Source organism: Eptatretus burgeri, chromosome 4, assembly GCF_056783735.1.
Source record: "Eptatretus burgeri isolate ZD-2024b chromosome 4, Ebu_testis_v1, whole genome shotgun sequence".
NCBI classification, from domain to species: domain Eukaryota; kingdom Metazoa; phylum Chordata; class Myxini; order Myxiniformes; family Myxinidae; genus Eptatretus; species Eptatretus burgeri.
In genome coordinates this window covers 105,271,123-105,482,122 of record NC_140964.1, presented here as the reverse complement: position 1 = coordinate 105,482,122, position 211,000 = coordinate 105,271,123, and the positions used below count along the sequence as shown (strand labels likewise).

Below are 211,000 nucleotides of genomic sequence, written 5' to 3'. Positions count from 1 at the left end.
TATAGGCTTTTGACTCTGTGTTTAATCCCCGTCTTTCACACGCAGGACAATTCTCAAATTTGTCATATGGAGAATCAGGGAATTCAGGAGGCTCAAAATCGAGTAAACTATTCATATTTATAAAGTAAAACTTTACTTAAACTGAAATTCATCTTTGATATCATCTTCGATACTTTCAGAATCATCTATACTTTCATAACTATCGTTTGAACACAAACTCTCGGTATCATAACTCAGGTCAGGTATGGGAGCATGTGCCAGAACAGCACGTCGCTGCGTCCACTTTCCGCCAGTACTCCAGGGGCCTCCGTCTGGCCATCCCCCAGGCAGATGCCAGGCCCATCCCCATCTCCTTGAGATGATGGTCAACCTGTTGCAACCATGAGGCACGTGGTCGGACCCACTGGCCTCCTCCACTCATGAGACTCCCTCGCTGAGAGAATCTGGTGAGCAGGATCAGAGTCAGGAAAACGAGCCACATGTCCATACAGCCGCAACTGACGCTCACGGACTATGCAGGTAACAAATCTCATCCGAGGTCTCTCTCAGCAAACCGCTCGTTGGACACAAAATCCGACCAGCGATAGCCAAGGATTCTCCAAGAGACCTGGTACCAAAGGAATTAAGTCTCCATCTCAGATCCTTGGTCAGAGTCCAAGTCTCGCACCCATAGAGCAAGACTGGAAGTACCAAGGACCTGAAGACTCGGACTTTCGTCCTCCCGCACAGGTACCGGCAGCGCCACACCCATGATCCAGTGAATCCATGACTCCCCAGGCCCGGACCCAGACGTCTATTGACCTCTGACTCGCAGCCAGCAGAGACATGAATATCACTGCCAAGGTAAGTGAATCTCTCCACAACCTCAACATCCTCACCACAAACAGACACAGACAGGACAGCAGCATCCAAGATGTCACCGAAAGCCTGGATCTTAGTTTTGACCCAAGAAACCCGTAATCCCAACGGCTCCGACTCCTTATTCAGCACCTCGAGGGCCCCCAAGAGGATGTCGAAAGTCTCCGCAAAGATGACTGCATCATCTGTAAAGTCAAGGTCCGAGATCTTGACATTCCCAAATGACGCACCGCAGCTTGATCTCTCCAACATCCTCCCTAGAATCCAGTCCATACAAGTGCTGAAAAGTGTGGGGTTAGTACACATCCCTGACGAACTCCAGTAACAACTGGAAATAAGTCAGAGATGGTACCACCACACTTCACAGCACTCTCAGTACCAGAGTAGAGTTCAGACATCAGATCGATCAGTTTTGGTGGCACCCCACGAAGACCAAGAATCCTCCAGAGGACATCCCGATTCACTGAATCGAACGCTTTACAGAGATCAACATAGGCTGCAAGCAGCCCCTGCCGAAACTCTCGTCTGCGTTCGGTGAGGACACGAAGTGCAAGGATACGGTCAATCGTTGACCTCTTTGGTGTAAAGCCTGACTGCTCTGGACGCTGGTGCTCAAGCAGATGGTGGCGAACCCTATCGAGAATTATCCGAGCAAAGACCTTGCCCGGCACTGAGAGCAGCTCCACCCCTCGGTATTGTTTGCAGTCTTGGCGATCACCCTTCCCTTTCCAGAGAGGGACAACAAGGCCCCTCTTCCAGTCAGTTGGGATGATGCCTGTGTTCCAGGCAGAGCACAAAACTGCATGCAACGACACGAGTGCAGCATTTCCACCAGCCTTGAGATCATAACATAATATGATATCATAACTATCATAACATAAGTGAAAAAGTTGGAGGATAAAATGGTTTTAAGGACAGATTCAACTGTAAAATAAACGAAATTTTCATCAAGAAAATTTTAGTTTAAGCACAAATTCACCTGTAAAATAAACAAAATTTTCATCAAGAAAATTTTAGTTTCAGCAAAGTTTTATTATATAAATATGGTGAATACAACGTACTGCGATGTTTGTAATCATGAAGATAAACATTATAGAAAACACCTCCGAACCAACAAACACTCATCTAATCTATTTCATAAAATATCTCCTCTTGAGTTGGAAAGAAAACATTGTGATATCTGCTCAAAGGATGTTTTGAAGAGTAGTTATAATAGACATCTTCAATCACAAAAACACAAGAAAAATGAGATTAAAGTAAAGAGAGACTATTCTGTTGAAAACACTGATGGGGCATTTAAAGGGCATATAAAAATAAGGATTTTTCAATTTGGAGAACCCAGTCCATCATCAATAGCTGAATCAATTGAAATAGTGAAACCTGATGTTGAAAAAGTTATAAAAAAGACATTAAAAGAAATGAAAACTTTAAAGTTTTATATGGGAGTGAAAATGAATATGAAAAGACAAGATGAAGAACAAACTCCTTATATGAGAACAGATCTTCATTTTATAACATCATTTCAAGATTTTTTGAATAGTGGGGTTTTTGAAGAACTATCAAGACAAGAGGAGGATGTTGATAATATAGTGATAGGAAGTGGATTCAATATTTTAAAAAATCATCTTTTTAGATATACACATTCTAAAATCAAACCCTCTGAAAAGCTTCTTTTTATATTGAATCACCAAAAGAAATAAAACAAAAGAAGGCAGTTGTTAATATTAAGAACAATGATAATAAATGTTTTCTCTGGTCTGTTCTTGCTCACTTACATCCACCAAAATGTAATTCAGAAAGAGTAAAACAATATATGAAATATGCGAATACCTTGCATATAAGATTTTAAATTCCCAATGCCACTAACAGATATTCCTAAATTTGAGAAAAAGAAAAATCTTTCGATGAATGTGTATGGATTAATGGATACAAAGAAAGTTCAAATATTAAAAATTTCAAACAACTATAAAAATGAAGAAACACACATTGATCTTTTATATTTTAGTGTTGGAAAGAATTCACATTACACATACATCAATAATTTATCAAGATTAATCTCTTCTCAGGTATTCAGAACAGCAAACCAAATATATCCTTGTAAGCGATGTCTTAATTCATTTCATACAAAAGAACGATTAGAACAACATTCAAAATATTGTAGTAATCATAAATCAGCTGTAATTACAATGCCTAAACCTGGTGAAAAGATTTCTTTTGAAGATTATAATAAATCTATCATGCACCCATTTGTGATATATGCTGATTTTGAGTGTATCCTTACAAAGATAAATACTGCTTCTCCTAATCCAAAAGAATCATCTACAAATAAATATCAAAAACATATTCCTTGTGGTTTCTGTTATTATATCAAATCATCTGTTGGAGAAAAGTATAATAAACTTGAACATTATAGTGGAAAAAATGCTTCACAAGAGTTTGTAAAACAATTAGAAAAGGATTGTATAAGACTAACTGAATTAATGAAAGAAACAAATGAACCGATGAAATTAACCAAAGAAGAAAAATTAGAATTTAGAAAGAACTATATCTCTCATATTTGTGAGGAGGAAATTGAGGAGTCGAAAGTTAGGGATCATTGTCATCTTACTGGTAAATATAGAGGTCCCGCTCATTCCTGTTGTAATCTTAATTATAAATTACCTTCTTTTATTCCAATCTTTCTTCACAACAACTCCAACTATGATACACATCTATTTATAAATGAACTTTCAAAAACACCAGGGAATATTCTGCCATAACAAACACAAGTCAAAAGTATATTTCATTTGCAAAAATGATATTCACAAAACCTATAACTCGTATTAGGTTTCTAGATTCTTGCAAGTTTATGGGAACACCACTAGCCAACCTAGCATCAAATCTAAGCTCCACAGGCTCTTTTCTAAATCTTAATTCATTCTTTCCAAAAGAGGAAATTCTCACTGAAGAGGAAATTCAGATTAAAGAGAGAATTCAAAGTAAAGAGGAAATTCTAATTAATGAGGAAATTCATGAAGAAATTCTAACTGTGGATGAAATTCTAATTGTAAAGAAAATTCGAACAATGAATGAAATTCTAACTCAAGAGGAAATTCTGATTATAGATGAAATTATATTTAAAGAGGGAATTCTAACTCGAGAGGAAATTCAAACAAGGAATGAAATTCAAAGTAAAGAGAAAATTCATACAAGTAAGGGAATTTATCCTTATGATTATATGGATTCATTAATGAGATTCAAAGAAACACAACTTCCTTCAAAATAAAGTTTCTATAATAACCTTTATGAAGAAGAGATAAGTGATAAGGAATATAAACACGCACAAGAAATTTGGAAAATATTTAAGATAAAGAACCTTGGAGAATATCATGATTTGTATCTAAAAACAGATGTTTTATTGTTAGCTGATGTGTTTGAAGCTTTAAGATCAATCTGTCATAATAAAAATTGTAATGGATTAGATCCTGCCCATTATTTCACAGCTCCTGGTTTAGCTTGGAGTGCAATGTTGAAAATGACAAAACAAGATATAGATTTAATCAGTGATGTCGATATGCTTTTGATGATTGAGAAGTCTAAGAGAGGTGGAATCTCACAAGTATGTTCACAAAGATATGCGAAAGCAAATAATAAATATCTTCCAAATTATGAGAGTGAAAAAGATAGTAATTATTTGATGTATTTTGATGCTATTAATTTGTATGGATGGGCAATGTCTCAATCTCTGCCTTATGGTAAATTAGAGTGGGTGGAAGATAAGGATTATGAAAAGGCTTTGATGAATATTGTTATTTCTTCTCAAGAGGAATTGAATGAGGAAGAAGAAGGTTATTATTTTGAAGTTGATTTGAGGTACCCGAGTGATCTTCATCATAAGCATAAAGACCTTCCTTTTGCATGTGAGAAAGAAACCCCAAAGAAAGAATGGTTAAGTGATTATCATAAAAGTTTTAATATTAAAGGTAAATCAACGGAAAAGTTATTCGCAACATTCTATGATAAAGAGGGAGATGTTTTGCATCAAAGGAACTTGAGACAATATTTATCTGCTGGGTTGAGAGAAGCTGAAATTCATAGAGTTTTAAAATTTACCAAAGTCCTTGGATGGAAAAGTATATTAAATTCAATACAGATATGAAAGCAAATACAAAAGTAAAATTTGAAGGGGACTTTTATAAATTAATGAATAACGCTGAATTTGGAAAGACTATGGAAAATGTCAGAAACAGACAAAACATTAGATTCGCAACATTTGGAAAGAAGCTTCAAGATTGATAAATAAACCAAGTTTTGAGAGAGAAGAGGTTTTATCAGAGAACTTTTCTGCCATTCATATGAAAAAGGAAAATATTGTCATGGATAAACCAATTTACATTGGAACAGCAGTTCTTGATTTATCAAAGATATTGATGTTTGATTATTTGTATAATGACTTAAAGAAAGAGTATGGTGAAAATGTTTCATTGTTGTATTTGGACACTGATAGTTTTATTCTAGATATAAAAACTGATGATGTTTTTAAAGATATGAAGAAAAATATTGGAGTATATGATACAAGTAATTTTTGTAAGAAGAGCGAGTTATTTTCAAAAAAGAATGAAAAGGTTAATGGTAAGTTTAAGGATGAGTTTGGTGGAAAAGTAATGAGTGAGTTTATTGGATTGAGAGCAAAGGCATATGCTTATAAGTATGGTGATCAGATTGATAAGAGGTTAAAGGGAATAAATAAATATGTAATAAAAAAATCAATAACTTTTAGAAATTATTACAATTGTTTGATGAATAAGAAAGAAGAATATTGGAAAATGAATACAATAAGAAGTTATAAACATGAGATATATTGTGAAGAAGTAAATAAAAAGGCATTAGGAGCCTTTGATGATAAGAGATTTATTTTAGATAATGGAATAGATTGTGTTCCATATGGATATTGTATGATAGAGTGTATAAAATAGATTGTGTTCTTTATGGATATTGTATGATAGAGTGAATAGAATAGATTGTGTTCCATATGAACACAAGTTTTAACGATGGGAAGATGGGTTCGGGTTTATAAGGGCTTCCGCCGCGTTTTTCACAATATATAAATGGTCGAACCAAGTATTAATCAAACTAAAGAGTGGAGAAAATCTCAGTCTTGGTATATAAATGGAAAACATAAAGAATGTGGAAAATATCAAATTAGTCTTATTGAAAAAATAACTAAAACAAAAGTAAATAAAACAAATAAGCGAATCAATTTAAAAACCAATGAGTTAGAGGATGTAGAGAAAATCATAAATATCCTTGAATGGACTGAAAAATTTGATGGTTATCAATTGAACAATGGAAAAATAATTTACTACAATCTCAAAATGATATGCAACTCAGGAGGTGGTCAGATGAGATCATTAAGAGAAGTTTATCATTTCATAATGACACAAAAGGGGTATCTTGAAAAATATAAAGATTCAAATGTTTTATTTTTAAATATTTTAGATGGGGATTATTGTGCAAAGAAAATTAAACTATTGAAGGAATTTGAGAATGAACAAATCTTTATAGGTTCAATGAGTGAGCTAAACAATATGCATTGGTTATTTGCAAAAGAGTGACCCTTGGCTTACATGTTTCAGACATTTCTTTAGAATCACCTTTAACAAATCACATTAATACTTTACTACTTGAACAAATCTTTATCTTGTCGCATTGGTTATTTGAATAGAGTGCCCCTAGGTTAAAAGGGGAGACAAATAAATATACCTTGGGATAAAAAGGGGGTTTAGTTTTTTGGGGAAAAAAATATGAATCGCTGAAAATCCCCCATTCACTTTCATGGGGAAAAGTGAGCCAGAATCAGTATATTCACCCTACTCTAATCAAACATTTCATTGGAGTGCTTGCTTGAGTGCTAAATCCACTTGTCGAGGTAATTATGCAGCACACACAGACGTGGTACATATGGAAAGAGTTGAATCTGTAAAGGGACTTTCCGAGAATGCATGTGCATGCCTGCACGCTTGGTTACGGGCACCATGGTGGCACCATGGTGGCAAAGTTGCATCCCATATCTTATGGAGGTTTTAATTTTTACCCTCAACAGTGTACAAGCAATCATGTTTTCCTTTGGCCTCGTGACTGTTTCGAAAGCAATTGGTTATTTTATATGAATCGGGTTTGCTTTTGAGAGGTAATATGGTTTCTTTTTGTGAGTTTCAAAGCAAAATATATTTGATAACGCTCGATTTCTGAACTCACCGCAGGGCAAAGAAGAATTTTGTCTCTCAAGGGACAATGGATACCATTGACCAGAGTCGCAGGGCCAGGCTGAATGGCAGAGCTGAGCTGTTCAGGGAGCTGGAGGGCATAAAACTGTACGTTTACTAAGGGTGGACAAGAAGGCCTATGTGCGAGGAATTTGTGAGGGGGTAGAGCATCACCTGTGGACAGGTGATTCTCGTCCCACTTACAGGGAATTCGCCATTGCGTTCATCCAAGCCCATCCCTCAGAGCACTGCAGTTAGAGTAGAGAGTGGTAAGCTCTTGACAGAGGAGTCTGAAGTGAAGGCCCGCTGGGCCGGTTACTTTGAGCTTCAGTGAATCGGGATGCCCTCTGGAGGATTCTTGGTCTTCGTGGGGTGCCACCAAAACTGATCGATCTGATGTCTGAACTCTACTCTGGTACTGAGAGTGCTGTGAAGTGTGGTGGTACCATCTCTGACTTATTTCCAGTTGTTACTGGAGTTCCTCAGGGGTGTGTACTGGCCCCCACACTTTTCAGCACTTGTATGGACTGGATTTTAGGGAAGATGTCGGAAAGATCAAGCTGCGGTGCATCGTTTGGGAATGTCAAGATCTCGGGCCTTGATTTCGCAGACGATGCAGTCATCTTTGCGGAGACTTTAGATATCCTTTTGAGGGCCTAGCCCTCCAGGTGCTGAATGAGGAGTCAGAGCTGCTGGGATTACAGGTTTCTTAGGTCAAAACTAAGATCCAAGCTTTCAATGAGATCTTGGATACTGCTGTCCTGTCTGTTTCTGTTTGTGGTGAGGATGTTGAGGTCATGGAGAGATTCACTTACCTTGGTAGTGATATTCATGTCTCTGCTGGCTGTGAGTCAGAGGTCAATAGACGTCTGGGTCGGGCCTGGGGAGTCATGGATTCACTGGATTATGGGGTGTGGCGCTGCCGGTACTTGTGTGGGAGGACGAAAGTCCGAGTCTTCAGGTCCTTGGTGCTTCCAGTCTTGCTCTATAGATGCGAGACTGAGACTCTGATTAAGGATCTGAGACGGAGACTTAATTCTTTTGGTACCAGGTCTCTTCGGAGAATCTTTGGCTATCGCTGGTCAGGTTTTGTGTCCAACGAGCGGTTGCTGAGAGACTCGGATGAGATTTATTACCTGCATAGTCCGTGAGCGTCAGTTGCGGCTGTATGGACATGTGGCTCATTTTCCTGACGCTGATCCTGCTCACCAGATTCTCTCAGCAAGGGAGTCTCGTGAGTGAAGGAGGCCAATGGGCCGACCACGTGCCTCGTGGTTGCAGCAGCTTGACCATCATCTCAAAGAGATGGGGATGGGCCTGGCATCTGCCTGGGGGAAGGCCAGACGGAGGCCCCTGGAGTACCGGCGGAAAGTGGACGCAGCGATGCGCTGTTCTGGCACATGCTTCCATACCTGACCTGAAATGATTTCTGCCATATGAACGTGTTTTTTAAATGAGTGAGCCAATTTTTTTTCCATCCGTCACATGCAGCTATTGATAAAGTTTAATGTTTATGCACATCTTCTTGAAACATTCATATAAATGCAATGTTGTTTTTATAATTTGTTTGTTGAAATTCCCCAAAACAAGGGTGAAAGCTACTCAAGGTTTTTGGGTTGTATACAGTACATACTGGAGTTGGTAATCACAATGACTCCAATTTGACGATTCCCGAAAGATTGCCGATATCAGCCAAGCACTAATATAGTGTGTGTGTGTGTGTGTGTGTGTGTGTGTGTGTGTGTGTGTGTGTGTGTGTGTGTGTGTGTGTGTGTGTGTGTGTGTGTGTGTGTGTGTGTGTGTGTGTGTGTGTGTGTGTGTTGTTCATAAAGCATAACATTTTCTCTCTAACTCCCCTCCCCCTACCTTTGCCCTCTCTCTATCTCTCTCTGTCTGTGTCCCATCCTCACATCACCTCCGAATACAGTGAAGCACCCTCCCACACATCTCTCTCTCTCTCTTTATGTGTACGAGGTGCAGTGGGACGCAAGAAGCACGCGGGCCACCATCTACTCCGCTTTATTGCGCGACCAGAAGCACACTGCTGCCACCCCTAGCGGGCGAGGCATGATATACGAAAACCCAATCACGTGACACAGCACACTCCTCCCCTCGTAAAATGAACCGTCACACGATGAACGGAAAATCACAACATGACCATCTGAAACCCATCAACACTCATAATCCTCCAAGTACCGCGGCCGCACCCTGACCCGCCTCGGACGGGCAGCGCCACCAGACAGCCCAGGTTCAGACGCCTCCCGGCTCGGTCGAGGTGACACCCTCGCCGGACTCGCACTTTCCGCAACACCAGCCACCCCGACCGCCCAGCCTGCTCGATGTCCCCGGGTAGGACGGCATCAGGCGAAGACCCCCTTGGCGTCGGCCCAACCAGCCCCGGCGACACAACGTCAGGTGCCGGCGATACTACCGGTGGGGGCCCCGCATCGTCCGGCCCGGGGAGGTGTGAGGGGGGGTGACGCTGAACAGCGATCATGCATTTGGTCCACGTGCCGCTTCCACACATCCCCACCATCAGTCCGCACCATGCAATTCGCCGGCCCCAGCACTACAGAGACCACCGCCGGCACCCATTTGGAACCATGGAAATAATCACGTACCATTACCCGCTGCCCCACCTCGAAGCTGCGCAGCTGCGTCGGACGCGACATTGCCCCACTCCCCGACGCTCCAGGCCACAGCAAATCCAGCCTGGACCGCAAAGCCCGTCCATAGAGACGAATGGCAGGCGAATCACCCGTGACAGGATGAACTGCGTTCCTGTAATGGAGCAAAAAGACATCGACCACCGTCTGCACAGGTGCAACCCCCCCCTGCGCAAAGCCCGCTTCAACATCTTGACAAACGACTCAGCTTGGCCATTCGTCTCAGGGTGATACGGTGCGGACCTTAGGTGTCGAATACCATTCTGGCGCATAAACTCATCAAATACACCCGCGATGAACTGCGGACCATTATCAGAGACCAGGATCTCCGGCAACCCTTTATTAGCAAAGATCGTCCGCAGTTTCTCTGCTGTAATGTTTGCTGATGTATGCTGCATTACTACAACCTCCGGCCATTTAGAGAATGCATCAATCACAATCAAAAACATTTTGCCATTAACCGGTCCCGCAAAATCTACATGGACCCTCTGCCAAGCTCGGTCTGGCACAGGCCAGAGACCCGAAGCTCGACGCGGGTTATCAGCATCTGTCTGGCACGTGACGCAATGCTTAACCAACTGCTCAATGTCCTTGTCCAACCCCGGCCACCACAACATGCTACGAGCAAGACTCTTGGTCTTCGCGATGCCAAGGTGACTGACATGCAGTTCATCCAAACACCGCTGCCTGAACTTCGGCGGAATCACGGTCCTCATTCCCCACATTACGCACCGTTAGACCAACGACAGCTCCGCTGCGCGTGACGTGAAAGGCTGAAATGCCGGTGTCGAAGGCAGATCGCTCCAATTCCCCGTAGAAATCGCCTGGACGACACGGGCAAGCACCGGATCACGAGCCGATTCCACCGCGACCTGCCTGGCCGTGACCGGCCCGCTTTGGACCTGGCCCAGCGCGAACACATCGACCCGGTCGCTCAACTCAGACGCAGCTGGACCCTCCGCACACGGCAAGCGTGAGAGCCCGTCGCAGTTAGCATGCTTCTCGGTGCTTCGGAACTGAATATCATAATCGTAAGCACCCAGAAACAGACACCACCACTGTATTTGCGCGGCTGCTATCACCGGCACCCCGCGTTCGGGTCTCAGGATGAATTGAAGCGGTTTGTGATCTGTCTGCAAAATGAAATGCCGTCCCAGCAGATATTGATGAAACCTCCGCACACCCCAGACGAGGCTGAGAGCCTCACGCTCAATCTGGGCATATCCGCGCTCTGCTGTGGACAGGGTCCGGGATGCAAAACAAACAGGCCGCTCGGAACCATCGTCCATCCTGTGGGAGAGCACTGCCCCGATGCCATATGCAGAGCTGTCGCATGCCAATAGGAGCGGACGCGCAGGCTCATAGTGCACGAGGACCGTATCCTCTGTGAGCAGTCGCTTGACGCGGTCGAACGACGCCTGGTGTGCAGGCCCCCAAGCCCAGCGCTCGTCCTTCTTGAGCAACCGCGTTAACGGCGTAAGTTGTGAGCTGAGCCCGTGCACGAACCTTTGGTAATACTGGGCCATACCAATGAACGAGCGCAGCTGCGTCTTGTCGCGAGGCGGTGGCATGTGTTGAATCGCTTCCACCTTCCGAGGACCTTTCAACAGCCCCTCCGGCGTGATGATGTGCCCGAGGTATTCCAAGCGCTGCTTGAAGAACGCGCACTTGTCCCTGTTCAAGCGCAGGCCGCACGCTTCTAGCTTTGTCAGCACTTGGGCAATGTTCGCAAGATGCTCGTCCGCCGTTTTCCCCGCAATGAGCACATCGTCCAGGTAGGTCTGAGCGGGCAGGCCAATGCAAACCTGATCCATGGCTTTCTGCCACAAAGCTGGGGCCGAAGCAATCCCAAAACAGAGTCGGGTATATCGATAGAGTCCTTGACACGTGTTGATTGTCAAAAGCTCGCTACTCCCGGGATCCATCGGCAGGTGAAAATATGCATCACGCAGGTCTAGCTTCGTGAAGTATTGACTCCCCGCCAATCGCGCATATATTTCATCGATTGACGGCAATGGATATTGCTCCACGCTGAGCCCCGGGTTAACCGTGGATTTGAAGTCCCCGCACAATCGGACGTCTCCATTCCGTTTCAGCACCGTGACAACCGGGGTGGCCCAATCCGAGCACGACACCCGTTCGATCACTCCACAGGCCTCCAGCCTATCCAGTTCACCCTTGACCTTGTCCTGCAGGGCATACGGCACTGGACGCGGTTTACAAAACCGAGGAACCACCCCCTCCTTCAAGAAGAGTTAAGCCTCCATGCCCTTGAGTTTCCCAAGGTCGTCGCTAAACAACCCTTGATGTCTTTGAAGAATCTCCTCCAACTGATCCTCCCACTGGCTCGGCACGGGTTGCACAAGGTGAACTGCGGACCAGTCTAGCCTGATGCGGGCCATCCAATCTCGGCCGAGGAGAGACGGCCCCCTCCCCCGCACGACGTACACCCGAAGCGTGGCGACCTGGCCTTGGTACCGCACAGACACGTCTGCCATCCCGATTGGCGTTATCTTCTCGCGGATGTACGTGAACAGCGTGAGGTTTGACCTGATAATCCTCAAGCCGTTGAGTCTACACGCGGTCTGTTCGCCGATGAGCGACACCGCTGCTCCCGTATCGACCTGGAACGTGATCAGCGTTTCATTCACTTCGACTTCCACCGTCATCGGGCGCACCGTTGCCGGGCCAATTGAAAACAGGCTCAACAACGGCCGCTGGTTCTGCCCCGAGTCGCCTCGCACATCGCCGTCCATGACCTTAACGGTGGCCGTTGCCCCACGGCACACACACGCCAAATGACCCACCTTGTGAAAATTCAAACACACGTTGCCTTTACACGGGCATGCACGGCGCAGGTGTCGACCTCCACATCCCAAGCATGTCCGCGGGGTCACCCCGCCGCACGCGCGGCCGCGTGGCGACGTCCGACCCGCATCGAAGGTCGTGTGCGCGTCCCGGGGTGCTCGCGACCCCGCGTGGCCGGTGATAGCTCGAACATCCCCGCGAGTCTGCTCGACCGCTGTAGCCGTGCTGACCGCCGAGTCGAATGTAATGGCTTCATCCTTCAGCCGTAAAACCGCTGAAACCATCTTCGCATCTCGTAAACCAGCAATAAAACGATCTCTGAGCCGAGCTGGCTGCTCCCCCACCGTGAACTTGCAGGCCACGGAAGAACGCTTAATCCGCGCCACGAACTCATCGACGCGTTCCTCTGCCCCTTTCGAGAGGCGATCGAACTGGAATCGAGCGAGCTGCAATGACTTCTCCGGCGCCATGTGAGTTTTCATTTTCTCCATAATGTCCCAAAACGACAGCTCGTCATCCCGGGGCCTGTTCGGTGCCACTAAATCACCCAGCAGCCGATAATGCTCCGGCGAAAGCGAAGCGAGCAAGATCGACTTCTGCTTGCTCTCGTCGACCACATCGTTCGCGTGGAAATAGCATTCCAATTGCTCCGAAAACAATTCGAAGTCGTCCCCGTCGAAAACGGGCATAAGTCCGTATTCAACCATCCTCGTCGCCAACTAGAGTGTACAAGGTGCAGTGGGACGCAAGAAGCACGCGGGCCACCATCTACTCCACTTTATTGCACGACCAGAAGCACACTGCTGCCACCCCTAGTGGGCGAGGCATGTTATACGAAAACCCAATCACGTGACACAGCATATATATGTATATGTATATATATATATATATATATATATATATATATATATATATATATATATATATATATATATATCTCTCTCTCTCTCTCTCTCTCTCTCTCTCTCTCTCTCTCTCTCTCTCTCTCTCTCTCTCTCTCTCTCTCTCTCTCTCTCTCTCTCTCTCTCTCTCTCTCTCTCTCTCTCTCTCTCTCTCTCTCTTCTCTCTCGACGTGTCCGAGCGGTGTTTCTGTCCGGACAGTGTTTGTCTCCAGATGTGTCCAGATGGTGTTTGTGTCTGGGTAGTGTTTGTCTCCGGACATGTCAAGGCAGTGTTTGTGTCTGGGTAGTGTTTGTCTCCGGACATGTCAAGGCAGTGTTTGTGTCCGGGCATTGTTTATCTCCGGGTGTTGTTCATCTCTGGACGTGTCCAGGCCGTGGTTGTTTTTGGGCGGTGTTTGTCTCTGGACAGAGTTTGTGTCTGGGAGTTGTTTATCTCTGGACAGTGTTTGTCTTCGGACCTGTTCGGCCCATGTTTGTTTGTCTCTGGATGTGTCCGGGCAGTGTTTGTCTCTGGACATGTCCATGTTTGTGTCTGGACATGTCTGGGCCCCATTTATCTTCGGACGTGTCTGGGTGGTGTTTATGTCGAGACACGAGTTTGTCTCCAGAGGTGTCCAGGCCGTGTTTGTCTCTGGACATGTCCAGTACACCGGGAAAAGTCACAGAACCATCGGAAAGCATCCATAAAAGAAAATATAAACAAATGAAAACAAGTAAATGAAAAATCAAATGCAGGTGAACAACCCGAGATGTTGGAGAAGCACGGTTAATATACTGACACACTGCTGAAGCAAACCCTGGGAGTCTAATATATAAAGCTCTTTCTAACCACTGACTGACTGACCATTCTATTCATCAGGACCATACTCTGTACAGAGTCTCCTTTGGCAGACTGCTGCCAAAGCAGTCTCCTGAGCTATTGGGCACAATCCTGGACCGGTCTCCACTCCAACACAAGATACTTAAATGGCTCAATCATCCCAGCAAGCTGGAACTCATTTTGCCGACCTCAGAAGGATGACAGGCTGAGTCAACTCCATCTGGGATTAATTCAACAGCTGAACGGGATTTGAACTCAGGATCCCAGGATCCCATGCCCACCACCCGAACCATTCAGCCAACACCAGGGATACTGAGTAACTGATATTAAAGATCGGAATCTTCCGGGTGACGTAGAAAGCTGAAATTTGACGTGCTGATGGACATCGAAGCCAATACACCAGGAAAATCACAGTATCATTGGACAACATTCATAAATGAAAACAAAATTAATGAAAATAAATAAATGAAAAAAATGCAGGTGAGCGACCCGAGACAATGGGGAAGCTCGGTTCGTTATTGCTAACAATGTGTAAGCATACCCTGCGAGTATATACATACATATACTGACAAAATGGCCTATCACATGCGCCTCTAAGCCGTCTCGCCTGGGTTTGAATCCCGACCCAGCGATATAGAGCATTATCTCGCTGTTTGAAAGGCAGGGTGATTCATAAATGTGTGTGCCGTCCCGCGGATGGACGTTAAACGGCCATCCTGTGTTCCGGCATTAGTTCGTGGATGTTAAAGATCCCACGGTGTCCTTTGCAAAGAGTAGGCAAGTTATTGCCAGCACCATAAAGATTGCAAGTTCTTGCACTCTCAGTCGAGTACTCTGTGATGGAGTGGCTCCTTTACCACAATTGTAACCGCTGAGCCAATGAAACCATCTCAGCAGTCTTATGCATCGACAGTGCAATGAGGATAACCAAGCGAGCATGATCCCAAATTAAATTTTCCTGTGCTACAGCCTTGTTTTTAAAATTATCTGATCGTTAAAGTAAAAAGTATTTAATTAACAATGTAGAAAGACTGCCCCAGTGTGTGCACTAATAAATTCATTATCACCATATATTGTACTTCTTTTTATTCACCAGCAAAACTGAAATATTGGTGAATGAAATATCATGAATGGAATGCCGCCTCGTATTCATTGAAGTCACAAAAAGACTATTCAGAAATTACTATATAATGGACCTTACAATGGCAATCACAAAAAGCTAGTTGGCACATCATAAATGTATCTAATCATTGAGAAAAGTTCTCTGACCTAGCATCACATCTGAGATCATGCTATGATTCAGCATCTGACTCAATCGTTCGATAATTAAATTATAAAAGAGGATGAATTTAGCAAATTTTTTTGTTTGTTTTGCTACAAGCAATGACGATTATTACAAGGCATAAATGAAAGAATTAATATTTATTTTAATCTCATTCCTTGCACCCGGTGTTCTGTTTTCTTGTGACGATGTTGGGTTGGAAATCATGTCGTATGGCCCGTGAAAGGTCCTCGGCATACATCTCATAACGTCCAGTCATCTGTTCGGAATCGTTCAGCAAGATAATTACACACAAGGCATCACATCATCGCATCAACCACATAGATTTCCTGCAAGCAGACATATCACTGATAGTCTCAGGGGTCATCTCCATTGTGTGCCAAAATGAAAAGAAGGAGATTAAAAAAAAATTAGATGCTTCGGAGGAAGTAGGAACAAGGCATTAGGAATGTATGGAAAAAGTGTCATCAATAATTGTCCAAAGGTCTATTTCTCCCTCTCTGCAGGCAGGTTTGTGTCCTTTCGGTGCTCAACTGCCTCTCTTCTGGTCTCTCTTCAACTACCCTCTCCTTTCTGCTAACCCCAGCCCTCCTTAAGTAACAAACACACACATTCTTCCAAAAGCAAACACCTCATTACCTTCCTGAAGTCCAAGCTTGATGCTCACCTCCATTTATTCATCGCACATTGGTCTCTCTAGTCAGTGGAACTGCCTCCCTGAGTCTGTGGTCCATTACTCTTTCAAGACTGCTGCCCATTGCAACATTATGGTGTCTTCTCTTATTTCCCCACTCGCTGACCAAAGAGCCCTTTTCCTCCCTTTCACATACCTGAATGAGTCTCTGTGTTTTTCTATGCTTGTTTCCCCCCACTCCTCTGTCAGAATGTTATTTACCCTCCATCTTTTAGGTCTTCAATAAGCCTCGACTGCTATCGAAAGACAAATACAAGGTACAGACATGTCTGGGCAAAATAGAATGTGCCTAATGATTTCACAACGATATATTAATTGGAATATGGTACATGACATGTTGTGGGATGGCTTACATTAATTGGTAAGCTTTGTCCTACATGACACAAACATGTTGCACACAATAAATTAAGTTAAAGTTAGACAGTGTATGCTCATCATAAAAGTTTAATCCAATACGCACTGCACTTTGTGAGCTGATAAGTCCAAATAAGGAGCATTTCTGTGTCACAATAGTTATACTTGGATGATTCGATTATTTGTAAATGAGATAACAACATTCAATCTCTATCTACACAATGATCAGGATCAATGTAACAACTGCCTGGTAATAGGGCAGCACCTTGGGATTTCATCATTAAGTTATTGATGGTCAAGGTCAATACTTGAGTGTTCCATATTTACAACTCTCTTTTCATATAATATGCTTCCTTGCATCTTATAACCTCATTACAAACATTATGAATCAAACATTTTGGTGTCATCCAGCAACTTTTAATCTTTGAAATCTCTGTGTCTCCCACTCCCAGGACAAACATACTCACATATCCCAGCTAACAATAGTTACAACTGATTGCTTGGGTGGGTGGACGACAACGTGGCAGCATGAAAGTCAGTTTGAAAAAATTTGATTAAATTCGGAAATATTGTGTAATCACAGCAGCATGAGTTGGTAGAATAATGCGTACGTCATGTTGAGTGCCCAGATAAGTTGAATGCAAATGAGCTTCAACCTCCATGCAAATAATTTATCAGACCCACACAAAGTGAATGTGGTTGTGGGATTTATTTTTGTTTTGCAAAATTTAAAAATATTAGTTCCAGGATGTTTTTGCAAATTATTAATTTGTACAGAATTTAACCTTTTCAATAAACATTCTTCAAATGAATAACGGATGCTGTTTATAAGTAATTGGTTTCACCACTGGTGTTGAACAGGGGCACTACCTTATAAAGAGCTCAGACAATTAATTGGCCTCTCTACTCCTAACAGTATATCATGCTGTATCAGTGTTAATAGCATGTGTCCAAAGGTCTGTCTCGAGGCCTGCATTAGCAGCAGCATGGAGAACTGCTCTGGTGCTGCAATCTCACCTTGTACCCCTGGAGGCAGTGCAATCCAAGGCTCTGAGTGGATCTGGTGACAGGGGATGCTCTTTGCTCAGCGCAGATAAATTGGTTGCCTTGTTCTTATATATCAAGTCACATCTATTTTTGTTTCATGTGACTTGATATACAAAAACAAGGTCACATCTATTAAGAGCTTGGTCCTTGCTGAGTTTCACCAGATTACATACACTGCTCCAGCAACCCATACCTGCTACCCTCCTCAAATCGAAGTAACTACTCACCTATACTCCTTTGTCTACCTTTGCTTACCTGTGTAATCACCTCCCTGAATCTGGCAAGTCACTTCTTCCCTCTCCTCCTTTAAGATAGCAAACTATCAACATCTCATGTTCTACCAATTCCTAATCATTATTTTTTCTTCACTCTGTAACTCGTCCCTTTTGCCCGTCCTGTATTTTGACAGGTGGTGCAGGAGGGGGGGGGCAGAAAGTTCCTTATCACATGAATGCCTAAAAGGTCTGGCGATATTGCTGAACTAACAGTGTAAGAGGTTTCTAAAGGGCATCATATATTTTTAGTGCCAATGATTTTGTTATCACGAGTTTGTTGGAACATTGAGGAGGCAGACCTCAAAATTTTATCAAAAGGATTCACCAATTCCAATTAGTCCTGGATTTAGTCAATTTTCACTGCGATAATGCACCGTCGTATCCTGGCAATGCACGACGTTACCTGACAAGCCTACAGCTACTGCACCATGGAGTTATGTCGGATAGTGATGGTCCTTTGCGGTACAATACCACTAATTGATATGATTGAGAATTCTCAGTCTCGTGATTAAGTTAAATAATCATCTTACCGCATATGGGCGTAAACACTTTTTGGAACCTTTTGGTGTTCAACAGCGACTGGAGCACTTCCGTTTTGATCGTGAGCGTCATGATCTATGTTTAATTAATATTGTGTCTTTTAGTTTGATTTGATGCCTCGATTTCTTCTTCAATTTGTAACTTGCTGTTTATCTCTAGATATTTATCTTCCACCTAAATAAGATTGGGGCAGTTGGGATTAAAGATTTTTAAAGAAGAAGGCGGCATTTCCAACCAAAAATAAACTAGATCGACTCCACTAATTTGAGCAAGAAGCAAGAGCAGACCTGGTCTCAGGTGACGTTTCACCTGCTTCACAGCCAGATTGTTAGATTGTTCAAGCCAGTAGACCCCAAGCCTCAACATGTGTCCGATTCTTATTTCGATAGTCCGCTCATTTCTGGTCACGTGCTCTCAGGTGCTCGAGGTCAAATGGAGGAGTGCTTTTTATCCCGCCCCCCCCCTCCCCGGAGGGAGGGAGCGGGATGTTGTAATCGTCCGGTTTGTCTGTCTGTCTGTCTGTCTGTCTGTTAGCAACTTTATGGCAAAATGGCTTTGGCAAACACTATCAAATTTAATCCACAGGTGGGCAATGAACCTTGGACGACCCCATTAACTTTTGGGTCCAATTGGATCAAAGGTCAAGGTCAGGTCATAAAAAGATCAAAATCATTTTACGGTCATAACTTCGTCAAATATGGTTTAATTGACTTCAAACTAAGACTAAATATTCCTTATAATCAACATTCAGGTTAAAGATGTATCAAATATATAATTGATCCCCAAAATAACTTTCTGTCTTAAATGAGTGGGATTTGTTGTGCCTGGCACCACTTGTTTATTTTATTTTGCACACCTCAAGCAAAATAAATGTCAAATCACATCATTGATGGAGTGCTCTGCTCTTTTCTGCAATTTTTTTTTTTTTACACATGATCTGGTGTTGTATGTGTGTGTGTGCTTGTTGTTGATTTCCTGTTTCCGGGGCACAAACACGGCTGTTTTTGTGTCCAGTTTGGGCATGATGAGGTGTTGGTTGTGAGAGTGTTGGGGTTCTAGTTGAGTGTTGTGCACACGTGGATGTGTTGTTTGGGATTGGGTGTTGTTTGTTGCTCACCTTATCTATCTGCCTGCACCATCCAGTTTTCACTATTTGCATCAGAGGTGTGTATTGTGTGGGTATGTCCATCATCTCCCCAGTTAGACCACCCTCCCGGCTCTTCATGTGCCACGCTTCCAAAATCAACCTGTGTCGTTTGTTGGACGTCGAGTCGAGGACACGGGTCCTGTCAAAGTCAAATTTGTGGCCAGATTGCAGGCAGTGACGTGCTATGGCTGACTGGGTCGCCTTTCCAAGGCCAATTGTTCGATCATGTTCATCTATCCTTTGTTTTAAATTTCTTCCAGTTTCACCAATGTAGAATTGGTCACAGTCTTTGCATGATGAATGGTTTAATTATCTCCAGACTTATCACCAGTTGGTATTGGGTCCTTTCGTTTTGAAATGACATTACGGATGGTGAGTAAAGACTTGTGGGCTCCACCAATCCGTGCGCCATGTACTATCCTGCAAACCCTTTCAGAAAGGCCTGGGTAGTATGACAGTACACAGTACCCAAGTGTGTCTGGCTCCTTCTGCTCGGTCCGTTTTGGTTCTTCCAAGGTGGGGAGTATCCCCTTGTTGTACCCATTTTTGAGCAGGACACCTCCAACTAATCTCATTTCTTTGATTGCCTCGGCTTTGGATAATGACACTGTCCATGCCCTCGCTGCCATGCTACACTGTGTTTGTGGGAGATTGGGTTGCAGGAGTTTAAATCCAGTAATCTGCTGGTGTGGTTTGGTTTCCTGTAAACCGAAGTCCTTACGGTGGACCTCCACATCCAAAAAGGCTAATTTGCTTTCTTTTTCAATTTTGATTGTGAAGTTTATGCTGGGGAATAACTGGCCAAGTTGTCCCAGTAGGTGGTCTACCATGTTTCTATGCACAATGACGAAGGTGTCATCTACATATCTGTTCCAGTACCGTGGGAGCCAATTCTCATGAGACTCAAATATCCTTCGTTCGAGTTCCTCCATCACCAAATTCGCCGCAACAGCAGAGACCGGTGAACCCATAGCTGTGCCAAATATTTGTCGGTCGTGTGCACCATCGTGGATGAAGGTCGTGCTGTTCAAACATCTCCAGCAAGCTCACAACGTCTTTCGCTGTTAGTTTGCTGTTCTGACAAGCCATTTTCCAATCGTTTGAATGTTCCAACCGGTTGAACATGACGATCACCGCTAGATTGATTGGGATATCGGTTGAAACATTTCAAAAAATTGTAAAATGGTTATCATTGAACAAAAAATAATAACAATTCCTTTGAAATGTTATTTTCTTCATTCATTCTTTATCCCTTCCATTCCCATTACCTCCAAATTGAACTAATATTGCTCCTCATTTAACTAATTTGCTTCAAAGTGAACAAATTTGATTCCAACTTGAAATAACATTTCAAAATACTTAATTTTCCGTATCTCTCCATCAGGAACGTCTTCAACAGGAACACCTTTTCTGTATATCTTCTCAATTGGAACACCTTATCTTCTTCATCATCTCGATTACATCCTCCTCTTCACCCAGTTTCTTTCCCAGACCTGTCAAACTCGCAAACACTCGGTCCATCGATGATCCCTCCGCCGATAAACCACGACTTTTCCCCCCATGTTTAATAACCCCTCATTTCAACCCTCTTGTGATGTCTGTGTTTATGAATTCAGGATCCTGAGAAGTCCAGTCTGCAGGTGTTGCCTGTACATAACCATAAACTCTCATTTCCATCCATTAATGGTGTCAAACCCCACCAAGTCAGTACCTTCGGTTCTCCCTCATCATCTCCTACATGCGAGTGGCACTTACATGCGAGTCCCACCACACTTACAGCATGACCTTCCCCTGTGCTCTCAAGAAAATCTCATTTCACCACTCTCAATGTTTTGGGGGTTTTTTTGGGATATATAGTCAAGGCTCATGGAAGAGCAGGAACACAGAACGAATCCGGATGCAACATAACAAAAGGAACAGCAGGAGAAAAGTGAAACGCCAACAGCAGGGCAGAGGGAGAAAATAAACAGAGACGGAAAACAAGGGATGCTGGTGATGATAAAGCATGGGGGAGAATGCAAGAGCTGGACAACATGGACAAGAAACAACCGTTTTTGGAGGGGGGGGTGAGGGTGGTTTAATGGGTGTAAAAAGTGTCATGGTTTTGGATGGGGGAATCTGAGGTGGTGGTGAATAGCTGTCTTGAAGACATGGGGGAAGAATGAGATTGCAGAGTATGTGGAAGTTGTTTCCACAGGTGGGGAAAAAAGAGGAACAAATGAGTGGAGGTGAGCAGTCATTCTGGATTTTGGGAGGTTCACTGGAAGGGTGGTTAATGGTGGACTGCGTGCAACCTGAATTTACCTGGAGGGGGGAGGGGGGGACCATGGAAAGAGCAGAGGGTGCAAGACCAGAAAGGAGGCAGAAGACGACAGAGAGAGACAAGGAAGAAGAAGACAGAATTTGGGACTCACAGTGGCACAACTAAGGATGCAATGTGTCCTCTCAAAGCCAATTGCCTTATTCTGTCCTTTCTGGTGGCAGGCACATATTGCATGTTGCAGAGGAGAACATCTAGTCTGATCCCCAGCACATAACAAAACCTGTTTCTTCATTTACTTTTCATCTCACTACAGTGGTCCTAATGACTATTTATCCATGACCAAGCTTGCTGGTCTCATCCTATGAATTTGGGCATGGCCCTCATAAATTATCCTATCTCTGTGCCCTGGCACAATTACCTGGCTGGATAGTGTGGTCCCAACTCAGGCCTACTCGCCTGGCTCTATCACTCCATGGCACTCGATACCTTGGTCCTGACCTAGAACAACACTCTACACTCCCATCTCTCCACCTATAAGCCAAGTATTCTGTCACCTTAGGTTTCTCCACCAACGATCTAAGTATTCTGTTGCCCAGGTATTTTATTAGCCCCCGTTGGACTTAATCCAAAACGGGGGCTTATGGATTTGGTCTCGGTTTTCGTGTCCACGCGTACGTGCATCCGCAGCCATATTTCATTCATGTATGGACCGATTTGATTCGTACTTGGCACAAAGACGACACATGATGTTGTACATATGCCTGTCATTTTTTTTCGACATCAGATCCAATATGGCCGACTGGCAGCCATTTTAGTTGTAAAAAAAAAAACCTGATGTTGAACACGTCCTCAACCATTTCTCGGACAAGCGTTTTCCGATGTTGCTCAAACTGGGCAATAGATAATGAATGATGGCTTACATATACACATCGTTATTTTTTCGACATCAGATCCAATATAGCCAGCTGGAGGCAATTTTCATTGTACATAAATACAGTATGGGCTCACCCTTTAACTCCATGCACAAAATTGCTTCAACATTGGGGGCTCTATGACACTTTGTCTCTTTTTACTTGTTTTATTCTATTTTGGTCCATTTCTTGTATTCTTCCCTCGTCTTCCCTTCCACTTCTGTGATTGAGAGTTTGTGGCTGTATACATCTTGTTCACAATGTGTCCTCTTGCTCTCATTCTCCCCGATGTGTCTTATTCCTCCCTTATTCCTCCAGCTCTCCCTCTATTTTGTCCCTCTGTCCAGCCGTTGATGTGTCATCCTCTCACCCCCCTCCACCCCCAATCTCCTTCTGCAGTTCTTTTTGATTTGTTACATCCTGGTCCATTCTGTGTTTGAGCTCCTCCATGAGCCTTGACTCTGTCCACCAAAAAAATGGGTCTGTTCCTGCATTGTTCGCTCGTATCCCTCTCCTCTATGTTGTTGCATTGACCACTCGTCCGCAGTTATTCAGCTCTTTCATCAGCATATATTTCTGTATAAAAACCAAAGAGAGCATTAGCTAGTCGAGATAAACACGAGTAAGACTTTGCCATACCCGAAAGCCCCACTGATCTGCCATCTGCCTGCAGAGGTTGAGATCCAGATCAGCAATCAGCAGCCCATTGCTGATCCGAGAGAGGCCAGGTGTGCGACGTCCATCAGGTGCAGCGACATAACTTGAACCATAAAAATGGCCAAAGTCATTATGTGCTAGAGGAAGAAGAATCACACAGGGTATTCAGTGGCCTGTAAAAGTATTCATCCCCCTCTGAAGTTTTCACATTTTGACCACACCCAAGTTAATTTCTGAAACTAAAAACAGTTTCAATGCATGGTTTTACAGAGTTGTGGAAGTCCTGGATAATAGGATTAAGGTTTTTAGTGGTCGAGGCTTGCTTTCACCGGGTCGGTTTAAACCAGTGTTGAACAAGCCGAATGTTCGTAAAGACATTTGGGAACTACATGATCGCTGCATAATAGTTCCAGCGGAAAAAGCTGCTAATAACTTTGTTGTGCTTTGTAAAAACGTTTTATGTAGAGCTTTTATAAAAGAGTTAGGCATTGATATGGTTACTTTGATTAGTATAGGAAATAATAGATATGTTCCTTGTCATAAGTTGCTCTGTGCGTGGTGTTGGCTCAATGGCTCGAGTGGTGGGCCTGGGATCCTAGGGTCCTGAGTACAAATCCTGCTTGGCTGTTGAATTAATACCAGGTGGGGTTGACACAGCCTGTCATCCTTCTGAGGTCGGCAAAATGAGTAACAGCTTGCTGGTGTCCTATGTCGGAGTGGCAACTTGTCCAGGATTGTGCCCAATAGCCCAAGAGACTGCTTAGGCAGCACCAACGCTCTGCACAGAGTATGGTCCCATTGGATGGATGGATTCCATAGTGGCTCGAAGTTATTGTATCTGAGAATCAGGAAGTTTTAGTAAATTATTTTGGAATTAAATGTAAAGAGGTAAATCTTTGTATTCCTTGGCTTTTCTGGATTCCGAAGCTTCATAAGAACCAATACAAGTATAGGTTTATAGCAGGTGCCAAGCAGTATTCCACCAAGCAGTTTTCAGTTATAATTAACTCAGGCTTACAAGTTGTTTGGGAACAGTTCAGGAAACATTGATTATCAATTGAGAAGAATTCTGATACTAACACTTTCTGGAGCATTAATTCTTCTTTCGAGTTCTTTGATAGAATTAGATGCCTCAATATCAAGTCAGTTGAAGTTTTTGATTTTTCAACCTGATATACAATTTGGGTTTAGTATTGGTGAGGGATTCACTCTTCAAAGTCATTGACAAGGTTTTAAACTCTTTTAATAAGTTTTTATGTGTCAGGTCTGATAGAGCATTCTTTTCTAAAAATAAATACTCAAGTTTTCATTGTTTCAATCAGAAGAAGTTAAAGATGCTGTTAATTTTATTTTATTTAATACTTTTGTGTCTTTTTGTGGGATAATGTTTCAGTAGGTTGAGGGTATTCCTATTGGTGGGAATTGCAGCCCCCTACTAGCAGACTTTTTTTATTTTCTGTGAATTTTTATTCATGCAGAAACTGGTGGAGAAAAAAAACCTTAAGATTAGCTAAAATATGATCTCACGAGCAAATACTACCCACCACTTCACTGATGGGAACACTGAGATGGGGGTGGAGAGGTGGGAGATAGAGAGGGGTGGGGGGAGTGGGAGGAGATAGAGGGGAAGGAAAGAGGAGGGAGGGGAGAGAGAGGAGGGAGGAGGAGAGGAGGGAGAGGGAGAGGAGGGAGGGGAGAGGAGGAAGGGGGAGAGAGGCGGGAGAGTGAGAAAGGAGAGTGAGGAGGGAGAGTGAGGAGGGAGAGTGAGGAGGGAGGGAGAGTGAGAAAGGGGGGACAGTGAGAAGGGAGGGAGAGTGAGGAAGGGGGGAGGGGGTAGGGAAGGCAACAAGAGGTGAGATGAATGGAAGGCAGACTGTAGTGGAATGACAATTAGGATTCACACTTTCTCATCAAAATTATTCGGCATAGAATAACAGTTAAGATGGAAATAAAATAATGGCTGAAATCCATTTTCTACTGGTCATACTATAAATACCATCCAGAGACAAACACCGCCCGGCGCGTCCGGAGCCAAGCTGTCCGGAGACAAACACTGCCCGGACACTTCCGGAGACAAACTCCCATCGGGACACGTCCGAAGACAAACTCCTATCCGGAAGCGTCTGGAGATAAATACCATCCAAACACGTCCAGACATAAACTCCCGTCCAGACATAAACACCGCCCGCATTCGTTCGGAGACAAACACTGCCCAGACATAAATACCGGCCAGACGCGTCCGGAGCCAAGTTGTCCGGAGACCGACACTGCCCAGACACGTGCAGAGATAAATACCATCCAGACATGTCTGGAGACAAACCCCACCCAGACATAACCACTGCCGAATAATTCTCAATTCCTTCTGTACATTTGAGTCATTTATTAAAACAAAACATATGCAAACAAACACGAACATGTCGATATGGAGAATTCAGAGGAGTTTCAATGAGAAACACAGTCTTCCTCTGAATCTACAGTGCATGGAGACTTTGAATTCTTATATAGTATTCAGTGAGACTATATGTGTTCATCATCCAGACATCCTGGTGCCACGGTAAAATTTTGTGGTTGAAGAGGAAAATCACTCACAGCTTTGTGGCAGCAGCCATCTGGAGGTCAGTTTAATTTTCAAGGAGTAAGGAATATTTATGACCTGAAGGTTGATACGTGTTCTGGTCATTATTTTCACACGCATTCCATTTAAGCTCGACTCTTGTTTCCAGCCAGACTTTCAGGCACCAGTATATAATTTTTTTATACTTAAGAATCTCTTAATTAGCTAAATAAAATAATAGGTGATTCTATTAGCTATACTAATAAAAGGCAATGTGTGTGTGTGTGTATGTCTTTCTCCTCCATAACTCCAAAACTATAACACGTAGCAGCCTGAAACTTTTCATGCATACAAAGAAAACTCCAAGGAAGTGCAAGAGTGAAAATTGGGTGTTTTGGGTAATTAAAACACTCCTTTTGAAGATAATTAACGGCCTTATTTAATTGTATCCTTCATCAGGCGATCCTCAGCCACCTCACTGTCTGGGGTCTTAAGGAATTTCTTGGGTAACTTCGCTGGGGTCTGAATCCGCCATGTTTTTTGGCCTGCTCAACCATGCCTTGACTTGTAACGTGCCACAACGATTTCTTCACGATAAAGTTTTTCCTTCACTTTCCTCACTCATATTATCGAATACCTGTTCATCACAGCGACGAATCACTGGGTAGATTGCAATGCTTATAAACACCTGGAGACACCAGGGTCCATGGCTTTATTTCATTTGCACAAATGAATAATCGAGAGAATCTCTTAAACTAAGGATTATTACAAAACGTAAGCGCCAGATTTGAAAGAGTCAGCAGTTCTGACTCAACCAAAAATATTGATTTGTCTAATTTGGACATTGTATCGATGGCAATTGGGAATCGCTTCCCAAGCCAGGCATTCCGTTGGAGTGTTTGATTGAGTGCTTAAGTCACTTAACGAGCTGCGTAGTGCAATTCGTGGCCTGATCGGGATGTACAGTCGACAGTCACTACAAGATAGAGGTAAGAATACAACACACGGACGTGGTACATATGAGTAGGTGTGTGTGTGTGTGTGTGTGTGTGTGTGTGTGTGTGTGTGTGTGTGTGTGTGTGTGTGTGTGTGTGTGTGTGTGTGTGTGTGTGTGTGTGTGTGTGTGTGTGTGTGTGTGTGTGTTGTGAAAACAAAATGTTTGTGTTGTTCACAAAGCATAATATGTTCTCTCTGATAACTGGAGAGAACCTCAGACGGAGGCCCCTGGAGTACCAGCGGAAAGTGGACGCTGAGACGCGCTGCTCCGGCACATGCTCCCACACCTGACACACACCTCACACACACATACACACACACACACACAAACATAACACAGGACTGTTATACGAGACAAACACAGCCACTGAGCTTGCGGGGAGTGCCGTCACCTCCGGGAGCATTCTGATTATCAGCAACGCCACAACAATGGCGATACCTTTCTCACCGCACTCAGCTGGGCATTTCCTAATGAGGAATTTCCTCCTCCCCATGGATATCAACCTCAGGGGATTGTCCATGCTCTATCCTTAAAAACGCTGAATGGCAAGCAAGGAAGCAGCATGTACCCTTTAGTGTTCTGCTGAAAGAGGAGCATCAGCATGTCCAAAGTTGAGTGACAAGGATGAAAACACAACTGAAGCTGAAAGATCAGACTGCTTGTCAAAAAGGAAAGATCTGACATCAACAAGTAAAACGTTGACACTGAAAAAGGCCTTGAAGAGATTGATACAGGAAAAAAAGTTTAAGGTTCATTTAACAAAATAAATTAAGGGAGAATATAATGACGTGAAATGGCAATAGATAATTTTGAACACTGGGCGGTCAGTGCAATTTTCAGAAGTCCTACCTTTATTTCTATTGAAGCGGAAGATGTACTGCCGTGATCGACAATCCTCCCAGACAGAATGCTTTACAAGACAGAATGTATGAAGAATTGTCATAAGTTTTCACTTTTACTGCTATACGTGTCTCAAAAGGAAATGTTGCAGCAGGTAAATCATCACAGACTCACCTTTGCCACCATCTCCAGATGTGAACTCATTTGGATAATATTCCTGAAATCAAGCATATAAAACAACCATTCAGAACTTACAATGGCACAGAATAAAACTGCTTCCAATTATGTCAACCATCGCTCTACATAATTCAATGAAATGCATACATACACATACAGGTATATTTAAAATAATTAAATAATGTGCAAGACTGAGAGTGCATTTCTCGCAAAAACCAAATTACTGTAGTTTGCCTTTCCTTATTATCTTTCTCTTGAGGTTTTGAACCAGATGTCTTTACTTTCTTCGTAGTTCCGAAGATGCAATTTCATTTTAAATCACAAGTAAAACAAAATTAGTCTCAACATACAATATAAACTCACGTAAATATGACAATAATATTCAAATGTATGTTTTCACACAAAAATCTTCCTTGAATTAAACTTTGATGCAATTATTTATTTATTTTAGGGTTTTAATTTTTTTTGCAGTTTCCAATGTGTGATGAAATTTCAGCAATTGCTGAAAATCTACGGATAACATAGTGATTATGGAAAGTAGAAATATTCTCAACGAGCAAATACCACCCGTCGCTTCACTGACTGGTATACTAAGGGGGAGGGGGGAGAGTGAAAGAGGAGAGAGAGAGGTGGGAAGGGGAGCGAGGAGGGGGAAGGGAGCGAGGAGGGGGTAGGGGAGCGAGGAGGGGGAGGGAGAGTGAGGAGAGACGGGAGCGAGGAAGAGGAGGGAGAGCAACGCCTCACCACATGTTACTATACACTTTGGGGGGGGAGGGGCGCGATGATGGAGTGAGAGAGAAAGAAAGAGGGAGGGGGAGAGAGAGAGGAAGGGAAAGAGAGAGAGGAGGGGAAAGAGAGAAAGAGGGGAGGGGGGAAGAGTGAGAAGGGGGAGAGAGAGAGGAGGAGGAAGGAAGAGTGAGGAGGGGGAGAGAAAGAGGAGGGAGGGGCGAGGAATGGGGGAGCTGGGAAGGGGAGAGTGAGGAAGGGGGAGAGCAAGGAAGGGTGGGAGAGCAATGCCGCACCACATGTCATTACACACTCTGGGAGGGAAGGGGTGTGAGAAGGGGTGGGAGTGAGAGAAAGAGAGAGAGGAGAGTGAGGAAGGGGAGGATAGCAAGAAAGGGGGGAGAGTGAGGAAAAAGGGGGGGGGGAGAACAACACCTCAAAAATTGAGTGGAAATTTTTCAGAGTAAATTAATTAAAATATTATTATAATATTTTTGCAATTCTCTCTTGATTTAGGAGGTCACCTGTATCGTTGCATTACTCGTTCTTATCCTCCTATTGTGTTCAGCGTTCTTTGAATTAAATCTTTTATTTATTTTATTTTGCCTTCTTAACTCCAGAGATCTGCCAATGGAGAATCCATCCACGGCCGCCGTCGCCTTCACAGCGATCCCGCTGGTTAATTATTTTTATTTCACTCAATTAAGTTACACTTTTGACACATTCCTTAATCTTGTCTTCACTCTATATAATTCTCCAAACAATAGAAAAGGTTAGGTTAAATGCTTTGACAATTTCGTAAATATGGAGAAGAAGGGATCACAGTCTTATTTGCTTTAAGTAAATACATAAATATGCTTAGTTATAAGAATCGTTAATTTCTTTAAATTTTCAGACTTCAGTCCAGATTTCAACACTAAATTAGTCCAATACTCCGATCCTCAAATCCAAAGACAGATTTTGATTATATATTTTAACTAGCAGGGTACCCATCACTGACAGGTTCATCAACGTCTCAACTCAAATGAGCAACGTCTCTCCTCAAATGAGTGTGTATTGGTAGAAACGGGAATTCAGTGTAAATATTCAGTGTGCAGATATCGCAGATGGTGGAGCTGGTACACTTCACAACGTCGTTCCATTCCACCAGCGAAGATTTCCAATCCATACTTGTTGTACCTCTGAAATACTGCTTGGGAGTGAGAGTGATATTCTGAAAGCTCGGCTGGTAAACAAATTCAGGCACGTTTGGGGCCTACCACCTGGTGGAAGATCACCAAAGTTCTTTCCATACCAACCGACCACCTACAGGCACCTATCCCTCTCCACGTCGCTTCTTCAGTCCCCAACTTGCCACCTCTCTCTGTAGTCCCCACAGCTTTGCTTTCGACAATTTCCATTTCGCATTTCTCACAGCATTTCATTCTGGTTTCCCATTTGATGATGCGTAGATCAGTAGTTTCAGTTTCACTCTGCTACATCAGTTTCGATTTGTCATTGCAACTTGTGATGCTGAAAATGGTGCATAAAATGGTGATGAAAAAGATCATGAAAAACTATTTTTGTGGGAATTTTTTCTATTTTCGAAGGGGTGTAGAGTGGCTTAAGGGTCTTAAAAGGTCAAAATGGGACTAAAGTGTTTTAAGGATATTAAGGGTCATAAAGGAATCTAAAGTGTTTTAAGGGTCTAAGATGTCTAAGGGTCTTAAATGGGTCTGAAGTGTCCAAATGGTCTGAAATTGTCCAAAGGGTCTTAAAAAGGTCTATATGTCTGAAAAGTGTCAAAAGGGTCGAAGAAGGTCTATATGTCTCAAAAGAGTCTAAATGGGTGTGAATGTGTCTAAAACATCTTAATAGGGTCTAAATGGGTACTAAAGGATCGAAGGGGTGAAAAGGGTCTAATGGGGTCTTCAGGCCATACAGAGTCTAAAAGAGTGATGCTGTTGTAAAGAAATTACCTCATGTTCGAAAATAAATTAACTCTGGAGTGGAATACAGCAATAATGGGCCAAATGACCTCCTCGTGACTGTTTAAAATGCCTATTTAAATGCATCGTGGTTAAAAATCTGATCACAGAAAGTTTTGTCGTGAATTAACATTCAGAGCTCAAAGCAGACAGGTCACAAACAAAAAAACATTTCACTTTTACATGTGGAGATGAACAACCTATTTTCCTGCTGCAGTCTCTTCTTCCTCTTCCCAGAGAGGTGGCGTCACTTTTTTCTTCCATCGACCAGCTTACAGTGAGATCTCTCGGCAAAGTCATGGCTCACAGACAAAAGCTCCATCGGAACCTCATTCAAGGATATGGGAAAGCTCACCGAGAAACGGCCAATTTGATTTCTCCTAAACACCCGTTTCTTTACATTTGGCAACAAGATACTGGAGTAGACAGTGGGGATACCCATGAGTTTAGATCCGGCCTCTTTCTCCACAAATTTATTCCTGGACATGTACGAGTCTGATTGGGTGCAGAACATGTGCAGGGATGAATTAACAACTGCGTTAAGGTGTGGAAACATCTTGAGATTTATTGATGATTTACGAGCAATTAATGATGGATTTGTATTTGATCAGCCATGTTAACAAGGCATGTTATTCCTCAAAACGGCAAGCAGCAGCCTCTTCGCTCTCTGCAGATCTAGATAAAATCACAAACTGGTCCAACACATGGAACATGTCTTTCAACCCAGACAAATCTCTCACTCTCACTATGTCTCTCCAAAAGGACCGTTTAGAAACCTCCTCCCCCACCCCACCCCATCTACTTTCTCAACAATCCTCTTGAAGAAATCCTTTCATTCAAGCCTCTGGATCTCACCATCTGCCATGATCATTCCTGGGAAAGCCACATTTCCAACCTGGCCTCAAAGCCAGTCACCAACTGGGAATCCTCCATCTGGCAAAGTCCTTGCATGGCATACCTGAGCTCCTGACCACAGACAAAGCTTCCGTCCACAGCCTGATGGAGTACTGCTCTCCCCTCCAGGCTGGTGCTCCTGCCTCTCACCTTTCTTCGTTTCATGCTGTGGAAACCAAGGCATTTAAGATCATTGGTATCTCTCGCAATGAGGCTGAGTCTTTGGGCCTCTCACTCTCTCACTGTAGGCAGGTCGGTGGTCTTTACCGTCTCCTCTCCAGTCTCGCTCCCCCCTGCTCTGTTTGCAATATCCCCCCTCCCCCCGCCCCGCCCCCATATTTCCGCAGGGCACTCAAGGTCCATCAGCAACCCCTTTCTGGTAAATCTAGCAAAATCACGAATCACTGCTCACCTTCACTCTTTCATTCCTCTTTTTCCCCACCTTTGGAATAAACTCCCTCACTCTGTTCAATCCCATTCTTCCCTCCAGGCCTTCAAAACAGCTGTTCACCACCACCTCTTATCATCCCCCATCCAAAACCTCGATCTTTTCTACTCCCATTCATCCACCCCAAACCCACCTCCTTCAAATTCCCTGCTTTCTTTCCTGAAAGTCCCTGTAATGTCCATCTTGTATTCCCTGTGTTCCCCACCCCATCCCTCTCCCTTCCACAGATCACCTCGTGTCCCTGTTCCCCACTGTTTAGTTCCCTCTCCCGCTCCTCTTGTCTCATGCCCCCCCCCCTTGCTGTGCGTTTTGTGTTCACTCTCATATGAGCCTCGACAAGGTATACAAAAAAAAAAGTGAGTTGCTGTGCACTTTAAGCCACGGTGTCATCATCCAACACAATCAATTCCACTCTGAACCGCCTAAAACCGCCGTGCAGATAAATTTACGAATACATCCACACTGAACCATGAACCAGTCGTGTGTGCGGGGCATCTCAAATCAGCGGCTTGGGAGTTTATCTCCAGCGGTCTCGCATCACCCGTTAGGGAGACAGAATGTCTCCTCTATTATACAGACAAAACCATCCATTAGAGTATGAAGGAAAGCCAAGGAAAGCTAATGCTGCCTCAATAACTCGATCACACTCAAGTAAACAAAAACAAAACTGCATTTTGAGAGTGCCAGGTCTGACCGTGCCCACACGATTGATGGCGCAGGTAAAATAGTGATTGGCAATCGCCGCATTTCGTGCCTCGATGGACCACAACGGCTCACTGCACACAGAGGGGGCACAAGATAAAAATCAGGAAAGGAAGAATAAGGAAAGGAAAGGGTATTTCGACATAACGCAGAGTGTGGTACAATAATTGCTTGGATAGGCTGGTCCCAGTGCTGGAACTTCCTGCATATACGTCAAATAATGCACCGACTTACTAATATTAAAGCTTTTTGGCAATGAAAGTTGTTCAAAATATTCCTGACTTACTCAATAATGATACTTTCAAACAACTTTAGGCATAGGCTGTGACTGCTGGCCATGTTTGGAGGACGTCCTGGCAGTGTACAGGTGTGCAGCCTTCCAGCTTCCGATGCATTCCATCAGGTTATATAATTAACTGAGAAAATTAGCACTCTAATGTGAAACGGACTCTTTAAAATACAATTGGCATGGAAATGACACCAAGGATGTAAAGCAAATAATTTACATGAGGAATTATTTTTATTTGTCAATAACAAGGGTGTCTTAATATTAGCCGACATGGAAGGTATCCAAACCTGCTTCAAACCTTACATAAGGCATTGTCTTAATAAAGCAGAGGTGGTATTGAATAATTTGCCTTGAAAGGTACATTAACAATTGAGGAGATTGGCAGGTGAAAAAAAAAAAATGTAGGTTTCATTCAAGAATGAAAATAAATTAATGGAAAGTATTATAAAGAGAAAGATAATTGGAAACGCCAAGCAGTCTTTTCAACTTCCAAATTCTTGCTTATGTTTATATTGGAGTGGGAGATGCACCACCGATAGACAATCCTGCCCCACAGAGTGGGTCAATTGTAATGCCCACCTGAGTAGGCCGACAGTAGCGGATGGGTTGAACACGACCTCAGCTCCATTCAGGGCGTATGCCAGCCAGTTGAGCGGATGGTGGCGCCCATAGCAAATGTTCACAGCAATTCGACCAAACTCGGTCTTGAACACCCTGTGTCCCGTATTTCCTTCCATGTAGTAAGTTGACTAGCAAAAGGGAAATATTCGCTTTTCTTAGCTTGCGTCGCACTCCAACTTCAGTAATCGATGGCCATATTGGAAAATGCTGACCTTTAAATCTCGACATCTGTCGTTTCTAAATCATTTATTCAGATCCACTCTGCATTGGGAGACAACAAAGGGATAAACAGGTGCATGTGTAGCTGTTGTACTTGCACGTGAGTAAATGAGACAAACATGAAAGCACAAGGGAAGTATTACAGAGGAGATGCAGCATCTCACGTCATTGGATCTTCGGGCCCTGAGTTTGAGCCCTGGTGGCCGCTGAATTTACACCAGGTGGGATTGACTCAGCCTGTCACCCTTCCAAGGTCGGTGAAATGAGTACCAGCGTACTGGTAATAAGAGCACTTAATCAGCAGCACAGCTGCTTCCTTAACCAGAGGCAACCAGCAGCCACAAGGCTAAATACGCACAGTGTGTGTGTGTGTGTGTGTGTGTGTGTGTGTGTGTGTGTGTGTGTGTGTGTGTGTGTGTGTGTGTGTGTGTGTGTGTGTGTGTGTGTGTGTGTGTGTGTGTGTGTGTGTGTGTGTGTGTGTGTCTCACTTCATTAAAGTCTCCAACACGAGGAATGTGGTTCTTTCTCGTTTTCCCAAGCACAGCACCAGAGTTATCAATCACCACGGCAGTGTTCCACAATGTGTCACCATGCCGACTATCGCGCTCCAGGATGGGAGATACAACCACCATGTTGTGGTCAGATGCTATCTGCAGGAAATAGTGGCAGCTCCAGATATCAAATATGCTTTAAAATATTTTGTCTACACAAATGAAGTCCAATGAAAGAGGAGAGCCATTGGAACAGCCTCTGACGGACAACAGCTCTGATAAGTTGTTAATCTGTGGAGTACATGGAAGATGCGTCAGATTCTAATCCGTTGAGTCAAACCCAGTGTAAACAGAGGGCACTCACACGGCGAGCACAACAGTCATGCAACCACATTTTTGGACTTCCAAAGCAATAAATATAATCAAGTTTAGATTATTACAATGTGTAAGTGTTGTGCCACAGCTCATCCTGTTGATATTGTGGCAATAGTCTTGTGGTTGAACTTGGTGTTTGTTATCACTGGCATCTTTCTCGACCAGACAAGAAATGCAAACAAGGCTGCCTTTTACCAATCTAACTTCTCCTTGGATGAAACAAAAACCAAGTACTTCAGTAAATAAAGCCAAACAAGCCAAAGGACGTTTGTTTGGCAAATATCAAAACGAACCCAGAACACGTGTAGGCTGCTCGATAGTAATCAAGGTCTGTAATCCGCATTACGTATGAAGGACATTAACAATGAGCAGCCATAGATGACTGAAAAGCAATAAAGCTACAGGGAAATGATGCCAAGGATGTAAAACAAATAATTTACACCAGGAGTTATTTTTCTTTGACAATAAGTAGAGTGTAGTATGTACAAGGTGTTCCAAAAAGACCTGGACAACTTTGGTTGGAAATATATTTTGTACCACGACAATCCCCTTTGTTTTATACGATACAGAAACTCATGAAGTTTTCTTTATTTTCAGGTTTGGTTGTTTAATGTTAAAAAAAAGAGGCAACTCCACAAAAGAAAGCCTAGTGCGTCGAATGGTTCATCGAGATGAGATCCGACATGCGAGTTCAGCGTAATTTCCGCACAAGGTATGGAAGGAATCCACCATCGTGGACGAGTATCAGAGAGTGATACGAGAGGTTTAAGGAGACTGGAAGTTGAGGCTTAATCATGGTGGAGCTAGTCACATGCAAGACATTGTAAGACAAAGACATGATGAAACAACATTGTACTTTTACACAAATTGCAAGGACGTTGGGAAACTAGAACAGCACTTGACAGAGCGCATACCTCCGTCAGGCTGAACGGTTTACGTTTTGTATCCCACTGATAGGCCGGATATGCATCCAGACCTTAATCAAAATCTGATGGGCTTTTTCTTGTCATCAACTCAACCCATCCATCAAGTTTTGTCCGAATCCATCCAGAACTTTTTGAAATATCAAGCTATATATTGTTTTTGGCCCTATCTCTCAATGGTGAAGAATAACTTTAAAAATTCTTGAAATCGGATCCGGATCTTCACTATCCTCGAATCGATTCATCCTTGTTACACACCAAACCTGTCCAGCAAGTTTCATCCGAATCCATGCACAACATTTTGAGATATCCTACTCACAGCCGAACAGACAAACAGCGGTGAATACATAACCTCTGTCCATCTTCAATGGCAGAGGTAATAATGGTCAAATCAACATGGTAAAAGGAATTTGAACCAGGGATCCCAGTGTTATGTAGTGGACAAAAAAAATGGGGAAACCTGGGTAAATGAGGGACAACAAACAACGGCTTCCACACAAGTGTGGCCATTGTGTTATTGAAGCAAATGACATCCCGGCATGCTTCAGGTCATGGATAAAAATGCTGCACAGGCCGGGCTGCCTATAATTGTAGCTATCATGGCTGCAACAGGAGACCCTCCCCAACGCCCCCATCATAAAGAGCACGTGTTGTCGCCCAATGGTTTGAAGAGCATGACGCTGATGTTATCCATACGTCATGGCCTTCTCAATCACAAGATGTCAACCTAATCGAGCATTTATGGGATATTCTGGAACGACGCCTGATCCAGCGTTTTCCACCTCCATCGAAGTTTGAGTTGATTGAGTTTTTATTGGATGAATGACGCCTCGTTCCTCCTGTAAAATTCCACACGCTGGTGGTGGACTCGATGCCACGGTGCATACAGGCCACACTGGCCACACACGGTGGCCCGACACCCTATTAAGTGACTTTACATCGGTGTTTCTATTTTTTGTCCACTTCCTATACGTGCTTAAGTGGGAACACTACAGCTTTGCAGTCAAAAGTAAAAGACATGTGCAATTTCTATGACTTGCACAACGCTCTTTGAAACAACAAATTGGATTTTTGGAAACCAATGACACACGTTCATACACATTATAAATATCAATGTGTACATATAAAAAAATGTATGTATATATGGTGGTGGCAGGAAGTTCACCAACAACGATGAGGAGTGAAGTCGGTGTTGATGAGGGCAGCTGTTTCGTGACTAAATAACTCGATGTGTGTGTGTGTGACTGCCGGTCACAGTTGGGCAAAATTCAATCAGGTTGCAGAAATCTGTCTTGTGGTGGAAATAGCAGCACACTCAATTTGTAAATACAGTCATCCAGCAAAATAAATATCTGAGTTGCAATAACAAAGGGAATAGACTGTAGGCTAAAGACAACACAGAAATAAACTAAATTGAGAAATGAATAGTATAAACAAAATGTGAGGTTGTGGATAACAATACGAGTTGTTCATCGGTGAGGTTTCACCCCCATTGAGCTCATTGTTTGCCATCAACAATATTTGTGTTTGCATTTACAAGTCTATAAAATAATACAAAGAGATAATACAACAAAAACGAGAACTGCACTCGGTAGAGCGCATACCACCACCAGGCTGAACGGTTTAACGTTTTGTATCCCAATGATGGGCCAGATCTTCATCCACGCCATTCGTCCTCGTCACACACCAACATCTAATTGGCCTGGTGTTGGCTTATCAGTTAAGGTGGTTGGCTTAAGATCTTAGAGTCTTGAGTTTGAGCCTCTGTTCTGATGGTAAATAACACCAGGTGGGTTGACTCAGCCTGTTCATCCTTCTGAGGTCAGCAAAACGAGTACCAGATTACTGGAAATAAGGGGCAATGCATCAGTGGCATAGCTTTGCTCCCAGCAATGATGCAACCAGCAAACACAGTCTGCATAAGAAAAAATAAAACAAAAATCTAATCAGCTTATTCTTGTCACCTACCCATCTCATCCACCAAGTTTTGTCCGAATCCGTCCATAAATCTTTGAGATAGCTTGCTCACGAACAGACAGACACACAGACAGACAGACAGACAGACAGACGGGTGAAAACATAACCTCCATTCACCTTCGGTGGTGGAGGTAACTAGAAATGGGAATTTCTGCCCGTTGACATGCTGAATGAAACATGTCCTCATTGGAACCAACAATTACCAGATTTTACAAGCAAGATGGTGAAGTAAAGTAAAGAATGATATTTAATTTTAAACATTGAATATATTTTAATTCAAAGCAAAATGAAAGAAAAAACATGATGTTTATTAACCCCATTAACCTTTAAAAAAAAAGAGATTAAAAAACATGATGTTTATTAACCCCATTAACCTTTAAAAAAAAAGAGATTAAAAAACATGATTTTTATTACCACCTCTCTTCCTGTTCGTTCGTCTTTACCTCAATGGTTAGGGTGATGGGATTGGGATCCTCGAGTCCTGAGTTCAAATCCTGCTCAGCCCTCGAATTAATACCAGGTGGGGTTGACTCAGCATGTCATCCTTTTGAGGTCGGCAAAATGATTACCAGCTTGCTGGGATGAGTGAGCCATTCGAGTATCCTGTGTTGGAGTGGTGACCCATCCAGGAATGTGCCCAATAGCCCAGGAGACTGCTTCGGCAGCACGACGCTCTGTACAGAGTATGATCCCAATGGATCGGTGGATTGTCTTGATGTTTGTCCCACTCTCAATTACACCGTGCTCTTCCATGAGCCTCACTTCTGAAAGAAAGAAATTTTTTTTAAGTTATTTGCAAATGTTGATATGATTAATAAATTGCAGGGTTGGCCTGTTCGTCATGTTCTCATGTAAACACCTGGTCATGATGCAGGGAACCAAGGTTCAAATCCCATATACCAACTGTATTTGTCCATTGTCTTGTAATTCATGTGAAAGCACAGTGATGTCTACTAATGTCTCAGTCGTGAAGGCATGCCTGCCTCAGCAGTGATCCTTCTGCCTTATTAGTTATTACTCATCATGGGGTGTGGAGTGGACAAAATGCTTTAATCCAATTACAAGTACCTTCATATGTTGTAGATAAAAAACAACATAAGTTAAAGGAGTAAATAAAAAAAACATAAGCTAAAGGAGTAAATAAAAAAAACAACATAAGTTAAAAGAGTAAATAAAAAAAACAACATAAGTTAAAGGAGTGAATAAAAAAAACAACATAAGTTAAAGGAGTAAATAAAAAAACAACATAAGTTAAAGGAGTAAATAAAAAAAACAGCATAAGTTAAGGGAGTAAATAAAAAAACAACGTAAGTTAAAGGAGTTAATAAACATAAGTTAAAGGAGTAAATAAAAAAACAACATAAGTTAAAGGAGTAAATAAAAAAAACAACATAAGTTAAAGGAGTAAATAAAAATAAACAAGTTAAGGGAGTAAATAAAAAAAAACAATACAAGTTAAAGGAGTAAATAAAAAACAACATAAGTTAAAGGAGTAAATAAAAAAACAACATAAGTTAAAGGAGTAAATAAAAAAACAACATAACTTAAAGGAGTACATAAAAAAAAACAGCATAAGTTAAAGGAGTAAATAAAAATAACAGCATAAGTTAAAGGAGTAAATAAAAAAACAGCATAAGTTAAGGGAGTAAATAAAAAAAATTCGAGGAACATTCATTTGTAATAGAATTTATGCATAATGTTCATCGTCACCAATTAAAGGGTTGCCTTCTATTCGAGTATTAGTGGTTCTACAAAATGCCAATCATTAATCAAATCTTCACCTGCAAGAATACATCAAAGGCAATATCAACACTGTGCATTGTTTATCTCCACCACAGAAAGTGAGGGACGTTATGGTTTCACCCTTTCCCGTCTGTCTATCTGTGTACAGGATATCTCAAAACGTTGTGCACGGATCCGGATGAAATTTTGTGGACAGGTTGGGTGTGCAACAAGGACGAACTGATTAGATTTTGGTGAAGATCCGGATCCGGATCCGACTAATAGAATTTTAAAAGTGATTCTTCACCATTGAGAGATATTGGGTCAAAAACGATATCGTACTATATAGCATGATATTTCAAAAATGTTTTGGGCCCGATATGTTCTCGTGGATCAGGCATTATGTACGTTAGTGTAGGTATGCGCTCCACCGAGTACCCTTCTAGTTAACCTCCGCCATCGAAGATGGACGGAGGTTACTGTTTTCACCCCTGTCTGTTTGTTTGTTTGTTTGTGAACAGTATTACGGAAAAACTCCTGGACGGATTTCGACGAAACTTGGTGGCGAGATTAGGTATGGTCCAAGGATCACGCCATTAGATTTCGGACTTGGTCCAAAGTCCAATATGGCCGCTATGGCGGCCATTTTGAAAAAATATTTGAATTTTGTTTTTGCATTTCTACATGTTTTAAGTGATTTCCAACCCCCCCCCCCCAAAAAAAATTGTTAGACAAAAAAAGCGGAAATTTTGCAACTTTTTTTTCAAAAAAATTTCGATTTTTTTTGGGGGGGCATTTCTACATGCGCGTTGATCTAGTTTAATTTATTCAATCGTGGTTCAGTAGAGTCTGATCCGTTTCGACCTGCAATGAATAGGATATCAGGTTCACTTAAGTGACCCAGCAGTATTGGCGGCAGAGGTTTTGCACTCTACCGAGTGTTCCCCTCTAGTTTAATAATGTGATTGATGGGACATATAATAATGTGAATGATGGGACACAGTCAAACGGAATGGAACATGGATGTGCTGGATATGAGTAGAAATTGTCTATACAGGATGACCCCTTGTCCACACTGTGGTGAAATTTGCCCATCCGGTCTTGAGCATGAACCCATCAATGTGACCACGACCAATGACTACTCACTCATGGCTCAGCTGGCTAAAAAGAAAGCCCCCTGAGGTTCTGATGAGGGAATGTCGATCTCTGACCACCTTCCTTCTGCCCCCCCCCCACCCCCATCCATATTCTCCAGCATGGCGACCACAGAAAGCTTGCTGTCCATGCACAGCTCACCCCTCTGCCCCCGGCCCCTCCCCAATAAATGGACAACCGAGCATGGAGCTCTTTGTCTGCCACAAGAATCCCAACATGGCTCCCACAATGGCAGAGGTCTTGGAACACAATGCGGACAGAGGCCTGTGGCCTGAGACATGAATGATGTCCCTCACAACCCCCCAGATGCAACCCCTACATACTGTACAGCCAAGAGTGCGTAGGTGGGCCACTTCCCTGTAGCACCGTGCACGGGTCCCGGACACAGAACCACAGCTCCCACCAACGCAGCCCACAGAGCAAAGAGTTGCACACAGCTGACGGCTCACCACTGCTATGGGCCGTATCACTCGGAACAAGACAAATTTGTCGACGTTACCCCTTTGTTAATGGTGTTGAAGGTTAATATTGTTATGGAAATGCCTTATAGGGATTAATAATGCTTAATATTGTGCAGTTATATCCTTAGTGAATGTAATAGCATAAGCACGACATAATTAATTGTAATATTAGAAATGCGTCGCTTGTGTAATGTTTAGACGCCGTCTCCCTCTCCCGGTGTCTGTATCTAAAACTGTCAATCCTTTTGACCTCATTTTTAATATCCTCCCCTTTGGTAATCTGTGTGAAATGTTCTTTAAAGTGTTTTGCTATGTCTCGAGGCGTTATCTTGGTGGGAAAACGACACCTTGGGCAGCTCAAGATCAGATGGGGAGGACACCTTTGGACAGCTGAAGCATTGCGATTGGGGACAGAAGAATTTGTTGATTTGTTTCTTTGCTTGTTAGTTGAACAATTGAATGCCTTGTATTCAGCCCTGTTGTCTTTGTAATTGCCACTGTAATGTCCGGAGGGCAGTGGGACTCGGACAGTCGTGAGGGTTGTCGAACTCTGTTTATTGCCCGTCCGAATGCACACTACTGCAGACTACACACACGCCTCAAGCGGCGCAAATACCTATAAGCCTTGCGGACACGTGACCACCAACACCACACCTCCACGCCCCCACAACGCTCCCCGCATTGTGCCCTGCCCACGTACGCCACTACACCACATTCCTCCCTCCTAAAAACATGAGTATAAAATGATCATTAGAATGAGAAACAACATCGGTAAAGCAACCTTCGGCATAAAAAAAACAAAGCGGCACAAAACGACGTTAATCAAAAATCATAGGCCCCACCACACAGAAAACAACCAGAGCCCAAACACGGCATTAATCATGTGGCGGTGAACCAAACCCAGAAGAGCCGGCACAAAAGAAAACGTGCTTCATCTGCAAAACCTGCATCCCCAATGCCGCTGTGTTAACCTGGCATATCATTCATCCCTTCGAGTCGAATCCCAAAATGCAGTGGACAGGTGCTTGAGTACTGAGGTGCACGACGAACCCAATGATGGCTGCAGACCACAAAACCCTGGCCGTGTTAAAGATATCAAGAAGCAAGTTGGGGAGCACAGCATCACTACACAGCAGAAGCGCCCCCAGGTGGCTCATGCTTACACGTCTTCCGGCGAGGTCGTGGTGACAACCCAAGCGAACCTCCGCGGCACCATCAAATGCCCCCGGTCGACAAGTTGGCACATCTCCCTCAGACAGGACCGAATCAGATAAACATCCCGAGCCTGCAAGCCCCGCGGCGCCAGCGCGGCCGACCTTGGCGAGACCAGAGGTTTGCGCTGCATGGTGCCAGGCATGTCTGACCTTGGCCATATCAAGGATGGGCGGTGACGCTGAACAGCGCCGTCGTGCCACGTGCAAGTCGAACTGACAGTTAGCCGGCGGCCGCACCATCAATCCCATAACAAACCCACGCATCACATCCAGTCGAGATCTCAACGCACGTCCAAACGGATGATCAGTGTAGCCTGGAGACATATCAGTGTCATACAACAACAAAAACATCGTCTGCTCCAATGCAACCTCCCCTTCACGTACAGCGCGTTCTCCCAGTATAACTCCCACACATGAGAGGGTAGCAGACCGTGGACTGCCCTCGCAGCTGGAGATCAGAAAGACCTCTTTATTCGCCACGATTGCCCGCAAGCTCTTCACATCACATCGATCATATCGGTCATCCCATTGATTGATCCAAACCAAACATATCATGCTCACGCGCGGACTGTCGGCATTTGCTTTGACAATGCTAAATCGAATCACTCGTGCAGCGAGAATCAAACACACAACAATTAGCAATTCATGAATCACATCGTGTGTACGCCTCTTGGTTGTCACAACGTTGAGATGACTTGCTTGTCGTCGATGGTCGCGTTCCGCGAACTTCTTGAACGCGACCGGCTCGCTCCAATCCCCCACTGAAATCGCCTGAATGACACGGGTGTGCACTGTATCACGAGCGCAGCCGAAGTGCGAGAGTTCATCGCAGCTGGCATGGCTCCCGTTGCTCCAGAACTGTACATTATCGTCGCAGGAAGCAATGAACGGCAGCCCATGCTGCATCGCCGCGGCCCCCGTCGCCGGAACCTCGCCCTCGGGTCTCGAAGGAGGCCTGGGCCCAAACGGAGGTACGTGCCCCGAAGGAGGCACAGGTGCACCTGGAGGTACGAACTCCGAAACAGGAAACTCCTCCTCCTCCTCACGTCGTACCCCAACGGGCCCAGCACGGGCTGCTCAAGGTCACCGGCTGGCGCCAACCAGTCTAGCCTAAGGCGAGCCAGCCAGTCCCGGCCCAAAAGGGCGGGTCCCTCCCCTCGTACCACAAACAATGAGAGTAGGGCGCTTTGACCTCGGTAGACCACCAAGACGTCTGTCACAGCAAGTGGTGCAATCGCTTCGCCGGTGTACGTGCACAGTGACAAGGTCGTCTTGACCAGGTGAACACCGCGAAGGTCACGAGCAGCCCGCTCGCCCATGACCGACACTGCAGCCCCGGTGTCAACTTGAAACACGATCGGCGTGCCATTCACCTCGACCTCCACTGTTATTGGTCTTGTCACCTCCGGACCAATTGAAAACAGGCTCAACATTGGTTGCCGGGCCGCCGGGATCGCTATGCCCTGGCTGCAGGCCGCTCCCCAGGTCGCTGGGGTCATCCCGCACCTCGCTATCCAAGACCTTAACGGCGGCCCCCGCCATTCGACACACGCTTCAGATGTCCCACCTTGTGACAATTCAAACACACGGTGTTCTTATACGGGCACACCCACCGCAGGTGCGGTCCTCCACATCCCCAGCACCCCTGGGTGTCCATCGCGCTTCCCGCGCGGCCGCGCTGCGGCGCGCGGCCACGACCCGCACTGAAAAACGTGCGCGAGACCTGGGGCACCTAGGTCATCACGTGGACCCCGGGGTCACCCGACATGCCCCAGCTGGAATCACCCGTCACGTTCTGGCCGGCGATGGCGCGAACATCCGTGAGTGTCTGCTCGACAGCTGAAGCAGTCTCGACCGCAGAGTCGAATGTAACGTCGACACTTCGCATTCGCAGAATCGCTGACACCATCTTCGCATCTTGCAGCCCAGAAATAAAGCGATCTCTGAGTCGAGCTGGACGCTCCTCCGCCGTGAACTTGCAAGCCATGGCCGAATGCTTCACCCGCGCCACGAAATCTGCGACACGCTCTTCCGCACCCTTTGCGAGGTGATCGAACTGGTACCGAGCCAGTTGCAATGACTTCGCCGGCGCCATGTGGGCTTTCATCTTCCCTACCACGTCCTGAAACGACAGCCCGTCGTCACTGGGCTTATCCGGCGCTACCAAATCACTTAGTAGCCGATAATGTTCCGTTGAGAGCGAGGCGAGCAAGATCGATTTGCGTTTGCTCTCGTCGTCTACATCATTCGCGTGGAAATAGCATCCCAATTGTTCTGAAAACAATTCGAAGTCACCTCCAATGAAGACAGGCACTCGACCGTGCGCCGTGCCCCGACCTTCCGCCATCCTCAAGCCGTCCTGCAGTTCACTCGACGCGAATTCGCAGGTGACGGCGAGACGTCTGGCTGCAGGACTCGACCCGCACCGAAGACTGTGCGTGCGGGCGCGCGAAATTCGCGACGCGCTTCCCTGGGCTTCTCGCCAGGTGGTCAAACTCGAACCGCGCGAGCTGCGCTGATTTCCCCGGCGCTCCGTGCGCCTGACAATCCAATTGCCCCGGCCAAAGACTCCAAGTCAATACCGATGAAACCCAGGCACTCTGCACACGTCGATCCGAAACAGACTTGTCGCCAATGTAATGTCCGGAGGGCAGTGGGACTCAGATAGTCGTGAGGGTTGTCGAACTCTGTTTATTGCCCGTCCGAATGCACACTACTGCAGACTACACACACGTCTCAAGCGGCGCAAACACCTATAAGCCTTGCGGACACGTGACCACCAACACCACACCTCCACGTCCCCACAACGCTCTCCGCATTGTGCCCTGCCCACGTACGCCACTACACCACAGCCACCACAACTATCCCAAAGACCCCCATATAGTTTCATTTTGGCATGTTGCTTATCAGATGAAGCAACAACATGATGTCAGTGTGACACTCAAAAGGATGTGAATGCATAAAATGTTAAAGTGTGTGTGTGTGTGTGTGTGTGTGTGTGTGTGTGTGTGTGTGTGTGTGTGTGTGTGTGTGTGTGTGTGTGTGTGTGCGTGTGTGTGTGTGTGTGTGTGTGTGTATCAGGTATGGCAAAAGAGGCAACAGGTGTGGCGAAAAGGGAATTTGGCTCTTGGTTCTGTCGCTCCCAGGTTTATACAGAGTGCCCATGGTCTGCCAGTAACCCTCTTCATGTTCGACGCTCAAAATTCAGGCTCACTGCTCACCTCCACTCATTTGTTCCTCTTTTCTCTCACCTGTGGCAACAACTTCTCCAGTCTGTTCAGTCTCTTTCTTTCCTCCAAGACTTCAAAACAGATGCTCACCACTTCCTCAGGTCATCTCCCATCCAGACTCATGACTCATGAATTCTTCTATCCCCAAATGACCCCATTCCCAAGCACTCCCCTTTTCTATTGTTATTGCAATTTCTCCTCCGCTCCCTCACCTCCTTTTGTTTGGTAGTTGTCGGTTGGTATCCTCACTTTCCCCTTCCTCTTCTTGCTGTGTGCAGCTTGTTCACCCTCGTACGTCTTCTCTTAACATAACTCTTTCTCACACCTCTACCTCACTCTGCTGTTGGTGTTTCCCCCTTTCCAATCTATTCCATTCCATTCTGCTGTAGTTCTTCCACGAGCCTCAAACATACATACAAAAAAAGACCATCAGGAATGGCCAAAAGGGCACAAAGCCGAACTGGCCCATTTAGTTTGGAAAAACAACAAAACAATAGCACACATTACCTGAGAGAAAGGGGTGTGCCCAAAACACAACAAAATATTTGAAAAACGACCTCAGATTGTTGAAAGAGCAGCAACCCGTATTGCAAACTCCTGACAAGATGGGCCGAGTGCTTCACAAACGCCGACGGACATGGATCTCGACCAGTTACTGCACTTTTAACCTTGTGAGAATCCCTCCTGTGACCATGGCAGGCAGGCTCAGTGATTTATTTAATGGAGGTCTGCAATTGGAAAGACAATGCTGTGCATCATTACCAAGTTACGACAAACAAGTCTTCGACAAACGACGTCTTCTCGACGTCAAAATACGCCCAGCTTGTGCCAGCTATAGTTACGTGGGAGCTGGATGTATTGGGTGGGCTTCCCTCAGGAAGACACCGCATCTAGTTTGTGTGTGCTTCTGCATACTGATGGGAAGGACATATCTTGGGCTTCTGAATGTACAGGGCAAGTTTGAAATGATGATATTTCCTATTAATCATGTTGGGAAAGGGAAGAGGGAGGGTGGGTGGGATCTATGAGAACTGTAATGGCAGTAAGTTGTAAAAAAAAAAAATTTGGTTGGTTTGGTTCCGGGACCATAAGGGGAATTATACGAGATTTTGCATCTATTGTTAAAAGGTGAAACGTCCTTGTGTGTGTCCATGTGTGTGTGTCCTTGTGTGTGTCGTTGTGCATGTCCTTGTGTATGTGTGTGTGTGTTATATATATATATATATATATATATATATATATATATATATATATATATATATATATATATATATATATATATATATATATATATATATATATATACATACATATATCCACTGTGGCTGCTCGCTTGTATTAACAGGAAATGATAGGAACTCAAAACCTCTCAATCTCACCCACAAAAATTCCCCTTGCTATTTCCTATATTTTTGTGAGTCCGATGTACATCATAAACACAATGATGGTTAACAATCTTGAAATTGCCAATCTTTCATTTAAATGCTAACAATTATGTTCACAAGACCGCTTCAATGAGGTTTTGTGCTCCCAACGGCAGGTTAAAAGTGCCCACAGTACCAGAAGCGAGTCACTGATAACGCACACACAGCACTTGCGTGAAAGGCCTCGTTAGCATTCAAACAGCATTTTGAAAGTCCTGTATTAAATGACGCACAGAAAAAACAGAAGTGTGTACAGCCAGGAATAATAGGATAGAATTGGATAAGTTGGTACACAGCCTGTCCGAAGCAGTGTGACCACTCCTCATTTTCATAGATGCCAAAATGAGCCAATGAAAAAAGCCAAGAATTCACAAGGTTTCGGAAAAGCAATGACAGTAGAAAACCTATACGCCAAAAAAACCTATAGAACAACCAAGACGCCAAGGTGAACAACGAAGAGCCAAGATCTTGTGAAAAAAGCCACGGAGTGGGCACACTGGTCCGAAGCAGCACTTAATCAAGCAGAACTGACATCTAATGACAAACCTTCTGACAAAACGTTGTAGTTGGCCCTTCTTCTGCATTCTCAGCAAACTCTGTCCAAGGTAGTTTCTCTCGTGTGCAAAATCCAAATGGCATTGCTGTGCAAAATAAATTTCAAATAATTTTGATCAATCATCAAAACATTGATGCGTATATACTGTATTTAACAATCGTTACTTCAAATTGTTTGCTGTATTATCTTTTAAATGATTGGCCAAAACGTTTTTTTCATCCTCGTTTTCTCAGATTAAATTTCCTGCAGTACCAATTAAATTACATACCAATTGAGTACAACACGTAGTGATTTAAAGTTATTTTCACAATATAGTTTGGATGTCCCTGTTGATTAGTATGGTGTCACAAATACTGAATAAGAAAAGCATTTGAGGGAGATTAAAACACTAACTTAACTGGGAGAAGTCATATTTTACATTACCGATACGCACCAGTACACTTGTGCCATTGGTTTCATCAATGCAATACCTTGGAAACAAATGCTTTCTGAATGCCCCCTAAAGCATGCATCTGCCATCATCATGAATGTCAAGTGTGTGCAAAATGCATTCAGCTGCATGAGCTGAAGTGCTCGTCTCACACAGGCAGTGAAAACACTTAAGTACTGTTCTTCTCAAGTATAATTTATTCATGGAAAGTTATGTTTGTAATGAAAAATGCAATCCCCGGCGTTTCGACTACATACATATAGCCAGGAAACATACAAATGATGATGATGATGATGATGATGATGATGATGATGATGATGATGATGATGATGATGATTGTAGGTACATGCAATAAAACATCGAAAACAAGGAAGGCAATCTTAATTTCACATGCAGCAATAACTAAAGCTCCAATCACATACCGGCATTCCCATCTTAATGCAGGTAGTGATGGCTATACAGACAAGTTCAGAATTTTGCTCGGATATTGAAACATAATGGGCCCACTTTATGAAACATATCATGGGATAGTTAGGCATGTTATGTGTCGATCTCAGGGCACCGCAGCAAGTGCACAGTAACCAGGAGGGCATCATGGCTAAAAAAATGCAGACACTGATGTTCCCTTAATGTTGTTTTAAAGGTGAAACCAACATATGACAGGAGACAGCTTGGTAACTTTAAAGGAATATTTATTAATCCCTACTGTTTACGTTAAGCAGAATAAAATTAATTAAATGCAACACTTAATGACTTTCCTAAAAAATCCCCAAATTAAATAAGTACAAACGTCACAGACAACAATGCAGCTATATGTTAACTCACGACTCTCGATGTGACAACTATTCTCGAGCAAGCAGTTTGTAGACTGTAGAGTATACCCCAGCGGGTTATAAATGGGTGAAACGTTGGTGGTGAGCATGGTTGAAAGGATCTAGTCGGAGGGTGAGAACAGGATGAAGCCGACTGGACAGTCTCGTTTTACAAGTCCTCAGTAGGTGAAATCCTTGTATCACCGAAGCATGGAGAATAAACCGAGTCCACATCTAAAGCTGTATCACAGATGATGATCGGAACTCTAAGTTGTAAAGGACAATGTATTATTTCAAGGAGAAGAGAGGTTGGAAGGATGAAAAAGCTCCGAGTGTATACACCAGTGAGCCAGCGAGTAAATGGCATGTAAATCATCCAAAAAGACAATCAGCAGTTTTGAAATTGTGACAGAGATAGCAGTATTGCAATGTCCGACAGGTAGATCACTCGACAGGTGAGTAGAAGGAGTTCAGAGAAGAATACCTCACCAGGTATGATGTAAGAGGCAAAGCTGAAACCCAAACAGACTATTGCACAACGGGTTGAAGTTGATCCGTCGTGGCTAAGGAATAGGTGAGTCACTGAACCTTACCAGGTTCGCATACAGAAGACCCCCAATTCCTCCTTCACTGCATATGTTGGTTTTAAAATGCTATGCAACACTTGAAATAGATTGTGGCATCTCAAGTAAACGTGCCCATGCCTTTCTCTCCTGCTGGTCCTTCTTTTTCCTTTCTGAAACTGCTGGTGCCTTTTTATTTCTGTGTTGTTATTGATGTTGTTGCTGTTGTTATTACTTGCAGGAAATTTAACAGCCAATATAACCTTCAACAAAGTACAATTAAATGTTACACTGATCTTTAACACTCTCCCACTTCAAGAAAGAAAGTTTGAACGGAACGACAAAACACCCTTAACAAAAAAAAGCATTTTCCTAGCAAGGAGTATTATTCAGAAATCTAAACTAAGAAATGTCAGTGTGTGTGTGTGTGTGTGTGTGTGTGTGTGTGTGTGTGTGTGTGTGTGTGTGTGTGTGTGTGTGTGTGTGTGTGTGTGTGTGTGTGTGTGTGTGTGTGTGTGTGTGTGTGTGTGTCAGTGTGTGTGTGTGTCAGTGTCTTCATCATTTCGAATAACAGCTCCAGCCCCCACATCATTAGCATCTCCAGCTAGTTCCAAGTTTCTCTGAAAATTTGGTGCCGCAAGAACTGGAGAATTCACAAATATGGCTTTAACTTTAATGGATACAACCTGACAATTGCCATCCTATTAAAATTTTGCCTTTTTCTTGAGCAAATTAGCCAAAGGGACAACAACATCAGATAAATTTTTGCAAAATCACCGATACTATCCAGCCGTACCCAGGAATCTCACCTTTTTAACTTTAGGTATCACCTGGAAGGACAAGAAGCGGCTTTGAAATCATCACCGAGATAACAGCAGTGCAATGTCCGACATATAGATTCTACAAGTAGAGGGAATTCAGAGAAGAATACCTTACAAAGTGTGATATAAGAAATGAAGCTGAATCTCCCACAGACCAACACACAGCGGGTTGAAGTTGATCCGTCATGGTCAGGAAATAGGTGAGTTACTGAACCTCCAAAATTCACATTTAGAAGACCCCCAATTCCTCCTTCACCAGGTATGTCAGTTTTAAAATGATATGCACCACTTGAAACAGAGCATCCGTTACAGCTCAAGATAACGTGTCCAAGCCTTTCTCTCCTAATCATCTATCGATCATATTTTTCCTTCCTGAAGCTGCGGTGCCTTTTTATTCCTTGTGTTGTTGTTATTTCCTTCACCAGAAGACAGGGTATTGCATGTTGGTCTGTTTGTCTGTTTGTTTGTTACTTGCGAAAATCAAAGATTTTTCAACGATATTTCTCGGTTGCGTGCCTTATGAGCTCCAATTGGACTTAGTCCGAAACGGGGACTTATGGTTGTGGTCTCGATTTTCGTGTCCGTCCGCAACCATATCTCAGACATGTATGGACCAATTTTATTTATACCTGCCATAAAAACAACAAATGATGGTATACAAGCATTTGCATGTCATTACCCCCCCACAAGATCAGATCAGATCCAAGATGGCCAACTGATGACCATTTTAGTTGTAAAAAAAAAAAACCTGGTGTCAAACATGTCCTCAACCATTTCTTGAATCCCTGAATTGCATCACTGAATTGGGAAACCAACTATTTGAGGTCAAACGGTCAAAGGTCAACTCAAGTTCAAACTTCTAAAATGATCAATTTTTATCAGAAAAATCGTCAATTTTCATCCGATTAACTTGAAAAATTAAACAGCAATTTAATAGTGCATCGTTGAATTGGGAAACCAGCTATTTGAGATCTAAAGGTCAAAGGTGAACTCAAGGGCAAACATAAAATCATCAAATTTCATCTTAAAAATCGTCAATTTTCATCTGATTAAACTGATAATTTAAGAACAATTGCATAGTGCATCACTGAATTGGGAAACCAATTATTTTTGAGGTCAAAAAGTCAAAGGTCAACTCAAGCTCGAACTTCTAAAATCATCAATTTCAATCTGAAAAACATTCAATTTTCATCCATTTGACCTGAGTTTTGATTAAGATTGTCAATTTAATCTTAATGAAATGGACAATTTGATGTATCCATGGCAACCTTTGGAGAAAGGGGGGGTGGATTTTGCAAGTATTTTGCTCTGCACGTCTTTTTCTTGTTTGTTTTGCCTACAGGAAACAATTTTTGAACCGATCTTCATGAAACTTCACCACATGGTAGAGTTCGTCATAAACAAGAAGCATATTGTTGTTGAGGTCAGTAGGTCAACAGAGGCCAAGGTCAACAAATATGTCAAATTTCTAAAATCCTCACTTTTCATCTGATTGACTAGAAATTTGAATAGGATTTGCATATCAGGTCATTGAATTCAGACACTAATTATTTTTGAGGTCAACATGAACCAAAAGGTCAACATAGGCCAAAGGTTAACAACTAAGGTATAATTTCTAAAATCCTCCATTTTCATCCCATTGACTTAAAATTTGAAGAGGATTTATATATCAGGTAACGGAATTCAACAAACAAGAATTTTTGAGGTCAACATAGGCCAAACGGTCAACACAGGCCAAAAAGTCAACACAGTCATTTCTAAAGTTGTCAATTTTCATCCATTTGACTTGCAATTTGAAGAGGATTTGTGTATTTTATCATTGAATTCAACCACCAAATATCTTTAAGGTCAAATTTGTTTCATGGATTTCACAAGTATCGTGCTATGCATGACATCTCTCTTATTTGTTTGGCCACACAGAATGTGAGTGTTTTTCTCTGCAACCCCTTAGCAGATTGACACAAAATTTTCACCATAGGAGCGACTACTTTTTAATCATTGTTATGATATCAGAGGTCATGTAGTGTGGCAGCCATGTTGCAAAAAGGAAAAACTTTAGACCTCTGTATCTCTGAATCTGTACCAAGGAAAAAATTGAAACTTTGCACATGGAAGCACTCCCCATGGGGAATAAGTGATTTTTTTAATGATGTCATCGGTGCCTTCTTATGATGTCATAATTGCATGTGTAGAACACTATATCCGATCAGTATGAAAATTTTTGTGGGTCATCGAGTGATAAATTGGTCCACAGAAAAAAACTGATGACATCATTGGTCACGTGGTTCGGCAGCCATATTTATTATTATTTTTAACCTTCAAATATCTTCCTCTGAAATGGCTGAACAAATTGACGTGAACCTTTACATGTATGACTGCCTATCCATGAGGAACAAAAACTTCACACATATGACGTCATGGGTCACATGGTTTGGCAGTCATATTGGATTTACCCTAAAACCTATAAAAATGTTATTTTCCAGAATGGCTGGACAGATCAAGGGAAAACTTTTCACGCATGTTCCACAAGCCTTGGGAATACCAGCATGTTCACAAATAATTGATGGATAACATGGTCTGGCAGCCATATTGGATTGAGCGAAAATCTTTAAAAAAAATTATTTCTTTTGAATTGCTTCATCGATCAAAGTTCAAATTTCTTCAAAGTTGCTTGAATTGCATCAAAGTTCAAATGAAACTTCACAATTACAATCTAGTTGTGATGCAGAATATCGCTTTTAAGTTTCAACCTGATTAGATGCATGGTCGAGCAGCCAGAATTTTACATTTTTTGATTCTGTTCGCATACTAACATGATTCTTTTTGATGTTTATTTTTTGAGTAAGTCTCACTCAGCTGCGTCTGGATGGGTTTGAGGGTTAAGTGTCCAATCAAAGCGGTACGTCTTGATACCCAGTCATCACTGCCAGCAGTTATTTAGTGGCAATTGTAATTATGTCTGTTATTAATTATGTAACACACCAGTACACAAAACAACACACAAAACTACATAAACACCATAAAATACAAGTCCTGGTGAGGGTCTGCAATCTCTGATTGCTCTTTTTCTTGTTGTAGTTGTTGTTGCTGTTGTGACTTAACAGGAAATTTAAGAACCAATTTTACCTTCACCAAAATACAAATGTTATACTCGTCCCTAACAATAACATAAAAATGCAGATAGGACACATGGCTTGATAGTCCCACATGAAAGAGATTATGTTCAAATGTCACTTTCTCAGTAAACTAAAGCATAATTAATGCAAGGCAACAAAATCAAATTTATATATATATATATATAGTTTTTGTATACACTGTCGAGGCTCGTATGAGAGCTAACACACAGAACGTACAGCAAGGGGAGCAGGAGACAAGAGCGGTGGGAGAGGAAAGTTAAAAACAGTGAGTGACAGAGACATGAGATCTGTGGAAGGGAAAACATTTTGTGATAAAAGGGAACAAATAATGTAATTTTTTATTTAATTCCCATTACCAGTCTAAATTAACTCCAAACTAACATAATTGTTTCGCACGGTCATTTGTAAAAGTGAATTAACAATTCATAAAATTAGTGTAGGTCGCTTTTAACGAATAATCAGAATGCAGCTAAATTGATAAAGAAAAATAATAGATTAATAATTGAACGTTAATCAATGACATGTGGATAATCTGCAAAGATGAGCTGGTTATTAACTGGAAGTGCCACTGACATGGATGCACCAATCGATCAGAGAAGGGTTTCAAAATGTATACAGTGCCAAAAGGAAGTCTGCACCCCTTTCAAAATTTTCACCTTTTGTTGCCTTACAGCCTGGAATTAAATTGTCTTAAATCAGACTTTTCCAACCTAAATCTTCACATCATAACCCACAACTTCCAAGCAACAAACAAATTCGACAAATTTCAGAAAATTAATTAAAAATACAACAAAAAAATCTTGGTTGGATAAGTGTCCACCTCTTTATTATAGCAATTGGAAATTAGCTCAGATGTAACCAATCACCTTCAAAATCACACAAGTTAGTTGGCTTCCACCTCTGTTAAATTGTCGTGATTCTGATTATTACCTCCGCCACCAAAAGTGAAGGAGGTTGTGTTTTCACCCCTTTCTGTCTGTTTGTTACTTGCAAAATCGAAGATTTTCAAGTATATTGGTTAGTCGATTTTGTTCTTCTGTCTGTCTGTCTGTTTATCACCTAAAGGTCACAATTTTAAACCAATCTTCCCAAAACTTCACCACATGATAGAGTTTGTCATAAGCAAGAAGCCTATTGTTTTGAGGTCAAAAGGTCAACATAAGCCAAAGGTCAACAAATTTATCTTTTTTCTAAAATTCTCAATTTTCATCCGCTTGATGAGAAATTTGGACAGGATTTTCATATCAGCTTACTGAATTCAACCAGCTAATTATTTTTGAGGTCAACATCGACCACAGGGTCAAGATAGGCACAAGGTCAACAACTAAGGTGGTACTTCTAAAATCCTCAATTTTCATCCCATTGACTTGAAATTTAAAGAGGATTTACAAATCAGGTCACTGAATTCAACCACCAATTATTTTTGAGGTCAATTTCAGCCAAAAGGTCAACATAGGCCAAATTTCTAAAATTGTCAATTTTCATCAGATTGCCTTGAAAATTGAAGAGACGTTGCAGATTTGGTCATTGAATTCAAACACCAATTATTTTTTAGGTCAAATTTGTTTTATGCATTTGGCAAGTGTCGTGCTCTGTATGACGTCTTCTTCTTCTTCTTCTTCTTCTTCTTCTTCTTCTTCTTCTTCTTCTTCGTTTATCTGTTTGTTTGTCTGTTTGTGTGCAGGATATCTGAAAAAGTTGTGGATGGATCCAACTGAAAGTTTGTGTACACGTTGGGTGTGTGACAAGAACAAATTGATTAGATTTTTATTGACGTGTAACCTCAATTGACGTGAAATCAATTGACATCAATTGACGCGAAACCTCACAATTACGATGGAGTGTTCATGGGGAATATATGTTTCACATTTCAACCTGAGCGGACGCATGTTCTGACAGCCAGAATTATTTAATATTTTGAATCTTTGTTCATATCAGGGATTTAAATCAAACTTGGTACCAGTATGTATAATGATGTAATAATGTGGGTGGAGGCACATCTGGTGACGTTGTGACATCAAAGTTTGAGTTTTTTCTGCAACCTTTAAAATCTTTACTTTATTTCAATTGGATTATATACTTTAACACTGTACTGAAGCACACAAATTGCCTTTTTGGCACTTTCAAAAAAAACTTTCATTTTGCAGTACTTGGACAAAATATTGTGGCATTTTACATCATCTCAACCAATCAAATTTAGTGCTCACAGACCCCACTCATGTAGTCAGTCTGTCTGTCTGTCTGTCTGTCTGTCTGTCTGTCTGTCTGTCTGTCTGTCTGTCTGTCTGTCTGTCTGTCTCTCTCTCTCTCTCTCTCTCTCTCTCTCTCTCTCTCTCTCTCTCTCTCTCTCTCTCTCTCTCTCTCTCTCTCTCTCTCTCTCTCTCTCTCTCTCTCTCTCTCTCTCCTGCGCATGTTAAGGTGTTCTATGAACTCTCCAGTTGTAAATGTGCTGGTTTTGCTTTTTTGTTTTGTCCATGGTAAATGATTGAGCTGACCTAAAGTAGATGTTTACTCACAATTTCAAGCATTCTCCTCTACTCTCCTCAATTCTTGTGGTTGAATCAAACCAATAAGTTCATTTGGACCATGAGTAATGTGTCTCACTTATGCTTCATGGGACAAGGGACAATCAACTGGGCCTCTGGGATCATTCTGAGGCCTGGCTCATAAGAAATTTTAACTGGAGACATATTTCTTGTGATGTGTATGAGAGAAATATAACATACAGATGAAAGACTTCATTCTCCTATATGGAGTGCTATGTGAGAGCAAATTACTCAATAAAATCTTCAATTGTGCACATCTGCAATGATTCAGTGTCTGTATCAGTTTTAAAAACGCACCTCCATGCTGAAGCGTCTATGGGAAAGGTTATGTGTCTTCCTTCAGGACAAATACCAAATATACTTGAAGTCACGTGATTAAATATATGCCTTTGTTTGCTTGAGATTGCATCTTGCAGCCTTACTCCATGCTTCTTGCAAGCAGATAACATTGACTCCACAAGCTGCTGCTGCTGCTGCCATCTCACCAACATGCTTGTGCAAAGCAGCAACCTTGGGGGTAGTCAGGCATGAGAGAGACAACGGTTAAAGGAACCCTACTCTTTTATAATACAACCAATACAGCAAACATTAAAAAAATGATCAGAGAGAGTGTTTTTAAATAAAAATTCCAAGGCTCTTAAAGGGCTGACAAGGGAATTATAACTTACACCATGACAGTTTTGCAGAGGATGGAAAGTGGATGTGGACCTAATAAATGAGATAAATCAGATTGATTACAAGAGATAATTATAACTAGAGATATGGATTGGAGCTGCAGCAATGAAAGAGTGGAGTGAGTGGCTGGTCTGTGCAAACATGTAACGATAGTTCTACAATAAGTAAAAAGAGGGAGAAAGGAGGGTTAAAAAGGGAGTTGTCATTTTGGATCTTGGTAGGTTCACAAAAAGGGAAGGCAGTAAACTAAGGCATGCAATAAGCCTGGTGTTGGTTTAGTAGCTGGGGCGGCTAACTTAGGATCCCATGGTCCTGAGTTAGAGACCTGTTGGCTGCTAAATTAACACCAGCTGGGATTGACTCAGGATGTTGCATCCTTCCGAGGTTGGCGAAATGAGTACCAGAGTACTGGTAGAGGAGCAAAGAATCAGCAGCAAAGCTGCACTTCCAAGAAGTTATAGATACCCGGCAGCTGAGCTGCCATATGCAAGAACAAAACAGAACAGAAGGCATGCAATCTGTTGGAGCTAATGAGAGCTGGATGGATGAGAGGATAGAAAGAGCAAGACCCGATGAGACCAATTTGCCTGTGGTAGAATTGAATCAGGTGCTGCACAGCAGTCTTGTTGGTAGATGCTGACGACATTCAGGGATTTGGACTCAAATGCACCAAGAAGTGCAAGGTGGCATAATGGAGTTGGAGAAACAGAATGCAATCGCAATGCAAACAAAAGGTTCAAACGTTATGAGGAGCTGAGCATTGCCGAGGAAAGACTTTGACAGAGTGTGTGCAGATGGCATTATGATTTATCTCGGTTAAAGGATATATACCATGTGGTGAACATCATGACCTCACAGACATATGAGGCTGTTAAATGATCTATTCATCAGCAAAAGGTTTGGTTTCATAATTTTAACCAAAACAAAAGGTTTTGAAAGACATCAAATTTCCAACATACATTGTCTGCAGGCTTGATATTAAGCAAATACTTTGTTTGGCTGAATCCTTGACAAGTACAAAGAATGCTCGTACAGTGTGTAAATAAATTGTGGAGATAAAGCTCCAATGTGCACTTTTTGGAGGTAAAGTGGGGTTGAGAATGGTATTTAGACAGGTGCATACATTGTGGATAAAAGGGGGTAGGGGTAAAGCAATACACACTGCGGTCCCGAGTAAACTATGCACTATCCAGCCAGCCAGTAAGAGATAAGCTAGCGAGCAAGTGTGTAGTCTTGTGAGCATTTGCCTTCTTGGCACAACTCCCCAAGCCAATGTGCCATTGATGACCCCTGACAAGCAGGTAGCACCCCCACGCACCTTGGGGAATGCAATAAATCTGGCTGTATCAATTAATGCCAAATGGTGATGGTAAACTATTATAAAAAAGACAGTAAAGTAACACAGACACCTCCAAGGCTGACTACTTAGTTTGTGCTGCCACACCGAACACCAAACATTGATGCCGAAAATAATAACGACTGCACACCTTCTCAAATGTGGAACATCTCAACCTCACCATGAGACAGAGCTTTGCATCGAAGCAAAAACCTGAAGAGGTATTGCCTGCTCCACAATCAACACAAACTGAGCTCGAGATGAGCAGAAGAGAGGTAAAAAGTGATCTGGAGCAGAGAAGATGAGGAGACCATCTTTTGTTTCAAAGCATGTTCCGTGCACGAAGCAAGGGAGATGCGGAGAGGGGAGAAACGTTTCGGGGACCAAATTGAAACTCATCCGATCCATGGGGCAACTTGCAGCAGAGTCGTTAGTCAACTGAAAGACAGCATTGCTAACCGAGGTGCCAGTCCTCATTGCCTTTGACCTAAGTAATGCAGGAATTCAAAAATGACCAAACAACAGGATATCAGAAGTGAAGTCCAGAGAATTCTGACACCGAAAAGTGCCAAAATTGTGTGAGTTGGAGCAACTGGAGCGAAAAATCAGAACCTCACTGACATTTTTGAAATGAGAACAAGCAATATGACAACAAACAAACTACAATTGGAGGCTGTCCTGGTTTCAGTGACACTTTAAACGAGACCTTGAAACAAATATCTGAGAATTGCAAAACATCACAACTTGGTCCTCGAAACGTGATCCTAACCCGAACTCTCAAGGTATGCTCCATTATCCTGTCTGGAACAAAACTGAGGCTGGACCCATTCTCGGGAAGCTTTGTCTTTCCTCAGATACATCTACCAAAATTGTATGTAATCATCTAGTTGAAGTCTCACTAAATTCCTGCATAAGGTTAACACCACTGGATAAGGTCAACACCACCTCTTTTGATACGCAGCATCAACTATCCTCATGTGAATGTCTCCCATTGCTGCATCGCACTGTGTTGACTGCTTCCATCCAATACCAATGACCATACTAATATTCCTCTGCTGTGTCACATGGCTCCAATGCCAAGACTGCACCCTTACATTATGTAGTCTTTATTTGTATTATTCTTTCCCATGTTTAGCAAACACGACTGTTCACAGCACGAAAGAAATGAGGTTTGGTATTATTGTGTGAAACTATCTTTCCTCGTATTTTGAATCCTCTGTTTGTTTGTTTGTATATTTATTTATTTATTTATATATACAATGTCAAGGTTTGTGGAAGAGCGAGAACACTGAATTGTTCAGGATGCAACAGTACAAAAGGAACAATAGAGGAAGGGAGGAAACACCAACAGCAGAGTTGAAGGACAAAATAGAGAGAGACTTGAACAAATAAGGGTGTGGGGAGAAATGAGGGGTAGGACAGGATGCATGGGGCAGACAAGATAACCTGGTGTTGGTTAGCGGTTTGGCTGGTGGCTTGGGATCCCAGGGTCCTGAGTTCAAGTTCCGTTGGCTACTGAATTAACACCAGGAGGTTGACTCAGCCTGTCATCCTTCTGAGTTCGGCGAAATGAATACCAGTGTAATAGCCAAAAGGCTGCACACGAAGGGAAGGGGTATTGACGGATATATTAAATCTGGTATTGGTGTGGTGCAGGCATAATGGGCCGAATGGCCTCCTCATGCACATAATTTCCTTGTAATTCCTTGTAAAAAATAAAATAAAAAAGATGAATATGGAAGCAAATTCTCAGGAAGAAAAAACTGGAGGTTTGGAAGGAGGTTAGCTTTGGGATGGGGGACGGTGGGAGGAGGGGTGGTGGAGTCACGGGGTGAAAAAAAATCATGGTCTTGAATGGGGTGGGGTTGACCCTGTCTTGAATGATGGTGAATAGCAGTCTTAAACATAGGGAGGGAAGAATGACATTGAAGATAATGTGGAAGTTGGTTCCACAGGCAGGAAAAAGAAGAGGGATGAATGAGTGGAGGTGAGCAGTGATTGGATTTTCAGAGTATCACCAAAAGGGGGTTGATGTTGGACCATGTGTGCCCTGCAGAAACCTTGGTGGGAGAAAGCAGAGGAAGAGCAGAGGGTGTAAGACCAGAAAGGAGGTGGTAGAAGACAGAGACCACCGACCTGTCTGTGATGGAAAAGTGATAGGTCCATATAAATTCAGCTTTGTCGTGGGATATTCTAATAATCTTGAAGGCCTTGGTTTTATTCGATGGTGGTAAGTTGAGCAAGGTGTGAGACGGGCGCCGGCCCAGAGATGTGAAAGATTTATGAACCAAACTATTTACAGCATATTTTTTAATTTATATATGCTGTAAATAATTTGGCCTATAACCTTCCACAGAGCTCGCTACCTAGCCTATAACCTTCCCGGGGCCCATCACGACATTTTTTGTTTCAGAGGTTTCCTCCTATCTTTCACCGTTCAGGAGATTAGCGAGTGCAGACAAACAAACAAAAAAAAACTTCAAAATATATATATATATATATATATATATATATATATATATATATATATATATATATATATATATATACATTATACATATGCAGTATATTGTTACGGCCATTGGTACCGAGACACCAGTTTTTTACTCAGGGGATTTAATCCCCGGTTCTCCTCGGTAGAGCCGGACCTGGGGCCCCCACTCACAATTAACGTTGTGGTACGGTGGGTTGCTTTAGAACCATGAACGCCACCCAGTTAACCACGAGTTCCAGTGTCCACCATCTAATTATGCCGTATAACTAGAGGACACATGGTTACCTGAATGGGGAGCGCACCCTCGGCAAAGCACCAATCTTATCTTGATTAGATCTTAATTAGGGCGGCCGAGCGTTTTAACCGCTGGTGCGTGCTGACTATTTTTGGTCAAGTCTGTGGTAATTACCTCACAGTCTATCTAGGTTTGGGCAATGCTAGACCAATGTAAGGAAAGGACAAGCCCGACAGGTTGGAACGTCAACAAGCAATTCATTAATAAGAAAATAAATCAATAAAAAGAACTGTTTATTTCCGTGAGGTAAAAATAAATAAATTCCAAATCAATCAAAATAATCACAAGCAAATAAATAATTAATCGGGCAAAATCAATCAAAGTGGTAGGAAAAGAGACAAAGAGCAGATGCTTATCGAGGATTGACTTACATAACAACTAAACACAGACAACGGTATCCAGCAGATCATTCAGGGGGGAAGAAGAATCGTCTCGCTCGCCAAGGAGAACTTGTCCATCAAACAAAAAGTCCTAAAATGTGGGAGCGTGTCTTGTCCGTCGCCAGTACCCAGGCTTTCCATGCACCCACTTGCTAACAGGCTTGAATGCCAGTCAACGTCACCCCCAAGAAACAGGTATGCCAAGGGCGACCGTCTGATTGGCACGGATGAAGCAGCCGTCTGACTGGCACGGACGAAGCGACGATCTGACTGGAACGATGGAGCGACCGTCTGACTGGAACGATGAAGCGACCGTCTGACTGGCAAGGCGCGCACAACCGTCTGACTGGAAATGATGAAATGTCTGTCTAACTGGCACGGCACGCGCAACTGCCTGACTGGAACGATGAAGCAGCCATCTGACTGGAACGATGAAGCAGCCATCTGACTGGAACGATGAAGCAGCCGTCTGACTGGAACCGCCGAAGCAACTGTCTGACGAGCATGGCACGCGCAACCGCCTGACTGGCACTGCTGAACTGATGCCAACTGACTGACAAACTGACTCGTTGTCGACTGACCCGTGGCTCACTCATTGTGGACTGACCCGCGCGCGCACGCCGCACACCACTCACGCCAAGAACAGACCTCTCCCTCTTTTTTATAGGCGGCTTGTCTCGGCGGCACAGACTCCCCCCAAAAACACGCCCTCAGTACGCCTTGTCCGAACTGGATCACTCTACCGGACCGGATCACTTTACCGGATTGGATGCAGCCGAGTCACACTGCCAAGGACGTACCGGCGAAAAGGAACGGATCGGTGGGAATAAAGTCCCGGCTAAACTTGGATTTGGCCGATGCTGGGTCAATGGAAGAAAAGACAAAAACAAGCAGGGAACATTCCTAATAATAATAATTTATTTACAAGCAGGCAAGGAAAGATATGTGGCACAGTGATGATTTATTGTTGTGTGTAATGCAGGGATAGAAAGAAGCGTGGTCCGACAATAAACAGGCAACTTACAAAAGGGGACACAGAGCAGACGTAATGCGGAAATAATAACAATAACAATGATAACAATCTTCTACAGTCTTACTTAAGCAGACAGGTGCCAGCACACACATATAAACACACACACACACACACACACACACACACACACACACACACACACACACACACACACAACCCAATGAAGAGGGAGCTTTGCAACGGGGGGGGGGGGGGGTTGAGGCTATGATCTCGGTACATCTGTGCGCCAGATAGCACGACGTGCCACCAATACGTTTCGGGGGGGGATGCTCCGGGGTGCAGTACCCAACAGTGTGTGGGTTGATCTGACCCAAGCCGCACATGTGGAGACTGTGCTCATGAAGGAGGAGCTTGAGTGGAGAAGGGGCGGAGTCCAGAGGGTGAGGGTGGAGCAGTGGGCAGGGCCAGGTAGGCGGGTGGGGTCGATGTGGTGTGGGCGGAGACGAGGCGGCGGAGTCGAGGAGCAGGAAACACAGACAGTCAGGGCAAGAGGGACTGCCCCGACCTTTATAGGGCCCGCAGCTCGGGGGGAGGGGCCATGCCGAATCCAAACGTCATCATCCGAATCGGGCGCTCCGTTGGCCCTGACCCCTCACATGGCCCGCCAGCTTGGGCCAGAAACTGCCTCACTTTGTTTCCGCAAGGCCACCCCAAACAGCGGCAATATTGCGTTCCGAACCCACAAGATGACATGAATCGCCCACACCGAAAATGGCACAGGAATCAACCTGCAAAAAACCCCGGGCGACCGGTCGAGGGTCCCGCATGCCCGCTTGGGCGTTTGATCAGTGTCGATCGAAACACTCATCCCGCGCGCGCCAACGTGGCACGCACTGTACATTCCCTGGCTCGATTGCAGCCTCGCTGACCACAGAGATGAGAAGACATTCACCATCCATGGAGACTCCACCGCTGCCAGCGAGGACCGAAGGTACATCACCATGGATAAATCCATGCACGTTTCACAAGCGGCGTACGTGTCTGCTTTCGAGCACATTCCATACAGTGCGCGCGGTTCCGCCATTATGCACGTGGCTGGCGCTTGCGTTCACACGACTCCGCTAGCGTGTGCGCGGGGCGAACACCAACAAGCGTCGGGTATTGAGGTTAAAAAAGAACAAGCCGCTTCTACCCGCACACTCGTATCCTGCCCAACATGGCGTGGAGTCGGCTTTATTGGCCTCTGTACGTGTTTCGTGGAGCGTGGGCGTCGTGCTGGCCGTGTTTCCCGTGCCGTGAAAAACACCATTCGTGCAGCCTCTTCAGAGGTATTTATTTGCATGCCTTTCTAATGCAATCGGCAATTCTCCCCAGACCATCGGAAGCTCAAGCCGACATTCCAGCACCAACTAGCACACCACACAACTCGCTGCAGTTTCCCCACTGCAGTGCCGCACGTGCTCGCCTCCAAGGCACAAGGGGCTGATTTACCTCAGGAATAATCAGAAAAGAAGAAGAGTGGGGATGAAATGAAGGGAAAAAAGATCTAAACAGCCCATGATATTAGATAATTGCAACGCACTCCCTTTTTGTCCCACTAAACAAAAGCAAGGGGACTATCTACGTGTATAATAATGGAATAACTGTCTTTGGACACCTATCTGTTGTATGCATGCGGTTCCGAGAACCGCAACAATATCTATATATATATATATATACACACACACACACACACACATATATACAGTATAGGAACACACATATATATATATATATATATATATATATATATATATATATATATATATATATATACATATACATATATATATATATATATATATATATATATATATATATATATATATATATATATATATACATATATATATATACATATATATATATATACATATATATATATATATATATATATATATATATATATATATATATATATATACATACATACAGTGGTACCTCTACTTACGAATGTCTCTACATACGAATGTTTCAGGTTACGAAGCGCCTGAACGGGAAAATATTGCCTCTAGTTACGAAGGCGTTTCAGGATACGAAGTCAAAAATACAGTACAGTACGTGCTGCTTTTCGCTGCTCCCAGAGTTTCCCGAACGTAAACAAACTTGTAGCTGTTCTGCCATTGGCTATCGCCTAAAATCTGCCTGGCAACCCTTTGCGTATGCGTGTATCTCAGCATGCTCTTCGTGTCCCCGTCCCGCTCTGTAAATATAGTTAGACTGTATACAGTCTATGGTCCCGCTACGAAGTGCTCGGACAGTGTTACAGTACAGTACGCGTGTGGATTACAGTAACTTTTATTGACAATGGACCCCAAGAAAGCAATGAAGAAAAGTGGACAAGGAGAAAAGAAGAAGAAGAGTTTTCTGGCCATACAAACAAAGCAAGAGATAATAGAAAGGTATGAAAAGGGGATGCGTTTGATTGATCTCGCAAAAGAATATGGCCGTAATATATCTACGATCGGCACGATAATAAAACAAAAGGAAGCCCTAAAAGCTACGGCTCCTTCCAAAGGCCTCTCTGAGGTGGATGACGAGGACATCAACGAGCTGATTCAGGGGCACAACGAGGAGCTTTCGACGAAGGAGCTGCAGGAATTGGAGGTGATGCAACACACCGCGGTGCAGGAGGAGTTCAAAGAGGACGAGGACGAGGAGGAGGAGGAGGAGGCAGCCATTATTCCATCAGCCCAAATCAAAGACATTTTCGGAAAATTCCATGAAGTCTCGGAATTTGTTGAAAAGAATCACCCGGAAAAAGTGCTCCCAAGTCGGGCTATCGCGCACTATGACGATGTCTGCCTCGCGCATTTCCGACGGATTGTTAAAAGCCGGCAAAAGCAGACGTCATTGGATCAATTCTTCACGAAACGCGAGGCAAAAAACACTGCTGATAATGACCAGTAAACAAAGAGGCCAAAACGTAACAAGAATAGCAGTTAAAAGGTAAATGAATATTTTTATTATTTCCTTTATTCTTTGTTTTTTACATTATGTGCCTCTCGTTTTATGTTTATTGTGCGGTAATCTAATTTTAACATGTATTTGTTTCATGTTCTGATGCATTTTTATGATTTATAAAAAAAAAATGTCCGAATTTTGCGGGGCTTGGAACGGATTAGCGCATTTACATTCAAAAGGCGTTTCTACTTATGAAGGTTCCAGGTTACGAAACTACTCCCAGAACGAATTAAATTCGTAAGTAGAGGTACTACTGTATATATATATATATATATATATATATATATATATATATATATATATATATATATATATATATATATACGTTGACTCAGCCTGTCATCCTTCGGAGGTCGGCAAATGAGTATCAGTGTACTGGGCCGGTGTGTACCCCGGTTAAAATAGGTGTACCATATCCCTGTGTTGTAAGAGGCGACCAGGGTTGCGTCAGGAAGGGCATCCGGCATAAAACATGTGCCAAATCACTATGCCGATCATACGGATGATCCGCTGTGGCGACCCTGAACGGGAGCAGCTGAAAGAAGAAGAAGATACATATATATATATATATATATATATATATATATATATATATATATACATATATATATAAATAAATATATATATATATATATATATATATATATATATATATATATATATACATATATATATATATATATATATATATATATATATATATATATATATACATATACATATATACACATACGAGGTGTGTTCAAAAAGTATCCAACCTTAATTTTTCGTGTGTAAACAAATGAAGCTGGGGAGGCGTGGTTTGGTGTACGTATGTAGGCGATCCTAATCCGTATGCGTGAATATTTTCCCGCCTGTAGAAGCTGTCAGTCGCCGACAGACCACCGATGAGTGAGGAAGTGTAAGTGAGCGCCGTCGGATTTCCGGATTTGACAAAATGACGGAAAAACTTGAACAACGCTACTGCATCAAATTTTGTGTACAGCTTAGCGATTCCCAAGTGGAAACGATCCACAAGATTCAACAGGCCTTCGGGAACGAAGCAAGGGGCACCACACAGATAAAAGAGTGGTACAACCACTTCAAAGTTGGTCGCACATCAGTGGAAAGTGAAGCACATTCTGGTAGGCCCTCAACATCCCGAAATGAGATCGTCATTGACCAAGTGAGGACCCTGCTGATGCAGGATCGTCGAATCACGATCAGAGAATTTGCAGACGAGGCGGGCGTCAGCCTTGGATCCGTTCATTCCATTGTGACTGAGGATTTGGGCTTAAGGAGAATCTTAGCGAAGTTCGTGCCAAAGCTGCGAACGATCGAGCAGAAGCAACTACGTTTGGAGATCGCACAGGACATGCGGGAGACTGTGAGCAGCAATCCCAACTTCTTCAACACAGTGATCACTGGCGATGAGACCACAGTGATCGGTCATTTGTCATAAACGAAAATCCGACGGCGCTCACTTACACTTCCCAACTCATCGGCGGTCTGTCGGCGACTGACAGCTTCTGCAGGCAGGAAAATATTCACGCATACGGATTAGGATCGCCTACATACGTGCACCAAACCACGCCTCCCCAGCTTCATTTGTTTACGCACGAAAAATTAAGGTTGGATACTTTTTGAACACACCTCGTATATGTATACAGTATATACATGTGTATATATATATATATATATAGGATATATATATATATATATATACAGGATATATATATATATATATATGTATATGTATATGTATATATATATATTGTTGTGGTTACCAAATTCGCAAACCACCATTCCGGTCCCTTAGGTGAGGTATCTCGGTAAGTACATGTGCAGTTAGGCCCAAACCCGTTGTCTAGTGGGAATACATGTCATTTATGCGTGCTGCGACTCTTCAGGATAGCCGTTTTTCTTTTACTATCTTTAATTTGGACCAACCGCCATTGTTACTACCACCAGTCACAACATCAACCACCAACCACAACGCCGCTTCACCACAACCGCCATGACCTTCACGTCACACCTCGCAACCGTCGCATCGCCACCGTTCTTGCACCGCCTGTGGGTACCGGTGTTGGACTCGTGCAGGGCGCGCGCGCCGAACAGCGTGTACAAAATCACGGATTTTGTGCTTCAAAAACAGATCAAAAACGACACACGCCCACTTTTTGCCGTCCAATCGGTGAGCGAGGGGCGAATTGGCCCCGCCTCCAGGGCGTTGGAGGGCGATCGATATATGCAAATTTATGGATCAAAAAGCATTCACGCCCACTTTTTCTCGGGCCAATGGGGAGCGAGGTGAAAGGTCGAAGGGAGGGGGTCAAAGATGAGAGGGCAAAGCCACGGGGCTGATAAAAAGCGACCGTGTTCGTCAGTCCAGAGAGTAGTAGAGTAGGAGAGTCGAGAGGGAACAGAGAGTCAAGACGTCGCGGGCGGTGGAGTTGGCAAGAAGGAGCTGGTCGTCGTGTGCGTTGGAGTCGGAACGGAGGGGACGGAGCTGTGGAGAGGCGGCGAGGGCAGACGAGGGGGTGCTCGCGTCGTGCAGGGAGCTGCACCCAGGGAGGCCGACAGCGCGACCTGGCCGAGGTGGAGACGCTCGTCGCGGGACAATAAGAATCCTCTATACCCCGAGCATCAGCAACCCCCTCCTGTTTCCCCCCGCGCTGAGATAGTGCGACCAAGGGGCCCCTTTCCCACCCCCTACCAGACACTGTCCGCGAGGCCCGCGGAGTTGAGGCACCATCGCCGCTCCGCGTCTCATCACCAGACGGGTAGGCCGACCCGGTCTCGGCCTCAGGCCCGCCTCATCCTTGAGGGTATTCTTTCCTTGGTTTTGGGTATGTGTTGTCGGCGCCGTCTGTGAAGTAAAATTGTATAAGTGTTGCCGTGTGCTCGTGTAATCGGTATTAGATCTGCATTGTCGCATTTGCTTTTTGTGTAAATTGAATTGTGTTTTTCTTTTCTGTGTGCTTTTGGTGGAATTGAATATGTGTGCTTTCCGTTCGTCGCGAATAAATGTGCTTTGTGTTGAACTGTTTCCCGCTTCGCTTCGTCATTTCCTTCATTGAATCCTCATCTTGCTTCACGTAAAGGGTTGGTAGTGGGCTGAATACGCCCGATAATTAATCGAACCGTCGAGGTCGACGATAACACCGCTCGGTTATCCCGATAGTACGGAACGGGTCGCTTAAGTGGCCCGTGTCCGAAGTCGACCTGCGGCGAGGTGCGATCGCCCGGTCTACCCTCCGCGTGGGTACTTAGGTAGGTCGAATTTGGCGAGCAACCCTATCCCACGCGGGGGCTGATTGGCTCGATCGCGGTGAGACCGAAAGGTCCACCCGTGACTGGTTCCCGGCGTTAGTCCGAGAGGGTCACGACTGGATTGTCCGTCCGGTGGGCGACGTGCCGCGATTCGAGTTACGTGGCCGTCAGCACGCCGGCGGGCGCGAATCCGCAACACTGGTGTCAGGTCGTGCGATACAAATCCATCGCCCTCCTCTCGGCACTGGTATCGGAGAACAGGAAAACGGGCTCTCCTGTCTCCAATTAAATTCACGGGAATCGGTCCAGGGGTGAGAGAAGCGACCCCCGATTCCCTCCAAATTACGAGCGATTCAAATTAACCCTTCACGAGAAGCAAGATGGCGTCTCAAGGCGAGCGGGAGCCGGGGGTATTAGAAATGTATATGTGTAGTAATGTAGAGTCCATGGTCCAGGATGGAATCCCCGTGCAGGAAATGTTGATTGTGCAGGAACACGGACTCGCCCAACTGAACCCAGAGCCCGAAATGGGTGCGGCAGCGGCCGCGGTGTATGACACCTCCCCCCCCCCCTCTCCACCAAAACCCTTCCCCAACCCTTGCCGAAACGGCTCAGCTGAGTGCATCCGACATAGCTCAGCTATGCACCATGCTGGCGGCAATGACAGCAAAAATGGATGCAAACGCAAATGAAATTATAAACGAAATGAAAGGCATGAACGAAAAGATGGATGCGAATACACAAAAATTGGATGCGAATACACAACAAATGAACGGAATGGAAACAAACATGAAGGAAGGAATGAAAGAACTCCGGAGTGAGACGCAGAACATGGGCCGATGCCTGCAGGCGGGCATGAAGGCCGTGACCAGGGAGCTGGGAATGGCGACTCCACGTGTGGAAGCAAACGAGCTGGAAGGGGGTGCAACGGCTGACAGGCCCGCGGTGGAGGCGGGTGAAAAAATAATTCGGGGGGCGTGTTGGGCAAGGGTCGTGACAGAGGAATCGACGGTGACCAAGAGGGAAAAATTAAATGGGGAGACCAAAACGTGTGAGACGAGACACGAGGTGACGACGACAGAAACTTATAAATGTATAGAGACACGGGAGACAGAAAAAATAGAGGAGAGACTGCACGATGAAGACGGGGTAAGTGACGCGCACACACACACGGAGGTAGTGGAGGATAATGGGGGTGAGCTCGCGGAGCGTGCAGGGACCCGGTGCGAGCACCTGGATGGCCTCCTCCAGGAACGAGGGGAGGGAGTATGCCCCCTTGAGGCGAGTCACGACCAGGTGAGTTCGGTCGTGCTTTGCGAGGTTGAGGGGAGGAGTGCTGCGAACGGGTGCTTGGAGAGCTTGGGGGGTATAGAGGCCCCGGAGACCCTTGTGGGGACACGAATCCCCAGTGTGGTTGTCCCTGTGTGTGTGGTGCAAGGTGTGAGTGCGTCCCCGTGTGTGGAAGCGACCCCGTGTGTGAGTGGTGTGGTGGCGATTGTGCCAGAGTACGTGCTTCCCAGCACGCCGTGTGTGGATGAGGAACGGAGTGTGGATGAGGCACCGCGGTTGAGTTCCCCCGCGTGTGTGGATGAGGCACGGAGTGCGAGTGAGGCACCGTGGGTGAGTGCCCCCGCACGCGTGAGTGAACGGCCGTGTGCAAGGTCGCTGTGTGCAAGGGAGACCGTGTGTGTGAGAGAGCGGTATGAGAGGGAGATGTCGGTTGGCATGCGGGAGCACGCAGCCGCATCTCCCGGTGTGAATGTGATGGAGTGGACTGTGTGCGTCGTAACACGCAGGTATGCGTGTGTGGAATGGAGACGGAGACGGCGACAGAGGAGAGAAAGCCGAGTAGCGGCTGTGGTTGTTTCGGGGACTGTGCCGGGTTCACCCAGCAGTGAGCACGCGGTTCGTGCTGTGCAACGCACGAGACCACCACGTGCTCGCTTGCGAGAGTGAAGTCCCGGTCCGGAAACGCACGCGGTGGATTTGCCGATCCCGCGGACGGACAAAGTTTAGGCAGGTAAACGGATTTGGATTTTCAGCGATTCCTATTTTTTTCCCCTAAAAATAAACCCCCTTTTTATCCCAAGGTATATTTATTTGTCTCCCCTTTTAACCTGGAGGTTGAACCTCATTGAATTGAACACCTGGGGGTTGAACAGTTCACTCATTGAACCTATACAGATTTGTTCATTCTCAAATTCCTTCAATAGTTTAATTTTCTTTGCACAATAATCCCCATCTAAAATATTGAAAAACAAAACATTTGAATCTTTATATTTTTTAAGATACCCCTTTTGTGCCATTACGAAATGATAAACTTCTCTTAATGCTCTTGTTTGACCACCTCCTGAGCCACATATCATTTTGAGATTATAGTAAATTGTTTTTTCATTGTTCAATTGATAACCATCAAAGTTTTCAGTCCATTCAAGGATATTCATTTTTTTCTTTACATCCTCTAACTTACTAGTTTTTAAATTGATTCGCTTATTTGTTTTATTTACCTTTGTTTTAGTTATTTTTTCAATAAGACTTATTTGATATTTTTCACATTCATTATGTTTTCCATTTATATACCAAGACTGAGATTTTCTCCACTCTTTAGTTTGATTAATACTTGGTTTAACCATTTATATATTGCGAAAAAACACGGCGGTAGCCCTTAAAAAAACCCTAACCCATCTTCCCATCGTTAAAACACAATCTATTTTGTACACTCTATCATACAATATCCATATGGAACACAATCTATTCCATTATCTAAAATAAATTGCTTATCATCAAAGGCTCCTAATGCCTTTTTATTTACTTCTTTACTATATATGTTATGTTTATAACTTCTTATTGCATTCATTTTCCTATATTCTTTTTTCTTATTCATCAAACAATTATAATAATTTCTAAAAGTTATTGATTTCTTTATTACATATTTCTTTATTCCCTTTAACCTCTTATCAATCTGATCACCATACTTATAAGCATATGCCTTTGCTCTCAATCCAATAAACTCACTCATTACTTTTCCACCCAACTCATCCATAAACTTACCAATAACCTTTTCATTCTTTTTGGAAAATAACTCACTCTTCTTGCTGAAATTACTTGTTTCATATACTCCAATATTTTTCTTCATATCTTCATAAACATCATCAGTTTTTATATCTAGGATAAAACTATCAGTGTCCATATACAACAATAAAACATTTTCACCATACTCTTTCTTTAAGTCATTATACAAATAATCATACATCAATATCTTTGATAAATCAAGAACTGCTGTTCCAATATAAATTGGTTTATCCATTACAATACTTTCCTTTTTCATATGAATTGCAGAAAAGTTCTCTGAAAAAAACCTCTTCTCTCTCAAAACTTGGTTTATTTATCAATCTCGAAGCTTCTTTCCAAGATGTTGCGAATCTAATGTTTTGCCTGTTTCTAACATTTTCCATAGTCTTTCCAAATACAGCATTATTCATTAATTTATAAAAGTCCCCTTCAAATTTTACTTTTGTATTTGCTCTCATATCTGTATTGAATTGAATATACTTTTTCACCCAAGGACTTTGTTTAAATTTTAAAACTCTAAAATTTTAGCTACTCTCAATCCTTCTCTCAAAAACTGTTTTAAGCTTCTCTGATGCAAAACATATCCCTCTTTATCATAGAATGTTGTTAATAACTTTTCTGTTGATTTACCTTTAATATTAAAACTTTTATAATAATCACTTAACCATTCTTTCTTTGGGGTTTCTTTCTCACATGCAAAAGGAAGATCTTTATGCTTATTATGAAGATCACTCGGGTACCTCAAATCAACTTCAAAATAATAACCTTCTTCTTCATCATTCAATTCCTCTTGAGAAGAAATAATATTCATCAAAGCCTTTTCATAATCCTTTTCTTCCACCCACTCTAATTTACCATAAGGCAGAGATTGAGACATTGCCCATCCATACAAATTATTAGCATCAAAATACATCAAATAATTACTATCTTTTTCACTATCATAATTTGGAAGATATTTATTATTTGCTTTAGCATATCTTTTTGAACATACTTGTGATATTCCACCTCTCTTGGACTTCTCAATCATCAAAAGCATATCAACATCACTGATTAAATCTATATCTTGTTTTGTCATTTTCAACATTGCACTCCAAGCTAAACCAGGAGCTGTGAAATAGTGGGCAGGATCTAATCCATAACAATTTTTATTATGATAGAGTGATCTAAAAGCTTCAAACACATCAGCAAACAATAAAACATCTGTTTTTAGATATAAATCATGATATTCTCCAAGGTTCTTTATCTTAAATATTTTCCATATTTCTTGTGCGTGTTTATATTCCTTATCACTTATCTCTTCTTCATAAAGGTTATTATAGAAACTTTCTTTTGAAGGAAGTTGTGTTTCTTTAAATCTCATAAATGAATCCATATAATCATAAGGATAAATTCCCTTACTTGTAAGAATTTTCTCTTTACTTTGAATTTCATTCCTTGTTTGAATTTCCTCTCTCGTGAGAATTCCTTCTTTAATCAGAATTTCATCTTTAATCAGAATTTCCTCTTTAGTTAGAATTTCATTCATTGTTCGAATTTTCTTTATAATTAGAATTTCATCTTCAGTTAGAATTTCTTCATTAATTTCCTCATTAATTAGAGTTTCCTCTTTACTTTGAATTCTCTCTTTAATCTGAATTTCCTCTTTAGTGAGAATTTCCTCTTTTGGAAAGAATGAATTAAGATTTGGAAAAGAGTCCGTGGAGCTTAGATTTGATGCGAGGTAGGCTAGTGGTGTTCCCATAAACTTGTAAGAATCTAGAAACCTAATACGAGTTATAGGTTTTGTGAATATCATTTTTGTAAATGAAATATACTTTTGACTTGTGTTTGTTATGGCAGAAATATTCCCTGGTGTTTTTGAAAGTTCATTTATAAATAGATGTGTATCATAGTTGGCGCTGTTGTGAAGAAAGACTGGAATAAAAGAAGGTAATTTATAATTAAGATTACAACAGGAATGAGCGGGACCTCTATATTTACCAGTAAGATGACAATGATCTCTAACTTTAGACTCCTTAATTTCCCCCTCACAAATATGACAGATATTGTTCTTTCTAAATTCTAATTTTTCTTCTTTGGTTAATTTCATCGGTTCACTTGTTTCTTTCATTAATTTAGTGAGTCTTATACAATCCTTTTCTAATCGTTTTACAAACTCTTGTGAAGCTTTTTTTCCACGATAATGTTCAAGTTTGTTATACTTTTCTCCAACAGATGATTTGATATAATAACAGAAACCACAAGGAATATGTTTTTGATATTTATTTGTATATGATTCTTTTGGATTAGGAGAAGCAGTATTTATCTTTTTAAGGATACACTCAAAATCAGCGTATATCACAAATGGGTGCATGATAGATTTATTATAATCTTCAAAAGAAATCTTTTCACCAGGTTTAGGCATTGTAATTACAGCTGATTTATGATTACTACAATATTTTGAATGTTGTTCGAATCGTTCTTTTGTATGAAATGAATTAAGACATCGCTTACAAGGATATATTTTGTTTGCTGTTCTGAATACCTGAGAAGAGATTAATCTTGATAAATTATTGATGTATGTGTAATGTGAATTCTTTCCAACACTAAAATATAAAAGATCAATGTGTGTTTCTTCATTTTTATAGTTGTTTGAAATTTTTAATATTTGAACTTTGTTTGTATCCGTTAATCCATATACATTAATAGAAAGATTATTCTTTTTCTCAAATTTAGGAATATCTGTTAGTGGCATTGGGAATTTAAAATCTTTAATGTCCAAGGTATTCTCATATTTCATATATTGTTTTACTCTTTCTGAATTACATTTTGGTGGATGAAAGTGAGCAAGAACAGACCAGAGAAAACATTTATTATCATTGTTCTTAATATTAACAACTGCCTTCTTTAGTTTTATTTCTTTTGGTAATTCAATATAAGAAGAAGCTTTAAGAGGGTTTGATTTTAGAATGTGTATATCTAAAAAGATGATTTTTTAATATTGAATCCACTTCCTACCACTGTATTATCAACATCCTCCTCTTGTCTTGATAGTTCTTCATAAACCCCACTATTCAAAAAATCTTGAAATGATGTTATAAAATGAAGATCTGTTCTCATATAAGGAGTATGTTCTTCATCTTGTCTTTTAATATTCATTTTCACTCCCATATAAAACTTTAAAGTTTTCATTTCTTTTAATGTCTTTTTAATAAATTTTTCAACATCGGGTTTCACTATTTCAATTGATTCAGCTATTGATGATGGACCGGGTTCTCCAAATTGAAAAATCCTTATTTTTATATTCCCTTTAAATGCCCCATCAGTGTTTTCAATATAATAGTCTCCCTTTACTTTAAACTCATTTTTTCTTGTGTTTTTATGATTGAAGATGTTTATTATAACTTCTCTTCAAAACATCCTTTGAACAGATATCACAATGTTTTCTTTCCAACTCAAGAGGAGATATTTTATGAAATAGATTAAATGTGTGTTTGTTGGTTCGGAGGTGTTTTCTATAATGTTTATATTTGTGATTACAAACATCGCAGTATGTTGTATTCACCATATTTATATACTAAAATTTTCTTGATGAAAATTTCGTTTATTTTACAGGTGAATCTGTGCTTAAAACCATTTTATCCTCCAACTTTTTCACTTAATAAATACAATGTTTCAAGACACAAAAGACAAGTTTCAATCAATCTCTTCATTTGTTGAAGATACTGAGAAATATGTCAAAGATGTAAAATTGAACAAAGATAAATATAACAACTATTGGATAAAAACAATTATGGTAAATAATGAGTTCTTCAATTTCCTTCAGTGGAAGGGCTTTTAGTATACCTGGTAGAACATCAATTAAAGTATCTCTAACAAAAGTTTCTCCTCTCCTTCTGGTAATATATTCAAAACTAGAAAAAGCAATGAAACAAGAAAAAGTATCAAAAACAAAAACCTTATGGATGAAGCTTGAGAAAGAAAAGATAAGACCATCTGTAATATGCAAGGAGAAATTTGTATTTTTTTCAACAACCCTAAAGATGTAAATCCTGATGAAATAAAGGATGTTAATATATCAGGTGAAATGACATTTCGTTCAATAGTAGTTAACGATCATTTTAAAATTACCTTTAATATAAAAAATGTTGTCGTTGAATCTGATAATGAAAAAAAGTATATCGATATCGATGGTAATATTATTAAATATGAATCAATATACAACTGAAAGTATAGATGAATTTCAGTTTAAGTAAAGTTTTACTTTATAAATATGCTAGACTTTCCTGATTCTCCATATGACAAATTTGAGAATTGTCCTGCGTGTGAAAGACGGGGATTAAACACAGAGTCAAAAGCCTATAAACAATGTATATTCTGTGATTATCTTCTAATTAATGATAATAAAAAATATAAAAAGGAAAATAATTCTTTTAGATTTAAACCAAAAATGAATTACTTTGCAAGATTGATTAGAGAAATGAATGTAAAGTATGAGGGTGATAACACACCTTTCCTTACAAGGGAAGAAACTGAACGTATAAGAGAAATATTCAAAGGATTGTTGTTATATATTATTCATGGATGTAATTTTCAGGGAAATATCAACACAAGATATTGTATAAATAAAATAATGGATTATCTTGAAATTAAACCTGAACTTAGGATAAAATATAGAGTTTCTAAAAAAGCTAATAATAAATTAAATAACCTGTTTTCCAAATATATAAATGAATGATTTTTTACCCATTTGGGAAAATAAGATAAAATTTAACAACCATAAAAATCTCCCAAATTCATTAAGATGTCTCATAGTTGGTTCAAGTGGATATGGAAAAACCTGCTTACTTTTAAAGATGCTCCTCACTCCCAACTTTTTAGATTATGATAATTTAATAATTTTCACAAAGTCGAGTTTTCAACCAGAGTATCAACTACTCTCACAAGGTTTTAATGCTGGTCTTCAAAAAGAAGATATAATCGGTTTATTTAAACGTCAAAAAAACCTAAATGATTGTAACATTGAAGATATAATTCAACTATTTTGTGATACACAGAGATGTAAAAAGAAATCAAATCCTATAACTTGTATTCTTAGTGATAATACGGATGATATACCGTCTCCCCAAGATTTGGATAAATCAAAAAAGAACCTCGTTATCTTTGATGATTGTGTTAATGAGAGAAACCAAACGGTAATGGACAGCTACTACACAAGAGGGAGACATTCTTCTTGTAATTGTATTTATCTTAGTCAATCGTACTTTCAACTTCCTCGTCGTTCCATCAGAAACAATGCTAATACTTTTATTTTATTCAAGTTAAATTCAATAGATATCAATAATTTTTGGAGAGATAATTGTTCTACATTATGTAGTAAAAAGAAATTTGAGGATTACATGAAGCACACGACTGAAAAATATAAATATATTGTTGTAAAACAAGATGAGATATTAAGGGATATATTTTTTGTTTTAAAAACAATTACATATATAAATGACAACTATTATTGTAAATCTTGTGGGTAAATCTGCTTCTGGAAAAAACTTTCATAAATCAAGGTTCTTGTGTAGTACAAATGAGAATATTGTAAATTTACTTAAAAAACACCCCATGATACGCATTGTATCAACAACAACTAGAGCAATAAGACCTGGAGAAGTAAAAGGTGAAGATTATCACTATATTTCAGTGGAGGAACATCTGCGATTGAGGAATGAAGGTCAAATATTTGAGGAGGTTTCTCTTGGTACAACAAAATATTCACATTGTAAGAGTGAGTTAAGGAAACTAAAATCTGGTGGTCTTGGGATATTAGAAACTAATCCAGAAGGAATGAGACAAATTATTAAACATCTGAGCGGAGTGAAGATTTTATCATTCGGTTTTGATGTTGATGAAGAAACTCAACGCAAATGTATGAAAAGCAGAGATGCAAGTATTAGTGAAGAAGAAATTACAACTCGCATTAATGTTAATAAAGAATTTGATGAAATATTTAAAGAAAAGGATTTATTTGAACACATCTACTTGAATGATGAAGAAAAGGAAAATTTCCCTGTTGATCTTTACAATTCATTAAATGATATTTTACAATAAATAAATGGATGCAAAAGAAAGAGCAAGAAGATTTAAGGAACATCAAGAATTGGTTTCAAAAGTTGTAAAACAGCAGGAAGACATAAAGAAGAAACGCAGACAGAAACTAACGGGCGAAGAAGCATTTGAAAGAAAACAAGAGAAATTTTTTAAACCACTTTTAAAAACTTCCCAAGAAAAAATGAAAGATATTTCCACAGTTCCCACAGTAGAATATACTCTTAAAAAACTTCAAATGTTAAAAGATTTTGATCAAATGACGGAGGAAGAATTAGAGCATTTAGGAGAATTAAAGGTATATGATGATGAAGGTTTATTTCAACAACTGGAAGAGATTAATCAACCCCCTGATTATATTGTGAATGCTCTTCAAAACAATGAATATTCAGCGGATTCAAAAACCAAAGCAGGACTCATTCCAACAGAACAACCAGCAATATTTCATCTTCTTCAAGAAAAGGTAATGATATTTAATGATGAATTAAGGTTCTTGGGTTCTGCTCAACCTCCTGTTAAACTAACTCCGAGATTAATGTTTCTTCTCACAAAAGATGGAAGACAAGGTTCAACTGTGAGGGATGAATCAAAGTATATTGATAAAACATTGGATATGGAAAATAATGATGATAGAGTATATATTGATCTGCTGAACACTCTAAATTATAAGGTTATTCTTTCTCGTAAAAGTAGGAAGAATGAGAAGGAGAAACACATTATTCAGGCTTTAAGTATCCTTGGTTCAGGTGTTAGTTTTCTTCCAAATGACCCATCGCAATTAGTTAATAAGACTGTTATTGTTGTTAGGCAGTAAGAAGGCTGGAAATAACAATTGTTTTAATGAAGCATCAGCCATTTTAGACCAGTTGATGAACATGAAAATAATTAATAAATATCAATATAAAGACATTTTATCTCATATTAAATAAGATGAGAAGCACAATCCTGAGTTTTAATTTCACAACAAGCGACCACACATCTTCATTCCCATACCCACTACAACTTGACACAACAAAAGAATATGAGGCATCTTTATTATCCATGGAAACTTATAATACCTTATTTAATATAACCGATAAAAATGACAAGTTTAGTTAGAATCCCGGAAGTGGATACAAAACGATTACAGTCTCACCCGGAGCATATGAGATTTCTCAAATATCTTCCGAAATTGCTCGTCTTATGAAAGAACAGGGTGATGAACCAAAAAATATTGTTATAGACATTCAAAAACATACTTCAAAATCAACGATTAAAGTTAAAAATAACTACAAGGTTGATTTCACAATTGATGATTCATTTAGAGAGTTATTGGGTTTCTCCTCAAAAAGATTGAAAATAATGGGACGTTTTACAGTGATAATGTCATTCAAATATCCTCAGGAATAAATTCGGTGTTAATTCACTGTGATTTGATTGATGGTGCTTATAATGATGGAAAAAAAACAAATGCAATATTTTCATTCAGCGCATACTCAACCCCAATTGGTTATAAATTCAATATGGAACCCAAAAATTTGGTTTATCTCCCTGTGTCAGGAAAAACCATACACAGAGTAAATTTTAGGATAACCGACCAAGATAATCGTATGATTTCTTTTAATGGAGAAGTTATATCCATCAGAATTCACCTACGTGAAGTTTTCCAATAAATAAATAAATACGATGGTTATTGTGAGGAAACACGAGTTGGGAAAATATAAAATAATTACAGGGGATGGGATGTTCCTTTCCCCATACTACAAGGGTGAAGGTATGTATCTTGGTAGAGGATACTATAAACCTAAGAGACAAAGGGGTGTTGGACATTAATTTAGAGGAGATGGGATAATTGATACTCTAATGGGTATTGGTTCAACTATTCTTAAAGATAAAGATCTAATTGGTTCAACTGCTTCTGCTGTGGGAAATGTAGCAGGTGTTGTAAAGAGCATAAAAGATGCCCAGAAGGAATCTCATAAATTACAAGCAATAAAAGAAATTAAGAAAGGCAAAACTCAGTTGTCCCCCAAGAACGACAGAAAATAATTCAAATACTTGGATCAGGGTTTCAAAAGTTTTAACATCTTTTTTCCTAAATAAATACAAGTATGGAAGCAATTGATAGTATCTATGATTTGGATGATACTATTATTATCTCAAACTCCACTAAAAAAGAAGATTACTTCAAGGTAAATGCAATAACTGGAACAGACTGGAATACGAATAGTCCAAAAAGTTTTGAAATGAATAATCAACAAACCTATTTGAATCTATCCGAAAGTTTCTTGTTGTGTAAATTAAAATTCACTAAGGCTGCGACTAACACAAACGCTACACTTGTAAATGATTTCTTCTGGAAAATGTTTGATAGTGTGCGTTTGTATATTGGAACACAAGAAGTTGAAGCAGTTGATTATGTCTCTGCTGTATCTGAAATGATGAAATTTACACTCTATACATTCAGTGATAGAATGGGAAAGGGGTCTGTCGAAGGTTTTATTCCTGATATGTCAACGGGAACAAACACAGACCCTGGATATACTCAAAGGAAAGGAGCGTATAATGATGATACAAAAGCAGAAAATAGTTTTACTGTGGCAGTTCCTCTTAAAGGTATATTTGGATTTTGTGATCATGATAAAGTTCTGTATGGTCTTAAAATTAGATTTCAACTACAAAGGAATGATAATGAAAATAGATTGCTTTTTGGTGTTGGTAGTGCTTTTGGTGAACAGAATAAATTTGTAATTGAGGAGATGAGTTGGTATATCAGTGAATATACTCCTAATCTTAAAACAGAAGAGATGTTGAATCGAAGACTTAACTCAAAGAAACCACTCAGTGTATCATACCTCAAAAGAAGATGTCAACACGTTAAACTCAACCAAACTACTTACACGTGGAATTTGGGTGTTCTGGAAGGAAAGCCACGATATCTGTGGATGATTTTTTGAAAGCCAGATGGTGATACTGCGACTGATAAGAATAATGCATTGAGTGATAATGCTAAGGTGAAACAACTTCGAGTTTCTCTAGATGGAACATTTTATCCACGAGATAGATTGGAAATTAATTGGGAAAAAAATGATTTTGCTGAAGCATACAAGTCTTACCAAAAGGTGTGTGAAAGTAATGGAAATAAAGAACCTATTTTGGATATGACAGCATTTAAAAGTTTTATACAATCTATGCGTTTGACCTGAGCGCTCAAAAGGAAACTATAAAGTCTAATCGAGTGGATACTTCCCTATACATTGAAAGAGGAGAGAGTGAAGAGGTTGATACATATTGTTTGCTTTTGGAAGAAACAGAATTGCAGATTGATACAGATAATGGTGTGATGATTAGTCTCACATAATTTTTTGTTAAATAAATGAGTGGCAAAGTAACAACTGGGGTATATGTTAATCAAATCAATCTTCATAAACTATCATCTTGTGTTCAAAATCAAAAGCCTTGTACGATTCACGTTAATACAATTCAGAGAAAAGGAGCAGTAAGAATTGATGTTTTGCTCACAAGAGAACAGGTTAAAATCTTGAATGACACTGGCTCACTTAAAATTAAAATGACAAAACCAATGTTGAAAAAATATTCAATAAGAGAGACGAGTGGAGGATTTCTCCCATTTCTAATTCCTTTATTTGCTGGTTTAAGTGCGGTTGGAGCATTGACGGGTGGTATTTCAACAGCGGTGAAAACTGCCAACGAAAAGAAGGCTCAACTCCAGGCTCAAAAAGAATTGGAAAGACATCACAAAGAGTTGGAGAAACAAATTAGTGGAAGTGGTGCAATTGTAGATTTTGCTGAAAAACTTGAAGGTCTGCCTGATAAAGCGAGATTGTTAGTTGGAGATATGCTTTCTTCTATAGCACAAGCAGGTGTAAAATTAACGAAAAGAGGTAATGGATTATATCTTTCTAATAAATAAATGAGCATTGATGAGTGGTTTAAAGAATTTGGAAAGAATACAACGTCAAATTTACAACTTGTCAAATATTGTAAGAAATTAAAAATTCATAATGTGGTTATTTGTATGAGTGATGAATTAACAAATGTGCCGAAACATACAAAGAATATTATTATGAACTTAGAAGATAATAATGGGAACAGTTCTCATTGGGTTTGTATTTTTAATAGTCAAGACAAATATTATTTTGATAGTTTTGGTCTTCCACCACCTGTTGAAGTCATAAAATTCTTACAGAATGGTGTTTATCAAACATTTCAAGTCCAAGAATTAAATTCCAAGTGTTGTGGTCAATTATGTCTATATGTGTTATTTCAACTCAACAAAAATAAAAAATTTTATGATATTATTTTTAATCTAATATAAATGACTTATGTTGGTAAAGATGGTTCTAACTTTGGTGTATCTCAAGAACTGGATATTGATTTATCAAATTATTACACAAAGGCACAGGCTGAACGACATAAATATAATATAACCAAAAATATTAAAATTAAAAATGCTTATAAATTAAAAAATTATCCAAGCCCGACTGACGCGAATGACTTGGTGAGATTAAGCGATTTATCACAATATATATCCTTAAATAAAACGGCCGTGTATTCCAAAGATACAGAAGTGTTGATATTATCTCCAGGTCATACAGAATTTACAGTTCGAATTAAAATAAATTTTTATAAAGAAGGGCGTATCATTTGTATGAGAATAGAACAATGGGGGTATGATATGAATGATTTAGGGTATAATTGGTCATTTAAAATTAACCTCGAAGACCTGGAACAATTAAATCAGTCTCGTAAGGAAGAATCTTATCCACTTGCTATCGAGAATGAGTTTTGTGGGGCCACGATTAGTAAACAACAAATAAAAGAATTTAATAAGGGTAAATATAATAATGGTTTTGCCCTTGTTTATCTCATGAAAACAGAAAAAACAGGATTATATATAATAAGTAAGGAAATACAAAATTATTTAACTATGGGAAGATGGGGAGGTGTTTCGTGCCATGATATTATTCTAACATATATTTCTAATACATAAATGCTAGAAACATAAGAATGAGGTATTTTCAATAAAAGATTGGCATTATGCTGATGTTGATAAACCGACAACTTTAGATTTAATGAAAATGTTAAATAATGAAAAAATTATAAAGTTAAGAAAAGGTAAGGCTCTTTTAGAAATGCAAAAGAAATTTTATTGGTTTCCTGTTGTAAAAAAAATTATTTTGGATACAGGAATAACAAGAAATCCTGATGAATATATTGTTGCGGATTTCGCGCCCGCCGGCGTGCGGACGGCCACGTAACTCGAATCGCGGCACGTCGCCCACCGGACGGACAATCCAGTCGTGACCCTCTCGGACTAACGCCGGGAACCAGTCACGGGTGGACCTTTCGGTCTCACCGCGATCGAGCCAATCAGCCCCCGCGTGGGATAGGGTTGCTCGCCAAATTCGACCTACCTAAGTACCCACGCGGAGGGTAGACCGGGCGATCGCACCTCGCCGCAGGTCGACTTCGGACACGGGCCACTTAAGCGACCCGTTCCGTACTATCAGAATAACCGAGCGGTGTTATCGTCGACCTCGACGGTTCGATTAATTATCGGGCGTATTCAGCCCACTACCAACCCTTTACATGAAGCAAGATGAGGGTTCAATGGGGGAAAAGACGAAGCGAAGCGGGAGAACAGTTCAACAATAAAGCACATTTATTCGCGGCACACGGGAAGCACACAAATACAATTCCACCAAATGCACACAAAAAAAAGAAAACACACTTCCATTTACACAAAAAGCAAATATAAAAGTGAAAACACAGTGCAGAGCTAATACCGACTACCGAGCACACGGCAACACTTATACAATTCTACTTCACAGACGGCGCCGACAACACATACCCAAAACCAAGGAAAGAATATCCTCAAGAATGAGGCGGGCCTGAGGCCGAGACCGGGTCGGGCCTCCCCGTCTGGTGATGAGACGCGGAGCGGCGATGGTGCCTCTCTCCGCGGGCCTCGCGGACAGTGTCAGGCAGGGGGTGGGAAAAGGGGCCCCCTTGGTCGCACTATCTCAGCGCGGGGGGAAACAGGAGGGGGTTGCTGATGCTCGGGGTATAGAGGATCTTTATTATCCCTGGTGTGCGTCTCCACCTCGGCCGGGTCGCGCTGCCGGCCTCCCTCGGGCGTGCAGCTCCTGGCACCGACGCGAGCACCCCCTCGTCTGACTCTCTTCAGCTTCTCCAGCCACTGCAGGCTTTGGGCTCCAGACGTCCACACTCGTCCCCTCCGTTCCGACTCCTTCTCGTTCTCGTTCTCCTTTTCGTTCTGACTGACGAACACCGTCCTTTTATCCCCCCGTAACTTCGCCTTTGACCCCCTCCCTTTGACCTTTCACCTCGCTCCCCATTGGCCCGAGAAAAAGTGGGCGTGAAGGCTTTTTGATCCACAAATTTGCATATATCGATCGCCCTGGGGGCGGGGCCAATTCGCCCCTCGCTCACCGATTGGACGGCAAAAAGTGGGCGTGTGTCGTTTTTGATCCGTTTTTGAAGCACAAAATCCGTGATTTTGTACACGCTGTTCAACGCGCGCCCTGCACGAGTCCAACACCGGTACCCACAGCGGGGCAAGAACGGTGGCGATGCTATGGTTGCGAGGTGTGACGTGAAGGTCGTGGCGGTTGTGGTGAAGCGGTGGTTGTGGTCGGTGGTTGATGTTGTGGTTGTGATGGTAATCATGGCGGTTGGTCCAAAATAAAGATAGTAAAAGAAAAACGGCTATCCTGAAGAGTCGCAGCACGTATAAATGACATGTATTCCCACTAGACAACGGGTTTGGGCCTAACTACACATGCACTTACCGAGATACCTCACCTAAGGGACCTGAATGGTGGTTTGCGAATCTGGTAACCACAACAATATGTATGATATTCTATGGGGTGTAAGCGATTCAAGGATAATAAGGGATGAGGAAGGAGTTGAAGAAGAGAGGGAAGAGGAGGAAAAGGAGAAGAGAGAGAAGGAGGAGAGGGAGAAGAAAGAGAAGGAGGAAAAGGAGAAGAGAGAGAAGGAGAGGGAGGAAAGAGCGAGACAAAATAAATATCAAAATATGGAAACCAGTGAGATTAAAAAAAGATTGGTGGTATTGCAGAAAATAACTCAACCCACCGAGGAGGAAAACAAAGAATTGACAAGTCTATTTGCAATACTTTCGACAAGAATATTGACATCGACAAGCTATTCATTTTAATTCAAGTTTTTCATTTTTATTTTTTTTCTTAAATAAATGGAGGAGAGAGTGAAGGCATTTCTCAGGATTCTTTATGTTTTAAAAATTAAGATTCAAATGTGCATGTTGGAAACTAAAAAGGTTTTTGCACTCTGCAGGAATTTTTCACATAAATAAATGAGTTATTGTCTCAAATGTAAAAATAAAACTAATACTAAAAATATTTCATGTATTAAAAGTAAAAATAACAGGGTTATACAAAGAGGTATATGTTCGGTGTGTGGTTCAAAAAAAAATCAATTTATCTCCAAACACAAACGAGGAGGAGATATAGAAAAGTTTTTATCAGGAAGTAAATTTACAACTACTGGAATACCAGGGGAATTACATCTTCCAGGGTATTCTTTCTGTGGTCCAGGCACAAACTTGGATAAAAGATTAGATGAGGCAGACAATCCTAAATCCTGGAGTAAGCCTATCAATAGAGTTGATGAAGTGTGCATGAGACACGATATTGATTATGGGAATACCACAACGTTGGAAGAAAAGCATGAAGCCGATAGAGAAATGTTGTATAATTTGTCTCTGATACAAAATCCAACCTTGAGAGAAAAAGTTGATCGGTTCATTGTGAAGAAGATGATCAGTGCTAAATTGAAACTTGGACTTGGAAATTCAAAAAACTTATAGGCTCTAATGATGTCATTAAGACTGAAGAGCAATTAGCTGATGAATTACATAAACCAATATTCACAAAGTTTCAGAGAAGGAAAGTTTATTCCAAGGAAGTTGATTAATATTGTATTGATATTGATAAATATGACGATAAGCCTGGTGTTGGCGCAGTGGTTCGGGCAGCGGCTTGGGATCCAAAAGGTCCTGAGTTCAAGCCCCGTTGGGCCACTGAATTAATACACCAGGGGGTTGACTCAGCCTGTCATCCTTCCGAGGTTGGCGAAATGAGTACCAGTGTACTGGGCCGGTGTATACCCCGGTTAAAATAGGTGTACCATATCCCTGTGTCGTAAGAGGCGACCCGGGTTGCGTCAGGAAGGGCATCCGGCGTAAAACATGTGCCAAATCAGTATGCGGATCATACGGATGATCCGCTGTGGCGACCCGAACGGGAGCAGCCGAAAGAAGAAGATTGATAAATACGACGATCTGTTCTCTTCGGCCTCCTTTCTGGTCTTGCACCCTCTGCTCCTTCCATGCTTTGCCCCGCTCCCACCACTCACTTGTGAAAGGAAATACCACTTCCTTTCTTCCTCCCATTGTTGCAACGCCAGGCTGCACTCGGATCAGGCATAACTTTTAGTTATTTTTCCGTGTACCATTGACAGTTTTGCTCTGGGTTTTACTCGGTAGTTTTGCGACATTTAAAATGTACAGGAAGTGCCGTTGCATGTCGGATCCACAGAAACGGTCAGGCAGCGCGATCCGAGATTTTTGCCCGTTTTGGTAATGGCGGCCAAGTCCCCTTGTCAGCACAGCGTTACGGGGAAGCATGCACTCTCGGGTTTATATACCGCTCTCTGCTCGACACCAACTGCTCGTGAAACTTTCCTTTCTTTTCCCTCACGTTTTTGTTCCTTCCCCTCATGAGCCTTCTCAGTCTGTCAGTCTTATGCTCAGGCAAGCTTGTCCCATTCGTTTCTCCTTTCTGCTTTCTGAGCCATCTGCTCAGGAGCGCTCTTGTCCCTGCTTGTGCGAGCCCATACCATGTGCTTCTCTTCGCCTTTCTGCTTCTTCACATCAGCTTTCTTTCCCTCCCCCCACAAGCCTTCTCCTCCTCCCATTGGTCCACAGCCGATGGGGGCGGGTGCATGACATCACTTGAGGAAATTTCCACACCATTCTGAGGGAAGTTTCAACAAAGCCCCCACTCCGCCCCTCACACGCCCAAAGCCACAAGGAGAGCCCCCAACCTCCTCCTTCTTATGGAAAACGCCCAGTCGCACTGACTTTCACTGTTTCACACCACGAGAAGCGCTGCGCCTCGCAAGCCACGCTGAGCACCAAGCGCCATGGACATGCATGCGACAGCACCCGATGGGTGACCAAGCAATGCATGGATTGAGGGAACACAGAAAGGAACCCCGCACAACCGAGGGATGACCGAACGGCCACGGGATTGAATGCAAGACCGATGGGGTGAATGAGGGACTGTAGAAAGGATGTTTTATGGAGGGGAGATTATTGGTGGACTGTTGAAACGGGCCAATGGGGGTAATGGAGGGATGATTGAAAGTAGCAGAGGGATTAAACAGAACGATGGTGTTGAAGGAATAAAAATTGAAATTAACAGAAGGGGATGGGGGGAAGACATTACATGGGACAAACAGCCTAGCCAACGCATGCCCCCCAAACAGCTCTTTGACAAGGGACCAAGGACTATCGATACAAAGACTAATGAAATAACTAAAGCCCGGGTCACCTACGTGTCCATGTATGCTCTCCCCCTGGATAAGTTCTCCAAAACCATCACATTATGTATAATTTCAGAACATTTCTTTGAAAGAAGGACAAGGCTGACAAAATGGTACTGCACTAAATGCCTTTTCGTTTGTTATTTTTCAGATCGAATAAACATGATCCATGCGGTTTAAAGCGGGATTGCTGGGACTCTGTTTATTGTTTTAATGACCGTTTCAACGATCCAATACATATACTGTAATCTATATGTAATCCGAGTGATTATATAAACATTTACCGGTTAGCAAGTGCTTTGTTGTTATTTCATGAAACTTTCTTTTAAAGTTATTTCAGACCTAAGAGTATGGAAGAGTTTTCAAAACACACAAGCACAACTTTTTTCCAGAGGGTAAAAAGGAAACTTACTGACAGTGGTACAGAACACAGTAAAATAAAAGAAGAGGTTTTGATGAGGTATATGGGGTTAATTAGGATAGAAGAGATCAGAGGTAGTAAAAGTCGAATTGCATTTCAAAAAGAATTACCTGGTGTGTTGGGTTAAAAACATTGACTTAAAAACAGTCAGCAAGACAATCTGCCTAGAATACAAAACTTTGCAATGAAACTTGTATACTGCATGGCACTACATAACATGAAGGATATTTTGAGAAATTACCTCATTTTTACAACCAAACAAATCATTCGTCACTTCAAATTGAACCAATCAACCAAAATATTTGATGTAGACAGAGAGAATGAACCTGTTGCTCAACAGGAGCTGTTGTTGGAAGAAAGAGACTGTGTTGCAGAAGGCCAACACGCATGTAACGTGGTGGCCTCAGTTGTTCCTTTTGGGCTCCAAGCTTGTAAGCAAGAATATCAAAGCCAGCTGCTTTAGCAAATTTTTGTGCCTCTTCTGAGACCTGCAGAAGCCTGTAATGAGGAAAACATCAATTACCTGATGCTCATGTGTCCTTTTATTTTATACATACCAAATGAGCACCTGCTGAAACAAGATTTTAAAATATGACAGCATGTTGAAAAGTAATGCCTCCTGTTCGTTTTCTCCAAAACAGGTAAAGATATTCAAATGAAACAAAGAAAGATACTAACACCGATCTTTATTCTACCAAGGTGAATATTTATTTCTTAACATAATCACTACTGCAGTCCACACATTCCTGCCAATGTTCAAGTGGTTTTGTGATGCCATCACGATAGAACTGTGGTCCTGGAGACTTAACCAACACTTCACAGGGGCCCTGACATCACTGTCGAAAGAAAAATGTTCTCCACCAAGGTGATCGATAAGTTTGTGGAAGAGATGAAAATCTGGCAAATCAAGTCATGGCTGGTGATCCTTTGTGGTGGTACTACATTGACCATGTCTTCCTCTCAAGATCGTCATGGTGTACCCAACTGTCATCTCCAGTCAGTCATCCCAACTCTCATCTCCAGTGCTTCATGCTTCACAGCACTGACAAGGTCATGCTTTCATTTGCCATATCGACTAACGTAGCACTGAAACATCCAGTGTTAGAATCACGAAACTTCGCACCCAGTTATGGAAGAAATAATGTGTGGACCGCACTTTGTTTAAGTCAAATATTCATCCATCTATCCGTCTATTAGGACCATACTCTGTACAGAGCATCAGTGTTGCCAAAGCAGTCTCCTGGGCTATTGAGCACAATCCTAGAAGGGTCGCCACTCCAACACAAGAATCGAATCCAATTGCTCAGTCATCCAAGCAAGTTAGTTATCATTTTTGCCGACCTCAGAAGGATGACAGGCTAACTCAACCCATCAACCCCACCTGGTATTAATTCAACAACTGAGTGGGATTTGGACTCAGGACCTTAAGACTGTGTTAGGATCCCAAACCCACCACCCTAACCATTAAGCCAACACCAGGAATAATTTGAATATCTTTATCCGTTTTGGAGAAAAATAATAGGACGTATGACTTTTCAGCACACCATTGTACATTATTTGATCTCTTCGCTTCAATTGCAGCAGAACCTTTTTATAACGAAAGCCACTAAATATTAATTTAACCATCTGGAGTGGTCTACAGTGTTGCAGAGTGAAAACAGAAAGGAGGGGAATTTGAAAGTAAACAACAAAGGACAAATGTTGAAACTGTCTCAGGTGGTAAAGCTCTGAAGTGATGTAAACCTTTTGCTTTACAACAAATAGGTAAGGAAATCTTTTTTTCTTTAATCTTTAATGGGGAGTTTGCCACCCATCACAAGACCATTAAGGCCACTCAAAGGAAGGGGCTATAGAAAATAAATTGTGGGAAGGGCAATTACTAGGAAAGGAGATACCTATTCACATCTCTCTTAAACTGGGAAAGGTTGTATGTTTCTGGGAAACTGGATGCAGGAAGGGAATTCCAGAGCTTGGCAGTGCATGGGGGAAAAAAAACTGAAGAAATATTATTAGCTGTTTGATGGTGTATTTTCATGTAAGGATAAAAAGTGAAAATTTGTGAAGAAAGAGATGTTGTAATATTCAGATATATATTTTAAATCAAATTTTAAATGTTTTTTTTTTTTTTTTTGGCAGTTAGTGCTTGAAATTGCACAGATTTGTGTCGTAATTTTCATCCATTTCAATGATCTCTCACACTTTCATAAGCATACTTAATCTGTTAACGGGTGGTATCATTTCACAATGCTTCAAGTTAACAGCACGACAGGATAGGTATAATACAGTCTATAATAATAAAAGTGTGTGTGTGTGTGTGTGTGTGTGTGTCATCCATAACTAAAACTAAAACGGGCACTCAGTAGAGCGCATACCTTCGCCAACGCTACATTTTGCACCCCCCCCCCCCCCAGAAACCGTTGATTGTGAGGATATTTAATCCCATACCACATCTGCCATCTCATATGTGTTATGATGGCTTAAAAACATTAAATTTCCTGCTGTTTGACACTGATTCACGTACATTGTACAATTCCTGTATGAACTCCCTGACCTTTTTGGGTGTCGGTGTCAAGTCAATCTGATGACAACTGGTCACATTATAAGAAATCAAATATTACACATCACAGGATAGGGAATTGAATTCTTAACATTTTGAATCTACTTACATGCAAATTGTATAAGAATTGACCGCGTTATGATAAAGGTCGTTGACCCCCCTGACCTTTGACCCAAACCGCTAACAAAGGTAATGACGTCATTGTGTCATATCATATATCACAAGATTGGGTATTGAATTCACAACATTTTGGCATTTGTTGCATGCAAATTGGATAAAAATCAACCGCACTATGGCAAAATGACGATGTTGACCTTTTCATGAGCTCGACCTTGACCTTTGTACTCTTAATTTTGTAATTGGTATTAGAGTGTGGGGAACAGAACTGTCAACATTTTGGTGTTGGTTTCATGCAAATCGGATAAGAATTGACCGTGTTATGACGAAAACCGCACATTTTGCAATGTTGTGACCCCCCCCTGACCTTTGACTCCCAACCGCTAATAAGGGTTATTACGTCATTGTGTCATGTCACATATCACAAGATGGGGCATTGAATTCTGAACATTTTGGCATTAGTTGCATGCAAATTGGATACAAATTAACCGCGCTATGGTAAAAAGACGATTTTGACCTTTTCATGACATTGACCTTGACCTTTGACCTGATCGCTTCCAAAATCGAATCAAATGGTCCTCGGATAATAACCAATCATCCCACCAAATTTGCTGCGATTCAGTTCAATACTTTTGGAGTTATGCGAATAACAAACAAACAAAAAAATACACATATTCACAAATAAATAAATAAATAAATAAATACACAGCGATCAAAACATAACCTTCACAACAAAGTTTGCGAAGGTAACCATTAAACCCACAAAAGTGGCCCAAAACTTTGCATGAATACAAAGGAAGCTCCAATGGAGTGCATTAATGAAAACTGCATATTTGAGTAAATTTAAACACCTCTTTTGAAGATAATTAAGGAGGTGTTAATCAGGTAAAAACAAGGTCTTTCTCTTTCTCTTTCTCTTTTCTTCTTACTCTCACTCTCACTCTCACTCTCACTCTCACTCTCACTCTCACTCTCACTCTCACTCTCACTCTCACTCTCACTCTCACTCTCACTCTCACTCTTACTCTTACTCTTACTCTTTCTCTCTCTTTCTTTCTCTTTCTCTTCCTCTTCCTCTTCCTCTCTCTCTCTTCCTCCCTCTCTCTCTCTTCCCCTCTCTCTTCCCCTCTCTCTTCCTCTCTCTCACCCTCTCTCTCACCCTCTCTCTTTCTCTCGCTCTCTCTCTCCCTTCCCCTCTCTTCGTATTCCCATCAGCGAAGCGACGGGTGGTATTTGCTTGGAATAAACAAAAACAAGAACTTAAGTCCTCATGGAAGACAGCCCCCAACCACACCTAAAAATGGGAGAGTAGATTTTACCAAAAAAAGTAAAGAAGTAAATAGATAATCAAATTGGTATAAATGGAGTTGTGATAGTAAAAAAGATTCTTGTATAAACAAGTAAAAAAGATATAAAATGTCATAGCCCCCGTTGTTTTTGTAATTTTGCTGTACGGAGTTGTAGGGCTAGTCCAAATTTCATGAACTGTCCAACCAAAATGACGGCCAGCCTACCAGTCGGTCATCTTTAATGAGATCACAAAATAAAGTGAGATGCACATGTATGAAATCATGTACTGTGCTTGCGCCAAGTTTCAACAAAATGGGACCATGCATGTCTGAGAAATGGTTGGGGACACATTTCAGTCACAAAATGGCCACCAGTCAGCCAACTTGGATCTGATTTCGAAAAAAGGCAAGCATATGCAAGCCATCATTCATTATCTGTGTGTCAATTTTGGACAAGATCGGGAAATACATGTTTGAGAAATGGTTGCGGAGAAATGGCGCGGCTTTGGAAATTCCCGCTCGGTTACGCCGGATCCGAGTCGGTAACAGCGGCTCGATTCGGACAAAGCCGAACGAGGGTGTGGCTTCCCCGGTAGCTAGACCGCGTGGCTAATTAGGTGAATTGGAATCAGACAAAAAGACCCCAACCGCGCGGTCGAAATATTGGCATCCACGGTCAATTAAGGGACCCGTCGACTTCGGAGTTATCCGGAGTGACAACCTTCAATTCCGGGTATTTGGTGGGAGACGGCCCAACTGCTCCATCTAGCGGTCATCCTCGCTACCGAACCCCGGCACTACAACAATCCCCCCCCCCCATATTTCCGTAGGGTGCTCAAGGTCTGCCAGCAACCCCCTTCTGATAAAACTACCAAAATCCAGAATCACTGCTCACCTTCACTCTTTCATTCCTCTGTTTTTCCCCACCTTTGGAACACACTCTTCAATTCCATTCTTCCCTCCAGGTCTTCAAAATAGCTGTTCTCCACCATCTCATATCTTCCCCATCCAAAACCATGATCTTTTCTACCCCCATTAATCCACCCCAAACCCAGCTCCTTCAAATTCCCTGCTTTCCTTCCTGAAAGTCCCTGTCAAGTAAGGACCTGAAAGTCCCTGCACATAGACATGACAGAAGTAAATAGACACCATGATTTTAAAATAATTTATTTATTTAACATTTGAAGAACATTTGATCCATTTTAGTACATACACGAGTATTTTGTGGACTTGCCATTTTCAGATTTCAATGCTTTTACTCTTACAGGCATAGAACGAATGAGTTCCGAAATTTTCTTTTGTGGCATTTCTGCCCAGGCTTCACGCAAAAAGTTTATCAATTCTGTCCGTAATGTGGGTTTCCTGAACTTTTTCCACACAGCTCGATCCAAAATGGCCCTAGAGGTGTTCAATGGGATTAATGTCAGGAGACTGACTTGGCCATCAAAGTCACTTGATCCCATTTCTGTCCTGTCATTCTTTGGTCTTTTTTGTAGTCTGGCATGGAGCTCCATCTTCCATGAACAGAGTGTTGTTTTTGACCATCTGACCAGTGAAGAAGATGAGGAGACGTCCATCCTCAAGGATAGAAATGTATATCGTAGAGTTGATGTTGCCAACACACTCCACAAGCTCTGACCGACCAGTGCTCCAGATTGCTGCTCATACCATCACTGAAAAAACACCATGTTTGACAGTTGGCTGCAATCGTTTCAAAGAGAACTCTTGACTGGGAAGTCTCCAGACACATCCACATCCACCATCAGAAAATTGAGTAAATTGGGACTCATCTGAAAAAATTACAGTTTGCCAAAACTCCAAGGGTTTGGTGGCCATCTCGTCAGCCCACTTCTTTCTCCTTTGAATGTTGGCTGGTCTTCGAAGAGGTTTTCTCCGAGCTGCTCTCCCATAGTTACCCAGTTGATGAAGGTACCACGTGGCAGTTCTTGAGCAAACTTGGACCTCCTCTGTAACATCTGCTGCCTTGCAACGTGGAGTTTTATCAATGGACCGCTTGACAGCTCGTAGACACCATTCTGAGGGCCCAGGTCGACCAGAAAAGGAAGCTGTGGGTCCCTTGCCTTCGCTGGTGAATTACACAATCACCCGATTGACCGTAGAAAGCGGAATGCCAAGGCTCTGAGCTATCTGATGCTGGCTGACTCCATCTTCCGTTTGGCCAACAGTTCGTCCTCTTTGAAAACCGCAAAGGTCATGTGCTCCCTGGATTTGAGACAGAGTTAATTGTTGTACACGACCCAGGAACTCGTTTCTGCAAATTAATAGTTGAATAGTAGGACAAATCACTGAGTAAAACTTGCTTTATACAGATGACATGAATAAATATAAGGTGTCTATTTACTTCTGTCATGTCCCTGTCGTGTCCATCTTGTTTACCCCGTGTACCCCACCCCATTCCTCTTCCTCCTTCAGATCTCCTCACGTCTCTGTTCCCCACTGTTTTGTCCTTCCCTCTCCCACCCCTCTTGTCTCTTGCTCCCATTGTTGTACATTTCTGTGCGTTAGCTCTCATACGAGCTTTGATGATGTCCACAAAAAAAAAAAATTATGATCAACTTTAGGCCATTATCTGTCGATAGACCAAACTTTCTGTTGAGGGAACCATTTTCACGCAAAGACCAAAAAAACCCTTAAAGGTCAAGGTCATTGAAAGGTCAATATTTATTAAAAAAAAAAATTATATATATATATATATATATATATATATATATATATATATATATATATATACAGTATTCGGTGGAAGAAATTTCAGTTAGGTAAAAATAAAATAAAAATAAGTAAGGAGACGTGGATTACTCTCCACCAAACATTCCGACAGGGCTTTTACCTGGATCTCGTAAAACAATGAAAAGGTAAAAGTTACGAAAGGAAGACAAACTCCATCCAAGGAAACATATACCCAGTGTTTAAACGTCTACAACTCTCGCTGTTAGTTGAAAACTTGTTGGCAGTCCAGACCTTTTGGGGGGGGGGGGGGGGATTCACTCACTCGCTCTCTCCGCCGAACAATATCCGTCTGACCTCAGACAGCTCAGCAGGAGGAAGGTGTTTCTCCAAACAATGTTCGAGGGAGTGCATGCTCACTTCAGCCATGACGACAGTCTAAAGGGGTGTGGCTAAAAGTACACAAAAGCGAAGATTGTTGTTGTTGTTGTTGTTGTTGTTATAATGGTGGGGTGGTGCTGGTGTCTACGTCCATTCCATCAAATGGGGCCACACACAAAAAAGATAAAGAGAATTACAAGGGCATTCGGTAGAGCGCATACCTCCACCACATAATGCCTGATCCACGAGAACATATTGGGCCCAATCCATTTTTGAAATATCATGCTGGACAGTACTATATCGTTTTAGTCCTATCCCTCAATGGTGATTCGAATGTTCACCAACATTTAATCAGTTCGTCCTTGTCACACACCCAACGTGTCCACCAAATTTCATCTGGATCCGTCCAAAACTTTTTGAGATATCGTACTGCACACAGACAGACAGACAAACAAACAAACAGACAAACAGACAGAAAGAAAGGGGTGAAAACAAAACCTCCTTCACCTTGGGTGGTGGAGGTAAAAATAAACATGAGGTTATTGAAAGACTAAGGCACAAATATTAAGCCAATAAATCCATCAAAACATGAGCATCGAAGCAGCAATCTCCAAACTGCTTTCTACAGCAACTGTGAGAACAACTAGTTGAACCGAACTAGGGTTGCCAGTTTGGACTTTTTACGACCAAATTCGCCGCTTTTGGCCTTTTCGTTGTTGGTTAACCAACAAATACAAAAGGTGCCAGCCAAATCATTTTTTAGCCTTTTTGGTATTTTTCAATAAAACTTGGCCTTTTTTATTACCAGCCGAAAGGCCAAATTGCTTTCGACCATAGTGACCATAGCCAATCAGAGCCATGAGTCCCAAGCGCCAAGCCATCCCTTTCCCACCTGCATGTGTACATTCCTCATGCACTGGTGTAATGTCCACGAGCGCTTGTGCTGTCACAGCACGCATGCACTTGGTCGATGGGTCACGTGTCGCAGCCGTGGTGTGCAATTCCAAATATGCACTTGGCCGGCGAAATAAGCACGTGGCCGGATATTTGAAGTGATAGATTTCAAAGTATTGCACTCGGAAGGGCGCCCTTTGAGAACTTTTCCATAAATCGACTCGGTGCAACCATGAGGCACGTGGTCAACCTGTTGGCCTCCTCCACTCACGAGGTGCCCTCGCTGAGAGAATCTGTTGAGCAGGATTCTCAAAAATGTGTGGACTTTTCGAATTTTGGCTTTCTTCAAAACGATTTGGCCAATTGTCATCGATTTGGCCAACAGCCGAAAATAAAAAACCTGCAGCCCTGGATTGAACTGTACAAGGCAGGTGGTTTGCTGGATCGCTGACACCATGCTTTTCAGTGCGTTTCTCAGGTGCACCCCGCTCGAATTTCGTGAACAATGCAGAAAAAAGTGTTCGATGGCTTTGTGGGATGTGACAGGTGATCTGTTGCATGATAAAAAAAAAAAAATGCAAAAGATATTTTCACCAAGTTCAAATGACAGTGACCACCCAAGCCTGAGACAGTTCACAAGACCTCACGTTTCCTCCACGAGTTATAACAGCAATGGGTCCCCAAAGTGGCTGGGCCAAGATTCGAATCCAGGTAAGACAGCTCAAAGATGAGTGTGTGGACTTCCCGGCCACCCTGCCAGCATTAGCAAGGCACTCGGTGAATCTGATAACATGAGAACTGATAATGGAACCAAGTCAGAAACCCAAACCACTGCATGTAGAAGAAGAAATCTTTCTGCTGTGAAGGCACAGAGAAATCATCTTGTATATCTATCCTACCTGACCGTGAGTATTTCAGCTCCAGCAAATAAAAGTTTGAGGCTGTCCTATCACGAATCCAGTCTTGAGAACTAGATTTGCTGCAACGCTGTTGCAAAAAAATACTTGGAGTGTGTATCTCTTACAATTACATCCGTTGACCACATCGCAATTTCAAGGCTACAAAATTAGAAGAGACTCTTAGCAAAAGCTATTTTACTACTAACATTCTGGCTCTTACTAAGATTCTGCTCTGATTGGCAGAGAAGGAAATACAAGACAGCAACAGTAGCTGGCTTATACACACTGAGCGGCCAAAGTCCAAACGCGCCTGTTTGTAGGAATTCCTTTGCATGTACATTACTTGCTTTTTCCTCGAGTATTGACTCGAGCTGTAACCATGACATTTGAGCGAGAAGAAAGAGCATTTTGAATTAAATTGTGTGTACAGTGAGTGTTTTAGGTGGAAAAAAAAAAAGCGACACAAAAGAAGATTACATTGTTTTCATGAGACCTGGCATTGGTTTAACGGTTGAGGTGGCTGGCTAAAGATCCTCTCATCTCGGGACTTGAGTTGAAGCCCCCTGTCGGGCCATTGAATCAACACGAGGTGGGGTAGACTCATCGGTGAAATAAGTTCCAGCTCATTGGTCACAGGGGCACTGCATCAGTGGCATAGTCAGGCCCCCAGAAAATGATGCAGCCAAGCAGACACAAGCTGCATACGAATAAAGAAATTGTTTTCATGGTGTGTACCATTAATAACGAAACGACTGAAATGACATCATATTGCCCAATTGTCACCTTAGGTGTAAATAATAAAACTATACAACAATGGAGTGTAATTAAAGGAGGTGGGATTATAAATACGGAAGATGGATGAAAAGTGAAGGCTTGATGTAATATTGCTGGTCTTGGTCTAGCATATGCCATCTGTTAAAATACTGGACTTGATTTTATCTATTTACGAGCAAATACCACCCGTCGCTTCGCTGACTGGAATACTAAGGGGTGAGGGGGAGAGAGAAGGGTGGGGGAGAGAGAGGGGGGGGGAGTGAAGAGGTGGAGGAGAAAATAAAGAGGAGGGAAGGGAAGACAGTGTGAGGTGAGAGGAAGGGAAGGGAAGGCAGACGTGTGGTGGAGCGTTAATTACGATTATACTGTTTCATCAAAATTATTCCGCATACAATAACAGTGAAGATGGAAACAAAATAGACTGAAATCCATTTCTACCAGTCATGCTATAAACACAGTCCAGAAACAAATACCGCCCAGACACGTCCGGAGACAAAACCCGCCGAATGCATCCAGAGCCAAGTTGTCCGGAAACAAACACTGCTCGGACACATCTGAAGACAAACTCCCATCTGGAGACAAACTCTTGTCCGGACACGTCCAGAGACAAACTCTGTCCAGAGCCAAACTCCCGTCTGGAGACATCCGGAGACATCCGGAGACAAATTCCCGTCCGGACATAAATACTGCCTTGACGGACGCAGAGCCAAGCTGTCGGAAGACAAACACTGCCGAGACAGGTCTAGAGACAAACACCAACTGGATTCATCTGGAGTCAAGCTGTCCAGGGACAAACTCCCTGTCCCATACAAACTCCCTGTCCATCCCTGACAAACTCCCTGTCCCAAACTCCCATCTGGAGTCAAGCTGTCCAGGGACAAACTCATCTGGAGTCAAGCTGTCTGGACATGTCCGGAAACAAACTCCCATTTGGACACGTCCGGAGATAAACTCCCATCCGAAGATAAACTCCCATCCGGACAAAAACACCGCCCGGATGCGTCCGGAGACCAACACCGCCCAGACGGGTCCAGAGACCAACAACGCCCGGATGCATCCAAAGACAAACTCCTGTCCGGACATAAATACCACCCAGATACGTTTGTATACAAACACCGCCCCTAGGCATCCGGAAACAAACACTGCCCGGATGCGTCCGGAGACAAACACCGCTCAGACACGTCCAGAGACAACCTCCAGTCCAGATATAACCACCATCTGGATATGTCCATAGACAGAGACAGACAGTAAGAGAGGGGAGGGGAGAGTGAGAGAGGTGTTGGAGGAGGTTGTTACACTGTATTGGGAGGGGGTAGAGGAGTTAGCAGAGTTAAGATGTTATGCTTTATGAACAATACCACACACACACACACACACACACACACACACACACACACACACACACACACACACACACACACACACAATATCAGCACTTTTTGGGGAATGGGCAGATTAGAGTCAGTGTGATTACCGATTACAGTGCGTACTGTCTACAACCCAAAAACCTTGAGGAGCTTTCACTGAAAAACAACGTTATATTTATACAGAAGTCGAATGTTATTGTACAACAACTCGCTCAGAGGTGACGGAGCACGAACCACTCGCTCGGGGGTGACGGAGCACGAACCACTCGCTCGGGGGTGACGGAGCACGAACCACTCGCTCGGGGGTGACGGAGCACGAACCACTCGCTCGGGGGTGACGGAGCACGAACCACTCGCTCGGGGGTGACGGAGCACGAACCACTCGCTCGGGGGTGACGGAGCACGAACCACTCGCTCAAGATGGCGGAGCACGAACCACTCGCTCAGGATGATGTGGCGTGGCAAAAGCGTCCAATGTGAGTGAACGATTCACTCAGAATGATGTGGCGCAGTACCACTATCAATGATAACTGGTGCACTTGGAAAGTGGTTTAAGCACTCCAATTAAATGGAGTTGATCAGGATCCAAAATGGTTGATCAGGAACGGTTAGCCAGGCTGTCGCTGCATGCCATATAGGATCCCTTTAACTTTAAAGCCCGTCTTCCGCACACATTCAGCAGTTAAATAAATAAAATGAATTTGTTCAAAGAATGACTTTATCCACACAAGAGTTGCAGTTTAATGTCGAACTACCCTGCAGACATCGCAAAGTTTAATCACCCGTGAAATCAACATAATCCACCATGTTGCCTGCTCGTCTGTGCATGCGTCACGTGGTACAACGTTATAAATTTATTTTATAACGTCCGCTTTTCACCAGATTTGCTTTGATTCCCTGTAGAGCACCGAGCGAAACCTGAAAATATCGACACCGATCCGGCAGACGCTTTGGATAGACAGTCCCTCTCGTTCTTGGGGACAGGTTGTGATGTCTTGTAGTGAATATATTAAATCATGTAGCTCAATGAAGCCGGTTAATTTAGTTACGTTCTAAATGTTTTGTTCACTCAATATAATTCTCCAAACAGTAGAAAAAGATAAGTTTAGTGTTTGGGAAATATCACATTTTCTTGTGTATATATGGAGGAGGAAACATAGCCTTGCTTGCTGAAAGTAAATAGATATATCGGCTTAGTTATAAGATTCCTTATTGCTTTAAATTATCAGATTTCACTCCATATTTTAACACTTATATCATCCGGGCGATATCCGATCCTCAAAGCCGAAATAATATTTTGATGATACACTTTAATTAGTCCGTGAGAGTACATCATGGAAAATTGTATCATGTCATGCCTGAAATCGCTCCAAGGTCCTAATGTGAAAACGATAATACTTACAAAAGTGATGTGTACAACGATTCGTAGCTATGAAGAACAGGCATTCGATAACATGAGTGAGGAAAGTGAAAAATAACTTTATCGTTAAGAAATCGCTGTGGCACGTTACAAGTCAAGGCGTGGTTGAGCAGGCCAAAAAACATGGCGGCTTCAAACCCCAGCGTGGTTGAGCAGGCCAAAAAACATGGCGGCTTCAGACCTCAGCGAGGTCTGAAACTCTACCCCCCGCCAAGTTAATCATACCTTGAGACCCCATAGAGAGCGGAGACTGACGATCGCCTAATGAAGGATACAATTAATTAATGCCATTAATTATCTTTAAAAGGGATGTTTTAATTAACCCAAACATCCAATTTTCACTCTTGCACTTCCTTGAAGTTTTCTGAGTATGCATGAAAAGTTTCAGGCTTCTTGGTTTTATAGTTTTGGAGTTATGCAAAAAAAACCACACACACACACACACACACACACACACACACACACACACACACACACACAATGGCTGCTGCTTGCATCATGTTCTGGGGGCACAGCTGTGCCACTCATGCAATGCTCCCCTGTTATCAATCAGCTGGTACTAATTTTGCTGACTGTGGAAGAATGACAGGCTGAGTCAACTCACCTGGTGTTAATTCACCAGTGGGACCTCAAGACACTAACATCTTAACCGTTAAGCTAACACCAGGCTAAACCACATGATGTTAAAACTGGTTACTAAGTACAGTACAGCACAGACAACCTTTGTACGTGGAGAATTCACTTTGCAAGGAAGCCTAAAAGGGAGGGAGGGGAGGAGGTGATTAAAGAGGTTGCAAGAGAATCAGACAATTGTATTCATTGATTAAATATTATGTTTTAACTTCGTGTTTTTCCATTTCGCTATCCCCGTCTCTTTCTTTCCTGGGAGTCTTTGACCCAGAAATTAAAGTTTGGTGCTGATCTGAGGGAGATGGAGAGAGGGGAGAGAGGAGGAGAGAAAGACGGAGAGAGGCGAGAGATCATAAGAGAGAGAGATAGATAGATAGATAGAGGGCGATAGAGAGAGAGAGAGAGGGCGAGAGAGAGAGAGGGCGAGAGAGAGAGAGAGGGCGAGAGAGAGAGAGAGAGAGAGAGAGAGAGAGAGAGAGAGAGAGAGAGAGAGAGAGAGAGAGAGAGAGAGAGAGAGAGAGAGAGAGAGAGAGAGAGAGAGAGAGAGAGAGAGAGAGAGAGAGAGAGAGAGAGAGAGAGAGAGAGAGAGAGGGAGAGAGAGAGAGAGAGAGAGAGAGAGAGAGAGAGAGAGAGAGAGAGAGAGAGAGAGAGAGAGAGAGAGAGAGAGAGAGAGAGGGCGAGAGAGAGAGAGAGAGGGCGAGAGAGAGAGAGAGAGAGAGAGAGAGAGAGAGAGAGAGAGAGAGAGAGAGAGAGAGAGAGAGAGAGAGAGAGAGAGAGAGAGAGAGAGAGAGAGAGAGAGAGAGAGAGAGAGAGAGAGAGAGAGAGAGAGAGAGAGAGGGCGAGAGAGAGAGAGAGAGAGAGAGAGAGAGAGAGAGAGAGAGAGAGAGAGAGAGAGAGAGAGAGAGAGAGAGAGAGAGAGAGAGAGAGAGAGAGAGAGAGAGAGAGAGAGAGAGAGAGAGAGAGAGAGAGAGAGAGAGAGAGAGAGAGAGAGAGAGAGAGAGAGAGAGAGAGAGAGAGAGAGAGAGAGAGAGAGAGAGAGAGAGAGAGAGAGAGAGGGCGAGAGAGAGAGAGAGAGAGAGAGAGAGAGAGAGAGAGAGAGAGAGAGAGAGAGAGAGAGAGAGAGAGAGAGAGAGAGAGAGAGAGAGAGAGAGAGAGAGAGAGAGAGAGAGAGAGAGAGAGAGAGAGAGAGAGAGAGAGAGAGAGAGAGAGAGAGAGAGAGAGAGAGAGGGCGAGAGAGAGAGAGAGAGAGAGAGAGAGAGAGAGAGAGAGAGAGAGAGAGAGAGAGAGAGAGAGGGCGAGAGAGAGAGAGAGAGAGAGAGAGAGAGAGAGAGAGAGAGAGAGAGAGGGAGAGAGAGAGAGAGAGAGAGAGAGAGAGAGGGCGAGAGAGAGAGAGAGAGAGAGAGAGGGAGAGAGAGACAGAGAGAGAGAGAGAGAGAGAGAGAGAGAGAGAGAGAGAGAGAGAGAGAGAGAGAGAGAGAGAGAGAGAGAGAGAGAGAGAGAGAGAGGGCGAGAGAGAGAGAGAGAGAGAGAGAGAGAGAGAGAGAGAGAGAGAGAGAGAGAGAGAGAGAGAGAGAGAGAGAGAGAGAGAGAGAGAGAGAGAGAGAGAGAGAGAGAGAGAGAGAGAGAGAGAGAGAGAGAGAGAGAGAGAGAGAGAGAGGGAGAGAGAGAGAGAGAGAGAGAGAGAGAGAGAGAGAGAGAGAGAGAGAGAGAGAGAGAGAGAGAGAGAGAGAGAGAGAGAGAGAGAGAGAGAGAGAGAGAGAGAGAGAGAGAGAGAGAGAGAGAGAGAGAGAGAGAGAGAGAGAGAGAGAGAGAGAGAGAGAGAGAGAGAGAGAGAGAGAGAGAGAGAGAGAGAGAGAGAGAGAGAGAGAGAGAGAGAGAGAGAGAGAGAGAGAGAGAGAGAGAGAGAGAGAGAGAGAGAGAGAGAGAGAGAGAGAGAGAGGGCGAGAGAGAGAGAGAGAGAGAGAGAGAGAGAGAGAGAGAGAGAGAGAGAGAGAGAGAGAGAGAGAGAGAGAGAGAGAGAGAGAGAGAGAGAGAGAGAGAGAGAGAGAGAGAGAGAGAGAGAGAGAGAGAGAGAGAGAGAGAGAGAGAGAGAGAGAGAGAGAGAGAGAGAGAGAGAGAGAGAGAGAGAGAGAGAGAGAGAGAGAGAGAGAGAGAGAGAGAGAGAGAGAGAGAGAGAGAGAGAGAGAGAGAGAGAGAGAGAGAGAGAGAGAGGGCGAGAGAGAGAGAGAGAGAGAGAGGGCGAGAGAGAGAGAGAGAGAGAGCGAAAGAGAGAGAGAGAGAGAGAGAGCGAAAGAGAGAGAGAGAGAGAGAGAGGGAGAGAGAGAGAGAGAGAGGGCGAGAGAGAGAGGGAAAGAGAGAGAGAGAGAGCGAGAGAGAGCGAAGGAGAGAGAGAGAGAGAGAGAGAGAGAGAGAGAGAGAGAGGGCGAGAGAGGGCGAGAGGGCGAGAGGGCGAGAGGGCGAGAGGGCGAGAGGGCGAGAGGGCGAGAGGGCGAGAGGGAGAGAGGGAGAGAGAGAGAGAGAGAGAGAGAGAGAGAGAGAGAGAGAGAGAGAGAGAGAGAGAGAGAGAGAGAGAGAGAGAGAGAGAGAGAGAGAGAGAGAGAGAGACAGGCAGACAGACAGACAGACAGACAGACAGACAGACAGACAGACAGACAGTGAGTGAGTTCCTTTCTTGACACTGATAAGTATTAAAAGTACAGAACACGGTAAAAAACCACAGGTTGGTAATAATAGTAAAATTTTCGATGGTTTATCACGGGTCGCAGTTCCTGGTAAGGGAAATCATATTTATTGTTAACTGTAAAAACCCGTTGTCATCCATCCGTGGATTAAGTGGACGTCCCCTCATAATGTGCGATGTTGTGGTTGGTTTTGGGGTTTTTGTGAAACTGTAGTGGGCGGTTTGTGGTTAGTGATGTGTGATTTTGTCATACTATTTCAGTGGTTCTGTGTCGTGGGCGGTTTGTGGTTAGTAGTTTGCGGATTTGTACGTCATGGTTCGCAGATTTTGCTTCGATACCGCCCGTGGGTCCGAATGGGAAGGTTTGTCGTTTGTACAACACGTGTAATAATCGCGGCCTCTGTGATTTACTGATACTGTACTCGGTGGTGGACGTGAGTGGACGTGAGTGGTCGCTCGTCTTTACGTGTGTGACTTCACAATGACCGTCGCTGCGTTGAAATGTCGGACGACGATAAATGAATATTCGAACCACTCACTTCACATCATCACAGTTCGCCAGAAATATCAGCCAATCAGTTGAGACGTCGCAATCTACTCCCTGATTGGACGAGGACGAGCGCCATCCCCTGATTGGCTGGTTTGAGTTTTACCGAGGGTGTTCATTTGAAACGCGATTCCAACCGACGCAACGTGGGCCTTGTGGTTTCGCGATGCTGTGAGGAAGCCGCGTGTTTTATTTCATGGCGTTTCGGAGTCTCGTTTCGCGTTTCCTCGTGCTCTGGTTTTTTTTTTTCATGGCGTCGTGTGACGTCAAAGTTCCTCACAGCACATTACCAACCATCGCGGGAAAACGATCCCCTTTAATCATCTCGAGTCGAACGTCATGCCTGGCCTGCCGGTTGGTGAAAGACTTGTCCCAAAAATGTATCCTGGCTGACGCCGCAAGAAGGTTGGAATAATTGTGGTTGCTGGAGGAGGAGAATTGCAGTCGTGACTGGAATTAGTTGTTCGGGAAGTCGAGATTCCATGAGGCAGTTCCTGCTCGACAGGGAATCCAAGATACGTGGAGTTTTATACATCTTGTCAAAATGGAGGGAGGGGGAGGGGTGGGGATTGGTTCAGGGCAACCTGGATGGTCTTCACCTCCTCCATTACTCACTTCTTCTTCCTCGAGAGGCCACAATTGTTCCTACGTTCTTGCGGGGTTGGCCAGGGGAAGCCTGTCCCAAGTCTTTTACGAACCGGCTGTCCAGGCCTGACGTTCTATTAAGGTTATGGTGGGAAAGTGTTCAGGGTGCCGGCGATAGCTCACATACTCTTCGTGAAGGACTCTGTGGGATCTTTAACGTCCATCTACTAATGGAGACCTCACATACTCTTCATAAAGGACTCTGGGATCTTTAACGTCCACCTACTAATGGATAGCTCACATACTCTTCATAAAGGACTCTGGGATCTTTAACGTCCACCTACTAATGGATAGCTCACATACTCTTCGTGAAGGACTCCATGGGATCTTTAACGTCCACCTACTAATGGATAGCTCACATACTCTTCGTGAAGGACTCTGTGGGATCTTTAATGTCCACCTACAAATGGATAGCTCACATACTCTTCATAAAGGACTCTGTGGGATCTTTAATGTCCACCGACAAATGGATAGCTCACATACTCTTCGTGAAGGACACCGTGGGATCTTTAACGTCCCCCTACAAATGGATAGCTCACATACTCTTCGTGAAGGACACCGTGGGATCATTACTGTCCACCTACAAATGGATAGCTCACATACTCTTCGTGAAGGACACCGTGGGATCTTTAACGTCCACCTACAAATGGATAGCTCACATTCTCTTCGTGAAGGACACCGTGGGATCTTTAACGTCCACCTACAAATGGATAGCTCACATACTCTTCGTGAAGGACACCGTGGGATCTTTATCGTCCCCCTACAAATGGATAGCTCACATACTCTTCGTGAAGGACACCGTGGGATCTTTAACGTCCACCTACAAATGGATAGCTCACATTCTCTTCGTGAAGGACACCGTGGGATCTTTAACGTCCACCTACAAATGGATAGCTCACATTCTCTTCGTGAAGGACACCGTGGGATCTTTATCGTCCCCCTACAAATGGATAGCTCACATTCTCTTCGTGAAGGACACCGTGGGATCATTACTGTCCACCTACAAATGGATAGCTCACATACTCTTCGTGAAGGACACCGTGGGATCTTTAACGTCCACCTACAAATGGATAGCTCACATACTCTTCGTGAAGGACACCGTGGGATCTTTAACGTCCACCTACAAATGGATAGCTCACATTCTCTTCGTGAAGGACACCGTGGGATCATTACTGTCCACCTACAAATGGATAGCTCACATACTCTTCGTGAAGGACACCGTGGGATCTTTAACGTCCACCTACAAATGGATAGCTCACATTCTCTTCGTGAAGGACACCGTGGGATCTTTAACGTCCACCTACAAATGGATAGCTCACATACTCTTCGTGAAGGACACCGTGGGATCTTTATCGTCCCCCTACAAATGGATAGCTCACATTCTCTTCGTGAAGGACACCGTGGGATCATTACTGTCCACCTACAAATGGATAGCTCACATACTCTTCGTGAAGGACACCGTGGGATCATTACTGTCCACCTACAAATGGATAGCTCACATACTCTTCGTGAAGGACACCGTGGGATCTTTAACGTCCACCTACAAATGGATAGCTCACATTCTCTTCGTGAAGGACACCGTGGGATCATTACTGTCCACCTACAAATGGATAGCTCACATACTCTTCGTGAAGGACACCGTGGGATCTTTAACGTCCACCTACAAATGGATAGCTCACATTCTCTTCGTGAAGGACACCGTGGGATCTTTAACGTCCACCTACAAATGGATAGCTCACATACTCTTCGTGAAGGACACCGTGGGATCTTTATCGTCCCCCTACAAATGGATAGCTCACATTCTCTTCGTGAAGGACACCGTGGGATCATTACTGTCCACCTACAAATGGATAGCTCACATACTCTTCGTGAAGGACACCGTGGGATCATTACTGTCCACCTACAAATGGATAGCTCACATACTCTTCGTGAAGGACACCGTGGGATCTTTAACGTCCACCTACAAATGGATAGCTCACATTCTCTTCGTGAAGGACACCGTGGGATCATTACTGTCCACCTACAAATGGATAGCTCACATACTCTTCGTGAAGGACACCGTGGGATCTTTATCGTCCACCTACTAATGCTAGCAGACGAGATGCCCAGTTTAATGTCCATCTCAGAGACGGCACACACGTTGACGAATCGCCCTGCCTGTGAAACCCTAGGGTGACAGTTTATAATGTATTCGAACCAGCTTTGAGGGGATTGTGCATACCTCTTGCCTATCCTCTTAGCCCTGGAAAAATATTATTTACGAATCATAAATTGCACCTTTAATCAGCAAAAAAAAAAAACCTTTACATGCGGATTCAAAACTCAGGATCCAATATTTGTCCATGATTGAGGATGCAAAACACGATTAAGGTGTTTGTCATTTGGCACTTTCTTCTGCTCGAACCAGCAGCCTCCCTCACTCACAATGGATTTATGAAATGGGTTTAATGATCATCTGCAGAAACTTCCTTGGACAACATATTTTCCCTTCGTTGTTCCTTGTTCAAAGTATTACGCTTGACTTCCCTGGAGTTGTTCTCATCAACGCCACTGTTACCTCTTTTCTCGTTGCCCACAGATATTTCTCGAATGTAATCGCACGCTTCGCCGTAGAGAGGATGTTGTGATTGAACAACGACTGGACCTCATGGGAAAAATATGTGTGTGTAAAGAAATTGGAGAAAGCAGCATTTGAAACTGTTCATGGACCACTTTTTAATAAATACATCTTCCCTAAAACTTGGAGCACAAGTAAAATCCTCTTTCAGTTACCAGTCGCCGTTCAACAGGAACTTAAACTTAAACATACGATCGCCAAAGATTAAGCCATTGGTGTTGCTGAACAGTGTGCCTGGCTTTGAAAAGGTTATTTGTTTGGATTTTGGCTGAAGTCCTGGAAAATATTGAAGTAAGAAGAATAAACATTTAGCAGCTGGGATATTCATTTTCGGAAGCAGCCCTCTTTCCTCATTTCCATCTCCTTCCCGACTTCACTCACATGCGATGGTGTTTCTTTGTTCATTTTTATAATTAGTGTCTCGGGGGAGTATTCTGTGCTACTGTGGAAATGGAATGTATGATACAAAAGTACATGAGGATACTAGGCTGAAACCTGTGCTCCCTGATTTTACGATTCATTAACTTGATTTACAACTGCTCAGAAGGGAAACAAATCATAATCCAATATTTTTTAATGCTGAAGCTACATATGTGTGACTGGTGTGTTCCAGGTGTAAGATGTAGATGAAGATTAATATGGAGAGCACAATGCCTCAGATAGCTGCACAGCTATTGACGGAGGTGCGGAGAAATGTCCAGGAACTTGGTCATGGTGAGCACACAGAACAATGGTCACAATCTAAGCCAATACAATAAAGTGTCTGTGAACAGAACATATTGTTACGTTTGAGGGGGGGGGGTATGCATTCAAAGGGTAATTAGGATGTTTAATTAGGTATGCCATGCTGTTCGAGTTTACCAGGATCTCGATGTAATAAGTAGCAATTCAGTGGTGATAAGTTGTCTAGTAAATGTTCATTTCTTCAAGGGGGGAATGATAATTGTCACGTAATTAGATAGGGACATGGGATAGGGTAAGTGTGTCTGCGTAAACCCCTTTTAGTAGTCCCTGGAGGCTGGCCGTGACGTCACAGGACAGTGCTGCGGATGGCTCCGCCCCGTGATCACGATTGGCGGAAGGCGACGGCGGTGGGCCAATAAACGGCTCGATTGGAAGTGACGAGGACGGGAGGATAAAAAGGTTCTGTTCGGGGTCGAAAAGGAAGAGGAAGAAGATCGGGACAAAAAGATCGTGTTTTTTTTGGTGTGGAGGCTGTTGCGCGGAGAGCGTGCTTGTTGTTGTGCTGATTCGATCGTGTTCTTCATCTTGTCTTGGAGCCTTGCTGAACCTCGTGCCTCACCTTGGTTGGCTCTGGGGTTCTGCTGACTCGGAGTACGGGGTCGAACGGCGGGCGGACCTGCCTCCCTCTCCTGTTCGCAATTTGGCGCCAGAACTGGTTCCCTGGCGGCGGTGAGCGGACTTGGGCCAAGACCAGGAGGTCGACAGCACCACGGTTTCTCCTGCCCCCCCCTGACGAGAGCAAGGCCAGCTCGTCCGACGCCAATCCAGGGACAGTTGCGTCCACACCACGGTCCAGCCTGACCACCAGAAATAGCTACGTTGTGTGTGTGTGTGTGTGTGTGTGTGTGTGTGTGTGTGTGTGTGTGTGTGTGTGTGTGTGTGTGTGTGTGTGTGTGTGTGTGTGTGTGTGTGTGTACTTGGCGCCTTAGAGGGTTTGAGAATTGTATATTCATTGGAATTGTCTGTGTTTTCCCCACGCCCGATCCCACACCATCCCGTCGAATCGCCCCGGATCCCTCTTCTTGCCGAGTCTTGTTATTTCTGGTTAATAATAAAAACAAATAAACATCATCAACTCAGTGAAAAGTGACTCGTGCCACCTTCCTCGTCCCGTTTGCGGTAGAGCGATTAGAACCGCCATGTTTGGGTTATACATAAATAAACCGCCTCCATCGTTTCGGCTCATTCTACGTTGGCGGGACTGTTCAAGTCCCATGGACGTCACAATATCATATCCAGAATTGAAAAGAATGTAATTGAAGAGGTGATAATTTCTTTGACGAGATTATGGAATATTATTCTCTGCGAAAGCTAGTGTTGTCCATCCGTCCCCAAAGAAGAAAAGCAATGGATTTTGTTAACGTGAGGTTGTTTACAAGGATGTTCAATGCCGTGAGAAACCAGATGTGGCTGACAATTTGAGTATGCTCTGACAAAAGGCAAACTTTTAGTTGATAAAATGCATTGTTTCCTTGAAGAGTGCTGTAAATGTGGATGTTATCTTACGATAATTCACCGTCCGTCCGTCCGTCTGTTCCCAGGTACCGCAAAAACGGCTGAACCGATCGCAACCATTTTTGGGTGTGTAATCCTGGGACCCTTTGGAGTAAAATAGGCATAAATATAATAACATGACCCCCTTGACGGCTCCCGTAGGGAGCGGGTGCTTCTAGTATAGTTTAATTTTACCCTGCACATGCGAAATGAGAAGTGGGTTTAAGCAATTGGTTCACTTCTGTTTGTTTGTCTGCCTACAAGCATCAGTTTGTGATCGAGGCACAACTTTCGATTGAATGTTATATTTTGAACACAAATCGGAACATGAATCGGAAAATGAACCTGAATCGGAACATGAATAATTACAAACTCCTTTAGCAGTGCTTTGTTTTTTGAATGCATCCCGATCGCACATGTGCAAAGAGGAGCGAGATAATGTTTTTACTCTCTGTCTGTCTGGCAGTCCAACAAAATTGAAAATCATTCCAAATAGGAAAATTAGTTTTTAAGGACGTCAAAAAGAACACAAACAACAAGCACGATAAACTAATGTAACATGTTGGATAGGGTGGTTTTAGAAGACCGAAAAATGGCATCAACGGCGTTAAACGTCAAAAATAATTTTTCCATGACCTTTCAAATATTTATTTTATTTCTATTGAATTATATACCTGAACACAGCAGAACACAAATCACCTTTTTGTCACTTTCAAAACCACTCTGTTTAGTAGTACATGGACAAAATATTTCTGCATTTTACATCGTCATGACGAATCAAATTTGCCAATCGTAGACCCTGCCCATGTCCTCCTTTCTCGAGTCTGCTTGGGGTCAGGTGTTCTTTGAAATGTCTAGTTTTATTTATGTAAGCAGTCACTTGAGTGCCACATAAGTACACCAATGGCATTGCTAATGTTGTTATTAACCTCCGCCATCGAAGATCGGAGGTTACTGTTTTCACCCCTTTCTGTTTGTTTGTTTGTTTGTTTGTTTGTTTGTTTGTTTGTGAACAGTATTACGGAAAAACTCCTCGACGGATTTTGACGGAACTTGGTGGGGGGGATTAGGTATGGTCCAAGGATCATGCCATTAGATGTTGGACTTGGTCCAAAATCCAATATGGCCGCTATGGCGGCCATTTTGAAAAAATATTTGAATTTTTTTATTTTTGCATTTCTACATGTTTTAAGTGATTTCCAACCCCCCCCCCCCAAAAAAAAATTGTTAGAGAAAAAAAAATTTGCAACTTTTTTTTCAACAAAATTTCGATTTTTTTTTATTTTTACATTTCTACATGTTATAAGTGATTTCCAACAAAAAAAACATGCCAAAATTATAATTGCGGCTGATTTTGGAACTTCAGGTGGATATACCCACGTAAAATCAATTCCTGTCTCAAGGAATCTAGTTATGACGAATGAATTGAGTATGTAAAAGTTAAAAGTAAAAGGGAAAGTTGCAAACTATAACTCTGTGAGCACTGTTGACGTCAAATTGAATGAATAGGATATCAGGTTCACTTGAGTGACCGAGCAGTATTGGCGACGGAGGTTTTGCACTCTACCGAGTGCTCCCCCTCTAGTTTGAAATTGTTGTTATTTGAAATTGTGTTTAATTGAAGTGAATATGCTAAGCAAAGGACTGGAAACCAGATTATCATTTTGATAATGGGTTTATATGGGAATACGTTGACATGGTTTGGACAAAGAAACATGGATGAAAAGATTATGAATATGTAGTAAGCAGAGAAGAGTCGAAATTTAACAGGTTTGAAGTTTTAACAACTGCATGTTTGCACAAGTTGGAGTTTGTCCAAGGTCACGTTCGCAAAACTGGAAGGACTTCCGTTAAAGTTTAAACTGATTGTTCACTTCGTTACAGGAATGTAATGATTGTTCTGTAATTTTAATTTGTTGACCACAAAAGTGTGAAAAATTTAAACAACTCTAGATGAAGCAAACTTAATAAAGGTTTTTTTTGCTCACATGAGTCTACCTTCACCTATTCCTAATTTTACACCAACTTCTATGAAGACAACTTTTTAGTATCCAAATTTGTCTTGTTTCCCACAGACATATGTTGCCTTTTTGAATTTGGTGCATCTGTCCAACAATGGATGGATGCACAAAATTTCAAAATGGAGATCATTCTAGACATCCACAGGTTGTCTATTTGTCTTCCAGCACCTTCTGCTCTTTCTGTCCTTTGTCCACCCTCCCGCAAGTATCTGCAGGACGCACATGGTCCAACCCCATTCTGGTGAAACTCCCAATATCTAGAATCGCTGCTCACCAAGACTCATTCGTTCCACTTTTTTCTCAGCTGTGGAATCTACTTCCACATCCTCTTCGATCTCATTCTTGCCCCTGACTTTCAAGAAAGCTGTTCGCCACCATCTCAGATCATCCCCAATCCAAAACCATAATCTTTTCGACCCTCGTTAACCCCCTCCCCTCCCCCCCCCCAATTGCAGGATGCACAGTATCCGTGGGAATACACTGCTGGGTGTAAGGAGTGCTTGCAGGCTTCTTTACGACCTGAAACAAGGAAAGAGGAAGCCATTTGGCCCACCATTGCCGTGTCACACTCCTGAGTTTTCTTAATTTTTTTTTTGCTACAGCTTGAAAGAATGATCTTCTTCATGTTTTACTAAAGTCTAAGTAACCTGATCTTGATCAGGTGACCCAACTTGTACATCATAAAAGCAAAAGTAAACCAAATAAATTATGGACCAATAAAGGAACATAGTTTTAAAACAGAACATTTATGAATTTTCTTAGAAATAACAGTATTACATTGTACATAGCTTATGACGAAGGGAAATCTGCTATAATTGAGCATGTTAATCGCACTTTGAAAGAGAGACTGTGGAGTATACACCCCACACCTACCTGAAACACCTCCTCCCCTTGATACACTCCCCTCTTTCCCCTGGTACACCCCCTCCCACCTGGTACACACACATCCACCTTTGGTACAACTTCTTCCCCTCTGTTACATACACATCCACCCTTGGTACATTCCTTCCCCCTCAGTGTACCACAATCCATCCCAATCGGTATCCAACTACCCCGTTTCTGGTGCACTTCCCCCCCCTCCCATCCCACAATACATCACACCTCCACCCGCCGCTGATACACCCAACCTCAACCCGCTCCTGAAAAAGCCATCCTCCCCACCCCCCGGGTACACCCAAACACACATATATATCATTGTGATGAGGAACTCAACAGACAAGAAACTCCAACATCTGTCCTGCACTCCACTGACAATAATCAGAGCACATACAGATATCTGTGGCATTATGATCAGGAACTCGATGGAAGCGGAACTCAAAGAGCTCCAAGACCTGTTCTGCATTCCACTGATGATACTGCAAAATAAATAAATGTGAGAATTCTTTAGAACTATGAATAAATAAATATGGTTATGGAGTTGAACATTATTTGATGACATCATCGTCGGAGGAGTTGGGGTATCAACAGTATTATTAATATGAAAATATATAAAGTAAGCAGGACATACCTGTCTGTCCACGGAAGTCCAGAATCATCCACCTCCATCCTTGGCCAATAACTTATGTTCAGACATGTCTTGAGACAAGGAGTTCATCATCTCATCCCGATCTTTGGTGTGAAGCGTGTGTTCCTTTTGGACAAGAACAGGAGGGAAGTAGAAAAAATATTTTGAAAACAAATTACAATCAAACTGTGGGATAAATATTGCACCTTTAGGATTAAGAAAAAAAGACTGCATGCCTGTCTGTCCAACATAATTTCTGGAAATCTCTTTTTTTTTGCCTTTGATTCAGTAAAGAACCTAATCGGAGAGTTCTCCAAAAGGCGTTTTTTACCATCCAATTCAACTTGTCTTCCCTGTCCATGAGTGGAGAAGCTCTCGACGCAGACGTTGGAGAACTCTTGTCTGTCAGAAATCTCTTGTTTTATACTCTCTGAGAGCAATCCAAGGCTGCACTGTAAATCACTAATCTATAACTAATGCTACTTGCATGTACAGCAGCCGATAACGAATCATAGAGGTTGGTCATTAACCTAAAAAGTGAACACAGGATCAGACAGATGTGGAGAAGTTAATCATGAACCTGAAAAGTGAACACAAGTTCAGACAGATGTGGAGAAGTTAATCATTAACCTAAAAAGTGAACACAGGATCAGGCAGATGTGGAGAAGTTGATCATTAACCTGAAAAGTGAACACAAGTTCAGACAGATGTGGAGAAGTTAATCATTAAAGGCCCAGTCACACCTTGACGTTTTAGCCAGCAATGGCAACGTATTAAAATGTATGTAAAACGCTGGCTTACGTTGAACTTTGGATGTTTTTTTTTTTAAAGATTCGGACGTATTTATAACGACTTGGTCTTATGCACAACGTATAAGTAACTGACACAGAACGTTTCTTTGTGTTATAGATAACTTATACCAACGAATGCTGAACCTGTTGTCGGCCTTCACAACCTATGCCCAACGATAGTCTAACTTAGGCATAGCGCGCTGCACGCATCGCCGACGATGACGTGGCGTAGGTTATGAAAAGGCTGCCGCACAACGATTCAAATCATAACCGCCGCAGAAATGGAAGTGTCAACATCGCAGTCACACCTTGGCGATCTTGCCAGCGTATGCCGACCTCTGAAAAATGCGTCTAAAACGCTGGCGCACGTCGAATACGGTATGGGTAAGTTTGGTATGCGTGAATAGAACGCTAAAGTACGCTATCATACGTCGTAGTAAGTGGAGTACGTCTTGTAATTTTAAACATGTTGAAAATTTTACGACGTACTTGCCGTATGACACACGCTCCGCATGCGATGGGAATAAGTTGTACGCACGATATGCGATCGTTGACACACATCGACACACGTTACTTGAAAGGTGCTCATAAGTCGAAACACGTCAAGGTAATGGTTAGCGTCAGTGTTCCAGACTCCCGGTTTTTTTTTTCTTCGGTATGACGGTGTTCAGTGTACAGTGCGGTTATGATTTAAATCGTTGAGCGGCAGCCTATTAATTATATTATATTATAACCACACTAGAAGTCGAAGTGTCAAAATCACCATCATACTGAAGGAAGGAAGAAAAAAAAAACTAAAAAAAAAAAAAACAAGGCGTCTGGAACACTGATGCTAACCATTGCCTTGATGCGTTTCGACTTATGAGCATCTTACAAGTAACGTGTGTTGATGTGTGTCACCGATCGCGTAACGTGAGTACAACACGTTACTCAGAGGTTAGAAATAAGTTTCGGGTACGCTAAACATTACCTCGACGTGTTTCGACTTATGAATAACTCACAAGTAACGTGTGTCAACGATCGCGTGACGTGCCTACAACTTATGGCCAGCGTTATGCGGAACGTGTGAGTCATACGCTGGCATAAGTCTGAAAATTTCAAGCATGGAAAATTTGAGGACAACCGAAAAGTACAACGTTTAAAGCCAGCGTACTACGACATATGGCAGTGTTTTTCAGCGTGCTCTCAATGTTATCAAAACTTACCCATAACGTATTCGACGTGTACCAGCGTTTTAGACAAATTTTCCAAAAATCGGCAGAAGCTAGCTAAAACGTCAAGGTGTGACTGGGCCTTAACCTGTAGAATGAACACAAGTTCAGACAGATGTGGAGAAGTTAATCATTAACCTAAAAAGTGAACACAGGTTCAGGCAGATGTGGATAAGTTAATCATTAACCTCAAAAGTGAACACAAGTTCAGACAGATGTGGACAAGTTGATCATTCACCTGAAAAGTGAACACAGGTTCAGACAGATGTGGAGAAGTTAATCATTAACCTGAAAAGTGAACACAGGATCAGACAGATGTGGAAAAGTTGATCATTAACCTGAAAAGTGAACAGAAGTTCAGGCAGATGTGGAGAAGTTAATCATTAACCTGGAAAGTGAACACAAGTTCAGACAGATGTGGAGAAGTTGATCATTTACCTAAAAAGTGAACACAGGTTCAGGCAGATGTGGAGAAGTTAATCATTCACCTGAAAAGTGAACACTAGTTCAGACAGATGTGGACAAGTTGATCATTCACCTGAAAAGTGAACACAGGTTCAGACAAATGTGGAGAAGTTAATCATTCACCTGAAAAGTGAACACTAGTTCAGACAGATGTGGACAAGTTGATCATTCACCTGAAAAGTGAACACAGGTTCAGACAAATGTGGAGAAGTTAATCATTAACCTGAAAAGTGAACACAGGATCAGACAGATGTGGAAAAGTTGATCATTAACCTGAAAAGTAAACACAGGATCAGACAGATGTGGAGAAGTTGATCATTCACCTGAAAAGTGAACACAGGTTCAGACAGATGTGGAGAAGTTAATCATTAACCAAAAAAGTGAACACAGGTTCAGACAGATGTGGAGAAGTTAATCATTAACCAAAAAAGTGAACACAGGTTCAGACAGATGTGGAGAAGTTGATCATTAACCTGAAAAGTGAACACAGGATCAGACAGATGTGGAGAAGTTAATCATTAACCTGAAAAGTGAACACAAGTTCAGGCAGGTGTGGAGAAGTTAATCATTTACCTGAAAAATGAACACAGGATCAGACAGATGTGGAGAAGTTCATCATTAACCTGAAAAGTGAACACAAGTTCAGGCAGATGTGGAGAAGTTAATCATTAAAGGCCCAGTCACACCTTGACGTTTTAGCCAGCAATGGCAACGTATTAAAATGTATGTAAAACGCTGGCTTACGTTGAACTTTGGATGTTTTTTTTTTTAAAGATTCGGACGTATTTATAACGACTTGGTCTTATGCACAACGTATAAGTAACTGACACAGAACGTTTCTTTGTGTTATAGATAACTTATACCAACGAATGCTGAACCTGTTGTCGGCCTTCACAACCTATGCCCAACGATAGTCTAACTTAGGCATAGCGCGCTGCACGCATCGCCGACGATGACGTGGCGTAGGTTATGAAAAGGCTGCCGCACAACGATTCAAATCATAACCGCCGCAGAAATGGAAGTGTCAACATCGCAGTCACACCTTGGCGATCTTGCCAGCGTCTGCCGACCTCTGAAAAATGCGTCTAAAACGCTGGCGCACGTCGAATACGGTATGGGTAAGTTTGGTATGCGTGAATAGAACGCTAAAGTATGCTATCATACGTCGTAGTAAGTGGAGTACGTCTTGTAATTTTAAACATGTTGAAAATTTTACAACGTACTTGCCGTATGACACACGCTCCGCATGCGATGGGAATAAGTTGTACGCACGATATGCGATCGTTGACACACATCGACACACGTTACTTGAAAGGTACTCATAAGTCGAAACACGTCAAGGTAATGGTTAGCGTCAGTGTTCCAGACTCCCGGTTTTTTTTTTTCTTCGGTATGACGGTGTTCAGTGTACAGTGCGGTTATGATTTAAATCGTTGAGCGGCAGCCTATTAATTATATTATATTATAACCACACTAGAAGTCGAAGTGTCAAAATCACCATCATACTGAAGGAAGGAAGAAAAAAATAAAAATAAAAAAAAAAACAAGGTGTCTGGAACACTGACGCTAACCATTACCTTGATGCGTTTCGACTTATGAGCATCTTACAAGTAACGTGTGTCGATGTGTGTCACCGATCGCGTAACGTGAGTACAACACGTTCCTCATAGGTTAGAAATAAGTTTCGGGTACGCTAAACATTACCTCGACGTGTTTCGACTTATGAATAACTCACAAGTAACGTGTGTCGACGTGTGTCAACGATCGCGTGACGTGCCTACAACTTATGGCCAGCGTTATGCGGAACATGTGAGTCATACGCTGGCATAAGTCTGAAAATTTCAAGCATGGAAAATTTGAGGACAACCGAAAAGTACAGCGTTTAAAGCCAGCGTACTACGACATATGGCAGTGTTTTTCAGCGTGCTCTCAATGTTATCAAAACTTACCCATAACGTATTCGACGTGTACCAGCGTTTTAGACAAATTTTCCAAAAATCGGCAGAAGCTAGCTAAAACGTCAAGGTGTGACTGGGCCTTAACCTGAAGAATGAACACAAGTTCAGACAGATGTGGAGAAGTTAATCATTAACCTAAAAAGTGAACACAGGTTCAGGCAGATGTGGATAAGTTAATCATTAACCTCAAAAGTGAACACAAGTTCAGACAGATGTGGACAAGTTGATCATTCACCTGAAAAGTGAACACAGGTTCAGACAGATGTGGAGAAGTTAATCATTAACCTGAAAAGTGAACACAGGATCAGACAGATGTGGAAAAGTTGATCATTAACCTGAAAAGTGAACAGAAGTTCAGGCAGATGTGGAGAAGTTAATCATTAACCTGGAAAGTGAACACAAGTTCAGACAGATGTGGAGAAGTTGATCATTTACCTGAAAAGTGAACACAGGTTCAGGCAGATGTGGAGAAGTTAATCATTCACCTGAAAAGTGAACACTAGTTCAGACAGATGTGGACAAGTTGATCATTCACCTGAAAAGTGAACACAGGTTCAGACAAATGTGGAGAAGTTAATCATTAACCTAAAAAGTAAACACAGGATCAGACAGATGTGGAGAAGTTAATCATTCACCTGAAAAGTGAACACAGGTTCAGACAGATGTGGAGAAGTTAATCATTCACCTGAAAAGTGAACACAGGTTCAGACAGATGTGGAGAAGTTAATCATTAACCTGAAAAGTGAACACAGGATCAGACAGATGTGGAAAAGTTGATCATTAACCTGAAAAGTGAACAGAAGTTCAGGCAGATGTGGAGAAGTTAATCATTAACCTGGAAAGTGAACACAAATTCAGACAGATGTGGAGAAGTTGATCATTTACCTAAAAAGTGAACACAGGTTCAGGCAGATGTGGAGAAGTTAATCATTCACCTGAAAAGTGAACACTAGTTCAGACAGATGTGGACAAGTTGATCATTCACCTGAAAAGTGAACACACGTTCAGACAGATGTGGAGAAGTTAATCATTAACCTAAAAAGTAAACACAGGATCAGGCAGATGTGGAGAAGTTAATCATTTACCTGAAAAATGAACACAGGATCAGACAGATGTGGAGAAGTTAATCATTAACCTGAAAAGTGAACATGGGATCAGACAGATGTGGAGAAGTTAATCATGAACCGGAAAAGTGAACACAAGTTCAGGCAGATGTGGAGAAGTTAATCATTAACTTGAAAAATGAACAGAAGTTCAGGCAGATGTGGAGTCGTTGATCATTTACGTGAAAAGTGAACACAGGATCAGACAGATGTGGAGAAGTTAATCATTAACTTGAAAAGTGAACAGAAGTTCAGGCAGATGTGGAGAAGTTAATCATTAACCTGAAAAGTGAACACAGGATCAGACAGATGTGGAGAAGTTGATCATTTACCTGAAAAATGAACACGGGATCAGACAGATGTGGAGAAGTTAATCCTGAACCTGAAAAGTGAACACAGGTTCAGGCAGATGTGGAGAAGTTAATCCTGAACCTGAAAAGTGAACACAGGTTCAGGCAGATGTGGAGAAGTTAATCATTAACCTGAAAAGTGAACACAGGATCAGACAGATGTGGAGAAGTTGATCATTCATCTGAAAAGTGAACACAGGTTCAGACAGATGTGGAGAAGTTGATCATTAACCTGAAAAGTGAACACAAGTTCAGGCAGGTGTGGAGAAGTTAATCATTTACCTGAAAAATGAACACAGGATCAGACAGATGTGGAGAAGTTCATCATTAACCTGAAAAGTGAACACAAGTTCAGGCAGATGTGGAGAAGTTAATCATTAACCTGAAAAGTGAACACAAGTTCAGGCAGATGTGGAAAAGTTAATCATTAACCTGAAAAGTGAACACAGGTTCAGGCAGATGTGGAGAAGTTAATCATTTACCTGAAAAATGAACACAGGATCAGACAGATGTGGAGAAGTTAATCATTAACCTGAAAAGTGAACATGGGATCAGACAGATGTGGAGAAGTTAATCATGAACCTGAAAAATGAACACAAGTTCAGGCAGATGTGGAAAAGTTAATCATTCACCTGAAAAGTGAACACAGGATCAGACAGATGTGGAGAAGTTAATCATTCACCTGAAAAATGAACACAAGTTCAGACAGATGTGGAGAAGTTAATCGTTAACCTGAAAAGTGAACACAGGTTCAGACAGATGTGGAGAAATTAATCATTAACCTGAAAAGTGAACATGGGATCAGACAGATGTGGAGAAGTTAATCATGAACCTGAAAAGTGAACACAAGTTCAGGCAGATGTGGAGAAGTTAATCATTAACCTGAAAAGAATTAGTAAAATTAGTAAAAGCTGTTATGGCCCTAAGGGGACATTTGGACCGACGGTTCTTGGTGATTAAACCGCTCGGAATCACACACGGAACGAGCGTGCTAAGCGGCTCGTTTTCGTACGAGTTCCGTCGAGGGTGAATTTCCCCAGTAATTGGACCACGTGGGTATTTAGGCAAATTGAAATTGGCAATCGACCCTCCCCCATGTGGTCTATCCATTGGCGAATTTCAGTCCGATAGAGGACCCGTCGACTCCGGACTTATCCGGGGCGACGACCTATACATTCTGGGCAATCGGTCGGGCAAACTTGCAGCTCTATCTCGCGGTCGTGCTCGCGGCCGATACCCGGCCCCGCAACAATATTCATTGGTACCAACAATGTGGGTATAGTGTGAGATTTTTTATTTTTTTTTAAAGATTTTCTTGGTAGCCATCTTGAAATCAAAGATGGCAAACAATGGTCACTATTTGGCGTATGATAAAGAGATTCCTTGGTACCAAAAATGTCGGTATAACCAGTGTGACCACTCCATGGCTTTTTTCACAAGATCTTGGCTCTTTGTTATTCACCTTGGCATCTTGGTTTTCTATAGGTTTTCTTGGCATAGGTTTTCTATTATCATCGCTTTTCCGAAACCTTGTGAATTCTTGGCTTTTTTCATTGGCTCACCTTGGCATTCATGAAAATGAGGAGTGGTCACACTGGGTATAACCAGTGTTTCGATGCCTCTAATTGGTGTAGAAGCCGAGATATTGAAAAATTTTCATCTCAAATGGTGGCCATTTTGAAATCCAACATGGCCACCACAAGAGCAAATTCTTCGCTGGAAACAGATATAATTATGATCAGTACCAAATATCCTTCAAATCAGTACTTGTTTCCAAATCCTATTACAAAAGTTTAGCAAAAAATTTTTTTTCCATTACTTGCCTCCAGACCATCAGGCAGATGCAGAGAAGAGTTCGTCATTGATTTTAAAGTGTCCTTTTTCATGTGTAAAGAAAGCCGACTTGTTATTTCAAATGACTACATGGTTACATGGTTACATCATTATGAAAGTTAACTTTTTTTAACCCAAGTTGTTTTTTTTGGAACTGATTAAGTAAATAAAAGACGACATGGTTATGTAGTTATGAAGGTTATATGATTACATCATCAGATGAGGGTTGGGGGGTGTCGAAGGTAATGTCTCTGAGAACTGTCACTGTTACTATACTTAACGATGCAGTGTGCCATTAAGTGTTGTGGTGGAGGTAATGGTTAACTAACCTGTTATTTTCCTTCTTCCAGTGCCAGATGAATTACTACAAGGGTGAGTAATGATTTGTATCTTGTAAAAAAAAAAAAAAATTTTCATGGAATAATAAGCTTGAAATCAATTATCTGGTATCACAGTTATGAATAAGCAATAACGCATGGAGGCACAATGCTGCATGGTTACACGATGTGGTGTGGTACTTTAACAGCAGCAACTTTTGTAACCTGAGTGTTTTTTTTGTTGTTGTTTGTTTATTTGTTTTTTTTCCAAAATGTGCCAACATTGCTGTCATACATGTGCCAAGCCAATGATGGTATGCCATGCAGGTTGTAATTTGGTGAGTTGTGTTCTAGGCTGGCATTTGTGTTTGGTGCTCCAACGCTTCCAGCTTTAGATCTCGTAGACAATAGATCTGTCTCTCGTCTGCTTTCCCCAAGTGGCCGCTATGCTTACCAGGTAAGCAAATATTATGACACACATTTGTTATAAGCTCAGTTATCACGAGATATAATGTGCAGTAGTTGTCGACTATTGACTCTCTTGACATGTCTATTTTGATCTCCTGACAAGTCTATTTTGATCTCTCTTTCACACCTTTTTGCTGGATGGTTTAGCATTACCTTTCCAGCAGTGGTCAGAGCAGGAATTTGGAATACGATCATGGCGCCAGTGCTAACTCATCAATTATTCATCAAAAGACACTGCGGGCATCATTAATCCTTGCTCTAATCAGGTTTTTTTGTTCTTCAAAATGGTGTACTGCTTAGCATATCTCGTTTTTCATAAATATGCCTTTAAACTGTTATAGTACTTGCTTTCAAGGTGTTCAGTGGTAATGCTGCCTTTCTTTTGAATGAAAAGGTGATTTCATTCTGTATCTGTCCCATAAACTCAGAGAATAACCATCATTCTCAGACTCTCAGACCAGAGAATGACTCAGAGAAAGACCAGTGTATTGCAACATCCCTGTACTGAATGTCCCCAATCGGGTGGCATGAATTTCATGAGATACCACAAGGTGGTTCACTTTAAAAATGTGGAAGAATAGGACAGTGGACAAGATTGTTTCACCTTTTCAAGTTTTGAAAAACCAGCTTTTTTTTTTTTTCTTGTAAACATTTCTGCTTCAACATTTCAACTCAGCCTTCAACCTTTCTGCTCTGAGTACTGCTAAAAGGGCAATGGCAAATCAAGCTTCTTTCGTGCCATCAGATTCCTTCGGCAGCATCTAATTTCCTGCTCAATGAAATTATATTTTGGATTCATCCCGAAATTTGTACCGAGATTCATCATCGAGAGTCGTTTTATTTCAAATATAATATTTGTTGTCACTTGATCACTCATTATCGATTTTTGTTTTCTTTCTGCTGCCGAGTAGGTCCTGGGGAGTTCTGGTACCGTGTACACATGCTCGGCTAACAGCCTGTACTGCTCCTGCCCTGCGTTCCTGTACTCGGTTGTTCGCAAGAGCGATGTTCTTTTGGTGAGCTCAGTACATCCCTTGCCTTCCCATCATATTTTGTCATGCACAACGATGCTGAATATAATTGCATTTCCGGTCTTGAGGAATTTGCCGAGTTTAAAACACCAGGTATGAGTGAAGTTAAACAAGAAAAGGCTATAATTAAAGCAGAGATTAATCGTTGCATTAGGTGGCTTGGAATATTACAATTTCTGTCAATAAACCACTTTTAAGCATCGATATTGCACTTGTCACATGTGATTATAAAGGTTGTTCTGCAAATATAGCAGCATTTTTCAGAAGAAGAAAAAAAAAATCACGAAGCCTCACCCTCATAGCAGGTCTTCACCTCCACATCCGCATTGACGTTGTGTATTGCCTACAGTATATAAATAAACTCAACATCAGATTCACCTGAGCTCTGAACTCTCAGATTTCTTACCACCCACAAAAAGTACTTGCATTTTGTCAACACTGCAGAACAGGCACCTCATTTTAAAAGGACAGAGTCGTGATTGATGCTGTTCATGCTCAGGCTGAGTATCTTAATTCTGTCTATGTAGAAAATGTCAAGGTATCGAATCACACACTGAAAACTCCCTTTCAGCATTTTTCAATTCAATTTGATTCAAAACCACATTTATTTTCTTCAACAAAAGCAACATGCTATGGAAAAGACATTTGAATGGCTGAAGGTAGCTAAATCCTAAAAACCGTAGCTTAATCTGGAAGGATGGTACAAGCTATGGCCCACAATCCCATTGTCAAAATTGACAAACAAGTTATGACCAAATTGTCAAATGATGTCACTTTCACAGAATAATTTTGAGGCCAGTACGATGTGAAATAAAGTGAAGTTTGGTTGAGCATATGTCAAATACTTGCACATCTGCATCGTTAAAATGAACAAGATTATATTTTTAGCCACTGGAAAGAGTTTCTGTTCAACTGTGTTCCGACCTTTTGATCATCGGACCTGCAAATCATCGTTGTTGTTGTTACTTTTGAGACCGTGAGATTGTGTTGATCTGCCTCGTATAAGCCGACGATTCAAAAGCCTCGACGGTTTTATCACGAGAAAATCAATATCTGTAAGCTCCCATGTTAATGATTTGGCCTTCATTTGTAGACGATATTTTGAGGGCAATTCTCCACGTAAATGTCTATCCGCTGTCGTGTAGCACCGCTCCCAGTGGGAGAGCATATTTTACAAGTCCCAGCTGTTTACTGTATTATAATAGTATCTCTGTATGAAAACCTTTCAGAATCAAAAACGACTTGGCCAATTTACACACGTGCTCTGCATTTTATGCACTCCTACCTAAACCGCTGGATGAAATAAATTGAAAAGTGTTGGTTGTGGAAAAAGTGCATGGAAATATTGTACTAATTTGGGATGGCTTCCTCCAGCTTAGGTTTTCACTTTAACGTTAAAGTGGAAAATTATAAGAAGAAGTGTGTGAATTGTTACACCTGCTAATGCACTCCTGCACCGCTGCACAGAATCATTTGAAAACTTGATGGAACACACCAATTCTCTGATATAGTATAATGAAAACTACTCGTCATCGATATGGGGGAAATGCGACGAAATGTACATGTTTGTTCGTGTGAAGAAATGCGTTGAGACTTGGTGGTGGTACTTGGGTTGTGCATAGGAATGTTCGACTAAGTTATGACGGCCATCTCAAACTTAAAGCTTCCTCACCACCCCTAACCCCATCCCACTGCACCGCTCCCATAATTACTAATTAAGTGTCAAATCGCTGTCATTCCGTAATTTTCTCCGAACACACAAATCCTATTTGGATTCTTGTGAATCTGAAGTCGATTTGGAATTCCCTTTGAGAAGGGGATCGTCAGTCACTCAGTCAGTTAGTTAGTTAGATAGTCTTGATCCCAACTTAAATAATAATAAATAGAGAAATTAATTTTTTATTGAAAAATCACCAAACAAGTCTGAGGACTGAGAATATTTGTTTTGCAATAAATTTTTAATAAAAACAAGTCTGAAGACGACGATGGTTCGCGAGCGGTATTTGACGATGTAGATTGTTTCAGAAGTCAAGGATGAGACAATGTGATAATGTTTGACCAAGTTATAAAAATGATCAACATGATGTGGTACGAGTGACTGGTTATTAGCTGCAAAATGTCGAAAACCCGGTTTCGTTCAACAACTTTAAAAATTTGACCTTTGCATAACCTTTAAAGGTCAAAAAACAATGTTGTGGACATTAAAATAAGGAAACAGGATACGTACTGTAACTTAATGAATTTAGTTCGTCGAAGAAGGTCAAAAATCCGGTTCGATTCCCACAACTTTGAAAATTTGACCTTTGTGAACTTTAAAGGTCAAAGGTCAAGGATTATGACCTTTGATGCAAAACTTCCTCTGGAACATTCCAGGAACAATATAACGTCATATAGGCTATATGGCATTTCGCACTCCTCAGATTATTATCCATACTTTGATGAAATCAGCGTAAAAACAAACTTGAAGGGGGCGCCACGGGCAAGGTGTTCGAGATAGAGCAAAATGGTTTCAAGACTTCAGGTGGGAATGACCTCAAGATTATGCATAAAAAATATTGTCATCCGAGCTCTCAAAGTTTGGGCGGTCGTATGATTTTTATGTCAAAATTCGCAATTTTCTAAGTTCGTGACCTTGTAACCTTGACCTTGGGAGGAAAATGAAAAATCGAGCTCTGGCCAAGCAGGTGCCATTAGGTTAACTAAATACCGAAACCCCTGCCAGATTCGACAAACCCCTCGGAGAAGATGCAAATTGAAATCGGCTACCCCCCTAAAAACACATGTATTTTAACCACGCACATTTTCAGGAAAACACAACTAGATCATGATATAAACCTCCCACCAAAATTTTATCAGGATCGGGTCAAAACCCACGGAGCTATGCTCGGGGACAGACAGACAGACAGACAGACAGACACACAACCATAACGAATATAGTGGTCACTTATTTTTTCGTGAAAAATATTTTTTCGTGAACCAATAAATTGTTTACAGGAAAAAAAAATTATTAAGTTAAAATCAACATGGGACATAAAATCTATACTCTTTCTTTTGTATACAAAATCAAGACTCATGGAAGAGCAAGAACACTGAATGGATCAGCATGCAACATAAAATGAACAGTCGACAGAGGGGGGGAATACCCACAGCAGGCTTGGAGGACAAAATAGAGGGAGACTTGGATAAGTAATGGGTGTGGTGAGGATTGAGGGGAAAGGAGGATGCATGGGGTGGACAAGATGGATACAGAAGCAAACTCATCGGAATGAAAAACTGGAAATTTTGAAGGAGATATGCTTGGGGCTGGGGGTGAAGTGGTAAGAGGGGTAGCGATGATCATGGTTTTTGATGGTGGGTGATCTGAGATGGTGATGAAAAGCTGTCTTGATTAATTGGAGGGAAGAATGAGATCGGAATGAATGTGGAAGAGGGATGCTGTGGAAGGATGGTGTGGAAGTGAATATGGAAGAAGGATGATGTGGAAGTGAACAGTAATTCTGGCTTTTGTGACTCACCAGAAGGGGGTTGATAGTGGACTGTTGTACAAAACAGAGGATGCCCAGTCAGTGGCAGACTTCGGAGGCCAACTTTGAAATGTGGTTTTGCCTAAGAAAGATCATTGCTGATAGTGAGGCCCAGGAGTTCGAGTGACTGAACTTCCTTGAGGATTGTTACAAAGGTAGAAGAGAGAGAGAGAGAGAGAGAGAGAGAGAGAGAGAGAGAGAGAGAGAGAGAGAGAGAGAGAGAGAGAGAGAGAGAGAGAGAGAGAGAGAGAGAGACAGAGAGAGAGAGAGAGAGAGAGAGAGAGAGAGAGAGAGAGAGAGAGAGAGAGAGACAGAGAGACAGAGAGACAGAGAGACAGACAGTGTTTTGAAAGACATATTCCAAGTGTTTAACCAGCTTGTGATTTTATCAATATCTGGAGAGAGAGGGAAGAGGCTGCAGCCTGCCTGTCTGAAGGATGAGGGATGTCACGACAGACAGGGGAGTTATCAGAAAATAGATAAAGGGGATTTTACAGAGCGTCAGAGAGATCGTTGATGAATATTGCGAATAGGACTGGCCCCAGAACACTGTCTTAGGACACTCCAGCCTTAACAGGGAGAGGAGATGAAAGGACTCCGTTGAGATCCACACGTTGGCTACGAGCGTAGGGAAAGTCAGCAACTCACAAGTGGAGTCTGCTCTGATGCCATTTAAACAGATGTAAGCGATGGAGGGGTGACACATTAGAGACAGGCTAAACAAGGCACCACAAAGTTTTAGAGGAGGGAGACAAGTTTGAAAGTACAATCTTGAGTTTGCAATATTGCAAGGAATATAGACTTGGTGGCGTAATGGTTAGAGCATTCAATCTGAGTCTGGGACGTCGGTGGTTCAAACCCCGGCCGAGTCATACCAAGGACTTTAAAATGGTATGGTCTGCTTCCTTGCTTGACGCTCAGCATTTACAAGGCTAGAACACAGACAAACAATGCTTGCTTGGTAAGGCAGTATAACCCTAGCCAAGAACTGCTTCGGCAGCAGCAACACTCTGTCGAGAATATGGTACATCAAATACCGCAAAGAACAAACAAGTTTGAACATGGTAATAAATTATATAATTCCAGAACAAAGAAAAACATAAAATCAAACAAATAATTTAGTATTTTTGGACCCTGCTATTCACGGATTCACTATTCACTCCATAATTTTCCATGTATTCGTGGGTCATAAAGTGTGACCTGCTTCAACATTCGCGCTCCACGTGTTTGTTTTTAAAACTTTTTATTTATTTAGTTAGTTTTAACACGTCAGGACTGGTCTCCTCCATCTACCAAGGAAATTGAAAATCAGCAACATCACAACATGAAAAAAAACTGTGCAAAAACATCCGCCTTAATTACAGGCCAATTAGCTTACTTACAATTATCAGCAAGGTTATGGAATCCATCATCACAGTCGACATAAAATCATTTCTTTTCTCCAACAACCTCAACTCAGATTATCAATTCAGATTCAGACATAGTCGCTCTATCTTGGACATGCTGCTTCTACTCTCCAACACAATGGTGGAGGCCCTCAATATCAGACATGAGATCAGGGCCGTCTATCTGGACATACCTCGAGCTTTTGATACAGTCTGGCATTCTGCCTTGCTCTCCAAACTGTCTGCCTATGGAATCCGAGGCCAACTCCACTCTCAGGTTACTGACAATTCCTCCACTCTCGTAGCCAACGTGTGGCTCTAAATGGAACCCTTTCCTCTCCTCTCCCTGTCAAGGCTGGAGTACCGCAAGGCTGTGTTCTAAGTCCTGTATTAATCTTAATCTTCATCAGTGATATCACTGACTCTAGAAAATCCTCTTTATCTCTTTGCTGATGACTCCACTCTCTGCCATGACATCCCTCAGATTTCTTACAGACGGACAGATAGGTAGCAGCCTCTTCCCTCTCCTCAGACCTTGACAAAATCACAAACTGATCAAAGACAATTTTGCTGATGTATCTATGTTGTCCACCCTTTGCGTTCTCCCTTTGCCCTGCTGTTGTTGTTTCCCCTTTCTCCTGCTGTTTCCTTTGTTATGTTGTGTCCTGATTTGTTCTGTGTCATCGATCTTCTATGAGCCTCGATCATGTTAAAAAAAAATAATTAAATAATGTCCCGACATTCGCGGCATTTTTCAGGAATGTATCTCTCGCGAATGACTATCAGGGACCTACAGTACTTATTAAACAAAATGTGAAGATGAGAATGCAACCATGAATAAGGATATCAAGTTTGTATGATGACAGGATTTAAACCTAATAATTAAAAGTGCAAAAACACCATTAACAGAGGAAAAAAAAACAAAACAACACACAACACTAAAAATGTACAACGACTGAGGTTGCATAAGCACAGAAACATCAATAACAGCTCAAATGTGATGGTTCAGCAGTCAACCAAGGAAATAAATAGGGGATTGTTTGTATTGGTGTGTTCGAGTTTGTGGAATATTAATTTCTTTTGTGTTCCTCAGATTACGTCAAGACACTAATTTTCAGATTTGAGGAAAAAAAAAAGGTGGCGATGATGATCGGAAACATACAGACTTGGAAAAGTGTGTAAGCTGTTCAATACGATGATTAGTGAAGGAATCAATATTGTTTGTGTGTAAAAGGTCAACATAAGAAAGGTCATTTGGAACAGTGATCATTCGCAAAGCTCTCTTCTGAACCCGTTTGATGTCTCGAACTTGGGAAATCATCAGACCTGATCTCCCTATCGGTGCTCCAAATTCTAAGATGGGGAAAATGTACATCTTGTAGATAACTAATATGTCTTCAACTTTTATACAATTATTCTATGACACCGGGGAGCTTCATGCACGAAGCGGTTTCTAGGGGAAATAGGGTGTCAATAAAGACAAATTCAAAGGGGAAGAGTAAAACAAATTTGCAGAAAAATGAAGACGAGTTGAAATGCAATATCCGTGAATGATATATCAGTATTGGGAAAGTTGCCCCACACATGTGAAGCAAAAAGCAGGGTAAGCAATTGATTCATGTCCGTCCATCTGTCTTTCCACCTGCTCAGTTTATGATCGTCATTTTATGATCGAGGAACAACGTATTTAAATTGAATGTTATACTTTGAACACGGATGAATAGACAAGTTTGCCGTTTTACAGGACTTTGGCTCTGATTTCATCTCAACCAAACATGTGCAGAGAGGAGCGAGATAACATTTTCACTCTGTCTACTTGCCTGGCGGTCAAAGAACATTGAAAATCACACCAAACAGAAAACTTACCGTTTTTAACGATGTCATAAAGGACACAAACAACAGGCACGAAGAACTCGTGTAACGTGTTAGATAGGGTGATGTAATAGACACTGAGTAAAACGGCAGTAAAACACATAACTTATTTATTTATACGCCTTTAAACCTCTATTTTAATTGAATTATATTCTTGGACACTGGAGAACACAAATCGCCTGGTTGGAACTTTCACAAACATGTTTAGCAGTACTTGCCCAAAATATTACGGCATTTTACATCATCTCGACCAATCAAATTTGCCGCTCGCAGATCCTCCCCATGTCCTATTTTCTCACGACTGTGTGGAGTAAGGTGTTCTGTGAACTCTTTAGAATTTCTACTATTTTGTCGACGCCACTTTCCTGTTTCTGATTACCTCAAATGGTCAATCTTTGATTTGATCTTTGCACATTTGATTTCTCGTTGTACATAATTTCATAGATAAATCTCTGTGTCAGACCCTCATTTAAATGTTACATCACACTGAACCAAGAGTCTGCAAATGCTACTAGCCATCCACAGCTTGTGACTGGGATGGTGTCTGATTGTATTGTTTTTTTTTTTAATGATATCTCTCTCTTGATGATGACTGAGCAATTTCAGAAGTTGGTCAATAATTACAGTTAATGATTGTTGACCAGTCCATCTGTGTAATCCACTGACTGAAAGCATGTGTGGATGAATCATGAAAGGGTCAGAGGGAGATTTCTTACTGACTTACAAGATGGGATAGACCAGTGCAGACAAAACAGGACTATCAAATCATCATCAGTTGATATCGGATTATAGGGGATAAAATGTCCAGCTTGGAAAAAATAATCAACTAAGTCTGTGAATATTGTCGAGTACTGCTCTCCCTCTGGTGCGTTTACAAACAACTTGAGAAAATAAAGTGTGTCATGATAACCTTTCAGTTTCTAAATCGTTAAACACACCCATTATAATGAATGAGGCTCGATCGTAAGGTTATCGAGAAGCTTGTCCTTGAAATATGACCAGGGTGGTGAGTACAGTGCACAGACAAAGATGTCTCGACGTGGGTGTACCGTGCCAGATGACTGAACGTGTACCCACATAAGTTCAAGACAACCCGGAACAAAGTCAGTTTAAACTTCCTTAGCATTGTCCTCATGCGCATATAGAGCAATACCATCGCCCAAATGATTGCAACGATTATGAAACAGTTGACTGGAAGCATTCCCAATTGGTACGACGACACTGGGTTGTCAGCTGGAAAACAGGTTTCAGCAGTGGATGAGTTTCCAATGACGTCATGGAAACTTGTCAAAATGGATTTCGATGCTGCAAAGCAATGATTCCCTCTAAATCACAAAATTTGTTATCGAGTGATCGTGCATTGAATGACGAGACCGAATGAGTGTGTGGTTATCGAAGATCAATCGGACATTTGCTGTTTACTCCATGGCTCCTAGTCCAAGTCAACTTTGACTTATCAATGTTCATGGCAGAGGTTTTCTCACAAGTGTATGTGCTTTTGTCTCATAATATTAATGACTGTTCACGGTGCAACCTTTCATCACGGCCATCATTTCTTTACAAATCAATGTCGTCATCTTTAATGTTTGGCACCAAAGTAAGCATTGCTCTGGTTAATTTTTTATGAATTTCCTCTTCATAGTTTGATAAAAAAAAATTAATCAATGTTTCTTTTTTAACCATTGTTGCATGCTCTCCAAGCATTCCCTCGTGTAACTTGTTCAGTCGCACCATGCTGCAATAGCATTATAACATAAGTGTGAAATACTCTAGTAATGTCCCAAGTTGTCGTTTAATGGCCCTTCCATCCTACAATCCTCACACCAAGTCTTGTCTTTCCAAGATAACATAAGAAAACATGAATAAAAGTTGCACACAATGACTTGATGAGCTGCACTTGGCCTGCATCCGCATTCGAGGTTTATAATGTTGGTTTATAATGCATTTGGTTTATAATAAGGTTTATAATAATGCATTTGGTTTACAATGTTGGTGGGGAAAAGGGGAGGGTTAAAAAGTCTGCCATTTTTGTGTCGGCAATATGCAAATGGTTTCTTGCCATGTGTGTGCATCGGCTGTGCCCTGTCAAGTCAGGCCCATACATAATAGCCTCGAATGTCATCTCTGTTTATTACCTCTGCCATTAAAGGTGGACGGAGGTTGTGTTTTCACCCCTGTCTCTGTCTGTCTGTCTGTCTGGCGAACAGGATATCTCAAAAAAAACTTATGGACGGATTCGGATGAAACTTTGTGGACAGGTTGGGTGTGTGACGAGGGCAAATTGATTGGATTTTGTTTAGGCCAGATCTGCATCCAGATGTTATCAGTGGGATACAAAGCCTAAAGTAATCAGTTTGGTGGAGGTGTGCACTCAACTGAATGATGTTCGAGTTTATTTTGGTGTTTTTACATATATATTTTTTTGTAAACAGTCATGAGTGGATGCACTGTTTCAATTTACTTCTATGTTGTGCAGTTTTTAAAACAGTACTGTAGTTTAATGTCCTGTGGATCGAGTCTCCTGTTGAATATAATGTTTCCTTTTTATTTGGATTGATGAACGGCGCGCCAAAAACCAATCACAGCAAACACATTGGTGGACAGAGAGCTTCATTTAGCCAAGTTATGAAATATTGCAGGCAGTTTCTTTTGTAACTGACCTCGGAATTGAATGCCTGTTATGTTGAAATGAGTGATAAAGTTACTGCTACTGATTTTACTCTTATTGCCTATTTGTGTTGCAGTGCAAGCATCTTTTGGCCGCCCATGTGAGTGAGGCATTGGGTCAATGCACCGAAGTGTTTGTATCGGACAGCACAATGACTGAGCTGATGGCCTTCAGAGACAATTAGACTTGGTTAGTGTATGGTGACATAACCACCTTTGGAACTACACCTTAACTGTACTAACAGCTGAGTGGTGTTATCACCTTTCCTTGAGATTGTTGTTTTGTCAAACTGGCAGTTGAGCGCAACACATGGCTGAGTAGTGTCTGGGAGAGAAGGGGTTCATGAGGCGATTGTGTGCGGGTGGTCATGAGCAAATAAAGGCTGCTCTGTGTTGGTATCCAGCTGATACACATTGCAAAAGCAAAACTTTTATTCACTTGAATCTCCTGCAACAGTATTGCAGTGCGATTCAACTTGCTTTGCACCTCGGGTGGCCATTCGTCCAGTTTTATAGAGGACAGTCTGGTTTTCTGCTACTCTGTCCTCTATTGATACGAAACCAGACACCTTTATGCCCTCTATTTTCCTCTTGAGCTACCCAACCTATCGACCCACAATTTAACTTTTGATTGTTGGTCTTATTGGTTAATATATTTGTCATTTAATTAATCCCGCATTTGTATTGGTTCTGCGAATGCCAACAAAGATCCTGTTTGTCACTGCTGTTAAACGTTTGTCTTGCCGAAAATGCCAACGTGAAAGACTTACTTCAACTCAGAATGGTCAAAATAATATGGTTTCATAGAGAAAAACAGAAAGGGCGAACATCACGCATTCTGTACCCTGTACCCCTGTGATATCGATGGGGCTCTACATCAGCACATTTTGTCAGAAAAGCACAAACACAACACTCCAAGTGCAGATACAGGTCGTGGACAAAAAAGATGTCAACACCTGTACTGGGGAAATGAGGGACAAAAATCAACGGCTTCCACACAGGTGTGGCCCACGTGTTAATTCACCAAATAACATCCCAGCATGCTTCGGGTCATGTATAAAAATGCTGCACAGGCCTGGTTGCCTATAATTATGGCTAACATGACTGCAAGAGGAGATCCCCCAATGCCCCCATCCACAGAGCACACGTGGTCACTTAATGGTTTGATGAGCATGACACCGAATTTTATCCATATGTCATGCCTCAGTCACCAGATCTGAACCCAATTGAGCATTTATGGGATACTAGCAGGGGTACCTGGCCGTTGCCTGGTCTATTCTGTTTTTTGTGGGGGCCTAAAACACTTCCCTACACTCACTATGGAACGGGGTTGTGGATCATTTAATATTACCTTTCACATCGTGAAAATGGCTTATAAGCATTATAGAGAGATTTTTAAATGGCCCGTCATGGTCACCTGTCCAACTCACAATCCGGTGATATTTGCGGAAACCCCATGGAATTGCAACTGGCAAGTGACCATGAGACTTGGAACCAAAATATCACAAAATCAAGTTTGCAAATAGAGAAATATACTGTACGGTACTGGGTAGTAATAAAGTCCCATTACCCCCACCCCCCACAAATCATCATCATCTACCCTGGTACATTTCGTATACATACACATATACATATATACTCTACCCTTTAGTGTGTGTGACAATTTAAACTATATGGCCCACCAGATGCGTTGGGAACTACCTAACTGACTCACTCACAACCTCACCCATCCATCCACTGGGACCATCCTCTGTGCAGAGCGTTGGTGCTGCCTAAGCAGTCTCCTTGGCTATTGGGCACAATCCTGGATGGGTTGCCACTCCGATACAGAAACAACCTTATACAACACCGAAATTGTCGGAATTTTTGAAACTACAACATATAACCGGTGGGCTTTAATAATCTACACAACTAGACAACGATATACAATTTCTGACCCAGGACCTACAGAAATTCAAAAGGAAAATTATGGAGGGGGGACACCTGTTGACTTCTTGCCACCCTCATGCTCTTCATGCCCTTCACCAGCACACCAAACAAAAACAAACCAGCAGGCCAGTGACCGGCATACAGGCCATAAACGTTGGGGCCTTCCAAACAAAAATGATCAAAACAGGCAGCAGCAAGAACAGAGCCACTTCCTCCACCGAGCTGTATTTGTGCAGTTCATGGTCGTGGCAATTTGTGGCACAAGAAGTGAAGCAGAGTGGCATGAGACTGGTATGTGGCTGGTATGAAGCTGCTTTTAGGCAGCAGCAAAGGTGCAGTCCATAAGTGCGGTGGCATGGTGCTGCAGTAAATGCAGTTCAAACAAAAGAAAACAAAACAAAACCACCATGATAATTGGAACGGTGTCACATGGTATGAGGCTGCAGCGAGTAGCAGTCCACAGAACAGGTGGGGGTGGAACACAAGCCAGGGAGCAAATGGTGCAGTAAAGTAAGTGATGCAATGGACGCAGAGCAAGTGATCCAGCAAGATGAGTTATGCAATGATGGTCATGGTGATGGTGAGACGAAGCAAAACAACAAACAGAACGAAAGGAAAACGGTAAACCAGGTAATGCCATCAACCACCAGGTCTGACCAACATGGTCGGCCGGTCCCTGGTGTGCACATACCTGGGGCAGTGGCGGTGGTGCCAGGAGAGAGAGCTCGAGGTTGGCCCTACTCATCCGCACCCATCCAACGTCTTTTCCCTCATATACACTACCCTAGCCCCCATCTTTTTACAATTCGTTGCTACGTCTTGTCTCCTATATTCTACTATCCCCATTACCAAATTCATACCCAATCCCCCCCCCCAAGGTTCTATGGAAAGGGGGGGGGGACAGAACTACATGCAATCTTACATTTATGTTGTGCCGCGTCTCATTCTCAAGTCGTTCAGGAGGGCAAGTCCAGCAGCCAGCGATCATCCCGACAGTGGATGGTGTGAAGGGGTCTTCATCAATCCTAACTATGTTAATATTGTCACAATTTTAAACTTTCCCCAGGGTTATACCCTGCCAAGAGGCCTTTGTTAAACTATGGGGTTCTAAAAACCCAAATTCCCATCGCCTACGTGTTGGTGCTCTTACAATTTTGGGCCTTGCTCACCAAATTTTCTTTCTGTGCCATCACACAATTTCGTGGCTGGGTCGTGTGGCTTCACGAGCAGGTCTGCCCACCTGCATACTCACCATCGGCATTCCCGGGATGCTGGAGCCGCCTCCGAGCTTGCCTGCTCCTCACCCTAACATGGGAGATGCCCTCACTGGCACTCCCCCCGCCCCCCTCGATGCCCACATGTAATTTTGGCGCCCCAGGTCCTGCTGCTCGGGCACCCGGGCCCATTGAACACTACACTGGCACGCCAGACCACACCAGGAGTGAGAGGGTTGGTGGGGTGGGGGGGAGGGAGGGGGTGGGTGGTGGACACCAACAGTGCTGATGAAGGACAAAATAGGAGAATTGGACAAACAATGGAATAGGGAGGAATAAGGTCAACAGGATGGATACAGAAAGAAACTCCCCCCCCCTCATCCTCCCTATCCCCCTCCTCTCTCTCCCTTCCCCACTTTTCCCTTCCCCCACTCTATCTCTCCCCTACTCCCCCGTCTCTCCCCTACTCCCCCGTCTCTGCCCCACTCCCCTCTCTCCCTGCCCCACCTCCTCTCTCCCTCCCCCACTTCCCCCCCTCCTTACCATATGTCCGTGCTCTACCCTTTTTAAACGGCTTTAATTTCCTTTTCAGTTTTTCTTTCACATTCGTTATTCAGTTACTTTTATTTATTATATTTGATGTACTGTATAATACTAGTTACTAAGTGTCTGTGTTACCGAAGCAGCTTCCTGAGCAAGGGTTATATCGGGTGGTTTGTCAATGCCTTCCCAGCAGTAGTTGTGGCAGAAATTTGTAATTTTTCCATGGTGTCAGTGATAACACGCCCACTCTTTCTTTGTAAAGGACACGGTGGGAATCTCTAACGTCCATTCACAAATGTCAGAAGACAGGATGTCCAGTAGAACGTTCATTGGAGGGACAACACGCACATTGATGATTCACCCAGCCTGTAAAACTGGTTGAATTCAAACTCGGGCACGACAGCTGAGAGGTGAGCATGCGTATGTCAAGGACATCCTGTCAGTCAGGTCATATCGCAACACACTGTAAACTAGAAGGGCATTGGGTAGAGTGCATACCTCTGCCACGCAATGCCTGATCCATGATAACATATGAGGCCCAATACATTTTTGAAATGTCATGAAATATCATATATCGTTTTTGGCCCGATCTCTCAAAGGTGTAGAATCACTTTGAAAACTAAATAATTATCGTATCTGGATCTGGATTCGGATCGTCACCAAAATCGAATCAGTTATACGGAGTCCTTTTTTATTTTTTTTGAGATATCGTGCTCGATATCAGCTTAGCCCAATCTCTCAATGGTGAAGAATCACTTTAAAATGATCGGATCCAGATTCAGATCTTCACCAAAATCAAATCAATTTGTCCTTGACATACATCCAACCTGTCCACCAAGTTTTGTCCGAATCCATCCACAAGTTTTTGAGATATCCTGCACACAAACAAACAAGAAGAAGACGTGCATAGCATGCTACTTGCAAAGTCCATAAAACAAATTTGACCTTACCCCTTAGATGCATGAGTGCAAAAAGATATTGCAAGAAAACAGCCAAACTGGGTCATTTTTGACCCACTTATGCATCTAAGGGTTAAAACTAATTGCTGGTTGAATTCAATGACCAAATATACAAATCCTTTTCAAATTTCAAGTCGATTGGATGAATATTGACAATTTTAGAAAGTCATCCACGTTGACATTTTGGCCTCAAAAATAATTGGCGGTTGAATTCAATGAGCTGATAAGAAAATTCTAATGGTACCCAAGTACGGTTTCTGTCAGGGTAGCAATTCTGGGGGAGGGGGGTTCAGGGAGGGGGGAAGAGCCCAAACAAGTCGACAGGTGATGTTGAAATCTGAGTGACAATGAATCGAAATTTTCAAAATGTTTCATTTCACTCATTTTATGGGGAGGTTCAAACCAAAGCATCGAACAATGACCTTCGTAGCGAAGTGGAAGTGATTTTTACTCATGCCAAATATCAACAGGAAGGATGGTTGATGAAGATGATGCCAGCTGACTTCCAAGCAGATGGAAGATGACCTCGGGCAAATGTTAGAGTGAAGAGGGCAGAATGTTTATGAAGTACAACCTGCCATCTTTTGGTTGAATCCTTTAGCAAAGCGACGGGTGCTATAGCTAGTTCTTATTATAATCAAGCTAATTATTGTGGCTTGACGAGCTGTTTTGAATTGATATTAAAATTTTGTTCGAATGTGATTGTTGGGATTATATTTCAAGTTGAAGAACCTCTTGTCATGATGATTACTTGTGAAAATTTGCATTTGTCAAGTTTATCAGTCATTCCTCCAAAATATACACATTCCATATAGAAAGTCTACGCCCCCTTTCAAAATTTTCACCTTTTGTTTCCTTCTAGCCTGGAATGAAATTTCATCAAATCAGACGTTTTCCACCTTTAGTTACATATTGTAACCCACAACTTCCAAGTGAAAAACAAATTCTACAAATTTCATAAAATCATTTAAAATACAAAACGAGAATATCTTGGTTTGATAAGTGTCCATCCACCTTACAATAGCTATTCTAAATTAGCTCAGGTGTAACGGATCACCTTAAAAATCACACAAGTTCATTGGCCTTCACCTGTGTTAAGTTGCCATGATTCTGATTACTTCAGAATATAATCAGCTGTTCCTGTCGGTTTCCTCTGCTGGGTAGTGCATTTCACAGCAAAGACTCAACCAGGAGCCCCAAGGAGCTTTCAAAAGACCTTCGGGATAAAGTTGTGGAAAGGCACAGATCAGGGTATGGGTATAAAAAATATTTCAAAGGCCTTGAATATCCCTTGGAGCACAGTCATCTCAAGACAATCATTAAGAAGTGGAAGACATGTGGTACCACCAAGACTCTGCCTCGATCAGGCCGTTCCTCCAAACTGGATGACCAAGTAAGGAGACTGATCAGAGAGACCACCAAGGGACTAATGGCAACTTTGAAAGAACTACAGACCTTTTTGGCAAAGGCTGGTCACTGTGTGCATGTGACAACAATATCCCAAGCACTCCACAAGTCTGGTCTGTACGGAAGGGTGGCAAGAAGAAAGCCATTACTCAAAAAAGCCCACCTTGACTCCCATTTGAGGAATGCCAAAAACCACTGCAGAGATTTTGAAGCAATGTGGCAAAAAGTTTTGTGGTCTGACGAAACTTCACCAAAATCACGAATCGCTGCTCACCTTCACTCTTTCATTCCTATTTTTTCCCGCCTTTGGAATAAACTCCCACACTTTCTTCAATCCCACTCTTCCCTCCAGGTCTTCAAAACAGCTGTTCACCACCACCTATCTTCCCCCATCCAAAACCTCGATGCTTTCTACCCCCGTTAATTCACTCCAAATCCATCTCCATCCAATTTCCTGCTTTCCTTCCTGAAAGTCCCTCTAATGTCCATCTTGTATACCCCATGTTCCCCCACCCTATCCCTTCCACAGATCTCCTAATGTCTCTGTTCCCCACTGTTTTGTCCTTCCCACTCCCACCCCTCTTGTCTCATGCCACCCTTGCTGTGCGTTGTGTGTTAGCTCTCATACGAGCCTCGACAAGGTATAGAAAAAATAACAAACAAAGATGGAACTTTTTGGCCTAAATACAAAATGTTACATTTAGCACATCACTTAAAGAACACCATCCCTACCTTGAAGCATGGTGTGGCAGCATCATGTTATGCGGATGTTTTTCATCAGCAGAGACTGGGGGAACTTGTCAGAATAGAAGGGAAAATGGATGGAGCAAAACACAGAAAAATCCTAGAGGAAAACCTGCTGCCCTTTGCAAGAAAGCTGAAATTGGGATGGATGTTCACCTTTCAACATGGCGACCCAAAGCACACAACCAAAGCTGCACTGGAGTGGCCAAATCAGAGCCCCGACCTAAATCCAATCCAAAACCTGTGGCACAACTTGAAGATTTCTGTCCATCATCACTCCCCATGCAACTTGACTGATGTTGAAGTTTTGTCCAGAACAATGGGAAAATATTGTCCAATCAAGGTGTGCAAAGTTGATGGAGACCGATCCCAACAGACTCACAGCTGTAATTGCTGTCAAAGGTGCTTCCACCAAGTATCAACTCAGGGGGGTGGACGATTATCCAACCACGATATTCCAGCTTTGTATTTTAAATTAATTTTGTGAAATTTGTAGAATTTGTTTTTCACTTGGAAGTTGTGGGTTACGATGTGTAAATAAAGGTTGAAAACGCCTGATATAATGCAATTTAATTCCAGCGTATAAGGAAAGAAGTGGTGAAAATTTTGAAAGGACGTGTAGACTTTTTAAATTTTTGGATACGGGAATTGTTTAATTTTTAAAGTGATTCTTCACCATTGAGGGATCGGGCCAAAAACAATATATAGCGTGATATGTCTAAAGTGTATTGGGCCCGATACGTTCTACTGGATCAGGCATTGTGTGGTGGAGGTATGCGCTCTACTGAGTGCCCTTGTAGTTTCATATTGTTATAATGCATTCTGGGTGTTAATAGTGAATCACGTGATCATTTTCTACCACTCAGTTTTTGTTCCTTGCTTGCCTGCTCAAAGGAAACCGAATAGAAAAGCAAAAGTCCAAACGAACTTCCAACAAATTGAAAGTCATCAAAATGTTTTGAATGCTGTTCTTGGGGCTTTAAAAAGGCAGAATGGATTTGAAATTTCGCATTATCTATGGTTCACCTTTGACCTTATTCTGCACCGAAACCTTCATCCACCAGTGTCCCGCAAGACAATACAGAAAACAGGCTCCGTGGGTGTGGCCATGTTGCTGGGGGTGCTTGAAGGCTTGCGGTGAGAATCACAGCGATATTCGTTTCCCAGCAGTTGTCTGCTGCCATGGAAGCCGGAATCCCGCTGCTTTTCAGGAAGGTTTTTGGCTTTGGCTCCAGGTCCTCCAAGGCCACACATAAATACAATTCCCATGGTTTGTCGTGTTGAATAACCTGAAGGTCTGCATCAGAAGACTGTGAGCAATCGCTGATGATCAACGCCCCTCTTGGTCGTTTCACTGATCAGCGTCTCTTCTCGGCTCTCGTGTGTGCAATGTGGTCCGACATGGATGCGGCTGTGAACGAGCTACTGTAAAAACCAATGCTCTGAATGCAAGACGAGGACGGTCCTTTGAAGGAGACGTTATGCCGGTTGCAATTATGTGCATGTAAAAGATCTCATGATATCCAACAAGAGGCGACCTCGGGTCAGTACCCTGGCTAAATTTCGCTTGCAGCTCGACTCAGGGATATATTTGGGCTGAGAGTTTGTTTAGGTAGTGTATTAACTTCTATGAGTTCGGACTTGGACAAGCAATCTCCAAAGCATTCTTGCAGTATGACGGGAGGCACCAATGCCACGATGATGTGCAACTGTACACATACACTGAGTTAGAGTTAAATCAAAAACGCACTCACACACACACACACACACACAATTTCAGTGGCAGGTTTATTACACTTCAATGCAAAGGACATAAGGACATGCGTTGTAATAATTGTCCAGTTTAAAATTCCCTAATCACAAATTAAATTAGTATTGTTATTACTAACCTCTGGCTTTTGATAAAGTGCACTTTTTTAAACAAACAAACTTTGATTGTCAAGGTGGTGTCAGTAAATGTTGACACATTTTTCCAAGGAAGGAAGGGAGTCTGTTTTTCATCCCACTGGGGTAAGGATAATATAATTAAAATTCTTGTAACATGTAGCCTTAACTGAAGATAAGAGAAAGCTCTTTATGCTTTTGACAATAGCGATTTAACTGCAAATTACTGGTTGGTATCACTGCCCTGCAGTCTGGCAGTGTTTCCCTTGTTTTTCTCATGCAGTGGCTGGAGGTATGCACACTCATCTCTGAGCTGTCCAACCTGGGTTCGAATCTCGACCCAGATATAAACTGCCACTCCGGTGTTGCAACAATGTATGCCGTCCCTCGGATGGACAATAAACGGGATGTCCCGTCTCCTAGCCCTAGTTGGAGGACGATAAAGATCCGACGGTGTTGTTCGCAAAGAGTGCGCGGTATACAACCCTGGCGAAGTTGCAATCACCTTCAGTCGAAAGTGAGACCGACCTGGCAAACCGCTTTGTTAAAGGCTTTGGTTAAAAACGTTCTTCCGCCGAACCCATGAGAAGGTGTGACTGTCTGGAAGCCAAAGGCAAACCACCAAGTGCAACCTTTTCTCAAGAACTGCTTCGGCAGCACAAGCTCTGTGAAGAGTGTGGTACGTCGATGGCGGTGAAGATGTTGATGATGATTGTGCTGCCCACTGCACAGTTAAATGTCAAATTGTTATCGATTTCGTAAGTGCTACCCTTAATTGCTTTCTGCACGAATTTTGATTTACTTTTAATAATTGAAATAAATATGGTTAGTGAAGATGAAATCTATTATGCATGATGCATGTTTTCAGGACATTATGGTCTTGGCTCATGCAGCTTATGCTTTTAGACACCGATAAACGCACTTTGGCATGAGGTCACCTCGAGTGCATCGATGTGTTCGGTTGGAAGTGAATCTCTACTGTTACAATGGAAATGCATTCACGGAACACCAAATGAATTAAGCATACGAAGCTAGATCGTGTCAACGAAGGCTTCCACACCTACCTCCAAGACAAGTGTTTAGAGGTCTCATGTTTAAATGAATTGATGCTATTCTCTGCACGATTAGATCAGAGCATGTAAAGAGTTTGAATGCAGGAACAAGTCAATGAGATCATCAGCAAACAAGCGCAACAATAACACAGCAGCAACTAGAATGGCACTCAGTAGAGTGCATACCTCTGCCAGGCTGAACAGTGTACGTTTTGGATCCCACTGTGCTGGACCCTGATCTGAGCCAAAATCGAATCGGCTTGTTCTTGTCACCTAACCAACTCATCCACCAAGTTTTGTCTGAATCCGTCCATAACTTTTTGAGATATCCTTCTCTCAAACAGACAGACCGACAGACAGGGGGTGAAAACAACCTCTGCTACCGAAGTTGTCATGAGATTTTCACTTCATTGCAAATGATGTAGGGTTTAATAGTGTTAGACAATTGGTTGTGTTCGTGTGTGCACAGGATTGTCACGAATGTCACTTTGTGCCGACAAAACGACTGATGTTACAAAACAATAGCAGAATGCAATTATGTCGTGATTCGAGGACTAATCGGTGCAACTGGAGGTCTGGATGTCTGACAGTCATCCAGTGAACTCGGGCCATCACAGTGTCAAGCCGAGAGATGTGTTGCATGCATTCACACTACGATCACTACTTTTGTCATGGCACAGATTATTCCAACATTGTGGGAGTAGCCGAGGAATGTTTTTGGTCGGTGGTAGGTAGGTGAAAACATCTTAAGTTTTGGTGGTGGAGGTAATGAACCTCTGGCTGGTTACACAAGCCCCATCCACGGAGTAGGCCCAGGAAAAGATTGAAGGATATGATTCGCAAGGATCTTAGGGAAAATTAAGTACCAGAAGACAAATACAACAAGGCAACTACATCTCAGGGTAAGATGGCATGCCACCAATAGCACTGGCCTGGAAAATAAACTTTTACAGAGAACAGCAAGAACAAGAAGTTGGAGGCACAACCAAACAAGTGACAATGCCAGCAATATATGAGAACTCTTTAGAAGGAAAAGTGAAAAGAGATCCATTTTATAACAGATGGAACTTGTGATTGAGCAGCATGGAGCTCCCATGGTTTTGCAACCACGGACGACTCAAAGTGCATTGATGCAGACCAAAACCGCTGTGATGTCATAATGGAATTGAAAAAAGTTTTGAAATTGCCCCCTTTTGGTTGTGTGAATGGGAGATGTATAACAGGACAGCACCAGAGCATGCCTGCCATTGCGTACATGCATGCATGTCTGTGTTTTTAATCATCTGTTAACCTCCACTATCTGTTGAACTGCTCCTCATGATGTTCAACCGCTGTATATTGAAAACAAAAACAAAAAAAACAACTTAATCCCTTTTCTGTAGTGAAACGGATAAGTTAGTCTGCTCAAAGAGAGCTCTGGATTGGGGTGTAATAGGTAGAATCAAATTTATTTTGAGAAGATCTCCGTGAGAAAGGAGCAGCCATCAAAAGCACCATTGAACGATTGGTGTTGGACCAGAGTTGAGAGCGGGTATCAACATTGTCTGAAAGAAAGACTGAATTAATGCTAACACATAAAGCTGAGGCTTACAATACCAAACATTTCAGTGAGTGAGATAGCTCAGTTGCCAGCATACTTGGCAATAAGTTATCTCATCATTGATAAACACCCAAAAATGGTTGAAGTTAAAACTTCAAATCTCATGCAAGACCAGTTGTTGGCACATATATGGAACTATAAAGCAAGTCAAACATTGTGTACATTTTTTAAATTCCACATTGTTTTTAAATCGGTCGGCCATTGTGTGGTATTACCCTGGCCAACTTCCATGCTTGGTGTTAGCTGTATAATTTTGTCAGATTGGCTAAAAGGCCTCTTGTGGCTCTTAACTCCTATTTTCTTCCAGTTCAATTGCATTCATGTATCAACAAAGTGTGCATGAGCTGAGTTAAACTCTCGGAGCATTTCATAAAGGTTTATGTGAAACTGTTTCAGGTGGTAACGAGAATGGCACTCGGTAGAGTGCATACCTCAACCAGCCTGAACAGTTTACGTTGCTTACCCCACTGATAGGCCGGGTCTGCATCCAGATCTTGACCAAAATCTAATCAGCTCGTTGTCATCCATCAAGTTTCGTCCGAATCCGTCCATCTTTTCGAGATATCATGCAATATATAGTTTTTGGCCCCATCTTTCAATGGTGATCAAGAAGCACTTGAAAAAATTTCGGATCTGGATCCAGACCTTCACCAAAATCGAATGGATTCTTCCATATCACACACCCAACCTGTCCACCGAGTTTTGTCTGATTCCATCCAAATTTTTGAGATACCCTGCTCACAAACAGACAGACAGACAGACGGGCGAAAATTAAACATAACCTCCATCCACCATTTACCTTTCATATTGAGGACTACAATTTATCTTCATTTGTTAATTTTATTGAAATCCTCATATAATTAAGAAAGCTAATTCTGAAGAATCTTCAGAGTCCTCTTAACAATTGCAAACCTTTGGTTTGGTGGATGTTAGAAAAGAGGGCTTTTTGTACTAATCGTGCTATTAATGCAAAACGATGTTGATACCACAATAGTGCACTGGTCATTATGTCGGCAGAATGCACTTTTTAAATGACACAGTTATCAGCCTTTCCTGCTGCATATTTGGCTATGTGTTCTGCTATTTTCCTTTCCAATTGGCTGGAGCTGATAACCACTCTGTTACTGTTTACCTCCACCACCGACGGTAGACGGAGGTTATGTTTTCACCAGTCTGTGAGCAGGATATCTCAAAAAGTTATGGACGGATTTGGCCGAATCCCGGTGGACAGCTTGAGTGTGTGACAAGGAAGAATTTATTCAATATTGGTGAAGATCCGGATGCAGATACTATAATTTTAAAAGTGATTATTCAGCATTGAGAGATGGGGCTGAAAGTGATTATATAACACGATATTTCAAAAACGTTATGGGCGGATTCGGATGAAACATGGTGGACAGGTTTGGTGTGTGACAAAGAAGAATTGATTTGATTTTGTTGAAGATCCGGATCTGGATTCGAGAAGTTTTTTTCACTTTTTTTCTGGTGATTCCTCACCATTGAGAGATGAGGCCAAAAACGATATATGTATTGCATAATATTTCAAAGAGTTGTGGACGAGTTGTGACAAAACTTGGTGGATGAGCTGATTAGATGACAAGAACAAGTGGATTCGATTTTGGTTCAGGTCTGGAATCAGATCGAATCTATCAGTGGCATACACAATGTAAACTGTTCAGCCAAGCGGAGGGATGTGCTCTCCCGCGTGCAGTTCGACTTGTTTTTTTCTTCATTATCTTTTTTCCACATTATATAAAGGGCATTACAAGAGTCAAAGTGTGTGTGTGTGTGTGTGTGTGTGTGTGTGTGTGTGTGTGTGTGTGTGTGTGTGTGTGTGTGTGTGTGTGTGTGTGTGTGTGTGTGTGTGTGTGTGTGTGTGTGTGTGTGTGTGTGTGTGTGAAAGTTGCTGTCGTTGGCTGCTCTGTCCACACGTAAGTGGGTTTCAGGAAATGGAGCAGAGACCTACCAGGTCTCAAAGTATCTGTGTGTGTGTGTGTGTGTGTGTGTGTGTGTGTGTGTGTGTGTGTGTGTGTGTGTGCGTGCGTGCGTGCGTGCGTGCGTGCGTGCGTGCGTGCGTGCGTGTGTTTGAAAGTCAACAGCCCTCTGTATAGTATAATAAAAGCAGTCATTTCATGAAAACATTCAGTGCCTGCTACACACAATCCATTGTCGGTTCAATCGCCATTACATTGAAAAAATAATACTAATGAGTATTCCCACGTTAGATGCAACTATTCATAAAAGTTCAAGTAAGACGCGTCTCGGCCTTTCATTGTAAACATAAAAACATTATTCTTTTGTATATAACTTACTTCCTTTTTTTCTCAATTTGTTGTCACCACACCACAGGAATATTATGACACCTGACTGATAGGATGGACTGTAGTTGCACACACTAGCCTCTCAGCTGTCGAGCCTGGGTTTGAATCTCGACCCAGCTATAAACTGTCATCCCAGTGTTTCATGGGCAGGGTAGTTCATCGATGTGTGCGCCGTCCCTCGGATGGACGTTAAACTGGGCATTCCATCTGCCAGCATTCGTTGTGGTCATTAAAGATCCCACGGTGTCCTTCATGAAGAGTAGGCGATTTATCGCTGGCACTTTGAACAAATTCAAAATGCATGCCCAAAACCAGCAGAGGGAACTGCATCAGCAGCACAACTGCTCCCTCAGCCAATGATGCTACCCCGTGGCCTTGTGCCGCATACGAGCGAAGACTATAACACCCGTTACATTTCAAGTCAACAAGAAAAAGACTAAAATAGCATAATGTTTTGTCAGCTGTGGTCTCTCAACCTTTCTCTGTGCCTCTTCTGCCTTTCCCAGTGTACACGAGCACTGAAAATTTAATGAAGGCCCTCCATACAGATGCCAGATCTCCAACTGGCAATGAACGCTGAGGAAATTTTATCCATCCTCTCTTTTTCATCATGGAATTCAGCAAGAATCTAAACCCTGCGGGCAACCAAATGCGAAATAAAAGATGGCATTGAGTAAAATGCAAAATGACACCCTTTCTAATAAGGCCTCCACTATTTGACTTTTTAATACTAGTAAGTTGAAGTCATTGCAAAGTTTGCAGACTGCTCTGATGGTGTGTTCAGATTTTTCTACCGTTACATGTTGAAAAATGCTTAACCATGAAACAGGAAGCGTGCTCGATGCTCGACTCGTGAGGACAATCCTGTCGATCCCGTTTTTCAATCACTGGGCACACTGTGCATGTGGAAGCATCCTCGGTAAGCTTTCGAGGAAAAGACCATGAGGAATAGTGTCACGTCGGTTCTCCTGAAGGCAACTGTGAGCAAAAATCCGCACCAGTAAATCTTCCATTCACACAGGCCATTTCCACATTTTCAACTGAGCCTGCAGGCCTGGCTCCTGCCGCAGACAATGACGCTTGCCAAGTATCTGCAAGTGTCGTCACAGTATTACAGCGGAGTTTGCTCTTGGCCTCTGTTTTGCACTGCGAGTTGATGGCCCACAGCGGATGTGCAGGATTCGGGTGCAAGCACCTCTGGAAAATACGACGGAAGGCAGTCCGGAAACCAGACAAGCGATAGGCGTATATCACAGGATTGACTGCCGAGTTTGCATGCGACAGCAATATTGCAGCAAACATAGTCCAAGGTGGCCTGAATAAATCATTGCAGAATAAATGAATACAGTTTAAAATGTGAAGGGGCAACCAGCAAACACCAAAAAGGCCCACTATGATTGCCAAAGACTTTGCTGCTTGCAGCTCTCTTATAAGGATGCTGCGCCGGCATTCCCCTTTGGGACCAGCCGTCGGGCCGATATGTCGAAGCTGGCTGCGTGCTGCAAGAAAGATGTTTGTATAGATGACTAGCATGATGAGGAGAGGTAGCAGTATGCAACCAAAGAAGTTAAAATACACCAAGTACTCAGAGCTAATGACGAACTCGAATAGGCACCGGACTTTTGACTCAAGACAATGAGCAGTGTTGTTTTTCTGACACTCCTTCTCAAACCACTGCTTCTTGTTCCAACCAAGAAGTGGAATGAGACCAATGATAAAAGAAGCTAGCCAGCAGCTGGCGATGACCACACGAGCTCGATGGCCTGTCATAAGTGCTCCATAGCTGGAAAGACAGATGGCACAAATGATGTTCAAATCAATAAATAAATTGGTCCACAAATATCATGTGTACGACTCATATTTCACAAAAGGCATGTTTCTACACGAAGTGTAGCATGCACTGATGCTCTAGAAATAGTGCAATGTAATGAAAACTTCATAAAACAATGTGTTCACCTCTAAAAATCATAGATTATTCTGATTCGGGCAGCACAATGAAGCTATTAAAACACCTTAACACTGACCTACCGCAATGGCAGCTTGATGGCGATATAACGATCAACAGCCACCGCCAGCAAGCTGAAGATGGAGCTTTGTGTCAGGATGAGCACAAAGCAAGCAAGGAAGAGGCAACCATAGAAAGGGTGATAGAAGCCAATGCTGATGATGATGGCAAAAGGAATTGCGAGAAATCCGACAGCGATGTCCGCAGCGGCGAGGGAAAGCAAAAAGTAGTTTGTGGGGTTTCGGAGAGAGCGTGTCACGGCCACAGCCCAGCACACGAGAATGTTGCCTCCGATTGCTAGCAAAGCAAGCAGCACCTAGTCAAAGGATCAGAGCACAGTGTTTGTCATGGCAAAGAAGTTAAACAAACTTTCAATAAATGCTAGCTTCACGCACTGGCCAGTGGAAGAATGGCAAGACGACAATAACAAAAAAATTAAATGCACAAAGAAAAATGGTATTTCTATATAATTTGGGGCTTGATACTATCTGTAAGCCCTTATTAGTCATACTTCTCTGTTACCATTAAGATTAGCTGCGGCACATTGGTGAGGATCCCAGCACGCTAGTGAATGAGCTTGTGATTTCTAAAAGATACACTGGATGATTCTTTTCATCTGCAAATGAGTGTAAGCAGACTGGAAAGCGTCATCTCCTCTATAAGGGATGATGTACGTTCAAAATGCAATGTGTCTATCATGTAACAGGCTCGCAGTTTTTAGTTGGATCCTAAGAAGTTAAAGCAAGACTGCACTGGCAACAGATAGCTGGTGAATGCCAACTGTTAATAATCCTACAATCACAGCCAATAAGTTGGTTATGGTGAGAATGATGACTAATGTGTGAGCTCTGTCAATTGTGAGTGAATAAGTGTGGCAGCTATGACGAGTGTTGGGCAGTGAGTGAATGAAGTGGAAATTACGAGATTGCACAATGCATTACGCAAGATTTATTTATTTATTCATTTAAACACCATTTTGCCCAATGACATCTTCTTCAAGATTTAGCCATCATCTTTTTAACATCGTCTCAAGCCAGGTCCCCACACGGTCCCGGAGGTCCAAATGGACTTCTCATTGGGATTCAATCACAAAGAATGCTGAGAAATGAATCCTTGCAATTGTGATCAAAAATATACTTTACGTAAGCTCGCTGGCCTGCAAGCGGCGAAGTCTTTGTTTACTGTGGATGCAAATGGAAAAGAGACCAAAGCCAGTGCGTTTATGAAAATATTCGACTTTATTTTAATGACTACTCATGTATGTACTGAAACTTTACAATGACATCGATGGAATGTTTACACAAGCAAGCGTATTTTATTAACATTTTTCAACTCAATAAAATAGTTAACGATAAAGATATTAACCGTCACTTCAAGCAATATAATCAATCATAAAAGTATTTACCATTCCTCGAGTTCTCTGTGTATAAATATAAACATACAGCGCATTGAATGCAAAGAGATTAATACACAAGCAAACTAAAACGGTACTCGGTAGAGCGCATACCGGTACCTCTGCCAGGCTGAACAGTTTACGTTTTGTATCCCACTGATTGGCCGGATCTGCATTCTGACCATTCATCCTTGTGGCACATCAAAATCGAATCGGCTTGTTCTTGTCACATAACCAACTCATCCACCTTTGCTTTGTCACAACTTTTTGGCCCCATCTCTTAATGGTGAAGAATCACTGAATAAATTTTAGTATCCGGATCCAGATCTTCACCAAAATCTAATCAATTCGTCCTTGTCACACACCCAACATGTCCACCAAGGTTTGTCCGAATCCAACCCTAACTTTTTGAGATATCCTGCTCACAAACAAACAAACAGCCAGAGGTGAAAACATAAGCTCCATCTGCCTTTGGTGGTGGATGTAATCAGCGTTGAAAACCCCTCTTAAATTTTAATTCTTCTTCCAACATGAACCAAGTTGGAAGAGTAACGTTTCAATTTCAACTCGTTAACAGAGCTGCTGTGTGGAACAGGGAGTGATGTGACTTACAGTTTCTCTGATGAAGATTATCCATGACCAAAGAATATCCAATGCCCGTTGTGTCCTCTTGAGCCATGGCACAGTAGAAAGGCCACTCGTGTGATGGAGAATCCGCTTGGGTCAGCTTTGTTCTTTGAGGGGACAAATGTATGCAAACGTTCCAACTCGCAGAGCTGTGGTCTTGGGCTGATGTGGTTTCCTGTACCCTGGTCTTCTTCCAAACTAGTCTGCTCAGTGATGTGTTTTTCTGCAGAGATAGCAGACTTACCCTTGAACTTACCCTTGAAAAGATAGTCTCGTTTTGGTTCTCCACCCCACAACAAACTGTCAGATTTGTTCTTTGTAGGCAGAACATTGCACTATAATATGTAGTATGCAATCCCTCCGATGGAGGTTAAGCTGGGTGTTCCATCTACTGGCATTAGTTGGTGGACGTAAACATCCCACCGTGTCTTTTGCGAAGAGTACACAAACTATCACCGGCAGCCTGGCCAACACCCGCACCTGTCCTAACCTACTTAGTTGAATGTAAGACTGGGCCAGATGGTTCATGAAAAACTTGGGCCAAAAACTTTCCCTGACCAAACCCACAAGAATGTGGGAATAACTGTGCCCATGAAAGAAGAACAACTATAAAGAGTTCATAGAACACCTTACCCTGTGCAGTCTTGATTTTTTTAAAAGGACATGGGTGGGGTCTGCAAGCAGAGAATTTGATTGGTCGAGATGATGTAAAATTCAGCAACATTTTGGCCCAGTATTGCTCAACGAAAGGTTTTGGAAAATCCCAAAAAGGCAATTTGTATTCTGCAGTGTTCAAGTGTATAATTCAATTGAAATAAAATAAAGATTTTAAAGGTCATAGAAAAAAACAAATCCAGAAGTTTATCGCTGTTGATGCGCCGTCTTTTACACCACCTTGTTTAACGCATTACATTAGGTCTTCATGCCTGTTGTTTGTTTTCTTCATTACGTCCCTAAAAACAATAAGTTTCTTGTTTGGAATGATTTTCAATTTTGTTTGACTGCCAGACATACAGACAGGCAGATAGAGTAAAAAATATTATCTCACTCCCCTTTGCGCATGCACGATCGAGATGAATTCTGAGCCAAAGTATGGTGAAACTACAGGTTTGTTTTCTGATTTGTGTTCAGCCAAAGTGAACTAACTGCTTAACCCCGCTTTTCATTTCGTGTGTGTGTGTGTGTGTGTGTGTGTGTGTGTGTGTGTGTGTGTGTGTGTGTGTGTGTGTGTGTGTGTGTGTGTGTGTGTGTGAACAATAGTGGTAGTAGTAGATCCTGTCTATGAAACTCTAGACTGCAACAGCAAAAATGCCTTGTTATGCAGGACTTTCAAATTCCCTTTTGGTTTGGGTGCTTCTGAACACTGATGGAAAGATCATATCTGGGGCTTGTGAATGTACAGGGTAAGTTGGACCACCTTTGCCAGCTAATTATCTGTGTTCAAGGATGAATTCGCCAATTAGTTATATTGTAGTTTGCATGTTTAGAGTATACATATTGTAAACCCCAATTTAGGTTTGCCAAGACAGTGTTCAGCAGGGCCTAGTCCCCCCCCCTCCATACCTTTGTATTTTCACTGTTTGTGAAATGTGCTGTATTTCTCATTTATTAATTTGATTAAAAACGCTTTTCCTTTTTTTCTCACTGTCCTCGTAACCAATGGTTCTCGAGCCGAGTACCACCCGGTTATTATTTGAATTGGACTAATAAACGGTATACTTGAGCTGGTCAGCCATTGACCGTCCCTGATGATGCCACGGGAGGGTCGGTGAGGTCTGTATGAAGTCCGAGCTGAGGACCGGGAGAGCGAGGAGTGTTTTGGACATCCCCCCGATAGAAGGAGGAACCTGTCCCAGGTGTCTGAGGTCACCAACATCAGGTTTGCCTGGGCTGGCTGAAGACCCGCCTCGCAGAACATCATGCATGGGGGAAGAGCACCCTGCCTTTCCCATCCAATCTCGGCGAGGGCACCGTGTTTAGATCAACTAGGCCTGAACCAAGCTTCTTATTTTATTTTATCTTCCCCATACCTTCTACCCTCTTCTTTCTCTGAGTATGCAACACATTCTTGAGAGATTCTCTGTTTTCAAAGACAGGCCAAGTAGATTAAATCGACAATTTTGTAGAGTTATAAACAAGATTTATTTTCTGATCGAGACATCCTCTCCTTCATTTTTCTCTGTAACAGTTGTTTCTTTTGCTCCCTTCCTGATTTATTTTCACTCACTTTAGCAAACGTTTTTATTTATTACTCGCCAAAACCCCGTGACAGACGGATTCCGTTCCATGAGCCCAATATGACAACCAGTGGCGGCTCTTGTAAGAACCGTATCCCAGTCGATGTACTCCATGGCCTTACCTAATGAGGCCTACAAAACGTCCTTGTACACGACATTTTTGGTGTACACTACTCCTTGTGAAGAAGTCCCCTGATTTGTGCAAGTGTCTACTTTGACGTACACTGTGTCAAAACTTCTCAGGTCACAGTACCGAGAAAAACGTGACGTGACTGCTAGGAGGAGCACAAAATTGGTCCTTCAGTATTAATATATAGATGCTTCAGAGTTTAAGGTTGACTATTGCCATTATGTGCGATGCACTCTTACAGGTACGAAGTTTCTTTCAGTCCAGGTCACAGTACCAAGACAAACGTGACGTGACCGCTTGGAGGAGCACAAAATTGGTCCTTCAGTATTAATATATAGATAGAAGATACAATGTTTCTTATTACAATTTTTGTGTCAAATTCACATTCTGAGGTAGTCAGCATGTGCAGAAGAGGGTTTTACATTGCAGACGCTATTTTCGAGGAGTGGAATTACACCGCTCAGCGGTGACGGTCTGCCGACGACAGACGTAATGACGTCAGCGAATGACCGATGATGTCATGACGTCCTTACGCCTCTCAGCGGTGATGTCACACATCACCATGTAAACGAATGTAAAACGAAGTGTTTATTCTGCTTCAGAGTTGAAAGTTGACTATTGCCACTATGTGCGATGCACTCTTACAGGTACGAAGTTTCTTTCAGTCCAGGTCACAGTACCGAGAAAAACGTGACGCGACCGCCAGGAGGAGCACAAAATTGCTCCTTCAGTATTAATATATAGATAGATACTTGGTGGTTCCTTGGTTCGCTAACTTTGTCCGTGAACGAGTAAATTGCCAGCAGACACGCACGAATTAGGTTCTCAGCGTGTGTAACCAAATTTAAGGTATTAACATTTTCCCAAGCCGCCATTGGCACTGGGTAATTTAAATTAATGCCGACGCTTGGTTTTGAACCAAGGACCTCTGGCCCTCACCTCCACCCCAGCAGAAGTAACTCCCCCTGTTATAAGGAGGAACCAGTTCCGGGTCCTGGGAGTTCATCTCCGATGGTCTTGCATCATGCCCATTAAGGAGACAAAGATCATTGCACTGGTGGCAGGAGTGGAATTTGAACCCTACACCAGTTACACTGGAAGTCTGCGAGTGTTGGGGGGAATCTGGGAGAGGAAGTACCTCTGTAAAGGATGGATTTGTTGTACTCTTTGGAGTGGTTCACCTTTCATTGGTCCTCATCGGCACCCAGCTCTTGATTGTAGCTCCAAGTTATCGCTTGCACGAGACAACGGCCACATCCAGTAAACCCTTTCGACTTGCAGGCAAAACCAGATGAGGGTAACAGATATGTCGCCCCATGAGAGGTGAGTCAGGATATATCTGTCCTTGCATGCAAAGTCTTACTCGGTTCAGTGGGTGGACGAGTTCAAAACAAATTTTACAGCCATAAAGGTGACTAAGAGGACTGCTCGAATGCTATTTTAGCACCTTCACGAAGACACCACAGCTGGGTTACTTCATTTTTACATCTTGAATGGGGCTTGCACATGTTCCATTGTCACTGGATAAGCTCCATGGTTCAGATTCCACATGAAGCCGCACAGAGGTTTGCACACAAAACTGTTCATTGAAAATTTTCATGGTGCTCGTGCCTGAACCAAATTATTTGATTTATGTAGGATAACAAGCCATATATGCTAGTTTTCTTCTCCTCATTTCCGCATTGAAAGGCACCAAGGTCAATCATCGTTTCCATTTTTTTTTGTGTGTGTACTTTGTCAAGGCTCGCAGGGGCAGATCCAGAATTTTTTTTTTTGGGGGGGGGGGGTCACTTCAGGTTGAGATGTTCTCATATTGTGAAATATACCACCAAGCCTTATTCAAGTCAATGTCATGGTCAAAGGAAAACTGGTTAATCGATCCAGAGCTAGCAGTGTCCGACCATAAATTTACATTCTCCACAGGAAAATTAGGGAATATCGAGCTCATTGACAAAAAGGCCTCAGCCCTGTCACCAACTGATTCTAAAGAAAAGCTGAAGATTTTGGAATCTTTGCAATGGATCTTTACAACAACAATGTAAATACAAAAAATGTTTCCAATACAAATCAATGAAAATATCGAACGGACAAGCACAAAATGTTGGGAAATGACCCCGAGCACTAAACCTAAATGCGGATCATCAGATCATTAATTATAATAATGGACAATGTAGCCACTGAAAGTTTGAATTACCTGGTGAAAATAGTTCAGGATTGTGCTGCGCTTTGATGTAGGACACTATATTGCCTTTTTCTTCGGAGCCATAACTAAACACTGAGTCACATGGATTAATGCAGAACCAGCAGCGAAAAGTATCGTGGCTTGGATTAATTGCCGATGGAAAGGAAAATATATGCGCTTGCCAATTGTCCAATGATATCCTTGCACGATGATCATATGACATAACGGCGGAGAGGAGGCGGGGTGGTTTACGTGCACCCGGTGATTACATTCAAACTTGGTTACATCACACTCCTCGCCAGGTTTTTATATAAACTACTACAGCAGTTGATTGAACAAAGATAATGATGTGAAATGAGAATCAAGGCAGCCACCTTGGTTAAAAGCATTGTCAAAAATGAAATAAACTGACTACATAGCACATAATTTCCAGTCACTAAATTAATGGACCAGACTTTGGCTAATGGATCGGGACATAGTGGAAAATAACATGAGAATAGAAAATAACATGAATATGCAATTCACAATAAATAGAAACAATGAAGGAATTCACTCTTCCCCCACTGGTTTAAGCAGCTCGACCTCTGTTATGGGTCCGCAGGTAGATATGGGGCTTGCTGTCCAGCATGGTATGGATTCACACTTTTCGAACCTGACTGTCTGTGCTGTGCAATGTCTCAATCACGTGTCCATAGGACCAGTCATTCCTGTACGCATCCACCTTCAGCAGAACGAAGTCACTGACACAAAGGTTTTGTTTGTTGGCTTTAAATTGTGTGCGGGACTGCAGGGACGGAAGACAATCTTTTTACCATCGTGACCAGAAGGTATTCGCGAAATGTTGTACACATCACCACTGAGAGCCGAAGACGTCTGTATGACGACCGAAATCACCTGGTGGTGCATGAAGAGGCGTTGTCTTGAACTTCCACTTAGAGAAACGTGTGAAATGCATTCCCAATGAACATTCACACTTGGTAACTAAAGGCCCGGTCACACCTTGACATTTTAGCCAACGTATGCCGATTTTTGATTTTTTTTTTTCTAAAACGCTGGCACACGTTGAATACGTTATGGGTAAGTTTTGATAACATTGAGAGCACGCTGAAAAACACTGCCCTACGTCATTGTACGTTGGCTTTAAACGTTGTACTTTTTGGTTGTCCTCAAATTTTTTCATGCTTGAAATTTCACGACGTATGCCGGCGTATAACTCACACGTTCCGCTACGCTGGCCACAAGTTGTATGCACGGTCTGCGATCGTTGACAGACGTCAACGCATCCTACTTGTAAGTTAATTATAAGTTGAGACACGCCGAGGTAATGTTTAGCGTACCCGAAACTTATTTCTAACCTATGATTAACGTGTTGTTGGCACGTTACGCGATCGTTGCCACACATCGACAGACGTTACTTTTAAGTTACTCATAGGCTGAAAGACGTCGGTATAATGGATCGTCCTTGCGTCAGCGTCCACGGCCACGGCCAGGACACTTATTTGCAGCATTCTTCAAACTTTTCTTGGGCATGACGAGGATGTTCACACTTCGATGTCTAGCTTGGCTATGATTCCAATTGTCCATCGGCAGCGTCTATTTAAAATAGTCGAGTTTGAACGTTTTAACACGTTCAGAAGAAACGCTTCAAATTTCCAAACCCCAGCGTCAAAAAACAAAGGCGAGTGACAGCAATTTAAATCATTCATTGTAAACAATGATAATAGCTGAGTGGTACCGTTTAAAAGTCGTTGAGTGTAAAAAAAATCGAATTGTTGAGCGCAAGCATCTACTTTCAATAGTGGGGTTTGAGCGACTTAGCACGTTCAATAGAAACGATTACAATTTCCGAGCGCCAGCGTCAAAAAACAAAGGCGAGTGACAGCAATTTAAATCGTTCATTGTAAACAATGAAAATAGCTGAGTGGTACCGTTTAAAAGTCATTGAGTGTAAAAAAAATCCAATTGTTGAGCGCAAGCATCTACTTTCAATAGTGGAGATGCAGCCATTTAAATCGTTGAGTTTATCATTTAAATCGTTAAATCGTTAAACGCAAGGACGATCCATCATAACCCACACCCTCCCCCTCACACTCACCTACTACTGCCAAACATGAACAAACTACGACTAATACTAATACTAATACTAATACTAATACTGATACTGTTACTGTTGACATGGACATCGACTCAAAAAGGACTCGAAAACACTGTTGGGTTCCCCTTTTATGAGCAGCATTTTTATATACCAATTCCCAAAACCGCTGGGAACACGTCTTTATATGGCAGTTGTAAGCTAGAAACACGTTAATTTTTTTTTTGTCGACCGGAAGACGTCATTGGAATACGTCTACATACGTCGATGTGTGTTGGGACTACGTAAAGAATTGGTTCAAAGCACGTCAAACATAAGTTAGAAATAAGTTTCGCGTAAAAAAGACATTACCGCGACGTGTTTCGACTTATGAGTAGCTTATAAGTAGCCTTTGTGGACGTGTGTAAGCGTCCACATATCGTGTGTAAAACTTATCCCCATCGCATGCGGAACGTGTGTCATACGCCGAGTACGTCGTAAAATTTTGAACATGTTTAAAATTTCTTGACGTACTCTACTTACTACGACGTATGATAGTGTACTTTAGCGTTGTACTCACGTATACCAAACTTACTCATACCGTATTTGACGTGCCCCAACGTTTTAGACACATTTTTCTTAGGTCGGCATACGCTGGCAAGATCGCCAAGGTGTGACCGCGATGTTGACACTTCCATTTCTACGGCAGTTATGATTCGAATCGTTGTGCATCAGCCTTTTAATAGGCGACGTTACGACATCGTCGGCGATGCATGCAACGCGCTATGCCTAAGTTAGACTATCGTTGGGCATCGGTTGTGTAGGCCGACAACAGGTTCAGCATTCGTTGGTATAAGTTATCTATAACACAACGAAACGTTCTGTGTCCGTTACCAATGCGTTATACATAAGAGCAAGTCGTTATAAATACGTCCGAATCTTTAAAAAAAAACATCAAAAGTTCAACGCAAGTCAGCGTTTTACATACATTTTAAGATGTTGCCATCGCTGGCTAAAACGTCAAGGTATGACCGGGCCTTAAGACGGCTATGGAACGAAACTCCGGATCATTAACCAGCTCCACAGCAGGCAAAGTGGGTTTAATAGGTAGGTCAGAATCCCAGAGAAATCTTAGCCCAGACAGCCATAATGACTCCATCAGGTGATAAGCTTTTACGGAGCGAGTGGCCCAATCTGCCGGGTTATTGTCGGTTGCCAGGTAGTTTTATTGAGAAGGTGATGTATTCTTATGGATCCTTTGAACACAGTTGGCAACAAACACATAGAACCGCTGAGATTCATTATTTGTTTATCCAAGCACCACACCAACTGTCCGTGTCGAAATTAATGGAGTCGAGTTCTATGTCAACCTCATCAGTGATAACGTCAACCAATTTGATGGCCAGAACAGTGGCACAGAGTTCCAAACATGGAACACTTGTTGTCTGTAGCTGTACCAGCCTTGCTTTTCCTGCAACAAAACTTCCAATGACTTCACCGTTTCCATCGAAAGCCGAAAATAACTGCAAACAACAATTTCCTCAGTCGATGCATCAGAGAAAACGTGTAACGCATGGCATGCGTTTTCAGACATCAGATTAGGACATTAAGCGTGGAACACACACAGTGTTGAGTGCAGTGAGAGAGGCACACCATTTGTCCCATTGTTTCTTGAAATGTTCAAAGTGGTTCATCCCACCCAAGCAAAGCTCCAGCATTGTCGAGTAAGATCATCTGATGCAGCAACATCTTTCCCTTAACAACGACAGGTGCTGAGAAACTGAAGGGGTCGTTAATGCTGTTGACTGTAGAAAGAACTCCACACTTCGTGAAGGCCTTGTCCATGTCGGGAACAGTGAAGTTGCTGGATCTGTTTCCAAATCCCATGACACTCCAAGTGACCGCTGAACAGGTAGCAGGCTGGCACCAAGGTCAAGATCACGTCAATCCTTAGCATGCTCTTTGTCTAAAAAGTGAGCCATCACTTCCATGCTGTTGGAATCAATTTTGTGCAGATGTAGATTCTCAGAAGACAACATCACTTTGGTTCGAGTCAGAAGGTTTATGGCTTCAACAGGGGTAGGTAAGCTCACCAAACCATCATCGACGTAGAAGTTCCTTTACATGTAACGTCTTGCGTCACATCCGCATTTTTTTTTTCACCATTCGACGCAGTTTTACGTAGTCCATAGGCAGCAATGGCGGGACTCGGACTGTTCAAAAATATGTGCACCTTCATACATAATTCGGAGAGGTACGCTTTGGGGATCATTGTTCTTAAATCAAAGATCTTGCAGAAAGTCTCAGTGATCCTCACGCACATAGCAACAACGGAACATTTGCTCGACATTGGCCATGATGATGATGATGGGTTTCTGCCTGAAGCGTGCCAATACCCTGAGGAGACTATTTATGAGGTCTGGACCAGGAAGTAGGACCTTATTTAGCGAGACATCACGAAAGGTAGCACTACCGTCGAACACCACACACACAGATATTGTCAGGTTTGCGTGGATGGAATTCAGCAAAATGAGGAAGATACCATCACGGTCGTTTTGCTTCTGTTCCTGGTTCAAGAGACTCAGCAAGTCCTTTGGAGAAGAGTTTAACCATGAAGTCCACATACTGCTGTTTAAGGGTTGGTTTTTTTCTCCAGAAGCTTGCAAAGGGACTTTAAGCGGTTGATTGCAAGGAGTCGATTGTCTGGAAGTTTTACATCTCTCTGAAGGGTAACGGAGCCACTCAATTACCATTATTCTTCCTGATTAATACATCTTTCATGCTCAAGAGAAAACAGTCATCTTCTTTGGAGCGACACAGCTTGTCATCATTCCTTGTTCACGAAAGACATCACTGCCAACCCCATCGTCGGAGGCTCTGTAGTCACAGGATCTACCCAAGAGCTGACCTGAAGGTACATGACAATGTGGCAGGATGATGTCCTTGATGGTGATGCAATGAGGCCATGGTGAGCAGACTGATGGTCTTCCGTTGTCGAGAATGTGGGTACGATTGGATTCCACTCGCTCATGGATATGGACACCGTCCAAACATACATCACCAATTATCACCCATCCAAGGTCCATATGCTGCACCCACGGAGCATCAGGTGGTCCATTCTGAGATTCTCTGACCTTAAGCAGCTTACCGTTCAATTAACAGCAAGATGGTAGCTTCTGCGTCAGGTTCAAGAAACATTTCAGCAACAGGACGTACTTGTGAGTGGATCTTTGCGACCTCCAATATTGGAATCTCGGAGAAATTACAAGGAATCGCATTACACTCGGTTGCTCGACATTGGCCATGATGATGATTATGATGGGTGATGATTCTCGACAACGGAAGACCATCAGTCTGCTCATGATGGCCTCATTGAATCACCAGGAAGGACATCATCCTGCCACATTGTGGCATGTGGATGATTCCATCGAAATATTCGATAACGAGATTCCTGATACGCCGACCACATTATTTGGCACATTGAAGTAGTCAAAGAGTTTGCTGCGGCCCAGAGACTGATTTGATTGGTTAACCAACACAGCATAAGTTTTCAGAAAGTTTTTGGGGATTACCAGCGATGAATACTTTCACAAGAAAGATTTTGGTAAAGGACCTTCCTCTGGATCCACGACCACCACAAATGTCTGTACACCTGTTAATCATTGAGGGGCGCTCCTCGCCATACTTTCAAAGCCCATCCGACACTCTCAGAGTTCGAAGACTCCCTGATAAATTTCCTCCCTGCTAGTCTGTCGAGGGTAGCACAACTGGCATCAAGAAGTGCTGAGCAATGACGGGTGCTGTTGCAGTGAGAACAACACAATTTCACTTGACATTCCTTGGTTGAATGGTTAGTTGACAGAGCACATCTGGTACATATTTTCCATTGGTTAAGAAGGATGAGTCTGGAATGCAATGTTTTTGGATTGAATGTTCTGCAATGTGCAAGAGGATATTTGGTCCTGTGAATAGGGCAGAATTGTTGTGGATCTTCCATTTCATGACGAGTGTGCCGATTTTCAGAAGGCGACAGGACTGCTGCAGTTGGTTGCTCGACAATCTGTGGCAGCACTTCACCCGTGACTTCAGTCCTGCTGACTCTGACCTTTGGGCGAGAGTCACTAGTGAAGGTAGACATTCTGTTCTTTGTAGTGAGTGGAGCTCTCACATTAGCAGCCAAAGAACATGATCCGTCATTATATCCCGAGGAAACCATCAGACTGAGGTAATTTTGAATCCTTGCATTATGCCGAACGAAGGATGCGAGAATTAAAAATGGCAGAAAGTCGACGTTGTGGATTTCTTTATACTTGAAGGCCTCCATCCTCCAACAATCCATGAGGTCAGGTGGAAGCTTCGCAACGATTGGTTTGAGGAACAGAGATCTATCCAAAGCTACAAGTCCGGGAAGGGAGCCATCGTTTTTGGCGGCCTCTATTTCTTCGATGATTGAGCTAAACTTATGCAAAGTCACTTAGACAAAAGTTCCAGCTTGTTTCGCAATGATTGTGCCACTGCTTCAATGCTGCCATATCTTTCTTGAAGGTGATTCTGGACCTGCTCAAAACTGATATCAGGGTTGGAAGTGTAGAAAAGGCTAAGACACTCTACAAGTGCTTTTGATTCTGAACCATCAGTTATATGTTGAACCATGAGGTTAAGCTGTTCATCAGATGCGAGCAGAAATCTTCTAATCATGTTCTAGAAGGCCACACGCCATGTCCTTTCTCAGGCTTATCATCAAACACAGAAATCCATCCATCCATCCATCCATTGGGCCCATACACTCTACAGGGCATCGGTGCTGCCAAAGCAGTCTCCTGGCCTATTGGGCACAATCCTGGATGGGTCGCCACTCCGACGCAGGATACTCGAATGGCTCAATCATCCCTGCAAGCTGGTACTCATTTTGCCGACCTCAGAAGGATGACAGGCTGAGTCAACCCCACCTGGTATTAATTCCACGGCCGAGCAGGATTTGAACTCGGGACCCTGGGATCCCAAGCCTGCCACCCTCGCCTGCATTAAGCCAACACCAGGCATAAATACAGAAATCCTGTTTGAAACTTTGTCTCAACGAGGCAAACCATTTACACAGTCCTGCACGGCAGGCATCACTGTTGGCATGATTGATGGCTTGACCTCTCAACCCAATCGTGAATGGCTAGACACTGGTAACGTTGTTGACGGATTTGTGTTGTACGTCCTCGCAGCATATGTGGTTACAGCATGGGTGTACGTTGGATTTGATGAGAAATAACTCGATTGCTTGTCAGTAGTAATCCCACTGGACGGCGATGTAAGGTCCGTCAGTATACGCGGTTGGATACCGTTCAGAATCCCAGAGCGGCCGTAATCGGAGCCGGGCTTGTGACCCACAAGCTCATAACGAGGCACGTTAACAGAGTGGGGTTGATGTGCAGCCTTGACACATAGCATTCAAGAAAGATGATGACATGAAGGTTGTTCGTAAAGTATTAGTTGATGTCTGGTGAGTTGTGCACGATAGACCAGGAGCTGGCATTGTGTTATACTGAACAGAAAGAACTTGCCTGTTGGACACGTTTAATGTTGATGAGTTCTCCATGGATGCTGGTGCTGCAACGTTGATAGCTGGTGAAAGGGGGTGTGTCTGAAACGACACTGGTTCGAGCGACGTAGTACCTGGGTATCCGGTGGAATGTGTTCACTATCGTCTTCAGATATAATGGATGGCGGCGAAGACGTGGCATTGTGAGGGATGAAATAGATATGTCAGTCTTTTCATTCAGTTAAAACTATCTTCTGTTGAATAAAGATCATTTATTGCTTGCATCGAGTTAAACTTTGTTTTATTACTTCGGTTTAATGTTTCTTGGTGATTAAAGTATAATCATATCTTCTATGAGATGATTTCCCTTTTTTTAAGTTAGTAAATGTGAGATAGGAAGATAAATAAAATACTTCCTTCTTTTTACACGGCAGGACTGTGACTGCTCAAGGCACGTTCCATTTCCAAATCCGAGGGAGAGTCAATTTCCCTTTACTGATGCCTGGAGGAAAAGTGAATAATTATGTTGTGTTGGAAATACTGATGACTTGTAAAAATTCTATATAATGATCTTATTACCCTTTGCCATGATTGTCAAAACTGGAGAAAGACTCCCATATATGGCAAACGGATAAACTTCTCGTGACCCACACCCTTATTGTTTTCCTCAAATAATCACAAGATGTGCCTTGCTAAAGGATGATATGACGAGCTACTTCTTTATGTTAAGGTACAAAGACCCCGATGGGATAGGAAGCAGGAGAGCAGGCAGCAGCAGGAGGAGCAGAGCAGTTTGTGAAGATCAGGGTGTGTGTGGTGTTCCCGCTTCAACAGTGCTTGAACGGAACAGGTCCCCGTGGTTTCGTATAGATCGCCATGGTTTCAGATAGGTCCCCGTGGTTTCATATAGATCCCCGTGGTTTCGTATAGATCCCCGTGGTTTCGTATAGATCTCCGTGGTGTCGTATAGATCCCCGTGGTTTCCTATAGGTCCCCGTGCTTTCGTATAGGTCCCCGTGTTTTCGTATAGGTCCCCGTGGTTTCCTATAGGTCCCCGTGGTTTCCTATAGGTCCCCGTGGTTTCCTATAGGTCCCCGTGGTTTCCTATAGGTCCCCGTGGTTTCCTATAGGTCCCCGTGGTTTCCTATAGGTCCCCGTGGTTTCCTATAGGTCCCCGTAGTTTCCTATAGGTCCCCGTGATTTCGTATAGGTCCCCGTGGTTTCGTATAGGTCCCCGTGGTTTCAGATAGGTCCCCGTGGTTTCGTATAGATCCCCGTGGTTTCGTATAGATCCCCGTGGTTTCGTATAGATCTCCGTGGTGTCGTATAGATCCCCGTGGTTTCGTATAGGTCCCTGTGGTTTCGTATTGATCCCCGTGGTTTCCTATAGGTCCCCGTGCTTTCGTATAGGTCCCCGTGTTTTCGTATAGGTCCCCGTGGTTTCCTATAGGTCCCCGTGGTTTCCTATAGGTCCCCGTGGTTTCCTATAGGTCCCCGTGGTTTCCTATAGGTCCCCGTGGTTTCCTATAGGTCCCCGTGGTTTCCTATAGGTCCCCGTGGTTTCCTATAGGTCCCCGTGGTTTCCTATAGGTCCCCGTGGTTTCCTATAGGTCCCCGTGGTTTCCTATAGGTCCCCGTGGTTTCCTATAGGTCCCCGTGGTTTCCTATAGGTCCCCGTGGTTTCCTATAGGTCCACGTGGTTTCCTATAGGTCCCCGTGATTTCGTATAGGTCCCCGTGGTTTCGTATAGGTCCCCGTGGTTTCGTATAGGTCCCCGTGGTTTCGTATAGGTCCCCGTGGTTTCGTATAGATCCCCGTGGTTTCGTATAGATCCCCGTGGTTTCGTATAGGTCCCCGTGGTTTCGTATAGATCCCCGTGGTTTCGTATAGATCCCCGTGGTTTCGTATAGATCCCCGTGGTTTCGTATAGATCCCCGTGGTTTCGTATAGATCCCCGTGGTTTCGTATAGATCCCCGTGGTTTCCTATAGGTCCCCGTGGTTTCGTATAGGTCTCCGTGGTTTCGTGCAGTTTGTTATATGTGGAACAGCATTCTGTTCAGCTGGGGCACAGATCGCTGATTAATGATTTATGATTAAAAGCAATTATAAAACTGTTCTTGACATCTTGTGTTGTGTGTGTGTGTGTGTGTGTGTGTGTGTGTGTGTGTGTGTGTGTGTGTGTGTGTGTGTGTGTGTGTGTGTGTGTGTGTGTGTGTGTGTGTGGGTGAGTGTGTGTGTGTGTGTGTGTGTGTGTGTGTGTGTGAAGGGACATTATCCTTGTTGTAATCAACCTTTTTATTAGTTGATGATTGTCTCTCCTAATTACAGCATTGTATTTTGGGGTTCGATCCCCAACCCCAACAGCATGTCTGGACAAGAGCATTGCCACTTACTCTGCAGGTGTAGGTAATTCAGGTGCCGAAATGTTGGCGAATCCACTCCAACAAAACGTCAGACATCGCTTCCAAATGGGCCTGAGTCATGGCAGTCTCTTCCTCCTGCTTCAGCTGTTCGAGATGCATCTGTTACTGCATAGCTTTCAATTGTTGCTGCATCTGTTGCTGTTTGAGATCACTCTTTTGCTGTTTGAGATCACTCTGTTGCTGCTCAAGAAGCATCTGTGGCTGTGAAGCCATCAATCATTGCTGCATCTCTTGCTGTCTGTGAGTAGCAATCGAGTTTCATCCGATTAACATCCCATGGCAGCTCTGACAGAGGCCGCAGCTGCTTCTGTTCTCGCCTTCAACATGAGTAAAGACCTGGAAGAGTTGTATAAATCAGTGACAGACTGTGTGTGAAGCAAGCTCGATATGGCTGCTCTCAATGAACCAATGGAGCCCACGACAGACTACGTCTAAAGCGAGCTCTTCGAAATTGCAGCACTTGTTCTTCTTCCTCCCAGCAGCGAGACGAGCATGAATCAGGTTTTTTTTTTTACGACCCTGGAACGGCCTACACATCCAGATTCTTGATTAAGAATCCCGTGGATTAAGAATTAAGATTCTCTCCTACTCTCTGGAAAATCCTCTATATCTCTTTGCTGATGACTCCACCCTCTGCCGTACCATCGGTCATCCCTCAGACCGGCAAGCAGCAGCTTCTTCGCTCACTGCTGATCTGGATAAAATCACAAACTGGTCCAACACGTGGAACATGTCTTTCAATCTGGACAAATCTCACACTCTCACTATGTCTCTTCGAAAGGACCGTTTAGAAAAACCCCCATCCACTTTCTCAACAATCCTCTGGAAGAAGTCCTTTCTTTCAAGCTTCTGGGTCTCACTATCTGCCACGACCTTTCCTGGGAAAGCCACATTTCAAACCTTGCCTCCAAAGTCAGTCGCCGACTGGGAATCCTCCATCGTGCAAGGTCCTTCCTCGGCCCACCTGAGCTCCTGACCACTGACAAAGCTTTTGTCTGCAGCCTGATGGAGTTCTGCTCTCCCCTCTGGGCTGGTGCTCCTGCCTCCCACCTTTCTCGGCTTCACGCTGTAGAAACCAAGGCATTTCGGATCATTGGCATCTCCCGCAATGAGGCTGAGTCTTTGGGCCTCTCACTCAATCACCGCAGGTTGGTCGGTGGTCTTTCTGTCTTCTACCGTCTCCTCTCCAGCCTCGCCCCCCCTGCTCTCTCTGCGATTTGTCCCCACTACATTTCCGCAGGGCGCTCAATGTCCACCAACAACCCCCTTCTGGTAAAAATACTAAAATCACGAATCACTGCTCACCTTCACTCTTTCATTCCTCTTTTTTCCAGCCTTTGGAATAAACTCCCTCACTCTATTCATTCCCATTCTTCCCTCCAGGCCTTCAAAAAGAGCTGTTCACCACCACCTAATATCATCCCCCATCCAAATCCTCGATCTTTTCTACCCCCGATAATCCACCCAAGCCCACCTCCTTCAAATTCCCTGCTTTCCTTCCTGAAAGTTCCTGTAATGTCCATCTTCTATTCCCCATGTTCTATTCCCATCCCTCTTCCTTCCACAGATCTCCAAATGTCTCTGTTCCCCACTATTTTGTCCTTCCCACTCCCTCCCATCCTGTCTCATACCCCCCTTGATGTGCGTTGTGTGTTAGCTCTCATACGAGCATCGACAAGGTATACAAAAAAAAAAAAAGAATGCCCCAGGCAGTTTAATAAACACTTGCCGAGTTTCAAACCCCTTTTCCTTTATTTAAATCACTCAAACAGCGTCGTAAAAAAACCGTTCCTGTTCCACAAAACCATGTGTCCCACCAGAACGGGAAGAGTCTGCTCCGCCCTCTACAGAGGAGATGACCCCACACATGGGCGGAGCATAAATATGCACCAGGCAAAACATGAATATGCATGAGGCAAGAAATGAGCGGAACATAAATATGTATGAAGCAAAACATGAATACACATTTTACATTCAAACTTGGTTACATCACACGAAGTGCTCGTCAAGCATAACGGAATCTCTCCTATCTGAGCAGCTTTTAATCTTATGTACAATATTTTAGTTCCTGCAAAATGACGAATCGTTTTCTATGCCACTGTTAATTGGGCTCTCCTTCGTATGTAGTGTTCTCGTTTTCATACTGTGCGCTTACCTCAAGCGTAATGTAAGCAATGCCAGAGCTTCCTCCATTGCTGCTGACATTAAGCATTGCTGCTCCGTGTACCACAGTTTTCCGCTTTCCCACCGGGGTCGTTCGCACAACCTGCAACACAGGCCAATAACAATGTGCTTTCTGTTCCATACATTAATTGCTGAAGGCCATACAAACACGGGGTTTCACAAGGCTTTATGATGAACTATTGAGTGACCTTGAGTATATAAATCATAATGCGAATGTTGTTTCATTCTCAGTGAAAATGAATCATTGGTCACATTTCAAATATTGAGAATTACTACGATCAGATCACGATCAAATTTGTTTGTTTGGTTTTTTTCGTTGATTTTCCTTTCTTGTATGAAAATCCTCATTGAGGATGAGTAAATGCAACTTCAGTGAATTTCCTGATAATTTATATCCAGTCTTGTTTTGCTATCAAATGGTTGTGGATCCATTGATGGCGGCCTATGAAACACGTCGGACCTCATATGTCCATTTTGGTCATTCGTCTATGAAACATGGCTGCCTCCATGGAAATTACAGAAAAGTTCACTGATACATTTGCTATTGTTATGCCCCCGATTACTACCAGAGGATGATACTATATATAAAGTATTGTTAAGGATTCAGCGGTGGCGGGGCTTGCACCCGACTCTTGACCCCAGTGTTAAGGATCCATGGTGGGGGGATTCGAATGCCACCCAAGTCTGCTCCAATCCGTAGCCAGTTTGGGTTTTCGCACCCTTCTCTCGACAGCCAAATGTTGAATATTCGGCGTCACTTAACCACCGCCGTGTCCGGGGTTATAACGGTGTCCGGGGTTATAACGCCGGCTGGTTCGGCACAGGCCTCGGGTCACGCGCCTTGAATAGTGATACCAACGTACACCTGGACCTTACCAGTTGGGGGAATAGACCCCGGTTACAGACTGGTTTTGTCGGAGACCGAGCAAATTCTGCCAGTATGTAACCATTTTGGTTTTATATCCAAATCGAGCGGATCGTTCCTCGGCGCGGCACGAATTAATTCAAAACGGCAACTTCATACGAATCAGCTAGATTTATTGGGGGCACATCGGGGAACACAACACAAGCAAAGCATTCACGACAATGTTATAATTAATCTATAACCCGTTCTTAACTGGGGAGCTACGGATTACGGGTTTCGAAGGAGACGCTAATGAGATAAACCTTAGACAACATGCAGACAAGACACGGACAGCATGCAGACAAGACACAGAGTACTTGGTGATGTTTCATGGACGAGAGGAAAAAGTGTCAAAGGCCCAAATGTGGCTCGTGACAAGCCAATGTCCATGGATTCGAGCACCCAAGCTCAAACACACCGCGTGGCGAAATGGCGGCATCGTCCATTTGTCGCAGCCCTCACGCACGCAGCCTCGGCACGTTCAGACCCCGCGTAAGGTCGACGGCCCAAGACGAAAGATCTGTGGTATGCTCCAGCTGGCTTTTCACAAGGTCCAGCATACAAGTCCAGGCCTGGCCTGTTCACCAGACAAGGCCAATTCGAGGTGTTGGGCTCCGCAGGCTGGGTCCGTGGCCGAGGAGGAACAGCCGGCCAAAACCACTCTCCACAAAGCCGATCGCCCGACTCGAAGCTCAGGCAGATCCACCACTGCCTTTTCGGCGCTCGCTCGCCTCCCAGCCGACTGCTGACTCACACACAACCAGTTCTATTCAGCCGATCGCGCCACACCGGCGCTCGCAGTCCCACCTTCTTCCGATCGCTTCTCAGTTTCACTTCCTCCTTTTCTTTTGGGGCGCACCCCTTTACGAAGCCGACAGACACTCAGGCTCATTTACTCCCTCGGCAGATCCACCACTGCCTTTCCGGCGCTCGCTCGCCTCAAAGCCGACTGGCTCCTCCCTTCAGTTTCACTTCCTTCTCGAGGCCACTCCCCCTCTCAGAGCGCTGGGCGGGGACTCATATGGAGAAGAGAAGGAAGGAGAACCTCTCGGTGCACCACCACTGTACGAACACTGAACATGCCTCATACACCTCCCGACACACATGTAACATCCATTTACCGAACAACTTGGCTAAACATGCATTTAATGGGGGATCTAGGCTAATCCTATATTTAATAACACACTAAGGGCAATTTCCGCAACAGTATGTATGACAAAGAAGTGAGAGGAAGATGAAGCATGACTGGTCAGTATAAGAGTCAAGACTTAGAGCTTGGAGGGGGTGAGGGGCAGAGGAGAGAGAGGGAGGGGGAGGGAAGAGATGGAGAAGAGGAGAGAGAAAATGAGAGGGAGAGAGAGGGAGAGAGGGAGAGCGAGAGGGTAGACCTTTTTTATTGGGCTGCTCGAATGCTATTTTAGCACCTTCAAGGAGACACTGCAGCTGGGTTACTCCATTTCTACATCCTGATTGGGGCTTGCACGTCTTCCATTGCTAATGGACACTGTCCCAGCTTGATCTGTTCTGTGGTTCAGATTCCACATGAAGCTGTACAGAGGTCTGCATGCAAAGATTTTTACAGACAATTTTCATGGTGCTCGTAACTGAACCAAATTCTTTGATTGATTTAGGATCGTGGAGCCATATGCCAGTTTTCTTCTCCTCATGTCCAAGCGAAGGCTTAATTCAAAGGAGGGATTGGCCAATCCCAGAATATTGTTGCGGATTTGGAAGCCTTGTGCACACAGACATTCAGGTCCCCATAGCTCAGTTATTTCGATAAGTAAATGTGGATAGATAGCTCCCTTTCCCTTGTTTAATGGGGAATTAAATGTACATGTGCTGCGAGTTATTTTTAAAGATAGGATTTTTACACTTCTAACAACGATAACGCCATCTTCACTTCCATCCTGACGCCATAATGCTCGTGGCATTCTTCACGCGCTCGCCAGCACCACGCGTGTGGGTGGAGCCTACCATAGGCATGGCATCCCTTTAGCCAATCGGCAAGGAGCGGGCGTCTCACCCGCCCCGTTTCCGACTCAGCACCAGCGCCATTAGGCATGCGGCCGAAAGCAAGGTGGGCGGAGCCTCCGTCGCTTCGGCTCGAAGCCCCAGCCAATGAGCAGAGGGCGAGCACGACACGCGCACCTCAGCCAATGGGGAGGCTGCTCCGAGTCGCATGAGGAGCCCTCGTCCAATCAGGAGGCGAGTGGTCAGAAGCGGAGGCCCCTCCCTGCTAGAGAGAAAGGTTGGTGATTTTGGACGAAGAGGAGATTCATCTCATCCTGTCGCCAGCGTCTGCTCTCATCTCGTCCTGTCGCTGGAGTCTGGTTCTCCGTCAGCTCGAGCGCGTGGTCTGCTTGAGCGCGGAACGCATCGCTCGACGCTTCTGGTCTCGTGTCGTCGCTGGCCTGGTCGCATCTCGGCGCGGCTGGTCTAGTCCTGGTTCGCTCGCCTCGTCGAAGACTGCACGAGGCGGGAAGGTCCCTTTCGTTTCTTTTGGGTGTGTGTCTGTCTGTGGGCCCTGTCTGTAAGTAGGAATTGTTTAAGTGCTCTTTGCAGTACATACTTGCATCTCTATTAGTCGTGATAACTCTGCCCTTACGTGCTTCAATCCTTCCCCACCTAATATTAATAAATACCCCATTTGTTGAATGTTTCAGCTCGTTTTTGTTTTCTTCATTGGTTTAACGCGGTGCATGTTGGGAGAATTAAAGAAGGCCGTTGTTGCCGTAGTGGTGTGCATTTGGGACCGACGGAAGCTTGGTGAGCATCCGCTCGGATCGAGCACGCATACGGTTCATCCGGTACGAGTGCCGTCGAGAGTGTGAATACTCGGTAGCTCGCCACGGGGTCTCTAGGTGTTTTGAAGTTTGGCAAATAACCCTGTCCCATGCGGTGGAATTATTGACGATTCACGATCCTGTAAGGGACCCGTACCTCTCAGAGTTTTCCGAAAGGTACGATCTAGATTCCGGGTGTTCGGCAGAGTCGACCCTGCTGCTCCACCTCGCGGTCGGGCTCGCAGCCGATCCCCGGCCCGCAACAATATTACACATGAAACAGCTATGTAACAATAATAATATGTACTCTTACTTGTTGGATTATCTAACATACTTAATACGATTGCTGTTGAATCTTACATGTCTGCTCTATCATTTTACTGAAATTCACACTTTGTGTTACAAATCTTCTTTTATGCCAATCATAAAGTAATATCACATGGATGTCATCATCACACTATTTAAGGGTGTTTTATGTAACATCGCTGGTGGCATTATGTTTTCGAGTTGTCCGTCCATCCATCCGTCCATGCTAACGTTCTCTGTTTTCTCAGAAACCGCTTAACCGATTGACATTAAATTTTCACCAGAGGTGTGACTACTCATGTGTAATGTTTTTATGATAATTGTGACATCATATGCCACATGATGTGGCAGCCATGTTGAATAAAATGAAAAACCTAGTTCCTCTGTATCTCCAAAACTGCACCATGGAAAAAATTGAAACTTGGCACATGTGAAGTACTCCCGATGGGAAACAAGTGTGATTTTTTTGATGATGTCATAGGTGGCTTCATTATGATGTCATAATTGCATGCAGTATCAGTCAAAAGTTTGGACACACCAACTCATTCAAGGGTTTTTCTTTATTTTTACTATTTTATAAATTGTAGAATAATAGTGATGACATCAAAACTATGAAATAACACATGGAATTATGTAGTAACCAAAAAAGTGTGAAACATATTGTGACGTCCACGGGACTTGAACAGTCCCGCCAACATTGAATGAGCCAAAACGATGGAGGTGGTTTATTATTTATAACCCAAAGATGGCGGTTTTAATCGTTCTACAGCAAACGGGACGAGGAAGGTGGCACGAGTCACTTTTCACTGAGTTAATAATGTTTATTTCTCTAACCAGAAATATAATAAGACTCGGCAAGAGGAGGGATCCGGGGCGATTCGACGGGATGGTGGTATGGGTTCGGGCGTGGGGAAAACGCAAACAATTCCAATGGATATACAAATCTCAAACCCTCTAAGGCGCCAGGTACACACACACACACACACACACACACACACACACACACACACACACACACACACACACACACACACACACACACACACACACACACACACACACACACACACACACACACCGTTGCTGGTCCTGGTGATCAGGCTGGCCCGTGGTGTCGACGCAACAGTCCCTGGATTGGCGCCGGACGAGCTGGCGTTGCGCTCGTCAGGGGCAGGAGACACCGTGGTGCTGTTCCTGGTGGTGTCGACCTCCTGGTGTAGGCCCAAGACCGCTCACAGCCGCCAGGGAGCCAGTTCTGGCGCCAAGATGCGAGCAGGTGAGGGAAGCAGGTCCGCCCGCCGTTCGGTCCCGTACTCCGAGCCAGCAGAACTCCAGAGCCAACCGAGGTGAGGAACGAGGCATAGCAAGGCCACGAGACACGACGAATCGAGGAACGAACCAGCGCAACGAGAGAGCGCGCTCCGAGACCCACAGCCTCGACAAGACGCTTTCTTTTTATGACTCTTACTTCACTTCTTTTCCCCAACAGAACCTTTTTATACTCGAGTCCTCGTCACTTCCAATCGAGCCGTTTTATTGGCCCTCTGCCGTCGCCTTCCGCCAATCGTGATCAAGGGGCGGAGCCATCAGCAGCACTGTCCTGTTACGTCACGGCAAGCCTACAGGGAATACTAAAAGGGTTTACGCAGACACACTTACCCTAACCCGTCTCCCTATCTAATTACGTGACAATTATCATTTCCCCCTTAAAGAAATGGACATTTACTAGACAACTTATCACCACTGAATTGCTACTTATTACATCGAGATCCTGGTACAACTCGAACAGCATGGCATACCTAATTAAACATCCTAATTACCCTTTGAATGCATACCCCCCTCAGACGTAACAATATTAAAGTATATTTTAGATTTTAGATTCTTCAAAGTAGCCACCCTTTGCCTTGATGACAGCTTTGCACACTCTTGGCATTCTCTCAACCAGCTTCAAGAGGAAGTCACCTGGAATGCTTTTCCATCAACAGGTGTGCCTTGTTAAAAGTAAATTTGTGGAATTTCTTTCCTTAATGCATTTGAGCCAATCAGTTGTGTTGTGACAAGGTAGAGTTGGTATACAGTAAATAACCCTATTTGGTAAAAGACTATTATTTTGTCTACATTGTAGTAGTCCATATTATGGCAAGAACAACTCAACTTAGCAAAGAGAAAGGACAGTCAATCATTACTTTAAGACATGAAGGTGTCAATCCAGAAAATTTCAAGAACTTTGAAAATTTTTTCAAGTGCAGTCACAAAAACCATCAAGAACTATGATGAAACTGGCTCTCATGAGGACCACCACAGGAAAGGAAGAGCAAGGGTTACCTCTAATGCAGAGAATAAGTTTATTAGAGTTATCAGCCTCAGAAATTGCCAATTAACTGCACCTCCGATTGCAGCCCAAGTAACTGCTTCACAGAGTTCAAGTAACAGACACATCGCAACATCAACTGTTTAGAGGAGACTGCGTGAATCAGGCCTTCATGGTCGAATTGCTGCAAAGAAACCACAACTGAAGGAGACCAATAAGAAGAAGAGACTTTCTTGGGCCAAGAAACACGAACAATGGACATTAGACCGGTGGAAATCTGTCCTTTGGTCTGATGAGTCCAAATTTGAGATTTTTAGTTCCAACCACCATGTTTTTGTGAGCTGCAGAGGTGAACGGATGATCTCTGCATGTGTGGTTCCCACTGTGAAGCATGGAGGAGGAGGTGTGATGGTGTGGGGTTGCTTTGCTGGTGACAATGTCGGTGATTTATTGAGAATTCAAGGCACACTGAACCAGCATGGCTACCACAACATTCTGCAGTGATACGCCATCCCATCTAGTTTGCACTTAGTGGGACCATCATTTTTTTTTCAACAGGATAATGACCAAAAACACACCTCCAGGCTATGTAAGGGCTATTCAACCAAGAAGGAGAGTGATGGAGTGCTGCATCAGATGACCTGGCCTCCACAATCACCCGACCTAAACCCAATTGAGATGGTTTGGGATGAGTTGGACCGCAGAGTGAAGGAAAGGCAGCCAACAAGTGATCAGCATATGTGGGAACTCCTTCAAGACTGTTGGAAAAGCATTCCAGATGACTTCCTCATGAAGCCAATTGAGAGAATGCCAAGAGTGTGCAAAGCTGTCATCGAGGCAAAGGGTGGCTATTTTGAAGAATCTAAAATATAAAATACTAGCGATACCCGTGCACATGCACGGGATAGCAGTACAACATAGCTGGTAGCAGACGACAAACCGTACATGGGGAATGACAAAAATACGCATTGTGCAAAATGCAAGTGGTACTTATGGAACGCCAAGACCTCCCAAACATTGTCGGCATGTCCGCTAAGTGCCATAGCAATTTCAAAGGGATCGTGTGACGGCGAGCCGAGTTTTTAGTGTGCAAGCTTGGTATTATAATAGAGATACTTTGATTTGTTTTACACTTTTTTGGTTACTACATAATTCCATGTGTTATTTCATAGTTTTGATGTCATCACTATTATTACCTTCACAAACTTTGTTGCGAAGGTTATGTTTTGATCGCTGTGTATTTATTTATTTATTTGTGAATATGTGTATTTTTTTGTTTGTTTGTTATTCGCATAACTCCAACTGTATTGAACTGAATCGCAGCAAATTTGGTGGGATGATTGGTTATTATCCGAGGACCATTTGATTAGATTTTGGGAGCGATTGGGTCAAAGGTCAAGGTCATGAAAAGGTCAAAATCATCTTTTTACCATCGCGCGGTCAATTTGTATCCAATTTGCATGCAACTAATGCCAAAATGTTCAGAATTCAATGCCTCATCTTCTGATATGTGACATGACACAATGACGTAATAACCCTTATTAGCAGTTGGGAGTGAAAGGTCAGGGGGGGGGGGGTCACGACATTGCAAAATGTGCGGTTTTAGTCATAACACGGTCAATTCTTATCCGATTTGCATGAAACCAACACCAAAATGTTGACTGTTCTGTTCCCCACACTCTAATACCAATTACAAAATGAGTACAAAGGTCAAGGTCGAGGTCATGAAAAGGTCAAAATCGTCATTTTGCCATAGTGCGGTCGATTTTTATCCAATTTGCATGCAACCAATGCCAAAATGTTGTGAATTCAATGCCCAATCTTGTGATATATGATATGACACAATGACATCATTACCTTTGTTAGCGGTTTGGGTCAAAGGTCAGGGGGGTCAACGACCTTTATCATAACGCGGTCAATTCTTGTACAATTTGCATGGAAGTAGATTCAAAATGTATAGAATTAAATTCCCTATCCTGTGATGTGTAATATTTGATTTCTTATAATGTGACCAGTTGTCATCAGATCGACTTGACACCAACACCCAAAAAGGTCAGGGAGTTCATACAGAAATTGTACAATGTACGTGAATCAGTGTCAAACAGCAGGAAATTTAATGTTTTTAAGCCATCATAACACATGAGATGGCAGATGTGGTATGGGATTAAATACCCTCACAATCGACGGTTTCTGGGGGAGGGGGGTGGCAAAATGTAGCGTTGGCGAAGGTATGCGCTCTACTGAGTGCCCGTTCTAGTTCTACAATGTAGAAAATCGTAAAAATAAAGAAAAACCCTTGAATGAGTTGGTGTGTCCAAACTTTTGACTGGCACTGTAAGTCAAACACTTTATCTGATCAGTATGAAAATTAAGGGTCATCTAGGGATAAATTGTATGGGGGGGGGGGGGATTGATGACATCATCGGTCACGTGGTTCAGCAGCAATATTATTTTTAAACATAAAAACCTTAAAAAATCTTCAAGATGGCTAAACAGATTGAGGCGAAACTTTACTGGTATGATCGCCTGCCAATCCATGAGAAATAAAAAGTTCTCCACACATGACGTCATAGGTCAAATGGTTTGGCAGATATGATTTTTTGAAGCATAAACCTTTAAAAATCTTCTCCAGAATGGCTTCACAGATCGAGGGGAAACTTCACCCACATTTTCCCCAAGCCTTGGGGTTACCAGGATGTTCATAAATAATTAATAGGTCACATGGTCGAGCAGCTATATTGGTTTGAGCAAAAATCTTTAAAAATTATTTCTCTTGAACTGCTTCATAAATCGACATGAAACGTCACAATTATTATCTGGTAGTCATGGTGAATATATTTTTTAAATTTCAAAATGATCAGACGCATGGTCTGGCAGCCAGAGTTATTTAATATTTTCAATCTGGGTTCAGGGATTGAAATCAAACTTGGTACAATTATGTATAATGATGTAATAATGTGAGTGGGGGCATATTTGGTGACATCACGACATCAGAGTGCCCTTATAGTTTTTAAATTATAGGATTAACAACAACAAACGTTTCATGACCATTTCCCCTTTTTTCATGTGGTGGTCAAACGATGGCATTCCAACATACAGATCGATCCATTGCATCAGTTCCATGCAAACCCAAACATTCCTCATCTTTCTTGATTGTCTCAATCCATGTCCTTTTAGGATGTCTTCTTAGCTTTCTTCCTTCTACCATGAGTTGTATTGCTTTCTTTACAGCTTAATTGCACATGACGATACCAACCAAGTATTCTCTTCCTAAGTTCTTCTTCATGAATATTGATTTTTAATCTCTTCCTAATTTCCGAGCTCAGAATTCTTTCTTTCAGAGACAGTTAATTCATCCATAATATCATTCACATCTTTCTTTTCAGTCTTCGATCCGCACTGCCCACGTTTCACTTCGACAGTTAAAGGAATCCTTCTGTGCTTTACGATACCCCCAAGTTGCCTCCACTCCACTTTCTCAAACTCCTTTTCTGCATATTGAATAAGGCCATTGTCCACTTTCTTTCCTTTCTCCCTTTTCTTCAACAATCACCATAACCTTCATTTTTATAAACGTTTTAATGTAAACCTTTCTTTTCTCTTGCACTTTTCATTTTTGAAAACATCTCTTTTGCTTCTTTTTTCACTTTTCGCATTCAAATTCTAAGTCAACATACAAAAGCTCGCATGGGAATGGAAACCTTTCATTCTTCATCAATTTTTCCCTCACCATTACAAACAGTAGGGGATTTAAAACTGATGTCTTGTGTAATCATACCTTGACTTCAAACATTTAGATGCATCCCAAGTTGGTCTTTACCATAGCTCTTGATTCTTCATTTTTTTATTTATTCATTCCTATGACTACTTTTAATATTTCTTCAGGCACGAATTGCCATCTGAGAGTCCATTCAACAACCGCTCTTGGTACTCGATCATATGCTTTCTCTCGCTCAAAAACACGACACGGTTTACTTTTCCTTATCAATTCCAGTTCTGAGTCGGAGCGTGTTGGATATTGGCTCATATGTGCCTCCTTGCAGTTCATCACAGCGAAGTTGTGCAGATCAGATCCAGATATATTGTGCCTTTCTGTTACCGTTTCTTCCCTGTGTTGTTAATTGCATTTTCATCCATTTTTCCATAATTTACCGTATCTTGTTGTGATGTCCCTCCACCATCTTCCAAAGCCTTATCCAGAAAACGTGTGGCCATCCTGTTTCTGCTATGACATGTGCCTCAATCAGCTTATTTTATCCAAAGCTTTCTCCGATCACGCTATTCAACTTAATACTTCATTTACTCCTCTTTGACGGAACAAATAAAAAATATTATGTTAACTCCAAAAAAAAAGTCATTCTGCCTGTTATTTCCTTCATTTGTTCATTCTTTATCCCTTGAATATCTCATAATTGAATGAACATTCATCTTTAAAGAACTCATTTTCTTCTTACTTTAAAAGTTTTCAATAACATTTTAAAATGCTTAATTTGCCTTATCTCTATTATTAGGAACATCCCACATGTTCTTCTTCTGCACCTCATTCTGTTGCTCTTAATCTTCATAAAGTTTCCTTCTCAAACCTGTCGAACCCACAAACTCTGTCCATCAACAGTCCCTCCACACATAAACAACCACTTTCCTCCATGCCTCCAACCACTAATCCCTCATTTCACCCCTCTTATGATGCCTGTGTGTCTGAAATCTGGGATCGTGAGAAGTCCAGTTTGTAGATGTTGCCTATACATTACCATGAACCCCCTTTCACATCCATTAGTGGTGCCAAACCCCTCCATGTCAATACCCTTCCCCTCAACATCTCCTACATGGTCATGTCCTCCCAACCCTTCTCTATGTGCCCTTATTCAGCATCCCTCCACCTCATGTCACCCTCCCCCCTTGATGCTTCTCCCTCACTCCACCTTTTCCCAGATTCCCCTCAGCCTGCTCCTCCAACCTCCCCAATCACGACACCCCTCCCAGATGCCACCTTGCCCCGTGGACACTCCCATCTATTTCCCCTCCCCACCCCCCCCAAACTCCCCCCCCTCCTCCTCTCAGCATCCCCCACCCAACCCTCTTCCCAGATTTTGGTCTATGTTGACCTCAAAAATAGATGGTGGTTGAATTCAGTGAGCCGATATGAAATTCCTGTTCAAATTTCAAGTCGATTAAAATAAAAATTCACAATTTTAGAAATTTGGCCTATGTTGACCTTTTGGCCAAAGTTAACCTCGCATCGACGGATGATCGACCATCACAGGGATGGTACCTTTAATCTCCGAAAGTTTCAGAACGATCAGCTGAGCGGTTTAGGCTGTAGGCGAGCGGACAGATAAACAAACAAATGAAAAATAACTCATAGAGCGACATTTGCAAAAAATAGAACAAAGTAGAATGGCACTCAGTAGAGTGCACACCTCCACCAGGCTGAACAGTTTACATTTTGTATCCCATTGATAGGCTGGATCTGAACCAAAATTTAATCTGCTTGTTCTCGTCACCTAATCAACTCATCCACAACCTTTTGATATATCATGATTAAATATATATATATATATATATATATATGTATATATATATTGTTATGAATTCACGCCCACCGGCGTGCGATCGACCGCGTTTCTCTAATGGTAGCCGCGTCGCCCACCGGACAGACAATTCAGTCGTGACTTTCCGGAACAACGCCGGAACCCTGTCATGGATGGGTTGTTAATCCCACCACGGCCTAGTCAATTTTCTAGCCGCGCAAAATAGGGTCAATCGCCGAATATCGATATACCTAAGTATTCACGCGGGTAGCCTACCGAGAGACCGTACCTCGACGCAGGCCGGCTTGGACACGAACCGCTCCCGCGGTCCGTTCCGTTCTGAGATAACCGAGTGGTTATTATCGCCCGACTTCGCCGGATCCGATTCTATTTAACGGGTATTTAAAACCCAACTAGTATTCCGCAATACGAGATGGCATTCCAATAAGGGAAAGAGGACACGACGAACCATTTAACATTTAAATCAGCACATTTATTACAACTACACACGTATGCACGTATATACAGCCAACAATCATGCAATATACTAAAACACCAACATGCACGTATACAGAAAAAGCAATGAAAAACACTTATACAGTCAACAAAAGCAAAACACACATGCAGTTGTTTTATGAAGACTGCGGGATGGGGACAAAGACGCGGGCAAGGCGAAGCGCTACAACCGACTACGATTAATAATGTACAAGCACTTTACCAGTTTTACTTATAGACGGCGCCACCAACATTCATTCAAAAGAAACACAAGAAAAGACCCCATCAAAGGCAATGGGGTCAGGCTGGGCCCGTAGACCTTTATGGCGTGGGACTTGGCAGACCGAACGAGTCCCACGAGACCGTTGCAGGTTACCTGCACCCTCGTGACACCTTGTGGTGTGAGCCTCGACGTCTGTCCCCACGGCAGCTTGTGTCGCCGCGGCTGAGCTCGGGCCTTCCGCGTGGCCGGCGAGCCCTCTCCAGCTCTCCTTACACGAACGCGCAGGTTTGCGCGCCACAGCTGGCAGAGCGGCGCCTCCAGTCCGCGTCCCCTCCGCGATGCCCGGACTCTCCACCGACTGCAAGCCCCAACGAACAGGTCGCTCCATGGACCGCTTCTCCAAGACCAAGACAGACAGAAGACCACCAGCCGCCGACTCTCTCCTCGCAGCCGCTCCGTGCACCCTCTTATTCCTCCTCGCTTATCGCCCCGCCCTCCTTCTAGCTCCTGTGGGAAGCTTCCAGAAAGGAGGTGTTACCCAGTTCCAACGCCTCGCTCCGCCCCACTTCCAGCTCCTGCGGGAAGCTTCCAGAAAGGAGGCGTTACCCAGTTTCAACGCCTCGCTCCTCCCTGTTTATCGCTCCACCCCACTTCCAGCTCCTGCGGGAAACTTCCAGAAAGGAGGCGTGACCCATTTCCAATGCCTCGCCCCTATGAACCGACCAATGACGAACGATCTCCCCCTTGCGGCGCGTGGGAAAAACAGGGGGGAAAATCCGCACGCCATCGGAATACCTTGTTCCTTTTCCTTGGTAGAGACGGTTTTACAAGCGGAGTGGATTGTAGTGTGGTTTATGGAGAAGGTGATCGGTAGTTGGCGTAGCGGGGAAGGTGGTTAGGTGATTGGCATAATTGTGGTTGGCGTTGTGGTAGAGGTGATGAGGATGGCGTGGTTTGTTGAGAGGCGCATGTGGTTGTGGTGGTGGGAGGACGGTGGGTCTGAAGCGGTTGTTTGAGAGCGATGTTGGTGGTGGTGGTGGGGTTGTGGTTGGTGGTTGTTGTGAAGCGGTTGATGAGAGTGATGTTGGTGGTTGGTCCCAAAATAACGATAGTGAAAGAAAAACGGCTATCTCAAAGATCACAGCCCTGTGACACGAATAATTCCCATTAAACAACGGTGGGGAAATCTAACTGAACACAGACTTATCGATCTAACTGAACTAAGGACCTTTATGGTGTTGTGCGAATTTCCACAGCCGTAACAATATATATATATATATATATATATATATATATATTTTTTTTTTTTTTTTTTTTTTACATACATACATATCGTTTTTAGCCCTATCTCTAAATTTTAGAAATTAGGCCTACGTTGATCTTTTCACTTTAAAAGAAATATGTTGTTCAATTCATTGACCTGATATGCAAATCCTGTTCAAATTTCAAGTCAATCGGATGAAATTTGAGGATTTTAGAAAATTAGGCTCAAATTGGCCTATTGGCCTATGTAGACCTTTTCAGTCGACCAAATTTTACGAAGCTTCAATGCGTGACCGTCGCAGGATCGGTGACATTAATCTCTGAAAATTTCAGAACAATCGGCTGAGCAGTTTGGGCTGGAGGCGAGCGGACAGATAAACAATCACACAAACAAACAGAGGCGATCAACATACTTGTCAAAAATAAAAATTTGCCAAGTAACAAACACACAGAAAGGGGTGAAAACATAACCTCCTTCACTTTCGGTGGCAGAGGTAATGACAACATTGCAACACATTAATTAATACGAATAATATTAACAACAATAATAATCGTGGTATCACTTGGCAATAATAATAACAAACATATAATCCCTGACTGAAGCATATTTGGACTTGGTGAAAGGTGAGCTAATGCTTAAGCAGTACAGCAGGCAGGTATGCCACAAGGCAGTGAAGACCAATGAAAAATTTGTCCAATGGACAAACGGGCCCACTAGTATTGTCAACAAACAAAACAAAATATGATGCCTTTTTAAAAATTATTTACAATACTTGATGCGATATGTGATTATTAAAAACTAATTCAATGAGAATCTCATCTGGGATCAGTGCGATAGGTCTGAGATTAAATGTATATCCCAGTACAGTACATGGAAAATTTGGTAATTCATACGCAGGGTCCTTAAATATACGTCCGGCTTTCCTCGGACATGTCCTCCTTTTCGGTCCTTAAATCTCCGTCTGGCCGGATTTTAAAAAATATCTAAAAATGGCCAGGTTTAGCCATTTTTTTGCTTTTGTGTTTTCAAAGGGATAAATTTTAGGATTTGGGATCCTTTTTTTTAACCTTATTTAAAGTGTTGAACCATTTCTGTACATTTTGCTATGGTGATAAAATGTAGTTGTGTAATGTTTGGACTAAGACCGTTTGGTACAAGTCTGTACTACTCAGTCATGGCATAATGGACGTGTTCGAACATCGACACTCATGCATCGTCTTTGTGTCCAACCTCGCAGTGAGAGAGAGTGCAGTGGGGTGCTCAGTCTGTGATTCAGTGTTTATTCTGAGTCCGTACCATACACACTTGTTTGATTTTTCTTCAAGAGCTCTTTGCAATGCCAAAACGAAAGTGTAAATTCACTGTAGAACAAAAAAACAAAATTCCCGTGTTTTTGAAGTGGTCGAGAAGAATGGGAAGCCGAGTGCTTGGTATGTAGAGCTGCTACACCTACATCCCTGGCAAATAAAGGTGCTGTTGATTTACAATGTCATGTGGTCTTGGACAAGCACATTTCCAGGAATAATTCAGTATTTTGAGTGGAAGAACGGCGGTTTGCAGACAAAATTAAATGAGGTCTGCAACACATCTAATGAGACTGCCGATAAGATTGCTCAATATGTAAAGGAAACTTGAAAAGAGGGTCCTCTTTTTCGGAGTGTCCCTCTCCTGGAACGTAGTTCCGGGGAGCTTACGGGATGGTGTGTGGTCCATCTGTCCACCCACAAGTACTTGCAACTTCTTCTCTGAAACTACACATACGATTTCAATGAAACTTTATCCCAATGTTCATCACCGTGCATGTACCATAGTTTGTCCGTGGCATTAACAACAACAAAAAAAAAAAAATCGGACCCAAAGGGCAATCAAATCAAATCAAATCAGACCCAAAGAGCAATCATCTGGCACAGATGGCAATCGGAATTTAAAAGTTGAGAGAGACAGAATCGATTCCATTATAGTAGTCAGTAAACTTGGTCAATACGTCATTATGCCAATAAGATTCGCCGGCCATGAAATGAAAATGTTAATTACTGCTCTTGGGCCTTACTGGCCTTAAATGCAGTGAATAATAAATAATAATAATAATAATAATAATAATAATACCGTGACCAAATTACCTTGTGACTGAATTACCGTGACCAAATTACCTCATGACCGAATTACTGTGACCAAATTACCTCATGACCGTTTTACCGTGACCAAATTACCTTGTGACCGTTTTACCGTGACCAAATTACCTTGTGACCGTTTTACCGTGACCAAGTTTCCCGTGACCAAATTTCCCGTGACCAAATTACCGCACCCCACGCACACTACCCAGTTACACCCAACTGCTCCTGGACGATATCTTTTTCACCTGAGAAGGTGGAGAATTTTCAAGCAAACCTCAACTGATTCTGCAACTGGCACAGATGGCATCAGCACACGTGTCCTAAACATTACAAGCCAAACCCGCGCTCCGCACAAAGTTTCTGATGTGAGGGTTCGTTAGGACATCAATATATCCAGTGTTTACAATGTGATTTATAGAATCTCATTATATACAATGTTTCTTGTTACATTTTTTGTGTCAAATGCACCTTCTGAGGTAGTCAACATGTGCAGAAGAAGGTTTTACATTGCAGACGTTGTTTTCTCGGAGTGGCATTATGCCTCTCAGCGGTGTTCTGTCGACGACAGACATAATGACGTCAGCGAATGACCGATGATGCCATGACGTCATTACGCCTCTCAGCGGTGACGTCACACGTCACCATGCAAACGAATGTAAAAATTAGAAAGTTGCCAAAAATTCTCAAACCTGTCCATCTAGCACGATTTCACATAGCCCATGCTGTTCATTAGACCACAGACCACCTGCATGACGAAAGTGGCGACAATCCGTCCAGCAGTTTCGGAGAAGATACGTCCACAAAATATGGCTTAGCATATTAATATAAAAATTGCACAAAAACATTATTGCTCTGCTGTTCTTGCACATCCTCTCTCTGCCTTTTTCAACCTATCATTTGCTATATATGCCTGGCGTTGGCTTAATGGTTCGGGTGGTGGGCTTGGGATCCCAGGATCCTAAGTTCAAATTCCACTCGGCTGTTGAATTAATACCAGGTGGGGTTGACTCTGCCTGTCATCCTTACGAGGTAGGCAAAATGAGTGCCAGCATGCTGGTATCCTGTGTCGGAGTGGCGACCCGTCCAGGATTGTGCCAAATAGCCAAGGAGACTGCTGAGACAGAACTACTTATCAGCACTAATTCTACTTATCAGACGGGGCCCACAGACACGCACACACAAATAAATGGACCTCAATGGGTCTTCAGTCGGTAGAGCCGGGCCGGGGTACCTGCTCCGCCTCGTGTGGTCACACCGACCCGAACCACCACGGTGAGACTCAAACCAACGACCTTGGCATTGCCAGCACCAAGACTGCAGACCGCTCAACAATGACCACAGACCGCGCCGCAATCGCCACCAGGACTGCAGACCGCTCTGGAACCATGATCAACGATCCTCTAGAACGCTCGTCGAGAACCACAGACCGCGCCGCAATCGCCACGATCCTCCGAACTGCCGTCCTCTCCTCAACGCTGGTCCAGACAACCACACTCTTCTTCTTTTGGAGGGAGGAGCTTCTCCCCGCCACTCGCCTCCTGATTGGACGGTGGGTTGTCAGGCAACTCGTGGCAGCCTCCCGATTGGCTGGGGCGCACGTGTGGTGCTCGCCCTCCGCTCATTGGCTGGAGGAAACGCTCTCTACCCCTCCTCGGAGCGGAGCTTCCACCCGAGGAGACGAAGGCTCCGCCCACGTCCTCAGCCAAAAACACGTGCGTAATAGCGACCGGTCGAGTGCGGGAAGGTGGCGTTGTTGTAGTGGATGTAGTAGTAGTAGTAGCTGTAGTTGTTGTTGGTGGTGTAAAAATCGAAGATGGACGTTGTTGTTGGTGGTATAAAAATCCTAACTATAAAATAAACCAATGTCACCCGCAGGGTGACCCGTATCTTGCCAAAAGGTGACCAGGTGTGACTTCGTTAAGGTCACACTGAGGTGAACAGAGCTGCTATCCACCAGGAGCGACTCCTTGAGGAATATCTGCCTACGAGAGATTCCGGTGAGAATCGTTCTACAGAGTAACCATGAAAAATATGCTTTTGCCTCATAACGTCACCAAATGACGTCATAATGTCTCAAGCTTGACATATCTAGAAAGCACTCATCGAGGTGTTCAATTTGAGGTACTACACGATATGGTTCCTAAAACTTGAAAATTTGACCTTGGGGTCAAATATGTTTTACCTGAGGCGCTAACCATGAAGGTCAAGGCCAATCGCCACCCAAAATTAATCAGCTGAGCGCCAGACCATGAACTATATTCCCATGAAGTTTGAAGACGATCCGATCAAAATTACTCAAAAAATAAGGGTTTTGTCGACTCCCCTGATTTGCGACAAAGTGACCTTGACCTTTGACCTTGACCTTCAAAATTTTATGCGCTGAAAGGGACCTCTATAGGCCTCTGATATGCGAAGTTACAAAAATTTCCAATGACAACTGTGCTCTGCAGAGTGATTTATACGTGATTACAGACCAAAAAAAAAAAAACAAACAAGCAAACAAAAAAAACATATGAAGGTCAAGGCTAATCGCCACCAAAAATTAATCAGCTGAGCGCCAGACCATGAACTATATTCCCATGAAGTTTGAAGACGATCCGATCAAAATTACTCAAAAAATAAGGGTTTCGTCGACTCCCCTGATTTGCACCAAAGTGACCTTGACCTTTGACCTTCAAAATTTTGTGCACTGAAAGGGACCTCTATAGGCCTCTGATATGCGAAGTTACAAAAATTTCCGATGATAACTGTGCTCTGCAGAATTTTTTATACGTGATTACAAATTAAAAAAATAAATAAATAAATAAATAAATAAAAACATACAAGCTGACTAACATATCTTGCAAAACTTCGTTTTGGCAAGATAATAATCTACAGCGCATGCACAATTAATCACCCATTAAACATAGGACGGGACCCTACCAAGAAACACATACCGATATAACTGATCTATAGGACCTGGCTGTTGTGTGCAGTAAGCTTCCAAATTCGTAACAATTGTACTGTATAGCATGATATTTCAAAAATGCATTGGGCCCGATATGTTCTCGTGGATAAGACATTGCATGGTGGAGGTATGCGTTCTCCCGAGTGCACTTCCAGCTTAAAGCTGTTTTCGTCATGTTTGACAAACAGAAGAAGAAGTTCAAATACAAAGCACACATGGATGGGCTTTGCATTTTAAAATTCTTTCAAGTTAATCTTGTTGTTGGATATGACCTTGTAAAAATGCCACAGAAACGTAAAACGACGCTGAAGATGGCATCATTAGGGTACCCTGTGAGTACAGGGTACCCTATTGTTTTTCTTCTGTTTATTATTACGCATTATACATTATTATTATTATTTTTCCGCCGGCATTTTGCACCCTTCTTCACTTTAAAAATCATTTTCTCTGGGACGCTAAGTCCGATCGACACGAAGTTTTCACCATAGTATGTATCTTTTTTGATAGCACACTCTCGTTATAATTATGACGTCATTGGTCACGTGGTGCGGGCGCCATCTTGAAAAAACCGAAAAACTTTGGACCTCTGTATCTCTGAAACTTTCTAGGGTAAAAATGTTTTTGCTTCATAAATTTTACAAAGCTCCCTCTGGGGAACACGTGTGATTTTTCTTGACGTCAGAAGTGAAGCGATACACCGGTGAAAATTCGTCAAGTAGAACGCCATATAGGAAAAATCTGAAAAATTCTGAGCGTCAACTACACCAAAATTCATCGTCAAAAATGTTTTTTTTTGACGTCATCGATGACGTAATTCGGCCGCCATCTTGTTTTTTAGTGTTTTTTTTTTTTTAATCTTCTTCTCCAGAAGGGCTGGACAGATTAAGGCGAAACTTTACAGGTACATTCCCCCTGAGGTCCTCTTTCAAGTTTGTTAAGTTGTTGTTGATACGTCACATGGTTTGGCGGCCATCTTGAAAAAACTCTAAAACCTTCAAACATCTTCTTCTCCAGAAGCGCTGGTCCAATGAAGGCGAGATTTCAGAACTATATTCGTGACATGTATGCGATGCAAGTTTGTTAATTTCAAAGTGATAGGTCACATGGTTTGGCCGCCATGTTGGATTTAAGAAAAATATTAAATAATGTTTTCTCTGGTATTCCAGAAGCCATCGAAGCGAAAATTTGCAAGTACCTTCCTCCCTCAAGTCTGCATACATGGTAAAAAATTTTTACCTCAGAAGTCACATGGTTTGGCGGCCATCTTGGATGGAAAAATAGACCTTATCCGATTTACACGAAACTTCACACACTTGTTCGGGTCGACGATGGAAAGCAGAATTTAAATTTATGATATCATAGGTCACAAGGTTCGGCAGCCATCTTGGATTGAAAATGAATAAATTTTTAAAATCTTCTTCTCCAGAAGGGCAAGATAGATTAAGACGAAACTTCACACATATATTCCCCATGAGGTCCTTTCTCAAGTTTGTTAATTTGTTCTTGATCGGTCACATGGTTTGGCGGCCATCTTGAAAAAACCCGAAAACCTTCAAACATCTTCTTCTCCAGAAGCGCTGGCCCAATGAAGGGGAGATTTCAGAACTGTATTCGGGACAGGAAGGCGATATAAGTTTGTTAATTTCGAATTGATAAGTCACATGGTTTGGCCGCCATCTTGGATTTAAGAAAAATATTAAATAATGTTTTCTCTGGAACCGCTAAACCAAACGAATCGAAAATTTGTAATTATCATCGAGAGGGCAGTCTGCACGCATGGTAAAAATTATGACATCACACGTCACATAGTTTGGCGGCCATCTTGGATAGAAAAACGCAACTTTACCGATTAACACGAAACTTCACAAACGTGTTCCAATACCCAGTTGGAAGCAGAATATAAACTTCTGATGTCATAGGTCACATGGTTCGTCAGCCATCTTGGATTGAAAAACAACATCTTTAAACGTCTTTTTCTCTGAAACGACTGAACAGATCCAGGCGAAACTCGACCACTATGACCGCCTCTCCATGACGAATAAAAAGTTCTCACCCCCTTTTGAGGTACGACGCAACGTTTGGCAGCCATATTGGATTGAAGGAAAAATATTAATTAATGTTTACTCTGGAACTACTGCATCAATAAATGTGAAACATCAAGTTTATGGTGGAACACTCATGCGGAATGAGGGTTTGAAATTTCAACGGGATCGGGCCCAGGGTTTGGCAGCCATGTTGGTTTTAAGAAAAATATTAAATAATGTTTTCTCTGGAACTGCTTAACCTGGAGAAGCGAAAATTTGCAGTTATCATCCACCATCATGTTTGCACACGTGGTGCAAATTATGACATCACAAGTCACATGGTTTGGCCGCCATCTTGGATTGAAGGATAAATATTAATTAATGTTTACTCTGGAACCGCTGCCTCTATATATGCGAAACTTCACATTTATAATTCAGGTGATATGCGAAACAAAAGTTTAAAATTTCAACCTGATCGGTTACGCGGTTTGGCAGCCAGAATTATTTAATTATTTGAATCTGTTCGCCAGTAATAAGGAAATTGAACGCTTTGTGCTGCCGGTTCGCAGCTCTTCAGTCCCATGCCATATCGAAGCAGGCCTCTGTTTGCATCACTCTTCAATCATGTTTTTTTTCTGGAACCACTTTCCCGATGAATGCGAAACTTTGCGACTGTCATCTGCAGAAAGTCCCATGTTGTATCAAAGGCGGACGGACTGGGTACCCGGTCATCACTGCCAGCAGTTATAAAGTGGCAGTTCTAGTTACTATTGTTATTAGAAGCGGCCTTAGAAAAACATGATTAGCCATCTTAACACGGGTATCCACCTTAACACTGATTTCACCCAAGGTGGAAAAAACCCCCTTGGGGAGGGGGCAAGTGAAGTCACTACAACCTCCATCATGTTACCCATATTCTTCCTCTCAAGTTTGGTTGATATTGGATACTGTAAGTAACGACCAAACGTATCGCAGTCAAAAATACAGACAGGCAGGCAGACAACAGACAGACAACAAATTGCATATTTTAGTACGATTAAAAAAAGGAAACATTTGATCAATAACTTACAACAAGTTGGCCAAAATGTCATTTGAGGGATGAAAGATGCTGCCTTTTTCCACATCCCAACTATCTTACAACCAATCAATGTCAAACCAATGTTCACAACTATAGGAAAAGGCTTGATGAAGTAAGGCTGTTTCGACTAAGATAGTAGAGATGTGAATGTGCATTATACATAATTGTACTGTATTGTCAAGCATGTCAGGGTGTCTACATTAATCTTCACAAAGGCTTAATTTTTTATTGTGCATTGGCGAACAGGTAGAACAATGAATGGAATCAACAGAACATTGATCAAAGTACAGTATTCCAACCGCCGTGATAAGCAAGAAGAAGATCTCACGAGTTAATGCCTTCTTTGCTCCGACAAAGGGTTAATAGCCGAAATGTCAGTTTTCTACTTCCTTTGGCAGTTACCATGCTTCGAACAACCTTTTGTTGATCCCATCCATTGTTTCAACTAAATTAGCTTTGTAAGCACTGTTCCTCAGGAACTGTTTTAGCAGCCCATGGGAGCCCCAGGGCATGTAGACAAGCCATTAAATATTGCAATTGAGCCAAGCAAATAAAATGATGATGGCTCAGGTTACAGAGTACAGTTAATTATTTATGTAATTTCAGAAGAAACATTTTGTGCTGATGGGAAACATTGTGACATATTTGAGGAACCCTTTGCAGTGTCTTATAAAATAACAGCAATGTAAGTTCTTGGAAGGGAATTTGATGTAAATGCGATATGAGGAAGAATTTGGAGCAAGGAAATTAAGACCAACTTTGCAAGATTGTACCCCAGCAATTGTTTTGGCCTCAGGAACAGCACCGAGTTTTGTGTTGGTACCTCTCTCACCAGCTGTGGTACTTCAGCAAAGGACTTATGTAACTCTATGGGACAGACTCAATCTGTAAACCTCCTTTCTGGATTGATATCTGTCAATCTGTCAATCTGTCAATGATATCTGTCAATGGAAAATCCTCCTTTCTGGATTTGGTAATGATCAACTTACCCACCAATGTCTCTTGCTCTTCCTCTTGCACCAATTGGTTCATCTGATCATGTGCTTGTGAAGGTCAACATCTCTCAAGCCATTCTCAGTGAAGAGCATCAGTGCCGGCGACTCTGGCAGTTCACTCAGGCAAACTGGTAAGGACTCCAAGCAGCCAACGCATTTCAGGACTGGTCTCCCATATCTACCGCCCCTGATATGAATGTTGCCTGGGAATTCTTCCACAGAAACCTGCTTTCCCGTATGCACAGATTCATCCCATCTCGTCTTCAGTTATCATACCCATCCTTCCACCCTTGGTACATTGAATCCTGTGGTGACGCCATTGCCATAAAACAACTTGCATTCCCCTCCAACAAGGCAAATTCAACCGAAGGCAAACTCAGATAATTCCACAAAACCTGCAACAAGTGTGTGGCCACTCTCAGGAGAGCCAAGAAATAGCATCGATCCATCCTCAAGATTGAACTTTCAAACTTGTCTCCCTCCTATAAAACCTGGTGGCACATTGTCAAGTCGGTCTCTTGTATACGCTCCCCTTCCATCCCTACCCTTACTTCAAATGGCACCACATCTGACTCCTTTCGTGAGAAGGCCAAATGTCTCAATTATGTGTTTGCTTCCAAATCTTGTGTTCCCAGCCCTCACTCTCAGCACCCACATGACTTGGTCACATCAACTGCTCCTGAATCCTGTGTCATTTTCACCTGTGAAGGTGTAAAAGTTTCTGGCAACCCTCGACTCTGACTCTGCAACTGAACCGGATGGCATCAGCTCACGTGTCCTAAAAATCTGCTCTGCTGCTCTTGCACTTCCCCTCTCTGCCCTTTTCATGCTACCATTTCTACTCGGTCATCTTTCATCTGCTTGTAAATCAGCCAACATCACAGCATTACATAAAAAGGTGCAAAATCTGATCCCGTTCACCACAGACCAATTAGCTTACTTCCAATCATCAGCAAGGTCATGGAATCCATCATCGCAGTTGACAAAAAAAATCATTTCTTTTCTCCAACAGCCTCGTCTCAGATCATCCATTCAGATTCAGGACTGGTCATTCTACCTTGGACATGCTGCTTCGACTCTCCCAACCATGGATTCCATGAGTATCGACTATGTATACAAAAAAAAGGCAGTGTAAAAGACGCTGCATCAACGGCGGTAAACTTCTGAAAACAGGTTTTTTTTCTTTACAATCTTTGAAACCTTTATGTTATTTCAATTTGATTGTATAGTTGAACACTGCAGAGCACAAATCACCTTTTTGCCACTTTCAAAAACCTTCCATTTAGCAGTACTTGGACAAAATATTACGAAATTTGATGTCATCTCGGCTAATCAAATTTGCTGCTCACAAAATTTCCTCCTGTGTTGCTTTTTCTGAAGACTGCACAGGGTCAGGTGTTCTATGATCGATCTATATCTCTCTCTCTCTCTCTCTCTCTCTCTCTCTCTCTCTCTCTCTCTCTCTCTCTCTCTCTCTCTCTCTCTCTCTCTCTCTCTCTCTCTCTCTCTCTCTCTCTCTCTCTCTCTCTCTCTCTCTCTCTCTCTCTCTCTCTCTCTCTCTCTCTCTCTCTCTCTCTCTCTCTCTCTCTCTCTCTCTCTCTCTCTCTCTCTCTCTCTCTCTCTCTCTCTCTCTCTCTCTCTCTCTCTCTCTCTCTCTCTCTCTCTCTCTCTCTCTCTCTCTCGTTTATTTTTGATTCAAAATCTTGGCTCATGGAAGAGTGAGGTGACAGCAGACAAAAAGGCAATGTACAGACAGTGGAGCAATAGCACAACAGGTGGATCCAGTAGGATGGGAATGAATGAAAAGGAAAAAAGGAGAGAAACATGGGGGAGGGGGGAAGGGAGGGGGAATGGAAATGTAGAATGAGGAGGAAACACAGAATACAGTAACATGTAAGTAAGATGGTTTGGTCAAGTTAAATGAATTTAATGGGGGTAGGAATGAATGATGAAATGCTTTGATGGTGTCCTGCCAACTTGAAGAAGAGTGGGATTACATTTCTACAAACTGGAGAAAATAATAACAAGCGAGTGGAGGTGAGGAGTAAGCTTGTATTTTGGGAGTTTAACCTCCTCCTCCTTCGTGTGCAGCACACGGCTGTGGGTAGCATCATTGGCTGAGGGAACGGCTGTGCCACCGATGCCATGCCCCTACACCAGTTCACTGGTACTAATTTCAGACTGAAGGATGACAGACTGAGTCAACCCCACTTGGTATTAATTCAACAGCTGACAGGGGCTCAAACTCAGGACCCGAAGATCCCAAGCAAGCCACCCTTCCTGCTAAGGCAACACCAGGCTGGAGTTTAACCAACAGGAAGGGGTTATCACCACAAGTTCAATTAGGGACTGTGCATCGTTTGCTCTGGCCCTCAGCTAATGTTCTAAGACTTCCCTGAGAGGTGCCATTTTGTTTCAAAAGTCAGCACTATGAACTGTACCCTGCATATTTTCAATGGTATTGTCCCAAAACCAATTCCGAACAAGCACAGCAGTAATTTGTATGATAAGTGGCATTGTCATACTGGTGGACTAAAGGCCCCTTACTGTAATATTTCAAGTCAGCTGATAGTGCAGCATTGTCCCTACATGAGACTTTTTTTTAAAAACCACAAGCTGCCTTGCATTGTGGAAAAAAGAATATGCACGTGTCGGTAATGAGAGGTTTTTGGTACAAGAACGAGGCTCATGGAGGAGCAACATTAAATTGATAGAGAGGTCGTGTGGAAACAATTGGGCACAACCAATAAGGAATACACAAACAAGAAGGGAAAGAGAAAGAGAGAAGGGAGGAAACACAGTAACGTGCAAGTAATAGTGTTGAGTAAGGAAGGGTTAATGGGAGTAATAAAGATCATCAGCCAGGATGGGGGATGACATGAGGTTGTGATGCACTGCCTGCTTGAAGCCTTGGAGGGAAAAGTGGGTAAGAACGGCTTCTAGCAGGTGGATCCAGAGAAGGGAAGAAGCACGGAATAAAAGAGTTGAGGTATGCAGTCAGCCTAGGTTTTGGAAGTTTAACCTGGAGGGGTTCCTGGAAGAACTTGTGCATCTTAGGATTTGCTGGGGAGGTAACATAACTTAATATACTTTTGGTAACGGACAGCACACCCATCTAGTGTATTACCGTTTCATATCAAGACAATATTGTGTATTACTCAAGCATCTGGAAGGAAATGAGAACAAACATGAAAAAAGGAAGTGAAGTGAGAGGAGGGGGAATTGGCGAGTAAAGGGAAAGAGGGATGGAGGGAAATGCAAGAATGAGGATGGTATGGAAACGACATGGATGGAAAAATGTGAAGTTAAGGGAGATTTCCCTTTACATCACAGCTTGTGCCCAATCATTACAAAATTTTACAAGGATGTGTAACATTATTGGGTGCCATTTATTCTTTTTTGCAGGCGAGATCTGGCAAGGAAACCTTAAAACCAGGGTTGATTAATACATTATGAGAATGTAAGCGAGTTGGGGCCCAAGCAGATGGCATAAAAATAACTAGAACAACACTCGGTAGAGGGCATACCTCTGCCCGGCTGTAAAGTTTACGTTTTGTATTCCACTGATAGGCCGGATCTGCATCCGTACCTTAACCAAAATATAATCGGCTTGTTCTTGTCACCTACACAACTCATCCAACGTGTGCACAACGTTTTGAAGGATCATGCCATGTATCGTTTTTGGCTCCATTTCTCAATGGTGAAGAATCGCTAAAATATTAAATAACCCTCATCTCCAAATCTGGATCTGGATCTTCACCAAAATCCAATCAATTTGTTCTCGTCACACACCCAACCTGTCCACCAAGTTTCATCAGAATCTGTGCGTAACTTTTTGAGATATCATGCTTAAAGACAGACAAACAAACAGACGGGTGAAAACATAATTTGAGGATGGCAAGGAGCTGATACTCTGGGTCCCCCACCTTTTGGGTGGTGTGAGGAATATATCTGTGTAAAATGAAAGCGAAATCTTGCACGATTTTTCAAATATCGCATGTGTAAGCCAAGTTACCAAGATGGTTACCACGGCAATATAATTCAGCCAACCACCGCAGTGATCTAATCAGATTGAGATAATGTCATGAGGAATAGATCTGTGTAATGTGAAAGGGAAACGTTCAAAGGTTGTTGAAATATCACAGGCACAAAAGTAAATGGACAGATGATTGTTCGGTCGGATGGAGCGCATTTTGATTCCCCCCCACTCCCCTCCCCCCACCCCACCCCTCCCCACCGTCTCTGACTTTGTCAGAGGGGTGGGAGGGACAAAAAGAAAACAAATCAGCAGGAAAAGGAACAGAATGATGAACAGAGCATGGAAGTTGTTTTTAAGGGGAGCACTTGTTTCACCACAACATTTTCCAAACAAGTAATATGACCCATTACCACTGAAAATATATTTCCACAACTTTCATCCTCCTCATTGTGATTCAAGTGAAGCATACCACTTACTCATACATATAAAATTCCCCCATCACTCCCCTCTTAATCATCATATTCGTGGGACTAATATGATGCTCCATAAAAATAAAAAAATTAAAAGAATGCACGTCTTTCCGCATTCACTCATTTTTTTTTTCCAAATGAATCATTTGATGACAATTCCACAAATGCTGCCAAATGTCGGTTCAGGAACCACGTGTATGTCCATTCATCGCAGATGACGTGCACCGCATGTTAAATGCTGCCATTGCTGGAAACTAAAGCTTGGACTATCTATCATTTGGAGCAGCAGGTTCAACAGCAGAAGCAATGTGCTTTGGAATTACTTGATGCCGTTGCTGGTGCTATATCATAACCTTTTAAACGGGGAAGAGATTGAATACCATTCCAAGCTTTATCTTTGTGTGTCGAAGTCTTTAAAAAAAAAAGAAAAAAAAACAAATTGCAGCAATTTCCTTTTGCACCAACCGAGTGTGCTTGCCCGTCTGTCTGTCTGCTTGTCTTCACCCCTAGTCTGTTTGTGAGCAGAATATCTCAAAAAGTTACGGATGGATTCAGATGAAACTTGGTGGATGTGTTGGATGTGTGACAAGAAGGAATTGATGAGATTTCGTTGAAGAATGTTTTAGGTGATTCTTCACCAATGAGAGATAGGAGATTCGGACAAAACTCGATGGACAGGTGTGTGTGACGATTGGGTGTGTGACGAGGACGAATTCATTTGATTCAAACCCCGGCCAAGTCATATCAAAAAGACTTTAAATGGTATGTGCTGTTTCTTTGCTCAACGCTCAGCATTTAAATTGATAGAGCATGACCAAACAACGCTGCAAAGGAAATGGCAAAACTCCCAGTATAACCCTTTCCAATAATCTGCTTCGGCAGCACTGACACTGTAAAGACGATGATATGTAAAAATCAAAAAATAATACGTGCTACTGATTCTCTAACGGCCCCAATTATTCATTCCCACATTCTTGTGGGGTCGGCAAGGGAATAATGTTCAGGGTGCTAGCGGTAGCTCGCCTACTTTTTCCCGAAAGACACTGGGACCTTGAACGGACACCAATGACCAGTGCAAGCAAACAAGTTCAAATGTACATCCGAGGGTCGACATCACAAGATCCGCCATCTGAGGGAAGGCACAACTTGTGACGCAACACTCTGCCTGTGAATCACCGATCAGACAGTTTATAGTCATGTCGGAAATCAAACCTTGGCTTCACAGCTCAAAAGCAAGTATGTGACCTTTGCACCACCATGTCGAACCAATTATTATCCCCCGCCAACCAACTTAGTTGGCGGGGGATATAGAAATGGGTTCCGTCCGTCCGTCCGTCACATTTCGTTTCCGGAGCTTAACTACAAATCCCCTCAAGATATATTTACGAAATTTGGTACACATATCAAGCAAGTGGTGAACTGTTTTTATTTGAAGAGCACAACATAATAAAGGTCCACTATTCCTTCATCATTTGATAGGATCCTATACCATGACTCATTTCAAGCTCAAAAATCTCAAACAGATAACTTCTGTTCCAACGTTGTCTGAGGGCACTTTCCCAGCAGTCATATCGACGGAAGCAGCCACATCTTGTCCACACTGGGATATGAAACGCTTGTATCCATCACTTGTGTTTCTGAACCATCAAGAAGCTGTGGATGTGTAATGTCACACAATCTGTATATAAATGCATTTTTTCATACAAGGATATAAAGTGAAAATTTCACAAACTATCAGATGCAGTAATTCTCAGTTTTTGAAATTTGAGGCTTTTCTTTTTTCTTTTTGCTTCAATGTAGAAGAGTGCAGGACATTGAGCAGTTACAAAGTTATTTTTCACTGATATTCCCGAGCACGTTAAATACACGACAAGAGGCGCTGGGAGTGCCTCGATCGATTGAGGTGTCCACTTGACGTGTACCCCGAGCTGAAATCAAAGAACAAGATTTTATCCTCAAATATCTCACTCATTACGTCAATACAACACAACTAAAGGCTCCTGTCGCTCCAGCATCTTGTGGAATCTATAAAGCTCTCAACATTATTGGAATCTCCAGTGATGAGGATAAAGAGCAAAGCTTGTTGTGGTCATATCACAGGCAGGTCGTTGCATGGCCTCTCTGTTTGTTACTGCCTTTCCTCTTGTCAAGCTTCCTTTGCTCTCTCTCTCATTCCTCCACCTCTGCCCCCAATCCCTCCAAATCGCATGTGTTCTGCCAGTAACTCCATCCTGGTTGAACTCCCAAAATCCACCATTTTGTTCCTTTTCTCCCATATAAGGAACTGCTTTCTGTTCAATTGCACTCTTTCTTTCACACCTTGTAGTTTGCTGTAAACCACCATCTCATCATCCCCTATTTTACCCACGATTTTTACCCCCCCGCCACCCTAACATCAACTCTCGCTGACCAAAATATTTTTGAGATGGTGTTTTTGTTTTTTTTGTTGCCGTCTCTCTCTCTTGTTGTGTCCTGTTGCATCATTCATTGTCAGTACGTTGCCCGTTTTCCCTTTCCATGATGGTTTATGATATGATGTCGATGCACAAAAACTAATGGGGTCCTTACTTTTAATTTCCATCCAAGTGTTGAGATAATTAACTTAAATGTAATTACATGAATATCACATACAATCTATATATAATGGAGCAAGTGTATGTATTATGTATTGTTGTGGATTCCCGCCCGCCGGCGTGCGAATGACCGTGTTTAACCAATAGCGGCAGCTTCACCCACCGAATGGACAATCCAGTCGCGGCTTTCCGGATCAACGCCGAAAACCAGCCACGGGTGTGTTCTGAGCACACCACAGCCTAGTCAATATTCTGCCCACACGCTACAGGGTCAATCGCCAAATTGTCGATATACCTAATTAATCGCGCGTGCAGACTACCGAGAGACTTTATCTCAACGGGGCTGCTTAAGCAGCTCGCTTCGTTTTGGGATAACCGAGCGGGGTATTTATCGCGCAGCCCCGTTGGACCCGATCACTTTATCGGTTATTTAACAACCAACTCTATTCCGAACGCAGAACGGTAGTTCAATGAGGGAAAAGGATGCAACGAACGGGTGACAATTAAACAAGCACATTTATTTCACAACCAAACACACGTATACGGTCAAAGATGTGGTTATGCAGTCATGCATGCAAACAATGCACGTATTCAATCATGCAATGAATGGGGGTAGGGACAAGATGCGAGCAAGACAAAGAGCTACCACTGTCTATTTATTATGTACAGTCACTTATCGACAGTTCTACTTACGGACACGGTGCCACAACGTTCATGCAAAAGAAACAAAGGAAAAACCCCAGGACAGACGAGGGGTTGACTGGACCCCTTGAGGTCTTTATAAACACGGAGCCGTGTAGACCGCAAAGGCTCCGAGAGATTGGGCTGGCTACCTTCACCCTCGTGGTGACTTGCTAGGGCGACGCTCGACGTCCCCTCTCCCGTGATCCACGGTAAGGCACGGTACGGCAGGCCACGCGCCTTGGCTCCGCTGCGCTCCTCTCTCTCTCCAGCTCCCTTCCGCGGCTCCACACACACTGCCCACAACTCCGACATGACACTTTTCTCCTTTCCACACACCTCCACAACCTCCAGCAGCCCTTCTTCTCCACATACCTCACAACCTCCAGCAGAGCCCTCTCCTCTTTCTCCTCCACACACTTCACAACCTCCAGCTCGACTCCTCTTGCGTTCAGCGCGCCCTTTTATCTCCACGGTGCCTCGCCCCTCCCTTTTGCCCCCCCCCTCTTCCAGCACGCGTGCGAAACTTCCAGAAGAAGGGCGTTTTTCTTGCCGAATCGGGGCCTTTCCCATTCTTTTTCTTTCTCCGGGCATCTTTTCCGCACGTGTTTGTCGTTGGGGGGAGGGGTGAGGCCGTCTTCCGTTCTCCCCCGATGAATGCCAGGCTTCTCACAACCGTGCTGAGGTGGAAATGCGGTGGTGGTGTGGTTGGCGTTATGGTGGCGTGGCTGGCGTTTTGTGGTGGTCTTGATGGTGGTGTGGCTGGCGTTTGTGGTGGTCGTAAGGGTGGTGTGGTTTGGCGGTGGTGGTTAAGGTGGTTGTGAAGGCGGCTGTTCGTTATCCGTGGGGATGTTGGCGGTTGACGAGAAGGTGGTTGTGGTGATCGTGGTTGGTGGCGCTTTGTGGTGGTAGTAATGGCGGTTGGTCCAAAATGACGATAGTAAAAGAAAAACGGCTAGCTCAAAGATTCACAGCCCGGTTACATGAATAATTCCCTGAGACATCGGTGGGGAAATCAATCTGAACACACACTTATCGATATAACTGATCGATTGTACAAGATTGGGCTGGTTGGGATTACACATTTTTTAAAGAAGAAGAAGAAGGCACTTCCAACCAAAAGTAAAAACTAGATCGACTGCTAATTTGAGCAAAAAAGCGAGAGCAGACAGTGTCTCAGGCAACATTTCACTGCCTTCACCAGGCACAATAGAATGCCTGATGAAGCCAGCTGTGAAGCTGGTGAAACATCGCCTGAGATTGGGTCTGCTCTCGCTTTTTTGTTCAAATTAGCGGAGTCGATCTAGTTTTTACTTTTGGTTGGAAGCACCTTCTTCTTCTTTAAAAATAATATATATATATACATATACATTGGTTGGACAGCTGGCCCGACGCCATCTACAATTGTGATATGAAAATAAAATCACATGTCCACCATTTTGGTTAGCCGAAGACATCTTCGGAAATGTCATAATCACAATCGCCATGCGACCCTCCATAAAGGTTTTCCGTTCAGGGTAAAATAACTAAAGCGTCTTTTAAAAGGATCATCAAATATTGAAAGATTGAAGCCAATAAGCATCACAGGCCTTGTGAAGGCGACAGCATGTCTCTGCCTCAGGCTTCAGGCCTTTGGTGTCAGTCTATGGGAGAGTGCAATTGGAATTATCCGAGCTATACAAGCACAATGTATTAAATATGCACATAAAGCATTACGTATGTATGTAACACGGGATATTTTCACTTTCGGGAGCGATCGAAGCAGCAGTGTGTTGCCTATATATTGCCCAAGTATAGCGATCTGTCAAAAGGACGTGTTGCATGCTTGGAATAAGATTGCTCGAAGGGCGGATACTCTGCCTGAAATAATAATAATTTTCCATCCAATTAAATGGAAAATAAAATTTATCACAAAATGCACCAAGACGACAACAATGCTTAATTTTTGTGAAGATCCGAATCCAGATCCAGATCTGAGAATTTTTCAAGTGATTATTCACTATTGAGAGATGGGGCCAAAAACAATACATTGCACGACATCTCAAAAATGTATTGGGTCCAATATGTTGTCATGGATCAGGTATTACGTGGCAGAGGTATGTGCTTGACTGAGTGTCCTCCTAGTTGTAGTTATTATGCAGCACTATCAATGTGTGTGCAGTATCTTGGGTGGCCATTAAACGGGTGTCCTGTCTTGCAGAATTTGTTGGTGAACGTTAAAGATCCAATGGTGTCCTTCGTGAAGAGTAGGCGAGCTTTCGCCGGCACCATGGACAAACTCCGAATTCCTTCTCAAACCAGCAGAGGGCATTGAATCAACGGCACAGCCATGCCCAAAGCCAATGATGCTACCCCACAGCCTTGCGCTGCACACAAACGAAGAAGCATCAAACTGGGCATTCTTGCTCAAATATAATTGAAGATGAAGTGAAGTCCGTTTCCAACACGGACTGGCATTAATCGCAGTATATTTGAAAAGATGCCACACGTATCGTGAAAATTGCTTGAAAAACTTCAACTCCACGGTGGATTTCACACGTACCGTAATCACCACTTCCTCTTTCGTATGTCACACGCGGCGGTTCTGAGTAGCATCGTGTGCCGGGGTAGGTTAGAGCAGGAATTTGTAATTTGGTTGCGGTGTTGGCGAATGCTCACGTAAGTGACTCTTCGCCAAAGATCCCGTGGGATCTTTAAAGGACCCACCAACTAATGCCAGCTGATTTAACACCTGGTTTAACGTTCATCCGACGGACGTGGGGCACGTTGATGAATCTCCCTGGTATACGCCGAAATGAGCAGGCAACATTTTCCTCCCTTTGCAATCGCCTTTCCTTCAAGGAGGCGCACCATCTGCTATTGTGAGATTGCTAAAGTAGAGGGTGGCACAGTCTTGATGGTTCATTTGCTTTGCTGTTGATCTTCACCAAAACATGCAACCCTTGGATTGACACTGGCCCACCACGTGCATGCTTATAGATTTTGACTGAAGGAACCACCCACCCATTCCCACACAGCACGGTGACAGTAATCCCAAGCCACTTACACCGTCTCAGGCAGTACCTTGTCTGGGTGTTCGGGTTACAGACTGAATAAAGAAGCGGAGTTAGCGTGGGTTCCTGGGCGCAGGAACCGCCCCCCTCCTCCCCCCGGGTCCGCCCATCGTTTTCATCACAAGGGAAACGGGTAACAGTTTGGAAGCTTATCCAATCAACATCAACGCATGGCGTACATCCAATGTTGGACCTCGATCAAATACCTACCTTCTTGTTCCTCTCCTCAACTAGTTCGGGCCTGTCAAAGAAGTTTATTTTCGCGGAGAAGTTGTGGCTGAAATATCCATATCATTAAACTGATAATGAAAAAAGACGTAAAATGGTCGAGAGATTTATTATTATTTTCACGGCAGGCGACAGAGATCGAGGCCGATGGAAGAGTGCCGAGTCACTCACAGGAAGGTCACCTGTATAATACGAGCTCTCTTTACAAGGAACTTTGACGCAGGAGTGCTGCACTATTATTACCAACGTATGGTTGTTTGCCTGTGCTCTACCCCTTTTTAAGTGCTGAGTGTCAACTGTCAAGCGCCAAGCCTGGTGTTGGCTCAGTGGTTCGGGTGGCGCTTGGGATCCTAGGGTCCTGAGTGTCACCTGTCAAGCGCCAAGCCTGGTGTTGGCTCAGTGGTTCGGGTGGCGGCTAAGGATCCTCGGGTCCTGAGTGTCAACTGTCAAGCGCCAAGCCTGGTGTTGGCTCAGTGGTTCGGGTGGCGGCTAAGGATCCTAGGGTCCTGAGTGTCACCTGTCAAGCGCCAAGCCTGGTGTTGGCTCAGTGGTTCGGGTGGCGGCTAAGGATCCTAGGGTCCTGAGTGTCAACTGTCAAGCGCCAAGCCTGGTGTTGGCTCAGTGGTTCGGGTGGCGGCTAAGGATCCTAGGGTCCTGAGTGTCAACTGTCAAGCGCCAAGCCTGGTGTTGGCTCAGTGGTTAGGGTGGCGGCTAAGGATCCTCGGGTCCTGAGTGTCAACTGTCAAGCGCCAAGCATAGTGTTGGCTCAGTGGTTAGGGTGGCAGCTAAGGATCCTCGGGTCCTGAGTGTCAACTGTCAAGCGCCAAGCCTGGTGTTGGCTCAGTGGTTAGGGTGGCGGCTAAGGATCCTAGGGTCCTGAGTGTCAACTGTCAAGAGCCAAGCCTGGTGTTGGCTCAGTGGTTCGGGTGGCGGCTAAGGATCCTAGGGTCCTGAGTGTCAACTGTCAAGCGCCAAGCCTAGTGTTGGCTCAGTGGTTAGGGTGGCGGCTAAGGATCCTAGGGTCCTGAGTGTCAACTGTCAAGCGCCAAGCCTAGTGTTGGCTCAGTGGTTAGGGTGGCAGCTAAGGATCCTAGGGTCCTGAGTGTCAACTGTGAAGCGCCAAGCCTGGTGTTGGCTCAGTGGTTAGGGTGGCGGCTAAGGATCCTAGGGTCCTGAGTGTCAACTGTGAAGCGCCAAGCCTGGTGTTGGCTCAGTGGTTCGGGTGGTGGCTAAGGATCCTAGGGTCCTGAGTTTAAGACCAGTCAGCCACTGAATTAATGCATCAGGGGGTTGACTGAGCCTGTCATCCTTCCGAGGTCGGCGAAATGAGTACCAGTTCCAGCGTGTGTACCGGTAGAGGGGCACTGCATCAGCGACGCAGTCGCGCTTCAATAAATGATAGCTACCCCGGCAGCCAAGCTGCCATACGACCACCAACTGTCAAGCAAGAGTTCTTTATAAAGTCTCGACTCAGACGGGGTTCGAACCACCGACCTCCCGGACACTGTAACCATGGCAACACCGAGACGGGTCATTCGTGCCTTCAATTCCCATTTCGCAAAAAGTCATTAAAAAAAAAAAAAAACAGGAATATTTTTTAATTTTTTTTTTATTTAAGCGCAAGTGATGTTAATTAAATGATATTCGACGTGAACACGACGTTTTAAACGTGGTAAAAGAATGAAACCTTATTCGTTTTGAAGGCTGTTCGGTCGGCCGATGTGAGGATCGAGGTAACAACCAGTGAACGCAGGAAGATGGACATTTACAAACACTCAGTTGGGAAATATCGCCTGTGATCGATAGAAGAGCTCAGGATGGAAGGGAAAACAAGAGTTTGTGTGGGAAAAAAAAAAAAAAAAAAAACAGAACGAACAAACACAAAACGCGCGAACATTTACCGTCAACCACAAGCTGGGATCACACACACATCGCCCCGAATACAATAAAATGAGAACTTGTAAATATTCAAATCATCCTGTCGAGTGGACGTGGCGTGCACCACTCATCGCCATGTCCACTCATTACAATCTGAGGTAACTTGGGAAAACAACTCACACATTCACAGAGCGTCCTCAGCGTCCTGTCACGTCGTGGGAGAGAGAGAGAGAGACTAAGGTACCATGAGGAAAGGCACAAAAGTGCAGAACGAGCCGGTTTTGTACTTCCATGGGATCCCAAATCGACGCTGATCCTCAATTCGCACGGGAGGGGGCGGGGACTCTGGGAACGGAAGAGGGCGGGGCAGGACTTGTGGGCGGAGCCAGAAACCCTCAGAGTGAATGACTGAATCAGCAATCATTTTGCGCCGTTTCCACCGGGCGTTGATATGTAATTGCTTTGCACTGCATGTCCCCCTACTGACGTGATATTTTCTCAGTCCAAAAAGGGCATAACTCTGTGAAAACATGAAGAAACGCCCTGAAACTCAAACTTGTTGTGTAACTTATCATAATAAAGCCATGCACCAAGTTTCAGTTGAATATGTTGAAGGGTTTGGGGAAAAGGTCGGAAAAACCACAGGTGGGACGGACGGACGGACAGACGGATGGTAAACCGATAGTCCCCTCCGGTGAAACTGCAAGGGGACTAATAGATGGGAGTCAGGGGTGTGTTCAGTTACCAAGCAGCTTGATAGCGCTTGCCAAGCCAGGCATTCCTTGTCAACGGTTTCTAATGGAGAGGAATGCCTGAGTGCTTAAGCCACTTGGCAAGCGCTCTAAGTTAAAAAAAAAAAAAAAAAACTTAACTGCACAAACCCATAAAAATGTTTTTGATGAAGGGGGGTGTGTGGAAGGTGTCCTCCATTTGCCAAGCAGCTTGGCGAGTTGCTTGCAAAGTGGTTCATACGGGATGACCGGCTTTGAAAGATTTGGCACGCTGCTTGCTAACGGAACATATTCCATCATTTAATTCATGAATAAGCCATTAAACCTTTGTTTACGAGCAAATACAACCCATCGGTTCGCTGACAGGGTTAATTAAGAGGTGGGGAGGAGAGAGAGGGAGGAAGGGGAGAGGGAGGAAAGAAGGGAGAGAGCTAGGAAGGGTGAAAGAGCAAGGAAAGGGGTGGGGGGGGAAGAGCGATGGGTCAGCAAATGTTGCTATACACTGCAGGAGGGAGGTGAGTGAGTGAGAGTGCGAGAGAAAAATATAAAAAAGATAGAAAGGTGAGGGGTGGAGGTGGCATTAGCAAAGAGTGACATGTTATACTTAATGACCACACACACACACACACACACACACACACACACACACACACACACACACACACACACACACACCCACACACACCCACACACACACACACACACACACACACACACACACACACACACACACACACACACACACACACACTTCAGATCAGCTGTACACACAACGACACAACAGAGTTTGTAAAGTTAACCACTGGTACATCTGCACAAACTTTGATATCCCAGTTCCAGGGAATTCATGGGACCATTAACCAAAAGCATGGACTGAAAACATGGAAGGATCGCTCACATCCGACCCAATGATCCCATTGAGCGTGAACATCGAAAACAAAGCATTAAGACCAGACATCATACTCAGGTACAAAAAGAGAGAAAAAGGAATTGCTAAGTGAGGTGTTAATACCAGTGATTTTGGACTAAACAAAACAGAAATCAAGAAAATGACCAAATAACAAGACCTCAAGAATGAAGTGAAAAGATCCTGAAAGCTGAAGAATGCCAAAGTTGTACCAGTGATAGTTGAAGCAAAGGGAATGATGACAAAGAACCTCACAGATACATTAACCAGAGAGTTGGTGTCAAAGCCACCCAATGCTCACCTGTTTATACATTTATCGTTTTTAGCTCGCCTGTTCGAAGAACAGAGAGCTATAGCGATACCCCCGGCGTGAGCGTGAAAATGTTAAAGTTTTTGGTGCAAGTTATTTCCTTTCTAATGTTTTTATCTACCACACTATTTTTTACTGACTACAATATACAAATACATATATTGCTTTAAAATTATTTGGATCAGACCACTTCATTTATAAAAAATATTATTAGACTAGTCTTTTAAAAATGATAAATGTATAAACAGGCGAGCATTGGGTGGCTTTGACACCACTCTGGTTAAAAGACTCGTCTAATATGTTTTATAAAGCATTGCAGTGAAGTCTGATCCAAATAATTTTAAAGCAACATATGTATTTGTATATTGTAATCAGTAAAAAATAGTGTGGTAGATAAAAACATTAGAAAGGAAATAACTTGCACCAAAAACTTTAACATTTTCACGCTCACGCTGACGCTCACGCCGGGGGTATCGCTAGAGCTCTCTGTTCTTCGAACAGGCAAGCTAAAAACCATCCCTGGGAATATTACTACAAACTAACTACAGTTGGAAGCTGTCTGCAGCTCGGTGACGATCCTGAAGAGAGCCCTCGGCACAAAACTTTGAGAACAGAAAACTTCACAGCCTGGTCCATGAATCATGATCCCTTACCAAAATGAAGGTGGATACTTTGAGCCCACCCTGGGAGGACGCCATTCCACATTCTGAAACCCACATATGTAGATACCAATCAACTACACAAGCACACGCATGCATGCAGCGACCCTTGCACCCCTCTAGTTGGCTCACTCCGAATACGATTTGTACATGCTCGTCCCCACAACAGAGAGAGAAGGTTGGGGAGCAGGGGGAGGAGTGGGAGAGAGATAGAGAGAAGAAGGGAGGGTTGGGAGGGAGAGAGAGGGGCAGGTGGGATAGGGGTGAGATACAGAGGTGTGAGAGAGGGGGTGGGGGTGGAGAGGGAGAGGGGTGAGGAATTCCACCAGATGCGATGCCCAGTTTAACGTCCATCCGAGGGACGGCACACACACTGATGAATCACCGTGCCTGTGCAACCCCGGGATGACAGTTTATAGCTGGGTCGGGATTTCTATCCCAGGCTCCACAGAGCAAGCATACGTACCTCCGTGTATAATGTGTAGTATAAAAATCAAGAACATAAACAAGTTGGAGAAAAATAAGTTAATAAAACATGAGAACATTGTCATCTTCGGAAGGGTGTAAACTTGAGAGGGAAATCTGCCCCATTGCGAGTGATTCAGAAACAACACTTCAAGTTTACACTCTTACTTTCAGTCAGCGAAGACACTGGAAAGAATAGCAAGCTGATCCTCTTTTCGCATGTTTGTCCCCCGAGCGAGCGGTCCGGGCTCCGTCACCCCCGAGCAAGCGGTCCGGGCTCCGTCACCCTGATCGAGCAGTCCGGGCTCCGTCACCCCCGATCGAGCGGTCCGGGCTCCTTCACCCCCGAGCGAGCGGTCCGGGCTCCTTCACCCCCGAGCGAGCGGTCCGGGCTCCTTCACCCCCGAGCGAGCGGTCCGGGCTCCTTCACCCCCGAGCGAGCGGTCCGGGCTCCTTCACCCCCGAGCGAGCGGTCCGGGCTCCTTCACCCCCGAGCGAGCGGTCCGGGCTCCTTCACCCCCGAGCGAGCGGTCCGGGCTCCGTCACCCCCCGAGCGAGCGGTGCGGGCTCTGTCACCCCCGAGCGAGCGGTGCAGGCTCCTTCAATCCTTTCAGCCCAGAACCTCTCCCAACAGCAGATCCACATCAGTAGGTTACTCAACATCAATGGACCCACAACCTCAAAGTTGCGTCCAGACAGTCAGTGAACACAGCAATGCAATATCCTTCTTCAAAAGTATTTAATTATTACTTTTATTTAAAGTATTACTCGATATGAATAACTTTTAATCGTACACCTCTTTATATGATAATATATTAAGCGATAAACACTTTACCTTGAATACATGTCCATCACACAGCACCTCCATCTAAGCATAGACACAAACTGTCATTAATAACCAATTTTAACATGCTGCACTGCGTATCTTAGCAACCACTAAATTATTTTCATGCTTATTTATAATATATTTCATAAATAATCTTTTTTATTTTTTATCGAAATACCTCCATTATTTAATGGCATCTATAAATATATATGTTTAATCAATGATATGAATTAAATAATTTACCTCACTAAAATAATTAATTCATTATTATTATTATAACAAATGCAATGCAATAGGAACTTGTTTACATGAAAACCAACCAAACTGAATAAAAGGTGACGATGGAGTCTAAAAGCTCGGGGGTGACAAGACCAGATCAAAAAAAATCAGACAAATATCCTGTTTAACATGATGGAAAAAAAAACCTTCTCAGCACGTTCCACAAAATCATCCTTTATTGAACAAATTCTTGCAAATCTATGTAACTGAGATGAAAGGACATTGTAACCCATTTTAATTGGTACATTGCTACCTGGAAAGGTGTACAAGACTACAGGGAAAATGAAATCATCAACTTTATAATATACACTTGTACTAAAACCATTCTGTCCAACTCCAACCAACACATCCATCATCCAGCAACTGTACAATCATTATCACTCCTGTTGGCAATCAAGCTATCTGGATAAATCTTGTGAAGCTGCCAATCAAAAAAATTATAGTTAACCACACAAATATCATCTATATAATGACATGTATGAGATAACATTTTAGCTTATCCTAATTTTTTCTAATCACTTTCTGCATGAATGAAAATTCACAGAAAATAAGAAAAACGTCTGCAAATAGGGGACTGCAATTCCCACCCATAGGAATACCCCTAATCTATTGAAACATTATCCCACAAAAACACACAAAAGTATTAAATTAAATTAAATTAACAGCATCCTTAAACTTCTGCTGATCGAAACAATGAAAACTTGAGTACATATTTTTTACAAAAGAATGCTCTATCAAACCTGACACATAAAAACTTATTAAAAGAGTTTAAAACCTTGTCAATGACTTTGAAGAGTGAATCCCTCACCAATACTAAACCCAAATTGTATATCAGGTTGAAAAATCAAAAATTTCAACTGACTTGATATTGAGGCATCTAATTCTATCAAAGAACTCGAAAGAAGAATTAATGCTCCAGAAAGTGTTAGTATCAGAATTCTTCTCAATTGATAATCAATGTTTCCTGAACTGTTCCCGAACAACTTGTAAGCCTGAGTTAATTATAAATGAAAACTGCTTGGTGGAATACTGCTTGGCACCTGCTATAAACCTATACTTGTACGGGTTTGCTATGAAGCTTTGGAATCCAGAAAAGTTGAGGAATACAAAGATTTACCTCTTTACATTTAATATCAAAATTATTAACTAAAACTTCCTGATGCTCAGAAACAATATCTTGGAGTGACTTGTGACAAGGAACATATGTGGTATTCCCAATACTAGTGAAAGTAACCGTATCAATGCCTAACTCTTAATAAAGCCTCTACATAAAACCTTTTACAAACCACAACAAAATTATTCGCAGCCTTATCCGCTGGAACTATTATGCAGCAATCATGGAGATCCCAAATGTCTTTACGAACATTTGGCTTGTTCAACACTGGTTTAAAGCGACCCAGTGAAAGCAAGCCCCGACCACTACAAAAAATCCTATTATCCAGGACTTCCACAACTCTGTTAAACAATGCATTGAAACTGTTTACAGATAACTTAAACTTAGTGCACATTTTGTTAAAATTAGAGACAATCTACAATTGAAGACGTAATGCAGCTCCAAGGTTGAGTTATTGGTTCCCTATATTTAGTTCCCATTTTCATCAGATCCCTAATTTCACGATTACTAATTGTATTCAAATCCCCAGAAACTGTGTCCACAAGGACCATATTAAAAAGGGGAAGATGAACATGCACAGTCAGTTTCCAAAATGTCCTTTACTATATTTATAGAGTACTAAGAGTTTTAAGAAATTTATTATAATTGAATAAGGATTGTCCTTTTGTCTAAGTGAAAAATGAAATAAACTTTCAATGGGGTTCGCTCCCTAACTTTGTCTGGTAATAAACTCTCTGCACTAGCATCGCTAAATATAGAATGAAGTCGAAGCCTATCTACCTGCTTGCAGGAAAAATCACAACTCAAGAACTCGTGGATCTGATCAACTTTGGGAGCAGATTTCTTCAAAAGAACCCTGCTACAAAAAGCTTCATTCAAAAACGAGCACGTCATATGAACCTGCTAAACCGCGGACAATATTAGTTAAGACTTGTTTGGAATGTGACATCAGAAGAACATAAAAATCATGAAAAACTTTTCCTTCGTAAAAACCTTTAAGTTTATCAATTATCTCTGAAATTTCTATTGTTGGAGCCGTACGACACCGACTATGACACCCATGACCTCCGGGTCTCCTTCAGATTGGATTAGCAAAATACTCGTTACCAAAAACATTACCTTGAGAAACTGAGCCAGTCCCTTGTACCCTGTCATGAGGTTTTTTTTGTAGCATTACCTTGAGAAATGTTGCGGTCTTAAGAGTCGAAGGACTCTAAAGGGTATTAAATGGTCCAAAGGTTACAAAAAGGTTGAAAATGGTCTAAAAAAGGTGTAAGGGCTCTTAAGGTCTACATATCTAAAAGTTATGTTTCAATCGTCCGTAATTAATTGACGTAGTCAAGGTCCAATATACAGTAATTAATAGACGTACTCACAGGGGTCACAGGTGCCTGGTCATATTGGATGAAAATGACTACAATGCCAAATGTCTTGACAACTAAAGGAGAACACTTCCGGTTCCGGTTTTGAGCGGCAAGAGGTCTCCTTCGGGGCTCCCTGCTGACGTTCTCAAAGTTAAGTTCCGGTTGTTATTTGTCCCGTTTTAACTGTTTAATTTTCTCACCTACATGTTAATGTGTGTTCCTAGTTCGGTTTTGTTTCAAAAATCGTGCTATTTTGTGAGTATTTATGTCGACGTTCTTACCTGGTGTTTGAGGCCTAGTCCTAGGCTTGAGGCCTACCGGTTCCACTCGGTGTTCGATCGTTTTTTTGTTTGTTTGTTTGTTTGTTTTTTCTCCCCATTACCTTCAATTTCTATCCTCCCCATTACCTTCAATTTTCATCCTCCCCACTTTCCAAACATCCCCCATTCTCCCAACTAATCTCTTTCTTATCTCAAAAATAAAAAATAAAAATAAAAAATACACCCAACAACAACAACACGCTCACCTTCTCCCGATTCTGCTACTTCTTCTTCCTCTTAACTTCCTCCTCGTCTTCCTCGATTTCTTTTTTTTTTTTTACACTTCCATGACCTAATCTGTTGAACTCTCTCATACATTAATATTAACAACAAAAACGATCTTATAATGCTTCATCTTTCTCTCTGTTCCATGTTCCATAAAACATGTTCCATAAAACACATAAAGAACAAAATGTTCCATAAAAATAGGCCACAATCTTATTGGTGGTTACAGATAAAAGGTAACTTCACTCATCACACAGGTGTTATTAGAGAAGAACACAAGCACTAACTCCACCTACTGAACAAACAGGACCAGCTTTTTATTGGCCAGCAAAAATACATAAATCAGAACCAATTCTTCTTCGTCCAATCATAAGCTTTTGGGACTGCCACTGGTAACATGTAACCCAGTGCGACCTGCTGCATGGTCGGGTTGGCGGCGACGAGGCAGACACCCCTCAGTGGCTTTACTCGTGGGGAGGTTGACTGAAAACCTGCCAGGACAAAAAACACTACCTGACAAAGGGCGTATGAGCTCCCTTCAGGAGGAAAATTCATTTTTCCACATGGCCAAGTTACCCCCCTCCTGCACAGTGGTCCTATGAAGAGGATTCCTTGATTCAGGACGAGGTGAAGGTTTTGCCAGTTTTTCCTCTTATTCTTTTTCTCTGTAGCCTGGCACATTTAGTGGCTCTCAACCTTGTTGAGGGTGAATTTCAATAACAAAATAATAATTAGAACAATAATAATAATAAAAAGACAGACAGTAAAACCAAAGTGCAGTGTGGGAAATTCCAGAATAATTGATGTCGCTTCATGAACCACAATCACAGTCGCTTAATGAACGAGAATCATTGATGTTGCATAATGAATACATGTGGTGAGCCAGACAGAATGAAAAGCGAATCATTTGAAGTAGTTTATTGGGTAGAAGTAGTACAGTATATATATATATATATATATATATATATATATATATATATATATATATATATATATATATATATATATATATATATATATATATATATATATATATATATATATATATATATATATATATATGTGTGTGTATCCAAGACAAATGCAGCTATAAATATGCAGCATTACCAAGATAAAACAAGCACACAAAGTGCATTAGTACCTGCAATTTGAAACTTGCAAACAGGGCATACAAAACGTGAGGCCGATGTGCATTCAAGGGAGATTGAAACAAAAAACAAAATAAATGGTGGTTATGTTTGTGCAGTTTACTTACACAAAAGCAGTTTGTGCATGCAACTCACATGGGAATAACATGGCTTGTGCTGCAGCCAAAAGGCAATAAATGCAAACTGAAAGCATACTAACTACCCTCATGGTTCTAAGTCAGCCATATAAATTACAGCAACGGGAAAGCGGCTCCGAGTAACAAGGAAGCATATCACTCCTGTAAGGCACCATTTTAGTAATAGTCTTTGCCAATAATGTCATGCTCCAAACGCACGGGTATTTCAAACAGCTCTCTTATTCGGTGTATAGAGGGTGTAGTGCAAAAATAGAATGCAAACAAAACATGTGGCAATGATTCGTGAGAGGGGAAAGGGGGGGGGGGTAGAATGGGAATAATAATAATACATTTATATAATTACTATGTATCCACATACCTCTTGTTAGATAGTGTTTCGATTTCCATATAAAGGGGTGGGTATGAGTTTAGGCAGGCCATCAATATGTGAACAAATTAAAATCTACCATGAATAATACGACTATCATTTAATCCAAACATGGTGGCAAGCATTGTAAAATCATTATGTTGGTTATCTTTCACCTCATTCTTCCATCAGATTGCCAGCAACACAACTTACAACACTTACATTCCAATGCTCTGCCAACCTCAACCAGTGTAAAAGCAGTGATGGAAGATCCGTTAATAAAAAATAAAACTTTCTTCATTCTGAAATCTGACCAAGAATA

At 42.8% G+C, this 211,000-nt stretch overlaps 4 protein-coding genes across 12 annotated transcripts in view; 1 reads left to right on the top strand and 3 right to left on the bottom strand.

Annotated features, from left to right (window-relative positions):
- Positions 1-15,370: 15,370 nt before the first annotated feature.
- On the bottom strand, positions 15,371-114,096 carry UPB1 (beta-ureidopropionase 1). 5 transcript variants are annotated; one of them, XM_085879587.1, is made up of 11 exons: positions 112,928-114,096; positions 112,600-112,722; positions 87,655-87,826; positions 56,163-56,250; positions 47,422-47,516; positions 34,392-34,553; positions 33,643-33,812; positions 32,767-32,848; positions 28,035-28,077; positions 23,452-23,606; positions 15,371-15,840 (listed from the first exon to the last, which is right to left on the bottom strand). In XM_085879587.1, the coding sequence occupies exons 2-11, from the start codon at positions 112,635-112,637 to the stop codon at positions 15,733-15,735; spliced, it is 1,113 nt and encodes a 370-aa protein (XP_085735713.1). In that variant the 5' UTR covers positions 112,638-112,722; positions 112,928-114,096; the 3' UTR covers positions 15,371-15,732. The 5 variants fall into 5 exon arrangements, with proteins under 5 accessions (XP_085735713.1, XP_085735712.1, XP_085735711.1 ...); XM_085879586.1 differs by having other exon boundaries at positions 112,600-114,096; XM_085879585.1 differs by lacking the exons at positions 112,600-112,722; positions 112,928-114,096 and adding an exon at positions 94,305-94,431.
- ZSWIM7 (zinc finger SWIM-type containing 7) lies at positions 103,612-131,979 on the top strand. 2 transcript variants are annotated; one of them, XM_085879590.1, is made up of 6 exons: positions 103,612-103,742; positions 107,447-107,547; positions 120,658-120,679; positions 120,979-121,081; positions 122,004-122,108; positions 131,649-131,979. In XM_085879590.1, the coding sequence occupies exons 2-6, from the start codon at positions 107,460-107,462 to the stop codon at positions 131,754-131,756; spliced, it is 426 nt and encodes a 141-aa protein (XP_085735716.1). In that variant the 5' UTR covers positions 103,612-103,742; positions 107,447-107,459; the 3' UTR covers positions 131,757-131,979. The 2 variants fall into 2 exon arrangements, with proteins under 2 accessions (XP_085735716.1, XP_085735717.1); XM_085879591.1 differs by lacking the exon at positions 103,612-103,742 and adding an exon at positions 103,788-103,925.
- An 8,157-nt stretch (positions 131,980-140,136) lies between these two features.
- On the bottom strand, positions 140,137-205,277 carry LOC147028828 (adenosine receptor A2b-like). 3 transcript variants are annotated; one of them, XM_085879583.1, is made up of 4 exons: positions 205,088-205,277; positions 165,979-166,089; positions 147,253-147,545; positions 140,137-147,007 (listed from the first exon to the last, which is right to left on the bottom strand). In XM_085879583.1, the coding sequence occupies exons 2-4, from the start codon at positions 166,033-166,035 to the stop codon at positions 146,179-146,181; spliced, it is 1,179 nt and encodes a 392-aa protein (XP_085735709.1). In that variant the 5' UTR covers positions 166,036-166,089; positions 205,088-205,277; the 3' UTR covers positions 140,137-146,178. The 3 variants fall into 3 exon arrangements, with proteins under 3 accessions (XP_085735709.1, XP_085735707.1, XP_085735708.1); XM_085879581.1 differs by lacking the exon at positions 205,088-205,277 and adding an exon at positions 202,092-202,168; XM_085879582.1 differs by lacking the exon at positions 205,088-205,277 and adding an exon at positions 202,028-202,156.
- Positions 205,278-210,507: 5,230 nt separating this feature from the next.
- Positions 210,508-211,000, bottom strand: part of SPECC1L (sperm antigen with calponin homology and coiled-coil domains 1 like) — a 123,506-nt gene continuing 123,013 nt past the window's right edge. For both annotated transcript variants that reach the window (XM_085879579.1, XM_085879580.1), the window contains one exon: positions 210,508-211,000. This exon is cut by the window's right edge and continues 626 nt beyond it. The gene's annotated coding sequence lies outside the window, so the exon portion shown is untranslated.

Bases quoted from the DNA above. Each gene is read 5' to 3' on its own strand.
- UPB1 (XM_085879585.1), bottom strand. From the start codon at position 94,408: ATGGCTGAAGTGAGCATGCACTCCCTCGAACATTGTTTGGAGAAACAC. The intron at 47,517-56,162 runs GTAAGGCTGCAA...TATTTTGCACAG, and splicing joins CTGCTTGCAAGAAGCATGGA to CAATGCCATTTGGATTTTGC. The intron at 23,607-28,034 runs GTGAGTCTGTGA...TTCTTCCTCTAG, and splicing joins ATCTGGAGATGGTGGCAAAG to CACATAATGACTTTGGCCAT.
- ZSWIM7 (XM_085879590.1), top strand. From the start codon at position 107,460: ATGAAGATTAATATGGAGAGCACAATGCCTCAGATAGCTGCACAGCTA. The intron at 107,548-120,657 runs GTGAGCACACAG...TCCTTCTTCCAG, and splicing joins TGTCCAGGAACTTGGTCATG to TGCCAGATGAATTACTACAA. The intron at 121,082-122,003 runs GTAAGCAAATAT...GCTGCCGAGTAG, and splicing joins GTGGCCGCTATGCTTACCAG to GTCCTGGGGAGTTCTGGTAC.
- LOC147028828 (XM_085879581.1), bottom strand. The intron at 147,546-165,978 runs GTAAGCGCACAG...TCCTTTGACTAG, and splicing joins TTGCTTACATTACGCTTGAG to GTGCTGCTTGCTTTGCTAGC. The intron at 147,008-147,252 runs GTAGGTCAGTGT...CTGTCTTTCCAG, and splicing joins GCCATCAAGCTGCCATTGCG to CTATGGAGCACTTATGACAG.